Here is a 287,707-nt window from a genome sequence, read left to right on the forward strand (position 1 = left end):
GCCCGGCTCTTGCTTTGTATCCCTTGGCCTGTAGGTTTAGATCCCAGATTGTTTCAAAATGGCCAGAAGCAGTCAACATGTGGTATCTCCAAAATCTTAGAGACACTAGGTCCCATGCTGGTAATATCATACGACTGAAGGAATTATTTAAGAAAAAATAGAATTTTGTGCTATTTGTTGGTCAAGCCTGAAGACTTTGCTTCTCGGGCAGTGAGGGTTAGAATCCCAGGAAAGCCAATTTGCAAAGGAAAAGAAGGAGAATATCTTGTTTAAGCCCATGTACTATTTCTCCCTTCCCCAGGGTCTCCCTCAGCGGAGGGGGCTGGAAGCCTTGTACATATATCCACCTCACAGCCCTGACAATCAAACTGTCTCTTAGATGAGGGGGTGGGACTTAGCAAGTGATTCTCTATCTCTGAGCCCATAGACTTGTAGGGATAGTTATAGGTGTTACAGATGTGGAAGATGAGAGGAGGTCTGTGAATAATTTTCAATATTTCAAAGAGCTTAATGGGAATTCTGCATTTGCTCGGATATGGGTTGTAGTCTCACCGAGAATCCCCCCCCCCCCAACTGCTTCTTTTTGCTTTTGGCTATGTGGTTATAGTAGGGACTACCTCCTGCAAACCAGGAGCTCTGCTGGCCAAATGGAAATGTGATGAATCATCTGAGCTTTGACAGCAGACAGATCTGGGGTCAAGCCCATGCTCAACCACTTCCTCGCAGAATGACTTTGATGGAGCTACCCAATGTCTCTGAACCTCTATTTTCTTGTCTGTAAAATAAAGACAGTAATAATACCCGTTTCACAGAGTTGTTGGGGTTGGTCCCTAGTAAGCCCTCGATTAAAGTTAGCTGTTACCATTAGTAGCTTTGATTAATGAAAAATGGGAAACTGAATTATTTAATAAAAGTAGCACATTGGTGCACATGGCTGGCTCAGTCAGTAGAGCACACGACTCTTGATCTCGGGGTCGCGAGTTCAAGCCCCATGTTGGAGGTAGAGATTACTTAAAAATAAAATCTTAAAAAAAAAAGTAGCACATTGATAGGCAAAAATCTTACAAAACTTATAGCTCAGAAGGGTTGATTCTTTACACCAGGCGACAGCAAGTGTTTTGATTTTCTGTGCGACTGTGGAGGGGACCTATGTGTATGATTAAAATTTAACTGGGACACTTTCATTTCATTCCCTTGGGCTGACTATGCATGTCTTCTGGTGTCATAAAACAAACTCAGGACCGTAGTGCAGGCCGCATGCCCCGTGGTGACCTCTTTCTAAGCCACCTCTGTGTCCTCTAGATGGGAAGCTGTTGATTGAAAAGGGCAGAACAATCCCCTCTGTCCTGATGCCTGCAGATCACATTCAATCAGGACAGCATCCTATTGATTCAAAAGACACACACACACACACACACACACTCACACACACTTCCCAGCCGGTGACACCGGTGACCTGGGGAGAATGGGGGAGATCGGAGGCCAGGGTACCTGGGAAGAAGGTTTCAATCACACCACCACCCAGTGGTGGGTGGAAGTAACGAGGGCAAATGAAGCCTGTTCTAGGATTTTGCTTAATTCTCAATAATCTCACTGCTACTCTTTATTCTTGGAGGTCTTTCTAGGCAATACGTGGAGACTCATGGTTTTTCTTCTTTTAAAAAAAATACCATGAGCCTAAAACTGCTCAAAAAATAAAGACTGTAAAAAAAAATATGTGTGTGCATGTGTGTGTGCTGAAAGCAGCACCAGGAAAAGTAAAATTTGGTTCCCAACTTTTCTTCGCGTCAATGTTACGTGACTTGAAGGCTAGAGCTTCCGATTTCCCTATTTATCGAGTCTGTGTGGAAATTTCCTGAGGAATGCCAGGCCTCCTCCCCTCCACCCTGACCCACAGGCTCCCCAGGCTCCCTTTGCAGTAGATGCTTTCTAGAAGCTCTCTCTTAGACTTTCTTTTTTGTTGCACAAGGACGTTGCCATGAATAACAAGGTCTTTTTTCCTACAATTGAAGGCTTCAGCTTTATGACAAATGGGATAAATTCATTTTCTCCTCTAGAAGACACCGAAATGTAGTCGTTCATTGAAAGGGGCGGGGGAAATGCCCTGTTGAAATCCATTTAGTTTTAGTCCTGACTAAAATGAAAGAAATGGAGATTAACAATTCAAAAATGGAGCTGGTTAATTAAAATGAACTCCAATTGTACAACTTGCCATGCCCCTCACAGGGAATCATTTCTTTTCTGCTTGATTATGATGATGAAGACGTATTTTTTACTGGGATAAAATGAAGTCCTTCTTATCAGAGAGAAAAACTGTTTCCCAAGGCTGGCTGTAGAAGTGTTTGCTTTTCTAGAAATAATAATAACAGAGCTTCTCAAGTGACACATTAAAGAAAGTTGCTCAACAGACCTAACTCTGTATTTGTGTGTGTTTGAATATGGGGGAAATTTTCTCACATAGGAATCTAAACTTAATAAGCCAAATGCATTTAGATTTCTACGGTGGGAACTTTCAGAATTGTAAATACCTGAACAGGTACACAATTTCTAAGTAATTCTGATTTACTGAAGACGTACTCAAAAAGTTCTGTGTCTGTGTCACATGATTTATTGGATATGGCGATTAGCATGCTCTCGAATTCCCCTCTTCCCAAAGGAGATGATTTATCCTTACATGGCTAGTGCTACACAGTCATGTAGATATGACGCTGTTACTAAGCAAGACATCACCTTTTAAGAAGACCTCCCAGAGAAATGAAGTGATTGTAAAGGAAGTAGAGGGGCTGGGGCAAATAGAACTATAGGTTTTCATCTCTGGAATGATTCCAGCTCTGCAATAGGAGAGAGCAAGACTCTGTCCTAAGAGCAAACTCCACTGGCTCCCGTGATTACAAGGGACACTCTCCAACAGGGAAGCCATTTGCCCCTGGTGCAAACCATTTTGCCCACCACCGGCCTTTGGACAACCTGCTAGTAAGGGAAAGAAAGGTTCTTTTATGTTTAAATCTCACTGCCTCTGAAACTGCCCTTCAGAAACCCTATCTTTCCCCTTCTTTCTTTTCTTGGCAACACTAAAAGTCCTTTGTAAACATCCTCCCGGAAAAGTCTCTGTAGATCTGTCTGATAAACTTCGAATGGGGGAGAGTTTAAACTCCTGTCTGAGAACAGATTAGACGGAGAGCTTAAGAGATTATTCCCTTCAGAGAAGTAGCCGAAATCACCAAGCATGAAAAGGTGTCAAGGAGAAATAGAAATGATGTAGTCCTGGTCTTTCTACACAGGGCTTTTTTCTGTCCCCAGAACCCAAAGTTCTTATGAGCCTTGATGCTGATCAGGAGGAAGGAAGGTCCAGGATCTTGATTCTAAATGCACAAAATTGGGAAAGCCAAGGTGATGAAACACTAAGAGATGGGCTCAAAGTTAGAGCTAACTGACATAAAAACCACTCCAACCAAACAGAAATAGCCCATTGAGGGGCACCTGGTTGGTTCAGTCAATAGAGTGTACGACTCTTGATCTCGGGGTCGTGAGTTCAAGCCCCACATTGGGTGTAGAGATTACTTAAAAATAAAATCATTAAGAAAAAAAAGAAATAGCCTATTGGGTCAGAAATGCAAATTGTTTTTTTGTTTTGTTTTGTTTTTTTAAAGAATTTGTTGGTAACCCAGTTTTTTTGTTTTTTGTTTTTTTAACAAATCTGCCTGTCTCTCCTTCCTCCCATCCTTCTTCCATCATGGGCCAAAGAAAATGTATTTGTCTCTTGAAAACATTGATTTGATTTCTTCCTAAATGTAAGATTCCTAAGGAACCACATTGAAAGAGGATATGGATCCTGGCTGGTTTCAAGGACAGCTCTTTCATTCCCTCTTGTCCTACTCCGGTTCCTTCCCCATGGACTATGGCTGGTTGCTTTATAAGCCGTCAACAGTGGGAGTTTCCAATCCCAGGAGACATTGTCAGAGACTAGATGGTGGTTACTTCAAAGTAGGGGAGATTCCTGCACTGGTTGGAAGGGGGACCAGAAAACCTCCTAGACCTTTTTCAGTTCGAAGGCCCCTCAGTCCTGTCCTAGAGGGCCCTTGTGGTTCAGAAGCAATTGGTATGAGTCAAGAAGTCAGACTCAGATCTTCACCCCTCTTCTCACCCAGAAACTCAAACAACAGGTGTGGGGACAGCAGTACGTGGGCAGTATGGTAGGCCAGGTGTTGAGTGATTGTGGAGAAGGCTGCTCTAGACAATATTAAAGCAAAATAGACAAATTGAAACCCTGCTTTTCTTCGAGTGCTGTCTCTTCAGTGAGACCGTGATTCTAAGTTCCTAAAGGACAATGTCTATTTTTTAAAAATTAAGCTTTCTTGAGGTATGCTTGTCATAAAACCAACTGCATATATTTAAAGTGTAGAATTTGATGTTTTGACATATGCATGCGCCCATGAAACCATCACCAGAATCAGATAGTGAATATATCCATCACCTGCAAAAGTTTCCCCGTCTCCCTTTGCGATTCCGCTCAGCCCTAGGTGCCCTATCTGCCCCTCTCCCCCATCTCTAGACAGCTAGATGATTTGCCTTATGTCCCTGTAGATTAGTTTGCATCTTGTAGAATGTCATATAAATGGAATCATAAAGGAATTACTCCTTTTTTTTTTCTGGCTTCTTTCACTCAGCATGATTATTTTGAGATGCACCCTTGTTGTTGTATATATCAGTAACTTACTCCATTTTATTGCTGAGTAGGAATCTATTGGATAGAAATACTACAATTTGTTTATACATTCACTTATTGATAGACCTTTCTACTGTTTCCAGCTTTTGGCTCTTACAAAGAAAGCTGCCTTGAACACTCAGGTATAAGTCTTTGTATGGACATATGCTTTTATTTCTTTTGGGTAAATACCTGGGAGTGGAATGGCTGGGTCATATGTTAAGCATATGTTTAAGAAATTGTTTTCTAAAATGTTTTTACCGTTTTACATTCTCATCAGTGGAGTGTGAGAGTTCTGGTTGCTCCACATCCTTGCCAGCACTCGATATAGTTAGGTTTTTTTTGTTTTGTTTTAGACTAATTTTAGTGGGTGTGTCATGGGGACATGGTATCTCATTGTGATTTTAATTTTTGTTTCCCTAATGACAGATGATATATATCTTTTCATGGGTTGCTTGCCATCTATATTCTTCTTGGACAAAGCATCTGTTTAAATCTTTTGCCCATGGGGCACCTGGGTGGCTCAGTCATTAAGCGTCTGCCTTCAGCTCAGGTCATGATCCCAGGGTCCTGGGATCGAGCCCCGCATCGGGCTCCCTGCTCTGCGGGAAGCCTGCTTCTCCCTCTCCCACTCCCCCTGCTTGTGTTCCCTCTCTCACTGTCTCTCTCTCTGTCAAATAAATAAAATCTTAAAAAAAAAAAAAGAAATTAAAAAAATAAATCTTTTGCCCATTGGTAATTGGTTTGTTTGTTTTCCTATTATTGAGTTTTAAAAGTTTTTATTTTTAAAATTTTAAAAAAGATTTTATTTATTTATTTGAGAGAGAGCACAAGTGGGGGGACGGTCAGAGGGAGAAGCAGACTCCCTGCTGAGCAGGGAGCCTGATGCAGGCCTCGATCCTGGGACTCCAGGATCATGACCTGAGCTGAAGGCAGATGCCCAACTGACTGAGCCATCCAGGCACTCCGAGTTTTAAAAGTTTTTAAATATAATTTGGATACAATCCTCTTTTATCAGATATGTGATCTGCCAATCTTTTCTCCAAATTCTTTTTTCTTTTTTTCTCCAAAGTGTTTTTGTTTATTTATTTGTTTTTTATTCTCAAAACGTTGTCTTTGAAAGAGCTCTTAATTTTGGTAAAATCTAATTCACTAAATTTTTGTAAAGCACTGTGCTTTTTGGTGTTGTATCTAAGAAATATTGGCCTAATCCTGGGTCACAAGGATTTTCTCCTATGTTTCTTGGAGAAATTTTGTAGTTTTAGGGGCACTTGGGTGGCTCAGTCAGTTAAGCATCTGCCTTTGGCTCAGGTCATGATCTCAGGGTCCTGGGATCAAGCCCCGTGTTGGGGTTCCCGCTCAGTAGGGAGTCTGCTTCTCCTCTCCCTCTGCCCCCCTCCCACCCTTGTGCTCTCTCTCTCAAATAAATAAAAAGTCTTTAAAAAAAAGAAATTTTGTAGTTTTACATTTTATATTTAGGTTTAAGATCTATCATGGGTTATTTCTTGAATATGATGTGAGGTATAGATTGATAGATTGAAGTTCCTTTTTTTTTTTTTTGCATTGTTTATCCAATTATTCCAGCACAGTTTGTTTAAATAGATCACTTTTTCTTCACTAAATTTTATTTCTGCCTCTCTGTCAAAAATCAATAGACTATATACATGTGGTGTCCACTTGTGGATTCTCTGTACTGTTCTATTGATCCATTTGCCCATTGCTACACCAATATCATATTGTGAAGGTTACTGTAGTTTTATATGGATCTTGAAATAAGATCGTGTTCAGTCTCCAATTTTGTTCTTTTTCAAAAGTGTTTTGGCTATTCTAGTTTCTTTGCATTTCTAAATTGGACAGAACTAGCCTTCTGTGGGACGTACAGACGAGAGTCTAAACTTTAAACCACACTTGCCATCAGCTCCTTATGAAAGAGGATTCAGAGATAGATACTCAGTCACTATCACTTCATTTAGAAGTACAGTACACAAGTATCTTGAAGGATAGGTGTTTAAATAACTTGAAAGACAGGAAGCGAGGGAGGAGGGAAGATAAGCTTCATGGAAGAGATGAAATTTATTGGTAGAAATTTGATAAGTAGGGAGTAGATGGAAGATGAGTTAGCATCCAGAGAGAATAATATAAAGTATGTTCAGCAAGAATTCCAATTAGATTGTAAGAAAGTGTGCATAAAGAATACAATGGGAGACAAAGCTGAAAAAGTGGGTTGTCTTCAGACTATAGAGAGTCTTGAAATGGAGGTTGAAGAGTTTGTGCTTAATTTTCTGGGTGATGAGGAGCCATGATGTTTTTTTGTTTTGTTTTGTTTCAGAGAGGAGGGTTTTTAAGAGGGAAGGGATTGTCATGAGAGTTGAACCAACAGCATTAACTGAACCACCTCAAGCTCACATCCTGTTACAGATCCAATCACATCTCACCTGCTGGCCACTGGAGGCAGGAGGAGGAGGAAGAAGAGGAAGGGAGGGCTAGGACTTGTGGGAGAGGCTGGTTGGCCACAGGGCTTTAATTTCAATGGAATGTTTTCATGGGCATTGCCTTTCCCTTCCTGGATGGGTGAATGAGTAGAGTTTCCTTGGGAGTGTTTTTCTTGGGCACTTTCATTGAGTTTCAACTAAAAACACAGGATATTGGTATGGATCTTCATGGTTTAGGTTGAATTGCAGGCCACTCCCAAAACTTCCTTGAGGTTACATTTTATCCAACCCTTCTCACTGTTCAAATGCCTACTGAGCACAGATTTATAGAATGCCAAAGCTGGAAAGGGCCTCCGGGACCATCTGAACCATCCTTCTCCTCTTACTCCCACTGTTCTGTGAAACAGTGATAGTGGGAGAGTAACTCGATTCCAGTAACATGAATCTGATGGTACCATTTACTCTGTAGAACCCTTCAATGGCAGCCCAAGATCTTTAGCTGGTGTGACCATGCATCCTGGTCTTCCCAGAATAGTCCTAGTTCTTCCTTGTTCCTCTGGTGCGATTATTCATAGTGACCCCAGTCACTCTCCAAAGTGAACCAATCTGGATGAGAAACTGTACGGTCACCCTAAGTAATGCTTTCCAAAGTATGGGCCATCGTGTGGAGTCAGGCATGGGGGTGGGGGGTGGGCTCTTAGAGTTACTGTAGAGGGTTTGAGTCCATCATGCTTCTAGAGTTTCTCAATCAGCAGAGCAACAGTAAGACTGCTTCATTTTAATCGTCTAAGATGAATGTTGAAGTCAAGTATAAGAATCCCTGGAACATCCCTGGGGACATAATGACCTAAGGGATCCAGCCCGCTTTATCTGGCCCTTCCCCTCCCTGCTCATCTCCTAACTGCCTGTGGTCCTGCCCTAGGGATAATTCTTGGTGACAAGACTCTGCCACACTGTTCAGGACTCAGTGCTCTCGAACACGTTTCCGTCTTCTGGAAGACACGTGCCACTCCCACCTGTCTTGTCGGACTCATGAGTGCCCACCCTTCCTTCCACGCTCAGAGTTGCCACTCTCCTGTCGCCCTTCCCACACAGGGCAGAGCTGAACTCTCTCTTCTGAGCCTCCCTGTGCCCTGTTCTCTTCTGTCCTGGCACCCCCCGTTAACACTCTATAGGGGCTGTATTTGTTGACATGCATGTCTCCCTCTTGGTCTGTGAGCAGCTCAAAGACGGCTGTCCCTAAGCTTTGAGCATGGTGCCTGGCCCAAGGAAGGGATGCAGGAAACGTTTGCTAAGTGCATTCATTCAATCTGTATTTATTGAGCATTAACTTTGTTCCAAACACAATACGGCAGGGGACCCAGAAGGGTATGCAACAGTATCCCTGTGACTGGGCATTATAGCCCAATCCCTGAGCCGACGTGGCACGAGTGTGTGGGCCAATCTGCATCGTGCATGTGTGCATGCACATGTCTGTGCTGGCTGGAACCTTGGGCTCCTCTCAGGAAGCCAGAACCCTTCAGAACAAATCAGTCTTTTTCCGTGCAGTTTCTTTGTGAATTAAGAAGCATAAATCTCTGATCTATTTAAAAACAGGGAAAGGGAAGTCTGTGGAGGCTAAAATAACTTTCTCAAGGTCACCGAATTGTGTGGTTGGTCCCCTGGGAGAGAAGCCTTGTGCCTTGGACCCGGCTTCACCCAGGGGGAGGGGTGACTGGGATCCCACCAAGCCCTGCCCACTCACATGGGAGGTGGGGGGAGGTCCCCAGGGTTGTGTGTAGGGGACAGGCCGGCTGTGTCGGTGCCTGTCACCAGGCAGGGGCCCCTCCCAGGAGCTGGTCCAAAGCCTCAGAGGCTGAGCAGAAGCCCAGCAGAAGCCCAAGTGCTGTTTGTGGTGAGGAGGACTCTGTTCTCAGTGGTTTATTTGTCTAATTCCTGGAGTGAGAGGGAAGGTTTGCAGCTGGGGCTGAAGTAAATACCAGGTCCTGAGGAGCTCAACAAAGGATAATGCAAAGTGCTAAAGCAAAAGAAGAGGGAGATGCAGAGGGAGAGAGGGAGGGGGAGGAGGAAGGTTGAGGGGAGAAGGAAGATGGGGGAGGGGAGGGAGAGAGATTGAAATCTGGAGACCCTCAGGCTGAGCCCTGATTCAGCTGTGGAGAGGGAGGAAAGATTCAGTTTGCCCTCAGAATTCGGTAAATCTGTCTCCTTCTCTCTCTCTCCCCACACCCACCACCCCACTTTGTCACCCCAATTCATTTCTGCCTTGAAAGAACCCTCCCCACCCCAGCTCAGAGAATTCTTTCTCCTTGCAGTCGGAGGTTTGACAACTTTGGGCTGCCCCTGGGTTCCTAATTTGGGCCTCCTCCTCCCTGCTTTCACCACCTCCTGAATTCCATATTTGAACTCTCTTCAGGACAGAGAAGAGTGAGGCTAAAAGGGGGCCTCCCAAAGGCCCAAAGGGAAAGGTGACAACTCCCGCGGGAGGTGTCAGTCTCCAGGTCAGGCTGGGGATGGTGGGGGGGCCACCCTGGCAGAAACCCAGGCCAGCCTGCTCTGTCCATGGCCTGGGAGCTTGCCCAATCTCCCTTGAGGTAAGGACTCCAGCTCTGAGCCTCTATTAAATTCCATAACAGGCTCTTCCAGTTCCAAGCAAATAAAGAGCCACAGGGAGGGGAAAGAAAGTGACTTGGAGGTGGTGGAGAAATGCCAGGTGCTGGCATTTCTGAACCCTGAGCCCTGGATTCCTTAGCAACCCTCAGGCTTTGCCAGGGGCCTCCTTCCGGCAAGCCCCAGGCCTTCTCCCACCCCCCACACTGCGTCTCTCTGCTGCTTGAATCCTCAGCTGGACGCCCAGTGCCTCCTTGTCACTTGCTCGGCATGCCACGCATGCCCTTCCACTTCTTGGGGTCACTTGCCTCCCCTGTGGGCCCATCAACACACCCAAGTATAGCTGAGTGTAAGGAGGCCAAAGGGATTGAAACAGCTTTCACTGGAGAGAAAAAGGAAGGGTATTCCTGTGTACTGAGGGGTTGTGATGTGAGGGGCATGCAGTCTTGAGCTTCCGTCTGGAAGGCTGTCTGCAGTGCGGTGGGACACCCTGCGCAGCGACCGCCCTCCCCCTTCTGGGAAATCCGGCAAAAATCCAGAAAGTGGGAGCTGCTGCAGGAGGGCCCGGCAGGGTGGCCAGAGCCCTCCCCAGAGCCTCCTGGGACCAGCCTGACAGCACGGGAGGGCCCAGTGTCCCGGACACCCTCCTTGCCTTCCCTTCCTCCCTTCCCACTTAGCTCCCTCGAGTCAGGAAGGCATGGACTTGGTGCCTGTTCTAGTACTCAGCACATAGTAGGTGCTAAACATATTTATTGGATGAACGAATGAATGAATGAATGATGAAAACATGAACCAAATAGGGAGTGGAGTAGTGAGAGACAGAGGAGGTGGAAATCGGGAGTGGGCAGAGCCTGGGGACAAGGGTGGAGAGATGAGAGATTGAAAGGGAGTTCTGCGTTCTGGGGCAGATAATGTGCACTTGCAGTCCATGAGTCACACCCAGCTAACTGGGAGGCCAGCATAAATAATTCCACAGTTCCCACTGTCTGCACACACCGACCCCCATTCGGCAGTAGGCCTATTGGGACGGTAATTCAGGGATTCTGGTCTCAAAGCTGGAGGACCCCTGGGACCATGGGATCCAACGCTCCTAAATAACAGATAAAGAAACGAGTTAAAGGCAGGCAAGTGACATTGCCAAGGTCATTCTGAGTTGGGGCAGGGCCCATACCATCTCCAGGTCACATTCTTCTGGTTCCACCTGTCCTCCTCCAGGGGATTTGAAGAGGCAGATTTTCCTGGACAACATTGATTGATGGTTGTGACTCATGAGCACATGGAACCAGTCAGACCTGGCCTTTCTCTGCCCTCCCTTTTGAAATCACCTCCAGCCCTCGAGCCTCTTGTAACCTCTTCTCTACTTCACCCCTGCTCTCACCAACCAAGCTGCCTGCAATCCCCAACCTTTAAAAAAAGAAGCACACATTTTGCTAGAATCATCTCAGGGGGCCCCTTATAAGAAATTCTTTGTTTATATCTAAATTCCCCAGATATTGGGGGTGTCTCACTCATCTGCTTCTCCACAGAGACAGCACATAGTAGGTGCTCAGTCAGAGTTTGGTGTTGGGAGGAGGTAGGGAAGAATGGAGACCAGAACTCTAGGCAGCCTGGGGAGTCATGAACTTTATGAGCTTTGTTAGTGGGTCTTCTCAGCAAAGCCCTGCTCCTGTGGTGTGGCCAGGAGAAGTGCTTTTTTTTTTAAGATTTTATTTATTTATTTGAGAGAGAGAGAATGAGAGAGAGCACATGAGAGGGGGGAGGGTCAGAGGGAGAAGCAGACTCCCTGCCGAGCAGGCAGCCCGATCCAGGGACTCCAGGATCATGACCTGAGCCGAAGGCAGTCGCTTAACCAACTGAGCCACCCAGGCGCCCCAGGAGAAGTGCTTTTATGTGCCTGTTAGACAAGCAAAAAATGCTTGCTATTAGTCCTGCATTTATACTCAAATATATGCAAAGGACTGAAGTCGGCTCCCAAACCAAATTAAAATCAAACCAGATCATGTAGGTAATGGGGACTGTTGCTGGAGTGGGCTTGTGAGCCCCTTGCCTTTGCACATGAATTTCCAGAGATGCAAGCACAAGCTTCCTTCAATAACAATTCATGACTCAGTTCACTTGCAGTCTAATTCCAGCGTTACTATCTCACGGCCGTGAGTAGTCAGGAGCAGCTGTGGGATGGGCACTGGCAGAGGACACATCATGTGAATTTTGTTTTGATGGCTCTTTTGGAGTGGGGTCTGCAAAATTACATATTCAGTTACTTAAATATTTCAATCAAGGGGGAAAAGAAAAACACGAGGAATGGCTTTCAGCCATACTTCAAAGATGGCAGCTAACGTGCTCTTACAAGGTCATAACCAAAGTCAAAGAGGAGTTTAGAGATTCCCAGCCTGGACTTGTCATAACCAATAGTGTTTCTTGTAATTTCAAGTGATGTCACAGGTAGCTTGAAATACAATTAAGTATACTTTAGCCTAGAAATTTACACACACACACACGCACACACACACACCCCAATGATGCTTGATTACGTACATTTGCCATGTAACACTTTTGCTTAGAGTTGGCTTGTGGGACAAGAACAAACAAGAAATCAAGCAACAAGCAGGCAACCCATATCCAAATGTGGCAAGGCCACTGGAATTGCCTTTAAAAGGAAAGAAAAAAACTTTACAAAATAAAAACTCTCAAATAAGAAAAAATATAAAACTTCAGAGAGGGAAATTCCTATTAAAGGGGAATAATAAATGGAAACAAATCCTGAAAACTTTCAATGTTTGGCTACCATCGTTCCGTGGTGGTTAGGAATATTTTGGGAAATACAATTAAAATTACTTTCTTAAGTTACTGGAGCAAGTGTGTTGAAGTGGACCAAACAGGGCCCTAGGTTTTAACTGTATTCTGTAAAGGGCACAGAGGGAAAGAAGGCTAAAAGGAAGGGTGGGACTGGTTTTTGAGGGGTCTTGTAGGCCTTCCGAAGGAGTCTGAACCTCATGGGCAATGAGGGCTACAGAAGATTTTGCAGGGGAGAGGGGAGAAGGTGGGAGTTGTGTTTAGCAGAACATGTCAGTAGCCTCGTGGAGAGAAATGGGTGGAGGGAGAGGTAAAAAGCCCCGTTGGGAGGATGTAGCAATAACTGACGTGGGAAAGAGGGAAGACACTTGAGCTGGGGTAAAGATGACAGGATAGTATGGTGGGTGGTATTTAGATAGAATTATCCGAGCTCTTGGTGGACAATGATGGCGAGTAGGCGTGAGGGGAGGAGAGGAATAAGAGAGAGCTCTGAGCCTGGGGATCTGGGAGGACGATGGTCATTAGATCCTCAGGTGCTACTCTGGCCAGAATCACAGCCACTGACCACAGGTGTCTGGTGAGCCCCTGAGATGTGGCCAGTCTGAATTGCGATGTGCTGTCAATACAGCACATACACCTGTTTCAAAGAGTAAGTACCAAAAAAAAAATGTCAAGGGGTGCCTGGGTGGCTCGGTCGGTTAGGCATCTGCCTTTGGCTCAGGTCATGATCCCAGGGTCCTGGGATCGAGCCCCGCTTTGGGCTCCCTGCTCCGCGGGAAGCCTGCTTCTCCCTCTCCCACTCCTGCTGCTTGTGTTCCTGCTCTCGCTATCTCTGTCTCTGTCAAATAAATAAAATCTTTAAAAAAAAAAAGAATGTCAAATATCCCATTAATAATGTTGCTTGTGGATTACATGTTGAAATATTATGGATATATTATAGGGTTAAATAAAATATTGAAATTAATTCGACTTTTTTTTTTTTAACTTTTAAACAATGTGGCTACTAGAAAATGTTAAATTGCCTACGCGGCTGGCACGCGATCTCTCTCAGACAGTGCTGCTCCCGTGGCTGCCCATTACACTTTGATTCACATCCAAATTTCTCACCATGACTGTCAAGGCCAGCTGACCTCTGCCAGCCTTGCTGGCCTCAGTGTGGGCCACACTCCCTTCGGTCAGCAGGTTTCAGGCACGCTGGCCTTTCTGGTCTCCCAGCATGCCAGTGCTCTTCCCTGCCTCGAGGACTTGGCCTTGGCCGTGGCCCTGCCTGTACCTTCTCTCCCGAGATCTTAACCTGTTGGATCCTTCCACCATTCACACACCATCCGGCACAGATCTCATCTCGAGAGTGCTTCTTTGGACCACAGCTGTTTCTAAAACAGTTTTATCTCCTTCCTGCAATACCACTCTATCCTCTTGCATTTTTATTTTCCTCAGAACACTTCATCTGTATGGCACTTACCTTGTTAACTGTTTTGTTTAATATTTTCCTATCTCTTCCTGATTACTATGTAAGCTTCTAGAAGGCAGGGACCCTGTCTTCTTTCCCTCTGTATCTGCAGTGCCTGGCACCGTGCCTGGCACTTACGGGTGTACAATCAGTATTGATGAATGAATGAATGGAGAAATGCAGAAACATTGGAAAGTGAAAGTTTTGGGGAGTGTCTCAATTGTTATTTGCTGTGTTTTACACCATCCCCAGACTTAGTGGCTTGAGAAAGGACACTGGCCGGCCTGGACCCTGAGAACAGAAGCCACATCTTACTGTCTGAATTAGACTGACTTCATGCTCTTCCTCTGTCTTCATTAGCAGAACTTTAGTATTCCTCTCCGTTAGTATGAGTGTAGTTCTCCAGGAGTCTCCCGCCCAGGGAAATGGTTCGATTGTTCATTAAAGGAACTTCCCGTCCACTCTTCAACGGGAGATAGCGACAGACAGTCTGTGTCTTAAGATTCTCTGAATTGCTCAGCTGGAAATCCCTGCCTTGATGTTTCCAGCAATCTTGGATTGTCACGTGGTGATTCTTGCCCAATTCTAATTATACCCCCGTACGGAAAGACTGTCTTAGACCAGGCTTCTAGTTATCAATACGTTCTGACCTTACCTCCCCTCTTGGAGATGCTGACAAAGCTCTGCTAGGTGTTCTCCCTTACTACAGTAAGCAATGAAGTTATTTTTGTCTTATCCACAGGTCGTGCTCATTTTACTTGGGGCCAGCTTTATAGGCTTAACAGAACCACTGTCATTGTGTGGGGTGACGGGGCTCAGCCGGCCAACTCTTCGGCTCCACATGCTATGGGCTGCGCTGCTGTCATCTTGGGCCTCCACCAGCTGAAACATCCAAGATGGCTCCCTGGAACGTCTGGTGTGTTGGTGGTGACGGCTGGAAGGCTGGCCTTGAGCTACGATACTGGGATGGCGGGACCTCTCTGTCTCTCCAGGTAATCTTGAGGCTTCTCCCTCTCCGTGTGACCGCTCCACCAGATCTCTCTCTCCATCAGTGTAGCTGAATTCTCACAGTGGCAGCTCAGGGCTCCCTGGTGTGCAAGAGCGAGGCTGCCAGCCCTTCTTAGGGCTTAGGCCTTGAACAACAGCACCTCTGTCACCTTCTGCTCATATAAACAGTCACAGGGCCAGACCAGAATCAAGGGGAGGAGAAAAAACTCCACTTCTCCACTGCGGATCTCCCAGAGAGCTGAATTCAGAGACTGAGATGCTTGTTAGCCATCATGATTGGGGAGAAGAGTGGAACCAGAGGCTGGGCAGGGCTGAGAAGGTGGGGAGCCTTCTCCTCAATCCTCAGGCTGAAGCCCTGGGGCTGAGTCAATCCTGTTGCATGAGCAAAGGAGCCCAGCAATGTTTTCTGAGCAACCCCAGTATGCCAGGGAGGCCCTGGGCTGATCTTAGCAGAGGGATGCAGAGAAAAGCATCCAATTGTTTCTGTGTGCCGGCCTAGCAGGGAGAGACCCAACAAAGACACTCAGGACTCCGGAAGATAATAATTAAATGCCGAGCGGAACTGTAATGATTATTAGCATTGCTGGCATTCAGAAAAGAAAAATAGTTTCCCTAAGCTGTTGTCAAAGACTCATTTTCTTAAAATATAAACATTCCAGTTATAAAAGTAGCATACCCACTTTACAGAATATTCAGAAAATGGAGAAAGGAAAAGCCTCATCCATATTCTCCTTTCCTAACCCAGCCACTCAGACAGTGCCGGCGTGCTCCCTCCCAGCCTCGTCCTGTGAGTGGGTGCTGTGGGTATGCTTGGGAGTTGTTAAGGAAGGGTGGCTTTGTGGGGCTTACTCACGGGGTTACAGAGAGGACTTCTCGGTCCTTTACAAAGGACCCACTGGGAGAAATGGCCCGGTGAGGGCTCTTCCTGGGTCTCCTGTCATTCATCAAACCAGGACGGCCAGAGTGAGTGGCAGACAAGGGCAGTATAAAGAGTCTCCCGGGAACTTTGGGGAAGGCAGGTCTTGGTGGATCCCTGGTAGGGTAAGCAGGTGCACTGGGGTCTGAGGCTGTGCCTGGAGGTGGGAAAAAGACAGAAGGAAGGAGGCAAGGAAGGAGGGAGAACATGCCAAGACAAATGTTGCCTCGGGGTGCAGGGTGAGGGTGGCATGGGCTTTCTTTGAGGCCCTGGGTGCCATGGTCAGCCATTCATATGCCTTGCCCAGGCTGGCCAGAGGTAACATCTTCTGTCTTCACTGACTGGGTCCACAGAATTGGGTTGGGCTTTTTGTTTTACTGGCCTTCGGGGCTTCAGGGGTCACCTCCTCAGTGAAGCCTTCCCTGATTACCCATTCTAAATTAGACCCTAACCCCACTTCAGTCCCCTTCTACCCTGAGTCCTATTTTAGTTTCCTCTTAGTATCTACCACGAGTTGACATTCTCTCCTTCATTTATTTATTTCTTTTCTTTTTTATTGTCTTCTGCACATGGGAATAGAATGTGTGCTGAGAGCCACGGCCTGGCCTATCCTGTTCTCTGCAGAAGCTCTGGTGCCTGGAACAGAGTAGGCACTGCACTAATCCCTAGTGATTGACTGACTAGCCAGTCCCCACCGGGAGCTGCTTCGTTGGCCAGTGACCCACCCTGGTGCAGGATGCCCCTCCCTGCGGGTACTGGGTCCGGAGCTGCTGGTGACCCGAACAAACACTAGCGTCTCCTCTAAAGAAATCCCTCAGGTAAGAAATGCTCATTTTGATCTACCACAAAACCGAATGCAAAACACTGGCAGTCACAGACAGGAGAGAAAAGCCCAAACACATTGTATCTAGAAAGTCAGCAACCGCTTCATGCCTAGGGGACATTCAGCTTACAGGGACCATAAATGCAAGAAGCATTTTTTTCTGAGGTGGCCTCATCCATAGCTGGTGCTCTAGAATCACGTGTTACACCCTTCTATGCTTTCCCCCACTGCTTTCCCTGGGTCCCAGTGTGACTCATTCACCTATTACAGGATGGCTCTTTTTCAAAGCAGCCATGCACATAAGATCTTCAAAACCGGATGCTTTTCTTACTTCTTAAAGTTTGGGATTTACTTTGCCATTCCCTCTGTAGAATTTTTGATTCTGAAAAATTCCTGGTAATTCATTTGTGCTGAGGATCATTAATCTTTATGTTTAAAAAAAAAAGTTTGCCTTCGATTGCATGTATTCTCTGACACTTGGGAGACAAGAGGAAGGAAGGAACCTGCAGTTCTCGTGCCCTGAGAGATTTTAGTTATGCGTATTAAAGCAGCAAAGCAGGACTGAGAACAGATTTCCGGCTGCTCCAAATTGGTTCTGGTTACGTATGTAGCAAAAGTGCATGGACCGTGGAGACTGAATTTAGGCTTCCCTTGGAAGGCAGCAGGAAAGTGTTACTCATGCAACCACGGAGACAAGCTTTAGAGCGGGGCTCAGTCCCCTCCGACGCTGCAGAGAATGAGGGAAGGAGAGCACTCCAGCCAGAAGATATGGGTTCCAGAGACCTACTTTCTAGCTGCCTCCGGGGCCAAACCAACTACTCTCTTTGAAACTGATTATCCACATTTGCTAACGGGTTAACATTACCAGTCTTACTTACCTACATGAATTGCTTTTGGGATCAAATGAGGCGGTGTTTGTGAAAGCATTTTGTGAACCTTGAAGTATTATTCAAAGGTCGGTTGTTGTTTTTACTAATATCCAGCCTCTTACTATACTGGTGTATAGCTTTCTGAATGCTTCTGTGTGGCAGGCACTGTGCTACATGCTGGGAGTACAGAAAAATATGTTGTTTTTGCCTCCAAAACTTGCCCAGTCTGGGTTGGGGAGACAGAGAAGCAGACACTCTAATCCAGTAGCATCAGGGCTGTGTGCGAGGCCTCAGCATGGGACAGGAGGGATGAGGAGGGGTCATAGCAGGTTACTGGAGGCAACAGGATGGGCTTCCGGAAGGAAGTGGATTGAGCAAAGTCTTGCAGGACACGTAGGGTAGGAGGTCCCTAGATGGAAAAATGGAGGAGACACACCCCAGCACAGGACAGCGTGTGTAAAGGGATAGAAGCCAGAGGGAGCTTGGAGGGCCTGAGCCACAGAAGCAGCTTTGCATGTGGGGGGTGCACGGACAGGATGCAGCTTTCTTATAGACAATGAGGCAGGTGAGTAGGCTGGGAGCAAATCACGCAAGTTTTTGAGTCACAGAGGCGAGAGGAAGCCTTTGGAAGTTTTCTCCCAGAGATATGATTGCTGGGATAGATGATGGAGTATGGGTTGGAGGGGGGCATGAGTGAAGGCAAGGAGCTCAGGCTGGAGAGGGGAAAGCAAAAGCTCCAAAACTCCCGCGCAAAGGCAATGACAATGGGGGTGGAGATTCCTACGATAGGGAAGCCTGAGGGAAAGTTCCTGGTGACCCCTGACACTCAGGGAGGAGATGGGTGGGGCGGAGGAAGTCACCTTGAGCCTGGGGAAGACAGAGATAGGCATCTCGTAGGTGCAGGGTTTGAGACCTACTGACTTCCATGGGAAGATGTCCAGTGGGCAGCAGGGTTCTGGTTTGGAGCTCAGGAAAGAATTCTAGATGGGAGACAACAGATTTGATGGTCTTCCTGCAGATGCCAGTCACTGTCCTGGGTGGCTCAGCAACAAAAGAAACAGGACATGGATGGAGTTTTCAGGGGCAGTGACCTTCACAGGGTGGGTAGAAGGAAAGAATCCAGTGACGGATGTTGAGAAGTTGCCAGACAGGTTGGAAGAAGTTAGGAGGAAGAGGTGCCCCAGGGGCTAAGGAAGGAGAGAATTTCAAGGATGGAGTTTGCACCTGGTCAAAACCTCACGAATGTTGACAGAGGGAAGGACAGAAAAGTGACTTTCTGGTTTGTTCACTGAGTTGCCCGGGCCAGAGCATTCTGTGGAGAGGGGGACACAGAAGCCTGGTGGGGAAGGTGGCCATGAGAGGACTGAGACAGGGGAGGCCACGAGGGAGATGTCAGGAGTTCCCGGTGAGAAGGGAGAGAAGTCGCAGGTGGAGAGAGCTACAGGCTTGAAGTTGGCTCTGTGGAGACTGTGGAGAAATAAATGTGCTTACAGGCTGGGGGAAAAAGTGAAAAAAGGTAAGGGAGGTTGAAAGTCAGGAATAAAAGCAGATGTTTTCGTGGACCACACCTTCCATGGAGGGGAAAGGGGTGGCATCAGAACCTGTCCCTGAGAAAGGAGGGAGAACCACCCAGGTGAAGGTGAGCTTGAGGGAAGATGTCAGGAGATGAGGAAGAACGGAGATTAAAGAGAGCTGGATGCCACCAAGGATAGATCTTTACCCGAAGAAGGAGGAGCCATGGTTTGGCAAGGGTCTGGGGAGGCAGAGATTGTGTCCTCACTCATAGCCCATGGCATCCATGCTCCCTGGCCCAGGTACAAGCCCTGACTTCCTGGATCCCACTCCCCAGCCCAGGTGCGCACACTCATCCTCCGCACCCCACCCCACTTCCCGCCCACTGGCACCCTGGGTGGGGAAAATGAAGAGTCATTAATCCAGCAGGCTCAAAACAAAGGCAGAACCAGGCAATGAGGGGGTTCATACCCAGGCTGCAGGTAGAGGGGCATCCACTGAAAACAGAACAAGTTTCCAGGGAGTACAGTGGAGAGGCTGAGGATGGTCCCAGCAAAGGAGGAAAAGCACAGAGCCGAGGCTTGGAGCCCCGGCTGGAGGCTGTGTGCTAAACGAAAAAGCTGGCTTTTAAAAAGTAAGTTGAATTCAGCCCGCCATCAGGTTAGACACTGATTGCTAGATTTCAAGACGATGGACTGTTTGAAATGCAACTTCTCTTTTTAAACCAGTGTGTGTTTAAATATGACTATGGCCTTCCTTAGGTCTTTGTGACTGTGTGAGGCAAGAACAGCATTTTAAGTTACCCTTTTTGAAAGGCTCCCAGCATTAAACTGTTTCAAAATGCCTCTTCTTTGGATGGGTACTCTGTGTTTTGAACTGACAATGGAATCTCAAAGACATCACACAAAAGTAGTTTCAGAGTTCTCTAGAGGATCATATATTGATGCTGCCCCTCCAACCTCGGCCTCCCCATCTTGCCCTTACCTCTACCCCAAAACAACAAAACAAAGAGCACAAATGAGCCGGTGCACTGGGAGGTTCCATGGATCTGCCTCTTGCTTCAACAGAGTTTGGACAGAACAGACTCAGAGACGCCCCTTCCACCAGCCTCTGACCACCCTCCAACCTTTGTTCCAGTCGCAACTTTGGGAGCCATCTTCTTGGCCACCCTCTGCCTCCGGCATGGCCAACACCCTTTTTTGAGCTTAGCTCCTTATTATGGATCAACCACGATCTCCCAGATTTGTGAGAATTATTCCACTGAGGTGGAGGCTGCTCAACCACCTGCTCAACATGCATCCGCAGGGTCCTACACCTCCCTCTGTCTGGGCTTCTATTTCTACCACGACGATGTGGCTCTGGAGGGTGCGGGCTGAGAAGAAGCATGAGGGCACCAAGCTTCTCTTGAGGGTGCAAAACCAGCCCAGAAGCCATCCCACGATGGGGGGGGGGACCCTGGATGCCATGGAAGGCGCCCTAGTTCCAGAGAAGAGCTTGAACCAAGACCTTTGGGATCTGCATGCCCTGGGTTCTGCCTGCTCAGGCCCCCATCTTTGTGACTTCCTGGAGAGCCACTTCCTAGAAGAGGAGGTGAAAGGCAGCAAGAAGATGGGCGACCACCTGACTAGGAACCTCTGGAGCCCAGGAGTCTTTGAGGGGGCCCCCCTAGTGTCTCCCTGGTCCCAGGGCTTGTGCCTGAGCATCTCTCTGCAGCCACTAGGCAGCTTTTTAATCACCCTGGAGCCCTCTCCCAAGCCCTGGATCAAATGGACCACAATAAAGCTTTTTGCCGCAAAAAAAAAAAAACAAGAACAAAAAGCACACAAATGAGTCTTTAGTTTTGGGGTTTTTATTTTGAGGCTTGGTCTCCTCTGCAAGGCATTAATAGCCAATTCCACAATTACCTTGTTAGGTAGAGTTTTAAGGGAAATATCTGTCTGATTCTGCAAGATTCTATTTTTTTTTTAATATTTTATTTATTTGAGAGAGAGAGAGCACACAAGTGGGGGGGAGGGACAGAGGGAGAGGGAGAAGCTGACTCCCCGCTGAGCAGGGAGCCTGACATGGGCTCAATCCCAGGACCCCAGGATCATGACCTGAGCTGAAGGCAGACACTTGAACGACTGAGCCACCCAGGTGCCCCTCTGCAAGATTCTATTTGTATAAAAATAATCATGGGGTCTTAATTATGGAACAGAGCACAAGAAAAAATAACTTTGCGTGTTCGAGAGTATTTGTTCTTCACAAATCTGGGGTGTGGGAAGCCTTCCTTTACATTTTGTATCCCATCCCTGAGCCCATATATCTACTGGGCATTCACTAAAATGAAGAAATGCCTTCAGCACTTTCCCACTTAACTCTTACTCCTCAACTCATATATGGCAGTTGCTTCTGAAACTAATTTGACATTGCTTTTGCCCTTTCCTGGCCCTGTTAAGGAATGGTATTCCTGTTATACATTTTGATGCCATAAGGACAGGTTTTATGGCTAAGGGGGAAAACTGATAGAAGAGAAACTACGTTAGCAGGAAACAAGACATTTTCGGTGGTGGTGTTTGTCGACCCCACTTTTTCTCTAGGCTGGAGTTTTCTGTAAGCTGGATTTACAAAGGTCATGTCTCACATTGGTAACTAAACAAGTGAAATGAGTCTAACATGAAAACAGATCACATGTATGAATAATAAAATAGTAAGTTACAAGTAGTATTCCTTAAATAACATTGCTCTCATTGAGTGATATTTGTAATTTTAAGGGACAAAAGTGCATAGAACTCTGCTTGCGCAGAGGCAGATTACAACTGGAAACATATCCAGACATAGAATAGCCACAGTAAAGCCTTATTATTAATTTAGGTTACAATTATTTACTTGGGTTGCAATCATAGCTCTTTTTCTTACTATAAAGAAAGATTGGGCGCCTGGGTGGCTCAGTTGGTTAAGCGACTGCCTTCGGCTCAGGTCATGATCCTGGAGTCCCTGGATCGAGTCCCACATCGGGCTCCCTGCTCAGCAGGGAGTCTGCTTCTCCCTCTGCCCCTCCCCCCTCTCATGCTCTCTGTATCTCATTCTCTCTCTCTCAAATAAATAAATAAAATCTTTAAAAAAAAAAAAAAAAAAAAAAAAAGAAAGATTTATACAGTTCACCCTTGAACAATGCAGGAGTTGTAGCACCGATCTCCCCCATCTTCAAATCTGCATATAACTTTTGACCCCCAAGAGTTTACCTACTAATAACGTAGTGCTGATCGGAAACCTTAGTGATAACATAAACAGTTGATTAACACATATTTTGTATGTTATGTGTATTACATACAGTATTCTTATAGTAAACCAGAGAAAAGAAAATGTTATGAAGAAAATCGTAAGGAAGAGAAAATGTATTTATAGTACTGTACTGTATTTATTGAAAAAAAAAATCCATGTGCAAGGGGACCAGCACAGTTCAAACCTGCATTCCTCAAGGGTCAGCTATAGTTTAAATAATACTGCAAAAGTCATGTTTAACCTGTTTAGGAGAATACGTTCTTTAAATGACTTTAATGCATTCGTTTTATAAGAGCAAGTGCTTTTGTAAACTATGAATTCAGACTCACTACAAGTATTTGCAAAGTTTACTGCTCTCTCTATTGGATATTTAAAATTTAGATTTTTCACTAATTCAGACTGACATTCTTGTTTGACGAGACTAATTCAGTAAGTTTATTTAATTCAGTACGTGTATTAGTGGAAAACTCTAGCCAGTTGGGGAACTGTGTTTCCTAAATGGAAGGAGTCCTGATAAACAACAGATCACATTCTTTTTTTTTTTTTTTTTCAGAAAAGAAGTGGACAAATGAGAAGGATGGGAAGCAATTTTTTAGGATGAAGAGGGAAAGTGGTGGTATTTTTAACTCTTGTTTTTCAGTTTTCCCAGTAAGATAACAAGATATTACAGTAAAGGATAGGGTCTTAGCAGCAGATATGTGAGCAAATCCCTTGAGGTGCAGTCTTCCTTTGATGTGCCACGCAGTGGACACGATTCTCACTCACATGGCCCAGCTCCAGAATCTAACGTGTGGCCTATTTGTTTGCCACAGCGGAACTACAATGCGCATCTATTTGGGTCTGTTTCCCCATCTTTCACTGCAGATGAAAATACTGGGTTGTAAAATCATCCCAGACCTATGCCTGATACAGCTTCTTATAGCCATAGAGCATGTGTCGAAATGTAGAGACACGTTGAAGCAAGCTGAGGAAAGAGAATCACAGACCATGGATTTGAAAAGGACTTGAGAGACTTCTGGTCTAACCTCACCTTGTCAGGGAAGAAATAGAAGCCCAAGAGACCCCAGGGGACTCGCTCAGCATTTCACAGGTAGTGGCCAATTTGGAACCAGGATTCCTTGACTGTGCGTCCAGTTCCTTGACTACATCACAGAGACTGTGCTCATTCGAAAGATATTAGTATCATAAGATGATTAATTTTCAAATTAACCATTTGACAATAACCTTTCTTCGGTGGAATTTGACTAGTTATATACCGTGCCAGCCATGTCTGCGGTCACACAAATTCTCAGGTTAATCATAATTTGGAGGATCAAAATCTTGCCTGCTATGACATGTCCCCTTCTTTTGCACCAGCAAGGTATACTACTCCTCTTCTCTGGCACTTAACACAGAGTAACTATTATTATTATTATTATTATTATTATTATTATTATTATTTTACTGGTTTGTCTTGCCTACTAGACTGTGAGCTTTACAGCTCTAGAGATCATGCCTTTCTTCTCCCTTTATTTGTATACTGCCTGGTTCAGTAATTATCGAATGAGTACATGAAATTCAGAAGCTATGGAAGAAGCAGTGGGCCTTTCACACAGGGCCTGATGCAATTAGAAGCAGCCCGTGAAGTCACTGGGCAAAGTTCAGGGTTGGCTTGCTGTTTGGTGAGCATCCCTCTCTTGCTGGGGTGGCTTGGGCATCATCATAGCTGACCATGCATTGAGGTCTCCTGTGCCAAACACCATTCTAGATGCTTTACGTGCATTTACTTATTTTATCCTCACCACCCTATGAAATACTATCCCTTTGAGCCCCAAGTTACAGATGAGGCTCAGAGAAATTAAGTTGTCTTGGTCTTACAACCTAAGCAATCTGAAGCCAGATCCTGTGCTTTAAACCCTTGGGCTATTCTGCAATAAACCAAGGACTGAAGCAGACGGCTTGGTCCTCTTTTTTTTTTTTTGGCCTCTAAGCCAAGTTATATATTTGAAAATTTAAATATGACTACCATGGCGAACTTCCTGAAATTTCTCAAACCGGACCTAAATATTTACCCATCTCTGCATTTTCTTTCACCTTCCTATTCCTCCTTTCTCTGCCCGTTGATCTCATCTTTCAGCTCTCAGCTTCAAGTGCCAACTCCCTGAAAAACTTACCTGGTTTCCTCTCAAATCAGAATTAATCTCTCTGTTCTTAGGTGCCCTTTGTTTAAACTTCATTTTTGGCACTTACCTCATCATGCCTGGGATGAGTCACTCGAATGTTTGTCTATCTTCCTAGCTAAACCAGAGCTCTGGGAGTTTGGGGGCTGTGTGGGAATTAATATTATCTTTGTAGCACTTGCAGTGGACCTGCTGGGCACTTAGTAGGTGCGCAGGGTTTTTAGAAACGAGATACCTTTTTTTTTTTTTTTTTAAGGAGTCCAGAGTTGCTGCCTGGCGGCTCTGTCTTTTTTGGGACGCCGCTGTGGGCTGAGATGCCCTTGTCGCCCCCACCCCCACCCCCTCCCTGCCCACTCCTGCCCTGGCTCGGCCTGACGCTTGGCAGTGCTCGGCAGGCCGCGAGGGCCTCTGGTGCCCTGACACTGGCCTCGGCCCAGTTTCCCCGGCTTCTAAATGCGGCCCGGAGCTACCGGGGGAACTGGAAAAACACTGGCAGGCCGCCCCACCCCCAGGCCCTGGCGGGGCCGCGCGGCCGCATTTCTGCGGCTAGGGCCTGCTGCTTGGGAGGCGCTGGGGCCTGGGGCGGGGGAAGCGGGGGGGGGGGCGGCCGGGCGCGGGCGGCTGCCTGCCTGTCAGCGGGAGCGGGCGCGGGCTCGTGTGTCAGCGGCTCCCTCCTCCCTCTCCCCCTGCCGCCGCCCGCCCGCCCGCCCGCCGGGCCTCCCGGCCTCCCGCCGCCGCCGCCGCCCGCTCCCCCCGCGGCCTGGCAGGTTGCCGGCTGCACAGGCGGGGGTTCGCGCCGTTCTCACGACCTCTCAGGTTGCCTGAGCTCATCTGGGAGCTATTCATTTCCTGCCAGAAAGCAGCCAGGCCTGCTAAGCAAACCACCTTGGCCGCAGGGCCGCCGGGGCTGGCCCGGCGTGGCCGCCCTGGCCTGCTCCCGCCCGGGGCCCCGGGCCCCGGCGGCCTCCCTGGAACCCCCGGGCCGCCCTGGCGGGCGCGCGGCGCGGGCAGCTCGGCGGCCCATCTGGTTGCACTTAGGAGCCGAGGAGGAAGCTAGCAGCGGGTTGTTACCGGCCAAGGGGTGTGGGAAAAGTTAATTGACTTTAATGACAGGTTTCCCGGGACGGTGGTGACGATGAGGGGGTCCAGTTTAACCCCTGGGTCCCCATTCCAGAAACACGTGGGGGTGGAATGGGGCTCGAGGAGGGGGCGCACCTCGGAGTCGCGCTTATTCATGAGAGAAGGCTCGCGTCTTGACCGGGGAGAGCTCCCCTTCCAGTTCAGCGCCTTCCCGGCTCCGGATGCTGCCAGGGATGGCGGGGGGCCGGGGCCCTGGAGGGTCTCCATTGAGAGGATAATGCGCGCTGCGGCGGAGGCCGGCGGCCCGCATCCGGACCTGGAGCTTGGAGCTGGGCCTTATCTCTCGGAACCATCGGGACTGCCCCGGGCGGGGGAGAGGAGTAGCCGGGTGTGCCCCGAGGTCGTAAAACTAGGCCAAGCCGGGTCGGGGGTGGGTGGGCAAAATTGCAGTCGTCTTTGAAGCTCCAGAAACAGCCTGGGTGCAGGAGGACACAAGGTCTTCGAAATAAACCCACTCATTTTACGGACTTGGAAATGTCCCAGATAAGGGAAATGACTCATCCAAAGTGACACAGTCAGTTCAGTGGCGTAGCTGGCACAGGAGCCTGAAAATTCCCATTGGGGCCTAAGGTGTCACCCTTTCTCCCCAAATTGTGCAGAAACAGATGCCTCATCTAAGAGTCTCGACCCAAATTCCAGGAAAAAAGACGATTTTCAAATTATCAAAGGGACAAATGTTTACTTCCTTTCCTTAAATCTATTATTCCCTCCCCCAAGAGATCTATGTATACATTTTTGATGATGTTAATAAAAATTCACTTTTTCAGTCGTTCCCCTTTAGTACAGGGAAAGTACAAAGAGATTTAATTTTAGGTTGGTGTAGAGATTGCACTGGTTTGTGTGTGTGTGTGTGTGTGTGTGTGACTTTTTGAAGAACATACATTATTTTTACAAAAATGAGACCCTGGTGCCTCCATTCTTTATGCCAGGACAGTTAAGGACTTCTAGTGCTCCAGAGGGCAGGTTTACCGAATGAAGCATTTAGGCTTGTGTTGGGTGTCTTATTAATAGACCAATTGCTATTATGTTTGTGTTTAAACAAGAGGGAAATCATGAAAAAAATGGTACGATAAAGAGGGGTATGTGTATATATGTGTGTATTTCTTGGGGATGGGTGTTGGGACACCTTTCACATAATGAGGCAAGTAGGAGCCAAATTTTAAAAAAGTATTTTTGAAAACTCTCCCTCCCGTCCGAAGCTGGGTCGAAAGTATTTGGGTAGAAAAGTGCTGTCGGCTAGCTAGATCATTCCTGTGATAGAGCGGCTCTCCACACTGGCCTGTGGGAAAGGCCAGAGCAAGGCGGGGGAGAGGTAAAGCTTTTGAAACAAGACAGAAAATCGTTGGCTTTATCTTTGTTAGGAAGGCTTCAAAGATTGATTTCTCCCGCCTCATCCTTCTCCTCCCAGAAGCCGTTCTGAAAGAAGGGGGATGAGATGAGGCTGGCGGGAGGGGCCGGGCCGGGAGGAGGACTGGCCGGCGGTGCGGGAGGAGGGCGCGCCCGCCAGACCCACAGCGCGGCTGATGTGTCTGGTCTCGCAGGGCTCGTGGTTTTCATTTCCCCAACACCTGGATGCAGTCAAACACCTGGCCAAATCTGACAAAATCTGACAAGCCTTTGTGATGGGATTTGGAAGAAATTCCCTGCAGATCCTGGCACAGTTTAAAGCTGTCCGCTTTGAGTTAGGACTTGTTAAGGAGGGTTATGTGAGCTGAAACCCGAGACAACCCTTTTGCTTCTATCTGGAGCCCACATCTTGCCTGGAAATGGGGCATGACCAAGCGAAGGGGTCGCTTGCTGTTTGTATTAAAGGGAAGATGGCCTGTGTGCCTGCCAGCACGGCCCCCACATGCTTTCTCTATTAGAGCCAAGCGCAGAAACTTATCAAAAACATATGTCTGGTGTTAATCATCTGGACTTGGGCTCCACTTGGGAGTCTAACTAGCTGTCCCTTGGCAAAGGAATCTGTTGACCTTCTCAGCTTGCTTGAAGAGGGTGCAGAGAGGCATCTGCAAACTTTTGGATGCTGGTACAAGGGAATGCCTAACTGCATCTAAGTATTGACTAATTAAACAGGCTCCCAAACTTGAAGGCTGGAGGCTGCCTGTATGCATTTACTTTGGTGGTGTGCTACCCCAGGGACGTAGTGCCACAGGGGTGTCCCTTAATATGCGGTGGGCACACATTACTTGATTAACTTCATGACTTCAGTCCAGTTCAACCTTCCTCAGGAGGAGCTAGTAGGAGAACCAGGACTGAATGATTTACCCAAACTGCAACTAAAAAAATTTTTATATTCTTTGAGAGGTTGACCACAAATTGATCAGGGTAGCCATATTAGATGGGTTCTTGCAAATTAAGTGAAATTTAGTTCATGGAGGGTTGGTAAAAGTTTTGATGGATTTTTAAAAATGTTCTTTTTAATAACAAAAGAACCAATGACTGAATTCTCAGATTACATGTAATTCACATTCTGCCAAGGGCCTCCTCTTTTTACATATTCTGAAATAATCAGTTATAAGACATAGAAGCCTTCACTCTTCTTTTTATTATATTTTCTCAAATAAACTTCCCAAAAGGAAGATATTTTAAGAGCATTTTCAAACATCTTTGGCATCACATAAAAAAGAAATCTCGTGTAAAAAACGAAATGTCATCTGAACTTTTATAATACAAAGGCGCAATCCAATATGAACATATAAAATATATACAAATATAGTGCATGGTCAGTCACTTAATACAGCTCTCTACAAAAAAGTAACTTTTTTAGAAATTAAAAAAAAAAACAAAACAAAATAACCATTAATCACAAAAGTCTTCTCTCCCAGTGTCCAAGTTCCTGTTGAGTGTCCCGAGGGAAGAGAGGTGGGTTGGGAGTTTAGGGGGAGGGGTGACCTGAGCCCCTCAGTTCCGCCACGGCCTCCACATGGAGTCCGCCGTGAGCGAGGGGCCGCTGGAAGGCGACACTGCGTTCGGGCCCACGGAGGTCCCGCTGTTGCTGGTGTAGACTGGGATGACGGGGCCGCTGTGAGCGAAGGCCCCGTTGGGGATGAGGAAGGCAAACTGGCCGTCCGGAGCCGGCACCACCTGGAAGCCGCCGAACACCTTAGCGGCCTCTCCAGCGGGGCTGCCCAGCTTGCAGGGCGCGCCGCCGGGAGGGGGCGCCGCGCCCCCGGGGATGGGCACGAGAGGAGGTGGCGGCGCGAACGGCGCGTGCTGCGGGCCGCCGGGTCCCGGCGGGGGCGGCGGCGGCGCCTGCAAGGCGGGGTGCGGCTGCCCGGGGTAGGTCATGGCGTTGATCTGGGTCATGCAGTTGGCCAGGTGGCCGAGCAGCCGGGTGCGCACCTCAGTGTTAACGCCCTCGCACGTGGACAGGAAGCGGGTCACCTCGTTCATGCACTCGCTGAAGCCGGCGCGGTACTTCCCCAGCACGCTCGGGTCTGTGCTAAGCGCCGCTGCGGGCCAGAAGGAGACAGACCGGTCACCCAATGGCCCTGGCCCCGAGGCCACCGCCTCCGCCCTGGGAGGTCCCCGCGGCGCCCCTCCCTGACCACCCGCCCGCGGAACAGTCCCCGGCTGGGGTTGGGGGAAGGGTGGTGGTTTAGAAAAACCGTCCACCTCTCAGCACTAGCTTGGCAACCGAAGCCGAGACGGTTCCTCTCCATTCCCCGCGGCTTTATTTTAACCCATTCAGCCTCACATCTTCCCCACCCTCCGCGCGCGCGTAGTGACCTTGGGCAGTGCCCTTCCCCCCCCTTCCCCGCCACCCGGGCCTCATTTCCCCAACTCTAATGGGGGAAGTGGGGAAGTGCTAAACCAGATGACCCCCAGGCTCCACGCAGCTCAAAACCGCCACGGTTCTGAGTCTTTTCGTCCCCACCCGCTTCCCCCACTGCCAAGCCACCCGCCACCCTCGCCCCTACAATCTCTCTCCCTCCCTTTCCGGAACAGTAACAACTTGGAGTTGTGGCTATAAATAAGCCCCAGACCGTGGGAACGCAAGAGTGAGCCAAGGCAGTAAAATGTAGCTGAATGCCTCTCACAACCACGGGCGGAAGTCTGGAAGAAATCACCGCGGGGCGAAGGGGACGCCCGTAGAGGGGGACGCGGCGAGCCGCCCTCACCCGTCATCTGCGCCCGCTGCAGGTTCCGGAGGTGCTTCACTGTCATTTCCAGAATGTCCGCCTTCTCCAGCTTGGAATGCCGCGAGCTCTGCACAGAAGAGGAGGCAAGGCACTAAAGTGAGAGCCCCGCCAGCGGCCTCGGAGTCTGGGGTCCCTCCCCCCCGGCCGCGGCGCCGACATCCCCAGACCCTGGAGGGGCCCGGCCCTCCGGCCTCGGAGAACGCAGTGCAGGCGGGGACCATCCCGCCAGCGAGGGGGGTTTCACGTTTAGTACCTGAGAAATGGTATTTCATTTTAATTAAAAAACAAAAAAAGGCAGCATTACCCACTTACATCTTTCTTAAGAGCATCCAAAATCAGTGTTTTCAGCTGGCTCAGACTTTCATTTATTCTTGCTCTTCGTCTTTTCTCCATGATAGGTTTTGATGACTGTAAAGGAAAAAAAAAAAAAGAAAAAGAGCCCTGAGTTCCCATGGGATCTGCCATTTCACCCCGGGGTTTCAAGGGAGAAGGGAGCCCCCCAACCCCGACTTAATTTCTTAGGGCTGCAGAGAGATAGTGGTACTGCCCTTACCTTTCTGTGCTCAGATGCTGTCTTTGGTTTATCCGGTGTCGTGTTGACACTGGCTGGGGTAGCAGCCACCGGGGACGAGGAATTTTTCTCCATTATATCAGCTGGCATTTTCTGTTGCTTTTTTTTTTTAATCCCTAGAGAATTTTATTTTTGGAGTCCTTCACACAAAAAATTGTTTTGTTTATGTCCCTTTCACTTAAGACTCTCACAAAACTGAGCAAGTGCTGAGGGTTTATTATAATATCTTATGGCTACTTGGTGACCGGTAGCGCTATTCCAGGACCAAGGAGAGAGGTAGACGGGGGATTCCACTGTTATCTGCACCAGCTCCGGATCCTGTGTGATCCCCAGGCCCTGGCGGCCTCTATATATATCTGGGACTGCACGCGAACGGCTCGTGTGAAACTTCCCAAACTTTCTTTCCCACAGTAACTTTCAGCCAATGGGAGGAGGAGACACGCGGCACCGCTTGTGGACCGCGCCCCCCCATTGGCCGCCAGGCACAAGGCCTGGCGGCCAATGGCGCGCGCCTGAGCCCGGGGCACCGGAGGCTACAACGTCAATCAAAAGGATTTTAACCCTTTGCTACTCTCCCTGCTGGGCTTTGCTTTAGAGAGGATTTTTCTGCAGGTTTTGCCCCAGTCTAGTTAAGTTCTTCTGGGGCCAGGGTCTTTGCTCTTTATTTACTTTCACATGTGTAATAGAGCTGCTTTGACACTGATAAGAAGTTCATTTGAAATATATTAAAAAAAAAGATTTAGAAGGACAGGGATAAAAGAGGAGAACGTGTGCAAGGGTGTGAGTTACCGAAACATCTAAGTGATTTCCCGCTCAGGAGGATAATGAAAATCGATCATGCAGAAAAGGGACGCAAAAAAAAAAAAAAAAATACTTTTTGTATGCAGAAAAAGGAAAAAAAAAAAAAAAACGCCTCCCACCTTATATTTGCGAATTTTCACAGCAAGGTGGTTTTTTGTTTTTTGTTTTTTTTTAATTCCCTCCCCCCCCGCCCGTCCCTTATTCCTCTTCTGGAGTTGGGGCCTTGGATCCCGCGCTTCCCCAGGAAACAATCAGAATAATTTCCAACTGGGCAGAAAGGAAATGAAAGATGAACAAGAGGGGCTTTGATGGCAAGGCCTCAGGGACGCGCGCGCGCCCTCGCCATCCTTTTCCTTTCCACCCACAGACTCTTGGTTCTGCGGCCTGTTGAGGTGGCGGGCCGGGCAGCAGCCTCTTCCCCTCCTTCTCGCCCCGCGGGCTGCCAGGGCAGCCTCGGCACCCGGCGCGCGCGGGCCCTTTAAGAGCTACACCAGCCGAGCTGCAGTTTGACATCAGCCGGCCGGCGAGGGCGCGCCTGGAGCCGGAGCACGTGCCAGGATGTTTTATTGCCGCCGCGGCTGCGGCCGGGCCGGGAGGATGTGTGTGTGCGTGCGTGTGTGAGTGTGTGTGCGCGCGCCCCGGGGGCAGGGAGGCGGGGGGCGGCGGCGGGCGGCGGAGCGCGGGGGCTGGTTCTTGGTCCCCGGGAGAAGCCAAGAAGGTAAATAGCAGCTGCTGTGCTCGAGCCTGGGAAAACCCCGCCCCCTGCGCCTGGCCGGGGCTCATTGGCGCGCGCTGCGTGTGGGGTGTGTGTGTGTGTGTCCGGGGGCCCCCTCCTCCGGCCCCCGCCGGGGCAGGAATCCGAGGGGGCGGCGGGCTGGGAGCCGAGCCCCGGCGCTTACCACCGCTCCCCCCGCCCCCCCGCCTTTCCCCGGCCAAGGTCAGCCCTTCCGGGCGGGGAACGCACGCCCCGGGGTGGATAGTGGGGAATTATTCCAACCCCCCACTCCACCCCTGATTTCGGGCTTGGGGTTTTAACTCGGCCGAAAGCCTCACTAGCAACAGCCCGGGGGAGGGGTGGGGGCATTCTTGTTTGCTCCTTGCCCCGGCCCTCCCTCCCTCCCTCCCCCCGCGGGGCCCCAGGCGCCCGCCGCGGTCACGAGATGCCTGACCGCACTTAGGAAGCGGCCGGGTCAGCCTCCTGCCTCCGCTCGGCGGCTGCGGTTAAAGCGGCTTCGCGCCGCCCGCCCCTTCCCCGGGTCCAGGGCTGCCGGGCAGCTCCCCCTCGCTGCGCCCGGGCGGCCGCCGGCGGGCGGCCGGGAGGAGGCGGGCGGCGCGGGCGGCTGCGTGCTGCCGGCTGGCCGGGCCGCGCGCCGGGAGGAGCCGCCGCCGCCGCCGCCGGGTGCCACGTGGCGGGCGCCGGGCCGGGAGCGCCAGGGCTCTGGCGGCGGCCTCCCTGGGGGATTTGCCGCGCGGGGCGGGCGACGCGCACTGCCCCAGCCGGCCGGCCGCCACCGCCGCCTCCCGCCCGCCCGCCCGCCCGCCGGCGCGGGTCGCCGGCCCCCGCGCCCCCACCCCCTCCACCCCGCTGCTCGGGAAGCTCGGGGCAGCCCGGGAGCCCAGCGTCTTGTTTGATGTCGCGCTCCCCCCGCCCTCCCAGCCCTTCTCCAGGCTTGGAGGCCGCCAGAGGCCTGGCACACATTTCTCAGACACTTCATTCCTTCCTTCCTCCGAGCTCCCCACTGAGATAATGTTGTAAATGGTTCCACCAGATCTCGTCCGGATGAGATTCAGCGGTTCCTGACTCGGGGTGACCTTGGGCAAGCCCCTCTCGTTCTTTCATTCTGTAGCGCACGCTCTGTGCCAGACACCGTGTTAAACCCTGGGATTACCAAGATGAGAGATACAGTGGCAGTCTGCAAGGAGTTTGCAGTCAACTGGGGACAGACAGACCCTGATTTTCTGATGGATGACGGGGCATTCCTCCATTATTCCTCTCTCTTAGGGCTTAAGATGATGGCCTGACAGAACCTCAAGGAAGCACTAGACCACACTTGTATGGGCAACACTCTTGCCCGACTGGGGGCAGGGATACAGGGGATGAAGAAAATGGTTATTACCCTCAGGAAGCCTACAGCAGAGAGTGCAGCCGACATCTATTTCCCAGTATATTCCTCTGGTCGGTTGGAGGGAGACATCCATGTGTCTAGATAGAAGTAAAATGCTGTGGAGGTTTAGGACAGTTAAATTACTAATAAGTGGTGGTATCTTGGAAAACTTCCAGGAGGAAATGGCATGTGCTTTGTATCTTGAAAAATAGGTAGGATTGGGGCACTGGAAATGTGAGTCATGGGGCTGGGGAGGATGGGAGTACCCATGGCATGAAAGGCCTACAGTCTGGAACTGGAGGTCCTGATTCAGGGAACATAGTCTGGAGTCCAGGATGTATGACAGGCAGGAGTATAAGAAGGGACTGAAGGAGGAGCCTCGAGGCCAAGTCACAAGACCTTTAAACATCTTGCTAAAGGACTTTAAGCCTTCTCTTCAGACAATGGAGAGCTATGAAATGCTCTTGAATAGAGCAGGGACATCAAGGTTCTCCTTGAGAAGGATGGCTCTGGCAAAAGTGTGGAGAGTGGATTGCAGGATTTAGATGCAGAGAGCCCAGTTAGGAGGATTCAAGCGGGTGAAGGAGGTTCCTAAGTGCCAGGTGTAGACTGATACTCACCCGGAAGCGCCTGCCTAGAACCAGCTCACCTGGGCGTTGACTGCACACCGTCCAGTGACCCAAGTTCAGCAGAAGCCTGTCTACCCTTTCATGCCACGTTCCCCCACGATGTGGAGTCTAACTAAAGAGTCATTTGACTCTGACGGTATTTACCTTCCAAGCGTCATTTCCATCTTCCAGGACAGCCCTCAAGTCTGCAGCCAAACCTTTACCTCATTGCAGGCTTGGTTTACTCACTCTTGCCCCTCAGGCTACTCTCTGGGATTTTTGTGTGTTTTTTTTAACACACTGCAGAGTGGGCTGTGCCCTATCATGTTCTGAAGAAATGATGAACAATGTCTCCTTTGTTGACCTGCACCCTGGGCCAGTGGGACAGGACTTTTCTTTCTTATTTTAAACAGATGGAAAGGTGGTGATGACAGAAAATTGTCCGTTGCTTTTGAAAAAAAAGGTGGAGTTTTCCTGTGTATTTGAAATCCTCTCGGTGAAAGGTGATGAGCCTCCGAAGTCACCCTCCTTTCTGCCATGCAAACTTTGCAAGCTTCTTAAAATGCTCTACTCAGCATCTGACTTTTTAAAAACTGCATAAATACTCTGACCCAGATTCTTCCAAGGAACTAAACCCTTCCCAGGGAAGCATGTTAACTCTTTCCAGGTTTCCCCCCAAGTCTGTGAGAGCCAGTGACTTCCTCCACTAAGTTCTGCTATGACATTGACTGCGGTCTGCTGTTGGTCCCAATTAACTAGCTGGGTATGCCACCCCCTGTCCCTTCTAGCCCGAGTCTTTTCTTGTCTCTGCCTCTGTCATCTCTTTGGGATTTGGCACCCTGAAGGTGCGTGGAGAATGTTGATTATAGTCAGGTTAGGGTCTCACTGCTGTGCCTGAGGCAGCTCTCATGGGTCAAATAGTTAATCAGCAACCCTTTTATTGCCACTTTAGGAGTGCTTAGACTGGTAGAATGAGCAAATAACTTAAACACACACACACATTTTTTGAGAGACAGAGGGGTCAGTCAAGTAACCAGAAATGTGCCCTGGATTTGTCTCTGGGCCGAACAGACAAACAAACAAAAAACCTGAACCCATGAAATCTCTGGCCCTCCACCCTAACCATTCAAGAAGAAAATTTCTTTGCAAATGTACTTATACACTATTTTTCAGTATCCTTACTTATCCTGGGCAGTGAAAATAGGACCAAGCCGACACTCTTCCCACCCCCTCTCAAATGGGGAACTAAGCTCCTACACTCAAGAAAAGACTTTGGGAATTGGAAGCCTCCCATTAGATAGAATGGCTTTATTTTTCAGTCCTCCCCCCACCCCCAAAGCAAAGGGAATATTGAACCCTGTTCATCAACAGAGGTCACCTCTTTGATCCCACTGTGAGACCAGCAGAACACAAGGAACCTTTCCCACTGTATCATGCCGGATAAATAGGACCAGGGGCTGCTCTGTTTATCCCCGTCCCCCTTTCTGGGCCACGAAGGGTGATTTTCTCTGTCTTCTGACATCACCTGTTTGCTTTAAACCATAAAACAAATAACTGCACCTCTAGTGAGACTCCCCTTTGTCCCTAGGTATCAGAATGGTTTGTGGGTTTGGTTTAAAGCTACAGAAAAGACAGAAAGTGAGAAAAGAAAAAAGGTATTTTGCCTGAGGACTTGAAGCCCCCCCCCCCTCCCCGTTTTCCTCCGCTTGACTGACTTTCTCACACTCGGATTCCCTGCAGCCTGCCAGAGCCGAGGTAGCTGCCCTGCCAAGAGCTATCCTGGGAGAGCTATTGAAAGAGCCTTGAGTAAGTACACACGGGGCGGATTTCTCCTCCCCCAGTACCTGCTCCGCACCTGTACAGGGAGCAGTCCCACACATATCACCTGATCGCAGCCTTTTCAGAGACCGTGAGAAAAATAAAGCCCGGGCTAGAAGAGCTGTTTGTTGTCTCTCCAGAGCTGCAGGCAGCTCCCCGCAGTCTGAGTGCCCAGCAACAGCACATCGCGGCCGTCGGCGGGGCGGTGCACGCGTGTCTGCCGGTGCGCGAGCCTGGTGGGAAGGGGCGGGAAGCCAGAGATCACCTGCAGGTGCCTCCCTGCCTGCGTTTTCTGCCATCCGCCTGTCCTTTGCTAGAATCATGATGGTGTTCCTTCTAGATAAGAGCCCATATATGCTCATCATGGCAGAATTCACAACCAGGATTTCTTACCTTAAGGTTCACGGAGGAATGCCCGCCCCCGCCCCCTCTTCCGCGGAACCTAAAAAAAAAAAAAAAAAAAAAAAAAATGCCTGGAATGGAATTCAAAATTAAGTCTAGATGCATATTTGGCAGTAGCTTAATATATGCTTTTTGACTGGATGGATGAACCAATGAATGCATCGTTTTTTCCTGAGAGGAGGGTCCATAGCTTTCAGCAGAATTTCAGAGCTTCTTGAAGGGGACCCAGGAAGGTGGAGGAAACTGATCTAGGCAACCTTCACTTACAAGTGTGTACTCTAAGGCCCAGGGGGGCAAGGGACTGGCTTAAGGGCCTGCAGCAACACAGGGCCAGAGTGGGAGCCAGCAGCCAGCTCCGAGCTCTTTCCACCACACCACAGTGGTGTGGACCATGGGAAATTCAGAGTGGGGTTTATAGAGTTGTGCTCACCATGGAAGCCTGGATTTAAAATAGACACATTAATAAAAGTACTTTGAATTTCCAGAACTTTTTTTAAATTTTAAATTCTGAGGCTCTTGAGCTGCTCGGCACCCAATTTTTGGATGGAGAAAGGGACAGGCAAGAAAGCCAAGTGTTTATCAAGAGAAGAGGATTCAGAAATGCTTAGAACAAGAGTCCTGGTTGCCATGAAGAGGCATTAGAAACAACTGCAACTCTGCATTCCATCTTTGATAAAAATAAGTGGCTACTTCTGAACGAAACTGCCTGGTTGGGTTCTAGCCAAGCGGGGACCTCAAGGTGCAAACGGGGTGGAGGCAGCAAGAGAAGCTGTCAACATTGGCTAATAGCAGCCTGTAATGCTTTCTGCTCCCCACTCCCCACCCCCCCCTTGGAAAACTTCACCAAGCCAGTGAGACCAGGGGAATGTGCACTTTTCTGACGGGCCCCCGGAAAGGAAAGGATGGTTGCCAAGAAAGCCTTTTCCAAACGGGGGGGGGGGGGGGGGGTGGGGGGGGGGAGGGGAGGGCGCTCTGGAATGGCTTACCTCCCACATCTGGCCCAGTCACAGCAGCAACAGCAGTGCGGTGGGAAGCCTCTAAACTTGCTTTTAGCTGACCTTTACCCTCTGAACAGGGCTGCAGTGAGTCAAACCTGCAAGTGCAGGGATGAGGAGGGCATTCCCCAGGGAGCGCAGGGTAGCTAACTTGCACCCTTGTGTGTGAAAGGCTCGGAACCACACAGGGGCCGGTGGCTGGGGGGGGGTTTCTGGAAGGCTCAAGAAGGTGGGGTGACGCCTAGCCCTTTAAACCCAGGCCATGCATTTGTTTGGCTTGCTAATAATGGCTGCTCAAATTGTGACATCACGCTAAGTTGCTTAAAAAAATTAAAAAAACCCTCAGCTAGCCAGGAAAACCATTAGGATTAAACTTAGGGCCTGAAGATGATATGGGATGAATGTTGCAACATTTTTTAATTAAAGGGTCAGGGGAGGCAGGGGAAGAGACCTAAGAGGTGGTATAATTGAGCCCAAGAGAACGTGACTTGCCTGAGGTTCAGCAGCCTCTCCAAGAGGAAATAGCAAAGCCAGAATTAGGCTTAGATTTTCTGCCCACCAGTCCAGAAACCCACCTCACCATATCTCTCTAAAAACATTTTGAAATGTCATTTACAGCAAGTGTGGATTTTCCAATTGCGAGCTTGAACTACCTGCTGGTGAGTGAGTTGGTAATGTGAGAGACTACGCCGGCACAGAGCATGGGTGAACTCCGGGCTTGCTGCACTGTGATCTTCTCTCGGATTTGCCCATTACCCCGTAACCTCATGAAAAGAAAGGATCTTGATTTCTGAGTTCCAGCAGATAGGAAGCCACTTGCAGGGCTTAAGTCGGCCTGCCTCCCAGTCAGCCAAAGTGAGCCAAGCCACACACCATCCCTCCTTTCTTCGGATTGCCAACCGGTTTCCCTTATTTGTGCTCTAGAAGGAAGATAGGGGGGCGGGGAGAGAATATGTCCAGGCCCTGAATCTGTGCTTCATCAATACTAGGCTTTCATCGGGACCAGAGAAGACGTGATGATGTTGGAGCACAGAGACATGGAGCTGGTGGCTGACGTCACATGTAGCAGAGGGAGAGGTGAGAAATATAATGGATTTTCCAAGTGGTCGATAGATGGCACTTGCATGTGAAGTACATATTTTTCCTTTTAGAGATCAGGCTTCGGGAACAAGAGAAGATGGTTTAGGCAGGTGCCAGAGCCACAGCTTAAGACTCCGGTGGTTTCCAGCATGGTTGGGGTCTTTGGGTCTCATCCGCAGAGTTGGCGCTAACTGTTCCCTGCTGGTAGATGACAGGGCACTTTCTAGTCCATTACGGCATTTTGTCCTCATATATGGTTTGATGATCTAGAAGGATTTTGGTGGGAGGCTTAGGGAGGGAGAGAACATTCAAGTGGTCAGTGCAGGAGGCATTTGGCTAGGCCATGGTTTACAAGGGGCACAAGATATAGGATAGGTAAGCTTTCTGGAAAACGGTACCTTTAAGGAGACAAGGCAGGGCAGGGAGCTTAGCAGCCAGGGGAGAATCAACTTTTCTTTCTCAGCCATGGACAAAAATAGAGTTTGCAGAAAAATGGAACAGAGGGAAGAAGAGAGATGTCTGTCAACTTGGTATAGAATATCGGTAATCCAGAGGACACATCTTTGGGAGTGTGTGTGTGTGTGTGGTGGGGGGAAGCAAGGAGGAAGTGTCCTTTCTTGTGATGGGGGGAAGGAATCCCACTTAGCAAGAAGATGACTGAGTGGGGTCTGGAAAGGATACAGAAAAGGCAACGGCTGTAGTCTCCCCTGGGCTGAGGCTTAGTTCAGCAGCCAGTGCTTCGCAGAGGGAGACGGGGGCTGTGAGTGAGGGGCCCTTATACAACTCTGGCATCTGCACCACTTTTCCCCACTAGCTAGTTTGTTCTGTGCTGTTTGTATCGCTGTGGGCATAACATAAAATCCCAGACTGGAAAAGCCCGTGGGATTGTTTGGGATGATGGCAGGGAATGGGGGAGGGGCACGGGAGGCCTGCATCCTGCTCCGTGGTTAGTCTGAGGGTCATGGCCCCGGCGAGGAGGTGGCTTCGTGGCTCAGAACGAAGGGGGAGGCAAGCCCCTTGAATCCTCGCCGCGCCAGGGTAAGGACCGAGGACCAAGTGTTCAACCCCAGCTCCCTGACTCTTGTGGGCAAGTGCCCACATCATGCAGTGCATTCGGGGTCCCCTCAGCCCCACTCTGCGGGAGGCGTTCTGTGACATAGGGAAAAGGAAGCTCTCCTTTTGTACGGTTGGACGTCCACAGGGCAGCCTTGACTGAAACCTGACAGGGGCCAGGGAGGGCGAGCTCTGTTGGAACACGCTGGCGTGGAGCAGGCCTGCCTGAATGACGGAGGTCTCTAGATAAAGTCCCGGAGCGTTGCCGGCTCCCGGAGGAGGTTGCCAAGCTGCGCGTGTATCCGGCACGTATCCAGCTGTGGCCTTTCTCTCTCTAGCCTTCCATAGCCATGGGGTGGGGGTGGGGGGCAGCACTCTCGGGCAAGTATTTGATCTCCTTGTCCTCGGTGGCGATTCACCCTCCTCACCTGCCCTCAAAAGTCCTGGCACTTGGGACAGACCTAGACTCCGTGTCTAGGACTACTCGTTATCGGGATGGAAGGATAGAGTCCCAGCTTGTTTTCTTTGAACCGAGTGAACCTGTGTTGGTGGTGGTGAGGTAATTTAGTCAAGGATTACAACTGTCCAATTTCTAATTGCCTGTTTCACTGAATTCAGTTCTGTGACTATTTTTGAGCCCCTACTATGTGTAAGGCAGAACTACACGCCTCTTTTGACAGATCACTTCCGTCCCTGCTGCTATTTGAATGCTGGTCATCTGTGCAGAGTGGTGAGATTTATATTATAAAAATTTCCCCTTTGCCTCCCACATTCTTCATTTCTATTGCTTCTCTGATAAAAAAAAAAAAAAAAGGCTCTGAAACTCCTTACGGTGTCTGGCACCCCCAAATCTTTGGAGAATAAATGCATGACTGAACTTTGACTTAAGGAAATAGGTTTTATCGGCAATTGGGTGAAACCCTCAGAGGGTCAGTGTATTTTTCCAGATTTACTGGATTGCGGAATCTAAGAGGTGGGTTTACTTTGACCACTCCTGGTGGCCACCTCTGGCCAGCTGGGCTGTCCCCTGCAGACAGCTCTACTCTGTTGCAATCAGGTGAATTTAGAGGAGTCTGTGGCTGTCCGTATTTTCCCAGGCCTATCTTTATTGATGGTTATTAAAGGCACACCACCACATGGCAATATGAAAGTACAAAGCAATTCCCGGGGTAAGGTGCGTGGGAAGAAGTGAGATACTGAGCTCCCAAACCGTTCTACTGTAATCATAGTCTGCCAAATTGATGTATAGTTAATCAGTAAGATTTAGGCAGCCAGTTTCTACCACTGGGCAGCAGATGGGAAGGGGGAAAAGGCTGGTGGGGAGATCACTGTTCCTTCTGGAAAACTGGGAAAGAAATTGAGAAGGAGGTCACATGAGAAAGGAGAGGCTGGTGGGCAGTCCCCCAGGTGGAGCAGGAACCCTCAAAAGGTCGGAGGAAGGACCCCTGCTGACTTCTTCGCTGGCCTTCACGCTCTGTTCATGCCAGCCCCTCGCGGAAGATTCTGTGTAACCAAGAAGGACGGCGTAATCGTGCGCAGACATGCTGGGTTTAGTACGTGTAAACACAGCACACAAAAACACCAATTTTTACAGAGCACCCCAACACACCTGTTGCTTTACGATGTTGATGATATTGATAAAGGGGCTGTAAAGTCGAGGTGAAATGGCCTCATATTTAAATAGGAACTTCAAGTGTTTTACAGCTGAGATTTGACTGAGCTGATGATTATTTCTGTTAGGAATGTTGCACACATATCTCTATACGTTCAGGGAAAACGATAGCAGTGTGGCTAGAAAGCAAGAACAACGGAGCCAGACTGCTTCAGTTCATGTTCCAGCTTGTTTCCTTTCTAACTATGTGACCTAACTCTTCTGTACCTCGATTTCCTTCCCTGCTCAATGGGGAGAGAGTCATAGTGCTTATAGGATTGCTGTGACGACTAATATATCACGTGCTTAGAACAGGGCCCGGCATGTCACAAATACAAAGTAAGTTTTCAGCCACTTCTCTCAGTGCTCTCTGTGTATCTGCAGCATGTAAGATAGGTAGCCTCATTTATCGGGGAAAAGAATCATAAGATGTTAGTTAATATTTTCAAAGAAATGGATGGCCAACCACTGTGGTAAATTGGTCCATGAATATTTGGCAAAGCCAAGGCTTCAGCCAGTCTTTTTTGAGTCACAGGCTGGGGGACCAGGAGAAACCTAAAAAATTATCTGGCTCCGGCGCGCCGGGGTGGCTCAGTCGGTTGAGCGTCTGACTCTTTATTTTGCTCAGGTCATGATCTCAGGGTTGTGGGATCCAGCCTGGTGCCGGACTCCATGCTAGGCGTGGAGCCTGCTTAAGATTCTTTCTCTCCCTCTCCCTCTGCCCGTCCCCCCCCACCCCCTGGCTCTTGCGCACGCACACGCTCTCTCTCAAAATAAAAAAAAAAAGAAAAATAAATAAATAAATGAATATCTGGCTCCTTCTCCTTTTCCAGAGAAGAGGGTCTCTACCACACAAGTAGCCCTGCTTTGAGTAATGGAAACAAGCCTCAGGCCCACAGAAGGGAGAATTCTGGATGCAGGCAAGGGCATCAGTGTGGACCTGGCGCGCAGGATGTGTGGGAGGGCCCAGCCCCGCAGGGAGGAATGGGAAGCGCTGCAGAGGGGCACTTAATGCGCAGGAGCAAACCCGGGCAGGCCCTCGCTGGATCCAGTCACACTTAACGTGAGATACGATTGGTGGAAAGATGCGCGTCTGAGGCCTTTCCTGCCCCAGGGGTGCTTGTAGATGACCATATAGTTTATGGTCCCGACTCGGTCACTTCTGAGAGTGAAAGGTAGTGTTGTTCACAATCAGGTCGGGACACTTGGTGTAATTTGGGACTCGTGGCCATCCTACTTCTGTGGCCTGTGGTGACATGTTCTCCATTGTTCCTCTGGCCAGTCAGCAGTCTTTTTATCAGAGATGCTTCCTGAGGAGGAATATTATTCTTAGTCACTGATGTCTTAGCACTTCTATGTCTCTGGAAGGTGATGCCATTGATCTACCTTCCATAAAGGGAGGAGCCCCATTGTTGAGCCTAGAGGACCTTATTCGGGGTATCTAGGAGAAGGGAGGGTCAGAGGGCCTCCCTCTGACCCTCCCTTTATTTATTTTTATTTTTATTTTTATTTTTATTTTGGTCGGACGGTTGCTTACAGTATGTGTGACAGGACTTGGTCTCCTCTTCTGTAGAGCAGACAAGTACGTCTGTCCACCTTCCGGTCTGCACCAGGCTGTGTGCTTTCATAGCGATGCCACCAGCAACTCTTGCACCAGCCACCATGGCCGACAACATCCGTGTGTCTTGGGCATGTGTATGCAAAGAAAGCAAGTGCTGTAGTTTGAAATCCAGGCCCTTGTTTAATGGCAGAGGGAAGACCCCAAAGGAAGGAGCTTTTTCCCCACCTGACATACTTGTATTTGACTAAGTCTTTTATGGAAGAAGAAGAAGAACAACAACAAAAAAAACCCCAAAACGCTCCCCCCACCCCGCCCCCCGAATAGGTCAAAGTCAAGGTTTGCTCTTTGTTATTTTCTTAAAAAAAGACAAGAAAGAAAAGAAAACTGGGTCCCTTGCCTGAGTGTTCTCCTATGTGCCTATTTAATGATTAATAATACCTTGTGGGCTATTGTTTGATGTGGCCTCTGCTGGTTTGAACAGGAGAATACTGATTCACTCTTGAGGCATTTATGAATCACAAGTGTTTACCCTGAGACAATAAACGAAAGGGGGAGATTGAAAAAAAAAAAAAAACCCACCCAAATATGTTGAATTCTTTGAGCAAAAACTGGAGATAACAGGAGATCTTAGTCTTTGATACCCTGTGTGGGGCCCATTGCTTTCTCTCACAGAATAAAGACCATGTCAAATGACCAAGATGAGGCATTTGAGTTTTATAGATTTTTCCTTTCACTTGCTGATAGGGTTGAGGCGTTTCCCCTTGTTTTCCAGGTCACATGCATCCCTTGTCTTCCCACCTGTCTGGTCCCTCCACGTCAGTTGTTTAGAAGGGAGTTTCTGGATGGTTCTTTAGGGGCACTATTTCCCCCGAGAGGGTGGATTCAAGAGATGGAGAGACCCGACAGGCCTCGGTGACAGACCGGACCAGGGCGGCTAAGGAGGAGCCGCTCCCTCGATGACACTTGGTTTATCACAGTTGCACTTGCAATAATAGGTCCTAGACTTTTTTCCCTTCTTTCTGCCCTGAAGCCTAGAGTTGAGTGAAAAAAGATTGCTACTTTTGCCCCTGATGGCCCTTTACATTTTTTTTTTTTGAGATAGTTTTAGACTTACAGAAAAGTTGCAACAATACTAAGAAAGCCCTCATACCCTTCACCAGCTTCCCCTGTGTTCATCATCCTACCTAACCATGGAGCAGTCATCAAAACTGAGCAAATAATCTTGGTCCAGTGCTATAAATGACTGACTTCCTTCCCATTTCATTATTTTTTTCTATTAGTTTTATTTTATTTTATTTTATTTTATTTTATTTTTTTCTTTTCCAGGATCTCATCCAGGATTCCAGGCGCATTGAGTTGTCTGGTGTCCTCAGTCTACTTCTCTCTGTGACAGTTCCAACGTCTTTCCTTGTTTTCATGATGCTTTTAAGAGTATTGACCAGTTGTTTTTATAGAATGTCCTCCTGGGGTCTGTGTGATGTCTTCTCACGACTATGTCAGGGAGCCGCGCTTTTGGGGTGCATGTGTCAAGGTGGCGTGCCCTTCCCAGGGCAGCAGGGAAGGGGTGACATGATGCTGCCCTATTTCACTGCCGCTGTTAACCATGATTATGAGGGCAAGTTAGTTTCTGCCAGGGTTGTCCACTGTAACGTTACACTTTCCCCCTCCCTCTTCCCTACATGTTTTGGGGCTGATACTTCAAGATTCTGCAAATATACTGTTTCTCCAAATTTAGACTCTATCAAAGGATCTTGCCTGTGGCAATTATTACTGTAGCAATCTAATAGTGATTTTTGATCTCCCTCATTCTTTTTACATCTATCAATTGGAACTCTCCTTAAGGAGGAATTGCATGATGTTACATGTGATAAAACAGAAATAAGAAATCCGTACTCCTTTGGAGCCTACATTTTCGATGGAGAGAGAGACAAGCAAAATACATGGAGTGGGGTAGGTAGCATATTAATGGGTGACAAGTACTAGAGAGATACGTCAAGTAGGGGAGGGGAGAGAGGCAGTGCTGGGAGCAGCAGGTGTAAATTGCATGATCAGGGAAGGCCTCTGAGGGAAGACTGGAAGCAGGGGAGGGAACCAGCATTTGAATATCTGGGGGGACGCTTTCTAAAGAGGAGAAAGCGCCAGTGCAAAGGCTCTGAGGCAGGACCACGCCTAGCGATGGGCCCTAGGAGAGTGAGGAGGCTGGAGGGGCTGGTGGGGCTGGTGCAAAGTGAGCAAAATGCAAAGGGGAGAGAAGGGGGAGAGGCTGCAGAGAGTGACCGGCCAGATGCTGCAGGCTTGGGGCTGTGGGCTGTGAGGGAGGCCGGAGCCATGGGGATCACAGACTGTGCTTCATGTTACTAAAAGATCACCCTGGCTGCCCTATGGTGGGCAAGGAGGGAGGCAAGGAGACCACAGGTAGGAAACCATGACATTCATCCAGGAGGTGGTTGCACTGCGGATATATTTTGAAGATGGAACTACCACTGTCAGGAAGGGGGTCCTTGTGGCCAGCAGCTTCGGGCTACCTCCAGAACCCCCAGGGGCCATATCCTCCCTCCCCGGCCTTGAAGTGGGGTTTCAGGCCCACGTCTGAGAAGTGCTGGCTGGCCACGTTGAGTCCAGGCACTGTGGCCTGTCCTGGGAGCCTTCTGTCACCTGGGTCCACCTTCCATCTCTCTGCACAGCAGGCCTCTCTCTGCCCCCGGGCCAAGCTTCTGCTCAGGCCCACCCACCACCTCCCATCTTCCCAAGATCCTTCCCATCTTCCAAGGATGCAGCTCTGCCCCCTCCAGCCCCGCTCTCTGAACACCTCCCTCTTTTTTTTTTTTTTTTTTAAGATTTTATTTATTTATTTGACAGAGAGAGAGACACAGTGAGAGAGGGAACACAAGCAGGGGGAGTGGGGGAGGGAGAAGCAGGCTTCCCACTAAGCAGGGAGCCCGATGCGGGGCTCTATCCCAGGACCCTGGGATCATGACCTGAGCCGAAGGCAGATGCCCAACGACTGAGCCACCCAGGCGCCCCTGAACACCTCTCTTGGTGCGGGACACTAACCAGGTCTGCTTCACGTGTGCAGCCCCTGGAGACAGAGACCACAGACGCGTCCGTAGTCTCAGGGCCCCTCAGACACCAGGACCGGCCCCAAGTGCCTCGGCAGCCTGTTAGCTGGTCTGTTGGTATATGGCATACCTTAAGATGAAGCAATTATGTTTCTTCGTAATCATGTAAGTACATTTTGCATTATACTCCACATATGTTCATATTTCCTTTAATATAAAAATAATGTTTCTGCCTCTCCCTCTGGCTAACTCTTCAAGTCAAATGGAAATTCCAGATTTGCTCTCATTGGGCTCCTCCGTACCTGTAGAGGGGTACTGTAAAAAAATAGTTTGAGAAGTCAGGTGAGGGGTGCAGGGAGAGGTAGATGTCACCGAGGGTTCATTTGCTACTAAGAGATTTCTCTTTATCTAGTGATTGATTTTATCTTTAAAAAATGCATATGGTTGGGTGCCTGGGTGGCTCAGTCGGTTGAGCGTCTGCCTTCAGCTCAGGTCATGATCCTGGGGTCCTGAGATCAAACCCCATGTCAGGCTCCCTGCTTGGTGGCGGGTCTGCTTCTCCCTCTCCCTCTGCCTGCCACTCCCCCTGCCTGTGCTCTCTCTCTCGCTCTCTCTCTATCAAATAAATACATAGAATCTTAAAAAAAAAATGCATATGGTTAAAAATTTCAAGCAGTACAGAAAGGTAGATTCTGAAAAGTCACCCTTCCATCTGTGGCCCCCAGCCCCCAGGCCCCATCTTGAGGGCAGGCACTCTTACTCATCCCTTCTATACCAATCCAGGGACTGCTAATGAACAGTCAACGGCTGATAGCAGAAAGTGATGACCAGTTGAAGGTAAACTGAGGCACCGTGAAACACAGCCCCCAGCAATGTCCTTCTCAGGGCTAAGGCGGCCTCCATGCCATTTCTATTATTGTCTTTGGTTCAGGCCCCCTAAGGGTAAGTTTGCCAAGACCCCACGCTAGAGTGGAATTGGGGCATTTGGCACTGTCCTCTGTGGCTGCGGGTCTGTGCCCTCACAGGGAGATGTGCTGTCATTGGGATTGTCTCTCCCGCAAAGCCGACCAGAGGGAGGGGCGCCGCCCAAAGCTACATTGGGAAGAAAGGCAGGTGGGGGGACAGGGGATGCCAGCCCCTGCGCTGTGATCACAGCAATGTGAGAGATGACAGTGAGGTTTCGGGGGGCTTTCTTGTTCCTCCCCACTCCTCCTGCGCCTCAGAGGCTCACCTGAGAAGCAGCAGTCTTGGCTACCTTTCCCGTGGGAATTCAGCGCAGCCAACAGAACCCCTGAACTCTGCTGGGCCACTGCCAGCAACCTTCAAGCCTTTCCCCCCCGCCGCTTACAGTGACATGATGTCATTTTTATTGAGGCAAGATTAGATTTTTTTCTGAGTTTTCAAAAGTGTGGTTCACATGATCTCTAGTACTTTTCCTATTGAGTGAAGACCACAGAGCTGCCAATTCCAATTTTCTTCAGCTTTTATCACTAGAAGAAGCTTAAAAGAAAAAAGGAAGGGGGAGAATGGCTGAATGAAAATATTCCCCTTGGCCCCGGCTGTGAGCGTGAGGGTGGCGGGGGACACCCGCATCGCCCGCTCCCTTTGTGTGACTAGTGCAACAGGAAGCTGTCAGAAGACTGGAGTCGGCCCTGGCTGCTAGACGACACACAATGTCCCCTAGCCCGAAGGGTCTTCCTGCCAGGAACCGGAAGAGAGGGAAGGCGCAACCTCAGGTCATTCACGGTCGTCAGGAGAGTATCGGAGAGGATGCTGATCCTTTGGGAGACTATCGGGTAAAATACACTCTAGGAGAAGTTTCCTCCTCTTAATTCTAATTTTACTAAGTCTCCTCTCTGGGGGCAAGATTTCCCATTCATGCATTCATTCAGCAGATTTACTGAGATTCTACTAAGTGCCTGGCTCTGCTGCAGATATGGGGTGAATAAGGGAGAGTACATGCCATTCACTGTTGTTTTTTTTTTTTAAAGATTGATTATTTATCTACTTATTTGACAGAGAGAGAGCACGAACAGGGGGAACAGCAGAGGGAGAGGGAGAAGCACGCAGGGCTCCATCCTAGGACCCTGGGATCATGGCTGGAACCAAAGGCAGATGCTTAACCGACTGAGCCACCCAGGCGCCCTGCCATTCACTGTTCTTTAAGGGAAGTTAAAGAATGCCGATTTACATGGATCATGGTTTTTCAGGTGCCAACTCAGCCTTCAGAATGAGTTGGTGTGATGGAAAATCATGAAAAACATGAGATCCAATCACATTTTGGGGGCATAAAATGAGAGAATGAGGTCTGGAAGAGTAAAGGAGATGCCAAAAAAATACATGTCTCGGGATGCCTGGGTGGTTCAGTTGGTTAAGCGTCTGCCTTCGGCTCAGGTCATGATCCCAGGGTCCTGGGATCGAGCCCCAAATTGGGCTCCTTGCTCAGCGGGGAGCCTGCTTCTGCCTCTGTCTGCTGCTCCCCCAGCTTGTGTGCTCTCTGACAAATAAATAATAAAAACTTAAAAAAAAAAAAGAAAAGAAATAAAGAAATACATGTTTCTCTGTTTCCCACTCCATAGGAGTCTTAGAGTAGAAACAACATTTACATGACACCACCACTGATGAGCCACATTTTCCTGCAGGTCTGTTCCTCACCACAGCCTGTGAAGTAGGGCGGGGCAGAATTTACTACAGCTCTGTACTGCACCTGGCACGTGGTAGGTGCTCAGTGAGGGTTTGTTGAATACATTTTGAGTAAACCCCCAACTTCCAGAGGTCAAACAGGCTCACAAGTAATCAAGAGACTGGTCCCAAGTCACTTGGGAGTAAGTGGCAGAGTCAAGACTTGAACTTAGAGGTCTTGAATTCACACATTGAAGCTTATCCATACTCGGTACTCCTAGGGGCACTGCCTCTGGAGAATTCTCTAAACTACTGGCCTTTCTTTGGCTGTCAGGTAGGTGACTCCGGAGGCAACCTCCTTGCAGGTTGCAGTGAGTCTTTGAAGAGTCATTTCAAAAGGATGGAGGCCAAGGTGACTTCAGACGTGGACAAGACATCTCATGAGGAGACCCTGCTTGGTTGGAATGTTCTCCCAGGGTTGACTTGGTTGTGCTAAGAAACGTGGGCATCAGGTGTTGTTCTTCAGGTATGGATTTCTAAGCGGTCCCAATATAGGTAGGACTATCCTTGTGGAAGTCTCTGCAGCTCTCCAACTCACTCTGTCTCTGTCATTTATGTGGAATAGAAGACGCGGGGTTCAGAGCAGACTTGTGCAGGAATTCTCCCCATTTGTGTCTTGTGAACCTTGATTTTTCTCCTCTGCAGAGGGAGGGAAGGACTGGTGGGAGTGAGGTAAGTCCCAGGTAGTTTAGAAGGCTTTGTCAGGGTGACAGGGCTAGCAGCTACAGTATCACTGGGCTGGAAGAGACCCAGAAAGGGATTGAGCCCCTTCTCCTGCCTCCAGAGGCTGGTGCTGGTTATGTCCTGTGGAAATATGTAGTGTGGGGACAAGGAGGAGGCTGCAGGAAAGGAGGGTCTGTCTGGATAAGAAAGGAGACCAGAGTGTGAAACTTCATCTTTTTGTCTAATCTGTGCTAAGGGCATGAGGTAGTACAGAAAGCTTTGTTCTAGAAGTCAGAGAAGAATCCGGGTTCTAGTCCTGCCTCTGCTGTAGACTCATGGTGTACGTCCCTACAGATGATATTCATTGCTGCCTCTCTGGGCCTCGGTTTCCCCATCAGTAGTCTAATGGTTTTCAACCAATGCCTTGGGAGGTGTTTCCTTCCCAGGGAGTGCAGGGTCTGAATGTGGAGGTGATGCTGGGCAGGAGGGGCTCCTGTAAGCCCTCTGATCCTTCTACCAGAACGATCTGGCTTTTGCTTGTTCACACATTCCACGGTCTTCATACGATTTTGTTCAAAGAAAGTGTTCCATTGGTTTTGTGTTTAAGTTTGAAAACCACCGACTTAGAGACTCTCAGAAATCCTTTCCAACACGAAAATCATATGATTCTTCCCTTATGCCTCCCTGACTTTTGGACTTTGTCTCCTCTACCCTGTAGCACGTTCTGCGTTAACCACTTATATCCTTGTTTTTCTCTTTCCAAAGGCTCCTCGCAAGCCAATTCCACAAATAATTATGAGCATGTGGGGCCAGAGGCTGCCTGGGACAGGGCACCCGGCCCTCAAACTGCTCACACTGTGTGGTGGGCTGGGGACAGTTGAACCAAAAACTACAAAACTACACTGTGTCTTACTCCTCATATTCTTCCCCCATAACTGGGACCTCGTCTTACATCTCTCACCCACGGCCAGCACATGTAGGGCACGGAGTAGGTGCTTAGTAACTATCTGCTGAAAGGATTGATGAATGAATGGCTTGTTTCCCTCTTTGGGAAGAATCACAGATGTCTCCGTAGCGAAGGGCCTTCCCAGGACCGACTGGAGCTCTGTGGATGCTGTGAGCTCCGTGTGTTCCCTTTATGAGCTGGGTTGGTTACGGCTCTTGGGGGTCATCCCCTGTAACGGGTTAAACTGTGTCCCCTTAAGAAAGATGGCGAAGTGCTAACCCCTAGTACTTCAGAATGTGACCGTATTTGGAAATATGGGTTGTTAGAGGTTTGTTGGTTTGTTGAAGGGAGGTTGCGGATGTGATTAGCTAAAATGAGGTCATGCTGGATAGAGTAGGGTGGGCCCTTAATCCACTATGACTGGTGTCCTTACAAGAGAAGAAGACACACACAGACACACAGGGCGATGATAGTCATGTGACGATGTAGGCAGAGGTGAGAGCGATGGACGCAGAAGCCAAGCAGTGCTGAGGAATGCCGGTAGGCACCAGAAGCGAGGAGAGGCAAGCCAGGATTCTCCCCTGTAGATTTCAGAGGGAGCGTGGCTCTGTTGACTCCTTCATCTCAGACCTTCAGCACCCAGAACTGTGAGACAATACATTTCTGTTGTCTTTTTTTTTTTTAAGATTTTATTTATTTATTTGTCAGAGAGAGAGAGAAAGAGCACAAGCAGGGGGAGCGGCAGAGGGAAAAGCAGACTCCCTGCTGAGCAAGGAGCCCGACCTGGGGCTCGATCCCAGGACCCAATCCCAGGATCATGACCTGAGCTGAAGGCAGATGCTTCACTGACTGAGCCACCCAGGCGCCCCTACATTTCTGTTGTCTTAAGCCACCCAGTCTGTGGTACTTTGTGAGGGCAGCCCTAGGGAAGGAATACATCACCCTACCCCCAATGTTATGCTTAAAAGGAAAAATCTACAACCTCTTTTTCCTTTAACCTCTATGAAGTGTTCACGGGAAAATATGTTTGGCTTGAATTTACTCTTTTGAAGCATTGATTACAGTCTCTCATCAAAATACTTCATGTATTTAAAGCTCTAAAAAGTCTTTGTATATTGGGTCATAGGTGTGCATATATTGGATAGTAAAATAGACAAATCAAAAAGCAAATGACCTCCCCCCCCCCCCGCCAACAAACCAAAAACTCCACTCCTAGCCCTCATCTCTTTTTTTTAAGGCAAATTTGCTGAGAATTGGCTGCTTCGTTTGACTTGAGAATTTGAACGCCAGTTGGGTCTGCAGATGAGTCTCACTTTCCTCTCTAGGAGCTGGCCCTGCTTGTCTGGATTAAATGGGAGGCAGAATCACTGTTCATCCCTCTGCAGAAGGGATACTACTTGGTTCTGAATATTCTTCTTGAGTTTTGATTTCCTGGCCATCTTCCTGGGGGCAGGTGGCCAGCTCTGGCTTCTCCTGGGTGCCCTTGATCAAGCAAGCACAGCCCCTCCTCCACCATCCCCAAGGAGATTCAGGAATTTGTAGGACCCACCTCACTTCGGGTTATTGAATAACTGGTGGGGCATCGAATGTCACGGCTAAGAAAACAAAGCTGCCTCCCTGTTGGGCCAAATGACCTCACAGCCCCAGCTGGTCTCATGGTCCTGGCTTGCTTGGCCTTCCCTTGGTGACACCTTCCAACAAGCCCCGCCTACATCGTACTGTTCTAAACACCTAACTGATGACTCTCACTGTGCTCCAGCCAATGACAGCAGCTTAAGGTTCTGACTAAGCCTCCGGCAGTCTTGCAGGAGGGCGAGGGGGGCCTTTCTTTACAGCTTCAAGAACAGAAGATGGGAGTTGGAAGGAATGAAAGGCTTACTGTATTTTAATTCAAAATCCACCATTAACCTCCCAACCTGGATTTCCAGCCCCCATAGGTGTGGAGAAGACCAAACCATCACCACCACCCCTCTCCCTCCCCCAAATCCGACCTGGCTGACCAGGGCTTTGCTGCAGGAAAGAGAAGTTTCTGGTGCCATTTGTCCAGCATAGGTCCCACAGCAACAATAATGTGGGAATCTTTGAGCCACAAATCTGGTGGGGAAAACCATCTTCCCTGGGTTTCAGCAGATGACCGGGGGCCTCCCTTAGGTTGTATCTGCGGAACTGCTTTCAGTCGCTGCTGCTGGCTTCCCAGTCAGTGTCTCTGACAGATTACCACAAAGACCAGGAGAACGGGGAATGGTCTCCAACAGCAAGTCGTGGTCTCCTCAAGTCTGGGTTGGAAGAACTAGGGGAAACTGAAGGGGAGGTAATTACTCTGTGGTGACATTAAATTCATGCATTTGCTCCCTCATTCATTCACTTATCCATTCATTAATTGGACATTTTCTGAATTCGTTCATTACAGGCCATGCACTGTGTGATGTGTTGGGGAGATAAAGACCATGTCGCAGTTAGTGATGCTAGTGTGACTTGTGCCTGAGGAGAAGTCTGTCCAGGGGGCTGAGAAAGTTCTGGGGAGGAAGAGATCAACCAGTGGTCCGGGGGAAGTGGGGCTCGCTCTCTTGGGCTGAAGATCACCTGGAGAGGAGCCTCCAGGGGGAGTGTCAGTTGTCCCCAGGCAGGCGGCGGCGGGGCGGGTAACAGAAACAGTTCACCCCAGTGGTCTCCTTGGAATTGTCCTGTGCCTTCCAACTTCCTTACATGAAGGCTTTCTTCAGAAAAGACAGGGAGAGACATCGAAAGAAAGCAGATTCCCAAACTTTTTTTTTAAGATTTTATTTATTTATTTGTTTATTTACTTATTTATTTAGACCTAGTGCGTGCACAAGCTGGGGGGAGGGGCAGAGAGAGAAGCAGGCTCCCCACTGCGCAAGCCCATTGTGGGGCTCAATCCCAGGACCCTGGGGTCATGACCTGAGCCGAAGGCAGACGCTTAACCCACTGAGCCACCCAGGTGCCCCAGATTCCCAAATGTTTTGAGACAAAATTGGTTATGGCACATAGGACCCAATCCTTGCATTTGACAAAAAGATGTCATAGGCTGTCCTTTGGTCAACTCTAGGTCTCAGTTATAAATGAATTTATAAGTACATGGAACTCTGGGCCTCTCTCCCAAGGTCAGACTTCCGTATTCGCTTGTCCGAGCACCGGCTCCAGATGGCATTGGAACCATGCTGTTTTATGTACTGGTCTGACACATCCTAAAGCAGACATTCTCCAACTTAGCACCTGAGAACATATTGCCAAACTGTTTATCAAAGGGTCATGCCCATTTTTATTTCCGTAGTATATGGGAGTAAATGAGTTTAATTCTAAATTATCTGCTATTTGTGTCTTGCCAAACACATGATCGAGAATGAATTTAGCCCTGTCCTTGTATCTGATAGACTCGACACAAAGAAATAGGTTTGCATTACATGAGTTTAGTTCCTTTACATTGAATTATAAATTAAACCTGACCTTAGCTTTTCTTATGTGTCATTACAAAACAAAAAAGTCCTTTTTGCATCTTCTGCTAAACCGTCATTGAGAACCCCAGCCACTGGGCCACTCAATGTCCCTTGTATCAGGACATATTGACTCTTTCACTTCAGCCTTGGTTCCATTTGTGTATCAGATGATGATACCTTGGCTCTTCAAGAGCTCAGAGTTTACCTTGGTGCTTGTGGGAAGTAAAGGTCTCTGAAACCACCTCTTCTCCTCTTTTGGGGAGATTGAAAACAGGCTCAAGGACCACTAGCCAAAGGCGCATCAGGTATCAGGGTAATTCATGAGGAGGTAGGCTTCCAAAACTGCAGGTTCTCTTTAATCTCTGTATTGGGGAGTGAGGTGAGACTTCTGGCTTCTTCCCTGCGCTAGACTTTGGGACCTGCCTGTTCGCCCAAGCAGACCCTGAGTCCACGTGTTTAAGCTACTGCAAGGAAAGATTGTGAGCTTGCTTCTAGAAAGCTGGGAGAGTGGTAGCAGCAGGAGAATGGCAACCGTCCTGCTTGGTGGTGGTGGTGGTGGGCATTGAGGGGTGAGTCCCTGTGCAGGTGGCTGAGGACAGAAGTCTGGGAGGGGGCAGAGAACAGGCATGAGACCAAGGTGCAAAAGGCAAGGATTGCATCACAGTGCCCCCCGATTCAGTGACCACCTCCTGGTAAATGTGGTGCTCACCAATCTCATTAGCTACCCTCCTCCCCAGGAAGAGAGAGCTGGGAAAGTTCCACCCCAAGCCTCCCCTTTTGTGGGCTGCAGCGTGTAAGTCCCTTCTCCATAGCAGCGTGAAGAAGAGAAGAATCAGGTTTACTCCCCAGGGTACCTAACTGCAGCAGCCAGCTAACCTGGCTGTCGACCATAATTGCACCTTTCTTTCCTCACTGACGTTTGGGATTTTCCCCTCCATTTGTTTCTTGAGCTTTGCTATTATAAGCATATTTGTTTTTTAATTGGAAGCAACCTAAATTTTTGTATGATATTACCTACAAGGGAATAACCAAATGCTTGGAGTTCTAAGGCTAACATGTGCAAGACAGAGTGAACAAATCAAGACACTTTGGGGGTGAGGCCTTACGAGCTAGGACTCCAGCAAGAACTGAAGTCAGCAGGACAATTCTCTACAGGTGACAGGGCCTGAGTTGGGTGTGACTGAGCCCGAGTCATGAGATCAAAGGCAGTGTTGGAGGTGGGAATAATTGTGAGTAGATATGAACAATTGTCATTCCTTTAGCCCTTTACAATTTGTAAAGTATTTTAACATCCATTATACCCCTTAATCTTCACACCAAGCCCACGAGTGCCTATTATTATCCTCCCCCTTTTAGCCATGGGAAACTAGGTTCAGAGAGTGCCAATGGGTTGGATCTGGGACTCATACCTGAGTCTTCTGGCCCCAAATGTCATCTTTACCCCACCCCCTCTCCTACACTGTCTGGGCTGGGGGAGGGGACCAACCCAATTAAAAGGGAAGAAGTGCTCTAGAGAGCAATGGAAAATTATGGTACTGAGTTAAGGCTGAGCCAGACCGAGGAGGTCCAGTGCAGATTTCACGCAGAGGAAATAGGGAGCGTTGAAGGCTTTTGGGCAGGAGTGTCACATGATACAAGTGGTAGGATCCATCAGTCCATACCTAGTGTTCACAGAGGCTTGGGAGGTGGAAAGAGGGAATATGGGAGTAGAGATGCTGGGAGGGGGCTTCGGGAAGAACCCTGGGTCTCCAGATTCTATTGTTAGTACCAGGATGTTGCTGGCTTTTTTTCTTGGGATTCACTACTGTGCCATGGATTTGGAGTTAACCACAACCGAATATTCTGTCCCTTTCATTCACTGTCTTTATTAATGAGCCAGTATCTTTGACGTTTCTTCCACATGATTTTCAGCATTTCTGCTTTACCCCACCTCAGGGCTCCCTCTCTAAGCAAAGCTTCGATTAAAGCCATGCACTAACATGATTTAGAATTGGAGCAAACATCGACTTTTATTAGATTTCATGAGTATTTACTGAGAACCAACTATGTGCTGGGTGCTGTGCCAAGTTCCTCCGTCTGGGAGGCGGAAGGAATGGGTTGCCGAGCAGCGTGTTCGGGTGCTCTGGGGCTCCAGGGGGAGAGTAGGCAGGGAGAGAGGGCGTGGGGGAGGGGGGCGGGGAGGAGCTTAGACCGGGACACAAAGAATGCAGGAGAGGGCTACCAAGACTGGCTCCTTTTCACACCAGGAGGACCGGGATTAGGCACGGATCCACCTGCAGCCATGAATGTCCCACTCTGAGGTTGCCTTTGTCGGAGGATCAAAGGGTGTCTCGGAGCCGCCAACAGCCCCAGCCCCAGCTAACTGCTCCTTTCTGCTCTGCGGCTGGCCAGCCCTCTGAAACTGGCTGCTCCAGAATATCGAGTTGGGAGTCTGTCTCCCCCCCTCCTCCCTCATATCTGCTCCCCTGGGGCTGCAGTAGAGAGCCCCACCCTCGAAGGGGAAGTCTGTGCTGCGAGGTGCAACAGGACACCTGAGTCCAGCGTCACCATATGCCCTTGGGCAAGTTATTTCTTCTCTTCGGTTCCTTCCTCTTTCAGAACTGGAGCAGCTCCGGGAGCTCTGAAGATAGGATGGTGATTACTGCAGAATTGCAATGTGCGTGCATGCGCGCGCGCGCGCGTGTGTATGTGACTTGCTGTTTAATAGGGTGCTAAGACGGCAGGGGGGCTGGCCTTTCCGTCCCCCACCCCCACACGTGTGGCTCTCATTACTGTCAGGAGGCCTTAAGTCGGGCCCCATGGAGATGAGAACAGACCCCTTAATTAGGCACCGTTCCCAGAGCAAGAGAGGGAGTAGCCTGGGCCTGGCTGCCCTGGCGTCGCGGGGAGCCCAGCCTGCAGGGCTGAAGGGGGGTGGGAGGGGGAGGCGGAGGGCCGGGGCATCTGAAGGACTCAGCAGGTTTACACTTCGCTGACCCGATGGATGAATGGGGCCCTGTCCACCCACATGGGGGCCTGGAATCTTCAATTATGGCAATTACATCAACAGGTCGGAAGGGCAGCACTTTCCACTGAAGAGGTTCAGGGCTTAAAAGAAAAATCCTAAAGCCACTGTTTTTTTTTTTTTTTTCCCCCCTCTTTCTTTCTTTCTTTTAAAGGGATTGGGTTGATGGAAGAAGACCCCCATCTGCAGTCTAATTGGGCTGTGGGGAGAAAACAAAGATGTGGCACATTTTGGGGGGTAAAATCTGGCTGGCACGTGTTCACCTGCTTCTGGACGCTCTTCTCTCAGTCAACTTTGTGTTAGAGTTCCCCGTGCACTTGCGTCTCCCCTGTCGTCTTCCTGAGCGAGGGACGGGTGCCTTCATCTCTGAAGCTTCCCGGCATGCAATGCAGTGGGAGCCACTCAAGGCAGCACCAAACTGGCCTCCAAGGGTTGGATTAGACCTTGGAGAAGTCATGTCTCTCCGACCCTTGGCTTCCCTAGCTGTAAAATGGGCATAATGCTTTCTATCCTTTCTCCTTCCTAAGCTTTTAAAGAAGACTTTAGATCCTGCTCTGTACTCAAGCTAATTGGATGGTTTTTTTTTTCTCTCAGCTGCCCTGCTGCTAGGTAGGTGAGACTCAAGTGAGACTCCCGCACCAGCAGCATGGGCGTCACCTGGAGCTTGTTAGAAATGCAGAATCTTGGGTTCCACGCTAGACAGACTGAATCTGCATTCGACCAAACTCCCCAGGAAATTCGTGCGCACGTTACAGTTTGAGAAACCCAGCTCTAGACTGAAGCTTGCATACAATAAACATTAGTTGAGTGAGACTGAGCCTTGTGGCCTGGCCTTGCTCTCATCTATAAAATGGGGATAATGTTATTTGTTCTTTCCCATGGGGGGATGCTGGGAGAGCACCCTGGAATAACACGGGTTTAAACAGCATGGTTCCGCGTATATGCAGATTTTTTTTTCAGTAGATACAGTACCATACTATAAATGTATTTTCTCTTCTTTATGATTTTCTTAATAACATTTTCTTCCTTTAGCTTACTTTATTGTAAGAATACAGTATGTAACAGATATAACACACAGAATATATGTAGATCGACTGTTTGTGTCATCGGTAAGGCTTCCGGTCAACAGTAAGACTATTAGTAGTTAAGATTTGGGGGAGTCAAAAATTATACTCAGATTTTTGTCTTCGAGGGGAGCCAGTGCCCTACTCCTCCATTGTTCAAAGATCAACTGTACTTTGTAATTATAAAGGTATTTTATCCTGTCATTCACTGGACCATTCAATAAACATTTGCTGAGCAGCTATTATAAGGCAGGCTTGAGATTCATACAATATCATTCCTGTTTAGAAAAAAATTTGCAGTCTCCTAAAAGTCTGATTTTTAAAGGAACTAAGTACAACAAAATGTGGTAAGTGCTATCAAATAGCTATGCTCAAAATAGGAGATGGTAAGGGTGGGCGATAATCAGTTCTGATGGAAGTTCAGGGCTGGGTAGGTCAGAAGAGGCTTCACCGAGGGGGTGGCATTGAGCTTATGTGGGCATGAGCCAGGTGAGGGAAGAGAAGGGCCTTCTCGATGGAGGTTTGAGGCATGAAAGAGGGTGGGGGATTTGGGGTGGCCTTTAGTCCTGAGGTCTAGCGAGAGTGACTCGAGTGAGAGTGTATTTGCAGACAGTCGCATGACTTGCTTGGTGAGTATGGACAGGAGAGGTCCTGCTGCCTGTTTAGTTTCTTTGGGGCCCATCATCTGGTTTCCTTTAGCTTCCAGGCCTGTGTTGGGGTTATCAGCCTGAAAGTTATAGTCCTGCCTACACTGTTAACTGCCTAAGAGGAAGACATCATTTTTTGGTCTGTTTGTTTATTGGTTTTTCTTTTTATTGCTCATCTGCTCTGATAGGTGGGTAGAACACCAGTGTTCTACTGCTTAAGATTTTAACATAACACGGAGTAGTGGGGGATTAGTGAAGGAGCGGAAGTAGGCTTCCAGATATGTCATTTATTTTTACCACCCAGCTGGAAAGGCAAGTTGGCACCTAGGCTGAGAATTGAGATGTCAGCATGTTTAGGAAATGGCCGAAGCCCTCCTTCAGCTCCAGTGAGATGTGTCGCTGCCCTGCTCCCCTGCGACCATCCCACTGTGTCTACCGGTCACAGTGGTCACAGGCTCAGGGCGCTGTGGCTCTCAGCCAGTCTGTGGGTGACAGGAGAGATAGCAGAAACTGATACATATGGGAGAGGTGGCTCTCATCCAAAGCAGGCAGCCATGCCTCTGGGCTCTGCCTGGTCCCAGTGGGTGAGACCAGGGGGAGAGTGGGTGACACCATATGGGTGTGGGCAGAGGGAGGCACAGTGCAGAGCAGGCACGGGGTGTGATTTCAGTTCTCCTGAGGCTCAGGAGACTTGCAGCTTGACACGAGGCTTGAGCTCTCTTTGCTCATCCAAGCCAGCAGTGTGCGTGCGTATGCTGTGCCCGAATGCAACTCCACGATGGAGGGGGACGGACCCCAGCTCTGGGGGCTCTGGCCACTCCTCAGTATGGCCGGAAAGTGGCTGGATGCTTGCTGGGCCTCCTTTTTGCTCAGTTCAAAGCTAAAGGCAAGGACTTTGTCTTGCTCGTATGGGATAGCGCCCTTGGGTGCTGAGTTAATATGTAACCAAACTTGCAGAAAGGTTTATCTGTTTGTCTCTGGCAAGGACATTTGGGCAAACGGCTTTCTGCACCACTGCCCTCGGCGTTAGTGTTTATTCTCTTTGGGCTAGGGAAAGAGATAGAACCTTCCCGTATCACTGGTCCCTTTTAGTTCTCTGTTGACATATCGGTGGTGAACTTTTTTAAAGAAAACGACCCCAGGGGCTTAATGCTCTGGGTGGAGCTTCACTGTAAGCTTGGGAAGCGGCACAATGCAGAGAAACTTTCTGAGATGTGCAGCCAGGTAGGACTGGACTCTTGCACTGAAGAATTGTGAGACTTAGGAAAGTGCTTTACTGCCACATGCCTCAGTTTCCCCAGTAGTACCACAGGAATGAACTGCTCTTCTTGCTGGATGGGGGGTGGGGGTGGGCAAAGGACACAGCACAGGGACAGCTGCCATGCTGGGAATCTGGATGTGACCCAGCCCCCGCTGGTCTAGAGAAGGAGAATCGGACTGCTTTCAGTTCATGTGGGGGCAAGCAAAGGAGCCCAGTGTCACCCCTGAGTCAGCCAGAAAAGGAAACTGCGGCCAGGAGCGCCCCACCCTGCGGGGGCCCCTGTGACCACCACACCTGTCCTCAGACCCACACAAACACCACAGAAGGGAGCCCCACCGCCCTCAGGCTTCCTGATCTCACTCTCCACACCCACTCTCGCTCCACCTGACCTGGCCTTTGCTCTCCCAGCTCCGGTTGCCTTGCCTTTTTGGATCTGACCCTTGCCAGGTCCTTGCTATCGCCTCGAACCCGCTCAAAAGTGACGGATCGAACATGCAGGGCACGACTCCTGCCGCCTCTGGTGGGCACGCCTCCCTCCTCAGCGGGGCCAGCAGCTCCGTGCCGCTGAAGCAGCCTCCTCCCTCCTCCGGGTGCTCTCTTGGTTTCCGGGGTGCCGTTTCCTCCTGCCCTCTCTAGCTCTATCATGTTTTATTTTTCATAGCTGTGGGGAGCAGTCTTTGAGGATTTGGGGGGTGAACACGCCACGGGCCCGCTTCATCAAGAGTGGAAATCGGCGGGAGGAAAAAGGACGTCCTTAAAGTGACGTGAGGAAGTCTTCAGGTGAAGAAGCTCTCAGTGTCCCCTTCAGAGGGCAGAGGGGAAATCCTGAGCAAGTTCCTGATACCAACGACCGGATCTACCTCCTCTAGATGCTGCAGAGATAAAACGTTTCTCTCTCTGCCCTGAGCCTCGGTTTCTTGTTTTGTAAAATGACGACAATAATGATTCCAATTTAGGCAACTTCATGGGTGGCTATGAGGACCCCAGCAGGTACTGGAGGTGGAAGTACTTGGTAAGCTCCGCAGCCCCAGGCACTTGGCAGGGGCTGCCCACGTCGGTTCTCAGCCCCGTTCTGGGTGGAGGCCTGAGCATCCTCAGCCGGGGGCCGTTCCTGCTTGTGCTAAGCAGCCCCCTGCCAAGGCCCCTGAGTTTCCGGGACTGGAAGACAGATGAATTCCATGTGATCCCTTTCCTCAGGCTTTTCTCCCAGATGGAGTGTGCCTTGTGGGTGGTGAGGAGGCTGGAGGAATTCGCAAGGGTGACTTTGCGGGAAGCCTCCAGATGGGATCTCCCGTGGCAAACACGCCTGAGTCGAGGACCCCAGCTCCCATGGGTCCCCCCGCCCCAGTTAAGAGGGGGCAGAGCGTGGCAGATGTGTGGGGGATGTGTGGGGCTGCATGTGTGACATGGCATCCCCACGTAGGCAGGGAACAAAGTCATAAAGGGCACGTCGTTATTCTGATTTCATACATGAAGAAACTGAGGGTAAGAAGGGCCACGCTCCTCCTCCACAATTGCACGGCTCATAGAGGGAGATGTGGCATTTGAACTTGGGACAGTCTGGCTGCAAAGCCTCCTTACATCACCTGTCATGTGTGTAGTAATGGTGGTCTCACAGGGTCAGTGAAAGAAGGATGGGAACGGTGCTGTGTAGTGGTAGAGGAGGAATCACTTCCAGCTGGAGAAATCCAGGGAACCTTCCTTGAGGAGGTGGCTTTTGCCTCCAGGGTTTGAGGAAGAGGCCAGCTTTGGACGTTCAGAGATGTTTTTTCTTTCCGTTCAGTTGTTCAGTTGCGCTGTGTGGGTGGCTTCTCACGTGTGGTGAATCTTCATAAAATCCACTTAGTTCACGGCCTCGGCGTAGTTCAGACTCTCCCCGCACAGGAGAAGTCCCGGAGAACTGGGGATGGGAGAGGAAGGCGCTCTGGACTGGGTTCGACCCAGGAGCTTTCCTGGAACAGGCCGTGGGGAGAGGTCTGATGCAGTGGGTCAATTAAGAACTGGATTTTATTGCAGATTTATTGCAGCCTTCCTTCCTTCCTCCCTCCCTCCCTCCCTCCCTCGAGTCCTGAGTGCCTGCTCTCTGCCTAGGGCAGTGCTGAGTGCGGGGGGAGGGGGGGGGAAGGGGAGGGGGGGGCCCACTCTGACACAGTTTGGGCCCCCTGGGAGTCCAGTGTTTAATGATGGGAGGGATAAGGTTGCAGGGCCCCAGGGTCCCAGTGTTTGCCTAGAAACTCAAGAAGCCCCCAGCGTGGGGCAGGGTGACCCCATTGAGGGGTGTGGGTAACTAGAGTAAAAGAAAATAAGCTGGCCATACAGATGGGGGGGAGGGGTGCTGGGGCGAGAGCGGGGGAGGGGGAGAAGCTTGCAGGGCAGCCGGAGGGGAAGGCCCAGGCCTGCCGCCGAGAGGGCTGAAGGAGGCAGGAGCTGGGCAGCTGGCCCACCAGGGGCCGTCCCCCGCAGCTGGCCTTGCCCACAGCTGTGCTCCAGCGAGCGGCCCACGCCAGAAGCCAGCTTTCATCAGCACAGCAGAGCAGAACTTGGCTGCTTCACTGATTTTCTGCTGCTGCTCGCCGCCCACTCGGAGAAAACTTGTAGAAACTCTGCCTATAGCAGAGGTGATTGGGTAAACCAAGGACGGGAGACGCTGCAGGACATCCTTGCATGCCCTTCTGTCCCAAGTTCGTGGGCCGCGAGCAAAGGGCCTGAAGTTTCTCCGTGCACGTGGGCCCGCCAGCCACAGGTCCTCGACCTTGAGGTCTCTGCCCGGTCACACCATCGAGGGGTCTCAGCTCTGGAAGGATCTGAGGGTAGCGAGGCCAGTGGTTGCTAAACTGACAGATGGTCACCTGGGAAGCTTTTAAAAGTACCCATCGCCAGGCTCTGAGCCCAGATGTATGACTCAGTAGTCGGGGCCCGGGCCCTGTCCGGTTGTTGGTTCTGTAGGTCCCCCCAAGAGGGGTGGTCCCCGGGGGCCAGTGAGGCCCGGGCAGCACTTCCTTGCTCTTGGCAACCGGCCTTTTCTTGTGAATTTATCGTTCTCATTAAGGGAATGGCTCTACAAAACCTGCTGAGAGGACCAACACTATTGTGCTCCTGAATGCAGGGCCGAGCAGCCAGGAGAGGGGTTCTGGGCTGGCTCTGTTCCATTTCATCAGGGAGAAGGAGCCCTTCCCTGGGGTGGGGAAGCATTGTCTGTGCCAGGCACAGTTGCCTCGAGATGTTTCCCCTAAGCTATGGGGAGAGCTGGTCAGCCAGAAACGTCCTCACCAGGGCCTAGCCAAGAGGAGGGTACGTGGAGCAGCGCTGCTGACCGCCCCCCCTGACGTACCCCCATCGCACCCCTCCGCGCCCCCCCCCCCCCCCCCCGGCCTGGCTGAAGAGCAGGTTGTCTTCTGGAGGAACTGGGGCCTTGGGTATTTCTCTGGGAAAACACTTTAGTTTTCATTTCTAAAGCCCGAGAAGTGCTCAGCAAGAAGATAGTACTGATTTTACTCCGCGTGCCTGGGATGTGCTCATGCAGGCTTTCACGCGCTCCTCATAGCTGAGGAGAGAGGACAGGGGCCACCTTCCCATGCTGAGCCCAGAAAGGGATGGGCTTCTGAAGGGTTTAGGCCTGAAGGGCCATGGTGCATGTTAGGTACTGTCTCCTTGCTGAGAAAGTGAGAGAGAGAGAGAGAAGAAACAACTGACAAAGCCAATGGGGTAAAATGTTAACAATAGTGAATCAGCTGGCTCAAAAACATATGCATGTTTTTATATTAATTTTATTTTTACACTTTTTTGAAATTTTAAATTTCTTTTCTTTTTTTTAAAGATTTTATTTATTTATTTGAGAGAGAGAAAGAGAGATAGCAGGAGCAGAGGGGAAAGGGAGAAGCAGGCTCCCCCGCTGAGCAGGGAGCCCGATGACATGGGGCGCGATCCCAGGACCCTGAGGTCATGACCTGAGCCGAAGACAGAAGCTTAACTGACTGAGCCATCCAAGCTTAAATCTATTTTCAAATAAAAAAAACTTCTGGGGCGCCTGGGTGGTTCAGTCGGTTGAGAGTCTGCCTTTGGCTCAGGTCATGATCTCGAGGTCCTGGGATTGAGCCCCACATTGGGCTCCCTGCTCAGCGGGGAGTTTGCTTTTCCCTTTCACTCTCCTTCTGTGCTCTCCCTCTCTCTCTCAAATAAATAAAAAAAAAAACTTAAAAAAATTTTTTTTCAAATAAAAAAAACTTCTTTAAAAAGGGGATGTGGTTTATTCAAGGACATAGCAAGTTGATAGTGGGGACCCTCTGCATGTAAGGCTCACATGTCACATCTTATTATCTCTGGATTTATTATTTCTTTGACTTGGCTTAAATGCCAGTTCTCGAGTGAGCCTTCCCTGGCCTCCCAGACTAGATCATGGGCCCCGATTTCATGTACTTTTCCTTCCACTTATCACCAACAGTTAAGAGTGAATTATTTTGAATTTCATGCCTGTTTCTGCGGCAGGACTGTAAGCTTCTTGAGGGCAGGATCTCATTTGCCTTGTCCCTGCTGTATCCCAAGGGTCTAGCGCTGTGACTGGAATGTAGTAGGTGCCCAACTCGTATTTGTTAAAAGCGTCAGTGAACGAGTGAGTGAATGCCAGAGCGTGGCCCCAGATGTGCACAGGCGGACACACACCCGTGCGACCATGCTCATGCTCTGCTCTCTTCGTTCCATTGCTCTGTATCATATGCAGGCTGGAGATGCCAGGATTACAGGGCAGCTGGTGGGGTGGCATCATGCCTCTGGAAATGACATCTGGGAATGAATGACATCCTTTGGGAAGAGAGGATGACGCTCCTTCCCAGCCAGCACCTCCCTCCCCTCTGCACCTCAAACCCAGAGGCTCTTGCGTGGGGGGGTGTGGGGGGGGAAGATGATGCTCTCGTAGCAGGTGGTGGAGGGATCCCAGAGCCAGCAGGCTCCAAGAGGGGGGCAGGGATGCAGGGTGGAAACCGCTGCCTTTCTGGAAACAAAAGAGCCCTTTAAAGTCACTTGATACCATGTCTTCCTGCCCTGGGCCTCTGCCAAGCCTCCCTCTTCCTATTGTGGAGCAGCAGGAACAACAGGGACCTGCATTTGCTCCTGCCCGTGCACTGCCACGAGGAGCGGGGACCAGTGCTATGCCCGAAGGGCGCCCATTAACCGAAGAGTTTTGATTTCGATTTTGAATGAGTGATACATCCCCATGTTTCAGAATTCCAAAGTGTTAAGATACACATGCAGTGAGCGCCCCGCGGCCCCCTCTGCCCTCCATCCATCCAGTACCGAGGTTTTAGTTCTTAGGAACCCTTCCAGAGATAGTTTGTGCGCAGACAAGCAAATACACAGATTCCCTGCAGGGGCAGAGTTCCACATACACTGTTTCCATTTTGCCCTTTGCCCTTACTGATAGATATTTTCTCTTTCTCGGTTACATAGTATTCCACGGTGTCAGTGTACTGGGAAAAGTGTGCGGCGGACTTCCCCAGCCAAGCTGTGTGCACGAATCCCACACTTTTCTTCCTGGATTGTATTGACTATTGAGGAGTGATGGAGGGTTACAGAGGAGAGGGACCTTACTCCTTGTGCTGCCCAGGATAGTAACCACTGGCCATGGGTGGCTATCGGACATTTGAAATATGGCCAGCCCGACTGGGATGTACTGTAAATGTCAAATGTTCCCTGGATTTGGAACATCTAATTTTTAAAATGTCAAATATCTTATTAATTAATACATGTTTATATTTATTACAAGCTGAAATTATGATTTTTGGATATATTGGTTAAATAAAATATATCATTAAAATAAACGGCACTTAAAAAAAAAGACTTTTAACAACGCGGCTAATAGCAAATATAAATGATATATGTGGCTCACATTCATCTGTGGCCAGCATGTTTCTAATGGGCGATGCTTCCTTGGAGACTTGGAGCCCAGGGAGGGAGTTGGGGTGGGAAGGAGCTAAATAGATCAAAAGGGGAGAAAGCAAAGGAATTGAAGCAGGTTTAGCTGGCAGCAACCTGTTGAAAGCTCCTGGGCTGGGGGTCAGGAGACTGGGTTCTCCCCTGTCTCGATGTGACTTTCTGGGGGACCCCTTCTTGGTCTCCGTTTCCTTCTGTGTGCAAGATGATGGCTAGGATTTGAGAATGTTGCCTCTCTTCTCTGTCCCTAGAGCAAGGACAGTGCCCAACTCAGAGTGGGTGCTTGCTGAATGAATGAATGATTGAATGAATGAGAATAGAAAGTGGAATGGAAAACTGGAGTTTTCCTTTCTAGGTTAAGTATTAGACTCATCAAAGAATCAGGACCTGAAGTCCCCTAGGGATTGCAGGATGCCCTGGACTATGAAGCCAAGACTCAGAATTAGGGGAGTGACTTGCCCGAGGTCTCTCTGGGGTGTTAATGGCAGAACCAGGCTCACAACCAACGAAACTTCTCGAAAACAGGTTCTGTTATGAATTAGTATGTGCTCTTGGGAAGGTCTGCTGCAAATGCAGCTTGGCCCTGGCACCCCTCCTCCTTCCCCTCTACCCATTTTCAGGGTGTGGGATGACACGTCCTACTGTTGTGAGGCAGAAGGCCTGAGGAAGAGTGGGGTCAAGAGGAACCCACTCATAACCAAGGGCTAAGCATTTTCCAATACCCTTGGGCCAGAAGGGCCTTGCTCCAGCGCGAATCCCCCGACGGAGGCCCTGCCGCCTCCCTGGCCCCCTGGCCTGGCCTGGAGTAGCTGGAGTCCGGCCTCCCAGCGGGTAGGAGCCTGCAGGCGGCTATCAGCTGGGAAGCAGCCTCTAAATCATTCCTGCTCGGGTGGGAGGGGTCGGCGAGGGGATTTTCAGAGATTATATTGAAAGAATTACAATGGTGAGGGAAAGGAGCCGAGTTCCCACAGAGTGTCCGGTCACTCCTGTGGGGGGCTGTGGGAGCCGGGCCCCGCTGCTTCTTTCTCTCTGGGCAGCACACACAGTTTTTAATAATTAAGTAACTTTAATTGTCCTGGGAAAGCCGAGCTCGCCTTGGGGCACGCTGCACAAACTCATAATTAATGTTACCAAGAGAGATTAGCAAAGGAGAACTGAGAAATGATTCACTTTTTTAAAAAGCACCTCACTGTTAAGCCTTATTATCCTAAGTTTAGAACCTCATTTATCTGCTTTGAGGGGGAAAAAAAAAAAAAGACCCGAGACCCAGAAACTAATGCATGTGAAGTTAAAACTCCATGTGTTTGTAATCTCATTTAAAATCATCAGATGGGAAAACGTTGCCATTCATTGATTCCATTCTGGTGACTGAGGGAAAATTTAAGACAGAGGAATATAGTTGATAAATAATAATGCTCTAATGCAGACTCAAGCTTTTTACTGCTATCCGTGTTGCTTAGAAATCATTGCATTTTAGGACTTTTTGCCACAGTTTTTTTCTCTCTGGCTGTCTATGGATGACATCCCAAATTCTGCGTAATGGTCAATGATGAGTCATATGCAGTGATACCTGGGGGCGGGGGGTGGCGGTGTGTGGCCTATCGGTGTTTGGTACATATTTGATGAATTAATGAATGAGTGAGCACATTCATGCAAGGTGGGGGGACTCCAAAAAGGGAAGCTCTGCCCTTGCACAGACATGCCTAGTCCATAAGAAGGGCAAGCCCAGCCCGTGCCTGGGGCCGAAGGAGTGTGCGGTGCTGACATGGGCGGAGCATAGACAGAGAGAGAGGGGGAAGTCAGGTAGCAAGGATACAGCTGGGGGAGGGGGGAGGGGGGAGAGAAGCCATGAAAATCAGGAGCGGGTAGAAGCACTGGGGGCATAGGGTGCAGCCAAGCACAGAAATCAGGCCTCCTGTGGCCCTTATGCATAATTAGTAGCCACAAATAGGACCTGATCTGTGGCCTTAAACGAGCGAGTGTGCTTCCGTACGAGGTGCTCATGTCTCCACAGCACTGCCCTGCTTTCTTCTTCCATTCAGACCACAAATATTTGTACCCCAAATGGTGGGTGTCCCACTCATTCCAAGCACCATTTTACATGGATGTAGATGGAAACAACTGGAACGTCGGTGGGAGACCTTGGCTCTAAACCTAGATATAGGATTCTCTTCTTCCCCCTGAGCCTCAGTTTCCCCATCCACAAGATGGGAGCCATATTTGGGCTCTCCTGAGGCTTTACCGATGGTGTGGATGGCAGCTCGTTGGCAGGTGAGAAGATACTAGCAGTTCCTGGAACCACTTTTGCAGGTAACTGTGGGGGAGTTTTCGTGGTGTGTGCTTCTTTCCTTCTGGCTCTCCACAGCCTCGGTCCTAACCCAGACGTCTCTTCTCACCACAGCCCCACCAGATCCGGCTCAGACGGCCCCTGCTGCCTCATCCTGGAGTGGGAGCTGGGAGAGGATTAGCTTCATGCCGCCACCTGTGAGGGCACTTTTCCTGAGAGCTTTGCTGTCCCCTGAATGTCACTTAATCCTAGGAGGGGCTGGTGGGTAAATAATGAGGTGGTGGCTAATTCAGCTCAAGGTGTGACTCCTCTCAAGGTCTCTACCTGTGACCAGACAACTTACAAAGAAGGAAAGCTTTTAAGACCTGAAGGGATGAAGCCATTCTCTTCCTGGGGCTGTCCCTTTGTGACCTCAGGCAAATTGTGTCCGAGCCTTTGTTGCTTGAGGGGAAAGGGTAGAAGGGGCAGCAGGGAGGCTCCCGCGGAACTTTTCCTGAACATGTAGAAACTGAGGCACTGAGCGCTGAGGTGCCAGAGGCTGGGAAAAGCATTCAGACGTGTAGGTGGAGAGGTGGGGTCCAGGGGAATCGGGGCTGGCCATTGTCCCTCAGCCTGTTCTATATGTTAGATATGAGGAAGTGCTTTTCCGCCCATGAGCACATTTGATCTGCACGAAAATTCCAGAGAGGAGATAGCTGCTATTTTGCAGATGAGAAAACTGAGGTTTCTGAGATTTTAGTTGACCAAGGACTTGAACCCAGGTTCTCGGACTCTATCACTCCGCCCAACGAGAGGCTGCCTATCATAATCCTGATGCTTCCTTCTGGCTCTTAAGTACTGTGATCTATGTTCCTTGTCTTTTCCAAAATGTGATGCCATATATTTAATTATTGCCTTGGAGCTCAGACAAAATTTTTTTTAATTCACTCATCTTCTAATCATCAATCCATTGTTTATTCAGCTTATATGCTTATGGGTCCTGAGAAACTACTCCATGTTGAAGCTAATCAGGATTGCTGACTCCCAGTCTTGCGCTGAGTATGATTTTTAGATTTTAATTAAATTACACAGGCTAATGTTAAACAATCCAAGTTATAAGAGAAAGAGCAAAAAGTAGGCCCCTCCCCTCTTGTTCTTGATACTCTGCCCCTCGGGGCTTCTCCCAGAAATAACCACTGCTACCAGCTTCCTATGCACCCTGCAGAGACAGTTTATGCAAAGGGGAGCACACACACACACACACACACACACACACATACACTCACTCACCTATGTGTATGTGTCTTTGTGTTTCCCTTCTTCCAAAATTGGTAGCGTACTATATGTACTGTTTCTGAGTCTTGTTCTCTTGCTTATTAAACTGTATCAGGGAGATAGCTCCTTATCAGAACAGAGGGAGTCATGCCAATCTTTCTAAGTGGCTGATTTGCATTTCATTTTATTTCACCTACATTTCATTTTTTTTAAACTACTTGTCTACTGATGGACACTGGGTGGTCGTCGTTACTTTGCCATTCACGTGTTTCCTTAACATCCAAGCCTCAACATGATGTTGGAGTAATTTGGTGCAGTGGAAACTGCTGGGGACCCAGCACTGAGAGATGAGAGTTCTAGCCAGTCTATATTAATTAGCTATTTGACTTGAGGCAAGCACCACTGCCTCCTTGGGCCTCAGTTTCACCATCTGTCAAGGGGGACCCTGGGCTCTGGTTGGTGTCTGGTGTCCTTCCCGGCCTGTCTCTGGACTCTCGAGCCCCCCCCACCCCCACACACCCCAGAAGTAGCAGAGAGGCCCATCGAGGGTCAGCCCGGGCCATGGCTGTGGGGGGGGGGTCGCTAGGCTTGGTGACCCATGAACCTCTCTTGAGCTGATCTCAGTGATGCCATATTGAACTCAGTCAGGCAAGTTTGGCCTTGCTCTCCCCTGGATCCAGGGTGATTCAGGGCCGGTAGCGTGGCTTCCCCACCAGCAAATGAGCTGCAAGACACCTTTCTTGGCAATGGGCTTAACCAGGGCTCCGGGAATGTCTGATTACTCATCTGTTTTGCAACGGCAGAAAACTCCCAGGGAGAAGGGGAGGCAGCTAGCGTGGCTTCCTTCCCGAATTAATGACTTGAGCGTTAGGAATGACTAACCAGTTCAGCGCTGAGCAGAACTGGGTGGTCGAGTCCGGCTGGGGCGGCAGCAAAGCAGATAGGCTGGGTGTTGAGTGGGCTTTAGCCTCTCCTGCTCTCCACTTGAATGCCGGGGGTCTCCGTGCTCTCCTTTTAGGGGGGCAGAACTGGGGTCAGATATCCTGCCCAGAGCCAGTCTCCACCGTCTCCTAGAGTCTGTCTAGCTGGGCTGTGGTCCATGTAAGCTGATTGCAAAGTTCTCCAACCTCTGCTTCCATCCTGCAGAGGTAAAGCTAAATGCTTATGGTGAAATCCAAGGCAGGATGGCTGAATGCATCATTTTGTATGCTATACTGTGTACCTAAGACGAAATTGTGAAATTAATCTGTTACTGGGAGAAGGCACGGGGTGGTGGGAGTCTTCTTTTTGCTACACTTCTAGGACAAGGGTCACAGATGGATGGCTCCCTGGTTTCTTTCCTTGCTTCTCGTCTCTGACACACCATACTGCAGATTCTAGGATTCGGGGACTGGAGGGAGTCTTTCTCCTTTAAAGCAAAAGGTGTCCAGCTTCAGAGCCCACCCTCCCTCACTCTACCCCCTTTCTTTCTTCAAGGGTCGCCTTTCAGGCCCCGGTGGCCCAGCCCTCTGCTTTCCCTGTGTGGTGGCCGGGGGCAGGCCTGGACTGTCGCTGTGGGACAGCATATGTCCCAGTAGGGCCTCCTGCCCTGGCCTCACCTCTGGGTATCATGTCCTGGGACGAGTGCCCCTCCTTTTCTCCTCGGCCAGCTTGAGCTCCCCTCCTCAACTCCCTGACTCCTTGGAGAAGAGGGGTCCTTTCCCGCTGGCTTCTCTTCTTTGGCTTCATTTTGAAACTGCTCTCCTGATGGGCACACAAGATGTGCCAGCTCAGCCTGTGCCATTTGGAACTCAGGCCAGAGGAGATCTCTGAGCATCCTGTGCGTGTTGGGCCACCTACGTCCAGCAACATGGGCCGGGCCCCGTCTCCTCTGAGCTTCGTACTGGGACACTTGCCCTGGCCCTTCCACGGTCAATCGACTCATTGAGGGGTTCTCTGAGTTTTCCTTTCTTCCCAACATATTTCCTTTCCAGGGCTTCGTGGGCCAACATGCCCGCTGGAAGTTGAAAGGAGTCAACATTTAACCAGTGCTGTGCCCGGTGTAGATGCTCGATCGTTGAATGAATGGATGGGGGGATGGTTCTTATCTTGGGCAATGTCACATTTCCTTCACCTTCAAAACCTTAAAATTGCCTTTTGCTACATCTGCCTGGACCAACCGTTCAGTCCTCGATCACTTTCTTGGGCACAACTCTGCCTCCCTTGGGGCAACGGCCGCCAAGTTCATCATGTCAGAGGGGCCCTGTTGCTAATAAGTTCACCAAGTTTCCCAACCTGATTGAGAGGAGTTGGCTTTTGTGGAAATCACCTTCAGCTAAAATCCTTAATAATTTAGGATGAGCCACCCTACTTGGCCTTTTTCGAGGAATCTCCCCCACAAACTCACTTTATATGCTCAGAGTAGCCAGAGAGAACCTCCCCAAATGGAGGCACATGGCCGAAGTGCTCTCTGTGCCTCCTCCTCTGCTCAGTAGCTCTGGGCCTTGATTTCTGCCTCTCCCCCTCAGTAGTACTGGGGCCCTGCCCTGCCTTGGGCCTATGGGAGCTCAGACCCTGCTCCCCAGGGAAGGGGTCATGTCTAAGGATGAAGCACACACCAACATGTGTATTTCCTGAGACTAGAGAGGAAACCTAATGCATTGCCCCTTTGAAGATTAACAAACTATTTGACTAAAGAGATTTTTTTCTTTTTCTGTTCTCTACCTCGTTCCCTTTCTTTCGGGTGCCTTTCACACCAAGTCACTGAAATCACAGGGTATGGGAGGTATTTTTCTCTTTAGAAATCCTTTTTCAGGCAACTATGTCAAGAATGTTTTCATACTTGGGATTGGATGGGGAGGGAGGGGAAAAAAAAAAAGGCTTAATCCCCCCCAGATGGGTATTTCTCTGAAAAACAGACATGCAAATGTTGGGCTTGTCAAACCCTAAAATGTTTTCTTTATTCTTGAGAATTATGGCAGACTGCCTGCTGAGCCTGGGAGATCGGACGAGGGAAGGAGGGAGCCCTGGTATGGAGCAAGCCAAGTGTGGGAAAGGGCGGGCAGTGGAGGCAGAAGCACGTGCCAGCTACGCGAAGACAAGGGACAGACACTCTACACCCTGCACATCAGACTATCCCTTCTGCCCCCGTCAGGTTCTGTTGGCTGGAAGCTCACCTTGCAGGATCTGGAGATGGGGATGTAGGGAAAAGCCAGGATGCTCACAAACATCCTCATGGTCGGTCTGCCTGTGGGAGGCCAGCCTGGGTCACCTGGGTGCTCCCACCGGGAGCTGATGCTCAGGCCTGCCAACCTGAGTGTAGCACAGAGACTTAGACAGCGATCATCATGCATGAGATGGCCACCGGAGGCTTTTCCTGAGCAATCTCTAGAATCTTTTCCACCAACAGACCTAGGGATGGGACAGGAGGCAGATTTAGCAAATGTTTCCTCTAGGCTACTAAATCATTGCAGAGCACTTCACTGAGGCCTTGCTACCCCTAGGTGATGTGTTCACAGCTCTGTGGGAGAGAGAGACAAGCAAACATGCATGTTAGCACAAGGCAGCCTGGGCTGAATGCACAGAGAGAGGTGCAAACCTTCCCTGCCCCCCACACCCCCAAATATGGTTATACCATTTATAGCAGGTGAGAAAATGGCTTGAAGATATTTTATTGCATCTGGAGCTCTAGAGAAGAAACATTCTAATTTCTTTAGGCTTTGGGTTCTCATTCCCGGGCCCTTTGCCTAATGGAAGTGTGGAAACAGGGCAGGAGGCAGCCTACTCTGCACGGTTGGGGGTGTTTGGATTGGGCCCAGGTCTCCCCAAGGCTACAGGAAGAACCATGGAATGGGCTGCTATCTGACCCAGCTCTCTGGGTGGTTTTGAGAATCACATGAAGTAATAGTTATGATTACAGTTTGTATATTATAAATCAGTAAATAACTAAAGAGTAGTGTTATTTCCTTGAGAATTACTGCCTTTTTTTTTTTTTAAGATTTTATTTATTTATTTGACAGAGACACAGTGAGAGAAGGAACACATGCAGAGGGAGTGGGAGAGGGAGAAGCAGGCTTCCTGTGGAGCAGGGAGCCCGATGCGGGGCTCCATCCCAGGACCCTGGGATCATGACCTGAGCGGAAGGTAGACGCTCAACGACGGAGCCACCCAGGCACCCTGAGAATTACTGACTTGAAAATCCTAATGATGTCTTCAATTTATGGAGCGACTCTTATGTTCCAGGCATTGTCCTGGGCATTGGCCCTGCTGGATCTGGAGGCTTGGAAAGGCTGAGCAGTCTTTCCTGGGTGCCACAGCTAACTAGTTAGTGAGTTGGGATCAGAGCTCAGTCCATCTGCCTGTGAAGTTCAGGCCCTTTCCACGTAAGGCCGCCTTGGGGCCCCTGGGTCTTCTGTCTCCTGACTTTATTGGGTTTAGTTGCCCTTGGCAAAGTCGGCTGTTGTGCCAGCAGGACGTGGGGGTCCTAGGGACAGCCTCAGGGACAGGCAGGGTCTCCCCTCCTGACTCTAAGGACCATGACGGTCAACCCCAATTAACTGCATAAATGCCCCGAGCTCCTCTTTTCAGGAAGAGATGGAACAGTATCTGTGGTAGGTGGAAATGGTCCCTCAAAGATGTTCACAACCTAATCTCTGGAACCTGTGAATATATTATGTTCTATGTCAAAGGGGAATTAAGGTTGCAGGTGGAATTAAGGTTATTAATCACCTGACCTTGAGAAGGGGAAATGGTCTTGGCTTTTCCGGGGGGGGGGGCAGTGTAATCAGAGGGGTCCTTTTAATGGGGAAGAGGGAAGTAAGGGAGTCTGTCAGAATGATGGGATGTGAGAAAAACTTGCCTGGCCACTGCTGGCTTCGAGGATGGAGGAAGGGACCACAAGCCAAGGAATGCAGGCAACCTCTAGAAGCTGGAAAAAGCAAGAAAACAGATTCTTTCCTCGAGCTTCTAGAACAGCCTTGATTTTAGCCCAGTGAGACCCATTTCAGACTTCTGAGCTCTGAGTGCTGTCAGAAAATACATTTGTGTTACTTTTAGGCACTAAGTTTTTGGTGTTTTATTACAGCCCCCATAGGAAACTAATACAGCATCTTAGGGAGGAGAAGTCCTCAGGTGGGTTGAGTCTGTGCCTCGGACTTAGGGACAGACGTGGTAGAAGCAGACACAACTCTCTGGCTTTCCAGAGAAGCCCCGGTGCGGCCTCCAGGTGGAGGTGATCTGGCTGCACTTCACCTTGGGCCACCTCACGAACCTCTCCACTCCCTGTCCTGGGACTTTCTGCCGTGTAATACTGACATTCACCAATGTGTGGCCTGGAGCTGCATGGGACTGCCCTTGACCCGTAGTGGACAGGACCCTGGAGATCAGTGCTCAGTGCTCAGGTGGGCAGTCCTGAGATGCTTTTCGCAAAGCTTTTTAGGAGCGCCCAAGGAATGGAGCACTCTCCCCTCCTCCTTGTCCTCCTCTCAGGAGGACCTCACTCCTGCTCCCTGGGGTCATCACCGGAATGAATACCTGGATGGCAACTTCTGTGTCCAGCCCTGCTTTGGGAGGAAACCGCTAAGACAAGATGCAGAAGAACAGCTGTTCATCTGGCATTTGCTCAGAAGTATGTCCCCCGCCCAGTGTCCCAGAGCTGGGAGGAGCTCATGTGGGCCAGGGGTGGCGGGTGGGAGGGCACCCCGGGACACGCGGAGAGCGGCCCAGCTGTAGGCGAGCCTGCCTGGGGTCTTGGCTGAGGATCTTTCCTGGTCTAGTTAGAGACAGACAAAGTCTGGAGGGGTCATTTCTGGGCTCTTGGGGATACCACAGGCCCTGCTTGTTTGCTCACCCAAGTCCTTTAACTCTGGTGGGCTTCGCTCAGAACATACCCACTGTTCCTATCCTTCAGGACAGATGTTCTTGTGATGAAGTGAATGACATCATCAGCAAGCTGGCCTTAGAATGGGTGATTTGGGAGTGGCTGGGAAGCTGGGAGCCTCCTGGCCCCTCGGCTGGGCAGCTGTCCCCAGGGCTGGCTGAGCATGCCTTTGCGGTGGGCTCCTTCCCTGCCCCCACCCGAGGCGGCCTCCGTCATGCTGATAGGCCAAGCGACCTCTTGGATCTGAGGCTTTCCTACCAACCATGCCCAGAACAGATGGAAACCGATCTCCTGGGCATCTCCAGCTGATGCGGATTTCACAGCAGGCAGAAGAGGGGGGGAAGCAGACAACCCAGCCCCTTCCCACGGCCACTTGGGAGGCCACAGTGGCTGTTCAGCTGTCCACCCTCTCAACCTGTGAAAGAGGCGGGGCTTGAGATGGGGGATCCACTTCAGCGGCAGTGAGGCTGGCAGCTAGAAATTCAAAACATGCCAGTTCCTTATGGCTTTTAACCAGAGCTCCAAGGAGACCCCTCACCTTGCCAGAGCCATTTCTTTCCAGCCTCACTGCACAGCACTGCCGCATAAAGGGCTAGACTGGTCTCTAGTCCCCCAGTGTCCCCTCTCCCTCCCCTATTTCCTGCCTTGTAGCCTCTGTTCTTTGCTCCCATCTGCACAAGCACATCCACGGTATCCCTCTAGACCTGGCCCAGCTGCCACTTTCTCCAGGAAGCTGTCCCTTTCTGCCCCCAACCCCCATCTTAGCAGTAGTCTATCCCTCTTTCCCCGTTCGTCCCCAAGGGCTCCGTCTGCATCACTCAAATGAAACCAGTGACCTTATGTCTGGGATCACAATTGCTCCTGGTCATTTCTCTTATTGGACTGGGTCCTTTTCAGAGCAGGGCATGGCTCTTTTTTGGCTTCATAGTCCCCATGGAAGGTGCCTGGTAATGACTTATTTGGTCGGGTTGGTTTTGTTTTTATTTTTGCTGAGTGCATGTGAAATAGCTGATGTCAAAAGCTGCTTTTCCCAAAAACCCTGTCTTAGTCCGCTTGGGCTGCTAGAACAAAACACCGTAGACCCAGTGGCTTAACCCATGAACATTTGTGCCTCACGGTAAGGCTGGGAAGTCCAAGATCAAGGTGCCAGCGTATGGGTGTCTGTTGGGAACCCTCCTCCCGGTCTGAAGGCTACTGCCGTCTTGTTGTGTCCTCACATGGCAGAGAGAGGTGTCTTTCTTATAAGGGCACTAATCCCACCATTGGGGGGGCTCCACCCTCATGACCTCATTGAAACCTAATTACCTCTCAAAAACCCCACCCTCAAATACCATCACATTAGGGATTAGAGGTTCCACATATGAATTCGGGGTGGGGGTGACACAAACATTCAGTCCACAGTCTATCTTGTAATCATAACAACCTCTGAAATAAATATTGAGAATTCTGTTCAAAACAACCCTCTTTGGGGTACGAGCTGTGTGACAAGCATGGGACTGGGAGCTAGCGGGAGGGAGGGATTCAGTGGTGGGGGAGACCCAGTCCTTGTGCTCCAGGAGCTTATAGTCACCCAGACAACCTGCATCTTGTCATCAGCACCAGGATGGCCCGGGATGGGCAGGGGTCAGGGAGTGCCAGGGGCCGCAGGAGGGAGAAGAGGCATCCTTGGAGCGGGCATGCCAGCCCCGGCTGGCTCGGGGCGGGCTCTGTGACTGACTCTGGCTAGGTCCCGAATGGACTTGAAAATGTCGTCCTTCTTAGCTTCTTAGCCAAGTGAGAGCTAAGAAGCCTCTTCCTCCTGTTCGTTTGTTTATTGTCTTATTCAGGCCTTTATGATTTTACAAGTCCCCAAATACTTGAAGTTTTGTAATGTTTTTGGATGATGCACATGAGTATAGAACTGTGCTGTCCAAATGGTAGCTACCAGACACATAGGGCTACTCAAATTTGTTTAAGATAATTAAATACAATGCAATTTAAAATGCAGTTTTTCCAGTCCCATCGTCCACATTTCATGTGCTTGGTACATGTAGTGAGTTGCTACCACACGGGACAGCACAGAATAGAACGGTTCCATTGTCCCTGAATGTTCCATTGGATAGCTTTGGTAGAGAAAGTTGCTTTTTAGCCACTAGTTTTTAGTGTTTTATTTTTAAAGCGTTAGCTACGTCTTGTCTTCTCTTTCTAACTTTCTTCCTTTTTTTTTTTTTTTAAGATTTTATTTATTTATTTGACAGAAAGAGCAAGAGAGCACAAGCAGGGGGAACAGTAGGAGGGTGAGGGAGAAGCAGGCTCCCCGCCAAGCAGGGAGCCCGATGCGGGGCTCGATCCCAGGACCCTGGGATCATGACCTGAGCCGAAGGCAGACGCTTAACGATCTGAGCCACCCAGGTGCCCCTTTCTAACTTTCTTCTTAAATGACCTCTCTCTTTGGTCTCTTCTCAGATACTTTTTTTTTTTTAAGATTTTATTTATTTTTATTTTGAGAGAGAGAGAAAGAACAAGCAGGGGGAGGGGCAGAGGGAGAGGGAGAGGGAGAGGGAGAGAGAGAATCTCCAGCAGGCTGTGTGCTGAATGCGGAGCCCGATGGGGGGCTCGATCTCCCGACTGGAGCCGAAATCCAGAATCAGCAGCTTCACCAGCTGAGCCACCCAGGTGCCCCTCAACTACTTTTCTGAGGGACTCAAGTTGCTAGTGTGGATGCTAATTCCTTGCAGGTGCAGCCCCGTGTCCGCTGTTACTCATTTCACCAGCGCGAACAGCTTTGCTTTTCTGTGCCCAGTTTCCCCCTGGCCTGGTAATACTGTTCCTCTTGCCCCTCAAGCCTCTGTCAGAACAAATGCAGAGGGCTTTAAGCTGGCCAGAAGAAAACGTAGCCAAGATCCCAAAGTAATAATGGTCTTTTTGTCCCCGGGGAGAGGCTCCCCTTGCTCAGGCTGGATCCCACTGACTGGCGCCTCCCCTCGGGTGGGGTTGCAAAGGAAGCCGGGTTGTCTGGGAGCCAGCTTTTCTTCATTTCGGCCGGAATGCTTTAAAACGCAGCCTCTATCCGATGAGTGGGAGAGAACATCAAGACAAACTTCATCTGAGTTATAAACATACTGTTACGATAGTCCATGTTATTGTGCTTTTCCTCCAGACGAGTGTAAATCCCTTTCACATTCACTACTATGTTTATACTTCTGACATCCCAGGAGCAATAAAAGGACATCTTTGGTGTGACAGCCAACGCATTTTCCACTGTACTTTGCGGCCTGCTGGGAGCCCATGCTTATGTGACGTCGCCGGGGACAGCGTGCAATGGCGCTCACTGCAGGGCATGAGCGGCCCACACGGACAGGTCTTCCAGGGCAGTCCCTGTGTACACAAGCCCCTGTGCCAAGGGACAGAGCTGGCAGACCAACGAGGAAAACCTCAGTGGGTACCATCATTCACCAGTAACATCCCTCTGACTTTAGTGGCTCGCACACCTGGTCACTGGGTTAGTAGTGGGCCCAGAACGAGGGTAGAAACAGATTCTTGTCCTCCAGGCATAAAACCAGTTACCCAGAACTTAGTGAAGTGACTAGTTTTGCTGAAATAAAAACCTCAGTTTTGCACGGAGGTGATTCATTGGCGCATCCAACACCGACAAGCTTCCTGCTTCCCCTTGTGTCTTTAAATTCAGATGTTGGCTTAATAAGCATCCACCGAGCACCTCCTACATGCTGGCGCTGGGCTCGGAGCTGAGAGGGATCCCGGGATAGGCAGTGAGTGCTGAGGGCCCCAGGAGCTCAGAGTCCACGATGGAGAGGCCACCTGCAGCCATCGACAAAGCAGACGTCCATCAGCCCTCTCGGTGGGGCCCCCCAGACCAGAGCCACCGGGGAAGAATACAGACTCGCCGAAGAACCGCCCGAGTCAGAGCGGGCAACGTGTCTTCAGAGCTTTGCTCTCCAGTGGGTTGGGCCAACCCTCTCACACAGTCCTGGCCCCAGGGCTCCCTCAGGGTTTGAGCAGCGTTTGACACACACGTGTGGGGAGGCCCGCTCCTGCTGTCCCAGAGTCCTGTGTCCCTCTGTCTCCTCGGCAGGGGCAGCAGGCAGCAACCGTTTCTCATGGCCTCAGTGAACGTCAGCCCCGGAGAAAGCTGCAGAGAGGGTTTAGTCCGATTTCTCTCCTGTGTGGAAACTGAGGCCCCCAGAAGGGAAGCGGCTCCTTTTGGGCCCCATGCAGCAGTGACGCAGTCCGTCTTGGAGAGCTTGGGGTTGGCATGACTGCCCTTAAGGGATCTGAAGGAACACAGAGCAGGGGCAGTACCCTGCTGCCTACGCCACATTCCCAGAGATAATCCGTCAAGGGAAGGAAGGAGAAAAACAACAGCGGACAAGCCATCTATTCTTGTCTGCGCCATTTTCCCACGTCAGGAGAGACTGTGCTGAAAAATTTAGGTTTCTCCTTTCATGTTTCCTTTCAGTGCACTCTCGACAGAACGCCTTTCTTTTCCCCCTTTTCTTTGGCAGGATCCTGACCGAGGCTGTAGAAAAAGAACCTTTTAAGAACATACATATCTATCTATCGATATACATTCAGTCCCTGACAGTGACACGGAACTGTAGTGCCTCTTAATTACCCAGGAAGTGACAAGGTCAAGAGGTGTCTGAAAGCTGCCTTGGGCTTCTGCGCATTGATTTCTCCCCATTGTCGCCGCTTCCCCAGCCGGAGTGGGGGGCCACGGCGCCTGGGTTTTGTCCACTCTTTGGACTTCTTCCTTTCTTCCTTCCTCACTTTTTTTTTTTTTAATTTGAAAAGAAACTTCTGGCACTTGGGGTATTGATTGAAAATTCATAAAAGCAGGACGCGTTTCGGGTTGGCTGACCAGTCATAATTGCTGCTTGCGCGCTTGAGGAGGTCAGCTTCTTGCAGAGACACCCGCCCCTGAGGCCCCCATTCTCTGGCTACTCTCCCACTTTCTTCCTATTTATCTTTGGGCTTTCCAGGGGAGAATGGCAAGGAAAGAAAAATGTTCATGCGCACGCATCGTCACTGGCTATATTTACGATGAACACGTAAGTTGTGCTCTTTGCTTTTCATGCAGAGTTTAGGGGCAGCTAATTTTTTAAAGGAGGGGAGCTGAGGTTTTGAACCATGGTCACCAAGAAATGATATTATAATACAAAAATTGAAACGACGGTGTTTCTGAAAACTTTGGATTGAAGTTTTAGAAGTTCCTGGGAAGTGTTGTTGACTTGTATTTGGGGGATTAGGGAAGCCAGAGCCTTCTCTGGATAACTCAAGAGAAATTAGGAGTGTACAGAGACTTACCTGCGTATTTTGATCTTCAGAAAAACCTGTGAAAAGGGATTATATTGCCAGAGCAGAGAAATGGTTAATTCTTGCTCTGGTAACAAGAGTTCTTCAAAATGCTGCCATGTCCTACTGGATGTTAGACTTTTTTACTAAGAAAAGTCGGAGCCTACAGCATGCAGGTCTCCAAGCCTTCCTTTTCCTTGTCAGGGGAGCTTACTGTGTAAATACGACTCTGGAATCCTCCACGGCTCTCAGGAAGGAGTCAGGGGCATAGCATTTTTCTTTTCATCGTACAAATGACCCCTTGGAAAGTGAAGGCCCCGAGTCTAATGCTGTTAAACATAGAATCTATAGTGAGAGAAAGCTTATGTCCCTTCAGAGAAGTCTTGGATTTTCTTTCTAAACCTTCCTGCTTTTCATCAAGGTTTGAAACATACCTAGAAGAGATAAGCCAGTCCACTGGCTCTAACTTTTAAGGTATAAAGGACCGAGTGAGAGGCCAGAAGTCAAGGCAGAGTTTTAGTCTCACTTCACATGTGATCTTGTGCTATAGCCACGTTCTCTCTGCAGACCTTTGTTTCCTTATCTGAAAAATGAGCAGTTGGATTGGTTGACCTGGGGCCCAAAGGTTCTGCTGGGACCCAAAGAGCAGAAACAAGAAATATATTGACATCTACTCTAGAATGCCAGTAAAAACTCATAAGGCTTCAGGTTAGGGACAGATTAAAATATATCTGGCTCTTTGTCATCTGTAAATATCGACTGCACAGGCCTTGGGATTCAGCCTGAATTAAATATGCCCAATGAGATCAGAAATACATCGTAGACAGAGAGACAAGACATAGAAGCTGCTGAATGACCACTGAACAGGTAAATATATTAACATGATGCAGACGCCCAGATATGAGATGTCTCATAGCTCTGGGAAATGCTGCTGGCCTGCTATACGTCTATCCATGCAAAAATTCATATATATCTCATGCATCCATCCATATGCATTCATCCACTGATGCATCCATGCATGCCTGCATCCATCCACCCATCTATCCATCCATCCATCCATATATCCATTTATCCATTTATCCATCTACCCATCAACTCACCAGTCTGCCCATCTGTCCCTCTCACTCACGCATACACTACATGAGACATGGGGATGAGCGCCATAACAAGGAGGCCTGGAAAAGTGTTGTGGGGCTTGGATGACGGGAGACACCCCTTCCAGCTGGAGACCTCAGAGGCGGCTTCATGGAGGAGTTGGCGCTTGAACTGAGTTTTGAAGGATGGGCAAAGTGTAAAGACAGCAGCATGTGAGCAAAGGCCCCGAGATAGGGAAGTACTGTGGTTGTCTGGGAACACAATGACTAGTCAAGAAAGAAGGTCACATAAGAAAGAAGATTGAAGAAACATTAACTTTGGGAATCAAGGCAATTAAGGAGACTTTGGAACCAGCCAGTTTTACAGTAGAGGGAGTGGGAGAGAAGGAAGTGAAGAAGGCGAGAGGGGTGGGGAGCCCCTAGACATTAACTGGGCGAGTTCTGTTATGGGAAAGGGTGTGAATAAAATATGGAAAGGCAAAAGGAAACCCTGCATATTGCGTGAAGCTTTACAAGTGCCTCACGTTTGGTTTCTAAGAGTCCTACAAGTAACTCTTTATACAACTTTGAAAAGTCAAGGAGACTTTACGTTCCTAAGAGACTCATTAAGGACTGGGAGGTAGGAGGGTGTGAAAGGGATTGTACTGTTTTTGTGTGAGACAAGAGCCTTTCTACCTTCCTGCACCTGGCCCTCTTAGGCTATTTTTCTGGAACTGCAGAAATGGAAGGTCGAGTGGGAGTCCGCTGCTGTGCACTGAGCCAGACGGTTGCGCCCTGGGCACGGAGGACAAGAAGACGAGTGGACACCTGAGCTGGAATCCGTCTCCGCTCCTCTTTAGGTGCATGACTCGGGAGAGTTGTGCAATCTCTTTCCAACGATATCATTAAAATGTTTATAGTAAGGATTGATTACAGTGAAATATGAGAAGAGAAACAAACCCTAAACTTTAAGCCCCCCAAACGTGCTGACTCACAAATTATCTCATTTTATCGCTGTAACCCACTGGGGGAGGAACTGGGTCCCCTATCTTGCAAATAAGAAACTGGAGACCAGAGAGTTTGAGTAATGTTCCCAAGATCATACAGCAAGTTAAGCGGTGGCAGAACGATGTTCCAAACTCCACACACAAGTTCCTTAGCAATTTCTGTGCTTCAGTTATTGTAGAACTCTTGGAGACATGGCTTCCTGACTGCCCTGAGCTGTCAAATAATTAGCATCTATCTCTGTAACCGCGTTTAAGTGGAAGAAGGATGGAAGGGTATGGAAGGGAGGCAGGGAGTGTTAGAGGAAAATAAAAAGGAGTGGAGACAGTTGGGAGGCAAATTGACATTCAAGTTCCCTAAATGGATTCTTCAAAAGTGGGGGAAGGAGAGTGGGGGCGGGAGGAAAGATGAGCCAGGCGGTGGGGATGACTAGGCCGCCGACCTCAGTGCCCTGCGGCTGCCCAGCACATACTCTGCCCCGGCTGGGGGACCTAGTAACCACAGTGGGAGGCAAAGCAAATAATGCTTTGTTGGTTTTGCTAAAAGAAAATAAGAGAAACACAATTTACTCCCTGAGGCCCATGTGCTGAGCCAGCTGCTTCTGGGGGCCCCCTTGCTGGGCTGTGGTCCTCTGCCCCTAAGATACCTTGGGCGTTCAAGTGAAGGAAATCCAGGCTTTTTAGCGGTGGTGACTTTTCCTTTTCTTATAATCTACAAACAGTACAATGCTCAGATCCTAAATGTTCTGTTCTGACCCATGCATGTCAAGGCCCAGTACATTTCTGTCACCCCAGAAAGTTGGCTCGGGGTCCTTCCTAGTTAATCCCTGCCTCCCCCAGCAACGGTGATTTGACTTCTGTGGGCATTGTTCAGTTTTGACTATTCCGGAGTTTCACATAAATGCAGTCGTACCGGATGTTCTTCTCATGTCTGTCTTCTTTTACACAACGTTGTATTTTCGAGATTCATCCATGTGGTTGCATGTCTCAGTAGATCATTTTTATCCATCAGTAGTATTCCGTTGTATGAATACAGTGCAGCTTATTTTATCTGTTCTCTGGTGATGAGCCTCTGGGTTCTTTCCAATTTTAGCCTATAGTGAAAAAAGCTGCCGCAGCCATTCATGCATGAGACTTTTTGGAGACCTATTTTCATTGCTTTTAGGTGAATACCTGCGAGCAGAACTAGTGGGTCACAGGGTGGGTGTGATGGTGTGCTGGAGGGGACTGGAGCTGGCTAGCAAGGGCTCATTTCTTCCCAACGCTGCTTTCACTCATGCCATGTTGGCAGCTTGAAATCGGCCCTCGTGGGAGTATTTCTACCAGGGAGATCAGCAAATGCCACAAATCAGGCTTGCTTTTCTTCTGGGAAGCCCAGAAGCATTAAACGCTTACCAGTATACCACTGGGTGGCTGTATGTTTAAATTTTTAAGAAACTTTTTCAAAGCGGCTGTACCATTTACTGTTTCTACCAGTGATGTATGAGGGTTCCAATTGCTCCACATCCTCTCCAACATCTGCTGTTGTCAGTTTTTACTCTAAGCCCTTCTGGTAGGTGTGCGGGGGTATCTCACTGTAGTTTTAATTTTCATTTTCCTGGTGACTGCTGATGTTGAGGGCTTTCACACGTGTTTATTGCGGTCATTTGTGTGTCTTTCATAATGGTCTGTTTAGCCTTTGGTCATGTAAAAAAGTTGGGTTGTTTGTCTTTTTATTATTGAGGGGCAGGAGTTCCTTTTATATTCTGCATGTAAACCCTTTGTCAGATTTATGTTTTGAGAATATTTGCTCCTGGTCTGTGCTTTGCCTGTTTGTTTTCTTCAGGGTATAATTTTTTTTTTATGAGCAGACATTTACAATTTTGATATTATACAGTCTATCAGTGTGTTTTATTTATGGCTCATATTTGCTGTGTCCTCTCTGAGCTATCCCGTCCGTCGTGCGTCCTCTGCCTGGAGTGGCCTACCCCGTTGCCTCTGTCTGGGGAACCCCTCATTTGTCATCTGTCATAAATAGGGTGCCCTTTCTGGATTTCAACTAGCAGCATTTCTGGACACTGGACCCCCACTTAGTTCATACCTCTTTGATCATTCTACAGTGTAACTGTCTCTTTCTGGGTCTTTCCAACTTACCTGATGGGGAGCCCCAAGTGGGGATTGCAGGTCTTCTGGATTGTACTCTCGTTTGCACCTTCCCTTCCTCCTTCTCTTCTGCTCCTCGACCCTTCTCTCATCTCCCTCTCAGCACCCTGCTGGGAGGCGGCCCGGAGCAGGCTCACAGGGAATGCTAACTGATTGAGTGAATTAACTTGAATGAACTCGGGACCTTGTGAGTCTTCATGGTTGACCTCTTTGTCCTTCGGTTACGTTGTAATGGTCGAGAATATATTGGGGGTAGTTTATGTCACAGAACAAAAGCGAGTTTGAAAAGCTCTATCAGGTTCTATCAAAGGTAGAGCCATTGAGAATCCTCAGTGAGGAGTCACTGAGGATCAAGTGTGATTCTTCTGGGAAAAGGTTAAGGCTGGGCAGCTCTGTGTTCTTGTGTGTGGTATGGGGAGGTGGCCGGAGCAGGTGTGTGCATGGAATCTAATCTGTCCTGCATCTAAACTTTGAGACCCGGTTAACAAAGCGCTGGGCTGGTGGTTAGACAAACCTGGGGTCAAGCACATTTACAGCTACGCGACCTCAGGCAAGTGACTTCGGCTCTTAAATCCCTGTTTCTTTAGGTATAAACCAGGGGTAATAACAGCACCGGTCTCACTGGGTTGTTGTTGGAATTGAAGACAATGTACATAAGACAGCTCTGGAAATAGTGAAGTTTCCAGAACAGTTCCTGTCCCCTAGCATTTGGGCAGCCCCTCTGGAGAATATGGAGAATGCTTGGTGGCTTCCCTACTCTGTGGAGTTCTGTGAGCTGGAAAGCTCCCTGGGATCTCCAGCTTCAGGGCCATATCTGACCTGGGCAGTTAGATACATTTCTGGAGCTGAGGGAATTAGAGGGGTCATGGGGAGTCCACACAGAAGCCCAAGTGAAGCAGAATACAGGAATGCCCACCATCCCAAAGAAACGAATGTCCACTCCGGATTCTGAGGACCCATTTTTGAGGTGTGTTCTACTTGTCTGTTTTTGCATCTCTCAAATGGTCGCCGGAGTGGGCTGATCAAGGCTTCCACAGTCCATCAATAAACAGGGACTTGTGGGAGGGGATTCTGAGCAGAGATTGGCAGCCCCCACGTTACAGACTCAGGGGTAGAGGAAGGACATGATAGTGTCCCCCACCCCACATGCCTTTGGCAGCTCCCACCTGAATCTGGAGGCAAGAACAGTGCTGCCTCCAGCGAGCTCCGCCTCCCTGAGTCCAGTACAACCCCTCCCCCATCCCCGCCCCCCCCCCCCCGGGCTGACCCCAGGGTGCAAATAACCCACTCTCCTTTTCCTCTCGGTCTTTTCCAGAGAATGGCCTGAGAAAGTGGGAGTCAGCTCGTGTGCATGCCAGGAGGAGCTCCCTTTGGCCTTCTTTCCTTCCCTCACTTCTTCGGGTCGCTGTCCCGCGGGCCTTCAGCATCAAGGTTTGCCACGCCCGGCTTGCACAGTGCCCGCGCGGTGGGTCCGGACGCCGGCAGCCCTGGAGAAGCCGGAGCGGCGGGCGGGAGTCAGAACCTGCGGGCGGCCGCTCGGCGCTGCCTTGACTCGCGGCCAGGCCTGGCGCGGCGGCGGCTGTGGAATGTGTGAGCGCCATGTGTCACCGCCCCAGACTGTGGGAAAACGCTGCTCTGCTCACCTCCCAGCAGCTGCCCCGCGCCCGTCCGAGCGGGAAACAGGAGCCGCCCGCCGCCCAGGCCCGGCGCGTTTCCCAGCGGACTGCCTCGGGGCCCCGGGAGGGCCCTCCCCCACAGCGGCGGACCCATCTAGTCTCCGGGGGCTCCACCAGGCTAGCCATGGTGGATGGAGCAGCCTTCTAGGCGCAGACCCCACTCAGAGAAGGGCCTGGGGAGCAGGCGGGGCGGCTGTGGCTGGAGGGGGGTGGGGAGGACCCACCCCACCGCTGGTGTCAGACAGGCACACCTTCCTGGTCCCCCACCAGGCGCCCTGAGGTTGGGCCCAATGACCTGCAATCTCTGAGCCGGAGGCCCCACTGTGCCTACTTCCCCCAAGTGAAAAACAGCTTCCTCCAGGGCCAGGCAGGTGATCTGGGGGGCCTTCACTTTCTAAGGGACCCACAACTCCAGCCCAGTGCCTGGTTTAAGTGGGAATCAGGTGGGCCTCAATAATCCCCCAGACCGAGGCCTTCTAAGCCCAACCATGTTGGGGGACTTATCCAAGGCCAGCCTGCTGGGTAGCCCCAGAGTGACTTCTAAAGGCCTAGTGCCCCTTCTGCCACACCCTGGTGCCCCCCCCCCACCTCAAGGCATCATGCTCCTTCTCAGCAGCCTGGTGCCCCTCATTGAGTTCCCTGCCCTAACTAGAGAAGTTGGGAGTGAGGCACATGGGGATGGGGGTAAACCAGACATCCTGGGACTCCAGCAGCTGGGCCTCAGCTCAGCCTCCTGCTACCAGAGGTCCTCCTCCTGTGACCTCGGCCTGTGTGCCTTGGGGTGCCTCACGCTACAGGCCTGTGATCCTGGTTAGTGAGCCCCCCCACTGCATCTCTGTGCTGGATGGGCATCTTCCCATGTCTGCACCTCGCTTTTGCTTGTCCTTCAATGTCCCATCCTGAGGCTGGGGTGCAACCCCTCTCCCCTCCCCTGGAACTCCTGGAACACTTGATTCCTGGTCCTTCTAAGGCCGTTGTAGCGCTTAGAGCTCGTGATCTTCTCCTCCCTTCTACAATTTCTTTCTTTCTTTCTTTCTTTCTTTCTTTCTTTCTTTCTTTCTTTCTTTCTTTCTTTTTTTTTTTAAGATTTTACTTATTTATTTGACAGAGAGAGACACAGCGAGAGAGGGAACACAAGCAGGGGGAGTGGGAGAGGGAGAAGCAGGCTTCCCGCGGAGCAGGGAGCCCGATGCGGGGATCGATCCCAGGACCCTGGGATCATGACCTGAGCCGAAGGCAGACGCTTAACGACTGAGCCACCCAGGCGCCCCTCCCTTCTACAATTTCTTAAGGATAGAGACTATGTTGCCGTCCTTTCTATATCCCCACAAACAGTAGTTTGGGGGTTTTGCTTATGATATCTGCTCTGTTTGTTGGCTGAATCAACTAGCAAATTAATGCTTTTCAAATGCAATCTATCACTGGCTCACAGTCTCACTCACCAAGTGTGCGACTTTGGGCAAGTTACTTACCCTCTTTAAGTCTCAATTTTCTCACTTATAACATGGAGATAAGCTCAACTGGTATTGGGTCTGAAGTGACTTGTGTAGTGAGTGGTTAGCACAATGCAGATGCTTTATAATGTATGTATATATATACACACACATATATATAATTTATAATATATATATACACACACATATATATAATTATAACATATATATGAAATTGCTGAAATATTTAGTGCATGGATGCTTTTCAGTATGCATATAAAATATGCACATAAATGACAAGTATTTTCAGTGGCTACTCAATATGAATACACCTGTCTCTTTGGCAGCTAGCCTGCTGGTTGGGGAAATTCCCTGTTTCATTAGTGTGAACCATCTTTTGTGTGCTTGCCCCTTCCCAGTGCCCTCCTGTGGGCCGTGGTGGCAAAGCCAAGATTGGACGTAGAGAAGCAAATGTCTGGGGGTGGTAAGTCCGTGCCTCTGAAGGCACCCACAGCCTAAGAGACTTCTGTCCCTCCAGGATTGCTGCTCCTTCTCCAACAGTGCATGACTCTTTACCAGCTAAGCATGTCTTGAGCATCTACTGTGTGCAATGCTTTGTGTGGGGCCTTTGGGTGAAACAATCTTCCCTGCAAAAAGCTTTTTTTTTTTTTCCGTATTGGAGGAGCAAAATGGGCACACATAGGGAAAATTAGGGAGTCAGCAGGATAGAGTGTCACTCATTTAGTGCTAGCATGTGAGGGGCAGGTGACAAGGGACACAAGGCTCGGAGGAAGGAGAGAGCAGTGACGGTGGGTATTATTAGTCAGCTGGGGCTGCCGTAACAAAATACCATAGACGGATGGCTTAAACAACAGAGGCTCATTTTCTCACAGTTCCTTCTGGAGGCTGGGAAGTCCAAGATCAAGGTCATGGTTCATTTGTTTTTTGGTGCGAGCTCTCTTCTTGGCTTATAGCCGCTACTTTCTCACTGTGTCCTCATGTGGCCGAGGTGGGGGAGAGAGCGAAAGAGAGGGAGAGAGAGACAGCTCTCAAGTGTCTTTTCTTACAAGGACACTAATGCTATCGGATTAGAGTAGTACCGTTATAACCTCATTTAACCTTAACTACTTCCTGAAAGGGCCTGTCTCCAAACGCACTTCACATTGCGGGAGTCAGGGTGTCAACATATGAATTTTGGGGGGACAGACTTCAGTTCATAGCAGTGGGGTAAGGGTGACTCAGTCAGGAAAGAGACCTCTTTGGATAGGCGGGCAGAAGGCATGCCTGGTGAAGGGAAGAGCGTGGGCACAGGTGCAGGGACAGGGCTGAGTGCGCAGTGAGGAACCTAACATGGCTGGTACCAAAAGCATGTGGCAGGTGGGAAGTAAGTTTGAGAAGCTTGGGGTATGGCCAGATGATGGAGAATTTTGAAGGCTGAGTTTATGCACAGCGTGCCTGGAAATAGGAGCTGAAAAAGGTGTGGGGATGGAGGAGTAAATGCGTGTGAAATGACATGGCCACAAGAGGCTTTAAAAGCTTCTCACAGGGAAAAGTTATGGGAAACGTCGCCCTAGTTTTCACATGAGGACACTGAGGCTGAGAAAGGCCAAGGGACCAGACTAAGGCCAATAGCAGGTTAGTGGGATGCCAGCTTAGTTATGGTGCTTGGCTGGCTCCGTAGTGGACCCACCTTCCATTGTCTACCTCGGCGTCAGAGCACCAGGTGGGGAGAAGGGCTCAAGGCAGGGTCCACTTGCTGGGCTGGAGACTGGTGACCAGAGGGAGGAGAGAGCAGAGGCAAAATCAGCTGGAGCCTGCAGCAGTGATGTGGATGCCCCCCACCTGGCTGGGGCAGGAGCAGCCTACAGGAACCTGTCGGCAGCCGTGGGGAGTGCATTTGAACCCATCTTGAGGGGTGAGGAGAATCTGGAATGATGGGCAGGAAGAAAGACGGGCATTGTATATGTGTCGGGCTATTTCGGTGGCTGTTATCATAGCCGTTCGAGATGGCACTCTGAACTGTACATTTCAGTCAATGCTTTAAATAGTAGCACACTAGATCTGACCCAAATCCAAACAACATGACAGGACAGACAGAAACATCTGGAAGATATTAAGTGTCTGTGAGCCGGGTTTTTCTGATAAGTCAAAATCCATGGCTCTGACTTCTAGGGAAACTCATCATTTTCTAGACGAAGAAACTGAGGCTTAGAAAGAATAAAAGCTGCCTAGAGTCTCACAGAGAGTAAGTGGCAGAGCTGGTTGACCCAAGATCCATCTGGCTCCAATATCTGTCCTCTTTCCACCCCCATGACGCCAACACTGGGTCTGTTTGACACTTGGATATCAGGTATCCACGTGGTAACTATATTTTCCAAACCCCAAACAAGGACACATGGTCGGACAAGTGTGAAGCCACTTCTGGGGACAAGAGACCAGAATGTTTTAAATTAAGACCATCCTAGCAAATCCAGGACATCTGGTCATCAGAGATATCTAGGGGCTGCCCACACCCTTGGCACGAGGCTGGCTTTTGCCATTTAATATCCTTTTCCATCCTGAATGCCCAAGATCTATTTTTTGGTTGGAGCATATGCCACGGACAAGTGAGAGATACTTAAAAAGATCAAACAGCTGGAGAGAGATTGCAAGGGACATTCTTTTTAGGGCCACCTAAAAGGGGAGATAGCAGGAGAGGGCAGGGCGGTGGCAGAGGCTCAGGAGACTAACCCACGGCTCTAACTCCTGGGAGGTGTGAGGCACTGGGAGCTGAGGGCTGGAAGCTGGGGCAGATTAATGCTGGCGGATTTTCCCTGCTGTCAGGAATGCAGCCCCTCCTCCCCCTCGCCCTCCTCTTTTCTCATCTCTTCCCCTTGCTCTTCTTCTTGAACTTCAGCCGCTCCCTTCCTGCCTCCCACTCGCATCCGCAGCTGTGCGTGTGGCACCCAAGGGAGGGGACGGCTGGCTTCACTAGGTGCTGAGAGGACTGGAGAGCCTGCCTCTGGGAACGGGGCCCAGCAATGGCAGGTTATTGTAGAAACACACCGTTCTGTACGCGGGTCGTACGTGAAGCTGTTCTGTGAAGAATTGGGCCACATGTGTTTTGTATTCAGTGGGAGTTGGGGTCAATGTCATGTTGATGTTGTTAGGATAAAATGCCAGTCTTCAGAGCAGTCATCTGGGGAGGCCTAATGGCCGTAATTTGAGGTTTGTGTATCTGAGGTTGTGTGTTTGTCTTATTTAAGAAATGAAAAGTGGGGGCGCCTGGGTGGCTCAGTCGTTAAGCGTCTGACTTTGGCTCAGGTCGTGATCTCAGGGTCCTGGGATGGAGCCCCGCAGCGCTCCTTGCTCAGCAGGGAGTCTGCTTCTCCCTCTCCCTCTGCCCTTTACCCGTGCCCCCCACCCCCGCTTGTGTGCGCAATCTCTCTCTCAAATGAATAAATCTTTTTAAAAAAGATTTTACTTATTCATTTGAGAGAGAGAGACGGAGACAAAGACAGAGATAGTGAGAGAGAGCACAAGTGGGGAGGAGAAGGAGAAGCCGGCTCCCACTGAGCAGGCAGCCCGACATGGGGCTCCACCCTGGGATCATGACCTGAGCCAAAGGCAGACACCCAACCAACTGAGCCATCCAGGCGCCCCATCAAGTAAATAAAATCTTTAAAAAAAAGAAATGAAAAGTGAGGTGGGAGGTGGTGTGTGAGTGTGCGTGTGTGGAGAGAGGAGGGGAGAGAGAGAGAGAGAGAGATTTGGCATTTGCTAGAAAACACATGATCGTAGAGTATTAGGGGCAGGCCTCAACGAATGTATAGTCCATCCTCTTCACTTTTTTTAAAAAAATATTTTATTTACTTATTTGACAGAGAGATAGAGAGAGAGTACAGGTAGGCAGAGAGGCGGGCAGAGAGAGAGGGAGAGGCAGGCTCTCCGCTGAGCAGGAAGCCGATGTGGGGCTCGATCCCAGGACCCCGGGATCATGACCTGAGCCGAAGGCAGACGCTCAACCGACTGAGCCACCCAGGCGCCCCTATCCTCTTCACTTTATAGATGGGACACTAAAGTCTAGACAGAAAAAGTTACTTTTCTAGGGTCAATAACCAGTCGGTGGTTGTACTGGGCATGGCCTCCAGGTCTTCTAGTTCAAGTATAAGGCTTCCCCTTCTCCTGTCAGGCCATGTTCTGCCATCTCATACACAAGCCCTAAGACAGGAGCAGGGAGGTGGGGGAGGGGAGAGGGGATGTGATCTCTAGTGTCAGGGTCTCACAGACTAATTGGGAAGGTCATGACCCCACTAGAGAACAGCTCCAAACTGTCCTGGCTGGGATGTCAGATCCAGGGAGACACCCCGGGGGCCTGGAGAATTGAGGAGCAGGTACAGCCATCCAGGCCCAGAAGGTTGGGGAAGGGGAGGGGAGGGCTGCAAGGAGCCGCATGCACAGCCGCCATGATGTGACAGTTCCTTCAGTGATACTTTTTGCTTCAACTCTTGTCTGGAGGTGGCTTGTTGAATTCCACTGTACCAGTACTTTGCTTTCCCTGAAAAGCCCATTAAATTACAAATTGATGGCTCCTAAAACTTCTTTCTCTGAAGAGAGTTAAATGTCTGTGACAGGCACAGAGAAGCTACCAGTTAAGATCTACTTCTTAGCCCGATGTGCTGAAGGAAGACCATTAACTAAGTGGCTGGCAAGGCTAATTTGTCATTCCAGTCTTTTAACCTATTGTGCTTTTATAACGTTATTCTTCCAAAGCATTTCAGAAGTCTCTCTGTCTGGTTTCCCTTGGGGAGAACCAATTAGCAAGCAGTCCTTACCTGCCCGCAATGAGTTATCATTAAAGTTACTCATCTAGTTTTCCTTTTTATCCGGAAACTTGGTCGAGAGCCTCTGGAAGGCGAGGATCCTGACTTACTCATCTCTGCATCTCCATGATGGTTTCCATGAGCTCCTGCCCAGGGCTGGCTCTGAGGGAACTTCTGTTGGATTAAACTGGTGATCAAAGCTGGTGGCATGTTCAAGTCATTCCTCCAAGCCTTGAGATGTGCACAGCTAGATCTATCAGCTATGAACCCATGGTCATACTAACACCTTACATGAATTTCCGCTGTAAGCAATGTCACCTGATGGTGAGCGTCTTGAGGAACTGAATGGAGTTTTACTCATCTTGGGATTTTTATGCTTAGCCCAGTGCCTGGTACAAAGTAAGGGCTCAATAAATGTTTATTGGATTATATAGAAACAAAACACATTTTTTTTATTAGACAGCTTCTGTCCCCAAACTTAGACTACATACCATTACAAGTAAAAGGGATTTAAAAAATCATTTCCTCCTTTGGAAACTGTGCTATTAGCTTCTTTTTCAAGGTCAGTAATTCTGATCTGATCCCTGTCGTTCACACAAGAAGTCACAACTTCCCCGATACTTCAAAGTCCCTTTCTCTTACCTAGACTGATTTTTTTTAATTTTAATTTTTTAAAGCACAGACCCACCTTTCATCCATACAGGACAATGTATCTGGGTTGACAAGATGTTTTCTCAGTTTCCTCATCCAAGCAAGCTTTAATCAGTTTGTTCCTGCCTTGTTCTAATGCTGAAACAATTTTTTTTTGACCCAGAGTTTATGACAGAAATTTACATTAGGGAACATTTCTGCATCTTTCTGGGATTTTCATCTTTAGATCATTAGGATAAGCACCCCCCCACCACCCCATTCTTTGGATGATCACTTTATTTAAGAACATGATCTTGGGCTGCACATTCATTCATGTGACTACCAACTGATCCAGATGAACTTTACTGGAATGTAAATACTGTAGCTGGAAGGCAAGATCAAAACCATTCCCTGTACAGAAATGTTAATCTTTCTATTGCCGAGGGGGAAACACAGAAGTTTAACTCGTAAGGCGATTTCACGCATTTTTACATTAAGTAGAATCTTGTGTCCATTTGAATGGTTGCGTTTGTTTACAAGTGATAGGTAAAGGCCAAAGGTCCACAGAATCACCTGATGTTCCTCTTTGAATGTAAGTCCCACCATAGATGTTTGGAGAAGTCACTGTTCTGACCACAATATCAACTAACACCAACTACTAGTATTTCATCTACCTGAATTGTGTCACCAGAGATTAAATCAAAAGACTACATTTCCATTTCCATTTGTGTGTGTGTGTGTGTGTGTGTGTGTGTGAGATGTGGTGGTTGCCTGGTGGGTCTTGTAGGTTCATGCGAAATAGTAAGAGAGAAGGTTAAGCTTAATGAACAAACTGTAACACATTATTTTTTTAATGAAACAAGCTCTCTAGATTTCTTCTGTATATTACGAAATCAGTAGATCTTTCCATAAAGAAAGAGTAAATCTTTTTTGACTTATGTTTGGACTTTCCCTGGGTACACTTGTGTCATTGGGTCACATTTAGATGGAACACTTTGGGAAGTTTGCCTCTCTGAAATCGATGGCAAATGGAGAGACTAAGAGTACATAAAATAGCCTAGGACCTTTCGGGATTCGAATGGCTCCAGGCTGTCCCCGCATGCAGACTTCCCTACTTCTGCCACCTCCAGCTCAGGCCCTCTCTTAGGCCAGGCCTAAAATAGGCTGTTTGCAAAAATTACCCTTGGGTTGAATGAATATTTCATGCAATTTCTTTCACCTGGCCAATCAATTATTGGATCTGATTGACCTAGAACCTTCTGGTTAGTATAACACGCTTCTATCTCTACCCCTGAAGAAAAAAAAATCGTCTATTATCTCGACAACAACAACAACCACACACATGCACACACACACTCTCTTAGAGCATTTTGAAATTTCGGTGAGATGCCTTCACTTATTTAGGCAAATTACACAAATAAAGTAAAAAGTTCACATCTGTTTTCAGCTTGCCTCTGGTAGCACTAGTGTTATTGGATTTTATAAAAAGGAATTCCAGTTACAGCAAGTACATTTATAAAAGCACAACCGGGATGGATGAAATTGAAGCAGTTCACTAGGTTAGATCAATAGTCAATCCTGGCTGCATGTTCACCTGGAGAGTCTCGGAAAAACACTGATGCCCGTGGCCAGGGTTCAGACCAATTAAACCAGAATCTCTGGGGGTGTGGCCTGAGCATCTGTCCTTTTAAAGTCTCCTCCAGAAGATTCTAACATGCAGCCAGTGTTGAGAACCACAGTTAGGTAAATGAAACCAGGGAATTAGCAAAGTAGTGATTAATATCACGCCACGTCCAATAGGAAGCTGAAGAGTCCGAGCTTTTAAATTTAGGATAAATCTTCAGATGTCCGAGCTAGATGGGACTTTAGAGATAATTTTGGAGAGAGGGACTGAGGCTCAGAGGCGTATTAAGGTTGGATGGCAAGATGGTAACCCGTTCTCCAAATCAGTGCCTTTCACTGTGTGCCTCTCCCCCTAAAAGTTATGTTGAAAATGAAGAGAAAAGATCAGATCCCCCTTTCATGTTCCTGACCGTCCATTGACTTAGAACTCTTTAAACACGAACTGGTTTTCGGTGGTGGAAGGAGCCCAGCTCTGCAGCTCTCAGACCTGAGCGGAAGGCACATAAAGTTTTCATCACTTATTAGCTACTGCGGGCTCTCCTGGAGCCTGTCTTCTCCTCTGTAAAATAGAAATTAAGAGTAACTACTTCTCAATATTGTCACAAGCGAGGTGACAGGTCAAGCATATACCTTGTGCCGTAATATGTGCTCAGTAAATTAAGTGGTAATGATAATCATTAAGTGCATAAAAAAAAAATCTTGGCCCTTCTTGTAGAAATAGCTTCAGAGGGGATAAAAGATGTCCTGAAGTTTCTTTGCCTGAAATATCTTAATCTTGCAAAGGTGGGTTTTGGTTTCCAGTGACTGAAAACACAAACAGATCCCAACTGAAGCCTTCTTGTGAAGGAATGAATGGATTTCCAATCTGTGTTTTCTTGTTTACCACGGAAAATATGCAATCCAAGGGAAACCCGTGGTCAAACTGTACGGTGCCTCTATTTTTATCATACGCAGAGGGCTCTAAGCATTCACACGCAAATATTTTAAATAATACAAAAGGAAGACTAACTTTTCAAGGTTACAGGGATTTAGGTTTCCTAGGGCAAATTTCGGTTCTTCTCTTTCAGCCATCTATTGAAAAATAACTTCTGATCCAATACAGACTGAATTCCAAAACAACTGAAAAACAAAGAAAGCTCACAACTGGCGCTGAAAAGCAGCATTTCTCTTCACGTAGGGTCTTTCTGTTTTGCTTTTGCATTCCTTTTGTTTTGCAAAAAAAAAGAAAAAAATACTGTCTGGGTGAGGAGAGGGAAGCCAGCTCCCCGGCTGCTTGATTGGGAAACGGAGCTGGGGACGGAGACGCGGCGCGCCCCCGCGTCCCCCGGCCCTCGCCCCCCAGCCCCCCGCCCGGGCGTGTGCGGACGTGTCTCGGGCGTGACCTCGGAGCAGCTGCGCCACCGCTCAGCCTCGCGGCGGGAGAAACCCGAGCTCCCAACAAAACAGCTCCATCCTTGGCAAGTCCTCCGGTATTTAAGGCGCTGCCGGTGGGGAGAGATGCCGCGTGCCTGAGTCGCTCTGGGAACTCAACGAGCTCTGCTTGCCCTGGTTTTCCGTTTCTGAAGCGTCTGAACATCTGCAGGGGAACCTCCCGTGGGTGGCGGGGCCGGGGCGGGGCCGGAAACAGCAAATGCATCTGCGGGGAGACGCGGGGGAGCCTGGTGCATCCTCAGCCTTCCGGGCGGGGGGGGCGCCTTGGTGTTTCTTTTCTTCTTTCTTTTTCCCTTTTCTGCAGGAATTAGGGGGTGCACAAAGGCTTGAGAATATTTAAACCCCTGCAAGACGAGCTCGCCCTCCCCAAGGCTGATACAAGTTTTCATAATACTGAGCTGCCCGTACCTGCGCGAAGTAGCGGGGTGCAAAGCTGGTGGTGACGGAAAAGTGGTGGATTCTTTTCCGGGAAGAAGTTTCAAGGCCATGTAATAGTAACTGACATTGATTGCCTACTCTGTGCTAAGCATTTTCATACAGTGACTCATTTAATCCTCGCAATACCCTTATGAAACCTGTGAAATAGGAATTCTTACCATCCCTGCTTTACAGACCACCGAAGAGGCACAGAGAGGTTCAGCAACTTGCTCAGGGTCACACAGCTAGTAAATAGGGTAGGGCGGAGTTTAAATTATTGCCCCAGGGCCTGTGCTGGTAACAACCGCTGCGCTCAACAGATGAAAGATGCTGTGGTCTAGAATTCCTCTCCGAGGGCATCAGATGTCAAGGAGGTGGAGAAACAAGCTCTGGAAAGTCTGGAAGTAAGGGCAAGTCAGGACCTTCCTAAATGTTCTGATTTGGTCAGAAAGAGCTGGGGACAAAGGGGGTGGTGTAGCCAACCCTCACTAGGAATGGTGTACGTGCTGGCTCTTTTGGATAGGTGGCGGTTGGGTAACGCTGTCCTGTCACTCTCAGGGAGGGCTCCCTGTCAGTCGGACCTACTGGGAAGGGATAAGACAGGCAGTGACAGGAGGTCAGTCTGCTACCGTCTGAAAGGAAAAGAGAGGGGTTTGAGAGGACATACCACCTAGCAGCCCCGCCAGGGCCTTCCCTGAGAGTGCGGGGAGGGGCCGGGTTGCACCTTCATGGCCCCAGGAAGTATGCCAGGCACTCGGAGGCCTCCTCCTCTGAAGTCTGGCAGGCCGGTTTATTGATAGCCAAAGTCGGCTAGACCGGCAAGGAGTCAGAAGTTGTGCCCCACGCAGGACATCCCCCTCCTGGTATAGAGGTAATGGGGAGTGGAAGGAGTCCCTAGAGGATGCTCTTGGGGAGGAGGCAGGGAAAAAACCCAAGTTTCTAGGCCAGTTTGGAGGCTCATTTCTTGGGGTGTGGAAGAGCTAAATGCAATGTCTCCCCCATACACAGACCACAGCAGGCTCACTTCCCACCAATTTAGATGTCTCTCTAGGCTAATTCTTACTTGTGGATTTCACTACCTTTGTGTGAACAACCCCATTGGTGCCATTATACCAGCAAAAGTAGCCAGCGCATTTGCCTTCAGGCAGGCAGAAAGAGCCTTCCCCCCCCCCCCCCACCCCCTCTGCTGGTACCTTACCCGTACAGCCAAGGGCCTGACTCTGAGCAACACACAGAAAGTGCACCCACGCCCACCTTCAAAAGACATGGATAAGGGCACGGAGCAGTCCTGGGACCATACCTGGGTCCCCTGGACTGTGTCCGAGCATTCCCAGGCTAACCCACAGAGACAGTATTCCTTCAGATGGAGAATGCAGCAGGTGACACGTGCATCGCTTTTGTGGGTTCCTCTATGGCTGTGCCACTGACTTGCTATGTGACCTTGGGCAAGTCACTTAACTTCCCTGGGCTTTGGTCTTGTCGTCAGCAAAATGGTGATAATGCCAATAATCACTTCGGATGTTTAAAACGAGTGAATCAATGTAAAATGTCTGGCACATGGTAAGTGCTTAATAAACATCGGCTTCTGCTTTTGCCACAGTTCTGGTTATTATGCAGCTCTAGGCAGCTCACTTGACCTCTCTGAGTCTCATTGTCCTCCTATGTAAGACTGGTGTAATCCTATCTGTTTTATAGGATGGTTGTGAGAATTAAATAGTGTTAATGACTATTGTAAAGTTTGTAGTAGGTGACTATTCTTTACGTGTTGGGGGGATGACTTGATTTTCAACTCTGAACAAGTTTCTTGTAAGAGCTTCAAAATAGTGACCGTAGCTGGCAAGGGTGCTTGGACACTGTGCTTAACGTCAGCCACATCCCTTTTCCCAGCTGTAAAATGGTATGATAATAACCACCCCTAGGAATCTCAAGGACATTACGAGGGAAAAAATATACAATAATATACAAAGCACTTTGAGCTCCTCTGAAGAGAGACGCACATAAATGGAAGGTGGTGTTATAAGGTGGAGTAATCACGGGTTTCTCTCCCCTCTTTTTATTTAATTAGGAGAAAACTAGTCATTAGGAAGCCTGGTCTTGTTAAAGCTGTGGCCTGGGAAATTGTTTTCTTGGCACCTAATCAGGACTTGTGACATGGCAAATTTCTGCAAAATGTGGGCAGCAGGGGACCTTCCCCCAGGCTCAGTGACAGGTCTGCAGATGGTGAGGAATTCGCTGTCTGAGGGCCATGGCCTGAGGTGGCTGATGCAGGGCTGGCTGGGGAGCCTGCCTGGTCTCCTGCTCCCAAGGAGCAACTCCCCCCCCCCCCCCCCCCCCGCCGCCCTTCCCCGGGTCAGCAAGCAGACTGCCCAGCTCAATCGCTTTACACCCTGGGGGCCTGAAGCTACCTTATCTGCATGTTTCAGCTTGCTGCAGACCTGGATCCCCGGTTTTTCACCATGGGCCCTGTTGGCCCTGCTGGGGTGACCTCAGGGCTCTGAAAGCACCTTCCATTTGGCCTTTTCTCTCTAACTCAGTACCCAGAAGAAGAAATCTGCTTGCTCTCCTTAAAATGGGTCATAGCAGAGTAGGCGCTTGGGTCCTACACTTGCCCTACCGTGTGCCTCTGTTACGGAAGCGGCCCCCTCCTCTCTGCAAGTCCCAACCTGCCCGTTCTCCCGGATTCTCCTGAAAGGCTGCCTCTGCCAGGAGGCCTTCCGCAGTCCGTCCAGGTATCATTGTCCTCTTCCTCTTCCGGACGCTCTTTCGTGTGGTGTGGCGTGTGTGTGTTAGTCCCTGACTCTGGGCCAGTGGAAGGAAGGGAGGAAAATAAGTTAGGGAAGAGAAGGAGGCCCAGCCAGATATCACAGCCAGAATTACTAGCAGAATTAATTGTGCTGATTTCCCCTGGCAGCTCTGACAAAGCCAGCAGGAGACTTTCTGGGAAACCCTGAGATGAGCAGTTCTTGTCAAAATTATGCATTATTTTAAACATACAGAAAATCTTATAATAGATGTGCATAGTTCCACCCACTCAGATTGCCAGATGTTAACGTTTTACCGTATTTGCCTTAACTATCTTCTCATATATTCTTTAAAAGGAGTGAAACTTCTAGATACAGCTAAAGCCCTCCCTCTGCACTGGGGTCACCGCTTTCCCTCCCTCCTTGGGGTCACCGCTTCCCTTTATCCTTTCATAAGGGGCCCTTTACCTGCATCTACGGATGGATTTAGGTGACCGGTAAACCACTGGATTGTAATAACGGAAAATGTAAAATCGTATATGCACCTCTTCCTCGCACACAGCACAGCTACTCAGGAAATCCTCTTGACTCAACCTTCCCCCAGTCTCCGCCGCCACCACTGGCCCAAGCTGTCATTACCTCGCACTTGGACCGTTTGCTTCCCGATGACAGCCAGAGACATTTTAGAGTCTTAGTCGGATCACGTTACCCCTTTGCTCACATCCTGCTAATGGCTCCGGATTGACCTCTGAGTAAAAGTCGAAGTCCTCGTGGCCCCCACAAGGCCCTATGTGGCATCGCCCCCAGCCCCCTGACCTCATCTCCGCTGAGCCTGCCTCCCTCTCCCTCTGTTTGGTCCAGACACGCTGGCTGCACGGCTCGCTTTTGCTCAGACGCACCAGCCCGGCCTTGCCCTGCGCTCTTTCCGGCCGCTACACTCTTTCTCCACTCGCCCACCAGGCAAACCTCTCACATGCTTCAGTTCTTTGCTAACATCTCACTTCTCAGGGAGGACAGCCTGGCACACCCTATTTCAAAATGTCGCCTCTTCCCCGCCGATCTCTCTCTTACCCTGCTGGGACTGCTTTCTTCCCATAGTGCTCATTTTCTAGCAAATTGGATATTCGCTTATTACATTTATTACTTATTGCCTATCCTTTCCTGCTAGAATGTGAGCTCCACGAGAGTAGGAATTTCTGTCTATTTTTGCTCACTGATGTTTCCTTAATCCCTGCAGCGGTGCCCAGCGTGACGGTGCCCCAGAGTCGCTGAATGATTAAATGAACGAATGGTTGAATGAATGGATGAATGAATATGAGCATTTCGTGCTGGAGAGGGTCCAGAACTTTCATCAGATTTTCAAAAGTGTGACACAAAGAAAGGATAGGAACCATTGACATAGTAAATCATCAACAAGTTTACTGGAAACTTTTACTTGCCAGGTAGCCTGCCTGAGGAAGCAGAAGGTCACGAGAAAGTCATTCTCCTTCTCTGACTTGTGTCGCCCCGGAGAACTGCTGTGGTAACTGCCGGGACCTCCTTCCCCAGGACTGGCACTGAGTGTCCCTGGAGCCAGCCCTGGCCTGACTGAGGCAGGGAGCCAGGGATGCCTTGTTGCAGAGTGTGGGCAGGAGCTCTGGCAGGGGGCCGGTTCCAGAGAAGCTATAATTGTCTTCACTTCTGTGTCTGGGGGCAGAGGCCGAATGTGGCCAAAGCCTCCTGAGCTTCCTTGGGTGAACTAGGCAAGATGCCCAGACCAACGGGAGCTGCTCCCTGACTTGTAGGCTCCAAGCCTAGGCAAGGAGCAAGACCAGGAAATCTCGTAAGAGCCCCAACAAGGGGAGACCAGACATTGGCCTTTGATGCAGAGAGAGGTAATAGGTGAGTGGGGGGCACCTGGAAAGCAAAAAGATACCAAAGGCCATCTGGAGGTGATAGTGGGAGTGAATTGGAGGTGAGTCAACCAGCTCTCAAGGTAGTTAAAAGACAAGTGGGTAATTGTGGGTGCAGCCGGCAGGTCACACACGGAAAATGAGGAACAAGTGGTTAATTGGGCCCACAAGCCCAGGATCCCGCCTGTAATTAGCAAATTGCAGGGCTTTGATATTTGCTTTGGTAACAACTTATGTAGTAAATTGCAGGGAGGAAAACTGCACCCCCAGCCTGGGAGGTGACCCTCTGTCTATATTCCCTGAGCCATTTTCTCACAACTACTTGTAGGCAGTACACACATGACTATAACCCCGCATCGGGGTGAGGGGTTCTTGTGCCTTTCTGTAGGCTGACAATGGCCTATGACACTCTTTGTGTTCCCCTTGACCTCTTTGTTTAAATTTTTGCCGACTCAGGGCTAAAGTTGAGGCCTCGTTCTCCAGTATGGGCCCCCACTGTTCGCACAAGTGCCATAGTTGGGGTTGGCGGAGAGACAAGAGAGCCCTGTTGCAGTGTTGTTGAAATTTGTCCATGAAGATGGCCTGTGCTGGTCCCTGATCAGACACTGGCCTTCACAGATTTCATCTCTGTGGTTACCTTTGCAAGCTTCTGAGAGATTCCAACTCAGGGGAAGACCAGAAATACAGGAAAATTGCTTTGGGATTGTCATTGTAAAACCTTATAAATTGCCATAGATGCAGAGAGACTGGTGAGGACACGTAGGGAAAGAGTACTGTGTGAAAGTGTCAGGAGACCTGGGTTTGAATTTGGATTCTCAACCGACTCTTCATTGGGTCTTGTCCAGTTACTTAAATACTTGTACATCATCTTTGTCATTTATTGGTCTGTTTTTATTGACTTATTTTTCTCTTGGTTATGAGTGAACATTTTCTTGCTTCTTTAGATGTCTAATAATTTTTTTTATTACATGGTAGACGTTGTGTAGCTATATTGTTAAGTATCTGGGCTTTGCTATCTCCTTTTAAAGAGTGTTAGACTTTGTTTTGGCAGGCAGTTAATTTACTCATGAAATAGTTTGATCTCTTTGAGTCTTGTCTTTAAGCTTTGCTATTCAGGACCCAGAGTAACCTTTACTCCAAGAATGGTTCAGCCACTCTACTCAAGGGTGACTCCTCTAGGCTCTCCATCGAATGCTGCAGGTGTCACCAAGGACTCTCCACTTTGGCTGGTTGGTACACAACCATTTCCACACCTTCTGAGAGCTTTGGGTTGTTCAGGTTACGACTCTCTGGTCATTTCTTTTGCCTGGTCTTGTGGAATTTCACATTATACACACATGGCCTAATACTCAGCAGACTCAAGAGGATATCTCAGCAGATATATGATGTTCTTTTTCTGTATATCTCTTCTCCCTTCTGGAAGTGTTAGCCTCAACTCCTGGCCACCTCAGCTTCTCTGGTCTCTGGCCTCTGTCTCCTCTCCTTAGCAAAGCTGCCAGACTATGCTTGTGATTTCCAGATGGAAATTGCCTCCCAGCATAAATCAGCGTTATTTTAAGGCTCAGCTCATTGATTCTTTCTCTTGGGAATCATAGTTTCACACTGCCTATTTTCCAGTGTTCTAAAGTGGTTGTAATTCTATTAAGACTAGAAGTTGAAGCCTTCTCAAGCTAATAAACCTGCAGTTTCCCCAAAGTGTGGAAACCGAGCATACGGGTATTTGCTTTAAAAGTTAGTTGTGATAACTAAAATATGTAATAGATCACAAAGCATATACCATAATGCATAAAATAAGCAATGAAGCATAAAATAAGAACAGTTAATAAGTACTAGTTTTACTTACCTTTTTCTTTGGCATCAAGAGTATAAATGGAGTTAGCGTTTTCATGAAATTGTAGAATTTTAGAGCGGCAAGGGATTTACTTCAGAGAAGATGGGTTTGTCCAAATGCCTCGTTTTACAGATGAACAGACAGAGGTTTAGTGTGGAGATGTGATTTTCCCAAGACCTCATGGTCAGTTAGTAGAAGAAAGACTGGAACTCAGGTGTCCTGGCTTCTAGCCTATGGGGCATCCATGCATTCAGCTCATTTACTGAATATTTACTAAGTTCAGAGCACTGAAATAACTGTTGTATTGCCTCTATATAAAGTCCTGGTTTGCAGAAATGTTTAAAAATTGATTTTGGAACTTGATAGCAGATTCAATAAATCAGCATATAATTTTGGGCTTCTCGGGAGTGGATGGATCTGAATGGTGTTAATTGGGGCAGCCTCCATTGTCCAATGCAGAAATGCAAAATGCTTCCAGCATTTAGCTCCCACAGGATATTCCATTATGTTCAGACATATGAACATGTCAGGTAATTATTGTAGTATTATGGCTCTGTCAGTCATGGTTATAAGGCGACCAAGGATTTACTCTGCATGCAGCCATTCCAGAGACTCAATGCAGAAATGGATGATAAAACTTTACAGAAAGTGATCAGCATGTTGCAAGATGTGAAAAAAAGCACCATATAAGGTGTCAGGAGGCCTGTGTTCTAGACCCACTTTGTTATTTCTCTTCTCTGGGCCTAGATTTTTCCTAACTGTAAACAAGTACAATAGACTGGATGACCTACCATGCCCATTGTAGCTTGGAGAACCTTTACATCTGGAGCTCTACGTCCAGCTATCTCTAGTGATACGCACGTGAAGCTTGGGGGTAGTGATGGGTAGGAGCTGAGTATGGAGGCTGTGGAAAGGCCTTCTAAACCAAAGGGGCAACATGAATCAAGGGGATGAAATGGGGATATGGCTAAAATGGAATTTGTGATCTGATCCACAGCTGGGATGTAGAGAGGAATTTGAGGACCTGTGAGCAAGTGTCCCGGGACCCCTGTTTGAGAAACTCTGTATTAAGAGTTAAAATCTGTCACTTGCTTTGTCCACTTAACGTCAGAGATTGTAAACACAAGTGTAAATACTACAGAGATTTAAATAGTGAGGTAGGATTGAGCAGAAGGTGGATATTCTCTCTCTCTGTCCTTAAGATAACCACTGACACAGAAACAGAAAATCTCAAAATCTTACATAGAACTCTTCTCTCCTCCCAGAACAATGCTCAGAGTTTTGGAGACTCTGGTTTGCAAAACAGTCGTGAATGGAGAGAGTGGTAGGTCATATAGCACATGCTGATTAGGAGGAGATCCTAGACACTTTGAATACGAGGCTTAAGGATTGGAAATGATTCTGGAGGTTGTGGGAGTGATTGCAACTTCACGGGCAAAAGACTTACATGTTTAGCTCTGTGTTTCAGCTTTCTCTGGTTATGGCATGGAGGGTGGACTGGATGGGGAAGAAAGGAAGGAAGGGAAGGAAGGAAGGGAAAGAAGGAAGGAAGGAAGGAAGGAAGGAGAGAATGATAAAGAAAAAGAGAAAGAAAGAAAGAGAAAGAAGAGAGAAAGAGAAAGAAAAAGAAAGAAGATAGAAAGAAAAAGAGAAAGGAGAAGAGAAAGAAAGAGAAAGGAGAGAGAAAGAGAAAGAGGGAAAGAAAGAAAAAGAGAAAGAAAGAAAAAAGAGTAAGAGAAAGAAAGAAAGAAAGCAAGCAAGAAAGAACGAGAAAGAGAAGGAAAGAAAGAGAAAAAAGCAAGCAGGCATTAACTTGAAGAGTTTATTCTCTGTTGGCATCTTCTGAGGACACACCTGGGCCAGGCTCTGGTGCACAGATTGTAAGAGACTGTGTCATTCTCTTCTCTGGGGCTGGACAGTAGCACCCGGATTGAAGCCCACAGGGTGGCCTTGCTTTGGGAGATGCAGGTTCTGCTGACAGGGCCCCGTGGAGCTTCACCTCAGCTGCCGATCTTCCATGTGTGAGCAACACCAAGCCCCCTTTCTGAGCCTCCTGCTTGATTTGCACTTTGCTCAAATCAGCCAAAGCCTCCCCACTGGCCTCCTCCCTTTATCTCAGTTCCAAGGGACCAGCTTTCCTGGAGCAGGGGAACTCCTGCTCAACTCGTTAGTCACGACTTGTGGCACCAAGCGCAGAGCTGTTCGCCAGCCAAGTGCAGCTGGAAGTGGGGAGCACTGTCGGCAGAGCAGGGATTTAGCGGGAGCACTCTCAGCAGAGCAGAGATTGCAGCCAACCAGCTCTCGCCTTTCCCCGCTTCCTCGCTGTCCTCACCCGAGGTCACACACAGCCTGGCAAAGTAGCTGTAAGTCTACAATCGCCAAGTCACAGAGAGCCTGCAGGCTCGGACTTCCTTTCTTTGCTTCTAATCCCAATTGAATGTCGCACTTTTCTACACCGACCGTTGAGGGGTTGGGTCTAAGTCCTCGATCTGGGTGTGCTTGTGACTGCTTTGACAAGGCGTACGGTAGGAGTGACCCTACATTCCGAAGCTGGGTCATAAAAAGCCACGTAACTCCACCTTGTGCACCGGAGACTTAGCTCTCTGATCAGCAGTCCCCACTGAGCCCAGCCTTCCAGCCGCGGCCACCCGTGAGCCTGACATGCGAGTAAAGCTATCTCAGATCCTTCAGACCCACCCACCTGCCAGCTGAATGCCTCCGAGGAGCTGTGGCTCGTGCCATGTGGAACGGAATCGCTCAGCCAAGCCGCACCTGAATTCCTGACCCATAAAAATCATGACCTACAATGAGACGGTAGTTTTAATCTGCTAGATTTGGGGATGGTTCGATATACAGCAATAGATAGCCAGAATACTGGATATAAATAGAAGAACTTGATGGCTTTTGATACATTTAGGCTGATTTCATGTGATTTACCCCACTCCCTCTGCTCCTGACCATGAAAATTCCCTTTTGCTTAAAACTTGGATCAAGTTACCTTTCAAATGAACCAGAACCTCACTTGGGTTCATGGACCCAGCAGAGCTTTCAAGCTTCCGGGGTCTGGTTTGGTTGTCAGTGAACGTCCGCATCCCCGGCCACACACCCCACGTATTCCGACACAACGGCTGCAGGCTACCTTCGTCCAAATGATTTGCACAATTTGTCACGAATGGCCAGTGTGGCCACAAAAGCCATTTTCTATGGCTCGGGATAAACGACGTAGAGACGACATGTTACCAGCATTTTCACATTCAGAAACGTGTCTTCCTATTTCTTGGCGTGCACCTACCCTCACATGGGGAGTATAGGGTTTTCACATGGCTGGTTCTCCCCCCACCCATTACCGTCATTTCTGTCCTTACTTCCCAGGCAGAGCTGGGGCTGAGGCATTTTTTAAATGAATATAGGAAGTCAGTGAGAACTGAGGGGGACCAAGGCATCAGACTGTTTTTCAGCCTTGACTGCGGGGGAAGTTTCCTGCTTCCCGCGTGGGGTGAGTGTGGGAGTAGGGGGCGGTGTGGCACCATGATCAAGAGGTGGTTGCTCTTCTCTCAGGGGTGCTCAGGGGACAGGCATGGACTTGGAGTCAGAAGGGCGTGGCTTCAGACCTGGGCTCTACCACATGCTCCCTCTGTGACCTCAGTGAGTTATTTAATGTCCTTGAGCCTTAGTTTTCTCAGTAGTCTAAAGGATACACTTTTAACCAATTTCACAGGAAACACGAGGCTCTTAGTTTGGGTTTGGCCAGAAGCAGACCCTGGGATAAGGATGTGTGTAGCCTACTTGGGAGGAGGAGGGAGCACAGGGAGAGGCGTGGGCAGGGACATAGGGAGGCAAGGGCAACCAGGAAAGGGCTTCCTATCCAGCTAGCTGTCACTGGGGGCACCTGCAGCTTAATCCCCACAGAGACACTGCTGGAGTAGTCCTGGGGAAATCGAGATGGTTCGTCACCCTCACTCATCCGCCAAAGTATTAAATAAGGATATTGTTTGTAACCAGAAAATGAGAAGGAAGAGTTCTATAGATTTGCAAAGTGTTGAGAAGAAAGTTTCTAGATGTGTCTCCAAAGTCAAGTTTCTGAGAAACTTGCCAAGAAAGTTGCAGTGGAGGGCAATTTGAGCCAGGAGACTCGGAGTCCCATTTATGAATGCTACACTGTGTGACTTTGGAAATTATTGCAACCTCGCTGAGTTTGCTCACCTGAAAAATGCAGATGACAGCCCATCCTGTGTTGCTCACAGGGCTTGAAGCTCTAAGCAAGCGCCATGATGGAATCGGAAAGTTTATGTGTTTGCAGATGTTCAGTACCTCCCGGCAGGGTGACTAAGAGCCACAGCCAACAATCACCGTGGAATACCGTGCATTCAGGTCATCTTGATGAGTCAGTGGGAAGTCAGCCCTGTGGGAATATGGAACATCTCCACACACAACTCTAATACCACGTAGGAGAGTCACGAGATACTGTCAACTGATAGACCAACTGCAGTTCCCCCTGACACCTGAGAACACATCGTTCTCTTCCGAAGGTCTCCAAGGTGCAAGATTTGTCTCCAGAAACTCAGAGGAAACAATATACTAATGAAAATGAAATGTCCAAGTCATCAGAACTCTTCTATCCCAAGAGTCTGTAATGACCTTCCCGTCTCCTCCGGTGGCCTCCCTTCTACATTGCTTTTGTGACCTGGGTCAGCTGCCTAGAAACTTGGCTGCTGATGTCACCTGCAGCCTCCCTCCCTTCCTCCATGCAGGGTACTGTGGCCCTGTTTATTACTTTAGTGTCTTAGTTTAGTTTAAGCAGCTTGCTGCTGCTGACCTCGCTGTGGTCTCAGAGTAGGTCAAGACTGGGCTCTGAGGGCACCGGGGTGGCTCAGTCAGTTAAGCATCTGCCTTTGGCTCAGGTCATGGTCCCAGGGTCCTGGGATCGAGTGCTACATCGGGCTACCTGCTCATCGGGGAGCCTGCTTCTCCCTCTACCCTTCCCCCCTGCTCCTGATCTCTCTCTCACGCTCTCCCTCTCTCTCAAATAAATAAATAAAATTTAAAAAAAAAAAAAAAAGAAAGAAAGACTGGATTCTGGACCCGGCCTCTCCCATCTGCCTTTTCCAGAATCAGATCTATAGATGTGAGGCCTGGGGAGTTGGGGTGGCATGACTTGGGCTCCGATAGATTTCTGTGTACCCAAGTCTCATCTTTGGGGGACTGTAGGGATTGGCTGCTAAAGGACATAGAGGGAAGGTTTGCATGCATCTTCTGCGGCATGTTATGGGCCCTCCAGATTAGTGGCTTTCAAACTTCAGCATGTGGAAGAACCTAGAGCACATGTTCAATTGTGGTTTCTGGGTCCCGGCCCCCGGAGTTTCTGATTCGGTGCACTGTAAGAATCTAGGTTTTTCAATATGCTGCTGGCTTACTTCTGATACCTGTGCTCTGTGCGTTATACTTTCTACAACTGCTGCTAGAAATCAGGGTGCTTTTAGTTAAAGAGATATTCGGGCTAAGCCAGAAATATGTATCAAAAACTTTTAGACACTGAGAATGTGATATGTTAAAAATAACTTAGTTTTCGTGCTTTGCCTCAGGGTATTATTGTTGGCCGAGGGAATCGTTGTTTAGAACTGAAACAAGTTTGGGGGTGTTTTTCATTTTCTGATTGTTTTGATGTTGGTGAAATAGAAAATGACCCGAGCTCTTGGACACCTTTGCAAACATGATCTCTTCTGCTCTCCTGATGTCAGGAAAGTGACATACAGAGAATATTGTACCTATTTTATTTATGTATGTATTTACTTTATCAATCTTTTTATCTATCTATCTATAGCGTAGTATTTTATTGATACTCAATAAATTGTACTCATGGGTTGAATGGAGTACTCACAAGCATTGTATTCTTTAAATATATCTCTCTTTATTCCCTGATAGGCACCAACAAAGCAACTGAGAAAAAAAAATCAATGGAAAAGGAGGGAAAATATGAATGCTGTCATTCTTTAATTCTAGGATCCTTGATATGCATTTCTTAAGGAAGTTCTAAACATTTTCAAATCAATACCAAATTTTCTTTTATTATTTAATGCAACCTACTATACCCGTTTTATAGAAGGACAACTTGGCCAAGTTCCTTGGCTTAAAAAAAACCCCAAACTGTGCATTACTTTACCCCTCCAGAGCATTTGGACGTGTTCCCTTACTTGACCTTCACAGGAAACTAACTGTTGCAGGTGATTTCAGGGTGTCCATTTCACGGGGGAGGGAATCTGGGCTTGCGGAGCTCAGGGGAAGCCGCTCCAGGTCACCAAGCGGATGAATGAGGACCCCAGGACCGACCTGGCTGTTCTGGGTCGCCCAGCTCACCTTTTCAGGGCCTCCAACTGCCCCTTGGGAGGCAGTGGCAGGACTGAGACTGCAACCAAGAGACCCGGATTGCTGGGGAAGCAGATGGTTTTTCCAGGCCCGTGGACACCTCTGCTTCCAAGATTTAAGATCCATCGTGACAGGTTGCTAGATCCGCCCATCACATCACCTCCCAAGCAGGGAAAAATGAAAAGGGGCCAACTCCTGATGATCCCTTTAGGACTTCCTGGATAAAACAAGGACAGATGGCAACTTAATTTAAAAGAAATGGAGGAAAAAATGGGAGATAAAAGTGACAAATGGACATGGATGTGTTTCCACAGGCATGGCCTCCCGGCTGCATACCTGTCTTCTGTCAGCTCCGTCTGCGTCTGGCACCTTGGTCTCACCCCCTCCAGGGCGCCCAGGGAGGTGAGGCGGTGAGCACGGACAGCTGTTGGAATTTATGGGACCAGAGCGGCCCCTCTTCCCACCCTCGTGGTAGGAAGGGGAAGCATGATCCATTTCCTCCTGGGTAAACATTTTCACAGGAAGCATTTGTCAAATGTCAGCAGGGCAGTGGAGGGGACTGGGATCCATCAGACAGGATCTGCTGCACTCCTGCTCTCCCAGGCAAAGGCCACGGGTTTTCTCCTGCACCTTCCCACCCTCTCTGTCTCGTATCCCAGCCTCTCTCAACTCCTCTTGGAGTCAGAGGGCTTCGAGCTCATCCCTTGGCCTTGGCTGATGCTGCATGAACACTTGCCAGGACTCTGCAGTAGCATCCTTAGAGGTCCCTTGCTCCTATCAAACGGCCTCTAATCCATCTTCTATACGCACATCTTACTCAGAGGAACCTTTCTAGACCCTAGGTCTGATCCTGCTATGCTCTTGCTTATAGACCTTCAGTAGCTCTCCTGCCTCTTAAAGGCCTGACCCAAACTCCTTCACCTGCTCTTCTCTGTCCTTTGGGACCCATCCTGCCCTTTTGGCCTCCCATGTCTCCTTCCTTGCCAGCCTCCCGTGGGCATCCCGTGTGTGAGACCCTGAATTTCTTGTAGCTCCCCAAATGTTCCAGACTCTCCCCTCACAGTTCTGTGCCCATATGGGCTCTGAAGCCAGACTTCCTGGGTTTAAAACTCAGACCTGCCACTTACGTAGCTGTGAGATTGAGAGTGAGGTCCTAACGTCACTGGGCCTCAGCTTCATTGTCTGTAAAATGGGGATAATAATGGGATCCATCTTGTGAAGCTGATGTGCAGGCTCATTGGCTTAGTACATGTAATGTTGCGCCCAAGGCCTGGTATGCAGTAGGTGCTTAGTCAATGCTGTCGCTGTTCTTGGTGCAGGAACAACTCTTCCTGCCTGGAAATTTCCTGGGCGAGGCAAGTTCTGTCGGTGCCCTTCTCCTGTGGCCCTTCAGGGAAGCCTGCCCGCGCTGCCCGAGGCGGGTACCTCTCGCCTCTCTCCTGTGCTCACGGCTGCCCGCGCACATCTTTCCCGCGCTCCTCACGCTGTCGTTACCTGCCTCGCTGGCCTCGTCCCCAGGCTTCAAGCTCCTTGAGGGCAAGGTTTTGTCATTTTTGAGAGCCAGGGCCACGTGTGGGTCACTGTGGTGCTTGCCATGCCCTGACACTTAGTAGGTCCTACCACGCATCCGTGGAGGGAGTGGACGGTGCGCAGAGCCGGCATGGATGGCCTGGTTGACGGCCCGGTCACGGATGTGCTGTGTGACTGGCCACGGATACCTCTCCACTTCTTTGTTTCCTGAGAAATAAAACGGCCCGCTGGCCTCCCTGGTCTGTTAGGCGTCCCAAAGATCGCAGTCCCTACAGGGCCCCACAGGCACGACGCTGGGAGGCCTGACAGGATTTGGGAAGGAGAGCCTTAGTTATTGTGCTATCACCAAACGTCAGCATGTTAACCCGAGTGGATTTACAGGGACCTGGTAGAGCTCTGTGGCAGGCCCCTTCATTCGCCCAGGCTCCTTCCAAGGCCCTGTACTTGGTAGCATACTTGTCATTTTGTATTCTTTTTCTTAAAGATGCCCCCCATGCCCCTCAAACTGCACAAGCTTTGAGGACTCCCAAATCCCAGTGGCCCGGAGAGTTAATCCTTCCCCAGTGAGCTTCCTCGTCCTCTCTGCCTCTAGGCCTCTGAGTCAGGGAGGAGGGCCAGGAGCCACGACCCTGTCACTCGGCCCTCTCCGGGCTTCCGCACTGTCACCTGCGCCCGGAGGGCAGCTGTGGGGGTTGCCCAGGTCCACACAGAACACCTCCCGTCGCCCACACCCACTCTTCCTCCCCTGGGGTTTCTCAGGTCCTCAGAGCCTCCCTGTTGGTTTGGCTCTGAGCCTTGCCACATCCCTCCCCACACATCTCCCCACCACACCTGCTTTGAGCCGGCCTCCTCTAGTGAAGACCCGCTCGGACTTTGGGCGTTCAAGCCTCTCCCTTCCAGGGCATGGCCTCCAGCTCCATAAACCACAGTTACGGTAAACAGCCTCTGCCCCGAGCCTGCACTGCAGGCCTGCGGGTCAGAAAGGCCGGCCTATCCCTTGACCAGTTTCCATGTGTGGGAAGAGGGAGCCGGAGATGGTGGGGTGACACTAGACACATTCAAACCATTTCCTTAGGGAGGAAATGTCATTTTCATAAATACGCTATTTGGAGGCTACCTACACACACCCTACAGGGCCCAGTTCTCAATCCTGGCTGCACTTTTGAATCACTCGGGGAGTTTGAAAATGTACTGATGCCTGGGTCCCTCTCCAGAGGTGCTGTTTTAATTGGTGTGGGATGCAGCCTTGGTAGAAGGAATTTTTAAAGCTCCCCGGATGAGTCTAATGCATGGCCAAGACTGACAGTCACGGACTGCTTCAGGGAACATATTCTGTGAACGTGAAGGCAGACAAAAAGGAAAGGTGAGGGTTGGAACAAAATGAATTTTAGCATGAGTAACTTAACAAGCTTGATGACTTCGCCTGCCAGATTTGACCTGAAGTGATGCAGCGCTGCCCTCCCCTCCTCCAGTCCACAAAAGGGGAGGCGAGCGCAAAACTCTGTGTGGTGGGTGAGGGTCACACTGGCTCCGCCCACCCCCCCACCCTCCAGGAGGATCGGAGTTTTAGGGGAGATGCAGTGACTTTTAGGGGAGCAGGGCCAAGGCTTCTTGACTTTGGCATGCCCTAAGCCTGAGTCAGAGGTCATGGTTTTGCGGGGAGCTTGAATCAGGGGTGCAGTGTTTGAATTCCAGCAGCACCCCCAGTGCTGTCTCACAGCTGCCCTTCCTCCTGTCTCCTCTGCTGGGGGGTGGGGGGGATTGTACCATCATTGTCTTGGCTGTTTAGACTCCAAAAATCCACTCACCCTGGACTCTGTTTCTCCTTCCTCCAAATCCAGTTGGTCACCAGGTTCGGTGCACTCATCCGCGGATCATTCTCTACACTGCCCTTCCTCCCCCTTCCCACTGCCCAGGGACCCCTTAGGATCTCACTGGCTACTTCCCCTAGAAACCCGTGCATTAGCTTCTGGGCTGCTTCGGACTTCCTGTTTCCTCTCCCTACACCAGACCAATGTTTCTGTCTTAGAACGCAGTCTCCAAGTGAGCCAAGGGCCAAAATCTTCGGTGACTTCCCTTGGCCTAGCATAGTGGCTCTTAAAGTGTCTGCCGGGGACCAGCCGTAGCCTCTCTTGGACACTTGTCAGAAATGCGAGCTCCCGGGCCCCGGCCCAGAACCACTGAATTGGAGCCTTGAGAGCGAAGCCCAGTGATGGGTTTCAACTGCGCTTCAGGGATTCTGATGTGCGGCCTAGACAATTCAGTCCACACTCCTGTGTGTGGCATTCAGGGTCTCCCATGCTCTGGTCCAATGGCCCTGTTTGTCCAGTGTGTGGCTGTTACATCTCCCAGAGCCCTTTCTGCGGGACTCCTCTCAGGCCGCCCTTGGGAAACCTTTTTTTTTACCACTTCTAAGTATCTACATCCATTTCTCCTTCAAGATCCATCACTGATTTTGACAGATTGCAAGATTCCTCCTATGGGAACATTTTCTCCTTCCTCCTTCCTTGACCTCCATAGCAATACTTTCTTCCCTTCTCTCTCTCTCTTTCTCCCTCCTCCTCTCTTTCTCTTTTTCTGAGTTTCACCTTTAAAGCAGGACTTCTCTCCATCATGACTACCTATTAGGATTTTTCAAGGAACCTCAAAAAATATGTATACCCAGGCCATACTCCAGAGCAATCAAATCAGAATTTCAGGAGGAAGCCTACCGTCATCTATTTTAAAAGTTCCCCAGATAATTTTAACGTGTACCTGAAATTAAGTTCCCCTCTCATAAAGCAACCAGAGGGAAAACCATGATGGGAAGAGATACGAATGTAAAGGTAAGAGACCCAGGGTACACTCAGGTCAGGGCTCTGTCCCAACTGGCCGTTTAATTTTGGGCAAGTCACTTCTTCTTTCTGGGCTCTTGTTTCCCAAACTGACAAATGAGGCACTGTTTTAGATCAGTGGCTCTCAAAGTTAGCAGCTGTCTGGATCCCACGCCTAGAGATTTCCATTTAATCGTTGAGTGTTGTTTGTTGAGAACCATTCTCGTCGACCTTCCCCAAGGGCCCATGAAACTGCGTGTACAGTGGTTTACTTTGGGAGCAAAGATGGCTGCCTCTTCAAATCCTAGGACTTCTCTGCCCTGGCACCTATTCACCTTCCCTCCCCCTAAGGATGAACCCCCATGCCTCCCCTCAGTGATGAAGGGCAAGAGAAGTTTTCCTTATCTGATAGCAGGAGAGCCAGGGATATTTCCAACCGACCCCACAGGTGTCCATGGTGGGGGTGTTGTGGCAGGAGGTGCTTTAAGGACCCAATGAACATCCTCACTGGAGGCCTGGTGGAGGGTCACTGTAGGGGCCCATTCTTCAGCAACCTCGAGGCCCCAACCTCATGCTTCACAGTTCCATATAACTTGTCATACCGGCCACAGATGGGGAGACAAGGATTCCGTCACGGTCAGGCCAGGGTCTTATTTAAAGGCGGGTATAAGACGAGAACTCATACGTAGCAGAAGGGAGGCGGCGCCAACCTCAGGCGGCAGAGAGGGAGTCAGGCAGCCCGAGGAGGGCAGAATGAATGACCCAGCAGTGAGGGCGCGGGGGCAGAGGAAACAGCCTGCTTCATTAAGGGGTGCGGGCAGGAAGGGAAGCCAGCCCTACATAAGCACCTTTCTGAGGAAGGTGTTACTGATCCCCAGAGACACCCAACAGCCTTCCACAATGGGCCCCTCTGTTTATCTGCACATCAGGCTGTTCCTTTACAAAGGGAACCAGCCCAAGTGCAGGGCAGCCCAGAGCAGAAGAGACCCTCCACCTCAGGGCCAGGACAGTGGAGAAGATGAGATGGGAAAGATAGTCCCTGAAATCTTCTCCCTCTCTCCCGCCCCCCTGGGAATGAACGCTTTTCTTACTCTCTGCTGTGTTCTTCCACAGCCCGCCCGTCAGTGATGGATTCCCTCTCCCGGAGCCAGGCTGCTGCTGGAGGAGGGAGGGGCCGTGTCTTGCAGTGACGGACCTCGCCTGCTGAGGGAGGCCCGAGTTGTTTTGCAGATGAGAAAATAGTCGTGGGGGTGCCGTGTCTGGCCCAGGCCAGACCAGGGAGCCAGGACAGAGGTCAGGCCGTCTGTCTGGAGCTTGGAGCACTAGACCATGCTTCCTGATGACTTGACTGTCTAAGCTATTGAGGAAGAAAATGCACACAGAAAAGGAGATTTGTTTTGACTCCTAGACACTGGCAGGGACGACTTTCCCTGTGGAGGGGATGAGGATGTCACAGGGCAGAGGGTGAAACACGCCTGCACCCCACCCTCTTCCCTGTGTAGTGTCTGGCAAAGTCTGGGGGGGGGGAAAGTTCCCCAAGGTTAAGACTCCTGGGGTTGCTCTAGGCAAAATGGAAGTTTGGGGGCTTGAATTTCAGTCAAATAAAGCTTTCTGGTCCTAAGGAGGAAGAGAAGTCATAGAAGTCACCACTGGAAGGCTCATGGTGGCTTTGGATGCATTGAACCCCCTTTGCGAGGCTATTCTTTGCTTGCCTTTGAAGTAGAAGGATCATTAGGGTCTGAATTCCGTTTGCAGGGCATGGCTGGGGTAGGAGATGGGAGGAGAGGGTTTTCTGGGCACTGCATTTGAGGTTTGGTGTGCCCCCAGATCTCCACGCAAATGGAAAGGGCATGGGGGCATTTTTGGACCCCTAAATTGTAAAGTGGGCAGAGAATCCCAAAGTTGGAAGGGAACCTCAGACCGCCAGACCTGCTGGCTTCCCACAAGGGGAGACTGAGGCCCTGGGATGTGTGGTGACAGGTTCTCCAGGGAGCTGTTGACAGACTCAGGCCCAGAGCCGACTAAGCTCAGCCCCAGGCACTCTCCTTGGCTCTGTGGGCACTTTCTGCCTCGGGACTCCACTCTGTGCCCTTTGGCCGGCTCTTCATACCCCTGCACTCTGGGAGGGCCATCCCCAGCTCTGTGATTTTTGGCAAATCTCTTAACCACATTGTCATTCAATCCAACCCAGGTGGGAGGCATGACCCAGGCTCCTAGGAAACCCGCTGTGGCACCCAATCGACCCTTCTCTGCCAAATCTGCCACCGCCTTGGAAAGAAGTGGTTGGGGAGAAAGATTGAAGAGAGTTTACATCGCTTAACGACATTGACAAAGGCGTGGCCTATGCAAACCACCCCCTCCCAAAGCCCCAGAAAGAATGTAAAGAAGAAATGTCCTAAATGAGGAGCCTTCACAAGATCTTCGTTGCTTCTTTCCCACACTAATCCACAGGATTTGTTTAAGAAAAAAGACAAAAAGTTTAAGTGCCCGGGTGGCTCAGACAATTAAGCGTCCGACTCGATTTCAGCTCAAGTCTCATGATCTCAGGGTCGTGGGATCCAGCCCTGCATCGGGCTCTGCGCTCAGGGGGAGTCTGCTTGAGATTCTCTCTCCCTCTCCCTCTGCAACCCCCCCTTGTGCTCTCTCTCTCTAAAATGGATAAATAAATCTTTAAAAAAAAAAAAAAAAAGAAAAGAAAGAAAAAAAACAAAAAACAAAAAGGAGGAAAAGATTGAAGTGAGGCCGGACATGGTGGCGGCCCCCAGAGAGATCAAGCCACGACAACTGTTGATTGCATCAATTAAGGCTGCCCACAGAAAGCCATTGAAGGACCCACAGTTTAAAATGCTACTTATTTCCCCAGAGAATTTTAGAACTGGCCAACCCTTAAGGTCTATCCCACCCACAGAAAGGGAAAACCTAGGTTCAGAGAAGGGAGGGATGTTGTCCAAGCTCAAACAGCAGGGTCAAGAGAAACCCCAGCTCTTTCCTGTCTGTCTAGGGCTCAGCTCCATCACATGGGCTGTTTGCACAGGTGAAGATCAAGTCCGCATCTCTGTGTTGCTCAAGCAGCAACTGACGGCAGCCTGCCAGGCGAAAGCCTGGGCCAGACTCCCGGCCAGATACTAGCTTAATAACAAATGTCTTTGTCTGGTGGATCACACTGCCTTTTGAGCTCCAGTGGGCAGGTTAGGGGAAGCCATAGTTCCTGAGATATGGGTACAATTCCAAGTCTCTCCAAGAGCCACCTGAAGGGAAGTGAGCTAGGAGGAGAGAGAACGTTTGTATGGTTAGCTCTGCCACCCGAGCCTCCCTCGAACACCCCAGAGACACCCCCTTTCCACAATGGAGGCCAGGCACCCGGTCAGTGGACTCTGCAGAGTGCCTGGGTCCTGCTGGGTGCTCCTGGATGGGATGCATGCTGTGGGGAGGCCTGAAAACTACTGGAGAGGAGCAGGGTCTAGTGAGTGTGTAGAGGTGATGGGGCCACTCTGCTAGGGGGGCAGCATGGGGCTGATTCTAGCAAGGGAGACAGGCCTCGGCTGTGGAGGAGGAGCGTGCAGGTGCAAGAAGGTAAGCAGGTAGGGATTCCCCCACCTACCAAGTGACCAACCTTGTGAGCCACAGAGCTTGGGGTTTAAGAAAGAGGCTTAGCTGTCAGGCATAAGGTCCTGACTCAACCTCTCTCTAGCCGCATGAACATGGGCAAGTTACTTAGCTCTTTTGAGCCTTAGTTTCTTCATTAGTAGGCTGTGGGTTAGAATGCCTACCTCACAGGTTATTGCGAGAATTCAGTACAGCAAGACATGTCAAGTGTTTTCCACAGGGGCTGGCATTCAATATACCATTATTATTATTGGGTTTTTCTTTCAGGGATCCTTTCCAGACCCCAGAAAGCTGCTTGTTTATAGGACAGGAGTCTTTCTTTTGGCACCCAGGTGAGATACAAGAGGGAAAACAATATCTGTGGTGCTTTTTTGTGGGACATCACCTGTCTGTGTTGCTTTTTACTTCAGCTAGGGTATGTGGGGCTAGAAGGTGAGGAGGCCTTGTAGGCAGCCTGTGGCTACAGGATCTCTTACAAATGCTTCCAAGGCACAAAGAGAGGCTGCCTTCTTCTTAGGACATGGGCCTGAGATGAGGTCCCTCCTCCATTCCCCGCTCTTGCTCAGGCCTCTCTTATTGGAAGAGCCTCTCTCACACAGTGACACTCCGTTCAGGTTCCTCATGGTTGGTCTCACAGGGTGGGAAGGGGCTCAGACAGTCAAGTCGGGTCTGGCTCAGGTTTCACCTACCACTTGCCTCTGGGAGCTGCTAGGCTCAGCACTACTCAGGGAGCTGGGCGTTCCCTGTGGCTCCCTCTCTCTGAGGGCGTGGGCTGGCTGGTCCCAGAGGCGGCTCTCCATGGGGGCCTGAGGGCCCTCCCTCAGCCTTTGGGCTGCCTCACACCCAAGGGCTCTGGCTGGCCGGAGGATTGGGAAAACGCTGCACTTCCAGGCCGCCCTAGGGAGGGGCTGGGGAATCTTCATCAGATCTGGAGGCAGCTTGGGAACCAGAGCAAGGGTTTGGGCAAGATTTCCTCAGGTCAAGGTACAGCTCCCTTCCTCCCCACCTTCATACAGATTGTAGTTTCACCTCAAAATAAACTTGGAGCAAATATTTAAAGAAGAATTGAGGGAGGAGGGAACACATTATTAATCTTCCTGGGGCAGTCACAGGTCTTAGTATGAACATGACTTCCTATGAGTCCTTAAAACAAACTGTGGCAGAGACTGCTTGCAGTCAAGACAATCTTGTTTTCTTCTTCCTGGTCATCAGCCAGACTACATTTCCCAGATTCCCTTGCAGCTAAGCACAGTCATGTGATGGAGGTCTAGCCAGTGGAATGTGAACAGGAGCGATGAGTGCCACTTCCAGGTCTGGCCTATCAGAACATGTCAGGTGCACTCCTACATGTTCCTTTCCCTTTTGGGCCAAATGAAGATAATGCCCAGGTACCCTTGCGTGCCATGTATTACGATGGCCATGTCCCTCCAGCCTGGATGCTTGCAGACCCAAGTGGAGAAGGGTCACTGGGTTGACTCCTTCACCAGCTCAAAACTGATATGTGACCAAGAAATAAACACCTACTGTATTTGAACTGTTATGGATTTTGGAGTCTGTTTGCCAGAGCAGTGCACTTATACTAATTCATATAGAACAAACATTTGAGCTAGAGAGATAGCCTCTGGTCTTTGTAATCTATAAACCTATACTGTCTATTTTCATTCTTTGTGGTAATTAGGTTCTATAAAGTTGCTGTGAATACTGAATTAGCAAATACGGAGCCACTGCTCCTAGGAGAAATTCAGGGTTAGCTTTCTGTGAGTCTCTGGTCACAACATTTTGATCAATACTAATCTTATTTGATGTGTGTTTCTGTTTAAAGACAACTTATTTAGGGGCGCCTGGGTGGCTCAGTCGTTAAGCGTCTGCCTTCGGCTCAGGTCATGATCCCAGGGTCCTGGGATCGAGTCCCACATCGGGCTCCCTGCTCTGCGGGAAGCCTGCTTCTCCCTCTCCCACTCCCCCTGCTTGTGTTCCCTCTCTCGCTGTGTCTCTCTCTGTCAAATAAATAAAATCTTTAAAAAAAAAAGTTTAAAAAAAAAAAAATAAAGACAACTTATTTAAATATATTACTAGTTTATTAACAGTGAACTCACAGCCAACAGCACCGTAACTCACACTGGAGTGAAACTTATCTAACAGGCATATTATTTGCTCCCCAAGGTACATCCCAGCCTTCTTGCACTAAGCAACACTAGACGGCACGTCGGCACTATTCTTGGGGATCATTTTAAACAGTGAAATCTTTTTTTTTTTAAGTACAAAAATGCAAAAAACCCACCCCAAAACAAACAAAAAAACCCAAAAACCCCACCCTGGCACTAAATAGATTGTGAATAGGACACTTCACAGTATGAGAGCTTAAACAAGAAGGCACAACATGGACCTCCGCTGGGAACATGCGTGTCGAAGGGACTCAAATTCTTCGTCCCTAGGCAAATGTCTACAAATGACTGCTAAAACACCACGGTATTGACTCTGGGGATAAAAATAGGTGAATCCACAAATGATGAGGCTAGACTCTTGCTAGATAACACGATACCACACTGACCAGGTATCATGTTGTGCACATCCTGGCTGGTCAGGAGGACTGGGATGAGGTGGACTATGGGAAGTTTCGTGCTAGCTGGCAGTGCACGTGGCTGGGTGTGTAGACCTGTGTGTGCGGCTCCCAAAAACCCGGTGGCTCAGTACATGCTGCCTCCACTTGCAATGGCTTGTGCAAGGATGTCTTTGGGCTGAAGATGGCACCAGGGTCCGCCCCTCAAGCCCTGTCATTTTTAAGGGATGGCAGGATCCCTGGCAGGATCCAAGGTGACTACTCTCTCAGTGGCTGATTTTAAGACAGAACCAAACTGTGGGACCATTTTTGGTTGCATGAAAACACCATGTTCTTTCTCACTTTAAGTCTTTATATAAGTGGCTCTCTGTGTGTGTGGAATTCCATATTCTTCGTCTTCTCTTTCTTCTCCCCGTTCACGCTGGCTGCCTAATGGGTATCCACCCATCAAGTCATGGTCACTTATTCCAAGTTTGGATTCCAAGGTGGAATTAGGTGGCCCAGCGCTATGCTTCTCGGAACATTCTACTTCCTCCAGGATTAGTATTCATTATGTTTTGTATTTTTCTCTCTCCTTGACTGGACTGTACCTTCCCTGAGGGTAGGAAACTCATCTATTGTATCCCCAGTCAAACTGCCTTAAATAATGAAGCTGTGCATTGGCTCTTAGAAATAAACATGCTAGGGGTGCCTGGATGGCTCAGTCGGTTAAGCAGCTGCCTTCAGCTCGGGTCATGATCCCAGGGTCCTGGGATCGAGCCCCACATGGGGCTCCCTGCTCAGCGGAAAGCTTGCTTCTCCCTCTCCCACTCCCCCTGCTTGTGTTCCCTCTCTTGCTGGATCTCTCTCTGTCAGATAAATAAATAAAATCTTTAAAAAAGAAAGAAATAAACATGCTAGAGGGTAGGCCTCAACATTGCTTTAATTCAGTGGCTCAGGGATATAACCAAGAACCCAGTTTTTTTTGCTTTTTCCTCTCTGCCTTCATCCCAGAATGGGCTCTCCTGTTTTGGCTACATAGTGTCTGTTAAGAGCCTCCAGGATACTGGCTTTCTTGTCCATGTGCAGAGAAAGGATGAAAGTTCAGATTGTTTCTCCTCCAATGATCAGACAAAGTCCTGGGCTTCCATCTGATTGGATGATCTGAAGTCGTACGTCCACTCCTGAACTGTGGAAAGAGGAAGAGAATTACCAGGATTGATTTAGATCTTAGAGTTAGGTTGGGACCAGTTGTACAAGACTGAATGAGCATTATAAAGTGGAGTAAGGGTAGAATGGGTGTTGGGGAGGCCAACTGTACTGCCCAGTAGGTTCTAGAAGAGCTGGCGTCCTGGACAAATTATTAGAGAAGACGCTCAGACTCACATGGACGAGAGGGGAACCATTTCCTTTGTACTGAAGTAGAGGGCTTTGCAGCAAGGCAGGTGCTACTTTTAGAACGAAGGCCCATTAGGGCTTGACCATGTTTCCCCAGCTTCCCCGGAGAGGACCATGAGGAAAGAGAGCCAGGCACACCACTGGTGGAGAAGCTTCCCCCTTTGCGTTGAATTGGAGGAATGTTGTTCATCTGTCAAAGAACTTTCTTGGTGACAACTGAAAATAAAATGTGCCCACATACAGCTGCCTGATTGTGTCTCCAGAACAATTGTCCAGACCTTTACTTCTTCTAAGAGAAGTATTGGTTAAGACCATGCTCCTCAAACTGGGGCACATAGCCTCATTTTGGGGTGGTGACCCAGAGAAAGACGTTAGTCCAGAGGATAAACTTGGTCCATCTTCATGGGATATGAATTCACGGAGTGGTAAGTAATTTGCAATATATTTACAATAAAACACAGATATATCATAGAGTAGCAGGACACAAATTCTGCATGACTTTCTAAGCTTAACCCCAGGCTTTAGGGTGAGTTTGGGCATGAGTGTAGGCAGGAGGGAGGTTGGGGGTAAGTGCGCAAAACACTCAGGGCCTTGCTAGCAAGCCTCTGAGAGTAGGCTTTCATTTCCTTCTCGTTTTTGAAATACTTTAGGGAGAAATGAGAAGCTCTGGCTTCAAATGGCAGGCCATCAAGGCCTGTCCTCAGGGCTGGGCGCTAACACCACTGTTAGGAAATCATCGTAGCACAGAGCCAGGTTAGGGGGCAAGTCTCCAGCCCTCCCCACTACATGACAGCAGGATCCTTCTGGGGCTTTCGTCAGGTAATGCCCCTTGGATTTATCCAAGACAAAAGAATATGCATTAGAGTGAAATCTGTGCTTGAACTAGTTATCTTCAAGTGAGGTAGGTGCTAGAATCTCTGAATCTCATCTGTGATGCCATCTGAACTCCTGGCCATGACCCAAGGAAAAAACAGGGGTGGGGATCCGGCATGGGCACCTCATAAACATTCTGCCTGTCATTCGCCTCAGTGAGGGAAAGGTTATGCTTGTTGGAGGTCATTACCTTTTGTCTTTTCTTTCTCTCTCTTTTCTTTTTCATAAATCTCAGTTCTTGGCATGCGATTTCCCCTCTCCCAGGACGCTCACTGCTCTCTGCATTTCTTTAGGACAAGGGGTGCTAACCCTTTAATGTTTCGGATTTTTCTCGGAATGCCCACTCAGATCCGGAGGGAAGTGTCTCTTTGGTTACTCAATGAGTTTTTGTCCCTGAGAGCTATCGGGGAGGTGAAAGGATTTGGAATTCTTTCTCTTTTTCATGAAGAACTCTCTCTGTTCTTCCTTGGGTAGTTCTTGAATGATCAAGTCCTGGGGCGATTAACCTCTTGATATCTGTGAGTGTTTGAAATTTCCTGTGTGTGCCTCGGCAACAGACTTCCCTGGAATGTGTTCATGAAATTCTGCAGGGTGGCCTCTCTCCCACAAAGTGGGACCTGTTCTGCACGGACCCCAGAGAGGAAGGAAATGTCAGACAGGTGGAGTTATGAGAATTACATGGAGGAAACAGCCAAAATGTCACTTTATAACTAATTCGAGTGTAATAGAAATGTAATAATGTACAGTGACCCATTTTGCATTTACATACCATCTTTCATCTGACTGTGGAAAATATTAATCTTTTCAGTGCTACGGTCTGGTTTATGCGAGGAGTCCCGTCTGTGTTTTGTTTTGTTTTTTTCCTCCTCCCCAAGGCAAAGAAAGAGTAACTGACTTATTCAAGTTCGCACAATAGTGCCTCAGATTTGAGAGAAGTTGGTGTTGGTGTTATTTTCAGGCCCTGGGGACAGGAGAGGGGGTTGAAAGACAAAGATGGCTTTTCTCTGGCCAAATGGTCACCCCGTGAAATCCCTCCCTGATGGGTGAGCTCTCTCAGGTGAGCAACACCGACTCAGTTAAAAAATATGAAAACCAAACAAAACCGAACCAGTGTGGCCTGTACTTTTCACAGGTTTCGGTGGAAGGTGAGGGAGTGGCATGGCCTTTCGCCTTTGGGATCTCTGACTGGTGGTTCAGGAATTCGTCTGGTTTATTTCGTGAATGCCGTCGAACACTTGGCAGGACCTATTTCATGGGTCTGTGGCAGGTCTTTGAAGGTCATGGTGTCGGAGTTTGGGGATAACATGAAGACGTCAGCAGCATCCAGGGGGATGGGGTGGGGCATGTTTTATTTTGTGATCCAATCTGTCTTCTTCCCAATCCCCATGTGTCTGGAGGATAAGTTAAATGCTTCTGGAAGCTAAATTTAGATCACTTCTGGATCTCACTTGATAAGAGTTATGGAGACCATTTGATCCCTCTCTGTGTTTATTTATTTATTTACTTATAATATACATCTCACCTATTTCCACAAGAGAGTTTAGGGATATCATGACAAATATTTGAAATGATCATCAAAGATCAATAACAACAGAAAAGGGGAAGGAATGTACTTCAAGTCATCAACTAACGTAATGGTTATGATCGGGTAGTAGCTCTGCGAACCGAAAGGCACACGTAGGGAGAAGGGAAACGCAAGTTAAGCGATGTGCTTTGTCTGCAGAAAAAAATGACAGTCGTTCAGATGAGAAGACCTTTATCTAGCACTGCATTGATTTCTGAAATAAATTTATGTCAAAAATGTGTAAATAAGGCATTTTGAAAAACACGATGACTCTATTTTTAGCTGTACTTTTGCCACAGATGCAGCTGTATGTACATGCGGTGGGGGGGGCAATTGTGACATTTTGGACACTCCCAGGAATTCCCTTCTGTCCCCCCTCTCCCTTTGAGGACAAGGGGGCTTAGGGTGGTTGGATGCAGACAGGTGTCTCCACGGAAGTTTGGGGGAGCCGGGAATAAAAGTTGGCTTCCGGCCAACCCGACGGAAGAGGAAGTCTTTTAGAGGACAGAGTAGTAGAGCCAGACTGGGTTACCTCCTGGCGTCCAGGCACAGGTCCTGGGGCACAGTCCCTTTGGGGCTCAGCAGTGGATGAACAACGTGCTGCTCTTCCTTCCGGCATCACTGTGCTTGGGACAAAAATCCTAGAAGAGTGTTCGGGTGGCACAGCTTGGGTCATGAGGCAGCTCCTTGTTAGGAGATGTCAAGGAATTTCATCAGCCTTGCCAAAACTGCCTACAAGGTGGGGAGAGGACAGACGCCCTAAAGGAAACTAGAACTCTCTCAAGAGAAAGGACTTGCTTCCAGCGGGGTACTCTTAACTCAATCGCACACTGGCTTTGCTTAAGGAAATTTCCTGATTCAAAAATAAAGCTGCCTTTTACTGTTTTCCATTATTTGAGCTTATCCTTGCAATGTTCTGACCCAATGATTGTCCAAGGCTCATCAGTCTGAAAGCTGGGAGAATATGATTTTTCTATCACCAAGAAAGGGGCCTGTTGAGCAATTCCCTAGGGCTGCCATACCACATCGCCACCATCTGGGTGGCTTCAAACAGGAATTTGTTCTTTATTCTTTTCCAGTCTGGAGGCCAGACGTCTGAAATCAAGGTGTTGGCAGGACCTGCTCCCTCTGAAGGCTCCAGAGGAGAGTCCTTCCTCAACTCTTCCAGCTTCCGGGGGTAGCCGCCAATTCTTGGCATTCCTTGGCTGGCCCCAAACTCACTCCATTCTCTGCCTCTGTTGTCACGCTGTCTTCTTTCCTGTGTGTCTCTCTTCAAATGGTGCTTTCCTCTCTGTGTCTCCTCTTCTTTAAAGACATCAGTAATCGCATTTAGGTTCCACTCTCATCCAGCGTGACTTCAGGCTTAGAATGTTTGTGTCCCCCTAGATTCATATGTGGAAATCTTCCCCCAAATGTGATGGTATCAGGAGGTGGGGCCTTTGGGAGGTGATTCGGTCATGAGGGTGGAGCCCTCGTGAATGAAATTAGTGCCCTTATAAAAAGAGGCCCCAGAGAGCTCCTGCCACCCTCCTATCACGTTAGGACACTTTCTATGAACCAGGAGAGGGCCCTCACTAGATTTCCAGCCTCCAGGACTGAGAAATAAAATTTCTATTGTTTATAAGCCACCCAGTCTGTGGTATTTCTGTTCAGCAGCCCCAACAGACAAAGACAGAAAACCAGTATGACCTCATCTTAACTTACATTTTAATGACATCTTCATGGACCCTATTTCCAAATAAGATCACATTCACAGATTTCAGCTAGACACGCATTTTGGGGAAGGGACACTGTTGAAGCCAGGACAGGCAGAAAATGGAGTGTGGTCCTCCGGTGGTCGATGAAATCCACTTTAGATACAAAAGCAAATGGGTCTGACCTGGAATTCACTGAGAAGGAAGCTTCTTGTAGTGGAATTTAATAAGGACTTTTGTTTTCTGACCAAAGACCTTTTAAAAGTGCTTGGATTTTTTAACTAGGGAAAAGAGGTATTATAAATCTCTGGGACGAGTTTGTGAAAACTTAGTTTTTAGGGAGTCTCACATTAAGTCGGTTTAAGTTGCTTTGCCGTAAGAGAAAATCATTTTCTCTTTCTTCTGTGGATGAGTGAACGGTTTGGAGCAGGGGCATTGCTAGACCTTAATGTTTCCGTTTATCTCAGCGTGTTGTCCCCTTGGCTTCAGGCCTCCTTCTCTCTCTGTCCTGCCCCCTCACCTTTCTTTCCCCAAATTTAGAACTGACAATCCCTGGAGTTACTTTAAGGGAAGAAAACAAGGGGTCTGGTCTCTCAGGGAGCTTCAGAAAGAGAACAGGAACTCAGCAACATGAAGTGTTTTGTCCCTCTCAGCTTTTATGCTTGCTCTGGACCGAGTCACAGAGACGCGGTTCCCATGGTGACCCATCGGCATGGCCACAGAGCCTTTGCCGGGTGTCAGCTCAGCTATTCCTTCCTAATCTCATATAACACAGCAGCCATATAGAGAAATGCAACTGGGCTTGACTTTAACATGGCTTTTTATTTTTCCTGACGCAGGTCTGGCTGGCAGGATTAGGGGCGGGGTTTTGAGCTGTGAGCCTGGAATGGTGGACAAGGGCCAGCTGACCAGGGTCACTGAAGGCCGTACTAAAAGTAGACTTCATCCAGGAAGCCTCTCTTTCTCAAATTCTGCTGTCAGACCACCTGCATCAGAATCCCTTGTGGGTTTGCGTGTTAGAAATGTAGATTCTTGAGCCCCACCCAGACCTTCTAAACCAGAATCCAGGGAGTGGCTCAGAAGTTTGCATTTTTTGCAAGCACCCCAGGGGATTCTTGTGCAAACTGAAGGTTGAGAACCACTGCTGTAGGTCCCTTGGAGCCTGGAAAGAGGGAAGCAGACGTGGGGTTCAGCAAGAGTACGTCGGTCCTGTAGGAGGTGAATGCAGCTAGGTGGCTGGTGAATAATCCAGCCTTTTTTGAGACACTTGCATCCTACACTTCCTGGTGCTGTGCACTACTTTAGATGCTTTAGAAAGCAACTTACTGAATTCTTGTAACAACCTCGGCAATGAGTTCTGTTATTAGTTCCACATGGGGGAGGAAACTGAGGCACAGACACTTGCCCAAATCATACAGTGGTGTGACTTCAAAGCACATGTCCTCAACTACGGTGCTCTGCTGAGACGTCAGGGTGTGGTGACCGATGGGCAGAGGGCCTTGAGGAAGGAGAAATCAAGGACAACTAAGAGGACGATGGAACCATTGCCCTGAACCTGAATGTGAAGACATGCTGGTTTCTGTGTACTTAGGTTGCCAACACTTCCCCTCTTATTTATGAGCTCTTTAAAGGTGGGAATCCTGAAATCACTCAGTTTCCAAAAGGTAGCCCATGTCAGGTGGGACAGGCACCATACTCAAGATGAGGAGGTCAAGATCTTAGAATCCCCTCTGTCAATAACTTGCTGTGTGGTGGGTTAGTGACCATTGGTTTCTCCATCAGAGAAGAAAACCCTACGTGCGATGTTTCCTCCTGTGAAGCAAGCCAGTCTTCAGGGTGGTACAGCCCTAGGGAGTGCCATTCACCTGGTGCTCTCGAAGATAATGGGAACAATGTGCTCCAGATTGTACAAGATGGGGTACTGAAGAGGCAGATGATCAGGGTACCTGCTAGGGATTGAATGGGTTAATACAGGCAAAGTGTTCAGATCACACCTGGGATATGCAAGTAGGAGTTATTATTATTATTATTATTATTAATTATTATTATTACCTCTAAATTTCTTCCAGCTTGAACACTGGGTGTCTGAAAACACTTGAATGATCCTCCCCACCCGCCCCCCGCAAGAAATAAGGACAGTGGATTTGAACTTGAAGGACAAAAATAGCCTAGAGGCAAACAACTTTCTCTCTTAACTGGTTTGCTCCTCATACCTAGTTACCTCGATTGAATTCATTTGTCCCCCTTTCTGGCAACTTCTTCCCTGGAAATTTCCACCTCCAGGTAAGTGAGGACAGCACAGCCCTTGGCAGAGGCTGCCTGGACCAGCATCTTCTCCACCTGGCTGGCTCTGTCTCTGCAGCTGATCAAAGTCATTTGTGGACAAAACATTTTCCAGTGGAGGCTGCTTTGCTTGATGTGAAGCTCTAGCTGCTGGGACGTCTGTACGTTGTTGCAAGAAGCCTGGAGAAGCAGAGATGCGTGTTCTCAAAGCACTTCTAGATGATAAGTTCATAAAGAAATCTAGACTAAAGGAGATGCTTTCTGCTCTTCCTACACAATATTATCCAGGTGAAGGCACTTTCCTCAGGACATTTCCTGAAGTGTGACTTCATACTTAAATGTAGAAATGGTGTCTTCTGAGGAATTTCAAGAAATTCAGTCTCTTTTTATTCATTCATTCATTCATTCATTCATTCAACCAACTTTTATTTGGTGTTTATTGATCATATTCCAGGCATACACTGTGTATAAACGATGCTGTGTACTATTTATGTAGATTTGAGGCCAGAACACCTGTTTTTAAATCCTCCACAACCCACTGACTTTGCCAACTCTGGGAGCTTCAGTTTTCTATTCTCGACACAGGGACATTGGTGGGTTCGAAAGACTTCGTGCACATTATGAATGTTGTATGTCAATAGGAGGGGCCAATATTAGGAGTATTAGGAGTGTGTTGTTAGGGCAAACCTTAACTGTGTAGATCACAGTGGGATTCTTTCTGATTAAGAACACACTTAGATGACCTCTCTCAAGACAGGCAACGGGAGAGAGCCTGTTGTTATAGTGGAAAAACAGGCTTTTGGCCACTCGCTTTACCTGTGGGCATGAAAGAAGCCTTTAAAACCCTTTAGGGAATAAGGGATGCCTCACTTCCCACATACTTTTCCTAAGTCAGTATCCCTCCCAGGCTACTTGACTTCCAAAGTTTTTCCCCAACCATTCACTGCTTCCCTGTTTTTCTGTTCAACACGTCTTTCTAATACACCTGCTAGTGTGCAGGAAATATCCTCCTCCTCACCTCCATGGGGATGGACTCCTGGAAAAGCCCGTCAAGGTGAGGAAAGAGAAGCAAGGGCAGGTAACAAAATACTTCTTATTAGGTCTACTTGATTCCTACTGGGCAGGGGCTTGGATGATTTGACCAAAATTCTAGCCAGTTAGTGGAGAAGAGAAGGTGAGGTGAGCGCTCTGTCTCGGTCCTATTTACCAAGTCAGAGCTGAGTGATGTAAGGAAGGTCAATGTCCCTCTCAGACGGCTCTGCTCCTGAGCCATGCCCTTGGTGAGCCCATAGGCTCTTGAATTTGCAAAGGCCCCATATGACGGGGCTGCATTCACGAGTCTGTAGGCTGCTCTAGGAGTTGCAGAAAGCACTGACTGCTCTTGAGGACCTTAGGAACATGTCTTTAATTTTGGGCCCATCCTGCTCATTCATTAACTCCTCAGACTTCCTTTTGGAACAAAAGACAGGGCAGTTTCCTGGGCCGCTGTGGAAGTGACCACTCTCTAGATCCGTATTGTCTTGTATGGCAACCACAGGTGGGCGTCGAGCACTAGAGAGGTGGCTAATCAACACGTTTGCTGTCAGTGTAATAAAGTCACCAGAGTCTGAAGACCTAACACGAGTAGAAACGTAAACTCATTAGCAAGTCTCAATATTGATTACATATTGATGTGATAATATTTTGAATTAATTAATTAACTAATTAAGTAATTAAAACCCAGAACATGTATTGTGGGGACTCACCGTTGAACATCCTTATGATGAACCGCCCTCTCGGGTTGAGGTGTTGTCCCGTCACGGAATCCAGGCCTGACTCTGTGGTAGATCATTTTTAGGTGTCTCATTCGACCGGTCCCAGTGGCATTTCGTCTTTCAGCCTTGGCACTCCAGTTAAACTTTCTCTTCCACTTGGCAAGATGGCCACACTTACCACAGACCGACTTCGGAAGGTGGAAGGCCTTAGCGCCACGCCAGCGGCATGTCGTGTGCGTCTTCTTGCAATGCTTTCCAAATGATGACATCCCCTCCGTCATTTCGTTTCTGGGGCTGAGACCAAAGAGCTATTTTGAATATGTTTAGGTAAAGTAATATTTTAAAATTAATTCTACTTGTTGTTGCCTTTTTTTTTTTTTTTCAATGTGGCCGCTGGGAAACTAAAAATTGCCTGTGTGGCTCACATTATATTTCTGTTGGTGAGCACTGGTGTCGGTGCCAAGGCCCTTACCTGAACCCAGATCGAGAGATTTGGCGGAGACACAGGTGTAGGCCTCCTTTTACTGGGGTGTCTCCCACTTGCTGTTAGCTTAGGCCTCTCTCTGCCTGGGACAACGTTATGAACTCAACCACACTTCTCATTTGGCTTACTTTAAAAACACTGCAATCTACTAAATATTTGGATTTTACCATGCTCATTTGAAAAATACTCTTTCTAACTGATACGGGCTGAATTGCGTCCCCTCAAAATCTGCATCTGGAAGCCGGAGCACCCAGGGCCTCAGAATGTGACCGTAGAGGAAGAGCAGGCCTTTAAAGAGATGATTAAGGTAACATGAGGCTGTTAAGTGGGGTCTTAATCCAGTCTGGCTGGTGTCCTTATAAGAAGAGGAAAAGCTGGACGCAGAAGGAGACACCAGGGCTACCCACGCACAAAGGAAAGACTATGTGAGGACACAGCAAGAAGGCAGATGTCTGCAAGCCGAGGAGAGAGGCCTCAGGACGAACCGAACCTGCCAGTGCCTTGATCTTGGACTCCCAGCCTCCACAACCGTGAGGAAATGAATTTCTGTTGTGTAAGCCACCCAGTCTGTGGTATTGTTTCATGGCAGCCCTAGAAAACACTAACCTTTTTCTTGGTAGAGCTGGAGAAAACTTAGTGACAAGAGAAACCCATTTCCCCAAGGCCCGAAATCTGCTTCCTGCAACAATCTGTCGGGGCCTCAAAGAGAGCTGGGAATACTTCTCTCTCTTGTTGCTTCTGCCCGAGATCGGTGTCTGCTCTCCAGTCCCTGTGCCCGTATGGTGTGCTTCTCCAGCTCCTCCCCTCTAAAAGTCCTCTTTGTTCTCCGACAGACGATGGAGCTTTGAGAAGCACTTGCATCAGAGAACTGGCATTTTGAAGAGGTGAGGGAAGGACCGAACTTAAGGTTTTAGATCTAGGTCTATGTAAACACACAAAATCCTTTTCTTCTGTCTAAAATTCTCTCAATAAGCTAATCTGAATGAAAAATAAAGCCATCTATATTAGAATGTTCACAGGATTCTGAACACGTTTATTGGTAGAAAGAAGTTACTTTTCTAGAAAACTTATTTCCGTTGGACAGTAGGGTTAACCAAAAGATTGGAAGGGAGGATGCTGGGCCATATGACCTCTGGAGTTTTCTTCTAAGAAGACCAACAAGTCTGTAACTTTCTGTCCTAGGGTTTTATCCATTCTGGATGGGAGTGATCTCTGGGATGGAGAGAGGAACATTCAAACCAGGTACATTTTGGGACTAGTGAACATCAGCGGAAGCTTCACCTTCACAGATAACTGCCTTCTAGAAACAGAATTAAGGTCAGTCCCTTTGCCAACGAGTCTACAAACTGCCTTCTCAAGTAGGTCAGTAGAATAGGCATAAAAGGCCTCAAGTCATATCGTCTTCTTAGGGAGAATTTTTGAACTTTCAGAACATGAGTCTATAAACTGGCTTGGACACAGAATTCACTGAAAGGAGAAAAAAGTACAAAAGACTATGATAGACCCAAGGATTATCGTCTTGGCATTCTCTAGAACAGCTGTCTGGCAAATGTTACACCAGGTCTGAGATTATTTTAGAAACTTTGTCTTGGAGAAGACCACATAGAGAGACGACCAGACAGAGTTGCCCTTTTTTTTTTTTTTAATCACAGAATAAAGATTTCAAGGACATTTGTACTTTCAATGAGATCATCCTGGCGATGGTCTTATTTTTTGAAACTTAAATCATGTCACATCTAGTAAATTTCTAGCCAAGTGTGGTTATGGCACTGAGTTGATCCCAGTAGCTATTTAGGTCTTCCTCCTTCTCTTCCTTTTCCTTTTTATCATGATAAATAGAATATTCTAAAGCTGTTGTATTTCACCAAGCATCAGTAGAAGCCCATCCCAAATGGAATACATATTTAGCATTGAAATGATCAATAATAGCTACTTGCTTCAGTTTTCTTTCAGAACTTATTTTCTGCCCAAACGTCATATTTTCTGGGCTCAGTGAAACAGATTATGCCAGGGAGAGAGAGAGAGAGAGAATAAATGAGATGTGTGAGCAGTGGAATAAAAAGACAATGATCAGAGCATAATGAAACTCAGCATTAAGGCTTAGGGGGGTCTGTGCCCGTCGGGGAGAGTGAGAATTGCGTACCATGAACTCTCACCATGTTCTTGTTCACATCAGAATTCCAAGTGAAGGAGCCATTTGTCAACATGTATCACTTTCATCAAGGTGGTGTCTGAACTGTGATCACCTGACTCATTGCCATTACCTGAAAATGCTACCCTCACAGTTCGAATGATGAAGTTGGAGTGTGTGTGCGTGTCCGTGTGTCTATCGGTTACTTTATACACTAATTATGGGGAGCTTTTGCAGCTAATCTGGAAATCCAACTATAATTTATAACATTTCCAAGCTCTAATAATAATAATAATAATAATAATTAAAAAAAAGAACTTTTGGCTGATGTCTTTTGGCTAATGTCTTTTCCACTTGGAGGGAATGGAGGGTCAGTGCGGCTTCCTAAACTCCCTGGCAATACTCCAAGCGTTCCCTAGGAGCATCATTTCTTCAAAAAAGAAGAGTCGAAATAGCTAGGGATCTGAGTTAGACCCAGCACATGTAGGGAACCCCAGATGTTTGCAGACTTTAGTCACCTTTCCGCAAAGGAAATGGGTATGTGCTAACTGCACGCGCCTCTTATTCCCAGCCTTCATTTTCTTCCTCTTCTGCCTTCCCCAGGTTATATTAAGCTTAATTATAGGTTCACTAGGTGTTGTAGATTTCCTAAAGTCTGCAAGAAAAATAGACTTTCCGATCGACCCAGACAATGCTGAGCGCATTAAGACAATGAGGAAGGAAGGAAGGAAGGGAAGGAGGGAGGGCAGGCAAGGCAATCATTGGCAGACAAGTAGACACACACACACTGAATAGTGTTTCATTGGAAATTCATCACTTAGTAGTAATGGCAGGAGAATCCAACGCAGGAAGGTGTATTGTTCTGTGTGGTGGTAAGTCGGTGTTGCTTTTGTTCATCTTACACCCTGATAATAGCACATTCATTTCTGGTGCACCCTCCCTCCTCGCCTTGAAGAAATTCAGCATTCATGATACAAAATTTTGTTTTTTAAAAACACATTTATTAAAGTGTTCCTTTTAGAGGGACCCATTTCAATACCCTTAAGTGTTTTCTTTTGCACTACTGTTTTTTCATGGAATGGGTCAAGTTTAAAGGTAAAACGAAAGAGCCATTGCTAACCAAAGGTTGATTATAAATGACATTCAGCCCCATCAGTTTGAACTAGTGAGGTTGTAGGACTCGCGTGCGGACATTCATCATACGCATGTCTTCGTAACACTGCACCAGGCTGCCGGAACCCACAGGTTACTACCCTGTCCTTGAGGGAGGCAGCCTATTTCTGGGAAACAGTGACAAAAATATGCTTACTATTCACTACTTTGACTTGTTTGTGTCTAAATTTCTTCTTTAAATTTATTTTTTGTTTTGAGATAATTTCATACTTACTCAAAGATGGCAAAAATAAAACAAAGAACTTCTTTCCCTGAGCCTGAAAACTGTAGCGTACAATTCCTCCAAACAAGGAAATTCTCCTACATCACTGTAATGCCATCATAAAAATAAGGAAATTAACACCGAAGCCTCCCAATCATCTAGCCTCAGATGCTGTTCAGGTTTTGACAATTAACCAAATCAGGTTTGTTAGAACAAAAGGACCCAGTTCAGAGTCACCTGTCATGTCTCCTACTTTATTCACGCAGAGCTCTCCCTCAGTCTTCCCTTGACTTTTACAACTTGGATAGTTTTCAATATTATATTCTGATTATTTTGGAGAATGTCTCTCTGTTTGCATTTGTCTGATATTACCTCCTGATATTTCATTATAAAATTGCTCTCTCTTTGTCATGAATAAGAATTTTGTGTGGAGGTACTCTGAAACTATGCAAATTTCCCATTTCTTATTCACTTTTACTTCACCCCCAATTTTAACATCTGCTGGTGTCTCCTGGATGAATTAATTATTGCTATAATGGCCGCTAAATGGCGATTTAAAAAATTCCATCATTACTCCATTTATTAGTTGATAGTTTACTGTAAGGAAAAACTTTCTTTCCTCTCTCTTTTTTTTGTATTAGTATGGACTTAGAGATTCCTATTTTCTCAATAATTACAATGTATTACTATCATTATTTATTTTGATAAGTAAATTGCCCCAAATTTGACCAGTAGAAGTGTTTTCAAGTTGACCTCTGTGTCTTTTTGACATATTCATTATTCTTTTTTTTTAAAGATTTTATTTATTTAATTTTGCGATAGAGAGGGAGAGAGAGAGAGAGAGAGAGAGCATGCCCAAGTGGGGGGGAGGGGCAGAGGGAGAAGCGGACTCCCCACTGAGCAGGGAGCCCGATGCGGGGCTCGATCCCAGGACCCAGGGATCATGACCTGAGCCCAAGGCAGACGCCCAACCCACTGAGCCACCCGGGTGCCTGACATATTCATTATTCTTTGAGAGGCTGTGAATCTTTTGAACAGAAACTCTGCTGGGCTCAACAGAGTCTGTTGACCTGGATTTCAGTCCTCTTGGCTTCTTTCATTCCTAGTTGGATATCCTTGGGAGAGTGGTCATTCTGCTTGAAAACATAAAATGGGGATAATTAATACCCACATTATCTGTACAATGTGTATTGATTAGATTAAATCTGTACAGAGGAAGCATGATTTCAGTTTTATGAATCATGAGACTTAGCATTCCAAAACATTTCATTGCATTTGCAAACAACCTATGGTTCAATTTTCTTGAGTCTGAATGAAGATTGCTGAGACCATTGTAGAACATCTAAAATCAGACAAGTTAGTTATAAGCTATTACTTTCCAAAGCAAAAATTATAAAAGAACTATGGAAACATTTCAAGATAAAAATGATGTTTGGGGCGCCTGGGTGGCTCAGTCAGGTTAAGTGTCTGACCCTTGATTTTGGCTCAGGTCATGATCTCAGGGTTGTGGGATCGAGCCCCATGTAGGGCTCCCCGCTGGGTGTGGAGCCTACTTGGGATTCTCTCTCTCCCTCTGCACCCCCCTTAAAAAATTAGTTTGATGTGGCATGAACATGCATTTTAAGATGCTTAAATGATACTGAGTGAAGGCCCCAAGCTAGGAGAGTTGAGGCCTTAGGAAGGACCCACGCCAGGTGGCTAGAGCTCCAGTCCTCGTAGGGAGGGGTTATAGCACAGAGGCTGATGGCCAGACTCCTGTGGAGAAGTAAGCACCTTCCTGTGCTGAATGGCGGTGCAGGAATTAGCCCCTAATTCTTTTGTGACCCTGGGCAGACTGTACCCCTCTCTGGGCCTCAGGGTCCCCAACAAAGTGAAAAAATAAACAAATGTGCAAAAATCCTTTAAACTCTCTTGTGCACCTAAAACTTCTATCTGAAGATGTCGGACATGATCTCTCTCCACCCTGGAGACTCTAAAACTCCATGCACCATCCCCTGAGCTTTGATTCCAGGAACTCTTTATTCTGAGCATCGGTTTCTGCACAGCCCATAATCAAGGATTCAACCTCTCTCACTGCTGGTGTCCCCTCTGGAGAGGAAATAGCCCAGTTGGGTTTTGTGAGCTGGCATTCTCCCCTTCAAACATAATTGCGGCCCTGCCCTGGGGACCGGGTAGAGAGAAAGGGAGGCTTTCTTCCTAATCCATTAGTATACTGGTTTGTAGTTCTTGCCTTTAAGAATTATGTTAGAGGGAGGAACTCATGAAGAAAAGATATTTTGCCAAGGTGGGGCGTTAGTTTTCTACGGTGGCCATATCAAATTACTACAAACAGCGTGGCTTGAAACAACAGAAATTTATTTTCTTAACCGTTCTGGAGGCCAGAAGTCTGAAACGTCGATGTGAGCAGGGTCTTGGGCTCCCTCCAAGAGCTCTAGGGGAGGATCGTTCCTTGCTTCTTTCAGCGTCTGGTGGCTCCCGGTGTTCTTGTCATCCACTTTCTGCCTCTGTCTTCCCCTCTTCACCTTCATGAGGGCGCTCGTCGTTGGATGTAGAGTGTGTGCGGGGAAAACGAGGGTGACTTATCTAGAGATCCTTATTTCATTACATCTGCAAAGACCCTTTTTCCAAATCAGGTCCCATTCACGGGTTTGGGGAGTTAGGATATAGACCTATCTTTTGGGGGGCTGCCGCTCAACCCGCTACAGGTGCCTCGACGGATGGGCTCCTGGCCGGGCTCACGAGCGCTCGGCTGGCGGTGGGTGCGGGGCACTGTGGGCAGTGTCGGGGGAGGGGTGGATGGAAGGGGCGTGCACCTGCCCCCTGCCGACATCGGCTGGCGCTGTCGCTAGTGAGGGCCATCTGGGGACCCACCTCTCTTCCTTCCCGAAGGAGGAGACTGTATCAGTACCCTAGGTTTGGCTCTGCGACTGTCACAAACAGCTCCAAGATCTCAAGAGCTCATACGCCAAGCGTTTTTCTCGCACTCGCCTGCGGTTTCTGACAGGCTGACTGCAGGACTGCTCCGGGTCGCCTTCACTCGGGGACCGGGCGGACGGAGCGGTCGATTTGGAATATGGCCAGTCTTGTGGCAGAGGGAGAAAAGCGTGTGGTAAACCTCAAGGTGCCTCTTGAATCTTCTGCCTGGAAGTGACGGATGTCACTTCTGCTCATTGCCCCGGCCAGGGCTAACCATATGGCCAGGTCCGATGTCAGCGAGGAGGAGAAATATCCTCTTTGCCCAGGGAGGGGCAGTGAATATTTATGAACCACAGCAAGGCAGGGCCCAGGTGCTGTAGGAGGAGCCCCTCTGTCTGTTGAGAAGCCGCAGAGCTTCCCACACAGGGAAGATGGCTGCTCACCCGGGCTTTCTCAAAACCCTTAGCGCTCACTTCCCCAAGCACCGTGCGGTCTGCATGTTCTGACTGCGCCCCACTCTTTATCCCGTGTTCCAGTCCCCCCATCCCTCCTCATTCCTCATCTCCACAAAAAAACAAAACAAAACCCAACATTGAGTTACAGTTGCGTGCCATTGTCTGGGAGACAGCTGTTGGAGCTTTGCCTCCTAAACAGCCCCCACGGCAAGTTTAGAGCAGGTTATTTTCACAGCAGCCGCAGGAAGAACACTTCCCTCCGTCCTCTGTTTGCAGAGGCTCCGAGAAATGGTCAAGGACTCGGCCCTGCAGCCACAGATGGACTTATCAGGGGATCCCAAGAGCCTCAGCAACTGAGGCAGGAGAGGCATTAGGGAGGGGTGGGGAGTGCAGCTTCTAGGAATCTGGTGTTTCCCGGCTGGACTGCCAGCCTTCTGCAAGGCCCCTACATTGTGAGTAAAAGCGTGTGAGAGGGCGCCTGGGTGGCTCAGTTGGTTAAGCGACTGCCTTCGGCTCAGGTCATGATCCTGGAGTCCCGGGATCGAGTCCCACATCAGGCTCCCTGCTCATCAGGGAGTCTGCTTCTCCCTCTGACCCTCCTCCCTCTCATGCTCTCTGTCTCTCATTGTCTCTCTCACAAATAAATAAAATCTTAAAAAAAAAAAGCATATGAGAGTCGGTGTCCAGTGCACGTCTATTTTCTGCCAGGACCCACAGCTTACGTCCCAAGGAAGATGTGAACCCAGAAAGATCAAGGACCATGGGATCTAATCGCATCCCTTCATTATATGGGTGACATAGAAATTGAGGTTTGGCTCCCTGTTCCAAATGGATTGACTCTATTGAACATATTAGCTGATAACTTCATCAAGAGCGTTTCCCCTAAACCTTGGTTTTGCTTCAGTGAGTTCATTTCTGTAATATTACAACATACTCTGGGAGAAAGGAAGACTCTTTGGAAAGTTACATTAACTTTTAAAGCCACAAGGGTATCATTTGGGACATTCCTACCTTGGTGGTTATTACCCTTTGAGGGCCTGCAGAGCTACCTCCAGCCTTCCCCTTGGTCTCCGTGGGGACTCATTACGTCTCTAACAAGCAAGTGTGAAGACTGACAGCGCTGGCATACCAGAGGGTTTGCTGCGGGAATTTCACAAGCCGGGACTACTGCTGTCTTGCGCGGCAATTTACATCCCGTGAAGCAGAAGAGAGAGCGACTGGGGCGGACGATGGTAATAGAATTGCATCAATATTACACGGATGCCAGGCAGAGAACCGATGTGTTTTAATAGCACAGGCCTATCCACCCTCCTCCTTTTTCAGGAAACTGGTTGCAGGTGAACAGTAGTATTTCCTTTGTACAGATAAAAGAGGATCAATCATTTATTAAATATTTATTATTTAGTATTTCCTAATAGGGCCCTTGGATGGGGCTTCAGGGGTCTGTGAACCCCTGAAATGATCTGCCAAGACAAGTATGTACTTGTATGTGCATTTGGGGGGAGGGGAGAGAGAGGAGCACGCAATTTTCATCAAAATCTATAAAGTTCTGTGACTGTGAAAGGTTCAGAACCCCTTCTATTATAAAATAATTGGTAGATTAACCCCAATCTTGACATGGAGCCCTATCTTTTTGACGAGTTCTCTCCTTTTTTGCTTTGGTTGCTCACCTACACAGCAGCAGACAAACTAGAAAGCAGGAACGATTGTGGAAGAGTCACATTTAGATAAGTTTCCCTAACTCAGCTCTGCTCTGGAAAGTTTAAAAATTTTACTGCTACTTATGATAGTCCTGACTATGTTAGAGGCCCAGTAAGTTAGAGTGGAAAGAAACACATCAGGATTCATGGATGGGAAAACTGAGGCCCAAGACGTTGATCCCATTCACATAATAAATCAGTGTTTGAGTTAGTATGCATCCCTTTTTTGAGAAATCAACTCCAATCTCAGTTGGGAACCTCTTGCCAAAATTTCTTAACAAATGACAATTCAGCATGACTCATTTTTTTTTTTTTTTTTTTTGACATCATGCAAATGAGGGAAAAAGACTGAGTGGCTTTCTATCCAGAGATCAGGAAATGAAGTCTGTCTGGGGCCACACATTCCCTTGGGACATGCGGTAGTGTCAGAAATGGGTTCTGGAAGAAGCGGGCCTTTGTCCATTTCTGTTTCATGAGGGAGCTCCTCCTCTTGGCCATGGCTGGAGGGGAGGCTCCCCACCCACACTCCCAGGGAACCTTACACCCAAGGCAACCTCATTAGGACTCCCACCAGGTTTTGCTATCTCTAGAGCTGCCATCAGAGGCCCTTTTCCTCCTAGCCTCATTTCCCACTGAGGGAAACGTTGACTTTTCTAGATTAGGTGTTCTGAGCCAACCAGTCCCTCTCACATGAAGCAGAGCCACAGTCATTGGGCCCCTTATACCGGGGCCCCCAAGAAGCCCCGTGCTAACACTGTTAGGGTAGGCAGGATTTTATTTTTAGATGGCTTTTTGCCTCACAGGTGGACTTCCTTCTGGCCTGAGAGGCTTTGGACCTCTGTGACTTCCATGAGGAGTAAAGTCCAGTGTTAACCTCACTAACCAGGGGTCAGTTCCAGAAGCTGGCCATGCCCTGGTTTCTTCCAAGAGGACAAAACAGTGTTTCTCAGACGGGCCTGTGATAGGGCACCTCAGAAATGTAGTGATTTATAAACAGGATGTTATTTCCTATCCAGTAGGATCCTTTTAGATATTATTCACTCACTGGACAGGAAGATGAGGAACCTGAGGCCCAGAGACGGTCAGTGGCTGCACCAGGGCCCAGAGCCAGGGGGTAGCAATTCTGGGCAAGAGACCAGGGTCTGGTGGCTGAGCCGAGATGCTTCCCCATCTTTCTATATTCCTTCATACTTGCGCAGTCTTCCTCAAACTTCAGTCTCCAAATTGTGCCATGGGTTAATGTGGGGGCCCTCCAGTCACAATTTCAGGAACTAAAGAATGCAGATCCTCAGATCTGCCAAGTAACATCTCAGGCACTTCCACTTTCAAACTATAGTTTAAGTGGTGGGGGTCCCTCCGGGCCTTGGCAGCCAGGGGACCGCACTCCCTCTGCCTTAAATCCTCCCGGGGCAGGCCAAGCCCAGAGCCCGGGGCTCCCGCCGTGACTAGGCCTCAGCAAGTTCTCCATGCACACACGTCCAAGGCGAGTTTTGTGGGAACCGGGTCCTCATCACCTGCCACTAGAGACTGCAAGTCACTCCTCCTCTCCCCCTCCAGTCCCTCTCCGTGGTGCAGGAGCCAAAGGGGATTCGGGATCAAGGAGCCACAGGCCCGGGCCCAACCCAGCCGGAGGAGCTTAACCAGAGGCAAGAGGATAACTCAGGCCAGCACACTCACCTCCCCGGGGAAGGAGGGGTGGCCAGGCAGCCAGAAGGAAAACTCCTGGGCTTTTTATTGAATCCATAAAACAAAAGGTGAGGGGTTTCTGGGCAGGGGAGGAATGCATGGTTATTTATGGCGCTGGTCTGCAGAGGAGGAGAACACGGAACTCCTTCCAGCTCTGCGCGTGATTCATCTCCCCGGGGAGCCCCGGGGCCGGGGCGGGCGTGCGCTAGCAGCCCCGGCCCCGGCACACTCCGGCCGCCCGCTTATTTACGGTGCTTTATCAGCGGCTGTGCGCGGCGATAAAGTTTATGAAAAGAGGCGGCGTCTGCGGCCGGCGGGCGGCCCGCGCTCCTTTCCCACACTGATTAGGATCAGCCAGGGCTTTGGAAGCTGCAGTTAAGGATCTCGGGTGCCCGGAGCCGCGTCTCCCCCTTCCTGCCCCGCCCGCCCGCCGGCTGCTGGCCCGCGTGGGAGCCGAGGTCACGGCTGCGGCCAGGCTGGGGTGGGGGGCGGGGAGGAGGAGGGGGGGCGGCGGGGGGTGGGGTGGGTGGGGAGGAGAGGACCGCCCGCGGGGGAGGGAGCGCCTGGGCTCGCTGGGCCTGGAAGGGAAGGGCAAAATCCTTCACTCCCAGACGCTTGGTGCCCTGTTGAGAGATGGAAGGGGGTGACAGGATATTTCTCCTCCGAAGGATGGCAAATTCTCAGCCCCTACATTGTTCTACGTTCATTTCCCATCATTTCATGTGTGTTGCTTTGTCTTTGCGTTTGGCCTTGACTCGTGTTTTTTTTTTTGTTGTTGTTGTTTTGTTTGTTTTTCCCTTTTCATGGCCTGTGTTGTTCCTCCCTTCGGAAGATAGTAATTGCATACCTATTTTGCTGGACGCCTCTAAGCCCCGCAGACTGAGAGAGAGATTCCTAGATGAAGAGCCGTGACCCTGGTCCTCAAGGTTCTGGAGTTCAGGAGGCCAGACAGTCCAGTGAAGAGTAACTGCACCCTGGGGCTCTAGTAGCCAAGACACCCAGGCAGGCGCCGCTCTCATGCTCTGGGAGCACTCACTTCTTTAATCCTCACAGTGACTTTAGGAGGGAGGGGCCATTAATATTCCATTTGACAGATGGTGAAACTGAGGCCCAGAGAGGGTAAGCAACTTGCGTAAGATGACTCAGGAAGTCAGTGGCTGAGCCAGGACTTGAACCCTGGCAGCATGGCATCCCCAGAGTCTGCGCACAACCTCTAAATCTCCCTGACTTTCGAGAACAGACGGCAAGCCTCAGGAGGGCAACAGACCGGACGACTAATCCTGCCTGGGAGAGGTGGGGTGGGCTTCCTGGGGACAGGGATGTTATTAGGGATGGAGTTGAGGTCCAGGTAGTCACCAGACAGGATGGTGAGAGGCTCCCAGGGCGCAGCTCCTTTCGCCTTCCATTTTGTGATCTCCCCAAGGAAGTGCAGAGCCTTTACATTGTGTGAACCGCAATCACCTTCCCAGGCCACAGCCTCGATCTGGCAGGCTCTATCTGCAGCCACTGAAATCCCACCAGCTTTCAAGTGAGCAAAGTCGTCCCTCCCAGAAGCTTTCCTGGACTGCCCCTTCATCTCCCAGCCCATGACCCAAAGCAGTCTTTCCATCTCTCCTCTGTCACACTTGCCCATATGCAGTCAAGCTCTCGGCTCTGGGCTCTTTCTGTCTTTATTACTGGACTGTGAGCTCCTGGAGGGCACTGGTCTATTCTTTCCCCTTTATACTCACTTCTGCCCCAGACCTGGTTTAATATCCTGCAGATAAGAGGTTCTGAATAATTGCATTTGGCCAATAAATGGGGGGACTGGGAAAGCCTCTGACCTCATAGATGTGTCACTTAACCCCTTGATGGATTTCTCGATCAAGCAAACTAAAAATGGAGACGACGGGTATTCCCACCAGAGATCTGGACCACCCTCTGCCAAGGGAATACAAAGGCAGAGTCAGTCACCTAAGCCCGAAGTCCCTTAAAATCTCTCCAGACTAGGAGCAGGATTAGTCCCGGGGCCTGGGCATAGCAGGAAGTCTTGTCGGCCCAGTTATGAGGAACGGACTGTGAGGGCCGAGAGCCAGGCAGGTCATTGCATAATCCTTCTTGATTTCAGCGAGGCTTTCCATGGGGCCAATGACACGATGGGGACACTTGACTCCAAAGGGTACGGTGTCAACTATGAGCACCTGTCAGCACCACTGCTCAGAGGGGCAGGGCTGTGTCTTGTTCTTTGTTGTATTTCTGTTTGCTTAGAACTTGCTTTAGAACATTTTAATTGGAAATGGGATACGTGCACATGATTTAAATACTCAAATGATTCCCAAGGGTCCAACCAGACCCTTAGCTCATCATCTTCCTGCCCAGAGGCAACAGCCTTTCTTTGCCCAGAGATGCCATGTAGGATACGGTATTTTTACATTTTTTATGATGAACTACTGAGCTTGTTGTGGACATACTCAGTACCTTTGCAGGTCATGGTGATGTTGTTATGGTTGTTGGTGATCTGGAAAAGAGATTTAGGGTTCATTGACCTTGAGAACTGGAGAACTAGTCTTGCACATTATGATGATGCTTAGTAATAATGGTGGAATGATAAAATCTGGGTATCTCAAATACTACCTGGAGTAAGACACGTCTGGCCCAAGGGTAGTGGATAAAGATCCAAGGAGACATGTCTGGGCACAGATTTAATACGGATAGGAAATGTTGGGCCATTTTAGCAAGTACCACCATGCTGCCAGGGTGGATCATAAGGAGTATACCCGATGGAGAGCAGCTAAGTATTTATTGGGTAGACTCTCATTAAAGTGTTTATAAATGCCCTGTCATTTCTTGGTTACTCTGCTACGTACTGGTAGGAGGGAGAGTCACAGAGATGAATAAAGTAACTTCTAGCTGAGTAAGGAGGACCAAAATGCACTCATATAATGTTAAAATAAACGTGACCACACTGGCATCATGTAATCCAACAAAGAGAAGGACAAAAGGTGACTTAATTATTTAAGTGCATGGCAAAGTAAGCTGGGTGGCCCCAGGTCTCACTTTCTGAGGACAGACGTCTTCTTTGTGGCCCTGGACCCTATGGCTGCCTATAGCCAAGGATTTCCAGGCCCCTGTACAACCTCTCTGACTTGTCCTAGGAGCCCCCGGGGCCTGTTCCTGCTAGCCACGCAAGTCACAGTTGGGCCCCCCCTAGGCACTCTGAAGCCAAAGCTCTGGGGAATGAGGAAGAAGGTTCTCTGCCTGTCTCCCTTCCCTCTGCACAAAGTTCCAGTAGTGAGGTCCCAAAGCTCTACTGTCTGTTCTCTGAATTCTCGAAAAACTCCAACACAATGGTCTTCCCAGTGTTTCCTTATGGTCCTGCTGCTCCTGCTAAGACTCATGTCCAATGCATGTTTGGCCAAGGGATACTCAGAATTAATTGCTCTTCTCCTCCATTGGACAGGACTGCCTTGCTGGGTTAGCCCAGGTTCCTCGGGTCACCTTTCCCACAGAACAAGCTCCCTCCTGGAAGCCCCGGGCCCTCTCCTGTAGTTGTCAGGCAGACGAGCCCAGACACGTCAGATCTCCAGCTCAGGTTCAAACTGGGAGCTCAGTTTCCCCTGGTAGTAACTAAGATGCCGATGAACTGTTCAATAAGGAAGGCCAAACAAGAGGCTGTGAGTATGAGGAAAGATTTCAGTGAGTGAAAAGGAAGAAGGATTTCTTGTATTGGGATGATAACAAGGAAAGGTATTTTGATCTCCCTAAGGAAGAGTCTACGGTTTTTCTAGAATAGTTTAGGAAAAGGCATCCTACTTCTTTCGAAGCTGATTCCTTGGTATTCCTGAGGCCGACTGACATGTCCTACCTTTCCAATCGAATGGTGGTGGCCTTTCCCCTAATTCAGGTAATGTGATTTTTCCACGTAAATTTTTTTATTTCCGTGCCTTTTTTTTGGACTCTTAAACCTTTAGCACCTGCAGGCAACAAAACTAATGAACAAGCAGTAAACATATGAATGGGAAAGCTTGAAAACCACCGATCTTGCTGAGTTTGTTCCTTTTTTTTAAAGAACACGTGTGCTTGCAGTTTTATACTCCCGGCCCATAATGTAGCCATAGTTTCTGCTATTAAAATTGTTCCTCCTTCATGGATGGAATGAAACAGGCCATTATTCCAGGGTGTTCCCGGAACAGCCTCATGTTTCAGGAAGCACGCCCCGACTCCGAGTTCTCTACCACCTGAGTACACTTGAGCACGGCTATTGTAGACTCTCGAGTTTTCATTTCCTTTCCTCCTTCCCCGCTCCCTCTGCTGGTTCACGGCACGGCCCAGACTGACTTCTAACCTCTGCCAGGCTAAAGATAACCTCTCCATCTGGGATATCACCCACGGGCTAAATTTACTCTCCGGGGTGAGTTGGGGCTACCCTGACCGCTGCCTCCAGGCCAGGCTCTGAGCACCCAGGCTCATCACTGGAGGGCCTGGGGAAGGGGAAGGGACCCGGAGGGAGGGGCGGGGAGGGGTAGGAATGAAAGAAGCCGAGAGAGACCAACTGGCAAAGGGGCTTCAGAAACTGGGTGACACCGTGGCTACGCCATCAACTGAGGTCGGAAGGATTTGGCTGCTCCCAGCAAAGATTCCTTTTCCGTAAGTTTTAATGTTACTGTAATACAACCCCCAAAGGGAAAAGCCCAGTGCTAATCAGGGCTCAAGAAGCCAGTGGACTTGATGTACAGAATGGGGTGTTTAATTTTATGATGTGGCTATGGGTTACATGCGAGACTAATAAAAGAACTCCATAAAATGTGGCTTGGAGCAAAGGGGCTGCAGCCTGTGCCAGAAGGTCACCCCGCTCCGAAGCGGTTTTAGAGCAGGGCCAATGTCTAGCTGGTGTGCACTGGGCTGGCCATCCTGGTTCTTACACTATTCAGAGCCTTCTGTGCCAGTTACTCAGTAGCTGTCGCTCTTAGCTTCCTCAGTGCCCCCCTGCTGCCCTGGCCGCCCGGCCCCCAGCCAGGGCCTCCCCAGGATCCAGCAAGCAAAGGCAGGCTGCTTGCAGATACCCTCCTAGGCCATGTCTCCAGGGCCGCATCGTTCTGGAGTGGCCGGTGCCCATGCGGTAGCAGTGGTTACATACTGAGAATGTCACCCGTCCTACAGCATGTCTTCCTGGGGATTAGGTCCGGCAAAGACCTGTGGAACAGACCAGCGACAGTTCCATAAGACTCCCCTTCTCAGATCCCAGACCAGGCCAGGGCACCCAGAGGAGGCTTTCTTAACAGGTGACTGTCACTCCCCTGGTTGCTGCAAGGACGGACCCAGCTGTTCCCTTGAATCATCGTTGACCGCTTCAAAGAAGGGCTTTGATAGCACAGGAATGACGTCAGGGTTGAAGAATAGTTTGGGAAGAAAAAGACACATTTGCATAATGTTTCCCAAGCAGGAATTGCATTTGCTGTAGAGTTTGAATCAGAAGGAAACTTAGAGGACATTTGGTCTTTCTTTACAGCCAGCACGGCCCCTTCTATATCAACCCCCACAGGAGATAGCCAGCCCCTTGTAGGTCATGCCCATTGCCGGGGAACTCAGCTCTTTGAAAGAAGCCTCCTACAGGAACCAACAGGAGCTGGAATCTTCCTAACAAATGAAAGTACGAACCCCCTTTGTTGAGCTCTGAAATCTTTCTACACATCTCGGATTTTTGTTCCTTACTTTGATGGGATTGCAAGTCCAAAGACAGCCCTGAAACAAGCAGTGCTATCTGCTAACGTGTCCTTTGGTATCAAGTGAGGTGAGAGGCCATGCATGCACGCACTCATTCATTCATTCATTCATTCAACCACTGTTTACTGAGTGACCAGTAAGTGCCAACCCATGTCCTTGGTGCTGGAGATCCAGCAGTAAACTGGAAGTGGTTCTGCTCTGAGAAACTCTCCAGTCCACTAGACATTCGGGGAGACCAGGGAAATCTGGGGTGGTTGAGCTTTGCCTTGGAACCCCATTCCAGGCCTGGGTTTATCCTAGGTGGGGCCATCCTGGGTGACTGTGGGCAAGAAGCTTCTATCTGTGCTTCTCCTTTGCCCTCACACGTTACTAATGGCCTGGTGGGTCCACTGAAAGCATGGAGTCCTCAAGACGGGTCCTTGTTGTACAGACACTGAGACGGAGAGGCTAAGGGCTATACGCCACCGCCCTCCTCACACTCTCGAGAAATGCTTGTGAGCATCAAACAACATTTTATAATGTGTTTTGCTGACTTAACAATTGAAGAGAACAATTCTTTTACCTTTCATAAGCAAGAACTAATAGACAATTTGGATGAGGAAACAGAAGACAGTAAAATTTATCTATAAATTCATCATCTACAGATAACAATTTTCGCGCGAACTTTTTGTCTGGGTGTAGTTTGTAGGTCTGTGGATGTGAGATGCACAGACACACACGTACGTGCATCTTGTACTCTACCTTTTTCGCCCAGTTATTTTCCCAGTGATCACAATTTTAAAGAAAATCCAATTATTCAAAAAAGATTTAATGATTAAACATAACTTTGAAGGACTTCCCCCAAAGAAACCACTGGAAAACAAAGAGTTTAATGCAAATTAGGCATCTGCTGGGGATAGCAGATCAAGTTTGCCCTTCGTTTTTATTAAGGGGCTGGGGGTAGAGTGGAGATTTTCCTAAGATGGTACACTACTGCCCTTAACTTCCAGCTCCAACCTGGTACTTCTCTTGGTGAAGCAACCGCTAGGAACGATGGAGGTGGAGCCTGGAGGAGCAAGGGCAAGCAGGGCTCAGTTAGAGACCTGGGGATGGGAGCTGCAGCTGGACTTTGACCCCGCACATAGCGTGGGGATGAGGCTCTACCTGTGGTGGGCCCTGGGCTCCATCAGCATTCATGAGCCACCTCCCTGGTGCCAGGCTGTTGAGGAGAAGCTGAACCTGGGAAGACAGCGGAGCCGAGAGGCTTCCTTCCTCCTGGTGCCTTGATCGGAACTGACACCCTATCTGCAGCTCCCCGCAGGACTGTTGTCACTTAAGGAACCCCTAGAAGCTGGCCCTGAGCTTCAAAGGACAGATAAAAGAAAACTGTGCATGTGAGGGGGCTCAGCAGGCAGAGAGATGGAGAAGAAGAGCCCACCAAACAGCTCTTCCAGAAAATAGCACTGAAAGCCTGAGCAGAATTAACAAGGGCATTCAAACACAGTACCAGGAAAAAAAAAAAAAAAAGACTTCCTGGAATTAAAACATATTTTTAACTAAAATACTAATTGAATTAATTAAAGCAGAATACAGACTTAGAAGAACAAGTACAACAATATCCCAAACACAGAACAAGGATACAAAGAGATGGAAATCATGTGGGCAAAATAGGAGCCCGGGAGGCTGGAGGCGGGACACCTAAGATGTCAATCACGGGAGCTCCGGGAGGAGAAAAAGAAACAGTTGGAAACAGCTGAAGGACAGGGAAAAATTAGACGAATGATAGAAGACACGGCCCTGCATGAAAAAGACTGGGGTCTGAGGTTTACAAAGAACTCGTGGGGTCACTGGGACGAAAAGCCACACACCTGAGCCCAGCCAGATACAATTCTTGAAAGGCAGGTGTAAAGAGAACTCCTTCCCTCTTCAATACAAAGAGGGAAACGTTAGTTATAAAGGAAAAGGAAAGAGGTGGGGGTCACCTATCACACCTCTAATAATGGGAACTTGATGTCTGAAAAATCCTAGAGCCAGCCAAAATGCATCCTGCTGGTCAGGGGGAAAAATGCATTACCCAGGTACCTAGGCACCTGTTTGAGAAAAATACTCTAGAAAGAACCTTAAACAACACAGATCATTCAAGACAGGAGAAGATGAAGAAAGAAGTTGGTGGGGAACATTTGGGTCCGTCAGTCACTGTGTCTCTCTGAGGCAATTGCAACAGAGGCTTCAGCTGAACCCAAAGGGGACTTCGGAGCTGGAGTGCCTCTGAACTGAGCTGGGTCCGGCTTGTTCACCCAGCAGGGGCTAGCTTTTGCAGGAGGTGCCCCAGGGAAAGGGCAGACCTTCAGCTGCAGGCAGTTCTCCAAGGGAGAGGGACAGAGCTGGGGACGGGCAGCAGCCAGCACCCCTTCAGCTGGGCGGGGAGGGGCACCGCAGCCTCCTCTTGCGTCTGCATGTGCTGGGCTGTGCTGGGAGATAACAGTCAGTTCTTGGCGGGGGCGTGGGGAGCTCTGATTTGTAGCTTCTGCCTATTTTTCCAGGATAAATATTCCTATCGTAGCTGCTATCAACCTCCCAATGTGATGTGACTGCCCATGGAGCTGGGAGAAGGTGCAGGCGGCTGTCTCCCAGGAGCTGGGGCCAGCTGGCTATTCCCCCTCTTCCCCCCTCCCCCCCCGCCCCCGTGTGCACCAAGGACATTAGGGGGCGCGTGGGGAGGGGACAGCAGCAGGAGGGGCAGTTGCGGCTTCGGGGTTTCCTGTTCAGCGCTAGTGCTCAGACACTGGCAGTTCTCCCTCCTTTGGACTCATTTTCTCCTTTTGGGGTCACCTTCCTAACCCTCTTCCCTACAGTCCCCTCTCCCCAGTCCCCTCATTCACCCCAGTACATTGGTATTCTTTGCAAGTAGTATTCCAGAAGGAATCTCAAACCCTCATTCTTTCCGAAATCCGTGTGACCATTAAGCAAGAGGCTGCTTCTCCGTAGGCAGTCCTGAGGATCAAGGTGAGACGCTTGGAGGGGCTGGCGAGCCTTCTCTGGAAGGGGCCAGTGGTATCTGTGCAGGACGCACGGTCTCTGGTGCAACTAGGAATGCCCCACGGGACGGAGTTGCTGGCTCCTGCTCTGTATACACTGTATCATAACCTTTGCGTAAGCGCTAATTACGGCTATTTCAAAGGGCCAGAGGAAAGAACCCCTTAACTCTGGACTTTCGCACCAACCAGCTCGGAGGAGAGATTTAGCCTTGGGGGAGGCTTTGTGGTTCCACTGGCTTTGTGAAAGTAGCCTTACCAAGAGTGCTTTTTTTTAAACTTCTTTTTCTCCAGGGTTAAATAGAGTGAGGAAAAGAGAACCTCTGGATTTTTTTAAAACCCACAAAAAAAAACAAAAACAAAAAAACCCCCTCAAGACCGAAAAATCCAATTCTACTAACAAACCCTTTTATTTATTAGGATCCTGTTAATTCCGGATTTGGAAAAATAGACCTGGAAAGGAGGCGGGCACTCACCACTTCATTATCTTTGAAGAAAGGTATAGTAAGTAGATTAACAGAGTAAACCAGATTAGAAAGGCAGAGCCTTTATATGGCTAAGAAATTAAACTCTTCTTCAGCTACTAGCAACTGAATTATTTGAATGTTAATATGAAATGTACAAGTTTTCTATTTCTGAAAATGGATAATTTGGGACCTTTTTTTGGGGGGAGGGCAACATTTGATAAATACCTCCAGCATGTTTATGTGGATTCTAAGCTACGTTTCCCAAATATATTTAGGGCAAGTCTCTTTTCTGCTGGCTTCACGTTTTTCAAATTTATTATTATTTTTTTAAAATTGTTTTGTTTTTTGAAAGAGAAAGACAGAGAGAGCAAACAGAGGCAGAGGGAGAGGGAGAAGCAGACTCCCCGCTGAGCAGGGAGCCCGATGCAGGACTCGATCCCAGAGCCCTGGGATCATGACCTGACTGAAGGCAGACGCTTAACTGACTGAGCCACCCAGGCGTCCCGTTTTTCAACTTTCAATGAGTACTTTTGACTTCTCGGACAGCTGTATGAATTTTTGTGAATTTGCATGGTATAGATTCCTAAGTTTTATAAACCAATTAAGCTCCCTACTAAAAGAAATGCCTCGCCTCCTGACCATTTTGTGCTTTGTAACTCCATGGGTTGGCAGTCTGAGAGACCAATTCTCTTTTGGCTTCCAGTTGTCTTAGAATGTGTGTGTGTGTTTATATTTTGGTGCTGAGTTATTTTCTAAGAGAAAGTCCTTGCTTTATCATCACTTTGTTCATTTTCCCCTGGTGACCAGGAAGATCAGAGCTGAATTTAGTGTCCAGAAAAGCCAACCTGGTTATGTTACAATCCTCTTTCAGCAATTCTTAATCTTTTCTGGCTCGCAGATTTCTATGGGAATTTGACGGAAGCAAAGAGGAATCCCCCAGGAAGCATTTGTATATGCCCACAACACATATGCGTAGAGTATGTTCTGATCACTCCTTTTGGAAATCCTCAACTACGGTATTTTATGTTTTATTTGTGTTACTTTCCGGTGCCTCAAATGCTGACGGACACAAGGACTTCAAGACACGGGGGAGATGCTGACAAGAGTTGGAAGGGTTTGCAAAACAGAAGGGGTAGTCAGCACTTTCTGAGGAAGAGTATTTCTCCGGGAGTGGATCACAACTTAGTCCTGTCGTCTGGGGTAAAAGGACCAGACCAAACTGAAGTCCTGGTTTTATCACTAGCAGGTTCTGTCTTGAACATACCTTTGCAGTTCAGTGAGCCTCCGCTTCCTTAGCTGTAAACTGAGAACACTCCATGGGACAGTGGGAGATTAAGGGGAAGACTCAATGTTGGAAGAGTTGGCTACACTGTAAAGTGTGGTGCAGTTGAGGGGATCCAGCAAGACTGGTTCCTCATGGGGGCGCCTGGGTGGCTCAGTCGGTTGAGCATCTGCCTTCAGTCAGGTCATGATCCCAGGGTCCTGGGATGGAGCCCCACGTCAAGCTCCTTGCTCAGCAGGGAGCCTGCCTCTCCCTCTCCCCGTGCTTGAACTCTCTTTCTCACTAGCTCTCTCTTTCAAATAAATAAATAAATAAATAAATAAATAAATAAATAAATCTTAAAAAAAAAAAAAGACTGGTTCCTCAGGATCCACCCTCATCAGCACTCAGAAGAAACTATGACCAAGGGATGGACATGCTTGAGCAGCGGTTGCCACTTGCTGGGGATCCCAACAGTCCTGTGCCTCCATTTGTTTCTTGCTGCTTTAGGAAGAGGATAAATATTTAAGGAGGCTCTAGCATAGCCTGAAAGGAGTGTGTCGAAACTGCCAGGCCAGGGAGGCCATGAGCCATATCTCTGGGGTGCCCGGGAGGAATGCCTGTCTCCACCACAGGTCCTCCCCTCCCCCACCCTCCACACTTGCACACAATTAGCCACTCCATTAAGCTCCAATGCAAGGACCAGGCTTTCTAAGGACCCTTCCCTGACAGCGTGCTTTTCTCTCCTCCGGGTCACAGGATTCTTCCCATCTGATCACAGTAGCATTTACTGCTTATTCTGTTCATCTGTTACTAAAGAGAAGGTAAATAGTTTATTGAGTACCTACTACGGACATACCTTGTTTCATTATGGTTCCCTTTATCACACTTCCCAGATATTGCATTTTTTACAAATTGAAAGTTTGTAGCAACCCTGCGTGGAGCTAGTCATTTTTCCAACAGCATTTGCTCACTTTATGTCTCTGTGTCACATTTTGGTAGTTCTCACCATATTTTAAAGTATTTCATTATTATTATATTTGTTATGATGATCTGTGATCAGTGATTATGCCTTGCTGAAAGCTCAGATAATAGCATTTTTTAGCAATAAAGTGTTTTTTAATTAAGGCATAATGCTCTTGCATACTTAATAGATTACGCTATAGTGTAAACATAACTTTTACATGCACTGGAAAACCAAAAAAACTCATTTGACTGGCTTTATTGTGGTATTCGTTTATTGCCATGGTCTGGAACTGAACCCATGATATCTCTGAGATGTGCCTGTATGTGGAAGGCTTTGTGCTGATCATAATCCTATACTGATTATGGATTATCCTTGATTCTTTTTTTTCAGATTGTTCATCCCTGTATGTGTTGTACCCCTTAAGGAATGGGATCATTAGAATACATGCATCCTTCCCACCAATCGGGACATTGGAGTTGACAGCTAAATGTCTGTGCATTAGTCAGCTTACTCTCGCAAGAGCTCTAGTATAACATGGTAGTAATCCAAACATATAACCATAAAAGTTATACATGCCCAGTTTTCAAAGTTTGGAAATACATAAAGTATAAATTTATGTATAATCCTACCATCCAGAGATAACTGCTGTTAATATTTTAGTATATTTCATTTTAACCTTCTTTTATCTATGTTTCTATTTACCTAATTTGGAACATTCTATGTGCAAAGTTTTAGACCCTACAACTGTGCCTATGCCATTAAACATTTCTAAAATACAATTTAAATGACTGCATAATATTCCACCATAGTGATAAACCATCATTGATTTATCAGTTTCCTTATTAGAGATGTAGACTATAATTTTTCACTATTACAAACATTACTATAGTGAGAATTTTTATGCATGTATCTACATACCTACTTGTCTGGTGATTCCCCTTTAATTGTACTTATGGAAATTAAATTATTATCCAAAGGGTATGGAATTTTGGAAGTTATTGATTTGTATTACCAAATTTTTGTCAGAAGTTTGATCTTTTCTCTTCCCATCAACAGAGAAAAATGCCTGATTTATCATTCCTACACTAACGTTAAGTATTGCTTTCAGTATTTACAAATTTGATTAGAGTTTCAGTTTTGCTTTTACATATGTCTTTGATCATCATTGAACTTAGTTTTATATATTTATTAGCAACTTAATTTCTTCTCTGAATTATCTATTTATGTTTTTGACCTTTAGAGAAAATGGAAGCCTTAGTATTTTTCCTATTGGTGTGCCACAGATGCATTATTGAGGGTTTTTAAAACCCTTTAAAAATCAACTGCATTTTTTTTTTTTTATGTCACCATCTATGGCCACCTTAGAAGAAAGACCAGTCCCAGATGTAAAGGGCAGTTCCTTCAAATACGACCTCAGTTATTTTGGGTTATTGAATCGTTTTTATTTTGTGCAAAGAATGCACAAGAAAATGTGAGCCTGGTTCTTCCTCAGCACACTTGCTTTCCATTAAGTGGATCCTTTTGTGCTGAAACAGACTTGCAGACCCAGCAAGCCAGACCAGGCTGCTGGCAGAAAGATGTGCACGGCCTGGTGTTAATGCAAGAATGAGAAGACCCCTGTGGCACATCGCAGGAGGTCAGACCATATGTAGAACTTTCTTTCTCTTCCTTCTTTCCCTCCTTGTTCCTTGCTTTTTACTTTCTATAAATCTAAGGTATTAGGAATGGCTTGACTTTTTAGACATACATATTTTTCAGAAATTCTCTGTTTTTCATATTTTGCCGAAGTAATATAGATTCCTGAAAGCATGGAGAGAATAAAGACCTTTTTGTGAAGTCCATTCATAAGATGCACAAGAGGGATTCATCACAGAAACTTCAATCTTTTAAAAAAATGGGCTTTAATAAATCCTGTGAGATGGGTGTTAGCATTATCTTGATTTTACAGAGGAGGATTTAGAGAAGTTAAACAATGTGCTCAAGGTCAACAGCCAGGAAAGCAAGAGCACCAAAACTTGGACCTGGTTCTGCTGATGCCAAAGTGCACGCTCCAGCCTACACCGCTCTGCTAGCCCGGTTAGTCACTGTTCTTAACCATGTGTGATCGGAAAGCTCTAGCTACCGTCTTCCTGAGTGATCAGAACACTAGTAGCAGATCCATGAGGCAGACCCTGCAGGGGACAAGGCGCAGTGGTGGGACATGGGCCAGAGTATTGGACCACTGGGCTAGGGGAGTCAGCAAGTTCGTGGGTGAGAGAGAATCCTTAATGGAAGCCAGAGTGACCATCTTCCTGGCAAATTGGTGAAAGGGGAAATTGGACACTTAGGCACAGGAAGATAAAGAGGATGGTTGGTGAGAGAAATTAAGGTGGTTCCTTTCCCTCCTCAGAGACTGTCTGAGTCTGTCTCAGAGTAATTGTGAAAGGCTATGGAAATTCCAGGACTATCAAGGAATGACAGTGGGTCCCGGGAAGATGGAAGTGAACCAGGTGAGACTCTACCAAAGGGTAGAAATAAGAATCAGGGGCCAAGCTTCAGGCATGGTAGAGCTCCAACAGGAGGAGGGCACTCCAGTGGATTGATGGGAAGGGATGCTTCTGCTTGTGTATGGCAGCCTCTCTTATGAGCTAGCGAATGGATTATTCCCGTTAATTGAGTTGCCCATCATAACTGCCAATATCTTCTTAAAAACTGGGACATGGACAAGAGGAAGGAGTTCTCTCTGGTTTGGTGGATCAGATTCTCTACGACAGTGGCTTTCATACTTTTTTTTTGGATTGCAATACTCAGTTGAGGAGTCCCTTTTCTATCACAAATATATGACACATACATATATTTGAAACCGAAGCAACATTTCACGATACAATAGTTACCCTTCCTGTGCAGGATACACTCTGATACTTGCTCTTCTCTTTTATTTCATTTAAGCAAAAGTGCTGACACTTCTCACTAAATGGATTTCTCAATCCATTAAGGGGTCATGACTTATTGAGTGAAAAGTCACTGCTCTGAGGTGCACAGAACAGCATGTCCATGGAAGCCATCATCAGGGACCCTCATGGCCACAGTCCACGGCGGGAAGTGGCACACAGAATCTTTTCCAAGAAGACATTAAAAATAGGTGTTTTAAATCTGGTTAACCTCTGTCCTTATAGCCTGCAAGTAACTCCCCCGGTGGTGGATTTGGGATTGTCTGGACTGGGGCTCTGTAAGGCCAGGCTCGGAATCCCGTTACGAATGCGTGCAGACGTTTCCCGAGTACTCCGTAAGTTCGGTCGTGCTCAGCCTGGGATAGGGCGTCATCCTCCACCAGCTTCCCAGGACCCCTTGGCTGCACACACAAAGAGAACCCGGCTTTTCTTGTTTGGGCCTTAGCTCCTTCCTATTTGATTGAATTTGAAGAGGAACTGTTTGCCTTTGGCTGCACATCCTGAATCATAATCAGGATGCTGCTGGCGCAGAAAACCTGCTCCCACCCTTGCCTGAAATAACGGAACAGGGAAGTAGGGTTCCTCCCCTCTCCAGCCTTAAAGAAAGAGGCTCATAATTTATAGTGTGCTGGCAATACATCAAAAGTCAATCCAGTCACTTACAGTAAAATCAAGGCGGACAGAACAATGAATATAAAGTGAGATTAAAACACCTCATTAAAGGAACACCTTGTTCAGTTGACACCAGAATAGAGATCCTTACATATTTGTTAGCCAGAGTCCAGGGGCCTTCAAAGATGCTTCCCTGTCCGTGGGGTATGAGAAAGGTAGAAGGCCACACCCTCAGCTTTTTCAATCCTTCAGCAAATATGCTTTTCTTAAACTATCCTTCAGGGACAGTGCTACGAGGGTATATTCGTTCCCTAAGGCTACTGTAACAAATCACCACAAACTGGGAGGCTTAAAACAACAGAAATGTCTTCCCTCACAGTTCTGGAAGCTAGAAGTCTGGGAGCAAGGTGTTGGCAGGGCCACCCTCCCTCCAAAGTCTCTAGAGGAGACTCTTCCCTTGTCTCCTTCAGCCTCTGGTGGCTCCAGGCGTTCCTTGGCTTGTGGGCACATCCCTGGGGTCTCTGCCCCCAGCTTCGTATGGACCCTCTGCTTCCTGAGTGTCTCTCCTCTGTGTGTCTCTTATGAGGATACTTGACATTGGATTTAGGGCCCACCTGAATAATCCAGGCTAATCTCATCTGGAGATCCTTAATTTAATTACATTTGTGAGGATCCTTTTTTCAAATAAGACTGCATTCATAGGTCCTGGGGCTTAGGACCTGGACATATCATTTGGGGGTCACCATTCGACCCACTGTGGGGTACAGTGTTGAAAAGGACAGGGTTGTTGTTCTCAAGGAGCTCAGTCTAGTGGGGGAGGCAAATAATGGAAGAACAACGTCAAAAGAACAAGCACAGACAAGCTATGTTGCAAGTGCTGGGGGGATCTGAGGAGAATTTACGTGCGGAGTTGATGTGGAGGTTACGGCAGGGCAGGGATGGGTGTGCTTTTTTTTTTTTTTTTAACCTTTGAACTCTACAATTTCCTGGCATTTGGAAATCACTGTAGAAAGCCATCAGGTTGAAAAAACAAGTCCAGTTTGAATAGAGAGGATTAACACTGGCCTAGTCAGATTTCTTGGGTCTGGCTAAGTTCAGCCAAGCCTGTCAGTTGTCGTGAGGTGTGGGAGAATTGGCAGGAAGATGAGAGAAAGCTGAAGACCAGGAACTGGGGGGAGATTACTGATGGCTCCTTCGCTGGGAGGTGCGGACCTGGACACCATGAAATGGGTCATTGGCTTTGTCTGTGACGGAGAATGTAGAAGAGGTGCATTTGTGGCTGCCCTGCAGCCCAGGTCAGAGCCTGCGTGCCCTGGACGGGATGCCACCCGCCGGGCAGCTGCCCTGCTGAGTCTCTTCCTTTGCTGTAAGGACTTGGGCCACATGCTATCTCTGGACCTGGTGTGGTGGGCATGGAAGCTCCTGCCCAGAGATCTGCTGAGACACAGGACACAGATGCTTTTGCTCACTTCTCTTTCTGGGGCAACATCTCTACAGTCTTTCTGAACATCACCTGCAGCTCTTTGCCCTCTCCTAGGACTTTAGCTTCTTCATGACTTCTTATTATATGAAAAAGGTTTATGAGAATAGATACTACACAATTATTGTTAATATTCTTGGGTGTAATTTGTTTGTTGTTATGGAGAAGAACATATTTATTCCTTTAATAAAGATTTATTTTAGAGAGAGCGGGGTGGGGGAGGGGCAGAGGGAGACGGAGAGAGAGAACCTCAAGCAGACTCCCCACCGAGCTCAGAGCCCAACGCGGGGCACGATCCCACGCAGAGATCATCCCACCTGAGCCAAAACCAAGAGTCAGACACTCAAACACTGAGCCACCCAGGCGCCCCAGAACATCTTTATTCTTAAGGAACACATGCTGAAGTGTTTATGGGTGATGTGTTATAATGTTTATAATTTTCAAATGCTTCAGTGAATGTGTAAATAAACGTAATATGACAAAAATGTCAAGAACTGCTAAATCTAAGTGGAAGGTGTAGGGATGTTCATTGTTCTGTTCTTTCAGTTTTTCTCAGTGCTTGAACATAATCCTAATTCAAAACTTGGGGAAGACTGAGAGAAGAAAATTCCTGATGTAGAATTTCTTGATCTGTGTTTCATGGATTCCAGGGAAGAAGTGGATGGGTATCAAGGATTAGGAAGCTTCTAAATTTATATGTAAACTTCTGAGGTGTGGTGTGCGTGTGTGTGTGTGTGTGTGTGTGTGTGTGTGTGTGTTTCTGTCCTCATTGTGGGGAAAGGCTTATTGTTTGTGGCTCTCCACTGATTCTCAAATGAGTCTATGACTCCTCTTCCCCAAAGTTAAACACCATTGCTTAAAACTAGAAATAAGTTTGCACGCATTATACCTTTTGTAAATGGATACAAACAGCCAAACAGAGTCTGTTGCACATGTATCATTAGTCCTTCGTTGAAAAATTTGAGCTAAATTATAAAGACAAATTATATATTATGATCCCCTTATATTCCTTAACTCATTGCTTGATTTTTCTTTGTTTGAGTAAAATATGGTGGACATACAATGTTATATAAGTTTCAGGTGTACAACATAGTGATTCAACAATTATATACATTATGAAGTACTCACCAAGATAAGTGTAGTTATCATCTGTCACCATACGATGTTATTACAATATTATTGACTCTATTCCCTATACTGTGCTTTTCATCCCTGTGACTTACCTACTTTATAACTGGAAGTTTGTACCTCTTAAATTGCTTCACCTATTTCTCCCTCCGGCACTCCCTCTTGATTTTTCTTAATTAGTTCTTTTCCTATCATTGTTGAATTCTTAGACTTTTTCACAAGTTTAAAATACTGGTTGCCAACATGGGCAAATCTCTTTTCCCTTGCCCTAATTTAAAACCGAAACAAATTTTGTATCTTTCTATATTATAAAAATAACATAGACTCACTATATTCAACTTGTAAAATACAGGAATATATAAAGAAGGAAATAAAATTTCCATTAAGTCATGCTCCAGAGGTAACCACTATTAATATTTTGATGTATTTCAGGCTTTTCGGATATATGCGTATATGTGAAACAAAATCGAGTAAGACTGAATGTGTAGGTTTATATTATGTAAAAAAGAACATTTCAAATTTCTTTACATTTTAATGTTTCCCAAATTTTTATAAAGAAACATTTGAATGGATTTTTCCAGGCTTTGTATTAAATATGGTGGTTCAAATCCACATTTTAGATTTTAGTGAAGACACCGTTCCCTTGAAATATCTTATCTCTTCTGAATACTTACTACCTTTAGTAATATTATTAATGTTAAGTGCCTAGAGTTAAATTTATTTTGCTCCGTAGGGTTGCCCCCCTGAGATGGGTAAGAAAACAATTTTTAAGTCCATACTGGTTATTGAGGATGGAACCAGGACAGGGGGTAGGGATACTTGAGTAAAACTCTTAATTGTGTGGAGCTTGCTCTTACAGGCTTGATATTTGGTGACCTCAGAATAGTGCAAAGGAGATGGACTAGGGATGCCTGCATGAGCCTGCTGCCAGAGGGTCCAGGAGCTTGCCTGACCTCCTGATCCACACACACATCTCAGGAGCCGAGGAGGGAAGAGGGAGCCCTCCTCTGACTTCCAGTGGCACTTAGTGAGGCTCTAATCACATCTTGATTTGAACCGGAGTTATTTGTTTACTTATGTTAATATATGCAAAGCCCCAACAAGTGTCCTGCACTTGATAGGCACAAAACAAATACTAATTCCCTCCTGCCAAATAAGACAATGAGTTCTTGGGAGACGTTTGCGCTGTTCAGTGCTGTACATGCGAGCATGGGGCTAGGATGCAGACAAGCCTGTTGAGGGTCTTGAGTTTGCCTCTTGTTAGCGCTATGACCTTGGGAAGCGTGCTTCATGCCCTGAACTCATTTTCTCACCTGTATGGTAGTTCCCATCTCCTTGGGCTGTTGAAAGGATTAAGTCAACATGCTCCTGTAATAATGGCTGACATTAATCAAGGGCTTATAGTCGCAGCACCATTTTCAGGTGCTTTCGGTATGACCGCCTCATTTAGCTCCCCTAAGCCTGTGCGCCGTACTGGTATCCCATTTTGCGGAGAAGAAAACAAGCCCAGAGAAGCTGAGTAATGTGCCCAAGGTCACAAAGCCATTAAGCAAGTGAACGGGGATTTGAACCGAGGAAGCTTATACTCTCTCTAGCATTTGTACGTCGCCCTTCGCCTAGCACGTTGCCCATGGCCATCCCCTCATTACATGCGTGTGACGACACCCTGGTAGACGCTCGCTGAATGACACCTACAGGAATGTCTTTCCAGGATGCTGGGTGGAAGAGCACCGAAGGTGCTCCTCTCGTGGCAGAGAAAATGCGCTTGTTTAGAAGAGAGACACATTATATGAGCCTGACGTTCAATCCTTTGAAACAGAAGCTTCAAACTCAAACTCACGTTTGAATTACCTCGCGGAAGAAGGGTTGATCTGGTGCAGGTTTCTGCCACTCCCTGTTCCAATCAGCTGCTGAGTTGGGCTGCTGCCAGATGGATGACTCTTCTCCCATATGCAGGAGGGCGAAGCATGAGGGTGTTACCGGGAACTGAGACCTGGACGGGCTTGCAGGGCTGGGCACCCAGCCGAGTCACACCTAAGGGGTGGGTGCTTGCCAGCTTCAGGGCTAAGCTATGGCCCCTGAGAGGCTGGGCAGGGCGGGCAGCTCTTTGCTTGCTGATTCCCTTGTCTCCCGGGGCAACAGGCTGGAGCAGGCTATGGTCACCCGTGGGAATGCTCCTCCTGAGTCAGCAGGGCCTGCAGTGCCCCAGGGTGTGGCCGTGTGGGCCCCTCACAGATGCCTTTTATCACAGAGGATGTCACTGCGCCATCACGGGTTGAGGGCTGGAGCTGCAGGCTGGAAGCTGCTTGTTTGGAGCCAGAGTAGGTCCCCGGAAAGGGTCAACTTTTAAGACTTTCCATTGGGCTGCTGGTGTTTGTATCAAGTATTTAAGATGGGGACATTTCAAGACCGTTAGTGTAGCTGTGCATGACCCTCAGACACAGACTAGAGACCCTGGTTCTAGAATCAACTCTGATGTGTTGTATGCATTGGGAAGATCGCTTTCTCTCTTCCAGGCCTTAGTTGCCTCATCAGGAAAGTTAAAATAACTCCTGCCCTACCTGTATCACTGGATTATGCTGAGAACTAAATGATGTGATAAATGGAAAAACAGTCACTAAATGGCAAGGTGTTGCCCAAAAGCAAGGAGCCAGCCCTGCCATGCAGCTGCATCTGAACAGCCCCGCCTCCTTCTGGGTGCTCTCCTGTTCGAAGAGTCTCTGACCTGGGCCAGCCTTGGAGAGCTGGGGCTTGATTTCATTAAGAGAGATGGCTGGATTCCAGACCTGAGACGCCAGAGGGGTCTCCAAAAGGAAGGGATGCCTTGGGGAGCCAGTGCTGGAGGCCATGGAGTCCAGCCACCCCTGCCCAGTCTGGGAGCCGCCCTCCATTTCCATCCGTGGTGGATTAGGCTCTCATTTTATTGAGGGGGAAAGGAAGGTTTCCTCACTCAGTGTGTCTCAGTCTTCCTCGGTGCTTTTAATGAGCTCTTCTGTTGTGGGGGCAACTGTTTGTGAGGGGCACCCTCCTAGTGAACGGTTCCTTGGGATGGTGAACTGTTGTACCTATAGAGAATGGAAGAGGAGCCATTGGTTCAGGCTCAGCACAGTAAGGACCACAGTGAGGTGGAGAGGGGAAAGGAGAGATGAATGACACTAGCCCAGTGACGCCTATGCTGGGCCCAATCTCCTTCCTATGGATGTTTGGCAGGAACAACGCAAACTCTGGCTGATTTTGGGGGGTGCACTCTTGTTCTTTGTGCATTGAGATAGCGCTGCTGTTGCACCAGAACAGGCTATGGAGAGCTGCACAACGGCAGACAGGAGTAAGGCCTGGTGCTCAGTTCCAACCAGAGCATGGCCCTAGGACATGGGCCAAGAGAGCGACAGACTAGAGCTCACGTCACAGGAAGTAAAGGGATGTTTAGTTTGGAGCATTAGACTTGTTTTCATATTCTTGAGGACCTGACATAGAGAAAGGTAGCCAACTCTGTTAAGTCCCCAACTTTTCCTCCCTGCCCCTACTCTGCAGGGGAAAGATTTGGCTCATTATAAGAAAGAACTTTCTGTAAGTCAAGATACCTTAAAGTGGTGAAGCAGAAACTGGCTAGTCACATGAAGGAGCCCATGGGGGTGATGCAGAGATAGGATGGGGGTTGACTTTAGTCATCTCCCTCCAGGTCTTAGAGGCTGTGATCCCAAGGACTGATTGTGCAGAGTTACGACCCTGATCTACATGATGCCCCCTCAGCAGTGCTCCTGGAGCTTTCTCCATGATGAAAATATCCTTTAGGACTGCTATGCTGGGTTTTTCTTAATAGCAATAAGCCTTTGAGGTGCTGTAAAGGTTCACTTTCCTCTGGTTTTGCTGGGAGGGGAGGATGGCCCATGTTTGTCATTCTGGTTTCTGACTAGCCCCCTTTTTCATGTTTCTTGTTCCTTCTTTATTCTCAATTTGTTGCTCTTGGCACAAGAATTTGTGTGGATTTGTTCGTAACAATTACCCTCTGCCTTGAGAAGCATGTGGACTGTTTTAGGGATATTTTTATGAAGTCTTGGGCTGTATTTCTTATGGCTGGAAATTAACCAGAGAACTGCAAAAATACAGGCTTGCTTACTCAGCTTTACATCTTGAGGATGAGTCCATCCTGCCTCCTACTTCTGTGTTCTAGATCTTTGTGCCATATGTACTTCTTGGACCGGATCCTTTTTCTCTGAGAGGACTTTGGGGTTCCTTGCAGCTCCATATTTTTATTGTCAAGTCTTCTGGTCCTCTTCTCACCTCCTAGATCCTGTCATTCTCCTTGATTGTCTTCTTTGTCACTTCAGTCCTTGCCTCTCCCCACACCCCATGTTTCTTCCATCTTAGAAATCCTTACTCCTGGGTGCCTGAGTGGCTCAGTCGTTAGGCGTCTGCCTTCGGCTCGGGTCATGATCCCATGATTCCAGGGATGGAGCCCCGCATCGGGCTCCCTGCTCCGCGGGAAGCCTGCTTCTCCCTCTCCCACTCCCCCTGTTTGTGTTCCCTCTGTCGCTGTCTCTCTCTCTCTGACAAATAAATAAATAAAATCTTAAAAAAAAAAAGTTAAAAAAAAGAAACCCTTACTCTTTGAGCTGAAAGTACCTGCTCACCCCAATGTTCACACCTGCTTCCTGTAAGGACTCATGGAGATCACGAATATTGGGTGGGGTTGAGGCGGGTGGGCTTCTGTTCCTTTTGAAATGGTGTTAGCCATTCAGGCTACCATTCGTCTTGAGAAATGAACTCACAGGATAATAAACTCTAGCAAACATCCTTTTGCTCGACCATGGTTGTAGAGTCCTGAACCATTTTCACATTTTCATCATTTTGATCATTTCCTGCAGACTCTAACCTAAAGACATTTCTGGTGCCTTTCATTTCCAAATTTAAAATGCTAAAGCCTGAGGAAAACTCTGAATCTTGAACATGACTCCACAGAGTTGTGTTTGTTTCTCCAGGACCCCATAGTAACCGGGCATGGACTCTGCAATGGGTTTTGGGGTAGGCACCAAGGACAAGGGAACTGGTGTGATAATTTCCTGCTGGCAGGCACTCAGAGTCTAGCCAAGGAGACTACCTCTGGTGTGCTAAGAGCCAAACAAGGAGATGTGAGTGCCCTGAGGAGGAAGGCTCGAAATCTGCTCGGGTAGCATTGATACAGAGGCAGTGGGGAAGGCTGTTCAGCTGAAAACGTGAAATCTCAGGTGGGTCTTAAAGTACATGAGTCAAACTTAGCTAGGAAGACAGGGCTATTATGGGCAAGGAACAGCAATAGGAAAAGCAAGGGATTGTGAGAAGAGTGGTATGTTTGGGGATCGAAGAGCAGCTGGGTGTAAGTAGATGGAGTGGAGGGGATAGAAGTGACTGGAAGGGAGGAGAGATTGGGGTGTCTTCTTAGAGAGTTCTCATGACAGGCACCGTGTGATGTTTGGACATTGAGGAGAATCATTGACCTTTGCCCACCCCCCCTCCATGATCTTTCTGTAGGGCTCTCCTGCTCACCAACTCACTGTTTGATGCTCTGAACATTGAGTCTGTATGTTTCTGGCTGCCAAACGAAAGACAAGCAGGAAGAGCGAGGGACCTGCCAAGAGAGATGCTGTCGGAGGACTTCGTGATAATCCGGGTGAGAACGGTTGGAGTGTCCCTGAAACCAGTAGCCTCTGCCTCATGGGCTGTGTGTCAGTGTTGCTCCACCATGCCCAGTGACAAGTGCCTAAGCTGGTGTCCAGCCCATCTCTGGCTTGACTCCTAGCCTCTACCATCACCCCTCACCTCCCTCACCAGAACCCATCTGCTCGTTTGGAGTGGCTCTGACTGAGGCCACCTCACCCACACTCTCTGGGGCACTCCCCATAGGACATGCATGCCAGAGACATGGCAGGATGGGTGAGTCTAGCCTCTGGTCCCCGTGGAAGAAACGCTTATAGGGAGACAGGGGTTCTCTGTGTCTCAGCCGAGTTTGGGTCAGGCTTACCATTGCCTTAATATCAAGTGCAGTCCTTGTTGTCTTCCTTGTCGGAGGAAATGGATTCATGTGGGCTAGGGAGACCTGCCTACGTTTCTGTGAACTCAAAGGCTTCGTGCTCACAGCGTGGGTTGGCTTCAGACATGTTTCTACAGGCCTTTTGGCTGTCCCTGGGTAGGTTCTTGTATTACCTGACCCAGCTGAACATCTGCTAGTGTCATCCTCAGGAGCTCTGGAAGCTCCTGCGTACTCTGCCAGCTTCCATCTCCCAGGGAGGGCCTGGAATCCCAGCCCTGCCCTGTACACTTGGCTTCCAAAGGCTCAGTTTGCCCGAGTGTTCTAGGTAGTTCTGCAGATAAACGATCTCATAGTGGTCAAAAACCTTTGGGAAGACCCCTGGTTGAACAATGCTAAGTAGCTTAATTTACTGCAGGCCTTCTCAAACTCTCTAATTTGCTAATATGTATATTGTGAGTCTCCCAGAGAGAGTGGGAGTAGGAATGGTCCATTTCCCACACTTATTTGCCCAAGGCACTTCCTCATGGTCCACTCCTTGCCATTGGAGAGGCCTCTCCTCTGGGGAAAAGGAGCTCAACCGGGGTGGGGGTGGGGGTGGGGGTAGCCTTGTCTGTAGTCGATTCTGAGGGCAGCTAAACTTTATCTCCTAGACTTTGGGGAGATTCATAATTAGGACCAGCATCATCCCAGTTTGCCTGGGGTGGTCCCAGCTTGTATGGGTTATCCCAGTATAATTCTAATAGACTCCCGGACTTTGACTCTCAGAAGTGTCCCGATGGGGGAATAAATTATGTAGTCATCTTGACTACAAAGCCCACTGCAGACCCCAGAGCCCAGCCACTTGGCATTTTGGAGCCCAAAGGGGAGCGCACTGTCAGGCTTGCTTCTGCCCGTGTAACATAATCTCATGTCACCCTCTGACTCACCACTAGCTTTCTGACAACCTCTGATACTCACCTGTGGGTCCCGAATTCTTTCCCTTTTGTCCAGCCACCGTATTCAGCCTCGCCTTCTCGAAGTGGTCCTGCAAGGGGGCTGACCGAAATCAGTGCTCCTGGGAGCTGCAGACCTGTGTGTCAGGGTGCCCTCCGCAGCGCGTGCCTTCAGCAGTGCCCTTGCTGGACCTCCTTAGCCTGTGAACTTCTGAACTCTACATCTGCAGGTGTGTTGCTAACTTCTGTGTGTCATTCCTTTTCCTTCTAGTCTCCTTTTTATTCCTGCTACTGAAACAGCCATCTTCCTGCTGTCAGATGCTTTGACGGAATTTGTGTTAGAAAATATCAAGAAACCATTCTCATTTAGGGGATGAGAGACATAAAAGGAAAAAGGCCAAGTAGGCAAAGCCTGAACCAAGTAGCTGATGAATTAGGGAGATTATAGGATTTCTTGAGAAAAATGAAAGAATTAGAAATTTTCTCGATTCTTTCGAAGGGGCAATGAATGGTCTATAGGATTTGATTTCAAATTTTGTTCACTTTTTTCTTTCTTTTGGTTACTTTTGTTGACAAATTCATTTTCAAAATGTTAGATGATTGGCTTTCCAAGATTCCTTAGCTAGAGACTCAGAGTGGAAAGGTGACCATTTCTTAAAGAAATGCTTTCCTTTTTCTTTAACAAAGTAAACAGTGAGAAGCATCTTTAATATTTGCAAAAGCCTCAAAAAAATTTCACCAGCTAGAGATACAAAAGGAGACTAGACATTAGGGTTGGGGATCTCTCTTCTATTACGGGATGGTTTGGGATTTAAATCCTACCTACCTGAGTTTTATCTGGTTGCAAATGTCCCAAACAATAAGGTTTCCACAGTTTCTTCATGGATATTTTGTTTATTGTTCTTAAAGATGTCTGGGACAGACTCTTGACACCCTGGCTTTTTCTCAAAAAAAAAAAAAGTAACTATTTTGTCTTTAAATTTAATCTTTTTAAAAATCGCTCAAGTTACCAGAAACTAATATAACACTGTATGTTAATAATACTTGAATTTTTAAAAAAATTTAATTTAATTTAAAAAATGGTTCCAATTATAGATCTTAAAAATTAACTGCTCTTTTTTGGATAACCATGTTGGCATCCCCACCCCTTCCCCCACTCACCCCCCACCTCAACTGCACAGTTTTACTTTGCCTTTTTTTGAGCATATGGAAGAAGTCTTTTTATTCTCTTAATTCTTTTGAAAGTATTATTTGTCTTTAATACTGTCATCTAGGCTTCTCTTGTATGTATGTGTTTATAGCAGTTTTTAATTGGCTTAAATACCATCATTTTCAGCTTATCTGCCTGTTGTAGAGTCTTCATGATGATTTTCTCTGGCCAAACCAAACCAAACTAAACACAAATCAGAGCCCACTCTAAAAAATACAACAAAACCATTCCTGTGGTTCTCAGGAGATAACTAAACTTATTTCTTCCTGTTTTTTTTTTTTTTTAAATATGCCTATTCACACATACATACATATTACATGTATACATATATGCGTGTATATATATCAGCATTTCATTTCAAATTTTACTTCGAAAGATGCTTCAGTCCTATTATGTAAATCTTGACTGAAAAAATAAAATATTTGTACCTAGACATTCCTATCAAACCTTGATTCCACAAGCTCTACCTTATTTCGTTGATTTTATTTTTAAGAGAGAAGGCCATTTAATTAAAAAAATTCTTCTTTTCTTTTCTTCCCTGCTCCCTGCCCCCACCCCTGCGACTGTCTCCTAGGACCAGGAAGTTTATATGTCAACAGAAGCCCTAATCAGACCCCTGACCTCCTCTGGGCTTTCAACCCAGTGTTTCCACAGAGGGATTAACCCCAAATACCAACTTGCTCTCAGAGGCAAAATTGCTCCCGAGGCGGGCATCACCAAAGGGTTTTCTTCTCTCGGGGCTTTCACATTCACCCTGCAAATAAGGTCTTCTCAAAGAGAGGCTTAAAGGCAGCCGCTGGAAAGCAAACTGCCAGGCAGGCTGGAGCCGGGAGGGATGCTCAGAAAGCTCTGGGCTCTCAAGCGCCTAGTCTGCCCTCCTCTGCCCACCCAGTGGCCATAACCTTCCAGATCCTTGGGTGCTATGGGCAAGGGCCCGGCTGCCCGGTCGAATAGTACATGGCCCTGTGAGTGTCTGAGTGAGTCTGTGTGTGTGTGTGTGTGTGTGTGTGTGTGTGCACCCATCTTTGGATTTACACACAAGGAGTCCTGCGGATGATGGGCTCAGGGCATCCAGGGAGGACACAGGCAGGGAGGGGGCTCTGGGGGCGGGTGGGGATCAGGAGTTCTTTTTCAGGGGAGACGTGAGCAATAAGAGCCAGGCCTGTTGAACAGAACCACAGCTGTGTGCCTACCCCGGGGAACGTTTGCAAGTCATTCTATTTTATTCTTTGCTGCAGGTCTAAGAATGTCCACTGAGGAGGGAACGCTTTGAACCGGGCATCAAGCTCTGGGCCGGATTCCAAGTCCGCTCTGAAAACAGTCGGAGCTACCCCCGGTCCCCTACTTGCTGGGCAGAATGGCTGAGGGAGTGGCTCCCCACTTCTGCACGGTCCCCCGTGTGGTCAGCACGGCCCCCCTGCTCCAAGCCAAGGCACCCACGAGGCAAGGTGCTTTCCTGATGGCAGGACATCCTCTCCCCACTCAGACCCCCAACAATTTCTCCCCAGAGCCACAAAGCATCTTTATTTTAAAGGCTCCACGTAGCATGTCCAGAAATTTCTCTTGTTATTAAGGAGGGGGTGGGGTGGGGAAAGGGCCGAGGAAGCTACTTACTTAATCGCCCCTAACAGCTGTGGGAAGTTTGATGCCGCGGGAGCACCCAGACAGAAAATTAAAAAACTAATAAAGTCCTCAGTGTGGGGGCGCTGGCATCAGGACAGCTTTACTTCTCCAGACACCTAATAAAGAGACATTCCGGGACACTCACTCACAAGGGGAGTCTGCAGGGGTCACGGAGAACAGTGGAAAGCGAGCCATGGAAACATAGCAGTCACTCACATCGCTGCAGGGGAGCTTCGTTTGCTTCTCTGCTTTTCCCCCCCTTTTCTCCATTTTAGAAAAATGACAGGGTGGACTAAAAGGAAGACAAGAAAGAAAGAGAGAAAGAAAGAAAGAAAGAGAGAAAGAAAGAAAGAGAGAGAGAAAGAAAGAAGGAAAGAAAGAAGAAAGAAAGGAAGGAAGAAAGAAAGAGAAAGAAAGAAAGAAAGAGAGAGAAAGAAAGAAGGAAAGAAAGAAGAAAGAAAGAAAGAAAGAGAGAAAGAAAGAAGGAAAGAAAGAAGAAAGAAAGAAAGGAAAGAAAGAAAGAAAGAAAAAAAAGAAAGAGAGAGAGAGAAAGAAAGAAGGAAAGAAAGAAGAAAGAAAGAAAGAAAGAAAGAAAGAAAAAAAGAAAGAAAGAAAAAGAAAGAAGAAAAAAAGAAAGAAAGAAAGAAAGGGAGAGAGAAAGAAAGAAAGAGAGAAAGAAAGAAAGGGGAAGGAAGGAAGGAAGGAAGGAGGAAACAGGAGGTCCGTTCCAGGAGCTCTGGGTGTACAGACCTCATTTTCTCGTGGACAGGAGCATGAGGCTGATGTTTGTCATTTTAGGCATTAGAGGGACAGGAGGTGATGGCCACCTTGGAGGGACACATTGACACGGGAAGAGAGGTGGTTTGGCTGCTGCAGGTAGCAGAGAAAGGAGGTTTGGGGAATTGAGGTTTATGAGGCTGGATTTTATGAAGCCCCCTCCTCATGGCCGATTTTCTCACGTGGATGTTTCCACTGCCATTACTTGGTCATTTTGGATCTGAGTTTCTTGGGGTCTGCTAGATTTTGGGGCAGTTGGTTGAGACTTTCGGTTTTAAGGGACATTTATGTTATTCTGTCTTCATCCCCAAGTCAGACTGTGTGTATTTGAAGAAAAAAAATGGTGAGTTTGGACAAGCAAGCCATCAGTCAGTTGTGGAGATATTCCATTGAGCTGGTGGTACCAGGCTTCTCACGCAGAGAATGCTCCAGTACAAAAATTGGAATGGAGCAGCCTGTTAAGGAAAGAGAGTAAAGTGAGATAAGTCAGAGAAAGATAAATACCATATGATCTCACTTATATGTGGAATCTTAAAAAACTGAACTCATAGAAAACAAAGCACAGATTGGTGGTTGCCAGGGGAAAATGAGTGAGAAAAGAAAAAAAGGAAAAGAAAAGATGGTGAAAAGAAAGAGTTGGTTCCATTTTCTGCTCTGATATGGAGTTCAAGTTTTTTGAGAATGGCTTGGGTTGATGCTCACTGTCTGCACAATGTCCTGGCTGATCCATGATCTGGAGACCAGCAGCCAAGCGGTTTCTGGGGAGCCCCTCTCCCCAGCGGTGCTCACAACTGTGCAGTGTTACGTTTGCTTTAGAAGAATTGGTTCAGGTTGTGCAAATCTGTGAAATGGCTTTTGCACACAGGCGCGGAGCTAGTCCTCGTGCACAGTACCCGGGGGCTCCCGGCGCGACAGAAACAGGGCTGGAGGAAAGGGATCTGGGCCCAGTCCCAGCCGGCTCCGCCACTCATGGGCAGAGGTTGCTCGAACAAATCCCTTGCCTCCTGTGGGCCTCTGTGTCTTGTTTTGTGGGGTGAAGGCGTGGGAAGGGCCTTCTGAGGCCCCTTCCAGCTCCCACATGCTGTGATTCCGTGAGCTGAGAAGGTCGGTCTCCTGGCTCTCTTGTGGCAGAAAGAGAGCTTTTCTCCGGGCTTTTCACGTAACTGTGGCTTGGCAGAGACAGAGCGGCAGCCTTTGGGTGTGATGCAGGAGAGATTGGTGGTTATGTGAGTAAAATGAAAGACGGGCTTTCGAACTTCTTAAGTCCAGAAACTCTTTCTTGGTCTTTTCTGTTACTTGGGGAATTTTTCTTAAAAAAAAAAATAAATAAATAAAAAAGAGGTTTTTCTCCTATGAAGACGGTGTCACGTTTCAGAAAAGAGAAATGCTGCCACGAGGATAGGCATGGGCTGGCTTCTAGTGGGTAAATCTCTCTGAGGGAGGCCCGGAAAGTTCTGATTTATTCTGGAAGGATCCAGACCGGTGCTTCTCAAATTTCAAAGTGCGTCAGGAGCACTTGAGGGTCTTGTTAAATCCAGATTCTGATTTAATAAGTGTGGGGTAGGGCATGGGCTTCTGCATTTCCAGTGAGCTCTCTGGAGCTGCCGTTCGCAGACCTTCCCCGGGCTTCTCCGGAGAGCCGCAGATCTTTCGGGCTGGGAACACTGCAGCCAGGCCCTCCATATTGGTGCTCTTCTGGCCTCTGGGTTTAGCTGAAGCCCAGAATAAACCTGCAAGGTCAACAGTTAACACAGAGTCCTGTCCCTCTGGAAGGTCGGCCTGCCACGCTGACTGAGAAGCCGTCTTTATGTAGGTTTTCCCTTTTGCCTCCTGACCCTTGAATAGGTTTTTTTTCTCTCTCTGTTTCCAGCATTAGGAGAAGAAAAATTGGACAGTGGGGTGAGGAAGAACAACGCATCAATTAGAAAGCTACAGTATAGAATTAAATGAGCCCCATACTCTGGCTCATTAACATTATATTACTTAGCAAGTCTAGAACTAGTGTTTCAGCTAAATAAAGAAATGTAAATCATTTAATACACCTTTCTTAATTGAGCCTCACGCCAGGGGCACTTTCCTAATGGCATTATGGCACCAATTACCTCATTAGGAGAGAAGAGCTGCTTTTATGACAGGTTTTAGAAATTAAAATGGCAGAAGGATGTCCTTCAGGAGGACTCATTCTGGGCTGAGCTGAGCTGAGCAATGAGCGGGGGCCAGAAGGGCACAGGAGGGCCTGGGCACTGAAGGCAGGAGGATGATCTGTGTCCGGTCTGCCCCCAGACTTGGGGACAAGATCTGGATTCACTCTTCACGTGTTCGTTGCTCAAGAATGTAAACCCCAGTGGCTCCCCTACTTGAGTTTAAGTGAGATTCACTGGGGAGGCTTTTGAGGAACTCAGGTTCCAGGGCTCCACCCTGAGATTCTGACCCAGGAAGTCTGGCTGGGCTCCAGCCAAACCATACTTGTAAGAAGGTCCCTGGGCGGGAAGCTGGCAGATGCTATTTCTTCTTTAGAAATTGTAGAGAGGGTCCCAGTGACTTCGCCCAAAACCCAGCTGAGCGTATGCAGTTCCTCCATCACCTGGGATTTTCATCTTTCCGAAGAACAGATAAGGTTTGCGTGGGTTTGCTTCTTCGGGCACAATGCAGCCATTTTTTTCTTTTTTTCCTCTCTGCCTGTCTGGCTTGCTTGGGTTGGTGTGTGTGGTTGAGTGGCACACGTAGTTTGGATGCTTACTGGCTATGTGACATACGGCAGGTCATTGTGCCCCTGGGGCTACTGTTTCTTCAGCCCCAACATGGGAGTGGTCAAGTGGGAATTGTCAATTGTGTGGACATGCTATTGATCAAGACGCCAATTGTCTTTTGGCAACTTTGTTCTCTTCTCTGTGAAAGGAGAATGTTGCACGCAAGTATGAATTCGGTGAGTCTAGGTAGCAAGTGGGCTTCTCTTTCTGGCAGCTTTACATGTTTTCCTTCCCTGTGGTAACAAGAACTTGAATGTCCAGATTTTTATGTAAATATTGAATTTATAGCAATGGTTTTGTAGAGTGTTCCAGTTTCCTGGGTTGATGATTAATGTGGTTTTCTCAGAGTGCGTTGTGTCATCTCCTTATAGTCCTGTTAATGCATGAAGGCTTTATGCTGTTTCTGCTTTTCCCTCTATTGACATGTGGAAGAGGCAGCAGATGATTTCTACGTTACCCCACAGGGCAGAAGAAGCACCAGCTGCTGACAGATATGTAGGGAGGCAGAGTTGGGCTTCAAAATGGAAATTTCCTAATACTTAGAACCACTTTCCTGATCCAAAACCTTTGTCGGCTTTACATTGCCTATGATTCATGCACAGAGTTCTCTGCCTGGCTCTCCATGTCCCCATCATCTGGCTTTCGTGGGTTTTGCTAATCCTAAATCCTCTCTGCCGGTAACTTGAATCGTGTGGTTTTAACTGACTTTGGTGATGGTCACTCTCCAATCCACATTTCCAACCCAGATCCTGTTCTAAATTTCCAACAGCCTCCAGAGCATCTCCAGTGGGCTATCTTTTCATTACTGCAAATTCATAATGTCCTCATGTCCATCTATCAACTTTCCCTTCACCTCACTCGTCTTCCCAACTCTCTCATTTCTGTTTGTGAAAGCAGGATCTAGCCCTAGGGAACCAAAACTGGCTTGGGAGACCCTGAACCTCCTTGTTCTATCATCTGATCTTTTACTAGGACCCGCCGCTTTGAAATATCTCAGAGTTTAACAGTTACAAGAAATCTTTTCCAGTTCTTATAACCCATACCATTGCTTCTTCCTCTAAATCAACACTGGAAACCTCTCTAGACTTTATAGCTCCTGAGTCTTGCTAGATCTCCCATGTAGAGAATGGTTTGTTGGCAGCACATGTGCAGATGGGGTTTGTAGACAACATATACCAAATGTCAATGCACATATGTGATGCCAAAGAAGCTTGCATGTGGTATGCTTTCATTAAGAAAAATACAGCTTCTACAATGAACAGAGTTATTGTCCTGATCAACTCTACACTGACTGAAACACACCTGGGGTGCTTCCTAACTTACTGTTATATTATTGTATGCATATACATACAATCTGATCTGAGCTATCAAAGACGTGGTCTTAAAGCTTCCTGTTACTATTACATTTCTATCAATTTTCCTCAGAATGTCTAAGAACTCTTGTTTTATTTTTTTTATTGTATATTATGTGACATATAAAGGTTCATGACAATTATATTTCTTTATGAGCTGCTCACTTTGTCAGGATTTATCTAAATTTCACTTAAGCTTTTCATTTAAATTCTACTTGGATGGAAAACATTGTGATCCTGATTTCTTTATAGATTGTGCGTTTACATGTGTGATATATTTGCTAGCTTATCTTTCCTTATTCTGATACTTTCCTTTCTTTGTTCTAGGTGCTGTCTTGGGATAGCATATTGGTAGGTTTCGTTTTTCAAATATAGGGGTTTAAGCCATTTATATTTATTGTCATGGTTACTATGTTAGTTTTTACTTTAGTCAAGTTGCTTACGCTTTCTGTTTTTTAAACTACTTTGTGCTCTTTGCTTAATTTTTTTTTCGTTTTTTCGCTATGCTGTTTGTTTTTTCTTTTTCTTTTTTCCCCTGCTAGTGATATGGAATGTACAGGTCCTATTTTTAAATTATATTCAAATTGCCTTGATAATTTAAAACACAGGTATAGGAACCTATAATTTTCTAATTACTGATTTAAAAAAATGCTACCTATCAACTGTCTCCTATGTAAGGTTAAGAAACAAATGCCCTGTTATTTCCCCCTTCTACGCTAGTTCACTCAGTTCCCTATTTTATTTGTTTAATCTGGGATTTTAGACCCAGGTATTACTTTTTTCTTCCAACATATTGTTTTATAAAATTTTTCAAACTACAGAAAAGTTGGAAGAATTCTACAGTGAACACTCATATACCCAGCATCTCATTTCCACCATTGCCATACTACTTTGCTTGCTTTTTCATGTATCTATCCATTCAACCCATCTTTTTAAAAAAAATGCATTTTGAAGTAAATTGAAGATGTCAGAGTGCTTTGCCCTAAATACTTCAGCACAAATGTCATTAACCAGAGTTTAATAATTACTTGCAGTTTTCCCCCACCTTGAGGTGAAATTTACAAACAATAAAAGGCACAAAACTTTTGTGTGTATATTCATTGAATTTTGAAGACTGTATACCTGGTGTTATTTTTTAACATTATTTTCTTTTTCAATAATTATTGTTTGTATTTAAAAACTCATTTACAATGATCCTTTAAAAATTACTTAGATGGTATATTTAGTTGCTTTGAGTGATCACCTTGGGGGGTCCATTTCATCAAAACTTCTCCTTTCTTATTTTGATTCATTTCTCAATTGGTGGGAGTATAATTTAAGTACTTTTTTCAGAAAGGATGCGAGGGATGTACTTTTTAGGAGTCTTTGAGTAGCTGAAAATTTTCCTGCATTTCCTTTAGACATGAATGACAACGTGGATGAGCTTAGAATTCTTTTTTTTTTTTTTAAGATTTTATTTATTTGACAGAGAGAGACACAGTGAGAGAGGGAACAGAAGTAGGGGGAGTGGGAGAGGGTGAAGCAGGCTTCCCGCGGAGCAGGGAGCCCGATGCGGGGCTCGATGCGGGGCTCGATGCGGGGCTCGATCCCAGGACCCTGGGATTATGACCTGAGCCGAAGGCAGACGCTTAACGACTGAGCCACCCAGGCGCCCCGATGAGCTTAGAATTCTTGACTGGCAACTTTTACACTCAAAACTATAGGTGTGTCACTATTGTCATCTGATGTTTGTTATAGGACTGAGGCTAGCCTGCTTTTTTTTCCCCCCCTGCCTGGATAATTGTGAAATTCTTCTATTTTTCTTGAACTTGAATATATCTTGTAGTAGAAGTCTTTGAGGTAATTTTGCTGGATACTCAGTGAGATCTTTTGATCTGTAAATATGCATGTTTTATTCAGTTATGGCAGAGGTTGGTAGTGGTTCCCCCAATCCATATTTTCCTTCTTACTAACATAATTCTTGATTTTCATGTGGGCACATGGCTGCTTGGAATAGAAATTATATTTCCCAGACTCTTTTAAGTTTGGTGTTGCATTTCTGTCACAGGAGACTGATGGATCCTTATGGATATATGAGCTCAGGAAAGTTTTCTTCTTTTATATTTTTGTTTATTTTGTTTGTTTTATTTATTCTGTTCTCTCTCTCTCTCTCTTTTTCCCCACGAACATCTCTGATCTATGATTTCTGTATTATATGTTCTTTACAACAATTTTTCTCCCATTATTTCAATCACCTCGTCTTCTTCCTCCTCATTCCGTGGCAGTTTTTCCAATTTCTTTACTGTACCACTGATTTTGACTTTTTGCAGTGCCCGTTCTATTCTTTATCACTTTTTAAAATTTAAATTTTTTTTTATTTTTTAAAAGATTTTATTTATTTATTTGAGAGAGACAGAGATAACGACAGAGATAGTGAGAGAGAGCACGAGTGGGGAGGAGAGGGAGAAACAGGCTCCCCGCTGAGCTGGGAGTCCAACGAGGGGCTCAATCCCAGAACCCTGGAATCATGACCTGAGCCCAAGACAGACACTTAAACGACTGAGCCACCCAGGCACCCCTTCTTTATTGGTTTTAATGAAAATTTTAATTAGCTATGGCTTTTTAAGTGTCTTTTATGCTCTTGTAAATTTTGCTTCCTCTGAGCCAGCACCCTTATCATTGCTGCCTTTGACCCTTAAAAATTCACAATTGCAAGGGGGCCAGTCAAGTTTGGTGGGGATCTCATAGTCTCATTTACTTCCTGTAAGTACTGCTGTTTCTCAGGAGGTGGAATTGTGAGATGGCCCTCAGTGTCTTCCTGTCACCTGGTCCCACCTGCACCATGTTGGATGGGATGGCACCACACTTTCTACCATGCGGAAACCATATTGTCCTGTTCTTGTCCTCCCTTTCCCTGAAGCCTTTTCTTTTTTATTCTTCTCTGGGTCATTTCATTGGGGACCTTGTGTAGAAGAAGTTTAACATTTAACTCCGATGCTTTTTTACCCAGGAGTCTGTAAAAGACATCTTTTAAAGTTTATCATATTGTGGGAGTATATATTGTATGTTGTAAACTTGTTAAAAACAGTCCTTGTCTTTGTGGCAGAAAGGTAGAGATGGAAGAGCACAGGACTTAGAGTCAGAAGACGTGTGCGTGGGCCCTGACTCAGTTTACCTATAACCATATGGTCCTGCTCCTATGCTTCTGCTCATATGCTCTCAGGTTACTCATCTGTACAGTGAGATTGGATTGAATGAGATCAAGTATTTGAAAGCATCTTTAAGTTCTTAAAAGCTAAAAAAAGTGTAAGAAATGGCAGTCATTCTTTTGGTGTCCTTTCTCTTTTTGCATCTCATAGGCTGGGCCCATGGTATGGAAGGTATTCAATAAGTCCTTGTTGGATAGTTATTTGGAATGAATGTCCAGAAAATGCTGAAGAATGCCTAAGGAGACAAACAAGAGTGACAGAGTAATGGAATATATTTTTCTGCCTTTTTTGATATTTATGTTTATAAGGTTTCTTTGAACCTGTGCTATTTTCTGTCTAGAAAGTACCAGATTTTATCAACCACTTTCATATTTTCTCTCTGATCCCTCCTTCTAACCCTCACTATCCATTCCCCCAACACTCAAAATTTATTGTAAAAAGGTGTTCTTTTAAAGACTTTTAAAAAATAAATGCAATTATCTACAGCTCAGTATCACTTTTAAAGTTGTCCCTTGATACTTTCTGGAGGCTGCAAAATATATTTAATTTCCTGGCATTCTTGGAAGTCATCCAGTAAATGCAGGCAGAGAGGGAATGGCCAGGGTACAGAGGGCTAGGGGATCGCACTGTGAGTTGGCCAGTATCATTTATTATAGGCAATCCAGCAGGTGCGTAAATAACTCCTACTGGGAGGTTTTCCGCTCAGCTTCCCAAAATGGCTCCATTTCAACATCCAGCAGTGACGCTGTATTCTCAGAATTGGATTAGCTAAGCACTGGGCAAGGTAAAATCCACTAGACTGATCCAAAGGAAAGGTTTGCTCCTTCATCAACAGCATTAGTATGAAATAGGCTTTTGTGCATTAAAAATGGTAGGATTCATCAGCTAATTGAAAGATACAGTTGTTTGAAGTTCTTTGAAATGTACAGATGTACATTTTAGGTGATGTGGTTCCATGTTATACGTGTGGTTTCTGAGCACTTACTAAGTGTAAGACCCTGCACTGGGTGCTATGGAAGATAAAAGAGATGAGTGAGACCACACCTTGGCTTTGGAAGATAAAAGAGATGAGTGAGACCACATTGCTTGGGAGACAGAGGCGTACATATCATCTTATCACAGGACAGATTGAGAAATCAGAAATGCAAGCAAAATGCTGTTGGGTTAGAGAGAAAAACTTGGAGGTGCCTCTTGGTAGGAAAAGAATTCAAAGTAGGCATTCTTGCATTCATTTATTACACAATTATTGAGTGCCAAATTGGTTTCATGCACTATACCATGAACGCATAGAGGGTCAGTTTTAGTTGTTTAATCATTTACAAAGAATAAAGTTCAACAGGCAGAAAAAGGAAGGGAGGGCATTACAGAGGGCAGGAGTTGAGTTGAGGCTTTGAAGCTGCATGGCAAGCCCAAGAAATGGGGAGGTGTTGGGGGTGGCTCTGAGCCAGGATAAGGGTATGGAAGTGCGGGGGGGAGGAGCTGTAGTGAAGGTAAGGCTGGAAGATAGATCAGAGCAAAACGGCAGAGGGCTCTGAATGCCCAGTAAAGGAACATGAATTTTACTTTTTAATCACACTTTTATAAATTGAGTCCTTCTAAGTTTACCAGGACTCTTCCCTTGTAGGTGTAGCAGTTGGAAGTCCACTGGCTTGGAATCAGACCAGAATTTGAATTTGAGCTGTATCATTCATCAGTGGAATACCTTTGGACAAGTCTGTGAAAATGGGGTTTGTTCAGATTAAGTGAGAAGAGACAGGTGAAGGCATCAAGGACATTGCCCACCTTGAGTATGTACTCAGTACAGGTTAGCTTCTTCTCCTTCCCTCCCTTCCTTTCCCTCTTTTCCTCCCCTCTTCCCAGAGGAGGGCTTTGATAAAGAATACATGTCATTAATACCACTGAGTCTCCAGCTTGGTTGCTAAGTTTTTTTCTCAACTTTATCCCAGTGGTTCTCAAACCTGAGTGAGCATCAGAATCCTCTGGAGGGCTTGTTAAAACACAGGTTGTTGGCCCCCACTCCAGAGTTTCTGATTCAGTAGGTCTGGGGTGGAGGCAGACTTCTTTTCCTTTCTTTCTTTTTTTTGGGGGGGGGGAGAGAGAGAGCATGTGAGTGTGTGAGCAGGGGGTGGGGGTGGGGCAAGGGGTAGAGGGAGAGGGAGAGAATCCCAAGCACTCTGTGCTGAGCAGCAGAGCCCAACACAGGGCTCGATCCCACGACCTGAGCCGAAACCAAGGGTTGGACGCTCCACTGACTGAGCAACCCAGGTGCCTCCAGACACTTTGCATTTCTAACAAGTTCCCAGATGCTATTAATGCTGTCGATGTAGGGATCACACTTTGAGGAGCTCAGCTTTATCATGTTTTACCATGAGGCAGACTTTGTTGGTTGTTCACCCAGCTGCCATCCTTCTTGCCTGCTGAATTGATCTGGTAGCACAGAAATATTCTTTGCTTTGTCTCTACCTCAGTGCCAGATGTATAATGATGGGTCTACATCAGTCATGGCGTATCTCAGCTCCCTTGGCCACTGATCAATCTGAAGGGGGGCAGGTGCCCCACAGTGTCTAAAGAGATGCGGGGATGAATTGGCTGAGAAAGACTCACAAGGAGAAGGGCTTCTGCCCCTTGCCTGTTCTTCCTGAATGTGTACATGTTGCGGAAGCTACAGTAGTCATCTTGTGGCTGAGAGATGACAAGCATGAGGAAGAGAACCAACATGGCAAGGATGTTAAGATAGAAATACAGAAAGAACCTGGATCTCCTAAGGCATCACTGAGGTTCACACCTTGAACCGCCTACCTCGACTTGTTTTATGTGAGAAAAATATACTCTTGTTTATTGAAACCACTGTAATCCATTTGTTGTTACTTGCAGCCAAACACACTCTTAACTGATACAACCTACTACAGTTCTGTGATGTTGGTGGCGTAGGTCATATTGACCCCATGTTATAGATGAAGACACTGAGGCTCAGAGAAATGAAGGTGACCTATAGTGGTAGAGCTTAGATTCCAACTCAGGTTTCCTGCTTGTAAGTCCTTGGTATTCTCCAGTGACCTATAGCTTCACCCTTCTAAATTAAACCTTTCTACTAACCTATGTATTCCTCTGTTTTCTCTTCCATTAAGGAAGAAGGAGTTGGTAAGTCCCTATCTGTTCTGAGCTTTCCTTGTACCTCTGCTGTCAGCCACCTGGCTTCTGAATGTCATTATCAATTATTTAAGTGATTAATTCTGTTCACACTTCCTGAGCAGAGTTCATCTGGTTTGGCACCTACTCAAAGTTTGGCACTTTGGAGTAGGTTAGAGATTAATAAGCTCAGGACTCTGTCAGAAGGGGCTCATGGTATGGAAATAAAATGTGTGCAAATCGGTGAACTATAACCAGCAATCAAATGATATACGGCTTATAGGAAAAGAGCAGACAGGAGACCAAAGGTGAGAGGGAGGACTTCTAGCAGGAGAATCACAGAAGGCTTCATGGTGGGGGTGGCCTGTGCACTGGATTGTTAAAGATCCAGTGGGATTTGGGGACTTCGACGGAATCAGAGACTGTGGGATAAAATATGGAGGACACTCTCTTAACTCCGTGCTTGAGAGGCCAACAAACTCACCCCTGAGATGGAGATAATACTTATCAGCTGAGTCAAATCCTGTGAACAACGGTGTGAAAGGCCCCCAATACTGAGTTTTGTCTGGAGTAGCTCCCACACCAAACAGCTCGCTTGCAGAGGCTTGACAATCTTTTGTGTAGAGGTTTGGGTGAAATGGTTTGCATTTTTGCTGGAAGGGGGTTGAGCCATATCCTTCTGAGGGATGGGGAAAAGCTGAGTTATCTGGCACTTGGGAGGGTTCCTGTGGATTCCCTGCTCAGAAAGCTGGTGGGATGTGTTTATATAATGCTGTTTCTTTGGTGATAGCACAAAGGAGACAGGAGGAGGAGGAGGAGAAGGGGGATCAGGCAGCAATAGTACTTGAAACCAGCCCTTCCGACTTGTCCAAACGTACAATGTGCTCCCCACCCCAAGTTACAAGCAGCTGAATTGAATTAAAAAACAGTCCCTCCTTTGCTGCGACCTGGCCTGCCAAATTCTCAGCTGGCGTGAGTTTTTATAGCTCTGTTATAAACCCCCCAAAAGTGAGGCATATAATGGAAACATTGACATAACTTGAACTCCTAGGAGCGGCTTGTGCCACTCTAATTATCCTTACGTTTCATTGGCCCCGTTCTCGGTTCTCCCCTTGCTGCGGCGGCTCTGCCCAACTGTCCAGGGGGCTGGCTGGAAGTTTGAAGCTAGGGTTTGCTGGGGAATAATGAGATAGTGTCTGCTGGTGGGAAGCCCCCTGTTCCATACATACTAGCCCCTCCCTTTTCCCTTCCTTCCCTTGTTCTCCCCCTGCACCACCTCCCCCAACGCCCCCCCCCCCCCAAAAAAGGCAGAACAGTTCAGTTGGTTGTAAAAATTAATGAGTTCAGATACAGACTTGCCTTATTCCGGTCCAGCTGCGTAACCAGGGCGATTCCGACCAGCATTCTAGACGCTGACATCAGCTCCACATCCCGGTACAATGCTGCTCTGTTTGATCTCAGAAACAGATCAGGCTCCTGGGCTTTATACATCCTGCTTCCTCCCTACGTAGACTCATTTTATTACCCACCGGGAGAGCTCATCTCAACTGCTCTCCCCCTGGGCAGCCAATACCAGAGGATCAGGCACTGCAGCTGACTCTTCTTTCACCAGCTGGACACTTTGATCCAGTTTTCCTGGTGCTCTTGGAGGATCCCCACCCTGCGGGCGCTGACAACTGTTGGAGGAGGAGGGAGATAATGATTTCACCACTCACCATTTGCACAGTACTTCACGATTTTACACGCACATCCATGCTCTTGTCACCGTGGCCCAGGACCACCCCACAGGGAGGTGGTCTCCCCATTTTATAGATGAGTCTGGGGGAGCCAGTGAGTGCCCAAACCAAGAATGGATCACGAACGGGGTCCTTGGTACCAAGTCCAGGGCTCGTTCAATGGACTCAGGGTGCAGACCTCTTGGTTTGGCACCAGTCAAGGTAGATTTAGTTTCTGTTGGTGAACAGAACTGGAAGAAAGCTCCATGGACCCATTTTCTGTTGGGCTAAAGGAGAGGGGCAATGACAAGCCCACTGTAGGCTCTTCAAAAGTGTATTATGGGGTTCTTCATCCATCATAGCCCACCCCTTCTGCAGAATGCTGCTTCCTCTTCCGCTGGCCCAAGAGTATTTACTTCCCAGGAGGATCAGACAGACCTTTTGCTTAGGGTGGTTCCAGAAGGACCAACTCTGAAGATCTGTCGTAAGCAGTTCCCTAACGAGATTTTAGGAGAGGCTGCTGACATAATGGCAAAGTTCTTCAGAAATAAAACATGGAAGTATGAACTTTGTTACAGGTAGAGCTCCATTCTGGAGTTTGGAGAGGTCTAACAGGGTAAACGTTGAGCAAATGTAAACTGAACAGGGAAGAGGCACCTGTATTCGTTTCCTGGGGCCGCCATACACAGTACCACAGACCGGAAGCTTAACCAACAGAAATGTATTCTCCCACAGTTCTAGAGGCTAGGAGTTTGAAATCCGGGCATCAGCAGGGCCACACTCGCTCTGACTTGGGGGAGAATCCTTCCTTGCTTCTTCCTTGCTGCTGCTGGTGGCCGGCCATCCTTGGCTTGACCCACACCCCTCCAATCTCTGCCTCCGCCTCTGTCCTCGCATGGTGTGCTCCTCTTCTTAGAAGGACTTAGAAGTGGTCTTAAGAATCCCTTACGCTTGTTTGGATTTGTACATGTGTGTCCATACACATCCTAATTCGATCTGCATAGCAACCCTGCAAATGGCAGACTCCTAACTCCCATTTTACAGGTGAAGAAATGGAAATGAGGAGAGGGGATACCCTCTGTTCAAGGCTGCCGGCCTCTGGGACCATCACTGACTCTCTCCTGTAACTCTTCTCACTTGTCCGAATGAATGGTCTCAAAGAAGTTAGAAGACCCCAGCTGGCTTGGTGGTTCCAAAGCCCCCATTTATTCTACTCCGTTTTGTCTTTGGTGGACTTTGAACGTAGCCCTCACCCTAAACGTAGCCAGGGTGCCGGGAAGCAAGACCAGCGAAGCCAAACCCCGCCCCCCCCCCCCCCCACCGCCCCGAAGCCTTGGGAGCTTGGAAGCACAACCTTGAGGTCCTCACTGTGGGTCCCATGCTCTGCCCTCTGGTCATGCTTCGGGCAGCGGCAGACAGCCTGGCTCCCTTTCAAGTTGCTTCAACTCATGTTTATCATCATCTTCCGTCATTTCTAACTGTCTGGTGTCCCTTTCTTTTGCAGAGTACATAAACTCAGCGTGTTTAGCTTTTGAAACAGATTTGCTGTGCAGTCTCCTGGTACTTCAGTGGCTTAAAATGTATTGTTTTGGGGGTCTCTCCGCCAGCCACAGTGCTCACTGTTGGAAGAAGCAGGACACCAGAGGGGCTGATGTTTACTCAATTTTAGGGGGTTTTAAGGCATTCCTGAGACCATACAGATTATAAATATTCTGTCTCGTTGTCCCCAAAGCTACCAAAATATTCCAGAAATGAGCATGTTTCAACATTTAAGCTACGTATTTCAGATTGCCTCTTGTCCCCAGAAAGGACTTCCATAAACAGCCTTCCAGAGGCCACTGTAACGTTTCTGAAATGGGAACAACACGGTCACTCAATCGCTAAAGCATCCCCGCCCCGAGACTGGACACGCAATGCTGTTTTCTGCCAGGGCTCTGATTTATGAGCTGCTGGATGAGTTCTGCATTGAGTATATGTGGCTGGCTGCCCTCAGTGCACACAACTTGCTGGTCTTTCTTCCCCGCCTGATCAGATTACATTTATGTTGTATATTTATTGTTTAGGTATACAGGCAGTCCACCCTTTGGACAGTGCCAATTAACTGAGACACGGAGCCGTGATGTTAGAACTGGGTGTTCCCCCCACACGGAGCCATGGTGACTGCAGAGTGAGAACACAGTTTTGTGCAGAGCAACGACAATCTGTAGTTGCTTTTCAATGAAATTCGGGTAAAGAATGTGACAACAGCAGTTCTCATTTCTGAAGCAAATAGTGAGTGCCCACTGGGTGCTTGGTGCCATGCTTGACTCTGTCCTGAAACACAACTGGACACAGCCCCCACACTTGAGCAAAATGGTAGGAAAGGTCAGGTGATGAACAGAAATGACAGAATGAAGACAGGGCAGCTGAAAGTCCTAAGAGACTAGTGCTGCAGGAACTCGAGGGGGGCATGGTTACTTTTTACAGGGGGGTGGGCAGGAAAATCAGAGAAAGCATATGGAGGAGTTAACGTTTGAACTGAGCCTCCTCGAGAGAAGTGTGGATTTTGGAAATATAGAAGAGGCAAATGGAGGGTAGGCATTCCAAGCTGAGCCAATAATATGAGCAAAAGCACAGGGATGAGAAACCTTGAACCCCCGAACTGGGGAGTTAGGAATGATGACCGAGGGTGCCCTTGATGAAGGAGGGAATCTCTGCTTCTAAAGTGCACACACCAAGGGTGGGTGATGATAGGCAGTCACATGTTAGGGATTCCGTACTGTCACCTTCATGGCCTTGCCTGATGCCCAGATTTTGGACAGGACGTGAAGGACAGAACTTGGGTGTCCCCATTTTATAGATGAAGAAGCAGAAAAGCAGAAGTTGAAAGACAGACTTGCTCAAGCCTCCACAACTAGTAAGTAAAGAAGCAAGGAGAACACAGGCTTCCTGAGGCCCATTCCACTCCTTTTCGATTGGGTCACACGGAGAAGTTGGTGCTCTTGACAGTTGTCTTGGATCTGTGGCAAACTGTCCAGCTTCACCCAATGTTGCTCACAAAAATACTAATCATTATCGCTGATCTCTCCCTAAGCAAACAGCCAACCTCGGCACGTCAAATGGCTTTAAGTTTTGTTGCTTGCTTATTTCCTCTATTCTTAGTTTTACTTTGAAGATTAACGTGATTAGATTTTAGAGAACCGTCCCCCACAGGATATTTTCAATTGTTAAAATAAATAAATAAATAACACTCCCAATAAAGGGGGTTTTCACTGTGGCGCCAAGCTGTCTTCCATTTTGGGTGGATTTTCCCCTTTGTTTAGCCAGTAATTACTGCAGGCCTGCTCTCCTGGGCTACTCCAGGCCAGGGCGGATGGGTCCCCTGAAGAATACCGACTCCACGTCTGGACTCCTCCGTCCCCTCAAGTTTACCACCAGCATCACAAAGAAGCCTCTCCATCAGTCGCTTTGTGACAGATCGGCACGGATTAAATCCCAATCAGGGTATCTGAGAGCGGGCAAGAGGGGGCTGTCGGGAGGCCCACCCTGTGGGTCTGAAGACTTTGACCGAATAAACACAGTCTGGAAGGGCGGAGGAAGCTTGAAAGTAAAACTGTAAATGATCCCATCTGTGATTCTTGGCTGATTATTCCTCTGGGGCGGACCAAAGAGGAGGGGACCAGAAGAGAGGGTCTCTCTTTGCTTTAAACAAAATATCGTTACACTTCTAGCATCTTCCTCGTTCGGGGTATTTTCCAAGTGAAAGTTCATTAGGGAGACACGAAAGCACGTTTTGCTAATATCCATCAAAGAGAGGGGCTCAGTTTCAAAGCACAGAAGAAATACAATAGTGTTGAAGCAAACTACATGAAAAAGATCTTATGGCCCTGAGAAGCAAGAGAGAAGCAGAGACTGGTGACTTGGGTTTTTTTTGTGTGTGTGTGTGTTTTGGTTTTTTTTAAGCCAAACTTTATTTGGGACAAAATAAGTGAGTCTCGGGAAAATTAGTATCTCCTGGACTGTCTCTTATTTACGCGGGGCAGCCTGAACTAAACATCCTGGAATGTTTGTAAATGTTTGGGTTTCCTTTTCCATATTTTCTCCTGTTGGCACCAAACCTGAAGGACTCAGAAGTCCTCAAACATGGTTCTTACCCACGGTGATGACTATTATTCACACGTATTGATCTAGAGGATATACAGAAACAGGATTAAGTGCAGATCCGGAGCCCAGGGATTAGGTCTGGCTGCTGAGTAGAATGTAAACAGGGGACGTCTGAGCAGTGGGGAGCAGGAGTGGCTTGTTAGAGGTCTGGCTGGGGAACAGGGTGGCTTTGTGTCTGTCCTCAGGCCACGGGGCATTTGCCAGGTTCCCTGGCTTGGTCATTGGTCTGAAGAGGGTTAGAAGAATGTCCCTTCCTGGGGCTGTCTAGGGGGGTTGCATTAGTCCCAGGGCGACATGCCCCTCTGCAAGGAACACTCATTCAGTCCAGGTGGAAGGATACTTTCTCTGACGTTGTGCTTTTTGCTGAGGAAATCCCAGCTGATCTCCAGAATGTTCCTTTGGGGAGCGGTTCTCCTCCATTTTGGAAGGACCTGTCTCCCTTGGCTGCCTTGAGAAGCAGGGCAGGAAGTACTGTGAACCTCCCCCAAACACTTCTTTCAAAATAAAGCCTCGGAATGGACACAAATGGGAGTTCTGACTCCTCAGGAAAAAATCTGCCATAAGAATTCAGGCAGCAGGGCGCCTGGGTGGCTCAGTCGTTAAGCGTCTGCCTTCCGCTCAGGTCATGATCCCAGGGTCCTGGGATTGAGCCCCGCATCAGGCTCCCTGCTCAGTGGGAAGTCTGCCTCTCCATCTCCCACTCCCCCTGTTTGTGTTCCCTCTCTCACTCTTGCTGTCTCTCTTTCAAATAAATAAATAAAATATTAAAAAAAAAAAAGAAGTCAGGCAGCAGTCCTGGGTAACATTGAACCAGTTCCCAGCAGGGAGACTGGGACTATGGAGCCAGCCATCAAATGGGCCTGCTTTCACCCCCTCATGAGGCCCAACTAGAGGCAGATCTGGTCAGTGTGAGTTCCGAGGTTCATGGTTTCATTTGAGAGTCCTCTAGGTCGGGGTTCTCACCGAGCGCCGTTGATCCTGTTAGGAGCAGGGGCACGGGGCATGCAGAGCTGAGCCCTGGTGCCGTGGAATACTGGTTCTATCACTGGTGGAATCAAAGATATGGGCTCAAATTCCAGCTACATTTGCTCAGTTTTCTCATCTGTCAAATGAGGGTAATATCATCTACTTAGGAGAGTAGCTTTGAAAAGTAAGTGTGATAATATATGTAAGTGGTTACTTAGCTCAGTGCCTGGCACATAGTAAATGCCAAATAAATGGTAGGTTTATGATTTCCTGCTGTGGACTCTACCGAAACGTGCGGAGACAGGGACATTAATATTTAGGGAGTGCCCACTCTGTGTGACACATCCTACAGTTACTTACACGGGTTTGGGGAGAATAGACTCTTACCTCCCCAGGTATGTTGCCAACCATTGAGTTAAGGTGACACAGAAGCTGAGGGTGGAGGAAATGAAAGCCACTTGTTCTCAAATCTAATGCAAAAAGGCTGAAATGCGTGACTCTCTAGTGACTTCTTTTGTTCTTCACCGATGCGAATACTTTGACCTGCTTTGGCAGCTGCGATCATCACCTCGAGTCTAAGGAGAGAAAAGACTTCTGTCATCGCTGGTGGCCGGGCCCTGGATCTCACCAAGTCTCAAACCCTGGTCTTGCACAACAGACAGGCCTCTCCCCGTCCTGCTTCTCCCAACCATAGCATGTCTTCACTCAGACTCGGAACTCAGGCTCTCAAAGCATGGGCAAGAAATCCTGAATTATCCTTTGGGCAACTCAGGTAAAGTGGAAATTGGTAGAAAAGGTGAGGGAGTCAAGCAGATAACCAGTCATTGATTCATTCAGCAACCACTTGTGGGGTCCATGCTGCACATCAGCCTTGTGCTTGGTGCTGAGTTTACAAAGATGAGCACAACACAGCCTCTGACCTCCAAAATATGACGGCTGTTTGTTTTCTGGGTGCTATTTAATGTTTGTGAGTATTCAACATACTTAAGATTTGGGCAGTTTTTGGTGTAGATTATTCTTCAATAGAAATTAAAAAAAAAAAAGAATAGTAGTAGACACGAACATTCTAAATTCTAGGTACAGATGTACCTGGGCTTTGTGGCCGGGGTGGGGTGGGGAGGGACGAGAAGAAGGTAGGATGTGTTATGTGTTAGGGGAGGATGTGTCATAAGTTGAGCTCCTGGCAGAGGTTCCAGTGTGAGCAAAGTCGTGGAGGAGAGAAACCGTGTGCTGTGGGCAGGAAACTATGAAGAACCCTGTGCTATTAGAGCATGAACTGTGGGGCAGGAAATGATGAGCACTGAGATCGCAGAGGGAGGTGAGGACTCCGTGTCTCTGTGGTGGGCTGTATCTTGTGGGTGATAAGGAGCCCTGGGCAGTCTCCAGTCAAAGGGGGAGGGGTGGTCAGATCTGCACTATAGACAGCAGCGTGGAGGTGGCTTAAGACCAGGGAAAAGGAAGCCAGTTTTGAGGCCACTGCCATTTTCCAGAGGAGCGATGGGTGAGAGCGTGGACTAAGATACAGGTTTTTACACGGTGCGCACATGTTTCCAATCAAATCGAAGGCTTTCATGTATTTTTCTACAGAGAAGTCTATTTGAGCTTGGTAGGCGCAAAGGTAGAATTGTGCAAGAAGAACTCATTTCTCTCTAAAAAGAAAATCTTTTTAATATCAGGAGATTTTGAGGGAGAGTTCCTGCTGCGCATGCCTCAGATATAAGCAACACACATGTCATGTCTCTTGTATTTTTGTTTTTGGAGACATTTGTGAGGAAGTAATTCTTTCCTCATTCTTTTGGGGGTTTATATGCTGCTTGTCTCTTCTCCGAGATAGTTTCTGTTATCTGCTTTACTGGCGAGACACTAGTCTGGGGAGTGAACACCCGTATTAGCTCATCTTTTCCACCTTTAGCAATTCCCTTCTTTCTTCGTCTGTTCTAGAAGAAACTCCCAAGCAGAAAACTGATGAAGAGATTTCATCTTCTCTCCATCACTCCAGACTGATTGATGTGTTTTCTCACATCTTGTTCCTTTAAAACGGGAGGCTGAAATTCTGCTCATCCGTTCCAGGACGGTGGCCAGGGCCTGCTTTAGCCCCAGCTCTGAGAGGTAGTGACGGTGCCTTGGACTCTGGATGGGGCGTGGACTCAGAATGTTCTTACATGTGGTCATCTATCCAAACTCTCATGTTTCAAAGGAACACTGAGTTCCCAAAGGGCGACTGTCCCCCAAAGGGGACGAGTCAATAATGAGGCATGGGCTGTGCCAGGTTGTTTCCAGCTGGAGGCTGGGACCCTGCCTGGTGTTGGAGGATCCAGATTCTAGGTCTGTATGAGGCACTCTTGAGGAGTGTGGCTTTGGGCAAATTATTTGACCTCAAGTCGACCAATTTTCTCATCATAAAAACAGGGTTATAGACTCTACCATTTTGCTCTTCTAGGTTGCATGATGTTGGGGATGGAAATATTTTGGACACTGAAAAGTGCATTTTGAAATTAATGGTCTAGGATTAGAATTTCCTCCTGGACGTGAACCAAAGCCCCACTGAAGCAGCTTTGATTATAATAAAGGAGTTTGAAGAAGTAAGGAGCAAAATGCTCCATCAATAATGTGAGAGTATGTAATGATGTCCTGATTATCCATTCTAGGAAGATTTGGGGCAAATGTTTGCTGGCTTCCCTTTGCTCTCTTCCTTTGCAAGGTTTTACCAACTCATTTCGACACCGGCCAAGGCAGAAACCCTCTGGGAAGTGGAAGCTGAAACTCAGCATCATTGGAAGAGAGGACTGGCCTTAGTCACACCACCTGGGCTGGGGGCTCTCTTGTGTCCTTCACTCCCTGAAGGTAGCTGAGTAGGTCTCTTCACTGGTCTGGGCCTCAGTTGGGCATGTGTGTCGTGCATCTATTGGTTAGAGTATTATTATGATTGTATATTAGGCTATATTATAGCATTTAAAATGGGTTCTGCACTGTCCCCAAATGTGTGGTCAATAATGCCTTCTAGGTCCTGAGGAGCCTCTCATAACGTGAATAACTGGCTGCCTGTCCGCTCAACGGCAGGACCCAGGACTTGTGCTGAGTGCTCCTCACACTGGCCCCGGGGATTGCATGTGCCACAGAGGCTGCTTGCGGCCCCAGCTTGCCACCATGCAGGAATGTGGCAGGTGCATACACATGCCATTTTCCTACTGTCCCAGTCCTGAGGAAGCAGCGAGGAGGAAGCTTGGGAGGGGAGTGGTCACTCGACACGGACACCCAAGGCTATAGGGTGGTGGGAAGAGGTTCACTTGTAAAGTCGCAGGCTGCCTGCCAGAACCTACGGAGGGGATGAGCATTACTCAGAGGGTGGGTGCGGTTCCCATTTTAGACCCGAAGTAAACCCTCCAGGCTCTGTTGTAGTTGGCTAATAGCAATTCCCAAACCACAGGCTCCAGAGATATGAGCCAGTGTTCCAGGAGAAGCCACCCACAGGAGCAGCGAGGACAGAGGGAGAAAGCCTGGCTCGGGGTCCTGTGTGTTGGGACTGATTGCTTCAAATGGAAGGTTATTGTGCCTTCCAGTTCAGGGTGCATTGGTAAGACTCATGCAAAACCCAATCCACATCCACAGATGCGCACATGGCAGGGAGTTGGACTTGCCCTCCCCAAAGTCAACATCAAGAGAACCATGGGAGTCATGGGGTCCCTTGGAAGTTCTTCATTCTGTTTTTTTTATTCCCCCAAGCTCAGAAAGACCAGCGCACCCCTTAGGAGGCTTGGTTTGGATGGCTCTCCAAACCCCTGGTCAGATTGCTGTCTTTCAACTAAAACATAGGTTTAGTTGAATTTTCGACCAGACTTCATTACAAGCAATTATCTTGGCATGTTATCTTACTATTTCCTTTGGAGGGTTTTTCCATGTTAAAAAAAAATTTACCAGGTCCTGTGAATGACTAGATTGAGAAATGAAACCTCAAGTGGGTCAGGAAGGATGAAGATTGGAGCAATTCCTGAATGTCAGCTACACCGAGGGAGGCCTCATGCCCGCACAGAGAGACAACATCTAGATGGTGCGGCTCCGGAGGCCTTTGGCAACTTACAGAATCTGAGAGGGTCCACCTCGAAACATCACCTGTTTAATCCCTTGCCTTAAGGGGAGGTCCTATATAAATGTTCAGGCCCTTTAGTCCTTGAACACACACACACACACACACACACACACACACACACACACACACTGCACATTTGTATTCAATATTGCATCCTCCCCCATAACTCACAGCAATTAGGAGTTGAATTCCCTGGTTTTCTGGGCTGATCCTAGAGACCTAGCAAAAGGGACTCTTGAGAAGGAAAAAGAAATTCCACACTGGTGAGGTTAGGGCTTCAGTCCTTAACAGTGAGGTGGTTTCTTGGAGACGGCCTGCTTGAGAGAGGGAAGGGTCCTACCGTCAGAAGCCTTGAAGGCTGGAGCATGCTCGGGTGGGGCTGGGCGTTGGGTAGCGGTGGGTTTTTCCTCATGAGCACCCCATCTGCCCTCTGACCCCGACAGCCCAGGGGCTTCATCTTGCATTGTTCTCCACCCACCTCTGAAAACCTTCCATCTCGGATGCTACTTCAAAGTCCCCTGGGAAAGCCAAGTTGCCAATTAAGCCTCTTTGAGGCCGGTTCTCATTCCTTCCCCACTAATTGAAATGTTACTCCTTTTACTAAACCCATAAACCCCCCAAACACAACGGTCTTCCTCATTTGCATTGTAACAATGTCCCTAATGTGCTTCCAAGAGCTTTACATAGAGGCGATCCTTTTCTCCTCTCCCCGTATGAACTGTCAAAAGCAATTCCCAGGCAAAGGCCTTCATTTCCATCCCTATACAGCTGCTCATTAGCTAAGGTGGAAGAAATTCCTTTTATTCTGGATGCATTTCCCAGGATGATAATGTCTTTTTTGTCTCAGGTCACTGTTCCCAAACTAGGCCTTAATTGCTGATAGTAATTGAGTTAATACATATTTACAGCCCAGTAAGGTTAAAGAAGGTCTCCCGTAGTTTTATTTGAGACATTTTATTTAACCTGCAATAAAATCATTAACAAGTTGTTCGGTGTTAATTCTGTCTGCCCTTTATCTTGTCTCTCTTCCTTGGGAAAGTTGGCGGAAGGCAGATGGCTTTGGCCTGGGATGGGTTCTCAGGCCGGATAGACTGGGGAGCCCCAAACCTCACTTCCTCACCTCCAGATTCTCCTCTCTTCAGAGAGGAGGGCCTTTTCTTGGTGAAAGCAGATAGCCAGCCTGGGGCCACGCCGTGCCACTCTGCCAGGCGCCCAGCCAAGGAGGGCAGGCGAGACGGCGAAACCCCATCAGAGCCACAGGGCCGGCTGGGCTCCCAAATCAGCTCGCACCAGTAACTTGAGCCCGAAGTGGCCCACAGGCTGGGCACCGAGCCCACGTGTCAGGCCATGCGACAGCCTGGCCTCTGGAGTCTGCCCAGAAAAGGGGGCTGGAACCAGGGCAGGAGGAGGGATCAAGGGCTAAGGGCGATGCCAGGGAAAGCCAGGGGGTTTCCGAGCTTCACCCTGGGAGGCCCGGCGGCTGGCCTGTGGTGCAGCCTTGTCACACTCCCTCTCTTTCCCATAATCAGTGGGGAGAGATATGGAGGCCTTCTTCACCGTGGGATCCCAGGCCTCTTTACCCCATCGGAGGGAAATTTTTGGCTTACCAAAATGAAATGGGCTTGAGTCAACCTGCCGGTCTGCCCCCAGAGTGCTGCTTCCAGGTGCCAGAAACTTCCTTCCTCTCTCTCGTGTTTTGCCTGGGCCTCTGGCTACTTTTCTTTCTGATCTATCCAGAAGGATCAGGGCCTGAAGAATGGACCAGACTGTGGCAGAACTAGCAGGTAATTCCCTAGAATCCATGCTTTGTCATATGGTCCCTGGGCACACATCTCAACTACATTTTCCAGCTCCCTTTGCAGTTAGACGTGGATCAGGGGCAGTGACGAGGGCTCTCTCCATGCTCTTTGCCCCGTTGGGCTGCCTGGAGGGGAGGGGACCCAGTAGGCAATTTTTGAAGCCAAATGTTAAAAATGGCAGAGCCTCAGTCAGCTCAAAAATGTAAGTGACGGGTGGATAGCTGTCCTACTCTTCCTATGTATGAGCATGAAACGAATGTCCATGTGACACAGTCTGGTACGTACAACACTAGAGTTGTGGGGCTGTTGACTTCTAGAATGCTCATCCACCAGTGCCTCCCCCACTCATCTCTTAAGACTCAGCTCAGACTCTAGCCCCTCTTTGGAGTCTTCCCATGGGCAGAGGAAACACAAATGTAGCCTTGTCCAGTCCTTAATCCATGGGCTCCAAGCAAAGCTGCCCTTGCCTACCTTTAGGCAGATCCAGCCAAGCAGGACCTTGGAACATGGCCAACTGAGTGTGATTTAGAAACTCAGCTTGAAGGCCAAAAGTCTCCAAGCCAAAGGTAGCTCCTCAGAGACTCTGATTTCATAATTCTTCATTTCTGAAATCAGGCTCAAAGCCCTGGATGAGGAGAATGAGTACTAAGCTGATTTCTTGGGCAACTCAGCTTGTCGGAGATAGATGGGCCCTTTCAGAAATCATAGGTTCTTCCTCCTTTTCCTGACAGATGAGGAGCCTGATGCCCCAAGTGGAAGAGATAGAATCAGTCCTCGGCCTCTGGACTCTCATCTCAGTGCTCCTTAGTGCTTATTTAAGCAAGGTAGATGATGTGGGCTATTGTCAAGCCTCCCCCTGCACTTCCTGGTGAGTGCTCCGAATTAGTCGTCCTTTTTAGTTCATCAAGAGGTGCTTGTCTTTATTCCACTCTGTTCCAGTGTTCTCCTGCCTGAGCACTGGACGTTAAAGTTCTTCTTCTTTTTTTTTTTTAAAGATTTTATTTATTTATTTGACAGAGAGAGAGACAGCGAGAACAGGAACACAAGCAGGGGGAGTGGGAGAGGGAGAAGCAGGACTCCTGCCAATAGGGAGCCCGATGTGGGACTCGATCCCAGGACCCTGGGATCATGACCTGAGCCGAAGGCAGACGCTTAACGACTGAGCCACCCAGGCGCCCTGGACATTAAAGTTCTTGGTGCTGGCTTCCAGCGTGAGCACGTTGGGAAGCACCCGCATTTCCAAGGTTAAGTGTTCAACATCCATCTGGCTTATGCAAGGAAAGCAGACCTGTTCCTCTGCTCTGTAGCAAGGGGTTGGCACAGGCAGGAAGTGCATCACCAAACCTGTTTGTCTGTGGTGTCGTTCCCTTCGTGGGATACAAGAGTCCATGGGGAGGAATTCCATCCCCATTTTACAGAGGAGGGAACCGAGGCTCAGAGGGGTTTGGTGATTAGCCCAAGGCTCTATGAGATGGGATGCCTTCCTTCCCATTCCTCCCCCTGTGTTCTGCCTCCCCCAGAGTCGCCCAGCTGAATGAGAAGCTTCTCTTTTTCTGTAAGTCATAAAAGAAGGTGACACGAGAGTATAGTTTGGAGATATAATCCAGAATGTAAAGCTCAATCGACCACAATTTCTCTTATTATTTTCCAAGGCATAGACTTCTCTTCCAGTGTTAATTTTTTAGAGTCAAAGGGGCATGCTGGTCCAAACTTGACATCTGATGGAACTGAGGGGTTGATGCACGTCTCCACGATGTGGTCTCAGCCTGTCAGCTTTGTTCCTGATTGTTAGAGCCGCTTTGAACCCACATTTCCGCCCTCACATCCTTCCTTTTAGGAAGCTGTAGGGGAATCAGAATTCTGGAGGCTTGGCTCAGGAAGGCTCTTTATGGTCATAGAGTCTAATCCTCTCGTTGTCTTTTGGGGAGGCCATCAGAGCTGGTGGCAGGGCTGCACTGGTGTCCTGACTCTTCAACACAAGACGCTGTGCGGAGAACAGACAGGGAATCCAGATTGCTTAGTGTCTCCATAGAGCAAAGGAGGAACAAGCATTTTCTTTAGATCTAGCGTGGAGCCAGGAAGAGGCCATTCCCTTTCGGGAAATACGTTACATACCACCTTGTCTACACTTCATCTATGAACTTGCCACCTTTTTGGAATGCTGATGTCTATTTTCCTCTGGGATAGCTCTGCCTCTTTCTGATTCACCTCTTCTGCTTTGTCAGCAGTTCTATTTTAGCTTGGTGATGTGTATGTGGGGAGCGGAGGAGGTGGCAGCATGGGCATGCGTCTGTAGTGGGGAGTGACAGTCACTCAGACCCTGGAGCTGGAGGAGGGAAAAGGGGTGTCTGACAAGGTCAGCGGTGGAATGCCCACCCACAGCCAGTTTTTAGGATTTAGCACATGTTTAGTATGATGAAGAAACGTTGCTTCATACGGATACTTTATAATTCACTAGGCGCTTTTTCCATTTGGTATCATTTTTATTTTATTTTATTTTATTTTATTTTATTTTATTTTATTTATTTTTTAAAAGAATTTATTTATCCATCTGACAAAGAGAGAGAGAGCACAAGCAGGGGGAGCGGCAGGCAGAGGGAAAAGCAGGCTCCCCGCCGAGCAAGGAGCCCCGATGTGGGGCTGAATCCCACGACCCTGGCATCACGACCTGAGCTGAAGGCAGACACTTACCTGACTGAGCCACCCAGGCGCCCCCATTTGGTATCCTTTTGAGTTACTTAATAAAAAAAAATCTTTGGAAAGCAGAGATCTAGAAAGAAAGAGCTAACACCCTGGGGGTTCTACAGTCAATACTCTAGGAAGTGTGCTTGTCAGGTTCACATACATATGAGAAAAATTTTTCAATCCCCAGCAATACTGTGAGATAAGTAACCATATCTCAAGTATCATGGTGAGGAGATCTGTGCTCAGAGCAGTGACTTGCCTAAGATCTCGCAGCTAGTAAGAAGCAGAGGCAGGATTTGAATGCGGATCTGTATGAGTCAAAGTCAAGTTTCTTTTCACGACATCGAACTGCCTCCCTAAGTACATAGCACTGTTAGCAGAGAGGAGCAATCATGCACGATTTGTAGCTTGAGAAAAATGAGTCTGTAAGTCTCAAAGAGGCAAATAATACTATAGTTTCTTTTCTTAAAAAAAGATTTATTTATTTCAGAGAAAGAGAGAGCTCAAGGGGGGTGGGGGGAGGGGCAGAGGGAGAGGGAGATAAGCAAACTCCCCACTGAGTGGGGAGCCTGATGTGGGGCTCGATCCCAGTACCCTGAGATCATGACCTGAGCCAAAATCAAGAGTCGGCCACTAAACCAACTGAGCCATCCAGGCGCCCCAATACCATAGTTTCTAATCACAAAATTGTGACTATGATTCCAACCCGTGCTAAGTGAAATGGTGTACAACAAGGTACGGTCCTGTCCTCAAGAGACAAGCCATCTTTGGGAGCTATGTCTGATTCTTCTGTCCCAGCAGGTCATGGTTGGGAATGAGCCCATGGGTGAGGCCTCAACTGTGGTATAAACAATGAAATCTGAAGGATCTGAGATTCTACTCAGTGCTGAGTCCAGGCTGTTGCCCTGTCTTTGTCATAGGCCATGGATCTTCTTATACTATTTATCAGAACCTCTTGTGGTCTGGAAATAAGAAAACCCAAATCAATTGTCATCCACTGTTTTGCAGTAATTGCCTTTACTTAACCAGGGTGGGGCTCTGTCCCCTCGGAGAACGAAGCTGGAGCCCGAGTAATCACTGGTCAGATCTTCTCCTCACAATGGTCTGAGTGGGAGCCTCTCCCCTCAGTGCTACCTCCAAAAGGAACAGGGGATAAACACCCTGTAAGACAGTTGGTCTCATTTTGTGGATGTGAATTCAATGGCTCACAGCTCCATTCTACTCATCCTGGCTCCGGCTTAGGTTTTAAAAACTAATTCTCTCTGCATTAATCTGAAAAGATCCTTCAAACAAAAGCTCAACATCTGAGTCTATTTACCGAGCGTGCAGCTGTGTCAATTGGCCAAGACAAAGCGAGGCTTCCTGGTCAGGCCACAATGGGCTGCAGGTAGTCCTGCAAACAGAAACACAAGACAGGGTCCTTTCAGGAGCCAGCGACCCTCCTTCCAATAAGGAAGAGTGAGCCGAGGGGTCAAGAGAAAAGGAGCACTGGCCACCCCCACCCTCAGCGCACACACAAGTGGGGACTGAAAGATATGATCTGTAAGCCCATCAATTAGGGCTATTAAAAAGGTAATTAGCCCTCTTCCATGGAAACCAAGGACAGAAATGTGAACAGGGGGAAATTCATTTCCATGTGGTTACATTTTAATGTGACCAGGACCCTCCAGTAATGAAGCAAGGTGCTATTTTGAGGAATATCACTTGGTCGGCCCTGAGGGGAAGGTGGGATCAATTCAATTCAAGTGCTATCTTAGAACAAAAGTAATAAAAATAATAACTAGTTTGTATGCTTGAAAAAATTTTTTTTTTTCTGCTATCAATCAAACACTAGATTCAAATCAGGTGGCCAGATTTGGGAGGCCTGGGAGGAGCTGACTCATTTCCTTTCTACTTTCCTTTCCTGAAGAGAATCATGGCAGGAAATGAAATCTCAAAACGTCAACAACGAACAATTTGTCTGAAATTCTGGTAAGTGTGAAATTCAGAATTAGTGTTTCTGTTCCCTCTCTTTTCAAACACGTGTAGGAATTTTGGTAAGAAAACCCAAGAGAGTGGGCGCCTGGGTGGCTCAGTTGGTTAAACGACTGCCTTCGGCTCAGGTCATGATCCTGGAGTCCTGGGATCGAGTCCCACATCGGACTCCCAGCTCAGCGGTGAGCCTGCTTCTCCCTCTGACCTTCTCCCCTCTCATGCTGTTTCTCTCTCTCTCGCTCTCTAATACATAAATAAATAAAATCTTTAAAAAAAAAAAAAAGAAAACCCAAGAGAGGAAAAAAAAATGACTAGAGGAAAGAACTCTCTGATAACGAGATGTGAAAATATCTATTGAAATGGATCTAAAGTATATGGCACTCTGTGCAACACTCGCCCACTGCACAATAAACGTACTTATACATATTTGTATGGTCTGTGTGTGTTTGTGTGTGCATGCTTGCAAGTAAAGGATAATATAATTTTGTTCTCTTTTTCTCTACCATCTCGTTCCTTCCTCCTTCACCTCCCCTTTGTACTTTATTGGGTGAAATGTACATGCAGTGAGATGTACATCCTAACTGTCCAATGGATGTAACACACCCTGTTAACCCACACAACAATCAAGGTGTACAATATTCCCATCACCATAGAAGTCTTCTGCCCCCATTCGGTCAATAACCACCCACCAGGCAATCACTGTTTTGATTTTTCTTACTATAGGTTCATCTGGCCTGTTCTGGTGCTCCATATAAATGATATCATAGGGGTTGTTTCCACTTTTAGGCTATTTTGAATAAAGCTACTGTAACCATGCTTGTATAAGACTTTGGGTGGACCTATGTTTTTATTTCTCTTGGGTAATTACCTAGAAGTGGAATTGCTCAGTCATAGGAGAGCTATATTTTGAACTTTATAAGAAAATGCCAAACAGTTTTCTAAAGTGGTTATACCATCTTATGCTTTCAAAAGCAATGCAAGAGGGTTTCAGTAGTTCCACGTTCTTACAAACATATGGTGTTGTCGGTCTTTTTAACAGTAGCTGTTCTAGTAGGAATGGAGGGGTCATCTCATTTTGGCTGTAATTTGCATTTCTCTGAGGACCAGTGGTGGCAAACACTTTTTCATGTGATTGTTACCATTTGCATGTCCTCTTTCATGAAGTTTCTGTTTGAGTCTTTTGCTCATTACTTATTGGTTTGTCTTATTAATTTGTAGGTATTCTTTATATATTTTGGGTAAAATTCTCTTCTAATAATACGTAGAGCAAATATTTTCTGTGGGTCTATGGCTTTCACTTTCATACTCTTAATGGTATCTTTTGAGCAAAAGTTTATTTCAGTGAAGCCCAATTTTTTCATTTTCTCTTTTATTATTCAGGTTTTTTTTTAAAAAAGATTTTATTTATTTATTTGAGAGAATGAGACAGAGACAGAGACAGAGACAGTGAACATGAGCAGGGGGAAGAGCAGATGGAGAAGGAGAGGAAGAAGCAGACTCCCCACTGAGCAAGGAGCCCGATGGATGCAGGGCTTGATCCCAGGACCTGGAGATCATGACCTGAGTGGAAGGCAGGTGATTAATGGACTGAGCCACCCAGGTGCTCCTATGATTCATGCTTTTTCTGTCCTATCTATGAAATCTTTTCCAAACACAAGGCTATGAAGACCTTCTTCTATGCTTCTAGCAGCTGTATAATTTTAGCTTTGTGATTAACTCTATAATTCATCTTAATTAATTTTTTTCTGTATGGCGTGAGCTAAGGACTGAGGTTTATTTTTTCGAAGCATTTATCCAGTAATTCCAGCACCATTTGAGGAAGACTTTCCTCTCCCCACTGATTGCTCTGATGTCTTTTTCATAGATCAATTGATGATACATGTGTGGCTCTATTTCTGAACTCTATTTTTGTTGTTGTTGTTGTTGTTTTTAGAGAAGGATAGAGGGAGAGAGGGGGAAGGAAAGGGAGAGGGAGAGAGAATCTTAAGCAGGCTCCAGATGTGGAGCCCAATGCAGGGTTTGATCTCACAACCCTGAGATCATGACTTGAGCTGAAATGAAGAGTTGGACACTTAACCAACTGAGCTACCCATGCGCCCTGATTATTGTAGATTTTTAATACATCTTGAAATCAGATACTATGGGTTCTCCAATCTTGCTCTTCTTTTTTAAAGATGATTTTGGACCCTCCAGTCCTTTGCATTTTTATGTAAATTTTAGAATCAACTTGTCAATTTCTACAAAAAGGTTTGTTGAGATCTGATTGGGATTTGATTTGCTTGAATCTGTAGATCAATTTTGAGAAATGGAGAACTGACATCTTAACAATATCAAGCCTTTCAATTAATGAACATGGTATATCTTCCTGTTTGTTTTCCTTTATTTTTTTATAGTAATATTGTATAATTTTTAATATAGAGGTCTTGCACATCTTTAGGCAAACTTATTACTAAATAGTTCATGTATTTTGATGCCATTGTAAATAGTGTTTTGAAAATTTTATTTTCTAATGGTTTGTTTTTAATATATGGAAAGAGAACTAAAAAAAAGAGAGAGAGAGAGAGACAGTGAGAAAGAGCTGCTATTTGTATATTTGGCCTATAGATTTCTATGTTGCTAAATTCCCTAATTAGTTCTACTAGTGGCTTTATAGATTCCTTAGGATTTTCTATATACATCATCTTCAAATAAAGCAATTTTTACTTCTTTCTTTCCAATCTTTATACTTTTTATTTTACCTCACTGCAGTGGTCAGGATCTCCAGTACAGTGCTGAATAGAAGTGGTGAGAGCTCACATCCTTGCCTTGTTCCTGATCTTAGAGAGAAAGCCTTCAATAATCCACTATTAAGTAGAATACTGACTGTGGACTTCTCAAATATTCTTTATCAGATATTTTTTTACTAGTTGTCTGATTTTTAAAATCATAAATGGGTATTTAATTTTGTCAAATTCCTTTTCTTTATTTTTTAGATGATCCTATGGTCGTTCTCTACAATTCTGTTGATGTGGTAAATTAAATTGATTGCTTTTTGAATGCTAAATTAACCTTGTATTCCTGGGATAAACCTTGCTTAGTCATAATGTGTTATCCTTTTTATATAATTCTACATTTAATTTGATAATATCTGGTAAGCAGTTTTGCATCTATGTTTATAAAGGATATTGATCTATAGTTTTATTGTCTTGTAATATTTTTGTCAGTGTTAGAATGGTGCAATGGTTAATTTTATGTGTCAGCTTGGCTGGGCTGTAGTACTCAGTTATACAATCAAACACTAATCTAGATGTTGCTGAAGGTATTTTGTGGATGTAGGTAATATCTGCAATTAGCTGACTTTAAAGGAAATTACCCTTGATAACATGGGTGGGCCTCGTTCAATCAGTTGAAGAGCTTAAGAGCAAAACAGGTTTCCCAGAAACTGAAGCATCAACTCCTTCCAGTTCCCAGACTGCTGGCCTGCCCTAAAAAGTTTGGATTTGCCAGTCTCCACAATTCCACGACCCAAGAGCCAGTTCCTTAAAATGAATCCATATCTATCTACCAAAACAAATACACATATTTATATTTACTTATCATATTTAAATTTTATATTTATGTAAATACATATAAAAACCTCAATCTTGGGGCACCTGGGTGGCTCAATTGGTTGAGCACCTGACTCTTGATTTCAGCTTAGGTCATGATCTCAGGGTCCTGAGATCGAGCCTCAGGCTCTGGGCTCAACCCAGAGTGTGCTTGTCCCTCTCCCTCTGCTCCTCTACCCGCCCCTGCCAAATAAATAAATAAAATCTATAAAATACAAAACAAAACAAAACAAAACAAAACTCAATCCTGTGGAGGTTTGTGTTAAGGAGTTGTTAGGGTGGGTCTATTTCAGGTTTGTGTTTTGGGCATGGTCCTTTCTCTGAAGGTATGGAATTTCTGGAACCTCACATGAATGCAGGAGGTGCTCACCAAGCTGTCTCTTCACTCTGCTTGGCTGGAACTCCAAAGTCTCCCAACATTAAGGACCTCTGGTGTCTCTATTCAGATCTCATTCCCATCAACTGTGTTCTCTGATAGACCCAGTGGAGTTTTGTCCTGTGTGTTTGCAGGCTTGCTCTCAGCCAAGATGCCAGTGGCACTCCCCGGTATAAACTTCCAGCAGCCTTTCTGCAGAGCTGCCTCTTGGCTGGTGGTTGGCCCTGCAAATTCCCCCAGCTCCCATCTCTGCCTCCCCAACCAAGCATGTTCCTCATGGTCTGCTTGTACTCCACCCCCTTGCATGAGCATCTAGTAACTGGCCCCTCGCAGAAAGCCAGGCTATGTGTAGAGTCTGCTTCACGTGTTCCCCTTCTCTCAAGGCTCATGGTCCTGCTGTCTATTGCTTAATGCCTGAAAAGAGTTGCTTCATATTTTTCATCCTGTTTAATCATTACTTATGGTGAGAAGGCACATCGATCACCAGTTTACTCCATCATGGCCCCAAATGGAATTGTACCCATACTTATATTTGTCAAAGCATCCTACGAACCAGAGCATACTTATGTTATCTCCTTCATTTCTCATGTGCTTAACATGGGGTAAAAATCATATTTTGATGAGTTCAGAAAAATCACTGGGTGATTCTTACGATACCTGTCTTTCAGCTTCCTCAAGAAAAGGACAAACAAAACATATCGTAGTTTCTAAAATTTCAAGCCAGTCCTTACTAGTCCTGAAGGGCCAGCATTTCCCAAATTGTGTTCTGAGAAATGCTAGCTCCATAAGATACAGTAATGTGTATATAAAGGGTTCTCTGATCAAATACTTTGAGGGAAATGTTGTCTCTGATTTTTCTTCCTGGAGGGTCACATACACGTTAACATATAAAAGATGGACCATCCTTTGAAAATTTTCATTCACTCAATGTTTCCCAAACTTAATTGATGAGTGGAACTCCTTTGTCGAATATTGATTAAATTTGAAACACGTGCTCTTTAGGTGCATGGATTATCTGACTTTTTAATTTATTTCCCCAAAGTTTTGGAAAAATACTGCTCAGAGGGAAAAAGAGAGCTTTTGGGTTTGGCAAGTCAGTCAATATCAAGGCTGCTGATAGAGTATTTAGGCTGAACATTTTTGGTAGAGCCAATTAAACAGATAATCTATAGCTCTCCAGCAGACTACGTGTCTGGGTCTCACATCCTTAATGTGCAAACAAGAAGGTGTTATAGGAAAAGAGACCTTTTCCTTTAAAGCGGATGGACTCAGATCAGCGTATTTATGTTTTAAAGCCTGAGAAATCTGGGAAGTATAGCATTAGCCCATAAAGTCTTACCTTCAAAAGTATACTTTTGTTAGTCATTTATAACCACCCCCCCCATACTTTTGGAAACATTTTCTAGCTCAAACACCTTTTTAAAACCAAATGACGTCATGTCTGTTGGTGTGCATTGTTCTAGAACACAGACTGGAAATGCTTCTCCATCTCTCCATAAAACAATGGCTGCAGTTTGTCATCATCCTTCCTAAAAGTAAGCCCCTGGAAAATGTGAGTGCAATGAAACCCCAGAACACAGCACTGAGGATGTCGGGCTGGTTTTCAAAACCTCTCTCTCTTGGGGGAATTGCCTTGGGTGGATCAAGAAGCATGTCCCATAATCCTGGGGCCCTCAGAGTGAGCACACGGAGAGGATTTCCCAGTGGCTGAGCGGACTGACTGTCTCATCTCATTGCTCTTTGTTTGCTCCAGAGTCCGACTTGCAGGCAGAAGCAAAGTTGATGCATTCCTATTCACTCAATCCATTCATTTGTTAATTCAGAACGGATTTACTGGGTGCCAATTACATACTAGGCATTATTCCAGAGGTGCTAGGGTGTAGTCATAGACAAGATCCAGCTGCCCTCATGGAGTTTACATTCTAGTGAGGATCAAGTCACAGAGAGAGAAGTGAGGTGGGGAAAGGAAACCTGGTTAGGAGGTCGGACGGTAATTCAAAGGAAACAGCATCACATGGGGTGAAAGGGAAGATCTCTGAGAGGTAAATTTATGCAGTGACCTGGATGAGAGCATGAGACAAGGAAGCATCTCCGGGAAGAGCTTTCCAAGCAGAGGGAACAGCAAGTGCAAAGGCCCTAAAATTGGGGCTTTTGGCTGAATCCAATGGCTCCTAAACACAAACTGGATGCATCAAATCATCAAATTTGATGCTTAAACAACAATCATCTTCCTGGCTCTGCAGGCTCAGAGCCTGATTCTGTAAAGCAGAGGGAGGGCCCCGGGCTATGAAGACACTGCGGTCCAGAGAGGGGAGGTCACAGAATGGAATCATGATAGAGCCAGGCCTGGACACCATATTCCCACACTCCCAGCGGGTGCTCCTTCTCTTCCACCGGCTCCCATCCGCCTACCCTCATCAGCCAGCCCGCTCCTCCTCTCCTCCTCTCCCCAACTGAAGAGGCCAATAGAAATGTTTTCCTCTGATAATAGCTGTTGTTATTATTGTTACTATGAATACTAACTACCATTTACTAAATATTGACTTTATCCCTGGCATTGTTCTAAGCACTTTACATACGTGAACTCACAATAAGGTAATTCTCACAATAACCTTATGAGATCGGTATGCTTATTATTCCCACTCTGTGTGGGGAAGCTGAGGCTGGAGCGATTCAGTAACTTGCCCAAGGTCACATAGTTGGCAAAGGATGGAGCCAAGCTATATCTTCCTGCAAAGTTTATGATCCTGGACTTACTGTACTGGTGCCTCCTGCTGATCTGGGCAGGAACTCTGGGCTTTTCCTTATTGCTGTGATTGACCTGCGTCCCCGGGAAACCTCAGTTCCCAGTCCTGGGCACAACCCCGTGATGCCCGCTGTATCATCATGCGGATAGCTGGGAGTGCACCTAATGCCAATGGGATGCAAATTCAGGCAACGGCGTCTGTCCCTTTGGACAGCAACTGTGGTCTGAAGGTGAATTATTTTCTTTTAGAAACTTCAAGCGATTCAGGTTGCCTTCGAGTGATGTTTAAAACCGGGCTCTGCTGAGAGAGCAGAAGGGATAAGCTGGTGTGCTTGTCGCGTGCTGATGGCAAAGCTTGGCACATCCTCTGAGTTATGGCTGCATCCAAGTTGTACATCACTAGGCCCTCTTTCCTGAGGCCGGGAAGACTGGTCGGGTCATTTATCTCACTTCTGGGGTGGGGGGACCCTGAGAGCGAGGTCCAAAGATGAAGACAGTAGGATCTCTGTCTTCTAGGAACTCGTAAATAATTATAATTTGCAGCAAAATGTAGCATCATTCCATCAGAATGCTGGAGGCATCGAGGGCCATGGTAGTTCAGAGCAGCTAGGACCTCCTGAGAACTGGAAGGATCTCGGTGGACCTGGGCCCTGACTTCACAGGTACAGATAGGAGGAGGGAACTCTCCGAGGAACAGCCTCAGCTCAGAGGTGTGGCATGGCATGGAAGTTTGGGGGAGAATACAAGGGTTAGAAAAAATGTGTGTAGATCTCATTATAGGTATGGCTAGTACAGTCCACAGGCCAGGAGTTCAGGGTGAGACAGACTCCATGCTAGATTTTTACTAGCTTTGCCGTGCATTATCCTCTCAACACCCAGACCAGTAGCACAGAAGACACTGCACTGGGAGCCTTGGCAAACAGAATAGAGAGTACATGGCTCACTAACTCCTGTAATTCCTTTTAAAATACTATGGTGGTATTCTATTTTTGTTATTCTTAATAGACTTAATAATGGATTGTAATGGAGTACAAAGAGAAGGCATTAGATGGGAGGCTGGACTCAGGTGACCCCTGAAATCCATTCTAGCACCGATGCGCTGTGCTTACACAGCCAGTAGCAGTAGGTGGGAACTTGAGTATTCACTGCACGAGCAGGGAAGCTCTGGTACCTACGTGAGGTACCATGGCCCCTCTCAGTATTAAGGCCTTCAGAATAGTTGTCTGTTTCATGCCAGTTCTTGTAGAAGGGATGAAAGAGGGGCAAAGACCTTGAAACTTCAAAGCCAGCTGTGAAGACAGGGCCAGACATCACTAAGACTCAGGGGTGTGCTTGGGCTGGCTCCTAACCAGCTCAGAGAGTCAATTGTTCAATTTTTAGGAATGTTGTTAGCCATTTGTTAAATAGAGCCATTATTAAAATAAAATAAGATGACTTTACAATTATATAAATTATATTTTAAAAATAAACAGATACTTAAAACTCATTTTTCCTACTCATTTTACTGTAGTGTACCACTGCCCATGCTCCTGAGGTCATCAATACCTGTGTGTCTGCCTGCTAGATGAAAATGCTATCTAATGGTGCATTACTGTCCATTTTTTCCCAATTCTGCATTCCGTGATGTCGTGTTGGGAGGTCGAAATTAGTCGTGGTGCATTTGCACCATGAAAATAGGCAAACACCAGGTATCAGGAGTGATTTATTGTTTGTTGACATCTAAACTTAGAAAAGTGATGAAGAAATATTAATAATTCAGATTAAGTTTAAAAGCATGTTCTGTCTAGACCCTTTGCATTGTGAATAGCACAGCAAGCTGAGGAATCTTCTGTCAGTATCCAAAAACCATCATCTAATTCAGCAAAGAAGTTTCTCACATTACTAATGGAAAAGCAAAGTCCCTGCATGTCTTTATTTTTCACTTTTGTCTTACTTATTAATTTAAATGAAAGTATCAGCCAACACTCCTGTCAGAACTATGCCCGTTTATCAACTACTGTTGTAGATTGGCTGCTTATTCAAGATTTCAGCAGCAATCAGTGGAAGCATCTTGTGAGACTCAACTGGCTATATGAAATTTACAATAAATAGTACTGTGTATGCTGTTATTTTTAAATTATGTGCTACATGTTCTTTATATCAGTAATTTATAATAAATTTGTCTATTATCTATCTATCTATCTATCTATCTATCTATCTATCTATCTATCTTTTCCCCTGAGATCCAGTTGTTAAAGCTTTACCAGCACACCCCTGCTGAGACATTTATTCTTTGCAGATTGACCAGAAGGAAAAAAAAAAAAATTCTGTCATATAGCACAGATCAAATGGTCTCTGGCGAACAGGACTGACTTGTTTGGGGGTAGAAGGTCTCCTGGGAGCTGATGAAGAGCATCTACCAAATAGGTAGTTGAATGAATAGTAGTTGGCTCCTTTATCAAAGTACATTTTAGTCAAGGAGCTCAAAGGTTTTATTTTTTATTTTTTTATTTTTATTTTTTAAAATATTTTGTTTATTTGAGAGAGAGAGAGCATGAGCAGAGAGAGGGGTAGAGGAAGAGGGAGAAGCAGACTTCCCGCTGAGCAGGGAGCCCAACACCAGCACCCTGGGATCATGACCTGGGCTGAAGGCAGAGGCTTAACGGACTGAGCCACCCAGCTGCCCCAAGGAGCTCAAAAGTTTTAACAACAACAGCTCCCCACAATAGCCTTCCAGGATGCCAACATTAGATGTTCTTCTCTCACCTCTTCCTGGGGGTAGGTACAGAACTAGAAGGTGTAGGGTTGGCATTTCCTAAATTCTCCCCCACTCATTCCAGCCACCAACAGCAGACTCCTCGCTGGTTCTCAATCATGCCAACCACACTCCTGCCTCAGAGCTTTGCACCTGCTATTCCCTCCCCGTGGAACAGTCTATCCCAGACACTTGTACCACTCCCATCCTTAGTCTATTCAGATGTCACCTTCCCCAACCACCCAATTTAAAACATCACCCCTCTTTCTCTCTTTCTCTGTTTTATCTTGTTTTATTTCCCTTCATAGCCCTTCTCGCTACCTGCTGGTATGCATTCTTTTAATTGTCTAACTCACCTACTAATCTGTAAACTCCATAATGGCAGAGATCTCTAGCTGCTTTTTTCACACCAGGACCTGGAACAGAACTTGGCAAAGGGTAGGCTCTCAATAAATGTTTTTGAAAGAATGGATGTCTGTATGCTTGCCTCAGGGTCTTATTTCATCTCAAGGGTTCTGTATCTCCTCCAGCCTTTGCTCCAGGCCACGGTCCAGAACCACATGGAGGTGGGTGAGGCTGCCCTAATAAAATGGCCTCCTCCCTAGGAGGGGACAGGGCCTACCTGGCTTCTGAGGCTGCCTCTTCCAGACACAGACCCTACACCAGGTAAAACCCACTGGGTGTTTGGCTTTGGTGCTGGCATGTCATCCAAGTGTGTCCTTATTCCATCAAGTGTTGACAAACAAGTGCTATCTGCATCTATAACCTGCTGTCCTTGTTTGACTTTCCAGGAGATGGATGCCTCCTGGCTTGGCTTTGAATTCCACTTCTTTGACTTAGAGGGGATGAAGGAGCAGAAACAACAAAGGCTGTTTAGAATTTTAGTCTTCCCAGTTGCTCAGCAGGGTAAATAGACAAAAGGGTGGGAAGAGAAAAAAGAGAAGGGGAGCTGGACTGGGCGCTCAGGCTGTGGTCCCCACTTCCAACCGGCCTCCACCACCATGAGGAGGAGTTAGAGGCCAGCCTTCAGCCCTGATGCCTCCAGGGGCTCCAGTTAGGACCCCACAGAGGCGGCTCCGTCCTGACTCCTGGCGCCCCATAAGGACCCACTAACCTCAGCAGATCATGTTTGGGGACACTCTACCTCTTTCTTAGGAGCCAGAGGAGTTGCAGGTGGAATTCCTGCTAGGTTACCCAAGGGTTTTCAGATATTGAAGCTCTTTCTGAACAAAATACTAAAAAGACATAAATAAAAAGAGAGGGGGGTGTGGAGGGTATTTCCTGTGGGCCCTATTCCAAAGGAAGTCAGCTGGGATCTATTAGAGAATCCAAGGCTGTTACTGAGTGTGAAGCTCAAGCCCCTCATTTCTCAGATGGGGTGACTGAGACCCACAGAGGGCCTCTAAAGGGACACTCAGAAGAAAGTGGTTTCTTGGGGCAGGAGGAAGCCACTTGTCTGAGGGGCAATGTGATTATGAGAGGGCACAGGAACCGGATTCTGGCTCCGCAGCTTACTGATCCAGGGGCCTTGGGCATACTACCAGAGCTTCCAGTGCTCACCACTCCTCATCTGTAAAATGGGAACAAGGGTAGCGCGTGCCACAAGGGTTGCTGTAAGGTCTAAATGCAATAATACATGTGATGTGCTTAGAGAAAAGTCTGGGCCAGGACGGCCTTAAACGAGCACTAGACTTTATGCTTCTTATGGCTGCTCGCCCAGGCCCCCTTCCACGGTCCCACTCCTAGACACTTGCCTTGAGGTTAGGGTCAGACTCAGACTGGAGATGTGGCAGATGGCTTACCTGATGTCATTCATTTTAGTCCCCAAATGTCTCCCTGAGCACCTACTCCATGGCGAGTGCTCTGGGAGGCACCAGCATTGCAAGAATATATGTGCCAATGAGAGCAAGAGTCCCCACTCCTTAAGAGCCGTTGGAAAGAGCCCCCAATTGGGAGTCAGAAGACATGACTCTGGAGGCAGATCTCTCTCATGCCAGCTAGGCCACCTTGACCAGCTGTTTCGTCTCCCTGACTCTCTGTGTCCCCTGCTGAAAGGAGAGGATGACCCCTACCCTGTGTTCCTCAGGATTCTAACAAGGATCAAATGACATACATGCCTCCAGAGGGTTTTTGATGACAATGAAATGCTTCTGCTAAGATGAGGTGACAGTGGGAGTGAAGGACACCTAGGCACCCCCCCCTACGTTAATAGTGCCAAGAGGGAGCGACAGAGAAGAATCCTGGGGAGGCTTCCTGGACCCCCACGCAGTGTAGCCAGAATTCAGAGGACCTGGCTTGAATTCCCCGCTCCACCTATCAGCGGGACCTGCAGCAGGTTACTTAGCATCAGCAGGAAGTCGTATATACGAAGTGTCACAACAGTGCCTGGTGTATAAGGACGCCTAGAAGGTGAAGTCACCCCATTCCAGGGGCCAGTCATTGTCGTACTTCTGAGAGGATCTGGCTCACAGAACCTGTCTTACCGGCAGCTGAGGTATAGGAGAGAATTTGAATTCATTCATTTACCTGGTGGAATTGACCTTTCCTGGGCACTGGAAACTCATGGCCAGCCCACCATTTCCTTGTAGGCAAGCTCCCCAAGGAAGCCAGCTGGAACCAGCTGCTTGCCAGGTAAGCAGAGTTTCCTGGCAAGAGAGGGCAGTGAGGCGATTGCTTATGTCTGAGGGTGCATGTCAGATGGCCTGTGACAGCCACCCCCATATGACACCTGCATGGGGTTTGGGCAAGCTGTCCGTAGCCAGAGCCCTTATTTCAGAATCAGTTCTTTGGGTGGCTGCAAAAGACAGCATGCCTTGGTTTCCTACTGGATAGATTATTTTTACACATATTGGGCTCAAACTCTCCACACTCTGAGTTTGCTCTTTGGGGCTGGGATTTCATTTGTACTCAGGCCCTCATTGCCTCTTCCCACACAGCCCACCGATCTCAGGGCCTCCTGCGTGAAAGCTGTCCTGATCCCACCATTTCTCAGCTCAGATCCTTAGATTGCTCCCCATTGCTTTTGAAATTAAATATAGATTTCTCCCCTGGGCAGTCAAGGCCTCAGATCTACACCTGACCTAGGCCTTCAAATTCAAGCTCCATTTGTTTCCTAAGGGTGCTCTTGGTTGCATTTCAATGACATTGCTGAATGTTTTCCAGACTTTCCCCTCAGACCCTTCTGTCTTCATCCCTTTCTTTCCTCCTTTTGGGACAACCTCCCCAGAAAAATGATTTTCAAGGAGCCTTGAAAACTGTGATTCCTCTGTCTGCTGGAATCACTTAGAGTTTTTAAGACCCATCTTGAACATCACTTTGTTTATAAAATCTCTAACTAGATGAGGTCCCTTCTGCCTCTTATCCCCTAGCATGTGCATCAGCACCCCTCCTTTGTTCTTCTCAACTTTTCCATGTGTTTCCATAACTCCCTCATCTGCTCCCACCCCTGTATGACTCAGAGTTCTTGGAGGATGAGGACTTGGTCTTACTTTTGTTTCTTTTCCAGTATTATGTACATGGTGCTCTCTCAGGACATACATGAATCGGACAACTACTGGATCAAGTAGTGATTCTGTAAACTTCCTCTACACTTTATAATTCTTGTTTCTCATTTCTTTCTGGGTTGCATGGACCTTACAAAAGGAATGATTTTTGTTGCTATCCACAGAATCCCATTTCGGCATCATTTGCTTAAGCTGCTGAAATAAAAAGCCAGCACATCTCAGATCACTTTAACGTGCGACCATTCTTGCTGTGTCTGAATACCTGGAAACTCCCAGTGCTATTGCTTGCACGTTAATGTCGCCGTGGGCCATGCCTTACACATCAATCAGTCAAATGGAAGTCACAGGTGCTTTTGCCTCAGATCTAGGAAGGCCATACATGAGTTTCTCAGATCTGTCCAACCAATCCCTATTTAGGGAAAAAAGATAGAGGCTGGGCCATTTGTTCAAACAATTTGATGAGCTAACACACATTTTATAGTACCTGAAGTGTTGGCGGAAGGAGTTCCTGTCTTATCACTAGAGATGGCATTCTTGAACTTGTAAAATAAACTAGTTAATTAGCATGCCTTTATATTCTCCCATGCCTTTAGATATACCTATTTCCAGACATGTTTTCAGGATGCATTTGGGGAGGCTGTGATTAAAGGGTATTTTTTTGGGTATGGAATGGAGTCTGCGTTTCTTGACAATGACTTGAAAAAAAGAATAAAATCTATTTTACATCAGCTGAATGTCTTTAATTGGGTCTTGAAGACCAAACAATTCCCTTCAAGACAGCTGGGGCTTTGGGTAGCCCCAAACCAATTAACTCAAATTATATAATTTTCCTCCCACTCCTACCCCCAAAGCTTGACTTTCTTATTTAGTAAAGAGGAGGATTAACGCAAGCACTAAGGAGTCCATTCTCTGGCTGCTTGGCACAATATGCTGAACTTCGTTCTGGGCCAGCCTGAAGCACCCTGGCTGGGAGAAAGGAAAGGAGAGCTCAAGTCAAGCTGCCTTGTTGGTATGAGTCTCCTCTTTCTTGGGTTACAATGCAATTCAGCATCAATATATTACTAGATAACCACACAGCAGAAAGCATCCTAACCTTTAAATGGAAACAAGCAATCTCTAGCCCTCCTAAACCTCTGAGAATGTGCAGGAGCTAATTAAGGCAACAAACTCACGAGGTGATCAGAGGAGACCAGAGAAATTTGAATAGTTATGGAGGAATCTGAATGTGTGTGTGTGTGTGTGGGTGTGTGTGTGTGTGTGTGTAAAGGAGCAAAGAGTTGTACTATGAATACATTTCATTTTTCTTCTTTCCCAAATGGTTTGTTAAGGCTGGAGAAGCATTGGATTAAAGAATTTTGTAACAATTCCAAATGGATTATTTTCCAAATTAGAAAAAATCAATAATTAAAAAAGGGGAATAATACTCTGTATTACAACTATATCACAAATATGTTCAGTACCCTTTGTGACAGCACTGCTTAACTTTCTTTTACTATTTTTACATAAAATACTGCATGTTGTGATCCTTGTAACAAGATACTAAACTCCTGCCTTGACCATTGTGAAATATAAATGCATTTAAAATACTTTAGTTCTAATAAGAAAGGGTAATTAACCTTGAGGCTGGCAGAATTCTTCAGGGAAGCCCTTTATGAGATTTTTTTGGCCTTTGGAATCTCAACTAGTACGTGCTGACCTTTTATGTGCCACAAAGAGTAGGCAAACAGTAGACCCCGCAGCCCTTGAGTGTCTCTTCTTTTCTGAGCGTATAAAATACAGCACTGAAGGTACCCCAGTATTTTCTCCCACTTTTCTTTCTGAGATGACCCTCCCATGGATACTGTTGGCTTCTTCAACTACTAGAATTGAACAGCTTCATCTAATTGTCTTCCTTTGGTGCTCTGGGTCCTAGGAGTCAGCTTTCACATTTGACTTTTCATCCACATGTCTGTCAAAAAGGACAATCTAGTGAAATTAAAGTTCACCAGGAAGCTGCAAGCCTAGTTCCTAAAGCTCTCATGGATGAAGTAGTATTTTGTCTTCTGTTGATGCCACCATTTCTCTAGGATTTTCTGAGATCTGGAAAAGAAATTCTAGAGAAATGTTTACTGGTTTCCTTTAGAAACTACTGATCATCAGTGTAAGACTCAGGGCTGGAGAACACATCCCTTGGTTCTTTGGTCCATGGTACCCCCAACCAGGGCTTAGGCCTCCTCTGCCGATGGCCTCTGACTTTGGGGGAGATGGATCCTGAAATTCAGGGGCCTACAGTTCCATGACAGGTATTCAGCTAAGACCCAGAATATGGTTACCAATTCAACAAAAGATAACAAGCTTTCAAATTCAAATTCTGAGACAAATGTTGGCAATTACTTAGTCCACTCTATCATTTTAAAGAAGGAGCCCCACGGCGCCCCGGAAAAAGAGGTGACCTGTTCAAAGTCACATGGTTACTTAGCGGTGCAGTCTGATTAGAGCTCATTTCTCCCGAGTCAGTTGAAGAACTGCCTCTCACTACCCATGCTGACCACATCTTCATCCTAGAAGCATCTCATTTATTCTTCTGATGTTATAGATTGCTAATGGCAGGGGGAGCTGGTGATTTACAGGCTGAGGTTTTATCCTGATGCCCCTGGGTGCACAGAGTTGGCCTCTGTGGTCCGCTCTCTAAGGCGGAAAGCAGGCAGGGCCCTCAGGGCAGTGGCTCTCCATCGAATGTACAGGTGGAAGAGAAGACTGGCACTTCGCTTCAGGACTCTTCCCCAAAAATCAAGACACTATTCCCATTCCTTCTGAAAGTATTTTGAAATGGAAAATATTTGACCACTCCTCTCCTGGCTTTACCTCCATGTGCTGTGTGTAATGATCCAGAGAGAATCAATTGGACACTGCATTTTAAAGATAAGGATTGGGATTTTACTTCTGGGTAACCTGGTGACCCCAATCAATCTCTGTCTCACAAACCCTCTGAAGATCTGATGCTCTGGTCTGCAATTAAGTCCCTGCTTCCAAGAATGGCAACAGATGTTGCAATCCAAACACCTTTATTAACTATTTATCTTCAGATGTGTATCAAGGATCTCTTGGCTAACAGAAACAGCAGACCACTCCATAAATGGAAAAATCACACTCTTTCATCTTCAAGCTATTTCACTCTGCAATCCCTTTGAGAAGATAAAAAGAGATATATTAGGGAGGTAGCCAATGATATTTAATTGCTCGAAAAATTCGCCTTTTCTAGAAGTAGTTGCCACCAATCCAGTAAAAATGCTGCTATTAAGTTGTATCCCCCAGTTAGACAAAGCATCAGGTGGTATTTCGGGTAAGCAGAAAACATAGCTAAAGTGACAATTCCAATGTTTGTGTTTTTCTTTATAACTTGGCGATTGTATTCCATTTGCCAGATGTTGGCCCTGTTTGAACCATGGCTTCAACACCATAAAGAAAGATCCTCGCCACCCACCTGTCTTGCAAGAATGTCATGAAGATTGTAAATGATGGTGGAGTACTTTAGAATGGAATACAAAGCCAAAATGTTCTAAGCAGGACTCTGCATAGTCCTTTGTATTTGGGCTCATCAAGGTTTTGTTCTATAACTGACTTCTTGCCTGGAGCTTATTGAGGTTATTTTATAGGGAGGAAAATATACTGTTGTGGGGCCAAGGAAGCTGCTTCTCCCTGGATTTAAGTCACTGGTTAAACTGGCTAGATTCTTCTCACACACCTAGGTAGGTGGAGTGGGCAGTCCTTTGCTTCAAGGGCAGAGGTGAAGTCACAGGAGGTTAACGAATTTTAAGCTTCTCATGGGCACAGGTCCTTCCAAGGTGTTCTCATTGCAATCTGTCTTCATAAAACTTGCAAAAATCAGATATTCTAACCACAATTGGTTAAGAACACTATTTCCACTCTGACTTCTCTTCCATCTTATCCATAGGGCTGTCAAATGGCATTAAAGTTGGTCCTGGAGCAATTGCATGCTCTAGCTAAGAGGACTTTGAGCTGGCGTGACCTCCATTTGGGCTTCATGGAATGTATCTGTGATGTGCTGTCCTTCTTGTGTACAGTGAAGTTATTTCTAGCCTTTCTGATGTAAAGATGACGTTCAGGAATGCTTTCACTACTGTGCCAACTCACCTGCTGTGAGGACACAGAGCTGCAGACCAAAGGTCCAATCAATAAAGTAAACAGTGGAGGTCTGGGGGGAATGGAGGAGAAGCAGGGTTTGCCAGGTATGGACCTAAAGGCCAGCCTGCGGAAAGTGTGTCTAATCATCACGTGCATACAATGGGAAATAGAAGATTCCATTTCAGTGATGTCCAGTAGAAGCAAATTCTCTCCTGTCAGGAATATACTAAATAAAAGCATTATTTATCATTATAAAGGCATCATATGTTTTTTCTTTTAAAATGAGACTTGTGTGAAATACAATTCATCACAGTTCTGTGTCTGTAGATGTGGACCTATAGGGGTGCTATAAAAAGCAAGTCTATCTAGTGAGAAATTGTGAGTTTCATGCACGGCAAACTCCAGTCAAGCATGCTAGATGAAAGAGTGAATGATCTTTCTATTATGTTTATTAAACATAATGATTAAGAAGGGATCAAAAAGTAGTTAGTAAAAAATGTAGGTTAAAAATATAGATATATAATTATAAGCAGGTAGTTACTACAAATGCAAAGTTGTGTTTAAGATTTTGAGTGTTGATGGCATTTACCAGCTTCCTAAATAAGTATCTATGTTTGTACCTAATTTCTTATTGGTAATCTTTAGTATTCTTTTTCTCATGGAAGGCCCTCAAAATTCTACTTGCTTTAGCCTCCACCTAATGTGGATCTGTCCAGGGGTTGGGTGTCTGGCAGCAAAGCTTATCCTTCATCAAAGATTGATTCTTTAATTCCGGGGGACCTGGGAGGCCAACTATATCCATGCTCCTTGTTTTCCTCTGCTCCCTCCCCACTATGTTTAAGGTAATTAAGGCTTTGACATGAAACCCTCTGCCTGTGATCCCAGTGCCATGAACGTCAGAAATTGGATAAATCCACGCATTAAGAAGAAGGAGTGCTGGGGCCTCCTGGTCACGGAGAGCAGCAGCAAAGAGACTGATGAGCAGTGGACAGATCCAGGTTCCAGGCTGGACTGCCTCTGGCTCACGGGTGACCTGGGGAAACTTCCCTCTTTGGGCCTTGGCCTTCCCGCTGGTGCAGGCCTAAAGGAGTTATCTTCCTATACTGGATAGTTAGGGAGGGCCTCTGTGATAAAGTGACATCCAAGCAGAAACTCAGAGGCAGTAAGGCAATGAGTCATGTGGCTCTCAGGGGCTTTCCATGAAGACAGAACAGCAACTCCCCAGGCAGGAGTGTGCACGGCGTCTTGGGGGAGCAGTGGAAGGCCAGTGCGCTGGGGCAGAGTGAGCAAGGAGAGAAGTAGGGGTGAGGTCAGAGGCCGACACTGAGCAGAGGCTACGGGGGAGGGGTGGACCCTCAGGGAGATGGGGAGCCACTGGAGCACATGAACGTTGGCGCCACATAACCTGCCAGCTGTTCACAACTCTCACCCCCGTTGTTGTGTGGAGCAAGGGTCGAGACCACATAGGAATCCCCTGTAGTCTTCCCGGCGTGGCCTAAGCAAGGGGCCCCGCAGAAGGTGCCCAGGATCACCTCCAGTCAGGGCACAACATCAGAGGTACCTGGGAAGGGGCATAGGAAGGCGGTGCTGGCTGGGACGGATGAACGGCCATTATCGAGCAGAGATGGCAGCCGGGGGAAGGTCAGTTTTGTAGAGGAAATGGCGTCCGCAAAGATACATGTGAGAAAAACAACGCCTGTGTTCATGGAGATGGCACTGTGAGGTGACCCGGAAGGGGGGCTTTGGGCTCTGTGCCCTCAGACGAGCTACCACCCTCAGAGTCTTCATGCTTAAATGAGGACGGCGGCGCCATTTACGTCGGTGGGGCGCTGCGACCAGACGGTGCTCGTGTGGTGCTTTCGGGGCACGGGGTCGCTACCTGCATGCCATTTTATGAAATCCCACAAAGTTCAGGAAGGCTAACCGCAGGAATATGCGGGGCAGAAACGCAGGAAATCAAGCTGTAAAGGCTTCTTGAGGCCACCCAACGAAGAGCCCCGAGTGCCCGCGCGGAGGAGACCCTGCGGAAGCACCGCCCACGGTCTGTTCCGGGAGGGCTTCCCAGACTTGCCCGGTCTAAGAGTCGCCGGAAGTGCTTCCGGAAATGAGGTCCCCCCCAGCTCCTACCCTGGGATGGGGCTCAGGGGATTGGACTTAAGCAAGGTTTATTATAAGCAAGGTGATTCTTACGCGGGTGCAGCTTAAGCAACTTTTCCCCCCTACATCAGTGTGAAATGAGAATGTCTTCAACTGCCCAAGACGTGGCTGGCTCGCCCGCAGAGCCGGCAGCTCTATGCTCGGGCCCCCAGTTCTCGTGCGGTCAGCACGGGCAGGGCAGAGCAGGGGTTGAGAGTGGGAGGCGGGGGGCCCGGATCGAAGGAGAGCTCTGGGGGCCTTTCGAGAGGCCAGCTTAACCCCCAAGGGGGTGCTGTGCTAGGCAGTGGCCCGGGCTTGCCTCCTCATCCTGCGTCCTTGTGTGTCCTTGGGGGATTCTTGCCTCCTTTCTGAGCTGCGGCTTCCTCCTCTGTTTAAGAATAAAAGTGTAGAGGGCCAAGTTGGGCAAATTCTAAAGTCCCTTCCAGCTCCAAGTTTATCTGTTTATCAAACAGCCTAATCTTTGCAAGGGCGCTTGCAACGGCTACAGCCCAGCCCTGAGACAGCCTTTGCAAACTTTGCCGACAGACTCATGGCTTTTGGGGTTACACAAAGGGCACTGAATACCCCTGCCATCAAGATAAGAGCAGGAACTCGTCCGAAGGGCCTTTCTCCCTGGAGGTTCACATGGACCTCTGCACGCACAGATCTGAGCTCTCTGGGACTTGTCTGATTTAACCCTTATCGTGCTGCAACATTTGGTGGGGCTGACGTGCAAACAGTTAGATGCAGGGACAACACTCTGACTTCCTGGCACCCAGGTCGCGCTCAGCCTTTTCTTTGCCTGAGACAAACGAATTGGGCTTTAATGCCTTCTGACTGGAAGCGTGGTGATTCTGTGGTCTGAAAAGCAGAGATAATAGATGCCTTTGATTTTGGATAAATCGCTTAGAACTCCAGGCCTCAGTTTCTTCATCGGAGAGAACTCTGGTTCCCTGGAGGAGACTTTCTTCATTGCTATCAAAAACTGTATTTAGATTTGGTAATACAGCATTCTGATGCCATAAATGAAATCCCTTTCTTTCCCCACCATACTGTGGGATGGCCCGACTTTTTAGGATTAGTTTACAAAATAATAGTTTCATCCCAGGTGAAAAGCTGCCTCTCTGCTCACTGTATCGCTATTAAAAAAAAAAAGATTGATTTATTTATTTGGGGGGGGAGGGGCAGAGGGAGAGAGAATCTCAACCAGACTCTGTGCTGAGCACTGAGTTCAACAAGAGGGAGGCAGTGAAGGTGGGGGGGAGGGGGGTAGAAAGGGGAGGAGGGGGTGGGGGTGGGCGGGAGCGGCTTGATCCCTTGACCCTGAGATCATGACCTGAGGTGAAATCAAAGGTCCGTTGCCTCACCAACTGAGCCACCCAGGCGGCCCTCCCCATATCTTTATTAAAGGCATCTTTATATGTCAAGGCAAATGGTGGGAATAGTGGCCTCACTAAGCTCGGTCCCCAGTCGTTTACAAGTGCCTGGCACACGCAGAGCCGAGAGAGTTCCCAGACTTATCTGCCTTCATCCTTGTGCTCATTATATTTTAAGCTGTGTGCATTCCTATAATTTCCATGAAAGATTTCCAATGATTTCTTGATACAGTTTCTAAAGGAAGGGTGGTAACATTTATTCTGTAATCGCTTGTTAATTTATTTTCTCATTTCCAGACCGAGGGGTGTGGAGATAGAAAATCATTTGTGAGGGGAAAAATGTAAAAAACTCAGGTAAACATATGCCCTAAGGGTGTGGGGATAGGGAGAGTTTGTGGGCAGTAGCTTGTGATATTATGATGGACTAACCAAGAAAAGTTAAGGCATAGCGTTCTTATGAGAATGGCTGAAGGAGGGAAAGTGGATGGCAGTTAGTTCCAGGGCCCATATTCCTCCTGTCTGGCTGGTCTCCTTCCTCCCCCACAGTCAGCTCAGGCACCATTATTCCTCACACCATTGTGTTTCCCCAGGAAGCCTCCTTGTGGAGTCCCCCCAACCCCCAACCCGCGCCTATGCCCTGAGGAGGACATTGGTCTCCCCACAGAACAGCAGGGTTTGCCTTCCTTCTCCACACCTGTGGGACTTCTGGGCTTCGGAGGCTGTGGTCTGGCCTGGGGCTTTGGGAGGAGCTTCCTGTCACTACCACGAAGCAGGGCTTCAGGCAGCAGGGGAGTCCGCTGTAGGAGTCAGGTCCTGGACACACTTCCATTGCCTCCACCTATGACACACTGTGTCCTCGACAGAGCACCCTCCACGTGCCAGTCCAAGGCGGGGCCCCTAGGAACCACCCCCTCAGCTGCTGAGGCCCACAGAGGTGGGGCAGAGAGGCTGACTGCCAGAGGTCTCTGAGAACCTGGGGCAGCTGAGGAGTAGCTTGAAGTAATCTCATCCAAGAGCGTCAACATGCAGTTTCTGTTTGCAGCAAATTTCTCATGACAAATATTTATTGAGGCCTCCTGAAAACTCTGTGCTCAAGTATGCTTCACAGCATAAAGAGAAGAAAGAAATGTGATTCGGTCCTCTGGCAGCTGAGGGCTACTGGGGTAGGCTCACGTACTCAGTGAGCACCCTGAGTGCCTAGGGCCAATAGCCACTTGTTACTTCTCTGCTGGGAGACTTGAGGCTTGCTTGCCAGTAGCCCAGGACTCCCACAGCAAGGCAGCAGGGGGGACAAGAGGGCCAGGGCCAGCTTGAGGATACTGTCAAGCGGGTGGCCTCTCCTGCCCTGTCCACGGACCAGTCCCACCGGGCCATGGAATATGCAGCTGGTGCCTGTCTGCCAGGCCAGGCTGATGCACCATGCACCTTCCTGCAGCAGCCATCAGGTACCAGCCCTACCCTTCTTCCTGGCCCCATATTTCTGGATCCTTTTGCCTGCCTATTTCTTCTGCTTTGCACACCCCCTGATGGGGGCCCAATATCTCCTGTTCTCTCCCCACCACCTCCTACTCCTCTCCCGCCCACATAGAACCAGTCCCTGGGCCCCAAGTCCTCCCCCTCAGGTACCCTGCCACCCTCTCCTTCAGGCCCCATTTGGCTTCCAGCAGCCCGGCAAACTGTTTCCTCCAGAAGCCCACCTTTATAGTAATCAAGTTGGCTGGTACGTCCACAGATCTGGCCAGCCCCTGCCTGGGGGATGTTCTGGCCATGGCTCCAGGGTTTTGGGATACCCTCATGGCATCATCTGGTCATTGCAACATCCACCTACCTCTCCTGGCCCTCTAGACCCACTGTCCTTCATTCCATCAGCAATAGAAAAGAGCTGACAGGTAGGATTGCGGAGGCTGAGAAGGATGATCTTTTGTGGCTAGATGAGGGTGACCAGATGGCTGAAGTGCTTCCATATAGTTGAGGGGTTGAATTTGCTCTCTAGCACCCCAGTGGACAGCAAGGAGCTAAGGCTGAGGGATGGAAGCATCAGGAGTCTGAGTCTGCCTTCACAGTAGGAAAACATCCTCCTTGAGCTCTCCAAAAATAGAAGGAATGCCTCGTACACCTCAGCAAATAGTGAGTGTACCTAACAGGCTCAGTGGACAATCACCCACTGGAGAGATGGGAAGTTTTGAAGGCCCTTCCTGACTCAGGTACCTATTGTTATATAATAAACCATACCAAACGTTGTGGCTTAAAACAACAATGATTTATTCTTTCTCATGATTCTACTGATTGACTGAGCTCAGCTGGGCCCTGAGCAACTCATTGACTTCAGTCTTTTGACAGCTTGACTGGAACAGGAGGCTCTGTGATGGCTCACTCACATATCTGGGGCCTTGGTGCTGGCTGTCTGCTGGAGTTCATCTCTCTGTGGTTTCTTGTCATTCAGTCATTGAGCCCAGGTTTCTGCGTATGGTGTGGGGAGTGTTGCAAGTGAACAGAAGAAGCTGCAAGCCCAGGGGATCCAGCACAATATTGCTTCTGCCCTATTCTGTTGCCTAGGTTCAAGGGATGGAGAAAGACTCCACCATTTGGTATGAGAAGCCACAAAGTATTCGTGATCATATTTAATGTACCACAATTCTCAAATTGCCTCTGATTCTGGGTCTTCTATGTGATCCTATAAGATTCCGTTAGCCCCGGATAAGGGCCAGGTGGTACATTCCTATACCTGTGAAGAAGGGTTCTGTGTGGATACTGGTTGCCTGCTAAATATTCAAACGCACACCCTTTTTTGGGGCGTGTCTGTTCCATCGCCATACAGTCTCATACTTTAGGAGAAACTGGCCTCATGCCAGCCTTGTTAGTAGGGCTGAGGAAGTCTAATGGATCACTGGCCCAGAAATCTAGGCCTATGTCAATAATCTCATGGCAGTATCCTTCCCACAGAGCTTGGCTAGGAAAAGGCACATAACCTAGGGCAGGCCAACAAGACGTAAGGGGAAATTTTCAAGGAATTTCTAGAAAAGGATATCCCACTGGAAAGGATAGGATTTCTTCTCTTGTGTGTAACAGTAAGGCCTGGAACTGTTGCCATCTTGTTATCACACGAAGGGTGACGCCATCACAGAAAGGAGAGCAAAGCCAAGAGCACAGCAGAGAAGGGCAGTGGAAACCGGGTGGTTCCATGCCTGACCCCGGCCTCTCCCTCTGGGCTCGTTTCAAGTCCATGAGCCAATAACTCCTCACTGTTGGTTAAGCCAGTTTGAATGGGATTTTCTGCTCTTTCATGTGAAGGTATCATGAACTGACCCAGGGCCTGAAATTGTTAGATGACAAATCTAGTCACTCTATGAGGTTACAAATCAGATATTGGCTTTCAAACAGAATGGTTACTAATAGATTTTTGTTTTGCTTCCTAGGACGTGATAAAATAGAAGATTCATTATGTCAGCTAGAAATACCCTTGGGGGGCATCTCTTTAACAGCCTCACTCAATGAAGAGGAAACCGAGACCCAGACGCTTCAGCAGAAACATGACTCAGATGTCCCCACTCCCAGGCTAGCATGCCCATGGTCACACTCCACGTGTCCCCCTGCACACTGTAGCAGTGCATTCATTCACACACCCCGAGGCACGGGACCACCGTGCTATTCATACTTTCCACAAGAACTTCTGAACAGCGACCTTGGGACTCTGTTCATCAGTTTCTTAAAAAATCAAACATCCATGCACCCTGTGGTCCACCAATTCCACTGCTTGGTATCTGCTCTAGGAGGATGAAATCATATGTCCACACAAATGCTCATAGCAGTTTTGTTCATAATAGCTGAAAACTGAGTACATCCCGGATGTCCAACAACAGGCGAATGGATAGACAGTAAATTATGATATTTATGGTATGTCCATACAGTAGAATACGACTCAGAGAGAAAACAAAAGAGTGACCTAGCGTTACAGGCAACAACATGCATGAATTTCAAGCACCTACTGAGTGAAGGAAACCAGACACAAAAGAAGACACGGGGTACGGTGCCATTTCTATACAGTTCTACAGTAGTGACTCAGACCTGTGGTGGCAGAAATCAGATCTGTGGTTACCTTCTGTGTATATGGAGGGGCACTGGCTCGCAAGGGGCATGAGGGAAATTTCTGGGGTGATAGAAATGGTCTGTGTCTTGACCAGGGTATGGGGCATGAGCGTATCTATTTGTCAAACCTGATCAAACGCTTAAGATCTGAGTATTTCACTGCGTGGAAATTATAGCTCAAAACAAAATTTTTTTTGAATAGACATTTTCGCCACAGTATAATATCAGTACTCTATCTGGGTTGAGAAGAGGGTGTGGGAGCCCAGGACTCTGCCAGAGAGAGTTTGCAGTGGAGTGTCTGGAATCCAGAGCTTGGGAGAACTGCTGCCTGTTCCCGATGGTGGGGACGGCTGGGTCAGCCAGGTTCCCGTGGCCTCTGCCCCTCCTCACTCTCAGGCTGGGCCCGACCACACAGCTGTAATAGCAGGTTTGGAGAGCCATTTCCTCTGGGCCCTGCGGCCACATCACAGGCACCGACCTTACTCTCTGGCCTGCTTCCCCCTACCCTTGACTGCCTCATGGGGCTCACCAAAGAATCTTCCTTCTCTTCACCCTCAGATACCCTTCCAGAACCTTCCAGGGCCCAGGCTGCCCTTGACATCACTTGAGTGTCGTGGGTGAGAAACTCATGCTTTCTGACATTCCGGGACTGCTCCCCTGGCCTATTGCAACAATCCTTTCTTCCAGTTTTTTTTTTTTTACTGCCATTTCTGTTTTCTTCATTTCTCCTGCCAAAATGTCAAATCAGGGTCTTTCCAGATGCCAACATCTGGTATTAAATTGCAAGTCTGGATAATCTTCCAAAACAATGTTTCCTCAGAGCCAGGGAACATCTTTTGCTCACATTATTCATCTGTTCAAATTGTACCAAGTTCTTTCATTGATTTCTCTACTGAAATATATCTTTCAACATGTCAAGGCTATCCTATTTAAGATAGGCCCAACACTGGCATGAGGCCATGTGAATTGCTTGGAGAATATGTGATCTGTTGTTTTGTTGTTCTCTTTGTTTTCTTATTTAAAAAAAATTAATAAATCACAAATAAACCCTTCATTGAATAAGCATTGAATGAATTTAGCTTTTCCCTTATTGTGATGTTTATATTTTCAATGTAAAATGAAGACTCTACGATGCCAGACATATGGCACCCAGATGAAGTCTGGTTGTCTGAGTCTGGGGCTCGAGGTGGTGTTGGGATGAGTCAGCCGCGTGCAGTGCGTGTCCGCCAGCTGGGGCTATGGGCCCACGGTGGAGAGGACCCGCAGCCCCAAGCTCGTTTCCTTTTGCTCCTCCTATAATGGTAGAAACCTCCATTCCTCTTCTGTAGAGTCAGGAAATGGGGGCTCCCCAGGCACACATGTCGCCTGGGTACTGGTGGGAAGGGTGGAAGAAATGTCTCAGGGAGTGCGCTCCCGGTCACCTCGTACTTCTGCTTCACTCGGAGCCAGTTCACAGCGATCTGTTCTACGCCTCGGGCTTCCACGCAAACCCTGGCAAAACGACAACCTCCTGTTGGGCTTGTGTCTACTATTTGGTGATCCCTAAGGGGCTGCCTCTAGTCTGACATGTGAGGATTTGTTGTTCCTTCTTGGAGCTGAGCCATGGGGGATGACCCGCCTGATGGTCAGTGTCCCCGGAAGGGGCTTCTATCACCAGTGTCAGCAGGAGACCAGGTAGGCATGGAAGAATCCCTGCTAGTTTGGTGCGGACACCGTCTGGTGAGTGCTCCTCCCTCCTTCCCCTCTCTCGATCTCTCCCTCCCTTCCTCCCTTCCTTCCTCCCTGCCTGCCTGCCTGCCTTCCCTTCCTTTCTTCCCTCCTTCCCTCCCTCCTGCCCTCCTTCCTTCCTGACTGCTTCCTGGTGTTTTGCCTGCGTGCTGGAGACCTTTCTGCAGCAATAAATTCATTTTGCACTTGAAGCTGTTTCAAAGTGAATTTGGAAAGTGAGTGTGCCTAGCCTCCTGTCTAGACACAATTTCAGCATGCAGATGGAGTTGGGCCTGCCTGGGATTCTCACACGAGCCCACCTGGGCCCATCTGGGGCTTTGTCAGTCTACGGGGGGCCAGATTCAATGGCCCGCTGGAGGGGTTTCCAGCCTCCATGGCTCTCAGCTGTTCGGAACAGCCTTCTGCCAGGCACGAGAAGTGCTGAATCAGCAAAAAGTGGGTGTCTTTAGAAGAGACAGGGAGACATGCGACTTTAAAAACACAGCACAGCCCCACCACAAAACAAATGTTGAACAAAAGGTTAATTCTACGGATAAACAGCTCTCAGTGGCGCTTGACGGAGCGTCTGGTTCCCATTTCGTTATGCCATTCTGCCAGATGTTCCCCTCTATTAATACATTCTGCTAAAGCCGAGCTGAAACGTGAAACTAGCGAGCTGCAGGCGTTGCTGGCAACGGCGAGTGGCAACATGCAGGAACAGGGATGTCTCCGCAAGCGCGCTCCGCGGGGCCGCACGTTCCAGCCGGGCCCGCGGGAGGCTGTGAAAGCCTCCGGAGACCTTGACGGGTCTGAGACAGTTTTCACGTAAGTGTGAGAAGACGGAGGGCCACCTGACTCACCACTCCTTATGTGTATTGGTGTAATTTAAGAGACGGATGTGAAGATCATTCTCTGAGTTTCCTCCATCTGGGGATTCCAGACTCCGGCTCTTATGAGGTCTTCCTCTCCTAGATCACTCCATCACTGGTCCCGCGACCATGCATTGAGACCCTCTCATCTGGGAGGCGTTGTTTGTATCCCATTTTCATGAGTGACACAGTCCCCTGTGTTCCCTGAGGGCAAGGACCAAGATTTATTCGTAGTTGTATATTCTGTAAGTTATTCAATATATGTTCACGCCATGAGTCATCAAGAAAGCTCTCTATTTCGGTTGCCTTCCTCTCTGTCGCAGAGATGCAAGCTCTTGTCTGGTCCTATTTGAACGCTGGAAGGTGAAGGTGACCTGGACGTTTTCCACTCCACAGGCAGAAAGAACAAAGACCGCTTGCTCGAGAGGTGTCCTCCATCATGTTGAAAACTGTGTCCAATCTCATTGTAGGAAGCAGCAGGTAGCTGTGAAAGGCGGCTCAGGCCCCCATTGTGACCGCCTTGGCTGCAGGTGAAAGGTCACTTTGCAGGCAAGACTCTGACCCTTAACTTTTTTGTTGAGAGTGTCACAAGGTAAATTAATCAGATTTATGGCATTAAGCTCTGCCAATATCTTTATCCTCCCGGCTCCTATTCTCCAGCAAAACTCTCTCTCCTCGGGAAAGAAAAATCTCCTTTCTGATGAAGGGGCAAAGTGTTTTTTGTTTCTTTCTCGCAGTTTTCACTAAAAAGTGAAAATGGCTGGGCGCATATAAAGCCCAGAGGCCAGCACAGCCCTTCCTTCCTGGAAGAGCTGAATGTTTTTTGTTTTTTTGTAAGTTAAAGTGAACTTTCCTGGTACTTAATCAAATGCTCCTTAGCCTGGGAACAATGAGGAGGGCAGGTTTTGCTGGTGGTGGTAGGCTTCTTGATCTCTGGGCAGAACCCTCTCCTTTGACCAGAGCAACTCAGGAAAGCCCATTAAGGAGACGTCACTGGCCTGGACGTGGGCTTCCGGGTCCACCTGGTCCTGGCCCAGGGCAGTACCCATACCAGAGCAGCGTTTCCAAGGGGCAGGTGGGTTGGAAGTGAATGAGCAGAGAACCCCCCAGTCCGGAAGCCAGAGGCTTGGAGCCGCCTCCCAGCAGGAGTGGGAGGGCTTCTGCTGATGCTGCAGGTGCTTTTCAGGCAGCCTTGCAGGAGAGCACCAATTTCCTGCTGCTAGAAATTTGTCTGCAAATTTTTTCTCATTCAAAAGTGACGGGATCCAGGAGACAGGGGCTAGATATGATAACTTGATTAAGGCTTGCATAGGCGACCCAGATGCCTGGGACTCGGCTGGAAGAGAGCGAGCTCCCCCTCTAATCTTTCACCAGGAGAGAACTGACAAGTCGCAGCTGGTATATTTCTTTCCCCTAAGCCTGAAGGGGGTCAATGTTTTAGACTCCAAGCTCTCAAAATACCATGGTTGTATTTTGATACAGCTCCTTTGCAGAAGAAGAAAAGTCAAGTAACAAGGGACCATTTTCCCACGATAATTTGCAGCACAAAATAAGGAGTGGATCACATTGGCTCAACAAGTATTTACTGAGCACCTACTACGTGCTAAGCTCTATTTTAGGCACTGGAGATACCTCACTAAAGGTTTCAAGCAAAGTCCCTGCTTTCATGGGGCTTACAGTCTAGTTGGGGGATGCTGGCAGTAAATACTCATGTAAATTCCCCAGATGTCAGAGGGTTAAAATGCTATAAAGAACAATCAAATGGGGAGAGAGGATGAAGAAGGATGATGGGACAGGGGTGGTACTTCGGATCGAGTGGGTAAAAACATCTTCTCCAACTTGAGTGGAGGGAGAGCAGAAGCCACGCTCATACCCGGGCCGGAGCAGTCCCAGTAGAGGGATTACCAAGGGCAGGGCGCTGGGGTGGGAGGATGCTTGATATGTTCAAAGAATATTCTTTTACGATGATGTTGCATGAATGCAAAGACAAACCCATTTAACCTTCTAATAATAGCGGGAGGACTTTTGTGACTGTGCTGTTACCAGAATTAAATGAAATAATGCTTATACACGCAGCACAGTGTCTTTGCATAAGAAGAATTTAATATATGTGAATTGCTTCATAATTATAATGATTGTTTACTAAGCATTTGACAGTCACAATGGTAGTGTCAGGTAGGTGGGCAAGAACTATTAGCACCGCCTTGTAAATGATTCTGAAGCCTGTAGAAGGGAAGTGGTTTGCGGAAGTTCTCACCACAGTTTAGTGGCAGATAGAAGGAGCCCGAGTCCCTAAGGCTGAAGCAGAGTCGCTCGGGAGAGCTGCTGACCGGCATGGGACTTTGCCTGAGCAAGAAATCAACTTTCATCGTATTAAAGCCACTGAGATTTGGCGGTTGTTTCGGCAGCTGACATTACTTAACCTGACTAATACTGTGGGCTGTAAGAAGGGCAGAGAAGCCAGGCAGGTGCCCCTTAAACAGCAGAGGCTCATGGCTTTGGGAGGAGAAACTGTGTCCCAGAGAAGGCAGCGGAAGAACAGCCTAGGAAGTCTTGCCTCTTGGGGGTGCGTTTCAGCTTGGTACGGCACACGTTGTTTTGATATCTCATCTTTGGACACTGCTCTTCTGAAGCCGCATCGTTTCTAACAGAGGACCTTAGATTTTGCTGAATCTCGTTATCTGAAGGACAGAAGGATCATATTCAGGATGGGTGGGGACCGGGAGTAACTGGGACTAGAGGAAAGATGAAATGAGGAATAAATGTAAATAAAAATAAATCGTCATATATGGTGTCCTTGATCCTCCATCCCACCTCCAGAATTTTTACTGGCCTCCATGGCCTTCCCAGTCACAGCGCCTACACCCCAGTTACCCTGGACCCTGAACATGCCTGTAATTTATCAGGACCACTTGGATCCTACCAGTCCCTCTGCTGGGGACATGTTCCATCAGCTTCTCCAGCAAGAGCCTATGTATCCTCCGAAGCCCTGTTTGAATGCCACCTCCTCCAAGAAGCCTCCTGCATTCCCTAGTCATAAACCGGCATTTCTTGCCTTTCCCCTTCACAAAAGATCCCTGTGGACTAGTGGCCACGTTCTGCTCACTCGTACGTGTGTACACGCCTAGCTCCCGTGTGAGCCTGCAGACTTCCCAGGGCCAGGCCTCTCACCTCACTGCTCTCACAACAGGCCAGGGGCGGGACTCCATTTGGAAAGAGATGAAATAAACTGCTATTTTCTATTGAAAAAGAAAAGATCATTTTAAATGGTAGGGCGCATATTTTGAGACAATCCTCTCTTTGGAACATATTGGGGTTACCTTGCACAGACATTTATATCCTCACGTGTACTCATCTCCCACCGGGCCCCTCATTTCCACGGGCAGAAGGAGTGTGATGGGGTATTTTGCTGTTGCCTTTATGTCGATGTTCAAACTCCTCTTCTCCCCTCACCCCCATCAATTATTGAATGCCTTAAAAAAGAAAAAAAAAAAAAAACCTACCCCAGCAGATGTGCGTGAGTTGTTTGATCTTGAGGCTGAATAGGAACGAAAGTATCCGAGACTCAGATTATGGTGTAGAAGAGGGGAAAAAAAAATCTTAACAGGAACTCTGTGAAGGAGAAAGTTTAGCTTTGATCTTACTATTGAATTTTGCTAGTGGGGTGTGTGTTTATATCTATTTCTATTTATCTTTTTAGCTCCAAAATTCTGTGCTGCTGTGCCCATCTTTTGTAACCCTGCAGAAGGGAGCTTTGTCTGCTTGTGCGCAATGCGATTTAAGTCATTTAAGGTAAGAATTTAATTTCTCTGGGAAATCAGGAGAGGTCTGTAGCTTAATTTATGGATATCTTTTCCTTTAAAGGATTCTAAAATAATTGGGGCCACTTTATTTCAAACCAAATGGAAAAGAGGCCTATTAAAAATCAGAAAGGCCGTGCTTCCAGACAAGGAGGTCCGACTTTATCGTTTTAATTCCTGATTTGCACATCTTCCTCACTAAAGAAAAGCCAGACCTTCAGAAAGTAGTCTGACCTTTGCAATCTACAAGGACAGAATTAAAGTACATTTGTTTGCAGTTAAGTTCTATTCCAAAGTTTCTTGTGAATGGGGCCTCTTCTTTGAACAAAATCAATAATTTTAAAAGTCAAGTAAAGATAACTGATTTTCTGATAATATAGTACGATGACACTGGAGTGATACATAGAAGCCTTTTATTTATTCGTGCAGCTTGTGGGATTGTGGATTTGGAGTGGATTTCAGGGTGAAATGCAGTTTGTCCACAATCTCACTATTGACTTCTCTTCATCTGAGGGCTGCTGAAATGCATATTATAACCTTCCTTTCCTTGCATGCATTCTTCAGTGAATTTATTCATTCATTTAGGTAAATATTTATTGAACCTACTATGCACCAGATACTTTGCTCACACGCTTCTAATCTGAGGTGGGCATTAAAAAGCAGATGTTTATCTGCACCTCAAGGTGTAAGCCAACAAGATTCCCTAAATTAGGGACGCAAAATTCTCCTATACAGCTGTTCTCAGAAATTGTTTTATTTAGCATTTTCCTAGCTGTTTCTTCAGCACCAGCCAAATATAAAGCCCAATGCTAAGCACCGGCATCAGCAGCGTGATGAAATCACGTGCAGAGACTGTGCTCTCTAAATGGCTTGGGGGGAGGCTGGGGGGGTAGGGCGTGTGGCCGTACCACTGGGGAGCGAGTGTGTGTGGGCGGATGGAGGGGGCAAGGAGAGGAGATTCCCTGGGCGTGGGCCGGGGCTGGGACTCATCAGCTTACAAATCTCGAATTGGAATGTCAGCATTTTGGTGTGGAAGAAAATGCTGAAAAATGCCGTCCAACGGTGTGATCGTTGTTGGGGCATCCTTCCTGGCCCAGCCAAGCGGGGTGAACACACTCTGGAGAGCACCTTGTGCCTAGAACTTAGGCTGTAGGCCTCTGGGTTGTGGGTCCCAGTGTTCTTGAAGATGTCAGAGAGACTGACTACCTCGATTCTGCCAAATGAAGGCTCTGCTAGAGGAAACCATTATTAATATCCCACCACCCCACCCCGAAAGGACTTTTCACAGCCTTGGGTCTGTTGCTGCTCTTTGTTGCACACCCTGCCCCCCACATCCCCTGGAAGGACTTCAGAACCTCAAGTGCTGGTCCCCATTGACTTTGTGACAGGGTGTGGTGGCCCCAGGAAATAAATAGTCACAGTGGGTGAACTGCAGAGCCTCGGTCTCATTATTGAAATCAGCCTGGGACAGTGATCAAGTTGGTCGGTTCTCACAGACCATCCTCATTCTGCTTCACGGGAGTGGGTGTGTAATAAACACGAAGTCACTGGCCTTGCCTTGTCTGGTGTTCAAACAGTTCGAGCTTCTTCTTAGAGAAGTTTCAGATTTTCATGGTGTTTGATGCCACTGCTCGCCAAGTGTATTTGAGGTATATAATTTTTGATGGGTTCTCTTTAGCTTTGGCCGGCTAAAAGGAAATAAGATTATAAAATAACCGTATATAGTTTGTATCTCCAACCATACATATCTCTATGAATGCTTAGGCATTAAACAACTATGTATAAAATACCTACCATGTACCTTAAGTAACTACTATGTATAAAAATTAAATACCATAGAGAGATACAAGTTTTTCCTCATCTATCTGTACAATAATATATATCCATTCAGTGTTATAAAAGCTTTATTTCTGGTGGTGTCTTGTAGAAACTTGTATGATTCAATTTGCTAGTAACTTGAATAATAGTAAAGACTTTGCTGGTGTAATATTGAGTATAGGCTTTATAGTTAAACATGCCTGACTCAAACACTGGCTTTGCATGTATTATCTGCATAACCACGTACAAGTCACCTAAAATCTTATTTGTAAAACAGAGGTCTTAAGGTTGTTTGGGGGGTTAAATGAGATAACATTAAGTGTTTAGTAGTATGCCTGTCACATACAGGTGCTCGTTAAATGCTAGCAGTTTTTCTACTTTTTACATATTTTCTAGTGCCTTCAATTGGGTTTCAATAGCTGTGGTCAGCTTTTATCTAATGATAGAAGTTGATATATTCAACATTTCTGTTTAAAAATATCAAGGTCTGTAAGCCCTTACACACTGGCAGTACAGGCTGTGGTCTCTTGATCATTCTGGTAAGGAAGGTTGCCATTTTTGCGTCCTTGCTGTCTCATTGCACACACCTAGAGCCCAAATGTAACCAACGGGCCTCCTTCCATGCCCCCTGGCCACCCCACTCCAGGACCACCACACCCTTGTTCGGAGGAGTGATGTCCTCTCTTACCGGGCGCGCAGACCACAGACGTATGTTGGAGTGCCTGCTGTCCCGGCAGGGGCTCCATCAGGAACGAAGGCATTCTCTGTGGGTGTCACCCCCAGACACCTCTTTGAATTTGTGCCTCCCTCTCTCTCTCTCTTAGGATCACAGCTCATCTGCCTCTGCCAGCTTCCAGGAGCTGGGCTTCTTGAAGTCATTACCTAAGGTCATTCTCTTTGGCCTTCACAACTAAACCTAATCATGCTGTTGTCTCCACTCTGTTTTCCTAGCTTTTGAACTCCCCCAGCCTCCCTAGGAGAACGTTCATATTTTCTTTCATCTCTCTTAAGGTTTGCACATCTGGATTGCTCCTGCCGATGTCCAGTCAAACCCAGCCAGGCTGGGGAGGCAGGGCACATTCACTGTTTTGCCTATCCTCTTCATCCACTCATGTCTGGAAGCTGGACCTGACTGAGCTTGGAGGAATCATCCAGCACCCATTACATTGCACTCTTGGAGTCATCGGCTCAGGAGTCCTGCCTTTCACCTGCCAGCGCTTGGCGTGTGGCTGTGCCCTGGCCAATCAGAGACTCTCTCGGGAATTTGCATCTTGAATGGACAGATGGCAGCTCTAGAAAGCCACTGAGGTCAAATAATCCCTGTAGCGGCTCCCTATCCAGACTGTCCATGAGTTCCTGCTACCTGCGGTCTGCCTCAGTCCTGGCCATTCTAGACTGATTCTTCGGATTCTGATTCTATAGTCCTGTGTCTTCTACTACCTTCTTTTTGTGTTTGAGACAGTGAGATTCCATTTCTCTTGCTTTCAGTTCGAGAATTCTGAGATAGTAGATCAGTCCAAATATCTACATTTCTAAAGCTCAATTTATGACTGTTCTTCCCTGATCCACAGTAGAATTCTTTTAAAATCTTCTATATTTTGGAATGAAGGCTTTGGCAACTGAGTTTCAGAGTGACCTTCCTGTGCCCTTGAATAGAAATAGACTTCTTCCTAATCACGTGGTGAAAAGTAGCTGTGGGTGATACAAGTGAGCTCAAGAGAGGCTGATGTGTGCGTAAGAATCACCTGGAGAGTCTGTTAAAAACACCAAGTCTTGGGAACAGCCCCCCCTCCCTACCCCCCTGAGATTCTTTTTCAGTAGGTCTGGAGTAGGACCCTGAAATCAGCTCCCAGGGGACGCCGATGCTGCTGATCTATGGACCACATTTGGAATAGCAAGTCTTTAAATATTATTTTTTCCCCAAGCAAGCAAGACTTTGGGACACAGAAAGATTTCCTCTGGCTTATTAAAATTAAAAGACAAGAGACAAGATAAGAACTGCTTTTCCCTGTGAACCTTAGAGGTATCTGCCTCTCGCTGACCTCACTAACGAGCTTTGTCCCGTCGAGCCCTGAGCGGGATGAGATGATGACTGGATCGGAGGGTGTGTTCAAAGGCAGGGTATCTTCATGAGTCAGCCTGGCACCCCCCAGAGCCTCACAGGCTGCTGGGCAGGATATCCAGGGCTACTTTAGTGGAAAGTTTTTTTGTTTTTTTTTTTTTAAGTAAGTAATTACATAAGATCTGGAGGCAATGCAAGACTGCCCCCTGGGACTACTCAGCAGTGACCACAGCAAGAGCCGGGGCTGCCACTGAGCCTGCTCCTCACTGTGTCCTTGAGGGCCCTCACTCCCACCTCCAACACCCACCCTCTTCACTTCTCTCTTCCGAGCCAGTTTCTTCCCCTTTCCCCATACCCAGCTCTGAGCTTGCCTTTCCCCAGATCCCTTCCTTGTCATCTTTATTATGCATCATCCCAGCATCTATATACTCAGCTTTGAAGTGTTAAAAAGCCAGTGCTGATGTTCCTAACAGCCACCACTTCTTTGCCCCTTACTGTATTCCTAGAGCTTTATCTATCTCATGTAATCCTTGCAACAGCCTTTGGTACGTATTATTATACCAGTTTGTACATGAGGAAACAAAGTCAGAAAAGTAATTTGCTTTAGATAAACTACTTAGGAAATGTTAGGGGCAGAATTTAAACTCTGTTCTGTCTGACTCCAAAACCTAGGTCGCAAACCACCTTGCCGTTCTAAATTAATTCTGTGTGTGTGCACATGTGTGTGCGTGTGTACATGTGAGTGTGCGTGTGTCTTCCTGTACATGTCTCAGTGTCTCAGTATTTGGTAGCCCTATCTGATAGAAAGCTCACCTAGGCAGGACCTGGGTGCTCTGGAAGAATATTCTAGCAGTTCTCTTGACCAGGCTCCATCCTGTGGGGTGCTTGGAGCCATGTTTCTTTCCAGAGTAATCATTCAAGAGATACTGTTTACCACTGGTGTGTTGTTCTCTGATGGCTGACATTTCTGAACATCGGTGGGGGTAGGTCCATTACTGGAAGTGGGAAGCATTTTTTCCTATTTACCAATCAGCTGTGTTTTCCATTCATATCTATGAGACAGATTAGAAATCTGACTGCCAAGATGAATAAAGAGCTCATTATTTGTTGTCATCTATTGAGAGTCTGTTTTGTGCAGACCATGAAGCTGGGTTCTAGAAGGAACCACAGAGGATTCTGACTTGAGAGGCCTTGAACACAGGGTGTTCTGGGATGCAGAGTTGGGAGAGGCGGGCCCAGCAAGGGAGAGCAGGCAGGGATCAGGCAGAACCTGGGCCGGAGGAAATGTCCTGGGCTTCTTTATGAGAAAAACAATAAAGTTAGTATCTCTACCTTATACTATGTAAAAGGTGAATTTTAGGTGGATTATACATGGGAAAGGGAAAAGATAAAGCTATAAGAGAAGCTATAAAGGAAAAGTTAAGAGAATATACTTGTGACCTTGGGGTGGAGAAGGACTCTTTAAAAAGAATGCAAGAGCACAAACCTTAGGGGCAAATATTGATGGATTGGCTACAACAATATTCATGTTTTGTGTTCAACAAAGGATACATGAGATAAAGATTAAAGAGGGGCAGCAGATGAAGAGAATGTCTTTGCAATGCCTCAAGCTAATGCAAGTAAATAGACTAGACAAGGAACTCCCGAAGACCAACAGGAAAACATAAGGAATCCAATGAGAAAATGGTCAAAGGCTATGTGTAGACAAGTCACACAGCGGAAGATTTAAGACCAGCAAGTCCACAGAGACCCCAACTCACTGATAAAGAAATGTAAAGCAATTGCAAAATTGTATTTATGCTCATGAAATTTGCAAAAATGAGAGTATCAGGTCATAAATACTGGTGAAGATGGGAGGAAACAGGCACTCACCAGCATCCCATGTACAGCCATTCCAGAGCTCTTCATGTACAGTATGTACTCAACTGAAGAAAGCGAATGATGTCTGGCCAGCTCTCACTCCAAGGTTAAATGCCATAGAGATGCTCACATAAGAGACTCTTAATCATAGGAAACAAACTGAGGGTTGCTGGAGGGGAGGGGTGAGGGGAATGGGGTAACCAGGTGATGCATATTAAGGAGGGTACATGATGTAATGAACACTGGGTGTTATACACAACTGATGAATCACTGAATCACTGAACTCTACCTCTGAAACTAATAATACATTATATGTTAATTAATTGAAATTAAATAAAAAAAAAAAGGAAATGTTCACATAAGTCCAAGCTATATGCAGCAGTCGGGAGTTGGGGATGATCTCAGAAACCATCTCCAGGGGGATAGATGCATGAAATGATGTGGATGCACAGCATGGAATATTATGCAATAATTAGAAACAGTGAACTGGAAGCAAAACACCAACACGAGTAGATCTTAGCAAAATGGGTTTGGGTGAAAGAAAAGAAACAGAATGAGATATATAGCATAATAGCATTCATTTAAATTAAAATCACAACAGAAAAAAAACCCTGTATTTTACAAGGATTCATTCATGTCCAAAGATATATAACAAGCACACTAGATGAGGTGGCTATGCAACAGCAAGAAGTACAGATAATGTATCAATCAGTGTCCAGTCATGAAAACAGAAAACACTCTACGTGTTTTCAACAGAGAGGATTTAATACAGGGGATTGATTACAAGAGGAATTAGAAGGTGAAGAAATGGGAAAGAAGGCCCTGAGATACTGTAACTGCAGAGAAAACCTATCACGTCTATGGCTGGTAGAACAGAAGGGAGGAGAGGGTGTTACCAGACCTAGGAGTTCAAAGGAAGGAAACCCATGGCTGGTGTGCCGATGTAGCACTCAGAGCTCGGGGGTAGGGGCATACCCCGTGTTGATGGCTGGTGCTGGGTTGCTGAGGGCAACTGGAGCTGGAGCTGTGGTTCTCCTCTGCTGCTGGGGGAGCGGGGAGCGGACAGGGTGCTGACCAGAGCTGGAAAACTGGGAGGAAGCTCTTTTGTTCCTCCTGCTTTCTTATCTCCAACTGGTATGTCCCATTGGCAGAACCTGCCAGGAAGCCAATTGGCAAAGAAGTCTTGGAAATGAATTTAGAAGCTAAGCCCCCATATTATGGAGCAAATTATAAAATTAAGGGCTTGGGCTCAGAGATAACAAGAAATAACTAATGCTATAAAAATAATAAAAACCGAATCAAAAATAGGAGTCTTGTCTCGGACTCCTGGTGATAATGCACATATGAATTAAGAATATGATAAACTCAATTCTATAATTAAGTCCAAAAATAAATAACAAGCAAGTACTCAGGACAAGGAATCATGTGACATGGGGCCAGTTTAGGGTCTGACTCACCATGTCACCTTGGCCAAGTCACCCAAACACACAAGTCTTAGCTTTTTCACCTCTGCTAAATCATAGACCTAAATGTAACAGATAAAGCTACAGAACTTTTAGAAGAAAACACAGAAGAAAATCTTAGTGATCTTAGGTTTCGCAAAGATTTCTTAAATCTGATACAAAAAGCATGAATCATAAAAATTAAACAAATAATAACTCGGATCTCATCAAAATAAAAACTAATTTATGGTGACAGAAAACAAGTCAGTGATCCCCCTGAGAGTCTGGGGTGGGGTGAAGGAGGCAGTGATTATAAAGGAGCATATGGATACTTGTGGAAGTGATGGATATGTTCATAATCTTTATTCTGGTGGTTTCACACATATATACATATGTCCCAACTCATCAAGTTGTATGCTTTAAATATATGCAGTCTATCATATGTCAATTACACCTGAGGGTAAGGAGTCATATGACATGGTTCTACTTCCAGTTCTGAGCCGCTAGGGCTCACTTAGGCTTCATCCATTTGGAGGAGTGAGTCTCAGCTCTGGCTGAACTTCGGAAGCTCTGAAAAATACTGATGCTTCAGCCCTACCTTTGGAGAATCTGGTTCAATTGATGTGGTGGTGGAGCCTGGTCTCTGCATTTATTAAGCGCCCCTCGGGTTATTTTAATGTGCAGGCAGAGTTGAGAACTATCAATAGATAATTCTGTTTAGAAAAAATCTGTAAGATATTTTATGGGTATTATGGATGAGTCACTCAAAGACCGTCAGGTAGTGTTGAGCAGGTGGGTTTGGGCAGGTGGGTTTGTCCCAGGAAAGGTCCTGCAGGAGTGGATGAATCTGGAATTGTGACCATCTGTGCACCACGAAGAGGTAAGAGATGAGCAAGCCACAGTTAGGGGCCTCCACTTTGGTGGAGGGAGAAAAAACAAGGTTGGGATTAAGTGATAGAACAGGAGACAAGAGGTCCTAGAATTCCGACATGAGGGGTTGGAATTCTTCCCATTCCTGGGAGCACAGTCTCATTATTGGAGAATATTCACCTCTGCAGAGAACTTCTTGGATTTCATCCTCAGGTAAGAGAAGTAATGCAAGATTCTCTAAGCAGGACTCTATCTAAACCCCCTACAATTTTCTGTCAAAACAGTCCAGGCCCCAGTGTAAAAGCAGGGTTTCCTTCTGAACAGTATTAATACTTACAGAACTACTCAACTAAAGTTGGGTTTATTTAGTTCAGTGACTTGGCTCAGTTAGTTTTTTGAGGGATTACAGATAAAAATCTAAAAAGAAAATACTGGATTGACATAAAATTAGAGTCGTCAGCTTTGTCATCCTAAATCTTTTAGGGAACAAAGTGGGAGAATCAAGCAGTTGGTCAATCTGGTTCCCTCTCCCTAAAAAATATTTTCTCCAAATCATCTCATAGAATTGGTAGTAAAATGGCTGCTTCTTGATATAAAGCCAGCAAACCATCAAAGTCCATCAGGACAAAATGAAAAAAAAAAAAAAAAGAAATGGTAAGAATGTTCTGGAGGGAACATGAGTCTTTATTTCAGCTGATGGTGCTCTGGAAGGCTGGCTTCTCTGCAGATCACCTGTCTGGCGATTTCACTCATTCACACGAGTGGAGAACTGCATGGAACAATGATATCACCAACACTAGCTACCCTACATTGAGGGCTTACTGTATCCCAGGCACTCTTCCATGAACTTTGCATGTATCAAGATAATTTTTAAAGATTTCTTATATATTTTTAGAGAGAGAGAGAGCACGAGCAGGAGGGGCAGAGGGAGAGAGAGAATCTCAAACAGAATCCCTGCTGAGCACGGAGCCTGGTGTGGGGCTCAATCTCACCACCCTGAGATCATGACCCTGAGATCATGACCCTGACTTGAAACCAAGAGCCGGGTGCTTAACCGACTGTGCCAGCCGGGCCCACCGTGTATATCAAGATTTTTAATCCTCACAACTCTATGAGGGAAGATTTATTTTTACCACCTCCCATCCTAAGGATAAGGATACTGAGATGAGTTCGCCAATACAGGGTTGTGCTGGATTCAGGTCAGTCTGGTTCAGAGCCCGAGAGCTTCGCATTCCACCCGAAGAAGGAGAGGAAGGAAGAAACAAACAGTGTTTATTAAGTGCCAGCTACTTCACACATGATTATTTCACTTAACCCCCGCAATATATCCTTAGCCCCATGTTATAGCCCAGGAAAGGCAGGCTTAGGGTTTAATGACCAGCTAGTAAGAGGTAAGGCTAAGATTGAAGCTTAATTTGTCTGACTGTAAACCTCTGCTTTTCTTCACTAAATCATGAAATTTCAGAGTAGCGCCCATGCATGAAAGCACGCGTTAAGGGAGAAAGTCTCTTGCTTAGAGCTTCCTCCTTAACTTTGTATAATTTTAACAAGTTGGTTACCCGGTGTCCTTGTTCAAAGCCAGAAAATATGTGGGTTTTGGGAGGAAGAGGGTAGGTAGATGAACCACAGGGGAAATAAAATTGATAGAGTACTAAAATTAGTCCAAGAGGAGAGAGTCTTTAAATAAGCAGTGTCGTAGCTATGCATCTTTGAGTAGAAGCTTTGCGTTAAAAGCTATATGCTTTCTTCGAAGGAATCAAAGGATAAGAGGCTGGATGAGTTTGTCAGGTAAATTTTGTAAACTTTCAAAAATTAGTCTAATTTAATCCTTAGTTAAATTCAGAACACAAAATCAAGACCAACCAAGAACACTTCTAAAAATAGAGAGCAGATTTATTTAACTCTAAGGAATTCTTTGCCATGCAGTCTAAACAATCTAACATCAATAAAATGATGATTCCAAGATGATTAACGTACATCAGGAGGGCTGCTGGCCTTGCACACTGGTTTTTGGGACGCATTGTGGGTCCCATGCCTGGGCATGTCCTCCTTCCCCAACAGCCACCCTCTCTGCAGGTCCCATGGCAAGCTCTTCCAGGCTCTTCTGAGAAGTCAGCCCTATTCCCTGTCCCTCACCCACCACCCGGCACTTCTCACACTTGAGAGGGCTCCGCGGTACTCAGGGCTTGTGAAACACACAGATTGCCGGGTCCACCCCTGGAATTTCTGCTTCATCAGTCTGGGCACCGAGGAGCTGTATTTCCAAGCTCCCAGCTGATGCTGATGGGGCTGTGTTGCCCACTACACTTTGAGGACCACGGCTCCAGAGAAAATTGCTTTCTTCATTGCTGCCCATGTCTCTTCATTGGTTTCAGCTCTACTTCCACCAAGCCGACCGTTTCTGTGTCTGCTCAGGAGTCTGTGAGCTTCTAGGGGGAAGAAGCTGGTTAATACCAGCATAGTAGCAGGGAGCCAAGGGAATGGGTGGGGGAGATGCCTGCTGAGCAAAGGGGATGGGGCTGAGCAGTCTACCCAGTAATGAAGCTTCAGTCATGGGTCTCTGGAAGCTGCATCCCAGTCCCAGACCCTGCTGGACGCATGGGCCCAGCGGAGAGCCAGGAGTGGTAATTAAACACAAAGAGCCTGTTTTTCAAAAAGGCAGAAGCAGCACTCTCAGGGACCCCCGTAACAGAGCATGATCCAGGGAGAGGGGTGTTCTCTGCTCCTCTACAAAGCACCCTTTGGGTGCCCCCAAGGAATTCAGGCTCTCCCTGGTGATGCCTGAGTGAGATGCTGGCGTCCAGCAGAGCAGGGCATGGTCCAGGGCTCCTACCCAATGTTGTAGCCATTAGCCCCATGTAGCGATAGCAAATGTACATATAAATTAATTAGAATTAAAGAAAAATGAAAATGCAGTTCATCAGCCACGGTAGCCACATTTCAAGTGCTTCCTAGTCACAGATGGCTAAACGGCCCTCCTACTGCCCAGTACAGATAGTCCATCACTGCAGACGGCCCTCTCGGCTAGCGCGCTGGGGGTGTGGGGAATGACGTGGTGAGAGATGGATGGTACTCGGGCTTTGCAGAATCCCACAGATGGATGCCTGAGAACAGAGGCTCCGCTCTTCTTCCTCATTGTCCTACATTCCTTGGACCAGGACTTTAGTCCCTAGTGTGGCAATGGTTCCCTGGGGACAGAGGGGCACTGGCTTAATGGAGAGTGGGATTGTCCCTGAGCAAGGTAAGTCGTCCCCAGGACTCCTAGCAGGGCCCAAGCGTCCTTTAAGGGGGTGGAGGCGGCCCAAGGATGTGCTGGGGCTAAGTTGGGTCACACTCTCCATCTCTCCATTACCATCAGTGTGGGCAAGGGCCTCGCCTGGCTTCCTCTGCGGGAGGCACTTTCCCTCCGCTCTCCCATAAACTGGGCGAGCTCCTTCTCTTGTCTTCACTTCCCTTGTACCAACAGCCCTCTCTGCGTTAGAATCCAGGAACTGAAAAGATGGTGAAAAGAAAAGCAGGGTTGGGTTATCCAGGCCAATGATGGCTTCTCCAGGACTTCATCTGGTCGCTTCTGTACATTTTCCTAATGGGCTTTCCCTGCCTTCCCTGGAGATGTAACCATGGTCTGAGAAATCTCTCTCCCTAGATGAGTTACCTGGTTGTGGGTCACTTCAATGTTCTTTTATCAAATTCTTCCTTCACTCATCATAAAATGAGAAAGCAGATTCTAGTTTCCTCCAGGCTGGCTAAAGCCTAAAGTAAGTGGGAGGGAAAAGCCCTCCAGGCTGTCCTTCAGGTCACACAGGGGACTTGCATTTTAACAGATGGGCCCCTTGTCTTTCTCTGCTGTGAGCTTTTCCAAATCCTCACCCCTCACTATTTCAGGGGTCTCCGTGGATGGCTGGGTAACGAAACAAGGACCCCCTGTCCATGGAGCACGTTGAGGGGAGAGGGACAGTCTAAGAACAGAACGTTCAGACAATTGAAGTGGGTCCAGTGTGAGCCCCAGCTGTGCCCATGACTGGGGTTTAGAAATGTCTAGAGTGTGTGGCAATGGACAACCGGAAGTCTGTTCTTGCCTGGGCCTACGGAGCCGCCTGGGAGATTACTTATCTTAAGAGGATGGGAATGAGGCCATTGCAAGCTTGATGTGGTAGTACAAAGTCTAAGCTGGAAGAGGGGAGAGAACTCCACATGCATCATGGTATTTGTCACCAGCTCTGATGGGGGAGGACAGTGCAAGCTTGGCTGTTTAAGGAACACCCTGCGAAAGTGCTTGACTCCAAACTAAGACGCTGAGCCCAAGCAGCGGTGCTTGGAGACTTCTCGGGCACCGTGTGAGGAAGCAGAGTGGTGAGCAGAGGTGTTAGCTCACATTTTCCACCAGAACCACCAGGCTGCTGCACTGGAAGAGCTCCAGGCACAGAAATGAGACAAGAGGTGGGGGAGCCCTGGTGGAACCCAGCAAGGACCTCACTGGACTGCAGGACTCAGCAATCCCAGGGGATATTGGAGTTCCCAGAGAATGGAGGAGGAGTGAACAAAGGAGAAGAATGGGATCCAGTCACTGTCCAAGAGAATTAGCTCTCCTTTTCCCTTCCTTTTAAGAAAATTCTGCCCAGAAGCCAATCAGGGGAGGTGGGACAAGGTAGGCCTCTGCACCTGAGTGGGGAGGGGCCCTGGTGGCCCCGAACAGGAGTGAGGAAGAGGTCCACACAGGAGGTGGTGGCCCACTGTGAGGTTGGGGGTTTATGGGGAGTGAGGGAGCCGTCCACACGGGACAGTGGCCCAGTGTGTCAGAGCCCAAGTGTGCGGAGGAAGGTCTCCTTGTAGAAGGGAGGCCCCATGTGGGATGTGAGGCCTATGCCAGGTGACAAGGGAGTCCCTTGAGGGAGGCCATCCTGGCACAGAGGCTTAGACCCTAAGCAGAGTGAGGGGGGGACACCTCCTACAGGTGTCAGAACCTCAGGTGTCTGTGCCAAGGGCACCCCAGCACTTGGTTTTGGTGTCCAGGTGGAATGACTCAAAATTCTTCTACAGCCTTGGGTGTTCTTATCTACTCCAGTGACTTCAGTTAGCATTTTAAGGTTAAGTTTCCCCACATTTTATCTGAACTGCAGATCCAGATATCAGATGGCCTTCTGCAGGTGACCGCGTGGATGTCTCCCAGGCCCCTGGCGTCCTCCCCGTGCCACCCCAGACTGCCGCTCTTACAGCTCCCCACCAGGCTCAGACAACAGGAGCGCCACCCACCCCAGGCCCTTAGCACGTCAGCTGCTACATGCTGCTGATTTTACTTCCTAAGTAGTTCTCGAGTCTGTCCATAGCCTCTGCTTCTATTGTCTGTATTCCAGTTGGGTTTGAGGCACCACCATCTCTCCCGGGTGATACTGCAAACTGCCCCCCAGCTTGTGTGGCCCTCTCCAGCCTTGCCACATGGCCCCCACCCCACCCCCTTCAAATTATATCCAGACTCTACAACACTGAACCTTGAGAAAAGGACCTCCGAACATATCCCTGCCTTGTGGAAAACCCTGACTGTTCACTATTGCCCTGAAGATAAAATGCCACACCCTTAACGCAGTTAGTAAGCAGTCTTATAACCTGGTCTCAGCCCCGGAGGGTGGCCGCACTAGCCAGGGACTGCCCTGAAGAGAGCACTGGAAGTCTGGGTTCAACTCAGTCCCCGGCAGGTGGCAGGCATGCTGGGCTGGTGTTTCAGTCCCTTCCTCACCCCCAGCAGCCACCACTCACTTTCACCCCTGTAACGCGCCTGTCTCCTGGGGGCTTCCCACTTGCAGTCTTACCGCCTCCTTCTGAGAACGCTGGGCCCCATCCCCTTTGTCTTTGTGACTTTTAAATCTCCCTCCCGACTTGCATAAGTGAGGCAGGCAGGTCAGATGACTCGCCCCTGCTGTGTGGCACTCTCTAGTTCCCCTTGGAAGACGAAGCACAGTATGTCAAATGCCGAGTTATTTGGGAGCCTCCCACCATGACTGTAAGTGCCGCAGGCAGGGGCTCTGCCGTCTTGGCCCCCTGTCGTCACCCCCACATCTGGCACAAGCACTGCTGCAGTTTCGGTGCTGGGTTTAGATTAACTGTGATCCACACAGGCGGAGCCTATACACAGAGCAGGTGTACGTCCATTATTTTGACTCTTCCACAGGGTCAGAGAGAGAGAGAGAGAGAAAACTGGCTTACAAGTTCCTGATAAGATGTTGATTCTCAAAATTAAACAGATGCAAATTAAAATAACAGGGAGATTCATTTTTTTACCTACTAGATTTGTAAACATCACACAGCACTGAGAACGTGGAGATACCAGCAGACAGTCTCCTCTCTGGGACAGAAGTATAAATCAGCAAGAATCCTTCAAGAGCAACTTGGCAATCTCTACTAAAAGTTTAACTGCGCCTTTTTTCCCTTTAGTTTCACTTGTAGAAATGTATCCTTCAAATATTCTTACACATGTGGACAGAGAGGGACACAGAATATTCAGCAAGTCATCGTAACAGATGAGAAAAACAAATGGGAAAAAAAAAAACCAAACCCACTACCTGTCCATCAAAAGAAGGTTAGTTCAATAAATTGTGAAAGTCTTTCTAATGGAGAACTGCAAAGGAATGTTTTTAAATGAGCTAGATTTACATATGCTCATATGAAGCAACCCTTGAAGGGGTGGGGGGGGGGATGAAAATAGCAAGGTCCACAGTGTGCGTGTTTTAAATTGTGATTTTAAACGGAAATCAAGATATGTGCACTTATGCATAAAATATTTCTGGAAGAATACACAAGCAACTCTTAACAGTAACTGCCTCTGGGGAGAGAGACTGAGATATGGGAGAGGAGAAAAACTTACTTATTGTATATTCTGTTTTAAGTGCTTGAATATTTTATTATAAGCATGAATTAGCTTTGCAGTTATACAAAAAGAAAACTATGTTTTGCTTTTTTAAGAAAGGAAGAAGATGGCGAATTTGCATCTGCCTGAAATTCTGGCAATTTTCCTCCCTCCCTCCCCTCCCTCTCCCTCCCTTCCCCCTCACTCCGTTCCTTCCTTCCTTCCTTCTTTCCTTCCTTCCTTCTTTCCTTCCTTCCTTCCTTCCTTCCTTCCTTCCTTCCTTCCTTCCTTCCTTCCTTCCTTCCTTCCTTCCTTCCTTCCACTCTGTCCTCCTTTCTAGGAAAATTATCTTCCTGGAATCGTCTAAAAATATTAGACATAAAATTAGACCAGTTCCCCATCTGTGCATTGGGAGTCCGTGTTTGACGGGCGGGTCCACCATTGCTTGCTAAGAGTTGACCTCTCTACCTTGATGAATGGTGCACCTTGCAGCCCGCCTTTTCATTCCAGCCAGATCCTGGCCTCCAGTTACAACTCTGCCAGCACCTCATTTCTCTCGCTTTCTGCCCAGGGCTTCTCTGCCACCACCTCGTGGAGTGCCTGAGGAAACTTATTTTGCCATTCTGACACTTGTGGAAAACTGGAAGTAGGAGGGAGTTAACAACCTACGGACCACCTGGGGATCAGTGAGAGCCAGTGGTGGACAGGTATGCAATTCGAGCTCATTAGGGGTCTCTGGTTTGGAGCGCAGGTTTTCCACTAAACCCACCAAGTCAGTAACTGATCCTTGGATGGGCTCTCCTGCTTCCCTGGTTACTCTCCCCAGCTTCTCACTCCTGTTTCTTGGCATCACGTCCCAAAATAGACTAGCAGCTCATGGTGTGGACGTGCTTGTTGTGGGAAGCAGGGCAGGGACACCAGCCCTCACCATTACTGTGGAGCTCTAGCGGCCTCGAACGCTTGTGAGGAAAAGGAAACAATGGTCCATGGGGAGCTTCTCTCTTAGTCTTCCTGAGGTATAACCTTTATCCTCTGGGTCCTTGTGCTTCCCCTCTTTATGTGAGGGTGGCATTCAGAAAGTTAGCTGTTCTTTTCCAAAATTGTCCCCAAGTCAGACCGAAAGGCCCCCAAGTCAGACTGAAAGGCATGTTACTGATTTTGCAGGTAGAGAAGCATCTGTTCTGTAAACTGACCAAAGGACCACCTGGAGAAAGGCCCTGGGTTCTCAGACTCAAGAAGTGCCTTCACATGTCTTTTTATCTACCCAAGATGTGTAGGTTGTCACCCGCCATTGTTCAGTTGATAAAATAGGCTCGGAGAATGTAGTGACTTGCTCCAAGTCACACAACTAATCCGTGACAAAGATTGGATTGGAACCCGATTCTAACTCAAGGCCAGGATTTTCCCATTGTTCACGACATCGCAGTTGACTCCTGTTTCTGGAGACTGGGGCAAGCTGACTGACACAGCCCCAGTCTCACCCCTGCCCACTCACCACCTCTCTTCAGCACCTTGCTCTGCTGCCTCCCTCCCTCACAGACCTGGGCTTGCTCACGCTGTGGACGAAGTGAGCTGCTCCAAGCCCTACAAATGCCTTCCTCTTGACACAATTCTTGCTTATTATTCCAAGCCCTTTGTCAGTTGTTTTCTTCACTTTCTCCCAGAATGGCCCTTTCAAGACAGAACTATTTACAACTTCCTGCTTTTGAAAGAATCAAAAATGAAAACCCCATTTTAGGTTCCCTCCTCTTCTATGACTCACATGCTATTGGCCTGGCATTCCAGGCGCACTGTGCTCTGGCCCCTGCTGTGCCCGTCACCTCCCCGTCACCGTGCCGCTTGCCCTTCCGTTACAGTGTTGCCACAGTGAGCCCTGCAATGTAGTGGGGGGCGAGGGGAGGCCCACTGGGCATAGAACTTCTGCCACAGGGTGTAGACACAGCAGGTGCCCAGTGATGGTGAGTTGAATGGTGCAGACTCATTTCTGCCCTCTGCCCTTCATAGGGACCTGCAGCACGGTCCCTATGGCCTATCTGGACCACCCCCCTCCAACAGGGGGCAGGCGGGTACGATCAGCCCCTTGTGTGTAGCATCCTGGAACTAGCTGACCTAAATAAGACCTCGGAGCACGCTACTAATGCAGCTAAGGGTTTCTTAAATTGTCACAGCAAGATGCAAACAAACTTTCATCTGAAACATAACCGTGTCTGCTACTGACCCCCCACCCAAGCCGTAACTGCTCGAGCTATGCTGGACACCCCGCAGCCACGGCGGCGCTCTGTTCCAGCGTGAGGTGCTGCGGTCCCAAGATGGCTGGCAGAGGAGCTTCCGGTCTTCTGCGGGGGAGGCTGAGGGAGCGGTCAGGGCAACAAAGCTGCAGAGAGATACTGACGATACAGCAAGACGGGAAGGAGAGCACGGAGAGGGATACTGTGTCGTGGGTGGGGTGGCAGGAAGAATGAGGGTTAAGCCAGAGAGTGTATGGGAAGTGCCTGCACACCGCCTGGCACAGAGTAGATGCTCAATAAATAGCGAGGCTTACTCTCCCCGTCTATCGCACATCCCGCTGGGGGCACGGAGGAGCACGGCCTCTCTGCCTCTGTCTGGGTGCCATGCCTCCTCCCACCCCTTCCATCTGCTCCGGCCTGATTTTCTGATCAATGAGAAACATACCAAATTCCTTCCCTCCTTGGGAGGGAAAACCTGTTCCTTATGCTGGGAACCCTCTGTTCCTAGCTCTTGGCAAAGCTCACCCCATCATCCTTCCAGCCTCAGGGTAAATGCCAGTTCCCCAGAAAGCCCTTTCCTGACCACCCCATCGCCCCAGAGTTCATGTCTATCAATCCTACTGGTTATTTTCTTCCTCGTAATTACCAGAAGCTGTAATGATTTGATTTATTTCTTTGCTTTGATTCCGGTCCCACTAGACTCCAAGCTCCAGAAAGGGAAGAGTGGCCTCTGTGTTCTCCTCGGTTAATGTCGCAGTACCTGGAATGCACCTGTTGCAGGATCAGCATGTGGTTGTTCTCCCTCTGCCGGGGGAGCTGGGAGGGACTCATGAACAGAGATGCGTATGGCCAGGGCCCTCGGAGGGGGTACAAGAGTTGACCCACTCAGGGCTGTGAAGATGCAGTGGCATCAGGCTGTTTACCAGTGGATAGGAAGTACTGAGAAAGGAACCTCTGTCATGAGGAGCAGTTCTGCCCAGGAGTAGAGAGGGCTGAGTCCCAACCAGTCCTGGGTGGTTGTTCAAACAGAAATACCCTGGGGGTGGGGGGCACCTCAGGCCCCACCCTCTTACCTGGGCTCGCCTAACAACCTTCTGCGCTGAGATTTGTTTTTTACAATGTGACCTGCCCATTGAGGTTAGGAGCGGGGGGAGAGTTTATCGTTGGCCAAGCCCAGTTTTCAAACAATAAGCCCAGTTTTCAAACAATAATAGCGAAAATTAGAAGTGTTACCGCTCAGGGAGCTCCTACTAAGTGTCAATCACTAAGCACTAAGCATTTTACATACACTCTCGGCTTCAGCCTCTGTCATGGTGCGAGGTGGGCATTAGCTCCTCCATTTTCTGAGGCCGAAACTAGGATTCAAAGACGGTGAGTAACATGTCCAAAGTCTCTGGGCTCGGAAGTGCTGGATGGAGTTTCGGACCCAGCTGTGCCTCACTGCGCAGCCACGCTTTTAGCCACAACCTCCTGGCCTGGGTATTTCACAGGGGAATCAATTAGGTAGGTTTGGCTCAGACCCCGGGAGGCTGAGTCATCCTAAGTCAGACAGCCTGAACCTGTTCCTCTCTGGGAACCTGATACAAACCTAATCCCTAAACTGACAAGGCTGAGGGTGTGACTCTGGACTTTGGTAAACCCTCGGTAGGCCTGGAGCGACTCCCTCTCCCCACTCAGAAGGCTAGACTGCTTCTCGCCAGCGCGGCACCCCTGCGGGGACCGCGGGGGTGAGTTATCACAGAAGCTGGGCTTTGCTCTGCCATGGAGTAAGGATGGCTAAGAGCTTGGGCAGAGAGGCAGACAGACTGGTTTGAAACCTGGCTCCTGAATTCAGTAGCTGTGTGCCCCTGTGGCTGGGGCAAGTTTCTTTACCGCTCTGCCCTTCAACCCTTACCTATAAAAAAAAAGACAAGAGCAGTCTCCTGGTGTTGCTGTGAGCATTATATGGAAAAACATCTGTAACGCACCCACTGAGCACAGACGCCTGGCACCTAGCAAGCCTTCAGCGATCAGGAGCCTTTATTAGCTCTGTGGGCCTTGTTAATAGTCTTAAGGGGAAGTGTACATAATAGAGTGGGTTTGGATCTTGGTGCCGTCAAGTTTTAGCTGCGTGACTCTGGGCAAGTGACTGAACTTCTTCTAAACTCCTCATCTTTACACTGGATAATTCAGGAAGTTTTGGGAGGGTGGGAATCCAGTGCCCTCATCCTTAAATTAAAGTCAGCTTTTGTTAAAGGATTTGGAAAATGCCAGAGGTAGGGGATGATTCTTGCCACGTGTGGACAGCATCTGCCCTAAGCTGTGGTCTGTCAAGAGAAGGCCAGGCAAGGACTTCTGGACTCTCTGAATCTCATCAGGCCATCCAGGGTGTGGTCTCCAGAGTGTGGCTATCTCGGTTGGTCTGAAGTTTTCGACCAGTCTGTTGTTTTGGTTTGAGCTGAAAGAAGATTATTGTAAGTAAGGAGCATGGGGAGGGTGGCTGGCATGAGGGTTAAGGAAAAAAGGCCACGGAGGAAGGAAGGCCACGTCTATACATGTTGGCCTGGGCACACCCAGGCTCAGGAGTTCAGATGTGTGGTCCACGGCAGGCCACTGCCAGCGGGCCGTGGAAATGAGGGCCCTCAGTGATCGGCGCTCCCTGGCTGGAACTCTAAACCTCTGGTTCTGCTTCCATGTCCCCAGGCAACCTGCCTGCCTCCCAGTGCCTACCTTCCCACAGGGAGAAAAGCTCAGACCATCGGCACCCCAGCCTCTTGGTAACATGTCAGACTCTGAGTGTGAGCTTATCGAGTTAGTCCTGAGATGCCGACCCCCTCCAAGGGCATCGAAAATATGGAATTTCTAGGCCTGCCAGGTTGAGAACGCCATCCTGTCACATGGTGGCCCACCAAGTCACCGCCACTCCTGAGGCCCTGAGGGAGCTGGAAACTGACTGTCCCAGAGAGACTGGGCCCCAGTCACCTTCTCCATGTGAGGCCATGCCTGCCTCAGGATTGTGCAAAGATTAGATATCCGTGCCTGGAACATACTAGGTGTTCAACAAATGCTGATTCTTTCCCCATCTTATATAAACCCTGTGAATTTCCTAGGCTAAGAGATTGTGGTCACTTTAAGGTCTGGGACCCTGCCTCCTATTCCTCTGGTTTCTCTCCCTCACTCCCCAGTACGTCCCTACAACCTGACCTTGCCCCCCGTGGCTGTCTTACCCACGGTGTGGGTTCTCACCCTGACCTCTGCCCACACATCAGTCACGCCCCTCCAGGTGCTCCCTAAGCCACACCATAGCAGCTCTGCTGTGGAGCAAAGCAGGCCTGGCAGCGCGGCGCCCACATTCTGGAGCAGTTCACTGTGGGACCTGGCTCTCATCCATTCCCATCTCTGGGCTTCCAGTTCCCCGTTTTGAAATGATGGCATTGGGCCAGCTCCTCACACGCTGTATTTGTGTGGATGAATTATCCCGTCCATCCATCCATCCCTCCATCCATCCATCCCTCCCTCCCTCCATCCATCCAACCATCCATCCCTCCATCCACCCATGGCAAAACCTGGACACTGTATTAGGGGCTCTGGTAGGACTGGGGAGCTGAACTGATATGACCCAGGTCTCAAACCCCTCACGCCGCTGTGAAGGAGAGACCTCTGCCAAACAGCACGCACCCTCACAGGGGACAAGCAGTGTGACAGATGAGCCTCCCCCCCAACCCCCCACTGGTGGCTTTGGAGAGAGGAGGGCGCCCAGGAGTCGGTCCTGCTTCCTGAGGGGATTCCTCCCCTGTCCCGAGCATTACTCAGCGCCCTGAAATGTGTGCCTCCCTGCAGTCCATCCTGCTCATCCTCCTGGGGCGCAGCACAAAGGTCCTGTTGTGGGCCTGCAGCCCAGGCGGCAGCAGAGCCCCTGGGTGACTCACGATCTTGCCATTTCCTTTGTGTGGCCCCAGGCCCCTTGCTGGAAGCCGAGTGTGCCTGCCGTGCGGGGGAGGGGGCGCCGCGCCGCTCTCCGGCATCGCCCCTCGGGGAAGGGGACCCGCGGTGAGCCTTTCATGTGGCAGGCGGGGCTCCCCGCACGCGAGGCCAGCCCAGCCGGGGCCTCACGAAGACAGCGGCTGGCGGGCCCGGCAAGATGTTTGCAGCCTCGCCTGCGCCCGAATCAAGGCGGCCGCCGTGGGAGAGGCGTGTGGTCCCCATCAGGCATTCCTTCCGGTCCCCTAAACAGACACATCTTTATGAAAAGTGAAAATTAACCACGGAAGGGAAAGGCCCAGTGGCTTGGGAAGCGATGTGGGCTGCCGGCCTCCTGGAGGGTCTTTGGGCGCGGCTCAGAAGCCCTGGGCGTCAGGGGAGCCCCTCTACCCCGGAGGCATCTCCCCAGGCCCAGCTTGGCTCCAGCCTTGGGCTCCTCGCACTCAGGCCCCCACCCCGGCCAAGGCTCCGGCTCGGGGCACTTCAAGAAAGGTGAAGAAGAGGAAGAGCACTGGACTGGGAGCCTGCAGCAGTTTCTTCCGCAGGCTAAGTGACCTCCAGCACGTTTTCCCAGTGGCATTTCAGGTATCTTTCTGCGCAGTTCCTAAGTCAGGGCTTCTAACACCCTTCCTGGTCTGGCTTTCTCTCTCTCTGCCTACACACCGCTTATACTCTACACTCCAGCCACTCGGAAAAACTCGTTCCTCCCTGAACGCACCTTGTTCTTGTTCACCTCCAGGTTTTGCATGAGCCGTTCCTGCTACCAGGAAAGCTGTCCCCATTCTCAAGGGCATCTGGTTAATCCTTTCCTTCAAGAGCCAGCTCAAGTGTCACCTTCCATAGGAAGCTTCTCCCTGGGGTCTGACATGGGTGCTTCTCCTCCACACTCCTCTGAGAATCTTTGCAAAGCCCTGTCAGTGTGCTAACTGCTCCTTGCGCTGTGATTTCTGCTTGTTTATGTGAGGGAGGGTCCTGAAGGAGTGAGTGAGTGAGTGAGTGAATGAATGAATGGCTTGGGAAAGGAAATTGCTTCACACACCAGTGCCCTGTGGGTGGGTACTAAAACAAACCCTACAGGAAGCCTAAGAAAATGGCTCTAATTCTGTCCTTCCTTTTGCAACTATTAGGCATCTCATGTGAACCTACAGGTGCCATTGTGAGGTTAGTATGCTGGACGGAGGAGGGACCCACCCAGCATCTGGCAGGTGCCTCTGGCAATAGTATGCAGGATTGAAGCCAACTCCAATGTATGCTTAGACCATTGAAACAGAAACATACATGGATGTAATGATGTTACATCTTAGGCAAGGTCAGCAGGCTGTCCCTGAGAACAATGCGGTAGGCATTGAGAATCATCCGCACACACTCCTGCAGTTCTTTAGGATTTGCAAAGCTTTCACCATCATCGGTCTCACTGGATTTGAGTAAGCAGGGTGAAGATAATTTCTGCCCCTGTTTTAGACATGAGCCATACTCAGCTTTAGGGAGATTGAGTCCAACTTAATATCCCACAAGGGGTAAGTAAGGAGAAAGAACCCAAGTCTTCCTTCAACCAATCCTCAGAGGCTGATGCGTGTCAAGCCCCAGAAAGATGCCACCAGGGAGCACCCAGGTTTGTCAGGGAGACCAGGTAGGGCATGAAGAGTGCTGCCTTCCTGCTAGAAACTAGGGAATACTGGAGTCCACTGGAATGAGAAGTTCGTTTTGGTTGTGAAGTCAGGGAAGCTTCGTAATAGAGGAGACGTTCAAATGAGGCCTTGCGGGGTGGGTAAGGTCCCCTAAAGATGGAAGAAGAGAGGAGAAGGGGGAGCATGTCACTACAGGCTCCCCACCACCCTTGGCTCTAAGTTAGTCTTCCAGTGCTGAAGCCAAAGGACAATAAGACCAGTGGCAGCAGTTTGTAAACTTGAAGATCTTAGAAGTTCTTATAAAGCACCATCCTCTGGGCCTCCTCGGTCTCTGTGGCAAAGAAGTAACCTTCATATTCTGTGGGCAACGTGGGCAGAGGGAGTGTGAATTTGGGAACTATCATCACTTCAATAGGAAACTGAGGTAGAAGCTGGAGAGGGATGAAAGGGGTCAATGGAGGATTGTCTTAGGATGGAGCTACTATGGCATGGCTTATGCTGAAGGGATCGATCTGAAAGGAATGCAAAAACAGTGCCCAAGCTTCATTCTGAGGTATCAGCTTGAATCTACTTTAACTGACAGTCCTCTTCCAACGTCTTCTTATGACTCAGTGAGTATGCACCTGGCTCCTTGGATCCTCACCCTGCATCTCTACTCTCTTCCTTTTCCCTGGTTCTTCATCTTGTCAACTGCAGCATCACTTCTAATGACTGGCTACTGGGAGATCAGACCAGAAATATCCACGTAGGCAGGTCTGCCCACTCTATTCATGCGTCTCTTGGAAAAGAAACACAAGTACAAGTAGAAGGTTCTAAGGAAGACCAAGCCAACCTGAAAGTAGCCTTTGGCTCCCCTAGGCTCCAGAGACCCATATTTTGCAGCATCCAAGAGCCTCCCATGAAACCTCCAGGGAACAACCAATACTTTGACTTGTAGTTCTACACTGAAGATATATAGTGTAGTCTCTATAACCTTCACTGCTTTTTATAGACATTGTTGTACTAGATTCATTTAGGGATGACAGTTTAGCCCATGGCCTGTCATTGGGAAGCAATGCAATCTTCCCCCAAACTCCTTTCTTACTGAAAGGGTGGGACCTGGGAATTCATACTGATATCATGTACCAATGTTCCTCATCAGCTCATTGACCCAGGGATGGACACGTGACATTGGGCAACAGTCTGGGCCAAGCCAATTGACTTCTTTCTTGAAAGAATTTGAGCTAAGAGACATAGAGGCTCAAGTTAAGAATACACTAGAACTAAAAGACCTTGAGATATCAGGACAGTAGTTAGTACTGTGTGTGACAAAGCAGAAGTCACAGGGAAGCCTAAATTATACAAGAGAGAAAAATAAGAGTCTTACAGAGGGGTCCAGTCTACCAAGAGGGTAATACAGTTGACATGCATTAAGAGTCAGAGACAAGAGATCCTGTAGCCCTTGAAGGACACAGAGGAGGCTTTTCTCTTCCCTTGTGACCCAGCCAGGGCTACTCCCTTCCTGACCTTGGAGGTCAGTGACAGTTTCCTGTACCTTTCAGAAATCTCTCTTTTCACTTGAAATTATTTGACAAGGTACCTGATCCTTGTTGCCAACATGCCCAACGTAAGAAAAAGACTCAGGTCAAAGACTTAGTCTATGTGAACTAATCTTTGGAGTTCTTTGACTCAATCCAATAAACAACTTCTATGCAGCAGGTGCTGGGGGCCTTCTGAGAAAAACCGAGACACATTATTATCTTCCCTCAAAGAATCCCTAGTCTGGAAAAGTGTGTTCCCACACTCCTAGAACACAAGGGAGTTTAATATTAGCACCCTAAGACAAGTGCAGATGAAGGCTGGAGGGGTGACCTACAGCCGGGGAAGCAGAAGAGACTTGACAGTGGAGTGCCTTCAAGGATGGGTGGAATTTCATATTGGAAAGAAGAAGGAGAAATGGAAAGTACATGAATCAGCAGGTTGGAGCAGGAAGGAGCAGGACGTTTATGGCGCATGGCAAATAGTATGGCTTGGAAGAATTACAGGGTTGAAAGAAATAATGTTAGATGAGTCAGTAAGACAGGTTTGATTGTGATTATGAGGGGCCTTGCACGCCAAGTCAAGCCTGTTATCACAGCATCATGAGAACGGGAAGGACCTTGGATGTTATCTAATCTGAATCAGGTAATTGGATGCCTATCCTTCTTAAGGTAGCACCATGACTGGCAGCATCCTAAGTATGTATTTGAAATACGGTCATTTCAATGGTAATGACTCAGAAACTCTTTTTCTCTCTTTAACAACGTATAGTTTTTTTCAAAAGGGCCCTCTCACTACCAGGAAAGTTGATCCAAAACAGCAGTTTGTGAAGTTAAGGACCAAGGGAGGGACATGCACTATGTGTCAGCATCAGGCGTGGTGGTTTAGACTTTATAACACCTAACCTGTGAGGTGGATGTGGCGGTCCCCTTTCAGATGAGAAAATTGAAGCTCTAGGCAAAGCTCTCCGGGCCCAACAGCTATAAGAGGGGAAGCAGGAATGTGGCCCAGGGACGACAGCGATGTGCTTGCATCTGCTTTCTCTACCTTCTTTAAGGCTACACAGGCCTGCCTTTAAGGAAATATCCCACTCATTCATGAAGGAATTTCAGGGTGACCTTTACTTAAATTAACGTCTGATGGCTGGAGGTGGGTGGGTGGATGGAACAGATCATAACAACAAAAGCGTCACTGCATGAATTTAGCAAAATTCTAAACCATACACACCAGAAGTCTACAGAGACATTTGGCAAAATGGTTATTTCTCTTTAAATAATCCAAGGACTCAATTGATAATAAGCTTTGAATGAGCCCCCAAATTCAAAAGCCTTTATCATCTTACAAACCCCCTTCGAGACTACACAGTGCTTCTGGCTCCCGGAAGCAGCAGGTGCTGTTGCTTCCATGAATAATGTCATCACTAAGTCCACAAGGGGAACCAGAGAAAAGATCATGTCTGCATGGGGGACGGGGGAGGAGGACACAGCATTAGATCGTCTCTGGGGCCCTGTTCAGCTGGCAAACTCCTGGTGTTAGATGGGGGAATATTGGCAGCCTGGGATGCCAGGAGCCCTAGATGGGAGGACAGAGCTGGGGAGCAGAGGAGAAAGGTGGTCTGGAGGCAAGAAACCCAGGATGGATTGATGGTAGATGGAGGGACAGGCAAACAGAGCCAGATGAAGAGAGCAGCTGAGGCCCGTGAGATCCCGCCTGTGTTGGAGCAGAAAGGCCAGAGAGCTCAACATGGCTTTCTAAACTGCCGGACACCCGGGAAGCTGGTTGAAGCCCTGGATCCTGAGAGAATCCCCAGGACTCTGAGTCCAGGATGGGCCAGGAGTGGCATTTGGGACCAGTTCCTTAGGTGATCTGACACAGACAGTCCTTGGGAAACTTTGGGGACAGGATTTTCCTGTGTGGACGTCTGTGACATGCCCTGTAAATTGAGAGGTTTGTCAAAGACAATTCCTACCATCCCTGCCAACTCCGGTACTGGGCTTCTCCAAAGCTGACACGTCATCCCTTTGACAAGCTCGCAGGTCTCGTCATCTCCCTCAACATGGTTGTTTCCTGTGCCTTGTAATTTACAAGGCAGGCAGGTTGACGGGTCCTGCTCAGCTCTTGAAAAATCCTACAGATAATAGACTCTAGCAACTCCATCTGGCCAGCCCATTTGGGTAAGAACAAGGCAGCATCATGTGTATTCATGTGGGCGTCCAAGTGGGACAGAGTCCCTCTCTCTGGAGGCCATGGCTTGAGGCCAGGACAAAACCACTTCCAGGTCTCAGGTCACAGGATCATGCAGGATGATTTGTTTAAGGAAGAAAGCTTCAAGGGCTGAAAGGAAATTAAACATGTATATTTCCCCAGCAATTATGCATGTGCTTTCCCTTGACAAATAGTCCCCATGCCCCACCCGGAAGAAAAGCCAGATTCTCAATGAATCTGTGTTCTGCAGGCATCCACAGGGAGAGGGTGTTTTTCTAGCAGTGAAAGCCACATGAAAGTCTTCATGGCAGCCTTGCGCCGTTCCTGCTACATCTCCTTTCAGGGCAGACTGGAGATCAGGGAGTCCTGTCTGCGAAAACAAGATGGCCTGGGTCTGAAACATTGATTTCTGGTTCAAGTTTCTCAGTGAAATGTGAATGAGGAATTTTCCACTTCTCCTTGTCCTGATTCACCTTGGCGGAGTCTTTGGAGCCCCAGACCGGGGCAGGGAGAGTCTATTTCAGGGGGGCACCCAGCCAGCTTTGCACCCCACATGAATAGTCCTCTGTGCTGTTTCAGTATCAGTTGTCTCCTTTTGGCCAGGGAAGGACTCCATTCACCTGCTTTAGCCATTTTGCTCTGGGAGGAAGCAGGCCAGAATGTCCGGGGCAAGAGAGTGTCATAGTGCCATGGAAGTCCTCACCAGGGGAAATGGACTTAACTGAGTGATACAGATCTATTTACACTAATCGAATAGCTAGTATATATCAGGCTCGATGCCAGACTTTGGGGATCAGAAGGTGAATAAGACACAGTCCCAGTTCTCAAGAGTTGACAGTCTAGTCAGGGTGACAGCTGTGCAAATATCAGCCAGGGCAGACGCTGAGAAAGATGACCAGGGAGATTCAGAGAGACGGGGGAGACAGGTTCTGGCCGGACATCATCAGGGAATGCTTCCCGGAGGAGCTGGCACTTGCGCCGTGTCTGGGAAGATGAATGGGACTGGAGAGATGGGGAGGGGGAGGGGAGAGGCTGTCCGAGCCAAGCGCTATGGTTGGAACGTCCTGGTGCGTGGGGGGTTAGTGAACCTGGGATCACTAGCAGACAGGTATGAAAAGAGATGAGTCGGAGATGAGACCTGAAGAAAAGGCAGGGGCCAGGTCGTGCAGGGAGCTCTAAGTCACGGCGAGGGGCTGGACTTGGCAAGGCAGGCGGTGGACAACCAGCAGAGGACTTGCAGGATCTGGAGGGAGAGAAAACAGGTAGAAGGGTTTTGCAATAAACCAGGTGAGGAACAAGGTTGGCCAATGTTAGGCTGAGGAAAAGAAAAGTCAAGGACAGAATCAAAAGATATTTTGGAAAAGAAAAAAAAATGGATTTTGTGGCCATGGGGAGAGGGAAAATGGAAAGGTTCCCAAATATGTGCAGATTCTCAATTCAGACAATGGTTGGGGGATGGAGGGTGGTTGGTGGTTACCCGCACAGGCTCTCGAGTCCGAGGGCCTCTGTCCAATGCCTGGGTTTTCAATTTCCTAGGTAGGAAATTGATCAACGTCTCTGTGCCTCAGTTTCCTCTTCTGTAAAAGGAAATGGACAAATTGCACAGTAAGTCTGGGCCTGTCACTGACAGGCCTAGCACTTTGTGTTATCAGTTATTCCCGGGGGTCCTCAAGGGTCTGTGACTTGGAATTTAAACAGGGTGCGCTATGAAGACGATGTGCCTGGTGCATCGCTTTGCTCGTGAGGGTGGGGCTCCCTGCCCATTTCTCCTCTCCACATATGGTAACACATGTGACGATTCTGTTAAGTGATAAAAATCTTCTTTGCAAAAAAAAAAAAAAAAAAAGCTTTTTTTTTTTTTTTGAAATGAGGTCTAAGAAAGTGTTGTTTCTTGGGCAGAAAATGGAAGTTTTATGGGGAATCACTGCCAGAAAGGCATTGGAGAATTTGAGGTTTCACCAAAAAAAAAAAAAAAAAAAATCGCCAATCGTCCTTTGCATTCTGACTATAAAATTATAAGTGTTGTGATATGTAGGGTTCTAAAAACCATTCTACAACATACAGACAGAAAAAGTTCGTGAAACATACCAGCAAAAGACACCATTGTAAACTGAGTATTTGCATAACCACCACTCAGGTCAAGTGACAGATCATTGTCAGCACCCCAGCACCCTTTCCTGTTACACCTTTTCCACCCAAAATAACTTTTGCCGTGACTTCTGTGGCAACCACCTCCCTGCGTTTCTTTCCTCCTGCCACCTAAGTTTGCACCTCTAGTCCTTGAACACCAAGGTTTTATTTTGATGGTCTTTAACCTCCATACGATGGAATCATATGTATGTATTCTTTCGTGTCTGGCTTCCTTTTCTCAACATTGGGAACACCACCACCCATGTGAGTTATAAGCCTGTAGTTTGCATATTTTTACCACCACTCTATAAAGATATACCATGATTTACTTATCCATTTGACTTTTTTTTTTTAAGATTTTATTTATTTATTTGAGAGAGAGAGAGAGTGAGCCAGAGAGAGCAGAGCACAAGCCCGGGGAGGGGTAGAGGGAGAAGGAGAAGCAGACTCCCCACTGAGCAGGGAGCCTGATGTGGGGCTGGATCCCAGGAGACTGGAATCATGACCTGAGCTGAAGGCAGACGTTTAACCGACTGAGCCACCCAGGCGCCCTCCATTTGACTTTTGATCGGGATTTGTGTTGTTCTTTTTGGAGACTATTCTGAATGGTACTGCTGGGAACATTCTTATCCATGTGCATACATTTCTGTTGGGATTTTCCTGAAAGTCGAATTGCTGGGTCCTAAAAAGTAGGTGTAGCTTCATCTTCAGTAAACAGTCCCCCAGAGTAGTTCTGCCAGTCTATGCTTTCACCGGTAGGGCCCAAGACTTCCCACCTTGCTCCATACTCACCCAAACCTGGTTTCGCCAATCTTTTTTAAGTTTTTGGTGACTAAAGGAGGTTTGAAGGGCATCCAGACAAATAACTGGAGGTTGGTGTGCTACCTGATCAATGTCAGGTCTACAGAGCTGTAATATTTGTAAATAAGTACAATGAGTGACTTTTTCAGGGGAAGACCCATAATTATGCTTTAACATGCAAACGATTATTCTGAATCTCTGAATGGAGTTGCAGAAGCAGGCTGATGCGGGGGTGGGCTGCTAGTGCCACAGAGGTGGAGAGGTTGGCAGATAAAATGGTATTTCAGGAAAGTCTTTGAGATGGAAATGGAGGTGAAGGATGGAGAATATCAAGGGTACACTGAGGTAGGGTAGAGCCCTGAGGGAACAGCTCTGGGGAAGAGTTTAAGATTTCGGAACCATATATCGGTATGGGGCCATTGGTTCTAAAAATATACATAGATACCATTATATTGTTCTTTTTCTTTTCTTTTCTTTTTTTAATTTTTTTATTGTTATGTTAATCCCCATACATTACATCATTAGTTTTAGATATAGTGTTCCATGATTCATTGTTTGTGCATATATATTGTTCTTTTTCACCTGCGGTTTGTCTTTTCCCCTCGAAATATTGATCTAGTTTCTTAATTTTAATTACCATATACATTTATGGTATGTATTTATTTGCATTTGAACATCACATTTACTTATCCATTTCTATATTGGTGGATACTCATAAACAATGCTGAAACAACCATTTTTTAGTTTATATATTTTTCGTATAGGATACAAAATAAAATTGAGCTGAAGCAAATATGGCAATTTGGGATATTGAGTACAAGAATGTCTCCTCTATTATTTTCTGGACATTTCTAGGTGCTTGAAATACTTCATAATTTAAACATGTTTTAATATTCGATATTAACCCAAACAAAGAGAAGGGATCACTTGAATGGCAGATCCCAATGTTTTATTGGCTGGAATGACCAAAGAGCCTATGGAAACAACCTAGACCTGGCATCCAAAGCTGGTGAGACCTGGTGCAGCTTGGCAGAGACCTTACACTCCTCCCAGGCACCAAAGGCGACAATGTGGTACAGTTCTGGAATGAGCTGAGGACATGAGTGGGATCTGCTTCTAGTCCTCATGGAATGAGAACCTTGGCCAACTGTTCAGTTCTCAGGCTCTTCACTGGGAAAACTCAGGAAATTAAATCTGTCAGGTGGAGCTGTTATAAAGGTAAACACAATCATGTACATAATAGGCAGTTATACCAGTTTGGGTTTGATGAGGAAAACAGAACCAGTAGGAGTGATATAGCATAAAAGATCTGTTACAGGAATTTGACCATCAAAATATGGTGGAAGCTGGAGCAGTGACAATCTGAAAGGGGACCGAAGGAGGATCAGAGAAAAGTCACCCATCCAGGGATCACAACGTGACCCTGGGAAGGAAGTCTCTGTAAGACTTTGCATTTGATGGTGGCCTGAAATTGCTCTAGGTCAGCAGGAAAGGCAGTGGGGAAGACAGGTTGGGCGTATAGCAGAAGAGAGCAAGGACAAATGAACTGACAAGGACAAAACTCACTTCATAATGGTCCGCTCAAGTCTCATGGTAACTTGGTGGCCCGTGGAAGGCATTCAGTCTCTATGAGGCCCAAGAGCAAGGGAGAAGCCTTCTTAAAGGGAGAATAATTATCTGCAGAGTATGGCATAGTTTTGCATTCAATTGCTAATGTTCTGTTTGATGACTTACCTATAAGGACCTACTAAAGGTCCCATAGAGCTTCCTTATGTACCATAGATGCTTCTGGCACAAATGGATCTGCTAAGTCATGTGTTCCATTCAGGTGGCAGAGCAGCTTGCTTGGCAGGCTGGATCTGTTGCAAAGTCTTCTCATTTTCTGGACCCTGCTCAAAAGTGGCAGCCTTTCGGGTTACTCAATAAATGAGTTGAAGTAGCATGCCCAAATAAAGTACAGTTGCCTCCCAGGCCAGAGAGGTTCACTGGGCATTCTGCCATTTCCTCAGTGGTAAGAGACCAGATGCTGCAACTTCTCCTTCACTCTGGACAGAGAACCTCAACATGTCCTGCTCAGTGGGCTCTGAGAAATTCTGCCCAAATAGCTGGCTCCAGATTTTTTGTGAGACTCATTTTCCTGCATCTGCTTGCATTTTGCTTACCAGGGTATTCAGAGTCACTGCTACTTCCTGCCCACCAGGACCGATTAGCATGATGTTATCAGAAGGGTAGGCCCGCATGACATCCTGTGGGATGGAGAGCCTGGCAGGGTCCCCGGAATTGGATTCTGACCGTAGCCTGGGGGGTGAATATAGCCCTTTGGCAGGACAGCAAAGGTGTATTTCTAGGCCTGCTAGCTGAAAGCAAACCACTCCTGCTGGTCTTTATTGAGAGGGAGAGGGAGAGAGAGAGAGAGAGAGAGAGAAAGCCGAACATTTGCCGGATCAATAGCTGCCAGAGACTGTGTTGATTTTCTTCAGCAACAAAACCACACCTGGAAAAGGAGCTTCCATCGGACTGACCACCTATGAAGTTTCTGATAATCCAGTTTGATTCTCCAAGATCTACTTCTTGGACCAAATAAGCAAGTTAATTGGGATTCACCCTCTTTGCATCTTTCAAGTCCGTGACAACAGTAGCACTAATTTCTGCCACATCTCCAGGAATGTGGTATTTTTTTAAATTGAAACTCTTACCAATAGAGATGATTCTCCTGGCTTGCACTTGACTTTTCCTACCATAATAGCCCTTACTCCATAAAAAAGGAAGACAATGTGGAGACTTTACCAGTTTCTGAAGATGTCTATTCCTGAGTGATCAGTTCTAGAGCTGGGGGAATAACCACAGGGTACAACCACACACTAAGCCCACTGTGAGATGGACCCGAGCCCAAACCCCATGCATCGCTTGACCTTCATAACACCTCTTCTAACTGTGGACCACAGTGACATTTTCAGTCTCTTGAAATTAGGGTCAGCTCAGAGACAATGCCCAGTAATTCCTGAAAAGTGCGGCAAGTTCCTTTTCCCCAGTACAAACTCACACTGGTGAATGCCCTCAGGAACTTTTGGAGAAAGCGAAAAAAAATATTGACTGTATAAATTTGGGGCTGAGTAGTGGCTCTTTCCTTATGAGATCCCCTCTCTCTTTCATTCAAATGGCTATGGGACTGAGAACTGCCTCAAGCCTGGGAATCGACTGAAGGGCCCGTGATTCTCTACTGTGATCAAGTCATCTCTATTCACCAGGCCTAGAGCTTTCAATTTATATAAATCAAATAAGACTTGAATAGGCCACCCATCAGTTTCAGTTTTCAGGACACTATGGTCAATTAGCCAATACCAAAGTGCTCTCTGCAGGTCAAACCATTCTGATCAATGCTTTAGCTCTGTGTCCATCATGGTAACCTCCTTATCTCTGGTGATCAAGTGCCTGACACTTGGTCTCTGCCACCTGAGCATCCCGTCATTTCCATGAATTTGTGGAGCCTACTTCAATGGCAGCAATACCAACGTGATTCCTGGTCTACAGTTATTAGCTACCATAGGTTTTTCAAAGGTACTGGCTGTCTCTCTTCTTGTAGTATGCATACCATATCACAAGGCCTTGCGGAAGGGAGTGTCCTCTGGACCCTCCTAGAGACATGATTAGAAGGTGGGTAAGGAGGTCTCACATAATACATCTACCTCAGAGTTCTGATTTCCGTAAGCCTTTGGCTACCTTCCTTTATATTGTAACAAGAAAGTTCTAGTATTTCAACTGCACTAGGTGTCAGTCACCTTTGGATGTAGGTTTTATTTCAATAAGCCAAGCAAACTGTTAGAGCCACTCTAAGCTACTCGAAGTAACCCATTGAATTCAGAATCTCTGCTCAGTATACCTATATTGCCTGATCCAACATTATATTCCTTCCATCCTGATTCAACCTCAATAAGATCTATTTCTAAACATGTTCCTCAGGTTTCTATGAATATAAATTGGCAAAACTTGGGAATTCTTTTGTTTGTCTATGACATTATCACATGGATCACACTTTAATTCACAAGCCTGGGGCCTGCTGAAACCCTAGGTCTAAGTCTAGAAGAGGTGAGAGTGGTGGGGACAGGTCCAGAGGAGAATCAGTAGTTTCCTGCCAGGCATCTGAGGTCCTTGATCCTTGTTCAGGTCCAGTGAAAGTTTCTTTAGAAGAAACTGAGCTCTTCATTTGGGGATGAGGTACTGCTACTCTTAGCAAAGAAGGCCCAGCAAAATTCAGAGTTCGAGCCCCTCAGCTTCATCTGAATCTCCCCATATCCCAGTCTTCAGAGTCCTACTTCTTCCCAGTCAATATGCTAACTGTAACAAAAGAGACCCTGTAAGGTCATGATTTCAATTTGCATTATTCAGCCCAAGATTAGACTGTGAATTTGATTTCGAGAAATCTTGGCCCTGTAGCCATAAGAGCTATGGGTTTTCCTTAGCCAGACCTTGAGCTGGAGACTTACAGTCCTAAGATTATAATTATCTTTCTCCAAGTTCTCCAGCACACCTAGAGGCTACCTACCAATCCCTTTTTCCTCCTTATTGTCACTAAAATGTTCTATGGCAGCAACTACATGCTCATCCAAAGCCTTGCTTTCTATAGACACATGTAGGTATTATAGGTGATAATTTAAGTAGCTGTTTTGCTGCTGCATGCCATGGACTGCCAGTGTTCCCTTTATCACTGGCATCAGGATCATTAATACCTTTAACTATAATCAGACCAGAGATTCTAGAAAACATTCTAGAAAACAATTCCAGAATCAATTCTGAGACCCCATCCTTTAGAGTCCCTTCCTCATGTCTTGACTGGGGAAGCAGGGCTGCTCTCAATGATACAAAATGAAGTATTTCTTATAGGGATTAGACTTTACATCATTGTGAGAGAAGCTGTGGAAGAAAAGGTCTGAAAAAGAAAAGTTACACTAATTGGGGATGGCAAAAGGCAACTGGTGAAGAACTTTGGGGGAGACTCTTGCCTCTGGCTCTCCTGGTTGTTTCTGAAGTCAGTGCAGGGGCAGCCAGTCAAGAAGACAAGCTGGATCTGAAGCAGGACCGAGCAAGGACAAGCTGGGACCCATGACCATCTCTCACCACATCTAACCCTGACAACGGGGGTGGCCTACCGAAGAAGCTCATTCCACCTGCCACAGAACTGCACACATGCCTGCCCCAGGACTCAGCAGGAGCTGGTGGGGCCGCAGAACGGGCTCCTTCTCCATGACAAGGGGGTGAGCGAGCAGATCAGTGCGCGTGAGCCATGGTGGCACTGGACGTCCCACACAGACCTGCAACTGGAATGACTGTTCCCTCACTCTGCCTTCCAAATCTCATGCCAGTTTCTCTTATTCTAGTTGTAGGGCCAACTGGAAGGAGGGCCATACAAAGAAGGGAAATGTAGGAAATGTCATTTGAGTTTAGCTAGTCTGGTCCAGTACAGAATCACCCCAGCTGTCAATATTTGGTAGCTCTTATTTAAGAAACTCCGTATCTAACCTCAGGATCAGTGCTTAGAGGGAGATGTCAAGAGAGGGGGCTGGAGAGGAGCTACGTAAGAACATGAATCAGGCTAAATTAAGACTGTTTGTGAGAGTTGACTCATAAAGTCAGGATCTGGGAAGCCAGAGGGGAGGGAAGGCTTTGCTCTAGAACATTTCTGTATTTGACAACAATGGTGATAACCCACCAGGCTCTTAGAGGGCATTTCATGGTTTGTGAAGTGTTTTCACATTCATCATTTCATTTTGGATGGATGGACCCTCTACTTCCTTCACTTATTCACTACATACTTCTCGACTCCCTGTCCTATGCCAGGTTCTGTGCATACGGGGTGTTGTGCATATGTTGCCCCTAAATAGGATATCTCCCTTCTATTTCACTACGTCTCTGTGACAAAGGGATCGTTGCTATGTTACGTATAAAGAAATGATGGCTATAACTTTGGGGATACGGAGATGAGCAAGACCCTGCCCTTGCTCTCTGGAACAGTTTGGCAAACTTTCTCTGGAAAGGGACAAATAGTGACTGTTTTAGGCTTTGTGGTCCACACAGTCTCTGTCACAACTGTTCAGCTCTGCAACTGTAGAGAAAGCGGCTACAGCCAATACATACATGTAAATAGGTGTGACTGTTTCGATGAAACTTGATTTACAAAAGCAGATGGTGGGACAGATTTCACCCGTGAGCCCTAGTTAGCTCACCCCTGCACCACAAGGTCACGGGCTGGAGGAGAGACTAAAGCAAACAGCTCGCTTTGAGACAATGTGGTAAAGAGATAAGTACAAAGAGCTGTGCAGGCAGAGTGCATACGTGGCTGGGAACTTGGTGAGGCCTTTGCACAGCCTTTCTAGAATCATGGCCTCTGTGGGCCTGTATTTCCAGGCCACTGCCATCCAAGAACCTGGAAATGGTTGCAGACAGATGCAGAGTGGGATACCGAGCTTGCAGCTAATCAGAGTCGACAGTCTTGCCACGAAGGCGCCTGTGGTGTGGGGGGTCATGGTCCACTCTTTGCTTCCGCTCCTGTACTAGCCATCCCCCAATAGTTCCTTCTCGTTGGCAGTGCAGAAGCTGTGGGTTTGGCGCAACAGTGCCCTGGGATAACACTTCCTCGCGTGCCACCCTCAACTTCCCCTGACTTGGAGTTTGGAAACAATACTTCCTAGTTAAGTGGGTCACCAGCTTACATCTCCTAGAATGCCCTTCGGGGAACATCCTCCCTGACAGCCCTGACTCCTGCCACAGGTGCGGAATCACTCTGTTACAAGGAGGCAGGCTTCAGCTCCGTACAAGGGAGAACTCTCTAAAATGACGGAAGCAGCCCCAAACTGGACTGGGTTGCCCCGGGCGATGAGTTTCTGACCAGTGCGGGGTTGGAGCAGTGGTGAGTGACCACCCGACCAAGAAGGACTCAGGAGCCTTTCTGTCCTGCTTTCCTATCAACTAGCTCCATGACCTTGGACAGATCTCTTGACATCTCTTAACTTGGCTTCATCAGTTGAACGTGGAGATTAGACATCTCTCATGCAGCTGTTGGGACAATTACATGAGAATGTCATGCAAATTTTTAGCATGCACCAACCTGGCACGCAGTGGATTCAGGACAGCCTGAGAGGGGCTCTGGCATCGGTCGCGTGGACTGAGGACTGAGGTTTACAGTTCTTTGATATGCATGTCTCATGAGAATCACTTTCTCTGCATGACATGATTTCAGGAAATCCCAGAAACAAAGGGATATGGCCTCAGTGGATCTCTCTGCAAGCTTCCTAATATTAGACATGATGAAGGAACATTTACTAACACAAATGGATTTTATTTGGAGGAGAAAACAATTGTTGGATTTTTGTGCTTTATCGTTTTTCGGGTGTATAAGCCATTTTGGTCAAAAGGGATTCCAACATAAAGTGTTTCCATTTCCATCTGAAGGAAGTTCTGCTTTTTCAATGTCTATATTAACAGAGGTTTCATGGATGGTGGGAGGAGGGTGGGGAAGGACTTTCCTTTTTAAAAATTTTGCTCGCCGCCTATTTAAAATATATTACCTCCGATGATCAGTGTTAAAAATAGGCAGCCATCTATACCAGTCCTCCACAGAATAAAGCATCTGAATTTGTGGGCAGAGGGAAGTGCAACTTCTTTTTCTGAACGCAGATGGGAAGACTCCCAAGAGACTAGTGAAGCAAGAAATTATCAAAGCTGTGGTATTTACTAAGTAACTTGGTGCCAATGCCCGGTGCCAGCGCACCGTCGCTGCCAAACCCCATTGCCCTCCCTGACCAGTGCAGAAGGGGCTCGCTGGCCTGGGAGAGAGGAAGCAGGAAGTTTGCTGAACCCAGACAGAAGAAAAAGGAGTCATTCTGGAGAGTCCCAGCAGGTGGGGGAGCCCCTTTGCACAGTGAGGCTCTTTTGACCCAGAGCATACACAATAGAGCTCTCTCAGGAGGGAGATTTTTTTTTCCATGGGTTTCTTCTTGGCCCGTGGGATTTATTCTAAGCTGGCTTTCTCTGTGTACGAGTTGTCTTGGCCTTTGGTTTTCTTTCCTTTTGGAACCCTCGGATCTCTCCATTGTGTGCCATGTCTCTGTTAGAAGGCTGAGTCACTCTGCCTTGCCCTCTGCAGCCTCGACATTCCCCTCTGAATGCAGGTAAGCTGGCGGATGTCTGCTGGCTCAGTAGGGGAAAGGGCACCTTTATCGCAGGGTCCCAGCCCCACACACCCCCTTGGGAATACTGTGGAGGGACATAGCTTTCAGATGTGTCTGTAAAAGGCTGGCAGGAGCTGCTTAGGCCAGATGACCTTTAAAGATCTTTTCCAGTTCTGAAATTCTAAGATTCGAAAACGGTGTGTGGCCCCCAAACAATGCCACTTGAAGAAGAACAGACAGGACCGAAGCTGTGCATGACTCTGAGGAGACATCAGAGCTGCCTTTAAGGTCCTTGGAATACAGAAATGAGGAAGAGAGATTTGTCTTAGCATATGTGGCCTCAGAAGGCTGAAATTGTGGCTGGAATTTTATCACAGGATGAGAGTGTACATTTCAGATAGAAAAGGAACCCCAATTTGGCAGCAAGGGCCCCAGGCGGAAAGCCTGAAGACCTGGTTTTGAATCCCGACTGTCCGTGTGACCCTGGGCTGGGGGTGACCTTACCCACTGACCCCCTGTTTTCTCCTGGGTCAAACGGTGATCACGAGATTGGGCTTGCTTCTGTCTTCAGGCTTCTGTGAGCCTCAGAGAGGATACAGGAAAGTGCTTGTAAATTCTGCAATTCTATAGATTTAATCTTCTTGTCTAACCCCCTAAGAAACATGTGCGACCATACGGCTCTCAGACAGGAGCTGATAAGGCCTCGGAGATCATACTGATATAATTCCCAGGGATGATTATAGGGATCCCTGCAAGCGCTGCAGGAAAGGCATGTGGGGTCCCTCGGAGCCATGATGCAGCCCTACCTTCCCAGTGGAGTTTCATTTTACTCTTCTTTTTTTTCTCCTGCTTATATAAATAGTACGCGCTCACCATATGAAACTTGCAGAATATGAAAAGCACAAAGAAGAAAGCTTTAAAACATTTCCCATGATTCTGCCAGGTGGCTATATTCACGACTGAAATTTTGATGAATACCTTTCTAGTCTTTTTTCTGTGAAGGTACATATTTAAACATAATTGGAATATTTTATGCAACACGTTGCATATTAGTTTTTCTCTTTGTTACGCATTTTGCCATGAAAATTCATTAAGCAGTGTTTAAGGCTTGTATAAAGGTCCACCGGGTGGTTACATTGGATACCAAGGTTCTGTCTAATTTTTTGGTGTTGTAAATAACAGAGTTGAACATTCTTATACTCTGTACCAAATGCTGCAAGTGCTCCCTCACCATTAAGCAAAAGTTTCCTATAGATTTCTCCAGATGAATTTGGCCGATCTCTAATACTCTTAAGTGTCCTGGATTTTGTAACGACTCACACGTGTTTGCTGAAAGTGAAAGTCTTTTGAAAGTATTTTGCTTAAACATACATATATTTCATTAAGTATTTATTTTTGTCCTGTGTTGTTCCCAGAGATTCTTAAGGGACCTGAGTTTCATTTGTCTTTCCTGGTGTGATTTTCAGATTAGACGTGTAGCAGTTGGTCCCCAAAGATGGTCTCCAAATGAACCTCACACGTCCAAGTCCTGGAGGAGTTTCCTCTTGAATCGGCACTGCCCCGTGGCTCACCTGTGGGCAATTGCATGCAGCAGAGATGATGTTGCTTCACTTTTGCTGCAGGTCAGAGGAAGTCTTGCAGTTGTGGCCTGGGTCTCTGGGAACACTCACTCTGAGGAAAGTCTCAGCATGTAAGAAGTCCAATTGTCCTGAGATCATCATGCTATGAGGACTCCTGAACTAGCCACCTGGAGAGGACTGCCTAGTCAGGCCCCAGTTCTTTCAGCCACCCCAGTTGAGGCACCAAGCTGGGGGGATGAAGAAGCCATCTTGGACACCCAGCCCAGATGAGTCTTCAGATGATCCCAGTCCTGGCTTCCACCTGACTATAATCCAACCCCCAGTAAGAACCGCACAGCAGCTGAACCCACTCAACCCAGACACTACGCTAGGTTTGAAGGATAAAAGACAAATAGGACACAACCCTTCTCACTTTCAGGGAGCCCCGATCTACTGTGAGGACGCATGCATGAGGCAGGGACCTGATGGGATCCAACACAGGAAGAATGAGCCTCACAGTGGATGGGTCGCTCTGCCAGGAGATGAGAGGATTCTGCCTATAGAGTAGGGAAGGATTTTTTGAAAGGATGACATTGATTGGACCCTTGAAAAGCGCCTAGGAGCTTACCAGTTGACACGGTGGAAGAAGGGTGGCCCAACAGAGGGAGACTCGTGTGCAAAAAGATAGTATATCCTGGGTGGAGAAGAGCAGGTAATAAAAACCTGTGGGAGAAGCAGGTCCTGACATGACAGCCTCATAGGCCAGGTCGTAAAACAAATCTGGTCCTCCCGAAAATGGGGAGCCAATAAAGGATTTTCAGCAGGTGAGTTACATGATGAGATTTGCTCTTACATCACTTTGGCTTCCTTCTTTCATTCAACAAATGTTCACTGAGATTCTGCCTAGTCATTGAGCCAGTAATGCTCTAGAGAAGTGATGTCCAAAAGAAATACAATGTGAGTTATGTATGTAATTTTAAATTTTCTCGTAGCAGTATTTAAAATCAGAAAAAGTAACAGGTGGAATTAATTGTATAATAGTCTATTTTACTGAACCCAATAGTTCCAAAGTATGGTCATTTCGACAGGTAATCAATATAAAAAGTTACTGGGATATTTTACATTGTTTTATTCTAAGACTTTGAAATCGGTGTGTATTTTACTTTTAGAGCTCATCTGAACTTGGACTAGCTACATTCCAAAAGCTCACCACGCACATGTGGTTTCTGGCTGTTGTACTGGGCGGGGCAGCCTCTAGATGCAGGGGACACAGTGGAGGATAAGGCAGGCGAGGTCTCTGCTCTCACGCAGCTTATATTCTAGGCGGGAAGGGTGGAGCTTGAGAATAAACCAGTAAGAAAGTAAACCAGTGCTGTCTGAGACGGTGAGAAGCAGTGTGAAAAAGAAGGAACAAGTAGAATGAAAGCATTAAGCCATGCTGGTGTGTACGTGCAGTCACGCAAGGACTTACCACGGAAGGGAAGCTTATTGTGACATCTGGGTGACCAGGTGGCACCAGGTGTGTAGGGCTTTCGGGGCAGGGCCTGTGAAGATCTGGCGGGTGCTGCAGAGGGGGGTCCAATGGAGGGAGGCTACTGCCACTGTCCGGGGGAGGGACGGCCAAGCTCCGAGCAAAGGCTGCTGCAGAGGGGGTGGAGGGGAGAGGAGGAAGCAGCGAAGTGTGTAGGCAGCACGCTGTGCAGACTTTGTGACTCACAAGAGTCCGGGTGAAGGAATCTGGGAGATTTTCAGAATTGGGGCATGGTAAAGATGCTGGTTTCTTTTATTTTCTCCCAAGGCGCGTGAGTAAAGGAGCAACATACGTATTCACACTGGGGCATGATGAGTTTGAGTGACCTGTGGGATATATGAATGGAGACGCTCAGTGTTAATAAAGGTTCATAGAATTGTCATAAAATTGTTCTTCATTCCCTCTAATCAGTCAGGGGAAAACCCCTGCTTCTCCTCCTAGCCCTTAATGGTGTCTTGGACAGACTTCATCATTTTCAGTTAATGAAATCTCAGTCAAGTGAATGTACTAAAAGCCACTGAATCGTACACTTTAAAATGCTTAAAATGGTGAATTTTATGTTACGTGACTTTTATCTAAAAAAAGAATTGCAGTTGAACTTCCTTTAACTCCTCAATCTCCTGTCTGGTTCAGAGCTTGCCTGCCCCCACAGTGCAGGCTGTCCTTCCCCACTGAGGGATTCGTGTTTAGAAGGTGCAAAGCAGTTTTTGCTAGCCTCCTCTTCCTGTTCTGGGCTTCCCTGTCTTTATGAAATGGAGCAGGAAGGAGGGCCAAGGGAGGTGAAGGTCATTTTGTGTTTTGGGCCTCATGGTAGGGAGTCGTCCCTGACCTCACTCTGGTTCTTTGAGTGGCCTCCACCGATATGGTCATCTCTCCAGAAAGGGTGAATGTGTTATTCAGCCTCACGTTGGTCCCTCCTGTTACCAAGCACCCCTCAGACCAGGGCCCTGCTGGCAGTCTACGCCCCCAGCTCCCTCACTTGGCAGCTGGTGGGCAGCCCTATGGCTCCTGTCCTTGCAGTGCTCTGCACTGGCTCACTGGGAGGAGCACGAATGGCGGACGCTCATACTCAGAGGGCTGCCGGAAACTGGGGCGAGGTGTCTGTCCTTCTCTTCGCAGGCAAAGACTCGGTCCTTCCTAATCCCTGTCGATACCAGCCAGTCCCAAGAATTCTCTTGCCATTTGGGTGGTGGTGTCAGCATGGGCCTGCAGGTTGAACTCTCAGGGACTGAGGTGTCAGTCCTCCTTGCCCGAAGGCACACCAATCTCTAAGAAAGACCCCACCTCACTTGGCCTCAGAGTTGGATGTAGCACTTTCCTTCCCCACGGGGCAGAGAAGGACAAGCCTCTTCCCTGGAACAATGATGCCTTCCCCACACCTTTCTGATGAAGGAGGGTTTCAGGGTAATGGTCATCAGCAGAGCTGTTTTGGCCACCCCTGAGTCAGCCTTGGACTGGGTTGTCAACCCTAGTCACCCACTAGAATAACCTGAGAAACTTCTGGCAAACACCAGCGTGGTGCAGTTACTTTAGAAAGCATTTGCCATCATCCACTGAAGCTGAACGTTTGCCTAGCTTAGCTATGCTACTCCTGGATCTATACTCAACAGAAATGCATATACGTATGTGCCCCCCCAAAAACACATACAAGAATGTGCATAGCAGCATTATTTGTAAGAGCTAAAGACTGCAAACAATCCACACGTTTATCAAGAAGAGTTCTATATATTGTGAGGATGGTCAAACGGTGGAATACTCTACAGCAACGAAAATAAATGAACAACAGCTCCCCCAAACAACATGGGTGAATCTTCCAAACAAAATATTGAACCAAAGAAGTCAGACACAAAGAATGCATATTCCACAGTTGCATTTCTAGAAATATCAAAAACAGGCAAAACCAATATCTGGTGTTAGAAATCAGAGGAGTGTTACTGCCCCGGGGAGGAGAAGCTGAAGGACGAGGCGGGGGCTTTGGGTAGCTGGGGCTGCTTTTATTCCTCGATGCAGGTGGTGGTGACACGTGCTATTCACTTGGGGAAAATGTGCCAAGACTTTTTATGTAATTTTCTGATGTATATTATAACTACATTTAAAGGGAAATACTGGCATTGGGCCTCCATTCCCATGGGACCCTGATTTCATCGGTCTATGGTAGAGCTCAGGCTTCTCAATGGTGTCAAAGTTGTCCAGGGGATTCTAACGTGAAGTCAGGCTTGAGGAACACATGTGCCCGATTTTTGGCCTCCCTCTTTAGAGGCGGAGCCTCAGGCCCAGGACCCACAGGCCAGTCCCACTCGGCATCTGGTTATGGTGTGGGAGCCGAGGAGACAGGCCGGGGCTGGAGGTCGGAGCGCAGAGTCATCACCTGTGGATCAGCACGGCGGCCCAAGAGTGAAGGAGTTGGGGGGATTGGTTAGAGATTGCTCAGAGTGATGGATCCCAGGGGCTGGGGTGGGTATGAAAAGAAACCATCCAAGAGTTGTAGACTTAGAGAAAACGGGGGAACCAAACACCTGGGCATCTGGATGAAGTTCCAAAACAGGTGCAGTAAATGTAAACGAGTGAGGAGAGGAAGGAAATCACGGTAAGACAACGGGTTTGGACATTCAAAAGCCCAGAGGAGAGCAAAGCAGGAACATCGCTACTGGCCTTGTTCTCGGTGTGGGCTGCCCTCCCCCGTGTGGGGTTGGTAGTGTTCCCCCAGCACCAACTTTGACCCTTTTCCTAACTGCCTCCCTGGCAGTGGCTCAGTCCTGAGTGTGAGCGTCGGGGTTGCCGCCAGCCAGGTGGTCAAGCCTGGTAAATGACCCACCTTCCAGGACTCTGGGTGAAAAACTCGGGAGTTCTGGTCGGAGTAAAACAATTTCCAACAGGGCTCCGTGGAGACCCCTACAGCCCACCTGTAAGCAGGGCAGGTTGGGGAGAAGGGAGAAGAGCGCTATTGGCCCACTAGTCTGGATTGAACCAGAAGGATAGGCTTTTGTTTTACACACTGGATTTTGCAGTTAATAAGAGCTTGTAATTTAATTATTGTTCAGCTTCCTTTTAGTGCTAGGAATGTGAACTTCCTCTATCTCCTCAGTTGAGCAACAAGTGAGTAAAGACTCCCAGCCCCACTGGGAATGCAGCTGGCTCCCTGGGGTTTTACCCTTCACAGGCCTCCCCCCTTTTGTCTTCTCACCCCCACCACTCAGCTTCAGAAGGAATCGTGTCTGCAGGGGCCCACAAGGCTGCCCCAAGACCAGTGCTCACAGAACATCAGCATGCTGCCCTGTGTCCAGCTCCCCGAAGGGCTCTGCTGACTTTTTTTTTTTTTTAAGATTTTATTTATTTGACACAGAGAGAGTGACAGCGAGAGAGGGAACACAAGCAGGGGGAGCAGGAGAGGGAGAAGCAGGCTTCCTGTGTAGCAGGGAGCCCGATGTGGGGCTCGATCCCAGGACACGGGGATCATGACCTGAGCCGAAGGCAGACGCTTAACGACTGAGCCACCCAGGCGCCCCGGGGTCTGCTGACTCTTACTAGGGCACAGAACACCGGGAAAAGAAGATGGGGCCCTTGTGAGCACCTGCAGCCACCGGAAGAGTGACGCTGGTCCTGGGAACACAGCTGGGATCTTCATGGCCTCAGAAAAGGAAGCAGGACCAGGACTTAGCAAGGGAGCCCGGACTGTCCCCACCCCAAGTGGGCCAGAAACATTGTGAGCTGCCCTCAATAAAGCATGTTACTATTTTAACTTCTAAAAGCAAAATTATATTGTGGGCCCCCCAAAGCAATGACGTCCTCTGTTCACAGACCCACACGTGGAGAACTTTTCTGAATAATATTCCTCTGCTCCGTGGGTTTGACAATGTAGACACGGAGGCCCAGAGAGAAGTGACTTGCCCGAGGTCACAGAGCTTGTTAGAGGCAGGTGTGGTTGGTGGAAAGGACAAATCGAGGTCTGACCCCCACAAACTGGGGTCAGACAAGATGAGGACTGATCCAAACTTTGCTATGTGACCTTGGGCAAATTCACTAAACTTTCATTTTCTCATCTGTAAAATGGGGTAAAAAAATACCTACCTAGCAAGGTTATTGTGAGGGCTAAGTGAGAAGAAATGTATATAATGCCCGACACAAAATGGGCACTCACTAACTAGTGGGTATTATTATATTAAATGTAACTGCCTTTAAGTATGTAGTCCCTTAAATGGGAGATAGAAACTCACAGCAAAAGGGCTATGTTGGTCATCGTCTAGGTATCATTGGGTGCTTGGTGGAAATACTGCTCTTGGGAGTGATGTTTCCCTGGAGCTTGTCTTAATGGTTCTGGAGAGAGTCCTTGTCCTGCGTGAGGTTTGCCATGGTGACTGCTGTCCCAGCCAGGGAATAGCTTCTGAATGAACCACTGTGAAGCCTCCATCACCCACTGAGAGACTGACCGGTGATCAGACCACCAATCTTGCATGCATCTCATTCATTCATTCATGCATGCATTCATTCATTCATCCAGTCAACAAATATTTGAGCACCTGTCCCCTCCAGACACTATTCTAGGTGCTGGGAACCCAGCAGTGAACAAGTAAAATCCCTACCTTCATGGAGCTTGCATTCCAGAGCATTCTAACAATTCAAAGGAAAGTGGCAACAGGACTAATGCCAGGCTCTGAGGCCCTTCTGTTTAGAAGGCTCTTCTCTTCACCTGCCTTGGACCCTCTCTCCGCTCCCCTCCCACAGCAACTGTCTCTGTCTCCTTCAATTTCACGGTTCTCTTTCCCTAGGCCATTCCTTTTTAACTAGGGAGAATTAAAGCAAAACAGCATTTGTGTTTAGAAGCAGGGAATATGATACTTTGTGTAGTGATGGAGAAGTCAGAAAAATTAACATTTTATAAATCTCTTCTCTAACATGTGCCTTCATGCTAATTAAATTAAGTGGCTTTTCCCTTGTGTGTATTACAGCTGATGAATTTCTTTCTGAGCATAGCTAGCCTGCATCCGAAGGGCCTCCTCCCCTCTGGGGCCCAGGTTTTGGGGTGTGTCTTTTATAGCAAACACGGCACCCCTGACCCCACCTCCTTTATCACTTGACTCTGGCTGTGAAAAGAAAGAGAAGAAAAGTAGGTTTGTTTAGTGGGCGCTCTTTTCTGAAACCAACAGGGAGAACAGGACTTGAAACAAGAGGAGTCTGCATTTGGGGTCAATGTTTAACCAGCTAGATTAATAAATTCTAGAAGGAGGAAACAGCCAGGGAGTAAAGAGGTAAGAAAAAATGTCTCCCTGTGGTTCAAAAGCCAACTGAAGTTTATCGAGATCCATGACCTGTGGTTAAAATGTCCTCCGAGGGGCACCTGGGTGGCTGAGTCGTTAAGCGTCTGCCTTCGGCTCAGGTCATGATCCCAGCGTCCTGGGATCGAGCCCCGCATCAGGCTCCCTGCTCCGCAGGAAGCCTGCTTCTCTCTCTCCCGCTCCCCCTGCTTGTGTTTCCTCTCTCGCTGTGTCTCTCCCTGTCAAATAAATAAATAAAATCTTTAAAAAAAAAAAAAAAATGTCCTCCGAGGCGGGCTGTCATCTGCTTCCCACCTGAAATGCTTCTGCCTTGCTAGAGAGCCACCTGGCTCTGCTCTAACGCTCGGGGCCCCTGAGGTGCGGGAGCCCCACACCGACCCGCATTGCGCCCCGCCACACCGGACTCCCCAGAACCGCCCCTGCCATAGAAGTCCCCAGGCTCTGCCCCAACTCCACAGACTCCTTCCCTGGGATCTGCCTCCTGTGTGGGGGAGGAGCGCTCTCTTGGCCTGTTCCAGTAGGGCTCTCTGGCCGGCTGGGGGCCCCAGACTGAATTAGATGAGATAAGGGACACTACAGGAAGAGGCGGGGCAGGCGGGCAAAGGAGATTATTCTGTTCATTGTGAATCTGGGAAAACTGTGGCTTAGGAGAGGCAAGTCCCTTCATATTCCATGTCATAACCTCCTGCTTCCGATCTGCACATGCTGACCTCCTTTTCACCCAGATGGTGCCGCAGGAGGAAGGCCCCACCAGCGTGTGTTCTTCCTGTGTGTCTGAATGTTCCACCAAAGGGGGCTCCTCCCAGGAGATCGGCTCTGGGCCCGTTCTTCCGTGGCAGAAGTGGCGTGGCTGGCTCAACGCGGCTGTTTATTGTTACGCTTCTGCGACATGCTTCCCTTCAAACAACCTCGTGTCAATTTGTTTGGGACTTACTGTTCCTTGGCTGAAGACCCAGAAGCTTTTATGATACTAATCTGTTTTCCTCTTTGCCCTCCCCCCGCCCCCCCCCCCGCCTTTGCTCTGCGGAGGGGAGAGGCTGTGGATGAGGTCCCGTGGGGTGAAGTGACACCGCTTTCACTCTGAATCGCAGTCTTTTCACACGCTGGGGTGATCCTTTTTTCCATACTCCACTCTCCATGCCCTGCATGCCCCCCACCCCCCAGAGGACCCTGGCCATGGAGTTCTGGAGCAACTGTACGTCCCCATCACAACTGCAACCACTGTGACTTCTAAAAGTGAGACAATGCACCCGGTCTGCATTCACTGAGCTCCAAGGAGCAGCCCAGTTCTCTTTGTTGTGACAGGATTCTATCACAGGCAAATTTGTATGAAAGAAATGAAACCCAGGAATCGGGACTTTTTTGGCAGGTGAGGAAGTAAGATTTTTCAGAATTGGCTTTAGCGTGAGTCTGGATTAGGGAGCTAGACTGGCTCTAGGGTGTCATCCACAGAAGCCTCCCCCAGGAAAGTATATGAAATCCATGGTCAGCTCACATAGTCTAGCTGCAGGATCAGCTCAAGATGATCCCTATCTGGAGTCATAGACCTTCAGGCTAGTTTTGGAGGCTATTGAAGGTATGAATATAGGGTCCTGCATACAGCCAGATGCCCCAGCCCTCCCTCATACACCCTAAGGTGAACTACACTGGGTGGAACTGAGTTCTCTGGGTGACTGCTTCTGGGGCTTTGTTGCCCACTCTTCCCATCCATACCCCATATTCCTGTCAAACTCAAATGCAGCAATCCCTGACTGGCCCTTGCTTTTTAGCACCCGCCTTTGCTGACTATGCCACCCTCTGCTTTGAACGCTCATCCCTTTTCTGGGTTGTTCCCATTAGTCCTTCAGCCTCCAAATCATATGGCTCATACCATCCCCTTTATATTTCGGTTATGTGTGCCCCACAATGCCCTGCTAGACAGTGTATTCTTTACGGCAGGGACTCTATCCAATTTATCACTATATCCCCATTTCCTCCTGTGATCTTTGGGGTAACCACTGAAGGAGAGAGCAGATGAGTGAGTACATGACTTTGCAAGGATTGGTAGTCATGGGACAGGTGAACAGTGGACCCCATAATGTATGATAGCTGTGACTTTATTTGGAAATAGGGTCTTTGCAGATATAATTAAGTTAAAGATCTTGAGATGAGATCATCCTGGATTTAGAGTAGTCCCTAAAATCTTATAAAAGATGGAAAAAAAAAAGACACAGAGATGCATGGAGGGGAAGGCCATTTAAAGATGGAGGCTGAGGTTGGAATGATACATCTATAAGCCAGGGAACACCAAGAATTGTCAGAAGCTATGAGAAAGGCATGGGACAGATTTTCTCTCAGAGCATCCAGAAGGAACCAACCTTGTTGACATTTTGATTTCAGACTTCTGGCCTCCGGAACTGTGAGGGAATAACTATGTTGTTTTAAGTGATTAGTTTGTGGTAATTTGTTATGGCAGCCCTAGAAAACACAAGGAGGGAAAACTTCCCAACAAATTTTGTGAGGTCAGAATTACTCTGATACAAACCCGGATGAAGAAATTACAAGAAAAGAAAACTACAGACCAGTATCTCTTATGACATAGAAATCCTCAATATAATACTAGCAGATCAAATCCAGCAAATATAAAAAGTATCATATGCCATGACTAAGTGGGACTTACCTTATCTGAGGACTGCAAGGTTGATTTAGAGTCCAAAAAACAATTAATGTAATGTACCACATAAATAGACGTTAAAAAATACATAATCATATAAGTAGATGCAGAAAAAACATTCAACAAAATCCAACACCCCACCATTCATGATCAAATACCCAACAAACCAGAAATAGAAGGAGGCTTCCTAAACTTCCTAAAAGCTATCTATAAAACAAAACAAACACACAAACAAACACAAAACAAACTCACAGCTAACATTATACTTAATGGTAAAAGAACCATTGTTTTCCTCTAAGATCAGGAAGAAGACAAGGATATCCACTCTTGCCACTTCTATTCAGCATTATACTAGAGGTTCTAGCCAGGGCAATTAGGCAAGAAAACAGTAAAAGGCACTGAGATTAGAGATATTTGCAGATGACATGATTTTGCATATGAAAAATTTTAAGAAATCCCTAAAAAGCTATTAGAACTAATAAGTGAGTTCAGTAAAATGAAATTTAAAAAACAATTTAATTACAGTATCATCAATAATAATAATAATATAGGCAAAACTTATACTCTGAAAATTATAAAAAAATTGTTGAAAGAAGTTAAGAGTAAATAAATGGAAAGATATCCTATGTTCATGGATCAGAAGACTTACTGCTGTTGAGTTGACAACACTCCCCCTACAGATTCAATGCACTCCCTCAAAACCCAAGCTGGATTCTTTGCAGAAATTGATAAGCTGATCCTAAAATTCATACGGAAATTTGAGGGACTTAGAGCAGTCAAGACAATCTTGAAAAAGAAAGATATTAGATGACTCACATTTCCTGATTTCAAAGATTACCACAAAACTACAGCCATCAAGACAGTGTGGTACTGGTATAAAGATCAAAGGAATAGAATTGAGAGTCCAGAAGTAAACCTTCACATTTATGATCAATTGATTTTTGACACAGGTACCAAAACAATTCAATGAGAAAAGAATAATATTTTCAACAAATGGTGCTGGAACAACTGGATATCCACATGTAAATGGAGAAATTGAACCCATTTCTCATACCATACACAAAAATTAACTCCAAATGGATCAGAGACTTGAATGTAAAGTGAAAACTGTAAATTCTGAGAAGAAAACATAGGGATAAATCATCATGAGCTCGGATTAGGCAATGGTTTCTTAGACATGACACCAAAAGCACTCACAAGAAAAGAAAAAAATAGATTGAGTTGGACTTCATCAACATTAAAAATATTTTGTACTTCAAAGGACACCATCAAAAAGGTAAAAAGACAACCAAAAGAATGGGAGAAAATTTTTACGATTCGTATATCTGATATGGGATTTTTATCTAGAATATATAAAGAACTCTTAAAGCTCAATAATAAAAAAGGCAAATAACATAATTGAGAAATGGGTAAAAGATCTGCATATTTCCCCAAAAACTATATACAATGGCCAATAAGCACATGAAAAGATGAATAATTAGTCATCAGGAAATGCAAATAAAAACCATGAGATGCTTTTTTTTTTTTTTTAAAGACTTATAAATAACCTCTACACCCAACATGGGGCACAAACCTACAACCCCAAGATCGAGTCCCATGTTCTACCGATTGAGCTAGCCAGGCGCCCCATGAGATGCGTCTTTATAGCCACTAGGATGGCTATAATAAAAAGGACTGATGATAGCAAGTGTTGGTGAGGATGTGGAGAAATTGGAATTCTCATCCACTGCTGGTAGAAATGTAAATGGTACAAACTATGTTGGAAAACAATCTGGAAATTCCTCAAAAGGTTTAAACATAGCTGCCATAGGACCTAAAAAATTCTATTTCTAGGTATGTACCCAAGAGAAATGAAAACATATGCCCATTCAAAAATGTGTATGCAAATATCCACGCAACTTTATACGTCATAGGCAAAAAGTGGAAACAACCCAAATATCAATCAGCTGAAGAATGGATAAAAAATGTGGCATTTGCATACATTAGAATACTTTCCAGCAATAGAGATGATTGAAGTAATGACACATGTTACAACATGGATGAACCATGAAAATATCAAGCTAAGTGAAAAAAGCTGATCACAAAAGGCCACATACCATATTTATATAATATTCTATTTACAGAAAATTCCAGAAGAGGCAAATCTATAGAGATAGAAAATAGATGAGTGGTTTCCCTGAGGTGAACGGGTGTCAGGGAGTGGGGGAAATAATGGGGTCACTGCTAAAGAGTAGAAGATTTTGTGGGGGTTAGGAAAATATTCTAAACTGGATTGTGGTGGTGGTTGCACAACTCTGAGAATCTGCTAAAAACCGTTCAACTGTACATTTGAAATGGGTGGATTGTATGGCATGTGAATTATATTTCAATAAAACTGTTACCAAAATATTTTATGTATATATTGATAAAAGAAGACTAGAAATAGATACCCAAAATGTGTGGTGGGTGATAGGTGATATATATTTTCTACTTTTCTATAGTAACCAAATTTTTGTCATTGCACATGGTTTGCTTTTTTTTATCATCATGAAAATTAAGATTATAAAAAATTAATAAGCATGAGGCTGGATGGTTCTCTTCTTCTCTTTCCCTTCCTTTTGCTTTCCTCCTATGGCTGATTGATTACTAAGATGGCACCTGAATTGTACTGAAATGCAATTAAAAATGGAGGCTATCTTAGAAGCAGGGGCACCTTATCTAGTAAATAGATCCTTTCTCTACAGCATCCTTGACAAAAGGGTCCAGCCTCCACAAACCCCAACTGTGATGGGGAGCAAGCCCACTTTGTCCTTAGGCATCAACTTCCTGAGGACTAGCTTAGAAGGTTCTGCTTTGTGTTGAGCTGAAGTATTTCTCCCCTAAGCTTTCTTCATTGGTCTCGTTTTACCTTCTGGAGCCACACAGAAGCAGTCTGTTTCTCTTCCACATGACAGTCCTTCAGCTATCTGTAGATAAACAGCAACTCCTGAGGCTTCCCTGCTTCAGACCAAACACTCACAACTCCTTAATGGCTCCTTATGTGATATACGTATCCGTCGAAATTCTGAATTGCACACAGCAGAAACCCACGTTAGCTGCCTGAGGTAGAAAACACATTGCCATTAAGAGGGAATGAAGGTGTTCACAGAATGGGCAGAGAGGTTGGAAATCCTGCTTGAGAAGTGGGTGGGACAAGGGGTGTTCAGACAGCCGGAAACACCCTGACACTTGTCCAGAAGCATCCTGGGCAGGGAGGGGCACGCTGATGTCAAGTGGAACGCATACCACCACAAGGGAGGAAGCCACCATGGCCTTTCTAAATTGTAAGTGCTGAATTACCCATGAGGGTAATGGAGGGAGCCGCAGCTATTTCTCGAGAACACTTTGGGCAAGATAGGTGCTAGAATTTGTCTAGCACTAATTTGCCTTGTAGGTCAGCTCAGCTTTCTCTAAAGCATCAGCCAGAGATGGTATCGTGGACACGATGTTTGCGCCCTCCCCCCGCCCTAGTTCATCTGTTAAAGCCCTAACCCCCAATGTGACTGTGTGTGGAGATGAGGCCTGTGAGGAGGTGATAAAGTTAATTTTTTAAAAGATTTTATTTACTTATTTATTTGAGAGAGAGCAGAGCGCGAGAGAGAGCTGAGCAGGGAGCCTGATGGGAGGGCAGCTTGATCCCAGGACCCTGGGACCCTGACCTGAGCCAAAGGCAGACGCTTAACAGATTAAGCCACCCAGGTGCCCCAAGAAGAGATCAAGTTTAAATGAGGTTATCAGGGTGGGTCCCTAATCTGATCGGGCTGGTGCCTTATAAGAGGAAGAGACACAAAGGTGCTCTCTCTCCACCACGTGAGAACACGGCCAGAAGGTGGCCATCTGAAAGCCAGGAAGAGGGTCCTCCTCAGGAACTGAATCTTCGGGTACCTGGATCTCAGACTTCCCAGTCTCCAGAACTGTGAGAAATAAGTGCGTGGTGTGTAAGCCAACCAGTCTGTGGGATTTTGTTATGGCAGCCTGAGCCGACTCAGACAGAGGGGTTGGTGGTAGTTACGTGTTTTCAAATACCTGGAATTTCTACAAAAATTAGCAGCCCTTTGAGAGACATGAAAGCAGGGTCACGACCCAGAGTTTTCCCATTCAAGTACCAGACGTATTCTCCTGGTGGTGGTTTTGCTGTAGTTTAATCCAGGGAACATGAAATTAAGAGAAAAATTAATCCTTCAAGAAAACACAGGGTTGTCGCATGTTAGGAATCCTCTGGGGCAGTGGTTCCAACCCTAGTCCTGAGATAGGCACGAGACGAGCTGCCTGGGAAGCTTTCTAAAAATATAGATTCTCGGCTGCACCCTCTGGGAGTCTAATTTCATCAGTCTGGGGAAGGAACCTGGCAGTCTGTGTTTTGGACAGGTGCCCCAGGAGTTGGGGACTGGGAGCCCTGCTCTGGGCAAGCTCTTCATTCTGCAGAGAGGCTGAGGAGGAAGACCCGGGGCCCAAGGTCACCCAAGCTTCTCCAGGTTCCGTCTAGACCAGGACCCGGGGCCAAGTATTTGTCTCTGTGTGCACAATACTGACATGTCCTGTGTGTGGGAGAGAGCCCTGACTACAGCCACCACCACTGGCTAAAGCCACCTGTGCCTTAAGTAGGGGGTGTGGGGGGAGAGGGGGACACAGAGGTCCGTGATGAGAGCAAGGCACGGGGTCGGGGGTGCAGCAGGGATTCTGGCTGGGGGAAGCAGTTACAGTTTTCCTGGGAACTGCCAACCCAGAGCTGGGACTTAAAAGGTAAGTAGAAATGCATAAGCAAACGGGGTGGAAGCGGAGCAGGTGGAGGGAACAGCTTGAGCCAACCCCCGGCAGGCGGTGGGAATGGGTCGGCAGAGTAAAGGAAGACACGGTGGCCCTGTGTGGCTGCTGCTGGCCCGTTCGGAGCACTGGGCACCTTGGATGCGCTGGGAGCCGCACAGCAGGTCGGGGCCGTCGTTCTTCTGTCAACCCGAAAACACCACTGGGCACAGAGATGGCAATAAATACCTCGTAAAGCCCTGGTAGCCTGCCCTGATTTCAAGAAGGAAAGGAGCTGAGGTGCTTGTACATCAGCAGAAAGAGACCGTTTTATATGACTCGTGTCCCCCCACGGGGAGCGAGGAGATTCTGCCCCAAAGAGAAAAAAGCAAATGCCCCCCAAATCCTATAGAGACAGCGTCTGCCCCGTTCCCTCAGGCCCACTGAGTTCTCCTGGCTCCCTGGCTGCTATACATTTTGGCTCCAGCTGTTTTTCCTGCACGTGGGGAGAAGGGGTTCCTCCCTGAGTGACTCAGAGGGGAGATTGCAGGTTGGATTGCGCGAGGAGTCAGGTGACCGGAGCCTCGCGGGGGGGGGGGGGGGGGGGGGGGGTGCTTATCAGCCCTCAGCCATCAAGTCACAGCCGTTTCTCGAGGGCAGATGCCGCGGCCAAGTAGGCACAGTCAGGGGAGTGCAGCTCCAGGTAATGCCCGAGGCCATCCCCGGCCCCACCCAGGGCTCAGCCGCCCCACCCCCACCCCCTAGCATGCAGCTCCTGGGGCTCAGGGAGGGGTCAGGCCTCTTGTTAAAGCCATTATCTCAGCAGCACACCAGTCTTGTGCAAGTGATCCGTGATGATTGCAGTGTTGGGGTCTTGGAGGATGTCAGAAGGGAAGAGGCATGAGGGATGCCCCAAGCACCTTTCACTCCCAAGGACAGGAATGGCCAGACGTGGACAACGGTGTGTGCGTGCGTGCGTGCGTGCGTGTGTGTGTGTGGTGGGGGGTGTTCAGGGGTGCCAGAGAGGCAGGCACAGTTCTGAAGAAGTTCCCAAGTTCCAAAGAGGAGGCAGTGCCTTCCAGGTAGGGATCCTGAGAAGGCGTAAGGCAGGGTAGCCCCTGGAACCTGACCATGGGAATTTGGAAGGGATGGATGTGAAGAATCAACGATGGTAGGAATGGCCTGGGCAAAGGCAGAGAGGATGAACATCTAACAGCCCAGCCGCCACTTCTTGGCCCATGTCCTTTCTCTTCCCACAGGGCCCATGAGGCAGAGCCGATGAGATTCTCTTATCGTCTCTGAGCATCGTGCTGTTCAGATCACAGTTCCAGGGGCTGATCCTGTCTGTAAGAGGAGGGGTGGCTAGGCCCTGTCTTGTAGGGGCTCAGGAGCTTAGAAGCAAGGGGAGAGCTCTGCATGAAGCAGGAGTGGTGCTGTCCCCTGCAGGACTCTGCCCAGTGCCCTCAGCCCTCCATGCTCACACAGCTCCCTGCACCTGACCAGCGCTTGCCCTTCCTCCTGGGCTTTGTCCTGCTGTTCCCTGCATCTGGAGTGTCCTTCCTCTCATGTGTGAGTGTCCAGATGTGCCCACGAGGCCCAATCGAATGCCCCCACCCCGCACCGGTATGACCGACTATGCTGATCTGCATCCGTCTGCCGGGTGGAAGGCTGGCTGCCACCCACTGTGCATCCTCCTCTCTCTGATGTGTTATCTGCTCAGTTTAACCTCCCCTCCCAACACCAGACTGGGTGTCAAGTCAAGGCTATGTGTCCTTCTAAAGTCTAGCACCATGCCCAGCACTTAGCAGGTGTTCAGGAAACATCTTTGTTAGCACTGGATGGTTGGACATAGAGATCTCTGAAGATGTGGAGGCCAGAGTTCATCAGAAAGGGTTGAAAGCACTTTCAAAGGTTAACTGGAAAGAAAGTTTGGAGATTTGTGGGAGGAGGTGGAAGACCACCTGAGGCTGGAGAACAGGTGAGGGGCTGAGCACTAGAGGTGAGAGGACTTGGAGATGGTCTCAGACCTGTGGACTTGCTCAGATGGAAGGGGCTTACAGACTACCTTGACCTCCCACCCATCCAGGAAGTTCCTCACCTCACCCCAACTCAGACACAGGCCCCACTGGATGCTGGGCAGAGATCTGGAATGGGAGGCAGAGAAACTTGGGCTCAGAGGCATAGGAAGGCATTGATGGCTCTTGAATAGATTTCTGGTAGGATGAAAATTGCATTTCCAAAAAAATAGCCCGGATCATGTCACTCCTTGGTTTTAAATGCTTTGGAAGTTTCTCATTTCTCATAGCATACAGAAAAATCTCCTTCATGTGGTCCTAGAAGCTCAGAGTATCTGGGCCCCATCAGCTTACTAAGCTTGACCTCCCCTAAGGCAGCCACTGTCCTCTTCCCTCTCTTAGTCTTTCCTCCTTGCTCTCTCCAGCCTCAGGACATTTGCATAAGCTGTTCCCTCTCAGTGGAACTCTACTAGATGCGGAAGTAAAGGGGGTTGGGAGGAATGGCATGAGCCAGAGGCAACTGTGTGGGATGAGGTTAATAGGGAAAACATGAAGAATAGGTGGACATTACTTTTAGACACAAATTGAAGAATGTACAGAGCTGAAGGAGGGAAAGAAAAGGAAGAGAAACTGACATTTAAGAGATTCCTCTTGGAGAGAGAGTAATAGTTAAGATCTGACTGTTGGGTTCAAATCCCAGACATCGTACCTGATAACTGCATGGCCTTGGGAAGAAGCAAACCCCTCTGCCTCGTGTCTACAGAGGCTCGCTTACACATCAGCTGGGTCAGTATGTACACAGCCCTGAGAGAAGAGCCTGGGTCTTAGGAAGCAGACAGTAAATGTTAGCTGCGCGGAGCATTGCGGCAGACCAGGAGTAACAACGCCGATGGGCCCATAGGTGTCATTCATCTCTATTTTACAGATGGGGAACTGAGGGTGGGAGAGGTTCAGGAGCCTGTCTGCGGTCAGGACATGGACATTTCCGATTTCAAAGCCCACATATCCTATTTTTCCACTGGGCCGTGCTGGAAGGGATCTTGAAAGATTCTTCCAGTCCAATCTTCATTATGAATAAAGGTGGGGAGAGGGGGTCCTCAGAAGATAAAGTGACTCGAGCCAGCCTCTTGCTCTCAGGCTGTAAGCGTCGAGGGACCGCATGGACAGTCGGGAATGCGGGACCAAGACCGGGCGAGAGGCAGAACCCACTCCCCAGGGTTGACTGAAACCCCAAGGCTGGTTTTCAGCGCCAGAACCATCCGCATTGGCAGAAGTTCACTGACCTCTGTGCTCTCCCTGGGTGACTGGGCAGATGGTGAGCCTGGTTGCCAAGGAGCCGGGCCTGGCAGTTCTGAGAAGGGCCGCAGCGGTAGCCTTTCTCGGGTGGCTTCCCACATCCTTGAGTAACTGCCACACAAAGGTGCCGGGCATGGGACCAAGGGTGTGGTGGAGACAGAATTAGTAATGCACACGTGGTGACCCCCTCACCCCAGCCAGGTTTCACCGCATGCTTGTGACCAACACCACCCCTTACTTGGCATTCCTGGTGTCATTAAGGTCCCAAGTCGAGAGGGCAAATTTTGGCAGGGAGTTGGGAGGGTGCGAATCAGCCTGGGGTGAGGGACCCCGCAAAAATGGAAATGTATGTGATGGGCTACTTGTGGGGATGATGTAGTAAGTGAATCTGTCCAACCTTGAGAGTGGCCTGCTGTGGGCCAGGCAATGAGCTGAGGGAGGCCGAAAGGTGTAAATAATCTGAGGTGAATGTGGGTCTTGTTGGCATGGTAGATTTATGCCCTGTCTTCATAATGTACCCTTTCATCTTGGGAACCTGGATTCCAAAACTCTAGTCTAGACAGGAATTGATGGAGCTACGTCTGCGCTCACGGTGTTCAAGGTTCCTCCGCACCGGGGACTCCTGAATACTGGTGTGAACAGCCCGCTCTGCCAGGGCACACTGCTGGGAACCCAGACAGCAGAAGGCATCCTTCTTGCAGATCGTCTCGGGCCTGGGAGCCCTGCTCATTCTGGGGGCTGACGCCCTCTTTGTCTCCATCTCCCCAAGGGAGGGACAAGCCCAATCACGCCTGCCACGGGCCGTCGGCAATCAGCCCGTGCCTCTTCTTCTCTCCTCCTTTTCATGTGTGCTGGCTTCTGGTTTTGTGGCTTTCAGCAGCGACTGAAACCACCCACTCCCCGTCCCTTCCCAGGGTTGCGGGTAGGCCCAGGCTGACAGGGCCAGGCCTGGGAGTCTGGGCAACAGTAAACAAGGCCACCAGAGGACCTGTCACAGCAGCCAGCTCTGCCCGGGCAGGGCCTGTCTCCCGGTGGGTGGGTGGGGGGCAGAGCCAGGACCCCGGGAGCCCCCTGCTGCAGGGACGGAGGGTCTGACCGGCTTCCTGCCTGAGCGAGGCCCCTCTTGGCCATTCCCCTGCTGTGGGCCCTGCACGCAGCCTGGGAAGCTGGTATGACGGGGCAGGGAGAAGGCAGAGGAGGGGACGCGTTCCTGGTGCAGCCCTGGAGGCTGAGTCGTCCTGAGAACAGGAACACACACTGGGAGAGACGACCAAAGAAGTGATCCTGGGAAAAGAGACACACGAAAACTACACACGCTCGGAACAAACAAAAAAGGCATAAGGGCTCAGAAACCAGTTTGTCGTTCTTTGTGAACAGCTGGGGATCCCTGACTCATGCACTGGCCCCCGTTCCCTCTGCCACCCGGGGCCAGCCAGGGAGAGGCCAGATTCTGCAGGAGACAGAAGAGAGCCCTCTGCCATTGCCGCCACTTGCTGGCTTTGGGACCTTGGACACGTCAGCGGGCCACTCTGAGTCTCCGCTTTCTCATTTGCAAACGGAGACATGCCTGCCTCCCAGGGTTGTTGTAAAGGTTCAGGGATGACCTGGTTTATCATATGCCTATAGTAGGCATTAAACAAATAGAATTATTATCCCTGATCAAACGGGGCTCACTCACTCCTTTTTAAAGCCTCCCCTCAGATACCCACTTTCTTTTTTATTTATTTATTTATTTATTTGAGAGGGAGAGCGTGCGTGTGTGTGTGTGTGTGTGCAAGAGAGAGTGAAAGAGAGAGAACGAGCACAGAGGGAGAGGGAGAAGCAGGCTTTCCGCGGAGCAGGGAGCCCGATACGGGGCTCGATCCCAGGACCCTGGGATCATGACCTGAGCCGAAGGCAGACGCTTAACGACTGAGCCACCCAGGCACCCCAGATACCCACTTTCTATATGTACACTCAGTCCTCTATCTGAATAATTTCACCTTATCCATAGCCTCAGATGGGGTGTGGGAGTATGTGTGTGTGTGTGTGTGTGTGTGTGTGAGAGAGAGAGACCAGAAGAGACAAAGAAAAACTGGACACATGGTGACCACATTTCCCCTCTCCTAGAAAATGTGTGTGTGTGTGTGTGTGTGTGTATATGTGTGCACACGCACACGTCCATACACACAGCCCTGTGTCGCAGACAGGGCACAGTTCTCCTCCTTTGCAAGATGGGGACATTGAAATCATACCTTTAGGGCGACTTAAGTGCCTTTGAAAAGGTATCATCTAGCTATCTTGAAAAGGCAGGTTTCAATTTTTTACCCATTAAGGAAAAGTGCTTCCACCCACGCAGTGATTAGTCTGATGATTCCCATATCCTAATTCCCCGAACAGGTTCTTGGGGAAGTCGAGTCGCAGAACAGAACAGCTGTCACCCTGAAACAAAAAATTATTGTCTCCTGGAGACACCACTGGAACTCAAGGATTTCTTCTGTGCTGCTCGGCCCACTTCCTGTGCAGCCGCAAGTCCCGTTCACAGCCGTGACAGATCCGTGACCATGACAGCCCTCTCCCGCGTGGACAGTGCTTAACACCCACGGAGCGCCTTCGCATTCGTCAGCTGATTTGTTCTGTCCACAGACCCGTGAGGTGGGTTGCAGGCAGGCTCACCCCCTCCCCGCCCTTCTAGAGGAGAAAGAAGTCAAGGCACAGAGCGGTCTAGTGTCTTGTCTTAGGTCAGCCATCTCACAAGTGTGAAACCATGGTCTTCGGACCCCAGGAGGGCTTTTTTCTCTGACCACCATGCCTTTTAAAAGCACGGTGCTGACCAATGTGTATCTCTGTCACCTGTTTTTGTTTGGTATCATTGAAATGATCTTCCCTAAACAGATTTAATAACTCCAAGTTTTGTTCTCTGATCCTCTGAGAAAACAGACATGCTTTACAGAAGGAATTTGAATCTGAACAGTCATGTTTTGTAGACATCAGTGTTTATTTCCCTGTGATATTGTAGCTTCCTCTGGAAAAATCCAAGCAGTACATCCGTTTCCAGTCCTGAGAAACTCTCAAATGTTGACCATGTGTCTGATTCCTGTGTGGTCAAAAGAGGGATGTTCTGAATGTCCACAACTTATTTCCATGTTAAAATAATTCCACGCTCGGCTAAATTCCACTTACACACAAGTGTGCACCTGTTAAAATAGGTCATTTTTCACTGTTAATCTTTCAGATTCCATGGACATGTGTGGGAACCCCAGATAAATGTAACCTGAATGTCACAAAGGGCATTTTTCTCTGCTGAGTGATTGTGGTCGGTGCAGACCTTGGGGTCCCTCACTCCCCCCAGATCCGTGAAATTGAGGAAGACCCCTTTCTTGTGGGGGAATGGATTGGAATCAAACCTTAGCATCGAAGGCCTGCGTGAAATCTCATGGGCTTTTTGTCTTACAACCGTGTTATATTTTAGTGAGGCTTCTGGAGAGCTTTTCCTCTGGTGCCCTACAGTATACAAACTCAGTAACTTTCCCCAATGCCCCATAAAGCTAAAAAGGAGGAAAAAAAAAAAAGGAAAAGAAAATTAAAAAAAAAGATGTTCAGAGCAAGGACCTCTAGCATGTGAGGTTTCGTTCCTCTTGTAGAAATAGAAGGTCATGTTTGCCACAAAACTTTAAGGCTAAAAAGTAAATGCATAAAGGAGTATTTTTGACTGAAGTTTTTGTCCTGGCATTGAAATGTTTTTTTTTCTCCTTCTTCAGATTCTGAGTGCTTCCAGAAACCCAAGTGCCTTTAATCAGTATCAGGGGACTGCCATGTGGGGCCTTCTGGACAGCCAGGCCTGAGGTCTCCAGGGAGATTGATGGTATGCCAGAAGCCCAGTCCCGTGACCTCAGACTCAGGACTCGTACTGGGACAGACAGCCTCTCTTCCCCTCCACGAGTTGTGAGGGCCTGCCATGGATTGCTAGTCTTCCTGGCAGCTTATTCTGAAGAGAAAGTCAAGGTCTGGAGCCCCAGAGCAGGGGTGCTTGACCGGTGGCCTTGCAGACGGCGTCAGACAAGCCACCGATCTCTTGGGAAAGCATTCACCCTCTCAGGGAGGCAGATGACGACCCCTTGCCTTTCTGAGGGGCCATTAATATACACGTGCATCCCCAATCCAAGAATGGGTTCTCCAAACTGACTTACTTAAACTTTTTTTTTTCTCCTGAGATATGTTTCAAGAAGGACACAGAGAAGGCAAGATGCGGGGCGTCTGGGTGGTGCAGTTGCTTGAGCATCTGATTCTTGCTGTGATTTCTGGGTCGTGAGATGAAGCCTCAAGTTGAGCTCCTCACTTCAGTGTGGAGTCTGCATGGGATTCTGTCTCTCCCTCTGCCCCTCCCCCTACATGTGCAAGCTCTCGCTCGCTCGCTCGCTCTCTTTCTCAAATAAATAAACCTT

General features: G+C 47.8%; 1 protein-coding gene and 1 long non-coding RNA gene across 2 annotated transcripts; one reads left to right on the forward strand and one right to left on the reverse strand.

The window, feature by feature from the left end:
* Positions 1-28,207: 28,207 nt before the first annotated feature.
* HES1 (hes family bHLH transcription factor 1) lies at positions 28,208-30,743 on the reverse strand. Its single transcript, XM_036114387.2, has 4 exons — positions 30,377-30,743; positions 30,136-30,231; positions 29,803-29,890; positions 28,208-29,133 (listed from the first exon to the last, which is right to left on the reverse strand). The coding sequence occupies exons 1-4, from the start codon at positions 30,482-30,484 to the stop codon at positions 28,583-28,585; spliced, it is 843 nt and encodes a 280-aa protein (XP_035970280.1). The 5' UTR covers positions 30,485-30,743; the 3' UTR covers positions 28,208-28,582.
* A 1,105-nt stretch (positions 30,744-31,848) lies between these two features.
* Positions 31,849-175,533, forward strand: LOC118549786 (uncharacterized). Its single transcript, XR_013446000.1, has 8 exons — positions 31,849-31,913; positions 35,649-35,714; positions 38,113-38,200; positions 162,794-162,932; positions 164,283-164,454; positions 166,673-166,882; positions 172,264-172,287; positions 175,275-175,533. It is a non-coding gene; the product is annotated as an uncharacterized LOC118549786 (long non-coding RNA).
* The last annotated feature ends 112,174 nt before the right edge of the window (positions 175,534-287,707 follow it).

This window comes from Halichoerus grypus, chromosome 1, assembly GCF_964656455.1.
Source record: "Halichoerus grypus chromosome 1, mHalGry1.hap1.1, whole genome shotgun sequence".
NCBI lineage: Eukaryota > Metazoa > Chordata > Mammalia > Carnivora > Phocidae > Halichoerus > Halichoerus grypus.

Coding starts and splice junctions, on each gene's coding strand:
- HES1 (XM_036114387.2), bottom strand. CDS start 30,484: ATGCCAGCTGATATAATGGAGAAAAATTCCTCGTCCCCGGTGGCTGCT. Junction 30,232..30,376: donor CAGCATCTGAGCACAGAAAG/GTAAGGGCAGTA, acceptor TTTCCTTTACAG/TCATCAAAACCTATCATGGA. Junction 29,891..30,135: donor TGGATGCTCTTAAGAAAGAT/GTAAGTGGGTAA, acceptor TCTTCTGTGCAG/AGCTCGCGGCATTCCAAGCT.